At 39.5% G+C, this 288358-nt stretch overlaps 7 protein-coding genes, 1 long non-coding RNA gene, 2 other non-coding genes and 1 pseudogene across 12 annotated transcripts; 7 read left to right on the top strand and 4 right to left on the bottom strand.

Moving 5' to 3' along the window:
• The first annotated feature begins 26058 nt into the window (after positions 1-26058).
• Positions 26059-33224, top strand: LOC131976683 (uncharacterized). The gene is made up of 3 exons (XR_009394818.1): positions 26059-26189; positions 26291-26380; positions 32263-33224. It is a non-coding gene; the product is annotated as an uncharacterized LOC131976683 (long non-coding RNA).
• Positions 33225-49282: 16058 nt separating this feature from the next.
• Positions 49283-54149, bottom strand: tent5aa (terminal nucleotidyltransferase 5Aa). Its single transcript, XM_059340244.1, has 2 exons — positions 53085-54149; positions 49283-52630 (listed from the first exon to the last, which is right to left on the bottom strand). The coding sequence occupies exons 1-2, from the start codon at positions 53508-53510 to the stop codon at positions 51851-51853; spliced, it is 1206 nt and encodes a 401-aa protein (XP_059196227.1). The 5' UTR covers positions 53511-54149; the 3' UTR covers positions 49283-51850.
• Positions 54150-64869: 10720 nt separating this feature from the next.
• Positions 64870-91476, bottom strand: ibtk (inhibitor of Bruton agammaglobulinemia tyrosine kinase). The gene is made up of 29 exons (XM_059339475.1): positions 91327-91476; positions 89601-90531; positions 88889-88985; positions 88151-88275; positions 85521-85631; positions 84331-84501; positions 83988-84105; positions 82781-82961; positions 81920-82043; positions 80028-80205; positions 79684-79837; positions 78147-78531; positions 77792-78048; positions 77612-77698; positions 77408-77490; positions 76550-76587; positions 76356-76452; positions 76148-76249; positions 75601-75718; positions 75297-75357; positions 74530-74657; positions 73757-73869; positions 73475-73620; positions 73070-73188; positions 72731-72829; positions 72118-72273; positions 70514-70705; positions 66379-66511; positions 64870-66016 (listed from the first exon to the last, which is right to left on the bottom strand). The coding sequence occupies exons 2-29, from the start codon at positions 89922-89924 to the stop codon at positions 65891-65893; spliced, it is 4023 nt and encodes a 1340-aa protein (XP_059195458.1). The 5' UTR covers positions 89925-90531; positions 91327-91476; the 3' UTR covers positions 64870-65890.
• A 2627-nt stretch (positions 91477-94103) lies between these two features.
• Positions 94104-96382, top strand: tpbgb (trophoblast glycoprotein b). The gene has a single exon (XM_059339846.1). It carries the CDS (start codon positions 94552-94554, stop codon positions 95674-95676), a length of 1125 nt encoding a protein of 374 aa, XP_059195829.1. The 5' UTR covers positions 94104-94551; the 3' UTR covers positions 95677-96382.
• A 29735-nt stretch (positions 96383-126117) lies between these two features.
• On the bottom strand, positions 126118-154685 carry ube3d (ubiquitin protein ligase E3D). Its single transcript, XM_059339854.1, has 10 exons — positions 154393-154685; positions 151583-151794; positions 150966-151056; positions 148781-149003; positions 147523-147595; positions 147370-147448; positions 146669-146777; positions 143470-143636; positions 139647-139785; positions 126118-126819 (listed from the first exon to the last, which is right to left on the bottom strand). The coding sequence occupies exons 1-10, from the start codon at positions 154482-154484 to the stop codon at positions 126799-126801; spliced, it is 1206 nt and encodes a 401-aa protein (XP_059195837.1). The 5' UTR covers positions 154485-154685; the 3' UTR covers positions 126118-126798.
• Positions 154686-157465: 2780 nt separating this feature from the next.
• On the top strand, positions 157466-157656 carry LOC131977062 (U2 spliceosomal RNA). The gene has a single exon (XR_009394859.1). It is a non-coding gene; the product is annotated as a U2 spliceosomal RNA (small nuclear RNA).
• A 3106-nt stretch (positions 157657-160762) lies between these two features.
• Positions 160763-160953, top strand: LOC131977050 (U2 spliceosomal RNA). The gene has a single exon (XR_009394848.1). It is a non-coding gene; the product is annotated as a U2 spliceosomal RNA (small nuclear RNA).
• A 2401-nt stretch (positions 160954-163354) lies between these two features.
• Positions 163355-165345, top strand: LOC131976343 (tubulin alpha chain-like; annotated as a pseudogene).
• A 2398-nt stretch (positions 165346-167743) lies between these two features.
• Positions 167744-198500, top strand: dop1a (DOP1 leucine zipper like protein A). 3 transcript variants are annotated; one of them, XM_059339387.1, is made up of 38 exons: positions 167744-168093; positions 169964-170159; positions 170585-170766; positions 170875-171045; positions 172903-173092; positions 173723-173821; positions 174201-174300; positions 175894-175976; positions 176737-176851; positions 177023-177143; positions 177783-177902; positions 178123-178240; positions 179700-179729; positions 180780-181040; positions 183229-183745; positions 184131-184414; positions 184503-184655; positions 184766-184866; positions 184988-185244; positions 185377-187498; positions 188476-188587; positions 188806-188988; positions 189956-190081; positions 190169-190303; positions 190613-190668; positions 190830-190934; positions 191162-191228; positions 191486-191630; positions 192244-192323; positions 192962-193071; positions 193282-193431; positions 194201-194262; positions 194670-194822; positions 196142-196278; positions 196423-196478; positions 196580-196744; positions 197029-197158; positions 197913-198500. In XM_059339387.1, the coding sequence occupies exons 2-38, from the start codon at positions 170022-170024 to the stop codon at positions 198219-198221; spliced, it is 7443 nt and encodes a 2480-aa protein (XP_059195370.1). In that variant the 5' UTR covers positions 167744-168093; positions 169964-170021; the 3' UTR covers positions 198222-198500. The 3 variants fall into 3 exon arrangements, with proteins under 3 accessions (XP_059195370.1, XP_059195369.1, XP_059195371.1); XM_059339386.1 differs by having other exon boundaries at positions 175867-175976; XM_059339388.1 differs by lacking the exon at positions 179700-179729 and having other exon boundaries at positions 175867-175976.
• Positions 198501-200267: 1767 nt separating this feature from the next.
• On the top strand, positions 200268-261790 carry snap91a (synaptosome associated protein 91a). Its single transcript, XM_059338778.1, has 29 exons — positions 200268-200889; positions 228328-228470; positions 232342-232417; positions 234472-234574; positions 235398-235491; positions 235793-235904; positions 236545-236651; positions 236745-236786; positions 240671-240732; positions 241159-241167; positions 242765-242777; positions 243044-243207; positions 243320-243411; positions 244866-244880; positions 245143-245340; positions 247281-247358; positions 249049-249294; positions 250660-250743; positions 251037-251105; positions 251470-251586; positions 253361-253432; positions 254881-255111; positions 256887-257084; positions 257182-257200; positions 257638-257728; positions 257921-258001; positions 258174-258308; positions 258450-258538; positions 259592-261790. Exons 1-28 carry the CDS (start codon positions 200760-200762, stop codon positions 258528-258530), a joined length of 2862 nt encoding a protein of 953 aa, XP_059194761.1. The 5' UTR covers positions 200268-200759; the 3' UTR covers positions 258531-258538; positions 259592-261790.
• Positions 261791-262913: 1123 nt separating this feature from the next.
• On the bottom strand, positions 262914-270006 carry prss35 (serine protease 35). Its single transcript, XM_059338341.1, has 2 exons — positions 269782-270006; positions 262914-265471 (listed from the first exon to the last, which is right to left on the bottom strand). The coding sequence occupies exon 2, from the start codon at positions 265450-265452 to the stop codon at positions 264178-264180; it is 1275 nt and encodes a 424-aa protein (XP_059194324.1). The 5' UTR covers positions 265453-265471; positions 269782-270006; the 3' UTR covers positions 262914-264177.
• Positions 270007-288358: the final 18352 nt, after the last annotated feature.

The following is a 288358-nucleotide window of genomic DNA, read 5'->3' as shown; positions in this document are numbered from 1 at the left end:
TGATTCTGTGGCTGCTAGATGCTCCCGTATTGTTCCCCTGAACTATATTTTAAAAGTCAGGACGTTGCAGAAAAGGATGAGCAATGCAAATATGTTTAAACTTAGGTGTTATGTAATAGAATATGTATATGTATATATAATATTGGTCACTGTCACTTACCCCCACAGACTGCTGTGATGCAATTACCTATTTAGTTGATCAACTTTTTCCTCCCTAGATCCAGTTATTTTAAGCATGTTGTGTCAAAGAATCACTATAATTATCCAAACATACCACACAAAACAAAAGTGTGCCCTACAGCACACAGATGACAGCCCTTTTTTTATTAGTTTTAATTAAAATACGTATTCCACAATTGGAATTGCAGTAGGGGCGGCACCCCAGCACCACTAATGGACCGCACGCAACTTATATTTATCTCCTGAGTGCTTATTCGTGATGATAATGAATAGGATGTTGATTAGACTTGTGGCAGGATGTGTTTTGGTTGTGGAATGGATGTCTGTCTACTGTTTCATCTGTGCATTTATGCGTAAATAGGTTTTGGCCCGTTTTGTGTAATTTGAGTTGTGTGTTCATCTAGCATGTAGATGTAGCAGTGTGCAATGTTACTCAAAACTCATATAATAAAGGCTCATGACTGTTTCAATGCATCCAGACCCTTTCATACATACTTGTATGTTTATGAACAGGAATGAACTCCCAGGTGTGAATTTATGGTTAAAAGATAAGAATTGGCCAATAAATCTCTGCTATTCTAATCATATTATCAGTAATCTGAAGATTTAAAATCACTAGTCTGCTCTGGGGCATCAGTGTGTCCAATGTGCATGAAAATAAATGGCTTGATACAAACCCAAATCTAAGAGCCTATGGGCATGTTGTGATCATTCTCACATGACATGTTTGCACACAATCGGTTGCGGCCAGTGCCAAAGCCTCGCTTACAAAGCTGCGGTTGAAATGAAACATTGATGCTGTTTTCCATATCCTGATGCACAATGAAAGCCCAATCAAGAACACACCAGCAGAGCATAAAACCACACATTTCTTGAACCTCACAGCAATGTGGTAGAGATCTTACAAAAAGGAAACAACTATTAAGTTGCCCCCTCAGTTTGGCTTCAGATGAAGGAATATTTATGACGTCGGCGAGCAGAGAGCCATCAGAACGCTGCTGGTTCTAATGTAATGTGATGTTTTGTTGACAGGATGTTCAAACACAAGTCATCACTCCTTCAGAGAACATGTGGTGGGTCTTTAAGGAAATTTTAATTTAAACACTTCAAATTTGCATAGAAATTGTAAATGTCTCGAGTAATGCCTGTATTGTCTATACAATAGATGCATTTTTGCAAGCCTGACAGTTTCAGTGTCCCAATCTGCCCTGTTGAGCTGCAGGATCATCTCAGAGTCTGCACTCAGCTGACAGTTCATTACACATCACCTCAGGGCTCATGGACTGTTGCCCAAACTCACAGAGTAGCATTTGGGATTGAAATTGATTTGTTTGCCCATCCCAAAAGACAGCTCCACTGCAGGTGTGAGCTGAGTCTGACAATTTTCCTATGACATGCATAAAATAATAGCCCAAAGTGATATTTGGCATTATGTAATGGACAACAAAAACAGGAACAACAGCTGGATCTATCAAATAAATACTAATGATTAAACATACTACTAAAATGTTGAATAATTTATAAGACTGATTATTTAAAAAGGAAACTTTTTCTTTTTTATTTGGAGTGGTTTCAAACATGGTCCTTAATATTATGGAGACAACGTGTCTAAAGATATCCCTTTGGCTCTGTGAGACTGAAAGTTTGTCACTAGAAATCTGAATAATTCAGCACAGAGCAGACTTGTATTAACAGAGAGTGAAAAAAACCCACTGTAACACTGTACTCCACTGCAAGTTACAAGCTAACAAGCTAAGAAATAACATAAACAAGCAAAATATTGCTAACTTCACTTAGCATTCTCAAACGTCTGCTAGTCGCCAATTTTGGCGCAAAACATGTCCTCATGTGAGCCAAGAGACGTTTCCTCTTAGACCAGAACACTGCAGGTTTACAGACTGAGATCGAACCACAGAGTTCCTGTAGCCATCTCGCACTGCTCTTTCACAGGTCAACCTAGTACACGAGCAACAGTCGTGGGGGGTGGAGGTCAGATCCAGAGTTTCTCAGTGAGGGGGGAAGAGTAGATGTACTTCATTCCCCCTATATATATATATATATATATATATATATATATATATATATATATATATATATATATATATATATATATATATATATATATATATATATATATATATATGTAGGCGACATATTCCATATTCCAAGTATGTTATGTATTTGTCCGAATACAGCAGCATATTTTGTCAATGCCACTGATTTTTCATGTTTTTCTTCTTTTTTCAAATGGTCCCATCCCACTTTTTTTTTTCATATATCATGGAGTGGCAAAGAGAGAAAAGCCCATAGAGGTCAGTGGCAGCTGGAATACAGCAGAACATGTGTTCAAAATTTGCACCTAAATTTGCAACAGTTTCCATCAGGTCATCAATCATAATCCATGCACCCCGCTGATGAACCACTGCCTGCTCACTGTAGAGACACTTCCCAACACATGAAAACGTGCCAGCACACACAGACACTCACGCTCACAGATGTTTAGTCAAAAACTTCCCATTTTTGGCAGTCTGGTTTCCACTCTTCACACTGACCTGCCAGTCCTCGTCTCATAGGGAACCTCCTCTTAAGCTTTGACAGACTGTGTAATCATGTCAAAGATGCTTTCAGCCTGCTTCACAAGATGCCTCTAAAGCATTTACGCTTAGCAAAGGTGGGTATTAGTGTCCCACACCTTGCAACACTCACACACACACGCTCACACACTCGTATAAACTTAACAGTGAACCTCAGCCTCGAGCCAGCCCTGCTAAGCCCGCATCCTGTCATCCTCTCCCCACCGCAGGCAGGCTCAAACAGACTTGGAAACGTGCTGCCGATGTTCCATGGAGCATTCCCAAGACTCTTTATGGGAATGTTTGATGTGCGTGGTCCACAAGGAGCAATCTGTTAACCCCACACCTAAATACAGAGACCCGACTGTTTCTCTTAGACTAAAATGTTAGTTTATCAGCAAGCAAGTGTGTACATGAGTGTCTGTGAGTCAATAGGCACCTGCTCAACTGTGTGTACATTGTCAGAAGAATTTTCCATAAGTCCACATAAGGAGAATTACATATGGACTTAACATAAAATAAACATCCTGTAGACCTTGCCAGGGACGTTTCCATGCTGAGTTGATGTGAAACGCCAAGATGGACCTCATGGCTCAGGGCAAACCTCCCTCCTTTGTAAACTTGGTTCAGAGTCAAGCATTAAAGGACGCATACTATATTGGCTTAAGAGTGTTGTAGAAAATCTTTAAAGAAAAACAACTGACGACCAGGTCGATTCGAATAGCAGCCTTGTGCAGGATTTATTTAGCAAGTATCAAAAAACAGATTCAGATGCCAAAGGTGTCAGATGAATCTAAAAGTCAGAACAACACTGAGAGACAACACCCAGTTTCTCTCTTTTTACTTTTCAGGTTGGTGTGTCATTGTTTCTGTGTAACTAAGGTTCAACGTCCTGTAATTTCCTGTTATGAAAAACACTTGATATAAGAGTGATATAGAATGATATATATAGAATATATTTAAAGTTATGGCCTCATTTTGGCCATTAAGCTATATAAAGGTATCTGTCTAGCCACTACGGATTATCATGCTGGGGAAGTTGTACCCCAGACACTACTTCTGCAGCCGCCAGGGTAAGTAGGTCAACAAATATGGAGAAAATAGTTTGTTTTTTTAAATGAACATATAAGAAAAATGAAAATAACATTCAATTTAGAATGTAAAATGGTGATAGTAATGTTGACCAGCAAGCCCCCAGCTACAATAGGCTAAAAGTAAAGTAAATACAGTAACTCCTAGCAACCTGAGCCAGCAACACCTCAAACCACATGTTGCCAACTACAGGATTTTCTCGCTAGATTTGACAACTTTATGTTTCTTAAAGAGCCTAGTGACAAACCTAGAGACTTTTGGTAATCTCCAGGCTTTTAGAGTGAAGCCAATGCAGCAGTACCTTGCACCTGGTGGAGACTTCACTGGTTCCAGAGTCAATAGGAAAATTAACCTACTTCTAACTTGATTAATTACCTCAGTAAATATTCTAATAAAGATTTTATGGTCTCAGTTGCTGGTTTCAAGTCCTCTTCAAAACAACACGATGTTCATTAAAAACATTATGGTCCCATTAAGAGTAAAAGAGACAATAAAGAAGGTTATGCTTAAGGGACTTGACTAATGGTGAGCAGACTCGTATGCAGCTGCCGGTTCAGTTGATCAATAAGCAGCCAGATGAAAGCATGAGGCATAAATGTAGGTGAGAAACCATCACCTGCTGAAGTGTAACTAATGTTGATTGTTGGCAGTGCAGAATGAGACACACAGAAACCAATTTGCTGGTTTGTAGCCGTTTTAGTTGTTGGCAGAGGAACGGTACAGTATTATATACAGAGGAACAGTATTTTGACCTGTGTCACATAATATCATCTGGTTAGACACAGTATAAAAAGCACAGGCAGCATCAGCAGCAGGGAGCAGTTACAAAAAGCTGTACTAAAGTTGGACTGTTTCCAGCAGCCTTGAGTCTGTACGGGAAGTGAAAGAAACACTCACATCCCATAAGATCTGATTCTAATTTATTTAAAATTTTATTAGACCCATATATCAGTTTATTGGCATTCTTCAATTGTGAAACCTATTAAATTGTTATACAGGCAATGTGTGATTTTTTTGTTCGTGGTTCAGCCTCAATTTAACATGAATTCTCATGTAAATAAGTACATAAATCGGCTGAGAAGACCTGTCCCTCTCAAGCTACATAAATAAATTGAAAACATAAATAGTCAAAGATAGAGGAAATATATTCAAGACAACAGTCAGATATAAAGACTGTCAGGGCTTCACATCTGTGCAGATGTTTATTTTTTTAAAGAATCCTCACAGCCCACATGCTAGAAGTTCTTGTATTGCTAAATACTTTAATACTTAAAACAGCAAAATGGTTATATACATTAAAATGTGTATAGTTTACGATCGACTTATGATCTACTGCTGGACAAATAAAATGTTTTTTTTTCCTTTTCACCTAAAGATGAATGAATGAATGAATTTTAGGAATTTTTTATTTTAGGACAGACAGTACAGAGCCATTAGACATTTCAACATGGAACATGAGACATGCCAAGATGGTTGTACATAACAGGTTTAGCAGAATTGCTATATTTCACCCGGCTGTTCGTAGAGTACTTATATACACATGTATACACACAGCTGAATACATACATATATATATATATATATATATATATATAAAACCTAGTTAAAATATGTTAAAATACCTTGTTGAGAGTTGTACCGGCCTCATCAAGGTAAGTACGTTGGTGGCGTCAGTGCAACTGTGACCTTTCAACAAGTTATGTTGTCTCCACTATCCGTGGCTAGCGGGGGGTGCTCTGACGGATTCTAGTGTCGGCATAATTGGTTTCCTGTCAGAAGCTGTTTGATTGCATCCGAGAAGCTGGCAAGACTCATAGTTTTAACATACTGTGGCAGATTATTCCAGAGTTTTGGGCCTGCGAAAGAGAGCGAGTTCTGGCTGAAGGTGGTATTTTTGGCGGGTAAGGCGCAGTTTCCCTGAGTGCCGCTTCTTAGATTATTGCGGGTTTTGTTGAAGAATTTATCTAGTGGTCCAGGGGCTGCATTGTTTAAAATTTTGTAAATCAGGGTGAGGTTAGCTAGTTCAAATATGTTTTGGAAGGAGAGTAGATTGTGTTTTTCGAGTATCTTACAGTGGTGGTGCATAAGATTTTTTTTATCTAATATTTTCAGGGCTCTTTTGTGCAGGGATGTAATTTTGATAACCGCGTTGTTGGTCGCGAAGCCCCAGGTTGTGAGGCAGTATGAGATTCGGGAGATGATGAGTGCGCTGTAGAATGTTTTTGCGGCTTCTAGAGAGAGAGAGTCTCTTATCTGTTTAAACGTGTTTAGCGTTTGTTTTAATTTGTGTGAGAGGGTTTTGGCCTGTTTTTTCAAATTTTAAGTGATTGTCGATAATAAGGCCTAGGTACTTTGTTTCAGTAACATTTTGAATTGGCTCGTTATTTACTGTTAGGAAGAGATTTTGATTGTGTGGGAGTGCTCTGATTGAGAACAGAACAGCCATTGTTTTTTTCACGTTTAGAGCGAGATGGTTGGATTCAAGCCAGCCTGCGATTTTGCTCAGAGCGCTGTTAAGCGTTTTATTAATTTCGGCTACATTTTTGTCATGAGTAAGGAGGACCGTGTCATCTGCGTACATCTGCGTCATGAGGTTGGGGCAGATGCTCGGGAGATCATTAATATACATACTGAACAAAAGGGGGGCCAGAGTTGACCCCTGGGGCACTCCCATGAGGCAATTGACTTGATCAGACCGGTAATTGTTAATGCTCACACATTGGGTGCGATTTTTTAGATAAGAGGCAAGCCAGTCGCTCGTGTTGCTGGAGAGATTGAAGAATTTTAATTTTTCTATAAGTTTGTTGTGATTAACAGTATCGAATGCCTTTCTAAGGTCGAGGAAAACCGCTCCTACTTTGTCGCCATTATCTAGATGCATCTTAATGGATTCAACTAGGTGGCAGCAGGCTGTTTCTGTGGAATATTTAGGCCTAAACCCAAATTGTAGCGGGTGGAGAAGTTGTTTATTTTCCAGATAGTTGGTTATTTGTTTTGCTACAGTTTTTTCTATCACTTTGGAGAAGACTGGTAGAATACTGATTGGTCTATAGTTATTCACATCTTGTGGATTCCCAGCTTTGTGTATGGGGGTGACAATGCTTTTCTTTAATGAATCAGGAAAAGTGTTGTGTTCAATGGAGTTGTTGATGAGGGACGCTAGGGGGAGCACAAATGCAAGTTTGTTACGTTTGACGAGATCGGCGTCAATGCCGTAAATATCCTTTGCTTTCGAGTTTGAGAGGGAAGTGATATGATTCAGAACCTCCAACTGTGTAATATGTTTTAGAATGAAAGGTGGTGAGTGGAAACTGGGGGGTGGTATGGGGGCGTGTTTGTCAGACACAGGGCAAATATTTAGGAAGTGAGAGTTGAAGGAGTTTGCAATTGCGATGCTGTCGGTGACCAGGACGCCATCGTTGTTCAACTGTAAATTATTGTTGTTCTTAATCGGCTTTCCAGAGAGATTGTCGATCTGTTTCCAAAGTAGTTTACTATTACCTTTGGCTGTTTGGATGAGCGTCAGGAAATAGTTCGCTTTGGCAGATCTAAAAGCTGCGATTGTTTTATTTCTGAGTGATTTGAAAAGAAGGTGGTCAGTTTGCCTTTTAGTTTTAGTGTATTGTTTTAGGGCCAGGTCACGTTTTTTCATAATTTCCTTCAGATTATCATTGAACCAAGGTAGGTTTTTCCGCTTTTTGCAATTTTTCGAGAGTCTGGAATATTTTTTAATTTTTTCAGTTGTGTTTGCGATGATGGAGTCACAGAGAGCATTGCAGTTGATTTCAGTTACAACATTAGCCCAGGGAATTCCTTGAATATCTTTGTCAAGTTGGGAGATATTTCTTAGGGGTACGTATAAATTATTTTTGGATGTGGGAGCTTTGTTTTTGTTTTTTGAATTGTTAATTTTTCTGATTAAAAGGATCAGATTATGATCCGAAAGACCTGTCAGTAGATTGTAGGTCCTGGTAATTCTATCAGGCTTGTTTGTGAATATTAGGTCAATAGTAGAATTAGAGAATTTGGAAATTCTGGTGGGGGAGTTTATGAGTTGGGAGAGGCCTGATTTTGAGCAAGTTTGTTTTAATTTAGCTCTAGTAGTTTTGTTTTGGCAGTTGATATTGAAATCACCGAGTATAATTAGTTCTTTATCCCCCAGTGTTTTTATAATGTGGTTCACTTGAGTGAAATGATTATCATTCTCTTTGGGTGGTTTGTATATGACAACGATGTTTAAGGACATTTTGTTGGCAAAAATGATTTTTATCCCTAGGCATTCCATGTTGCCAATAGGAAGATCAAGTTCGTTACATTGGTACTTATCTTTAACATATAATGCAATACCACCGCCACGTTTGTCTGGGCGGTCTTTACAGTATAATTGGAAACCTGAGAAAGTGATTAGGTTGCTGTCAATTGTGGGGGACAACCATGTTTCAGTCAGGGCTAAAAAGTCGAGATTAGTATTAGTAAGCATGGCTTCTAGTTGTATTTTTTTGGGGATGAGGCTGCGGATGTTGAGATGTCCACCAATTAGACCTTTTTGTTTAAAATTATGATCCCATATGATTTTGGCGTGATGAACTGTTTGAAATAGTTTATGTTCTCTTTGTAGTTTAGTGGAGGTTGTGTTTTGGCTAAGATGGTGGGTCTTAGCCGTACATTTTACCTTTGAATTTAATTTAACATTGTCAGCGGTTGCTGAAAGCTGTGTTGGCTTTTCTCCAGCAGGTGGCAGCAGATGAGCGTTCTTGTCCTGTGACACGATGACTGACGTGGGAGGGGCGGTCAGGCATGACGAGTTGATGTTTGCATCTGGGGGTGTGTCCTTTACCTCCTTGGCTTGGGTCACATATCTCGCAATGTCATAGTTCTCGCGATGTTCGGTGCAGTTCACACGATGATTGACGGGCTGGGGAACTTGGCGTGGGTCACAGATCTCGCGATATTGGTCGGGTTGGGGGATGTTATTAGTTTTATTGATAGTATTATTAGCGGTTGGTAACGAAGACTTATTTAATAGTTGGATCGGCCTCACCAAGGTGCTCACGTTGGTGGCGTCGGTACAACATGGGCGCATATGGGTGATTCTGACAGGAATATGCATAGGTACAGCAGAGACTGATTCAGTAACAGCAGGACCCGCACTTTTGGGTAAAAAACTATGACAAGCAGAGCGAGGATGCTCAGCATGGTCTTGCTGTAGGGTATGTCAGTCGAGGCTAAAAGCAATAAAATGTATGAAATTTTGAATCAGGACTTCCGTACTGGTCCTGTTTAGATGCAGACCATCGTGTTTGAATAGGTTGTGTCTAGTCCAGAAAGAGTCAAAGTGGCTGATAAAAGTGAGACCACAGGCAGTAGAAAAGTTTTTCATCCAGTCATGTAGGCTGCACAGACGGCTGAAATGCTCAGAGCTCCTATTTGTGGTGACAGGTGTTGGGCCGGAAAGAACACACCTCCTTCCCAGGCTTTCCACAGTGGAAACCATGGCCTCAATGTTGAGGTGCAGCAGTGTGGATTGTCTGGCCATGACGTCATTTGTGCCCGAATGTACAATTACAGTGTGGACAGAGGGATGGATGTCAAGAAGTACTGGGATGAGTTCAATGAAGTCTGAGGTTTTTCCTTCTGATAGACAATGGGTAATGGCACCAGGGAGGGAAACAAACCGGATAATGGAGTCACCTACTAGAAGTATATCTGGGCGTTCAGTATCTGGGTTGCATTTGTAGATGGACAGCCTTGGGTTGAGGGAGACTGATGAACGGGGTGGGATTGGATGTAACGAGTTGTTGACATGAACAGGTGCCCGGGTGGGCGGGGTCAGGGGAGAAGAGTTTGTGAATGCAGCACCTGTTTGCTTCGAGGAAAGCGCTGGGGCAGTTACCGAGTGAGGCTGCTTCTTTTGGTGCTGGGGGGGAGACAGGCGAGGTCGCTTTTTAACTGGGGGGGTTTGAGAAGAAGACGAAGATGGAAGTGACAGTGATGCTGTGCTGTGAGTGTCGCTGATGGGAGAGGAGCTTTTTCGCACCCGGGCAGCGCTGCGAGCAGCAGGTGGAGAGACGAGGGGGAGGGACGCCAGGGGAGAGAAAAAGTTTGAGAGCGGAATGATATCATCGCTACCGATGTCAGGAGAGTCAAAGAGGGGAAGAGAGAGCTTTTTTGCTCCCCTGACAACCGAAGACCACGATGGAGCGGAGCACGGACCAGGGATGTTGGTAGTTGCGGCGGTAGGAAACGCAGCTGAGGGCTGCAGATTGACTTCTGGCTCCAGGCGGGCTAACCGGGAGCACAGCACTGACTGCCGCTGGAGGAGGCCGTCGATCATCTGCTCCAGGGATCGGAGTTCTGACTTGAGCTCCGCAATCTCCTTTGCCGGGGTCATCTGGTGAGCTGAGAGTTGATTGTGTGTGTCGCTTGTTGTTGTCGGTGAGGTGTCGGTCAGCGGGACGGAGCGGCAGTGGCGTCCAGGGCCGGAGCCGTCATGTTCTATTCTTCTCTCTCTCTCCTCTCCAGTTCAGCAGCTTTGTCCGTCAGGAGGGTACAGTTGGCACAGCCAGATGGAGAGGTTAGTGGAGGCATGGTTTATTGAAGAAGTAGCTGGGGAGCAGAGACAGAAAAAGAGGCCAGTACAGGGCTAGACGTACTTTGAGAATTCTGGGGTTTAGCGAGCAGCTGTAGGTGGTGGTAGCCGCTAGCAGGGTGCGTATTGACACTTACACGCAGGGGCTCCGACCCGGAGCCCACAGCGTTGTTCTGGTATAGCGGCAGTGACAGTGGTGATCCATACAATGAAAGTTAGTGGCAAAACTTACCGACACAGGTCCAACAAGTGGACCCGCTGCGGTGATTCAGCTTCAAGAATGTCTGTAGTAGCCAGGACAACCGGTATCCGTGTAGCACAAATGCTAAGATGCTAAATGAGTGCTAAAACACGCGGGTTTGTGCTAGCCTCGGTGGTCAAGTCGTATTTTTTCAAAATCCAGACGTCGGATGACTAAAACCTTAAGCCGTGTTAACCAAGTACAAGAAACAACACGATTCAAAAAAGTGTATCACATAAATCGGCCTAAAAATGAGGTAAAAATGTCAATTTCCCACAGAGCCGTATGTGTGGTGCCCTCCGACTGAAGGGACTGAATGATGTTTTTTGAGAAGATGGCTGAAAAGTAAGGTGTGGGACTACTCCAAAGATCATGTTGTAGTCAACAATGTAATACATAGCATGTGCAATGTATAATCATATTAAATAGGCTTTGAGAAACTTATTTGTTTAAAAACAGCCTTTTGAGTAAATTGTATTGTACATGAATATAAATTGGTGGTGTAATGTATATGCAAATTGGCACATGACAACCCTAACCCTAACCCAATGCATAAATAATTAAAATTGTTTATAAAGAGACTATACTCATTTTTGATAAGTAGCCAAACGTAGATCATAAGGCTAAGATAATTAGCAAAGAGATGATTTAGTTAAAATATTATAAACCTCCACTATTGTGGTCTTACTTTAAAAATCTGAAATGAACACGTCAGGCGGTGTTGATGAAGGATGTGAGGGTACATCAGACAATAAAATGTTGGGATTAACTGTCTTAAATTATGAGTTAATAACTTCAACCACAGCTTGAGTAGGGAAATTAACATGGTGGTTTTTATTTCCTCAGCCACATGGTATTGATAGAAAATGAGATGATAGTCAGCTGATCATATTTCATAAAACCTCTTAAGAGAAACATCTGACTCTGTTCTCTCCTCTTCTTGCATATGGGACACTGCATTGTGTTGTTTTGTTTTCTTTGGCAGGCTTGACAGTCAAAGCGGCTTTTCAGCAGCTGTCCTCACACCCATATGTGCCTTAATATTAATTTGTCTCGCAGGATTTGATTCCTTCCCGCACAGCCAGTACACAGCAGTGAGGCCAGTATTGTAAAAACCCCTCTCAAGGTTTTGCAGATACCTCATGACGTCCGCAGACCCTGTTGATCATCAGCAAATGGCCATGAGAGAACGACAGTCTGAACATTCCCTACCTGGGACAGTGTTACACGATGTGCAGAACATCCTGTCAGACAGAAAGCATTAGAGGTATTTGAAGGGATTGAGACTGGAAACCAGTATGACTCCCAGTGTTCCTGCTACGTTCCTGGATGCAGTTTTGCAAGACAGAGAGAAAGAAAAAAAACATCCATCTGTTACACCAGTTTCTGTTTTGCAGCTATAAAAGTCAAAGAAGGCTGCAAAATAATGCATGAACTATTGCCCCCCAAACACAAATATTAGAATATGAAAAAGCGTTGCCTAAGTGAAAATTATGTTCACATGGAAATTATTTGTAATAGCTAAGTCATTTAGCATGTGTCAGGGCACATAGTCCATGCATGAACTCACATCAGTGGAACCCAACAGATGCCATGATTAGTATGTAATTATTTTGTTTAGTACATGAGACATTCAAAGTCATGAGTCATCAGAAGCCAATGAGTTACATACAAGTTTTTATAGTCCTTGTCCTCAGCAGCACAGCGATCATGCCATATAGCCCGTCTCTTACACTTCATGACAAACATCTGGGAAGTGTTTCAGCAGCCTCAGCATCTTGTTTTGCTTTGGGATGCTGGAATGGTAGGGGAGCCGGGGTCTTGTTTATAACTGTTTTATTTGTTAAAGCTTATTGAAAGAAGTGTTTGTGTCTTTGTGGGTCTTATGCTGCCAGATTTCATCAATATTCTCAGTGAGGATATAAAAGTAACACCAATGAGCCATGGGGATCACAATCTCGCTCAACAAAGGCTTGCATTTCATAAGCATGGTGGATTGTGAAAGCAATAGATATACACTCTGATTAGAGAAGAGATGATGAGCATATCTGATACTTTAACAGACAAATCCTGACTACAATCTCTACAACATGATCATAAAGCCTGTGACTCACTGCCTCAATGTGTGCTGCATGTTCATCTGAGTTTTTAAATATAGAGCAGCGAGCAGGGGTGAATGAGTGGGCATGGATGCCACACAGATGAATTCTGGGATTAAATGGCCACAGCGCAGCCACTCATCTGGTTGCCATGTCTCTTGGAGAGCCAGTAAAGAAACAAGTTTGTCAGAAAGCACATTTGCTTTGAACTGTCTCTGCCAATTACTGCTCCGGACTTGGATTATGTTCATTGCCACTACAAATTCTATTTTTGCTTATTACCAATTTGCATTTTTTCCACACCATATCAGCCAAATGGTAAGACAAACAAACAACAGACTTCAGGAAGAAGAGGAATTCTTGCAGTATTGTAGAGAAATCTCTGAGTCATTGTGCTGCTCAGATCATTCACAAAACATGTGACAAAGACTGAAAATGATTTATATGCACAGCAAGCCTACAATCTTAAACCGTGTGTTAATTTACAGAGTAAATATCACTAAGTAGTTTTGCTCATCCCTGCAAAACATTTTCAAGTATATCGAAATATTGTTTAAATCAACTAGGCTGTTTGTTATTCGACCTGGTGAGCAGATGATGACGAGGGAAAGCCAGATGATAGGAAACAATTACAGCTTTCACTAGTGTTCATCATTACTGTAACTTTATAGAGTGTTTCCAGGCAGCTCCGGGGCTCTTTTCTTTAATAATAATTTTACTGGTGATTATGTGTTTATCCGTAATGAAAGAAATAATTTAGCATCAAAGGTTTCTGCACAATCTGAAATAGCTTCTGTGACTGTGAATCTGTGAATATAAAACTGTTAAATATAAAGAGTATGGGAGCATTAAATATGTGTATGGAGAAAATGCAGTGCACAGAATATTTTACAATTTTCTAATGATTCACAGTTGTGAATGAGCTGTTGTAAAGCGACTAACAAAACATGTCATCAAGGACTTATAAACGAAGTGAAATACACATTATTGTATCTCGTAAAGGGTTTGTTTGGAGTTTTATTTTAGTGGGGTTGTATGAGATACTAATCCAAAGTCAGTGTATTACCCACAGTAGATGATGGTCACCATGCCCTAGTTTGGAGAAGCAGGTACTTCTGACAGGGAAGAAAAAACATTTTAGCAACCACTTTACATTGCCGTCAGGCAGCCTTGTTTAAGTTTATGCAGGGGGTAACTGAAGCCAATCTATGCTCTTCTCAAAGTCACCAGACTCCATTGACAAAATAGTCATTTTAACTTGCAGAACTAAGAGATTCTGGTCTGCCTTTATCATTTTGTTTGTGTTATTGTGTGACTTTGCTGTTTTAAAGGATTAGTTCAGATTCACCGCAAGAACACTAATTAACAAAGCAGCAGTAGACCAGCAACTCCTGTGTTCTGCTAGGAAAAATGACAGTTTTTGTCAAAGCATTCTGGTGGCTTTGATGAGAGTCTAGAATGCTTCAGTTCCAACTGTTAACTTAAATAGGGCCGCCTGACAGCAAGGAAAAGCGGTGAAAATGTTCTAAATATATTGTACACGTAAACTGATGTAGATTCTTTAGGTGGCTAAAATACATTTTGCCGTAGCCCCCTTACTCAGCGGTAAGATACTTAGCTTAGCTTCCATGCTGTCTGCTTCTCCAAACTGGGGTTTTGCTGACTGCCATCTAGTGCAGATAATACACTGACTATGGATATGTAATAAATCTGAATTATTCCGTTGAGAACCAATGAATTTTGTAAGTACAGATAAGCATTTGTGCTTTTGCCAGTTTCATCGTGTCAACACAAAGCCATGCCGTGACCCAGATACTTTGCACATATTTGATATTATTCCCTGGGAGGGTGTGAAATTTGAAATGGTTTGCAGCCAGAAGTGTCCAGCCCAGCTGGGTCAGGTCACATAATAACTGTGGAGTAAATTCTGAATCTATCTACAAAAGCATGTAGCGTGTGTGTCTAGGGCATATCTCGCTGACCGACAGTCAGACTGACATAAGATTTCGTATGTGGCTTGCGCATGGCACCAAGGTGTGCATCCTCGTTTTTCAAAATATCATTATTTACGTAGGACATGTTGCAGCATTGCACTGTTTCTGATAGGACGCCTTTTAGGGGAGCTCCGCCCCATTGTGTGATAGGCCTACACCTGGTCAGTAACACAATTCACTCTGGATTTCCACGCCTTACTCATCTCATCTGTAAGTCTATTTATTTCATATCCACCTAATGGGGTTCCTTTATTTTCAACCTTAAATCTTTTTTTTCCCATTGTATCACCTTTACATAACACCAGGGACATGCATGAGGATTTAAATGGAAGCCATGAATGACCCTCTGGAACGTACTAAGCGTGCAGACAGTCAACTGAGATGTGTATTATGCTAAAAACACGGTTGAGAAGCTTCTATGGATGTTGTTATGTCTTTTTGTCACCATGAAACTGGGTCAGTCCATTGTAACTGCCATGAATCCTAGCTGACACAGCCCAAGCTCTCTACCATAAACATTTTAAAGCCACCTTTCAAGTCTACACGGGGCTTAGTGTTTCATACCTTGAAATTGAAATCCTCAGGATTTCAGTGCTGTTTGATTTGGTAACATCTGAGGTCACTGGTGGTAATGGCCAGTGGATTGTAATGATTCAGGTCCAAGGTGATGTGTTCACTGGTGTGTAAAAAAGGATGGGTTAAATGCAGAGGTTGGATTTCCCCATTGTGAGACTAATAAGGGAATCACAAATGTAGAATAGTAATTCATAGAATTCATCTAAAAGAATAGTATATACATAACCAAAAATACTGCTACAACTTACAAGACGAGAGTCACATGACCAATAAGGAAGATAAGCTGGCAATAAGCTAATCTGCTAGCATGTTTACAGCCAGCTGAGCACCACTGACTCTTATCTCAAAGTTATGTTGTAAGAGATACTAGCTGTAAGTTTGACAATTTTGTTTGATGTTTTTATAAAGAAAAATGTTTCAAGAATCTGTGGAAAATGAACACTCAGTCTAACTGAATGATAGTCTTCTAAAAATAACTGGGTGACAGACTCACACATTAAATAATTTGAAGAAATATTCTGTGATATGGCAGCAACTGATTTCAAAGCAAGCATCAGAATGAGGAAGAAAGGTTGATTTAAGTTACTTTGATTGTAGCATGGTCATTGGTGCCAAACAAGCATTATTTTTGCTGATCTACTGGGATTTTCACACACAACTATCCCTAGGGTTTACAGAGAATGGTCCAAAAAAGAGAAAATATCCAGTGAGCGGTTATTCTCTGGGCCAAAATGCCTCATTGATGCCAGAGGTAAGAGGAGAATGGGCAGACTGGTTTGAGCAACAGAAAAACAACTTTAAGTCAAATAACTACTTGTGACAACCAAGGTATGCTGAAGAGCATATAAGAGCACAAACAAGATGTGCTCCTGTCAGCTAAGAACAGGAAATTAAGGTTATAATAGAAGAATGGAAAAATGTTGCCCGGTCTGTTGAGTCTTGATTTCTGTTGTAACAATCAGATGGTAGGATCAGAATTTGGTAAACATCTTGCTTTGTGTCACAAGTAGTTTCTAGTGTTACAATGAGTTTATTGTACTGAAATGGCCTCCATAGTCACCAGATGTTGGTCCAATAACGCACCATTGGGATGTGGTGGAACAGGAGATGTGCATCATATGCAGCCGACAAATTAGCTGTGTGACGCTATTTTGTCAATATGGACTAAAGTCTAGCAAGTCTATTCTAGCAAGAGACAGTCCAACGTAATACTAGTAAGGTGTAATAAAGTTTAAAGTGAGTGCATATTGAATGGATCCTCCCCCTAAATTATTGTAGTGTTCCCCTAATATCATTCAATTCAGTAAGATCAAAGTCCATTTCCTATCACTGGAATCAGTTCCTTTTTCTGACTGGCTGCACTTTCACAGTAATGCATGGCTTTGAATTCTGGCCTGTTACTCTGCTTAATCTATGAAAGCTGATTTCTATAGCAACCTGCTCGCTCACGTCAACCATTGACAACAGACAGAACAATGCCATTCACCACATGTATAATGAAGGGGGATAATGTGTTTGTGTGGCATAAAGACACAGGGAGGGAGATAGCATTAGAGAGCATCTTTACAGTGTATGATGTACAAACACATATATGCCCATGGGATTACTATGTATGAGTGTGTGTGTGTGTGTGTGTGTGTGTGTGCGTGGGTGGGTGGGTGGGAGTGTGTGTGCGTGCGGCTGTGTTTCCAAGCAGCGGAGAAGCGAATCAGAGGCTGACGTCAAGTGGCTGACCTTGGTTCTGGATGTGTTTACTGCTGTGTAAAGTGTCTGTTCTGTCCGACAGTGATGCAGCCCATGAGTCTGGAAAACGCTGCTGCGTGTGTGCGAGGCCATGCTGACATGCCAAGCGAGTACAACACACACTGCCACCAGCCTTGTAAGGTGTTACAATGACGCCTAAATACGAGCCGACAGAAATAGAAACACACATAGAGACCTACACACAGACAACACACTTTCATATTTCACACTTTCAGCTGGAGTGCCAGACACACAGTCATAAACATCCAATTACCACCACGGCTTTGTTTATCTGCTGGAGAGAGAATTCTTCCTTCCCTGCTGAAACTCTCTGTTGTGTTGTGTTATTGATGACTCGCTGGGTGGTAGAGTAAGTCATTGGGGTTTTTTCTAATTTTATTTTGTTGATATTTCTTTATGCTCTTGTGTCATACTGTATATCTCCTGCTCTCCCATTGCAGTTTAGTTCCTTCTTTCCAGTGACACAACTGGAAAGATTGTCAACTTACTGAAGGTTACAGCTCTTTTTTGTTGATCTACAGGGGGTAAACAAAAGAACACAAACAAATTACAATATTACTGCAGCATACCAAGTCGCCGAGTTGATTAAACTTGTGATATTTACTTTTTAAACAGAGTATGTCATTTTTGCTGCTGGGTGTCTCTCAGTCAAAACCATGGTCAATACACAACAAAACACGGACTTTGCTGATGATGTGAAGTAGCGTAGTATCATGGGAGTTGTTACCTAATTCAGCTGACTCAGGTAGAAATACTGTTCATGAATGAGGTAATTGTTAAAATTTTATTATGTTATTTATTCAAATTTTTTTGGACATTTTTATTTACATTATGTCATTCCAGCCTAATGAAATAGATAAAAGTAACGTAAGCTAACAAGCTAACTTAACATTAGATGGGCAAAAATACTGTGGTATAATTTTGAGACAATGCATGATTTACAATTACTCTTTCATGTATTACCGGGTGTTTCATGTGTTCCCTGGAAGTTAGCACAGCTAGACGGGATATTGTGACATTGACCACTACTTTGAATAAAATTACAGATTTCTCTGGGTTTGGAACATTGTTGGATACATTGTTGGATAATGTAAGTTCACAATTCAACAAAACATAAAACATAGGTCTTGTTGTTTAAAATGTCTATAATGTGAAAATGTAGCATATAGTATCCATGAAAACGTTCAGAAATGCTAAATCAACTTGATTGTCACTTTTAATGGTGCAGGCAGCCCTGAGAGGTATTTCGTAGAGGATCCCCCTTTTTTTGTTCCGGTGAAAAGAATGCATTCCAAAAATGTGAGCTCTTGAGATTATTCAATGGGTAAAGGGCATCAAAGGTGAGACAATTTCTTTTACCAATAGAACATGGAGATGCATGGTTATCCCCAAATATTGGTGAGTGTTTGTTCGTTTTTCATGACTTAAGATTAATGCATCAGTACATGTGCATGGTCTCTTTATTCCTCTGTACTAAACATGACTTCTATAGTACACTGAATACTAACTGGCCATTCACTAATCCGTGCCCTCCTTGGTTACTGTTGCTACACTAGTTGCTGCACAGATTAAGGCAGACAGAAGCGGGCTGCTTATTTCTAGTCGAAACAGTCGATTTTGATGATGAAACTACAAGTGTTGGTGGATTTTATCAGCACAATCTAGTTGGCTCATTAAGCAAATTGTCTCATTTTGACAATTAAAATGTTAGTCTTTTTAGTACAGAATTATAGTTTTAAAAATCTATTCTTTCACTGAAAAATCAACATGAAAAGATTATCCAGGGAAACGTAAAAAAGGAATTGTATACTAAAAAGACTAAATTTTAAAATATGCCCACTTGATTTGTCTAACTAAAGCCTTCACAAAATTCCAACGTGACAAATACACAACCTCAAAATGCAAAGTACTTGCATGTGAATATTTGCATCAAAACTAATAATACTGTCAGCGATGCCAATTTACGCAGGAAAAGTTGAACTTCCAGGATCAACCAGAGCAGCACCTGGCAGTCTGCCTGAGGTAAATTGTTGAATTAGCCTAAGCTACCATAAGCTAATTTATTAAGTTTCCTTTTAGAGAAATGCTCTGAATGACTTTGTTGAACACTAATTACCAGCTGTGGCTCAATGGGTAGATTGGTCACCAATTGCTCGGAAGGTTGGTGGTTGGATGGCAGCCTACATGTCAAAGCAAGACACTGAACCCCAAATGGCTCCTGATGCTGTGTTTATTGGTGTGTGAATGAATTCCCAATGGTGGCAGGTGGCACTGTTTAGGGTAGCCTCTGCCACCAGTATGAATGTGTGTGTGAATAAGTGAATGAACGCAGTCTGTAGTGTAAAGCGCTTTAAGTGGTCGCAAATAGACTAGAAAATCACTATGTAAGTGCAGGTCCATTCATCATTTATTATATCTAGGACTTTTTTTGTGAAAAATGTAAAGGGCAGACAGAAGGAATGGATCTGATACTGTAAGTGCCGCCTTTGACAAGATTAAAAGGAGTAATAAAGTTTGTCAAAATGATTTGGATTACAGAGCCTCCAAGTTGTTGTTTTATAAATATGGGCACAGCTCATAACCACCAGCCAACATGTGTTTGCTTGATGCTGTTATTTGCGGTGCAAAAGGCTCAGAATGTCTGTCTGCCCAGAACAACTGTGAATTTGTTTCCTGTCACTTACAGTGAGCACATTTGGAAGGGATTTCTTACTGTCCAGTATGAACAGGAGGACTGGTTACAGCAAGCAAAATCTGTTCAATGTTCCAGTTGGTATCTGACTAAGACAGACTTGGAAAATCTGTGAATTTATCCTTATTATTAGGGTCACGGGACAATCGCACCGAGCACTGGCAGCAAATTCCACTCTACAGAAATAATTTATACGTAGAAACGTAGGAAAATTTGTCTTCTCACTCACAATCCTTTGGTAAAGCTGTCAGAGTTATAGTTTGGGCGTAGGATGTACAGATGTGCCACCAACACGCGCCAACAGCCTCATTGGCTCCCATATTAAAAACGCAGGAAGATTTCTGAAAAAGGGAGATGTAACAGTTTTTTTTAGATCGCTGTAACAAAGCTATTTTTTAATTTTTCTTTAAAAAAACAACATATGTAGACGTTCAGGACGAACTCAGGACGCTCAAAAGTGACATTGGCAGTTGATGGCAGTTAAATCTGTTGATTGCTCTGCTCTGATTGCCTTTGATCTTTGCTGTGATTACAGTTACAGATACACACACACGCGCGTGTAAGCGCGGACACTCCTATAGATACACATGCTTCAAACACACACACATGTGTAACTTTATGCAATTTTCGTTACACACACACACACACACACACACAAATGCGCGCGTAAACGTGCACACTCCTCCAGATACACATGTTTCTCACACACACACACATACACACACACACACACACACACACACACACACTTTGAGGTTAAAGGGCATAGGTTGCTGTATAAATAAATACTTGAAAAGTAATGCTTGTTGTAGGTGTGCTTCTTAGTATTATAACATTACTAGTATTAATTGTTTGAAATCTCTGAAGGATCTCATCATAGTGTACACACACCGGCAGTAGCCCCCGTGGCCCTTTCAGAATTTCCCCAGAGAATTATTGTCCTTAATATCCCTAATTTTGATTCACATTTTTACTTACTCTCTTACACACAGAAGTAGCCTTCAACACGGTTACTGTAGATTATCCACCACTTCTTCACAATCATGGAAATGCAAATGTGAATTACAGAGTGAGAAAGTTTCCCATACTGCTTACAGTTCCGAGAGACTCTGGAGTCTTTTAAAAGGAGGGTTGGGTTGGCTGTTGCACTTTCTGGTCATATGAAAGTGGTTTTACTGAATCCATAGAGAGCTGAAATTCTGGGGACACTGAACTCTCTTGCCTTCTAATTTTATACATGTTTCTGTCGGCATGCAGTGAATGCATCACTAGCGAAAGCTTTTCTATGTGAGAAACCTGCAAGGCGTGGGTCTTGGCTTTTTTCGTCTTACTACAGTCTTTTTATGGTTGTTTGTTCTGTTTGGGGAGTTTGGCTTTTTAACACTGAATGCCCTGAGTGTAAAATTTCACCTCTGCATGAGTATCTGAAACATGACAATGAAATCTTCTAATTCACAGTTAAGAAAATTCTGCGTAGTAACCAGTAACAAGTAAGGAAATTAATGGTTGTTTGAAAGATGGGAAATCCTCTGAACAACCAAATGCATTGTGTGATAATCAAAAAGAAAAAAAAACAATATTTCAGAACTGCCTGTTTGGTCATTTGAATGGCCTCCCCTTAAAAATGACCCCAAATGTTGATTGTGCAGCTGCGTAAAATGACCCATAAAGTAGACCAGTGTTCGAGACCCGTGAAACCAAAGGTCAACCTTGTTATTTGAAGATACTTAACTAATTTTGTGTGTAGCCCATGATCACATAAGTAACTATCTCGGTTCCGATAGTTATGTCAATTTATTTGACTTTTTTAACAAACTTTTGCTGCGCCTAACCATGTACTTTTCCCTATAACCTTAAGCAAGTAGTTTAGGTGCCTAAACCTAACCATACTGCAATGTTACCAACAGCAACCATTACATTTAGGAATGAGGACGTGTAAAACTCCTGCCAACCTCCTGGGGCGTTAGTTTTGCAAACAACTGGTCATATTTTAGGGTAGGAACAAACGACTGAACGGATGTATAACGCATGTGGTACAGACTTGTCTATCAGTCAGTGTTTGTGGCCACTGTTCAACATTCAATTAACTTAAAGAATTTAACCCCCACATTAAATAAATCTACAGTTTTTTTGGCAGCAGCTGAGAGATTTTTTGTGAGAAATATTTATACCATATTTATACTCTGACAATGAAAAACTTCCCTCACCCATCCCTCTATTTTACTTTACCTCTGTGAACCTTTCCCACAACTTTCTCAGTCTGTCCAGGGTAGTCATGTATTCCTGTGTTTACCATCCATCGTCCTTAAAGAACCAGGTTGTGTCTGCAGTCTCTCGGTTCACAGGCTCTCATGAGTCACACTCTCAGAGTGGATAAATTGTCACAAATCAGACGTAGGTTACTGCTAAACTTCACCAGTGAGTCATGAGTGATTCCGACTTCACGCTCCACACATTATCCAGACTAAACACACACGCAGACAGAGTTTGGAGAGCATGAGGAATCCTGGGAAACTCTCTCTTCCTGTTGACTGGCATTATGCCCAGAGGGGTTTCCATGTTTCTATGATGGCTGAGGAAGAACTGTGTAGCCCTATATGAGGACAGCATGGTCTACATCTAGACGGTTTTCTGGAATTTACAGTAACATCGCCTACACCCTCAATAAAGCATTAAACTTCCCATGCTAAGCGAAGGTTACATCTATTAACTTAATATCAAGCTAGAAAGAGAATATTGTATTTCTGGAAACATTGTTCCCGCAGGTGTCTTCCCACATTTTTACATAACATTTGAACAGTTCTTCCATTTCTGTGACAAGCTGAAGATGGACAGGATGTTGTTTTATGATGATTGTATTTACTTATGTGCAATACCAGACTTAAATACGTTTTTAAGCTTTACTAGATCTCATAAAAGCAGATTCAAAGGAGAACAAATAAGTAAATCAAATTTAGTGCATCAGTAAGCCTCACATTTCAGATTTCATGTTTGGAAAGCAGTCACTGGAACAGCTTTGTCATCTTTTCAGCTTCAGAAATTATTTATGCACTATTGGGCAATTGGTTTTAAAAAACAAGTTTTAACTCCCAGGTTTGTTGCTAAGGGTTTGACTATTTAGTCTAAACTTTGGCCTGGCTACAGCACTGAAGAGGAATATCTGTCTGTCAGTGGAGCAGTCAGCAGTCCTCAGCTGGACTCTCAATGGTGGGTCCTCAGAGTCCAGAGAGTCAGTCTGCTGATTCATTAATGGGTCCACACTTTAACTGTCACCTCATCACTCAGCTTCTGGGAAAGCATGGTGAGAAAAATAACATTTGCACTTGCTGCTAAGATTTTATTCTCCATCATGTCATGTATGTTTTGCTGCTGCTGACTACTGCAGCTGAAACACAGCAGCTCTGTTAGGCTGCACAGTTTAGCTTTGAGCTAAATGGTAATATGCATACAATGCTGTTAACATACTAGAGTTTAGCATGTATAATGCTTTCCATGTTCCTCATCTTAGTTTAAAACACACTGAATCTCAGCAACATCCTGTTTCAACTGTAATATTTATAGCATTTTTGGGACAGGTTACACGTGTAAAAGATGTGGTGAGGACCCACTTGCAGCAGACAAAACAGCAGGAGTAGTTCAAGACAATGAAGCAGGTGAGTAGAAAGGAGCTTGACATGGGATCCAGGAGCGAGCAGAACAAAGCACACAGGTGGACTTCCTCACAGGAGGTAAAACTCTTGGCAATGATTGAGGTCTTCCAGAGGGTGGGAGCTTTAGCTGTTCTGTATGATTCCCAGAAGATGGAGTGGAAAACTGGGGAGAGCTCCATGGCACAGAGCTTTAGCACCCTTGCTGGGATGCCACCCGGCCCCGGTGCCTTGCCAATCTTGCACCTGGCCAGCCGTTGCTGTACGTCCTCCTGAGTGAAGGGAGGGTGCTGGGGTTCTTCCAGGGGAAGCGCATTGAGTAGCACCTCACAGTTGGCGGTGTAATCCTGGGTGACAAACCGGTTGAAGAAACTGTTCAGGATGTTGGCAAAGTAATCTCAAAGACTTTAGGTATTCACCAGTCCACAGTTAGACAAATGGTTCACAAATGGAGATGATGTAGTGCTGTGGCTACTCTCCCTAGAAGTGGGTGCCCAGCCAAGTTCACTCCAAAGGCACAAGTGAGTCAGTGCGGTAAAAAAAGAACTCCAGAGTATCAAGTAAAGACTTGAAGGAGTCATCGGAACTGGTTAACATCTCTAGTCACCAGTCTACCACACACTTTGATTGAACAGACATGGCGTCCATAATAAGACACCACGGAGGAGGCCGCTGCTTTCCAAAGAAACATCACTGCATGCCTGAAGTTTGCCAAAGAGCACCTTGACACTCCACAACACTACTGGGAAAATGTTTTGTGGACTGATGAAACTATGGTGGAATTGTTCATGAAGAACACGCAGCAATAGGTATGGTGTAGAAAAGTGCCCTGCCTTTCTAATATGGGAACATCATCCCAACAGTGAAGTGTGATGGAGGGAGCACCATGACTTGGGGCTGTTTTGCTGCCTCAGGGCCTGGACCCAGGTGGCAATCTCCGTGTCTGAGCAGTGAGGCAAACCAGGAAGTGCATTAAGCTGCATTCTATCGAAAATTCCAGCAGGGGATGCTAAGTTTGGCTGCAAAAATATTCTGTCCATTAATTTCAGTACAAAATCAGAAAACTTCTCACTCGATTTATTACCTCAGAATTTTTTTTAGGACAAAATTATAGTCTCAATCACTAGTAAAAAATCTTCTTCAAGACAATTTGATGTTAATAGTTCAAATAATGGCCCCATTTAGAAGAAAATAGAAGATAAATAATCGTATGATTTTGGGCGTGGCTACCTCTGATTGACAGGTCACTAACGCCTGGATTCCACTGGATGCGTAACGGCTGCAGATCCGTCGTCGGAGCCGTTACGCACCCATTATAATCAATGTGTGAGATTCCACCGACTGCAGATCCGCTGCGTGATGAGTCCGACAACGCAGGGCCATCCGACAGCCCACGCAACACTTGCGCAGAGCTTCTATTTTTGTCGGACGACGGAGCACTACGCATAAATTCAGCACAGAGCAGATCGTTCGGGACAGGAAGTCTTGCACAGACACAAAATAAAACACCGGTATATTTTCAAAATAAAATACCTCGGGTTCGCTAACGAGGTCGGCCGGCTCGTTAACAAGCCGGCCGACCTCGTTAGCGCTCGTTAAGACGGAGTCGCTGGATTTGTCTCCAGTCATTAACGAGGAGATGTTGATTATCTTCCAATTATATCAATTGATTAGGCGTGAATTCGCGAGATCTCGTGCGTCCTCGGGACTCTGCTGTCCGCAACAGCTCCGACACAGACTGATCCGGTGGGTGTTGACGGACTGCGTAGATACGCAGCCGTTGCGGACAGACCCCTGTCGGAGTCGTTACGCATCCAGTGGAATCCAGGCGTAACAAGGCGATCAGGAGAGAAGCAGAGCAATGAGTATCCATGGCACTGTGTCAATAAAGTTATATATGACGTTATATAGATATAAAAAAGGACGTTTATTGGTTTGGTCCCATAACTTTGACCCTTTCACTGTATTTTCACTTAATGACAGTTTATTTGAACGATTTGTTCAGTAAAAATGTCTTTGCGTTTGGTTGGAATAACAGACACTCGTCTGTTAGTCGCTGTTCATGTTTCTTAGGTAAGTAACAGACATTTTGTTTTTGTTTTTTGCAGCTTAAACTAACATCCCAGTTAATGCTAACATGAATTCGCAGCGGCTTCGCTCAGTCATGTTGACGGTGTAGAGAAGCGTGTAGTCAGTGTCATCCAACAGTCCAAATATGGTCTGCTCCCCGTATCAGAAACAAGATGGCGATGCAAGATGGCGAAAAGTGTAACGATGAACTCGATGCCTCCAGCGGGCAGTCCACAAACCAATGGGGACGTCACGGTGACTACGTCCATTATTTATATACAGTCTATGGTAGGGAGGTCTTAATCCCCTAAAACAAACAAGCTACTTATATTATCTTCATCAACGCACATTCGGGATTGATTGTTGTTTATAGCAGTCGAGTGGTGTACATTTTTTTTTACAGTTTTTTAAATTTATTTTTAAATATGTGCTTTTATTTTGAAACGAGTAATCAGGAAGTAGCGCTGGTTAGTTCCGTAAGCTTCACACAGAGACTGAGGGCAACCTGTAGCGGTGATGTGACCTGCTAGTTTGTTTTTCTTTTTTATTACTCCATTCTTCGTGGTGTTTGCAGCAACTGTGTGAATGTGATATTATGAGAACTGTAAGTTGAAGAATCGTATTTTTGACCATGAAGATTGCCTCTGGTTGGTTGAGAAGCAGGCTAAAGTGGTCAGTATTATTTAGTGGTACTAGCAACAATGGTAAGCAAGGCTATTTCTGTAATGTTTACAATGACTAATGTTGTCTTTTATTTTGTTTACTTTATTTAGTTCTGCGGTGTTTATGTGGTGTTAATAAACATCAGTGAAAGGAACTGGAGTCTCGCATCCAATCAATGGGCGGCATAAGTGGTGTAGATGGTAAGTTACTGCTCCAACGGCCAAATATTCATAGATTCATAGTTTCGTATCATCCATGGCAAAGATTTTTGTCAAGACATTTCACACAAAACCAATCAATCTGGCACCAGATAAAAAGTCAGGTAATCACCAAATTCAGTAGTTTGACTGACCACAAATGTCTGCACAAAATAACATTGTAATCCATTTAATAGTTGTTGAGATATTTCAAAGTCAATGGTCAAAGTTGTGGACTGACTGGCTTGCGGGTGGGGTTGCTATGAATCTGAGCAGGCCATTTACAACTGGAACCACTGAATGACAGCAAGCCATTTATCATAATGTTTTAATTTTTTAACTTATTTCCACTGTTTTTTTCTTGTCTATGTAAAGAGTATCCATTGTAAATTTTAAAGTACCCCATTTACCCTACTGTTGATCTATAAAATTTCCTCCTGTATCCGAAATGTGTGTAGTGGGATTGCATTGTATTAGAACAGTTCAGGACAGCACCTATTACATTTTTCCTGGACAGCCATTTGCTCGTCCATTCCCACAGCTCTCCCATAGCAGGTCTGCTCTCACTCACTGTTGTGTGCCAGCTATTTGTCTAATAGCAAATAATTTCACTCCTTTTGAAAACCTTTGATACTGCTGTCTGTTTCTCCCCTTTGAAAGTATCAAGTACGTGTTTTTCATACGACTAACTCTGACCTTCTGCAGTTAAGGGGGCAGTATATTCCCTCAACAGACAAACACAAAGCACGTATCTTTATAATGACATGTTGATAGTGTAATAATAAACTGCAGTTTTTGTTTTTGGCAAACACTATGCTTTGTCTTGTTTTATTATGTGAGAAATAAAACAGTATCCCGCAATAGACTGGTATCCCACAATAAAAAAAAAGTAAATAATCATTTCAATCTGGATGGAATTTATTTTTGTGTGCAGGGCAAATTAACGGAGGGAACTTTTATATAACACCATGCGACAGTAAACGCAGTGACCTTTCATGACAACAATGCAAATGGCACTCAGGACAGGTGGCTAAGAAAGTACAAAGACATCAACTCAGCCTCAACTCAACTCGGGGGGGGGGGGGGGGGGAATGATAGTTTTGTGCAGACAAATGACCTCTGCATTATCAATCTGGCTGTTTTGTATGAATGATTGCATGAATTTGTTCTTTTTCTCTTTTGTTTGTTCTTTCTCACACAGTTTGGCCTTCCTACCTTGTCTATACATGCCTCATAGCTTACCTGTATATTTACTGTGATGGAAAAGAGTCTCATTCTCTCATTTTTTTCTTCCTGCTCTCCTGCTTTTAAAATGCAGACAGACAGCTGCACTTAAGCACCTCAGGGCTTTATCTCAAGTATGAGTATGGCCCTTTAACCTACTGAGTGCTCCCTTCCTTTTACAATTGACACCACAATCTTTATTTCTCTTTTATGGCAGCTACGGTCCATGGAGGAGCCTATTCCTTGACCTTGAGAACAGGTTTGAGTTACAGTGTCCCTGAGGGACATCCAATGGCTTCCTAAGTAGGTCCATGCAAGCTGCAACTGACTCATTCTAACTCAAACAAAACAAAGATTTATACAACCTCGATTACGAAGAAGCTGTGAAGCTATCTAAAACGTAGATAAAACAGTGCAGTCATTTGAAAAAATATTTTTTGTCATATATTCAATTGGAAACTGTACAAAAACAATATATTTAATGTCCAAACTGATATACTTTATTGTTTATTGTAAAATACACCAGTTCTGATCATTTGATTCCTGCAACACGTTCCAAAAAAGTTGGGAAATGAGCATGTTTACCAGTGTGTTTCATCACCTTTTCTTTCAACAATGGACACTAGTTATTGATGTTTTTAAAGCAAAATCATTCTTGGATTTCTGGCTTTTTGGACTAACTTTGCCCTTGTAATAATCTGGATGGCCTCTCTTTAGCCAGGTGAGCATATGCCCAGAGAAGTCGGCAGCATTTTCAACTGTTTTCCAAATTGTTCCGTAGTCCATGTAGTAATGTCCTTTATACAGTTATGTTGGTATTTAATGCAGTTCTGCCTGAGGGATTGAAGGTCACGGACATCCAATAATGGTTTTCAGTCTTTCCCCTTAAGTGCAGAGATTTCTCCGGATTCTCTGAATCTTTTTTTGATGATATGAATTGTAGATCGTGAAATTGAGAGACATCATTCTTATTGATTCGTTCTACACAGCGTACCAACTTTTTGGGAATCAGAGTTGTATTTTATTAGCAGGATGTAAGAAGTTTGTGTGTCTGAAGTGATATTTTAGATTGATGCTTTTGTGATTCACCAAAAGAAACTTTTCCCTCTGCGTTCCAGCTGAGCTAGTTGAACCCCTTTGGCCACAGTAACCTTCCTCATCCATCTTTCATTCTGGCAGCAGCCACTTGGAAATCTGTAATCTGTTTCTGCACCAGCAGTTCTCCCTTGTATTAGGGAGTAACTTCCATAAGTTAGCATTCCGTAAGCCTTCATGTTGCTGTGTCTTCTTGGTGTCCACAGGTCACTGGGTTCATGTGTGTAAATATTCTTCTTAACTCGCCAACTCTTTCATGTCAGGAAAGTGGGCCAAAGGTTAAGTGTGATTACACTATGGAAGAAATTAGATTATTCATTCCATAGCATCTGTTTAGTTTAACCAGAGCTACTGAAAGATGTCATGTTATTGCTTCAAAAAATTGAGGTTCACTGAAGGAGAATTGCATCATGTGTTTGGTATGGTTACCATCCCAATAGGAGCTGAAGGAACATATAAATAATATGATCTGAGGCAGAAGGTGTGAAAACTAGGAGTGCAGGTCCAGTACTGAAATGTGTGAGGGAGTTTTTCACTAAGCTGAAATGCTGCATGTAAAACTGTGCACATCTGAAACTCTTTTTTTTTATTTTAGTTTTTTACCTTTCTTTTTTATAGTAGAGAGATATTAAGAGTGAAAGGGAGAGACAAAGGGGAAGACATGCGGGAAATGGCTCTGAGCTGGAATCGAACCTGGGCCGCCCGCTCACAAGAACTGAGCCTCTCTGGTATGCGCTCTACCAGGTGTGCCATTGGAGACATCCTGCTTTTACTTCCTTTCTGTCACATTCCCATATTTTAATTTTGGACAGATGATATTACTCATCTTTTAAACGTATCCAGCAACTCTTTTCACCCATCATGACCTTTGTATAATACATGCAAGCTTTGTTTATCAGATCAATTGGTGGATATAGTAAGTGCAACCAACATACAGCCTTATGCCTGTCTGGATATTAAAAATGTGATGTGTCAAGATAGACATGAATCAACTTGAACAGGAGTGTAATGTATAGTATGAGTGTGTATGTGCATTCATTCATATGTAGACATGTGCACACCAGTGATAACAAACAGTATATGCACAGGCATGTATAGCTGCATGTGAGTGTGGGCATATGCTTTCATAGTGAATGACCATACTCCACTCCAAAGGGAAGCTATTTCAAAGGTTAAGAAATTATATATATATATAACATATCCATATATGTATGATGGACAGGTAAACATTTGCTTATTAAACCCAAATGTTGTTAGAAAATGTTATAGACTTTGGGAATTTGTCCTACCTGTAGTTACCACGTGGACCATCACATGATGCTCACTGGCCCACAAAGGATTTTCCTATACGAAAATATTTGAAACGGAGGGAAGCTAACAGAAAATCAGCAGACATGCATGCTTTCAACTGGCTTGGCTGGAGTAGGGCCATAGTTCTCCTTAAAGCAACATTTTGGTATTTTTTAAAATGTAAGCACCCCTACAGCTTCACTTCTACACTGCAGTTGTAAATATGAACAACTGTATATGTCCAGTTGTTATGATCACATTATGATTATGATCAACAACCATTTGTTAACCCTGCTGACACAGCCAAACATCAACCAACTGCAGCAACACAAGACATAGCAAGCCAAATAATTACTTACTCGTCCAACAGCAGGAAGACAGGTTGGCATCTCTCCTGCAGCCCTTTATTTAGCAGAACTCTCTGAAGTTCTCTCTGAAAGCCCTCTGTGATTGTCGTTTGTCGGTTACTCTGCCCTTTTTCTTCTTAGCTTTCTCTGCCAATGTTCTCTTCAGTGCCTTTGATTTCTGTAGAGGCTGCTGGACCCGGTTTGGTTGCCCGCTCGCCTGGCTACGATTCCCCAACAACAACCCCTGAGACTGATGAGTTAGAAAGGCCTCCCTACCAACAACCATGCAGCATGGATAGGCCAGAACATTTTCTTACTACAGACAGTAGCCTTAACAGACCAGAGCACAATGGACTCACAGACTAAATGGAGTCACTTCTCTGGGGGCTAGATGATGCAAGTTCAGAAAAATGTGGGTACAACAAAAAAATAATAATTGCAACAACTAATGACAAAGAGAGGTTTGGGAAAGTGGGAAGATTGAACGAAGGATTGAATTCTGTCTGCGTGAATTTGTAACACTTTAAGAACACAGAAGTAGTTGGCTCTCCCATGAAAACCCTACTCCCTACAGCTCTGAAGCACTCTGATCCCATTCTCCATTTGAAAGCTTCTGTTTTTGGTGCCAGGATTCATATTGCACAATCATACAGTCTGAAAGTACCTGATGGAAAACCAAGAAGCTGTCGTGATTGGCTGATTGTGAGCAATAATGTTCCTCGGTTTGGAAGTGTCCTGTTGCCGGGTTCTCGCTGTCAGATTTGTCTGGCCATTGGGGTGAACAATGTTAAAAACTCATAAACCAAGACTCTCCATTATATTAGGCAATCCCTATGTTTTTTGTTACGTCTCCATGGACCCATCTGCAAAGCTGCTGCCATGTTTAACAGAATTTAATCTGTGAGGCTGAAGTTTTGTGATTGGAGCCAGAGATTCTGTATTGGTTGGCTAATTGTAGGTGATGGTGTTTCCTGTTGTGGGAAGGGACGTGTTGGCTTGATCGCAGCACAGGGTCATTGTGGTCACGCTTAATAAGAAGCAGAATTAGATTCCTCACATGTGGGGAAACCAAGCACACAGAGGAGTCTTACAATATAGGGAGGAGGATAGAGGGAAGGATGAAATAAAACGGGTCACTACAAATACTGGCAAAAAAAGCGAGGCATTGATCCCTTTATTGTTTCAGCTGAGGAGTGTCTGCAGCCAGGTGGCCTTAGACAAAAGCTCTGTGGTGGGGCTAAGTGTCTACAATTATAGCACCACATCATAAAAGAGGTGAGAATTTGTATGCGTGGTTACACATGTCAGGAGAGATGAGTACAGTGTAGCATCCATCCTCTGTCACTTTTATGTGACTGTGGTTATTGCAGGTATTATCACTGCACTAAGAGGCAGTCAGTCGACGCCTGTTCTCAGTCCACAGTGGTTAAAGCAGAGGGACTAGTGTTTGTCCAGTGGCACCATTTCAAAAAACATATGAGGAGAGTCGGTGAACTTAAGACATGTTGCAAAGAATGAAGACAGTCAGTTCCAAGGAAAAGGTACAGCCTATTACCTCAAAAGGCCAAATATTGTCTTTTGTCCTGACTTTTTTGTTCAACTTTGGAAGAACACTCCCATGCTGTTAACATTGAAATCTTTTTCAACGTCCAACTTTTCTACTTGAATCAGTGGCCCTATAAACCAGCACATGCTCCACACACTGCAACCCTCTTCACAGGCTGAATTATGCCCTGGTTTGTGAGGCAGAAACTCTCAACACCACAATAAATCTGTACCCCAGAAAGTGATCAAATGCTTGTTTAGCTCTTGGCATGGCAACCACAACCGGACAAGATTTAGACACCGCTGGCTCTCTTTCTTTCTGTTCTTCTCTTTTCCTGTAATCACTTTCTCTCTCCCTCCCACTCCCCATGTTTTGCTTTCCAGATTTTTCTCTGGAGTTGTCAACATTTGAGCAGTCGAGGACCAGCACGGCTGGATCCCAGAACAACAGCAACAGTCACATGAGGGCCTCAGCGTGAACTGGACCGGCCCATGACCTGGAGTGGCACTGTAACTCAGATACAATGACCTCATGAAGCACAGGGGAGAAGGCCTGTTCTCAGGCAAAACAAACCATTTACAACACTAAGCAGAAACTGTTAAGAGTGTTTCATCAGTAAACTACTTTAAATGCATAAATAACTGGAGACACACTGGCTGATTGATGCTGAGACTTCATGTGTGATTTATTTTTTTTACAGTCAAATACCAGAGATCAAAAGAATAGTTTGACATTTAAGGAAAAATATTAATTTGAGTTATGTAATCTTCTGAAAGCATCATGTTCCCTCAAATATTTTTTTTCAAATTTGGAAAAGGCCCTTTGTTCCCTAAGCCCAATGTTACCAAATAGTTGGAAACAGCCCTATGCTCCCCCAAAGAAAATTCCAAATTTGGAAAAGAGCCTGTGTTCCCTCACTGTTTGAATATTTGTATATTGATAGAAAGATGGATTGACAGATGGATAGACAAATAGCTAGAGATTAATATGATATATATGATTGAATTCAAACTCCATTACCAAAAATGAATGTTAATTACAAAAAGTAAAACTGGTACAACAGGAACATTGAGAGACTCTATAGTTTCTGTTGTTCTTTAATTTCTTTCTATTGACTTACAGCCTAAAGCTATCCCATTTACAGTGCTACTGCATACTATTAATGGGGACCAATAAACCAAACCAGACAACATTTCCTCGATAATGCAGTGTCTGACTGCTCTCAAATCTGATTATATTTAACTATTGCAATCATTGTACTGCCTTGAGTCCAATGAGGTATCACCTAAGGGTGTGGGGGTGACCTCATGACTTCAACCATGACCCGTTAGTCCCTGTGAGAAGACTGGAGAGCAGAGGAAATTTAAGGTAACATTAGATTGAGGGAATATAGGACAGTGGGAGGCTAGTGTGAGTGAACCCTGAACTGAAGTAACATAAGGGTTAGAAAAGGGCTGAGCGAACAAAGAGTGAGGGTGCCTTGGGGTTGATGAGCATAGGGTGGTTCCCAAACTGGAGCCAGGATGAGGTTAAGTGAGGTTAGCATAGCTTCGCATAAGGCCTACAAACATAGTTAGCACAACTCAAAAATCCATCTACCAGCTGGCTTAACGGAACCTAAGTGAAACTGGAATTTCCAGATTTGTAATAAAGCATCTGAAATTCTGCGTGGTCAGCATACTCTTTCATACACTAAAAGTATAATTTACATTTAAAGAACAACAGGTTGCCCACAGTTCCTGGAAGTTCTCCCAGAACCAAGAATTAAAATGTTCCTACCCAGTGGTCATCTATTTCCACAACTCGTTCACGGCGTGGAAGCATCTGTCACTTGAGCTGAAGAATTGTTGCTCTGCAGGAGGGTTGTACTTACCTGTGCTGGCGCAGGTGTGTACAGTTTGGCAGGGATTCCGCTAGCACAAGTATGACGATGGAAAACCTGATAATTACTGTCATCTTGATCCCAGGTAAGTATAGTTGTGGCTCAGCGGTTCTAATTCTGAGTGTTGCTCCATCGCTGAAGCATAGAGGCTTGTCCAGGGAAACAGAAATGGCTTTCACTGTCAAGCTGCTGCGATACGGTGGTTTATAAGCCTTTAACTGGTGTAATTTTAGCTTTAATGAGCACTTGAGGAGAGAGGTATGTTGAAAATTGGTACTCTGTGCCAATAAAACATTAAAACGATGCTCCTGGCAGCCCTTATCTCTCAAAGTCTCCGTCACTGCTGCACTTGTAGGCTTTTAATGTGTAATTCCTTCACTGTGGTGGCTGCAAATACACGTGGTTATATTATGGGTGGCAGTACTTGCTGTCCCGTAACTAAACATTACACCCCCAACATATTTGTCGTTTAGCACCTGCAAGATATGATATTACTGAAAGACGATTTTATTCTGTCAGGAAAATGTGACAGACATGAAGACATAGTGGCTAACAAATGCTTAAAAAGGCAAATTACTGGCAAGTTTATAAATTTAAGGTTTGTAAAATTGGGTGTTGACAAGTTTGAGGGGAAGGTGCAGCAAGACCTAATGATGAAAAACTGTGGATAAATAATGTTTTTTTTTCGCCTGTATTGTATTGAAAGTAATTAATTTTATCTTGTTTTTTGCAATGTTAATGTCTATCTATTACACAAAGCACTGCTGAACTGACCGTTAGCTAAGCACTTCCACTTTGTCTTTAGTTGCTGCAGTTTTGTCAAGCTGTCTGAGCTAGCATGGAGCTCACAATGTCGCTAACTGCACTTCCTGAGGAAATATCATCTAATTTTTGGAAAAACAAAAAAGCGGTTTCAGACAGAAGAAGACAAAGGGGTCTAATATGCATTTGGAAAATATATCCAGGTTATAAAACTGACTCAGCAGCAAAAATAGGTTAAAAATATAAAGAGAGAAGCCACATACTTCAGATCACAGTGTATGCTTTACGAATACAGTGTTGCTCAAGGGAATCATTGATGATTTTCAGATGATGATGCTCACCCGCATCAGGGGAACAGGCGCCGTTCATCTGGTATAGTCTCTATACCCTAAGCATGTGCCTCAGTCACAACGTTTAACCACAACTAATCTGAAATGATTGCATGAGAGTCTATGGAGTAGAAAGCCAGAAAGTAGACCCTGGTCTGAGCTGGCTGATACTACACTACGACTGGCCAGTCTGTGTTTAAGGGGCGAGACTAAGGAAAGGGTCAATTGACAAATTAAACACTGTTAATTGATGACACAATCTTGCTTAGCCTTGGTTAACACAACAGCTGGATGACAATCTTGCATCTCCAAAATATGATCTCTTTAGCAGAGAGATGATCAGTTTTGGATGTTTTCTGTTTCTGTCAGGCTAAGAGGCCAGAGAATGTCCTCGTCCCACAGAGGATCATGTCATCCTTCAGCTGCAGCAAAACCATGAAAATTACCTAAGTTGGTTTTATGGGGTCTTACACTCAATCAGTGATAAGCATTATGTGTAATGGGGAGCAGTTTTCATCACGTCAACAGCGAAGCGAATGCAGTTATATTGTTGCACCATCTGGGGAAAATCACCCCAGGGCTCCCCTCTGATGACCTCTCCAGGCGGTCCGGTTAAACATCCTGTTACAAATGAAGGGCAGAGATGGTGTCCAAATCGAACTGCGACTATGTTACAGTCTACCCTCCAGAGAGGTTTTGGGTCATCCAGACAGGAAATGAAAAGGAAAATGGTTGTAAAACGGGTTCTGCTCATGACTCATCAAGAGACTAGGAACTCCGAGCGGAACAACCTGCAGCACGTCCCTCAGTTTGTTCCAACCAGAACTGTTTTGTAGTTTGTAGTGGTTTCCTTTAAATCAGTCACATGTTAAAAGACATATGAAATGTCAAAGATATGCTTCTAATAATGTTTAAATTGTAAGTTAAGTTTAATTATGTTTAAACACAGACTAATAGCATATGAATAAAATTAATTATAAAAGGTACATGTACAGGTTTTATGAGTTACGAGATTATTAAGGCTCACAGACGAGCCAAAATATGAAAGAAACAGTCACACGAACAGCTTCAAACACACACTTTTTAAGTTTGCTTCCATGCGGGCCATAATAAACTTCCTCTCTTTTTCTTTTTTACTTATATGAAAGGAGATTGTTCATGACATTTTCATAGGAGCATATGTCAGAGTTTTGCCTCTAAAGTCTGCCATGTTTATTACAGGCTTTTCCATTGGCTGACTTTAAGTTGTCATATTTTCAGAGGGTTTCTACACGTGGCCAACTTTGCATTGAAAGTGACATTTAGGACATCTAATTATGTCATTAATAAAGATAAAGTTTAAGTCATATTTCTATCAATTCTTGGCGATGCAAGCAGTAAGGAGTCAGTAAGTTTTTCCACCACGTGTTCAGACTGATATATCTATTAATGGATGGATTGCCATGGAGTTCTGTACAGACATGCATGTTCCCCAGAGGATCACTAATGACTTTGGTGATGCCCTGACTTTAATTTACTGCTACCACTTAATTTTTTATTGTAGCTACACCATATGCTCAAAATTTAAAATTTTCCAGTACTCTATGGCCAGATGACCTGCAAAACTGAAGACATTTCCATCAGCCTTAGCTGTGTGTTGTGTGAAGTTGTGATTAGCAGATGTTAGCATTCAACCTGCTAAACAAAGACAGTGAACATTGCAGCTTTTATATTGAATGTCCATGTGAGTCTGGCTCCAAAACCCTCATGTTAAAATTCCCAACTTTACAGCAGAAATAAACATGTTTAAAGCTTGGTACAAAAAAAACAGCTTTGGTCTCTGTAGCTAATTTCCCTGTTCATGACAACCAGGCAACCAGGCTTTATTCAGCCTGCCTCATCACACCCACAATCCACCTTTATGCCTATTTTTGAATTAGCCGGGAGTGAGGAGGAGTCAGTCACTGCCATGGCGATTGCCGAAGTCACTCATGAACGTCTCATCATCATCATGGAGGCTATGAACATATTTTAGGCAGTCTATTAGCTTACATGAGCATTCAGATATGTGGTTCTAACTAATTCGAATTCAATAGCCAACACCAACTTATTTGTGGATTGAAACTGCTGATAGCTAGTATTTTATATTCATGTTTACAAAATCTTTGATCTTGATCTGTGTCAGATCACTATTGAATCTATAGTTTAGATGCAATAACCAGTATTCCTCCACGAATTGATGTATTAACTTAAAAAATCAGGTGTTAATGAAGACATCCAAAAATCTGTAAAACCAAACCAAATCCACTGACACAAAATCGCATTAAAAACCAAATTCAATTATGAGTCCACTGGAGTTTAGTTTTATGTATTTTGGACATGAAACAGGTGGATACATACTAACTCGAAGAGACGTGTGTTGATTTCTGGACCAGTGATGCTCTCTTGGTGCTATTTGCTAGCATATGTGTCAGCACTGGGCTCATAGCCTTTTTTCTTTTTTTCAGGAAAACTTCCAGCTGGCCCTGTGTGTGGAATTACACCCCAGGATCCAAGCAGGGCCGGCTCACAGAAAAGAAAACAGCTGTCAGACAATGAATTACTGTTCTGTGACCAGACAAGTGCCTTTCCGAGGAGTGGATGAGGAAGCTGGGAGCGTGTCAAGAATCACACATACACACAGTCTCTCATGTGCATATATACATTGTATGCACACTAGCCCGTATCTAGGCACTCATGAGGTCACACACATAAAGAAGCAAGAACTAAAAAAAAACACTTATTTTTACCTCAACTGAACTTTCAATATCTTTATAATGCAATATATTGAGCCAACATAACATAAACCTGACAGAAAACCCCGCTGTATATAAACGTTCACATGTTCAGTGCTACAGTTAGATCCTGAGGGGAGAAGGAAAAAAATCTCAGACTTTCCAAAAATGTTGTTCTTTTTCTGGTGTGGGCTCTTAAAAGTCTATTGGGCTAACTTTGGCAGCAGTGTGGCTTTGCAATGCAAACAGCGCACATCCTCAGACTGACCCCTGTGAACTGAGCCGGCTGCCCCACACAGTAACCCCAGAGCCTGCGGATCTCAATGCTGCCTCAGTCTCACACATGCCTGTGAGGGACTGAGACTCAACAGTCTCACGCCACAGAGGAGGCTCTTAGAGGAGCTTGGTTGAAGGGCTCAATGTGTAATACATGTGAGTGTAATGGAGTTAAACAGATTGTCAGAATATGGGCATGCATTTAAGCCAGATCTGGCTATCGTGCTGTTTGAGGGTTGCATATTTACTGTAAAGCTACTCAGTACAATACTGGCTCTCCATTGGAATATTTCAGAATCTTTGCAATCCATTACAACTGCAATGCAAACATATTTATTGATATGTTCTGTGAGCAGAAGGGAGCCTCATGCAGCGGCTTTCTTTCTACTGTCTTATCCTAAACCTGTTTCATTAGACACATAGTGACCCAGTAAGCCATGACAGTGTGACAACAATCCCAGGACCCTGAAACGTAAGACGATAAATTTAATTTAACCCTAACTTTGACCATTTAAACCTGTACATTTTCTACTGTGGCATGTCAGAATACCCTCTGTCCAAATCTCATGTCTCTGTGATAATATGGAACTTTAATATAGCTGCAAACAAGATGTAGTGGAGTAATGGCATTCTCAGCAGAGAATTAATTCATACTAAGAAAACCACTTGTGGGTTAACCTGCGCATTACTACACAGTGCGTAGTCCGCCATGCCGGCTCTCCTCCCTCTGCAGATGGCTCAGAGGCGGAACAACTCTGTCCCCACAGTTTCTCTGTGTAACTTCTATATAAACAGCGAGGCGGCATAAAGGCGCACTATTCCCATCTTGAACAGGCTGTGTAAAAGCGGCTACAGTTAGCTCTGTTGTTTCAGTTTGATGGCTCAAAACCTGCGTGACATAACACTAGTGTATTAAATATCTATTATTTGCAACATATTATTTTGAATCAAGTTCCTTAACCACTATTTTGTTAATGCTTGGCGTCGTTGCTAACTAACCACATTGGCAGTAAGCTATAGCTAGAGAAGTGAGTGGACAGATAAACTGCTGTCAACTTAGTACACAAATTTACATTTCAGTTATGGTAAGGGTTAAACAAACAACACACACTGCATATACTGTGTGTGTTTTTTAAGTGGGTTTATACTATAAGCTAACAGAGCTAGGCTAGCTGTTTCCAATCTTTATGCTAAGCTAGACTAAACACATTGTGATTTCAGCCCTGTGGGCTACATAATGCACAGACATGAGAATGGTATTAATCTTCTTCTCTTGCTCTTGGAAAAGAAAATGACAAAGCCTATTTTCCAAAATTTGATGTCTGTCAGTAGCCTATGTGGGCCTTTAATAAACCAAAATTAGTAGAAGCCTCCTTATTTTATATTTTCCTCCTTGTATTTTATGTGCAAATAGTATGGTGTGATTTCAAGAAAAGGAAGGTTTTTTTTAAATAATTAACATGTTAAGTTTGCCTGTTGATAACACAATACCAAACACATGTATACATACACCTGCATTATGAGTAAAAGGTATGGAGCATATGTCTGTGCACACTCTGGCGCGCGCAGTTGTGATAATTGCATTTAACAGTAATAATAAAATATGCACTCAATCTCAGGCAACCTCATCTAGTTTCATAAAAGAGAAAATCAATCTCTCCTGCCAGGGGGTTCTGTACATTTCTCCTCGCTCGCAAGACTCTCCTCCTACAAATCAGATTTAATTGGAAAGTAATGAAATTTCTTTTTAAGGAAATGATACAAGTTTACGAGGATCATCTCGTTGGGGAGATATAGGATAGCCTTATCTCGGTTTGGTTTTAGGAGAAATGTCTAGTCCTTTTACAATGCCCTTGTATGAAATTACCTTGCTTTTATATCTGCTTTACCATCTGGGTCCTATTACCTCAGCAACTGATGAGGCAGCCTAAAATGGTTTAATTTGTTTCTGAGAGAAGAATATCATGGTTTAACCAGCAAATGTTATGTTTGTTATTTGGGGCCAGCTGAAACGCACTCCAAATATCTTGGATCCCATTCAGTTGTATTTTGCTCATGTTTTAGATGTAAGGCTATTTTAAGACATGTAGATGGTAATTATGAACCTCATAGGAATGTTGAAAAAACAGAATTTGAGTAAATAATCTTTTTTTTTTAACCTAAAATGTCCCCAACATGGTTTTCAAAGGAAAATATGGTATAGTGTATCAAGATCTGGGAATTTGCAGTTGAACATATGAGTTTTAGGGCTACTATTAGTGGTCTGAAGAATGCATATTCATATAAAGCAGTTGGTCTATTCAAAGCAATGGCTTGCGTCAGGGCCAAGGATGTCATCTGTTTCAGAGAAAAGACAGTTACAAAAGAAGGTCAAAGAGCCACAGCGACAAGCAGGATGATACATGACAGCCAGTCAGAAAGGCTTTTATATTGGCTTGATGTGAAGTGCCCACAGCAACCACAACAGTACAATGCCAATGAAATTGAATAAATAATAACTGAAGACATTAAATCTCTCATTTCTGCCAGCTTCTGTGGGACCATGACGACAATCTGAGGAGCCATTTCAGTTCAAACCAGAAGCTCTAAGTTCAACAATGTCAGTCCACTAGTGTGGTCCAGGTTGAAATATTTAGGCAGCTATTAGATGGATTGCTATGACATTTAGAGACATTCATGGTCCCCAGAGGTTGAAGCCTACTGACTCTCTAGCTCCACCATGAGGGTGATTTCATCAGAGCCATGATATTTGATTGGCTGCATCCAAATAAAGTGTCTTGCCATATAGACTAGTGGACGCCATCATGAAACCAATGTTCAATGGTGGACAGAAGCTACCAAAATTTAAAAAATAAATAAATGCCTCGATAAAAAAAATCTAAATGCCATTAAATGTAAGAAAAATAACATTTAAGTGTATCTCTGTGGTGTCATCAAACTGCCAAGACCAAGCTGACAGAGAGAGCTAGGCAAGGATACACAGCAGATGAGAAAATTTACTGGAGGGAAAAAAAGGAAAAATTTTTAATTGAATGGAAAAGGTAATGTTAATTGACGTTTCTTAAAAAAACAATTTTCATTCAATGGTAGCTTGGTCTGGTTAAATTGTGATCAATAGAGTCAGAAAATGACTGCAGTGGGAACAGTCTGCTGTCACACTGAGTCACTCATTAAGAATGCAGTATGCAGTAAATACTGATTGAGTTGTGATTTCAAACACAACCCTGTTGTGTTCGACACTCACAGCAAGTTGTCCGTGCACACTCTGGGGGATTTCAGGCTATTTTTAATGAATGTGTACCTACTCCATTTAAGCAGTTCCATGACGTCTGCAGGTCTTATTTCTGCAGACAAAGAAAATCGGCTCCCTGCCAGCTGCACATCTTCCGTTACCACAAATCACAATGCAGGATCCCTCCTTGTCACTTTTGTTTTAGCTAAGCACTGACTTAGTCTGAGACTGACATTAAAATGGCAATATGACAGGGACATCAGATATCTGAGAACGCTTCATGTTTTTACTGTAAAACTCAAAACTGATAACTGCACCACCCCCCTTCTCTCTGCCTCTAATTATCTTCCACACAAACATATCGGTCATGCACAGGTCCCGTCCATGTATCCCTCTATGTATTGTGCTGATGTGGGTGAAATGTTGTTTACTCTGGCTGTGTGACAGGGAGTAATTTTACACTCTTTTGTCAACAGTGGTTAACACAGACCACGCCACATGCAGGCATCATATGAGAGACCTGTGTAGTGGCAACGCCTGCTCTCAATAACACAACCACAACACAACCAACATGTGCTCTGCACATACACTAACACTCCACACCACTGCTACAATATAAAATATTACCAAAATCTTTTTTTTAAATGGAAAGTGACAAAAATGATTTAGTTTAAACAGTGGAAACAATGTCTCATATGACCACACATTTGTAAATAAAATGACATTTTCAGATGTCCACATGTTGAATTTATTTCCAGCAAAGTTAAACTGAAATGAATTTTTACACTATTGTAAGGATTGTTTATTTCGATTAAAGCTGGAGTGGGGGACTTTTATATATAAACTAACATCTGTTATATTAGCACTTACCTAACAAGTTCACACAATTGTGATTGAGCCAATCACCTCCAGGGAATGCTCTCTTTCTAAGTATACCTGAGTTGTGGTGTCTGTTGCCTGTGGCAACTTTACATCAACCAACCAGAGCTAAAGGGGGCAGGAAGAGGTGAGGGACCATGGTGCTGAAGCAGCACTATGGGGAAACCTATGGCAGAAAATTCTAACAAGCATCCCAGAAAAGATTCTGGAGTCGATGCTACAGACACTCGGCTTTCAGTGGAAGGATTAAAGAAAAAGAAAAAAAAAAGAGTGACTGATGGCGAAGACGAAAGTGTTTGTGTATCTACTCTCCCTGCCAAAGGGGGAATAGAAAAGGCTCAAACTAGATTCTCTACAGCTCTAAATCTAAAGGGATGGTACAGCAGCTGTCCACTGATCAGAGGGATGGTGCTTTGAGTCCTGGACCTGACACAAGTTGAAGTATCTTTGGGTAAAATACTAAGTATGTTTAAAATTCCTGATGAACTGGTAGCTTCAGTATGAGTGAATGGATCATTGACTTATCAACTGCCATTTTCTGCCTCTTCTGTGGAGAATACAGTTAAAGATATATATATATATATATATATATATATATATATATATACACACACACACATTTTGTATATAGAATGAACTCTATAGACTCAAAATAACTAATTTCTCAAATATTGTTCACAAATCTGTCTAAATCTGAGATAGTGAGCACTTCTCCTTTGCCAAGATAATCCATGTCACTTCACAGGTGTGGCATATGTGAACAATATTTTAGAGAAATGGTTACTTATAGTATATAGAAAAAGTTTTAGATCTTTGAGTTCAGCTCGTGAAAAATGGGAGCAAAAACAAAAGTGTTGGCTTTATATTTTTGTTCAGCGTGTGTATGTGTGTGTGTATATATATATACATATATATATATATATATATATATATATATACATACACATATATATGTATATATATGTTATATAATATATAACATTCCTAGTTAATCATAATTGATTTTTATTTTCAAGGCTTAATTATTGTTTTACACAGAGTAAAAAAACAACATTTCTGTTCCTTTTATTTCATATTGTCAGATCAATTAAAAATTTTGCTATATCAGAATGTTTTTAACTTAATGTAAATATGCTATATTTATGTACAGGATATTATCTTTATGTTGTAAATTATGTAAATTATAATCATTGTAATCTTCATGAGGCAGAACTTATCATAAAAAAACTTTTGACTCATTATTTTTTAATTTATTACTGCTGGTGTCATCTCCATGATAAAGTGTTTTAAACATCAGCCTCTTCTATTCCAAAATTATCCAAACTGTTTTATATATCTTTAGAGTTTCCAATAAATTCTCACAAACTTGGCTCCGAGATGTGTCTTTTATTTATCCAATTCAGAGAAGACAGAAGTTGTTGCAACTTAGAAACTCTGGTAAAAAACTGTTTCTATCGACGCCAATCTGACTGTAATCATCCAGTTGAATGATGTTCAAGTGCATGTAGGAAAATAATTTTCTCTATCTGATCCCCAGCTTCCCAGACCTGTGACATCAAATCTCATTTGCACACAAACAGGATTTTGTGAGAAAACAATTGCAGCCGAGGTATGAAGTATGGAAAATGTATTGCTTATCAAATGTGTAGAAGATTATTTTTAACACATGATTGTTGGGATGGCCTTGGGACTCTCTCTCTCCCTGTCTCTGTCTGTCTCTACCCCAGTTGCTGAGTGAGAGGACGCTCATCTGTCCTGCAGGTTCTGAGACTTATATAAGATAAACCTGCTAACCTCTATGACACTAATCTCTGAGAAGAGAGGATCGCCTTCCTTCCCTCCCTGCCCTCCCTCACCTTTTCTCTCTCTCTCCACACAAACACCTCTTTATGATCTGCTACTTTTTCTGTCAATACACACAATTGTTTTTTTGTTTTCCACCTTGTTGCTCCTCTCTAACTCCCACACCACCTGAAACCTGATCCAGGATCCATGAATCACTCAGTTCCATTCAGTCGTTTCAGCCTCCCTGTTGAGGCTGTCAGCTAAGGTGTACTTTTACAAGAGTCGATAAATCTTCAAACATCAGCAACAACAGGCATCAGCTCCCCATCGTTCCCACTGACACCTGCTGATGACCTCCATGTCTGTGTATCTCTTCCAGTGTCTGGTTTCTTTTGTGTTTCCCATAAGAAGTTGCTTTACTAAACTAGTGTTGCACACAGAGTCGTCTTGCATTACCATTTGTTTGACACACTTTTTGCAACAAAAACTTATCCAGCTTGGCTCATACTTGCTCCAAATCTGCTGGAAAACATTGTCATAAACCTGTCACAACAACAAATGTGAAATCTTATAGCAGAGCAAATGTCTGCAGATTCTGAATGTGCAATATTCTGAAGTACTTACAGAAGTGATTCAAAATTTTCTCCTGAACTGAAGTTGACTTTTTTATATTATAGCCTACTTATGACCTTGAGTAGTTTTTAAGGAATGAATATTACTACTGGTCCAAGAAGTTATACCGTATTATCAGTCATCTGAAAGCATGTTGATTGCAAAGTACAGCAGTCTATAAACATTGGAGACTAGACAACTGAGGAAGTATATGAACTTTCAGTCAACAGCAAAAGACTAATACAGTATGGCATGTGCACTTTATTTTTGATATTTTAAATGTTCTATTCAATACAACTATATATAGCCCTCTAAGAACTTTTTATTAAAAAGAAATGTTGAATTTCAAAACTTAACCTCCTTCTGATTACATTTAAAGTACATTTACTTATATATTTGAATTTGCTGAGCAGCTGTTGGCAGCATTTCCTTTCTTATTTTCTGTTAACAGACATTACTTTAACTTAAGCAGACCTTGTTATCTCAACGTATTATTTAAGGTTGGGGAAAAAAGAACAGGGTAACGCCTAAAATCACTACTTCCGTACCAAAGTACTGGATTCAGTTACATCGGGTAGTGGCCTGTCACTACCACAAGGCAGCCCCGCTCCAAATCATACCCTGCTTTATGGTCTATTTTACCCTAAATCGGAATATAATTTACAAAATGAACATTATGCTTTATTGACTTTTAGATTTTAACCAGTTATTGAGACTATGAACTCACTATAAGAATGTTTACTGAGGTAAATCAAGTGAGAAGTAGGGTCATTTGTGTATTCTTTCATACAAACAGACTTCTTTTTGCAACTAGAGGAGTCGCCCCCTGCTGGCAATTAGAAAGAATGCAGGTTTAATGGCACTTGGCATTGGCTTCAATTTTCAGGCTTGAAGGGTACCACTTGCTTCCGCCTTGGCTGCCATCATAATTACTACTACCACTAGAGCATGCTGCCTTAACATAGATAACATAGATATGGGTCTTAATAAGCTGCTGTCCAAACACATGTGTGGTCTTTTTTTGCAAGAAGAACAGTCTAAAAATGTTGGTTAGTGCAGCTTTACCTTGAGCACCAGCATTGATATAATTTAATGATTGGGATACTGAAACTTACTATGATAACCATACATATCCACTGAGTCTGGTATTGAGTACACACTCTCAATACAAAGCCAGTATTACTCAGACAGATATATCAGCCTAGCTCAGCCTGGTGTAACTGCTTACATAAGTGAGCTCAATGTTTGAGTCAGGTTGTTGTTTTGAGGCGTGGTGAGAGCAGAGGCCCAGACCCATTCTGGTTTTACCAAGAACAGTAGTGTGCTGTAGGTCCTGCAGTATATGACCTGTAACTGACTCTCATTCTGACTTTTTATCTCCCTCATGGCTGTTAAAATGCATGATGAATGTTTCCTTACTGTTTGTACAAACTCACCCCTCTGGAATTTGTTTACAAGCCTGGCTTGATGTTGGGGGGAGTTCTGCTCTCATGCTGTCTGCTCAGTGTTATCCTTCACTCCTTAAATTGTGAAAAAAATATAATGATGAAATGTTCTTATTACTGAGACATTGTTAATTGAAACAGTACGTTAGTTTGGATGCAGTCGCTGCTGCTCACCAGCGGACTGGACTCTGAACCACTCGGTTTGGTCAAGCCACCCTCCAAACAGTTCCCGCTTATTCCATAAAAACTTTCATCTGGAAAAAATTCTTCACAGCAATAGAGAGGGAAAAAAATAAGAGAAATCCCGAATGTTGCAGTGGAAAAGCCATTAGACAGCAGCTGAGCACTCAGACAAGCAGGAGGGACGAAGAACTGGAGGATGAATGACAAGTGTCTAAGCTTTTATTCAAAGGTAAACAGGTTATTATAAAGACATTCACAGGCACATACTGTGCGGATTCACTCTGTGGTCGGCTTTAGCTATCACCCTCTGCCAGCTGGCTACTGCAGGAGGAGTCTTTCACAACTTACTCTTTAAACTTTAAAATCAAAGCTCCCTTAAATTAGGAGGGCTATTTCGTTTGATGCTGCATCTCAAATTAAGGACCTGAGATTTAGGCCCTTTGGCGCCGTTGTTACATCAATCTGACTTCTTTACAGAAAACCACTAATGAGAAGGGTTCTTAAGGAGAGATTAAATAAAGTCATGCTTAAAATTAAGAATGAGACTAGAAGCTACACCAGGTATTAGACAGCAGGCAGGCTGCTGGTAAAGATGATGAATGGGATGTTTAAGCACATTTATTTTCAATAGTTTCAGGCCATGTATTGATGATACTAGCCTCTGTTTTTCATGCTCATTGTCACTGCTGTACAGCACAGTACAGTTCTAGAGTATTAAATCATGAATCTTTGTCCTAAATGGATTCTCAATTCTGGCATTTAAACCTGCCACTTGTTGGCAGTGTAACAAGCTGTGAACACAACATTGACACATTATTACCCTATAAAGTTAAAATAGGGAGCATTCTAGCAAATGGTTGTTTATTTGTCCACTGAGCGGACGCAGAAGAAGAAAAAGATGAATAAGATGAAGGTATACTGTATCAATCCTGCAAAAGGGAATTCCATTTTTTCAGATCATTGTTGTATATATTCACACAAACACACAGGCCCAATACACACATTCATAAACAGGACCTATACACATACATTATACATGGGGAGCAGGGGTGTCACAATTTTTAAATTAAAAACAAACAAAATGCTTTCAGTTTCAGTTATCGAAAATCTGTAAAATTTTCAATCTGAGCATGTAGGCTTGGTGTGTTTCATTCCAGGCAAATATTGCACTTATGTCACACGTGATAACATGTGGCCTATCCTTTTATAGAAGTATTGGAAAATGTGATTGACAGTTGTCAGGGCATACAAGTAATGATCTGTGGATATTTAGGAATTATGACATTATAGTATAACAATGGCATAGTCATCAGTGCTCAAAACAAAATGTTTAAATAGAAAATAAAAATCGTTAGTTGTAATTGAATCTTAGTCCACTAAGAGATGTCAGAGCCGGGAATGCCTCACAGAATGACACCCTGAGCAGTTGGGGGTTCACTTAGTAAATCACTGCTATCTGCAGGGATTTTAACCAGCATCCCTCAGATTCCCAAGCCAAATCCACACAAGCTACTCCCGCTTTAACTTCAGTACTCATTCTGATTTGTGTTCAATATTCCTTCCACTTTTAACTCTCGTTTAGTTTATCTACAATTTGGTTCTGAGAAGGGAGTGTACACTGGGTTTAGAGCTTTTTTACTGGCAACAGCTGTCTCCAACAACTGGAAACAAGTTAATGAGAGCTGTGAGACTGAACCAGAACAGCAAAGTTCCAAGTACTTAAAACCAAAACAATAAGCTGGAAGTAGCTTAAAACAGTCTGCACAGCTCAGGAGAACTGTAGAGTCAGGCAATAGTTCTTTGTTTGCTCATCGATTCGAGTGACACAATACATTACAGACAGCATTTTGATCTATTGTTAATATAAAATGGTTGATGATTGCAGCTTTAGAGCATAAATTTTGGCGTCAGATAGCTAAAATATATGAACTGTGACTGATGGAGAAGGGATGATGCCTGCTGATGCCTGGAAGCTATAGTGCAAAGACAAGACATATGTAAAATGTATATTTGCTACTACACAGATTAGACATGATGATAAATGGACTCTTCCAACACTGTGTAAAACATCAATTAATCATTATCATCATTAATCTATCTTTAAATGACAGAAATGGGTGCCTCACCCTGGTAGCCACTCAATGGTATGACATTCCTACAGCAGGGTGTTCAACACTGCGGCCATCATGTGAAGAATTTAAAGGATAGGCTCACTAATTTTTCAAGTCTGTCTTAAAAAATATGCAAATGTCCATATATACAATGGAAGTGTTTGTGGTCACTGAAATTGTTCATCCAGCCATTAAAACATCTCTTCCTTATGCAGTTCCACTACAAATGATGGGGGACAAAATCAACATTTCTTTCTCTGGAAAAAAAATGTTTACCATAGTTCAGCTTCAGCAGTCTGTGTTAGTCAAATCAAGTAGCTTCTTTATTTGCTATGTCCCATTGTTTTACACAAGGACATGCTAGTATTGCTTTACGGTATAGCATAGAAAAAAAAGCATAGAACATTAAACATGCTACTAAACTAACCAATTAAAGGGAAAAACAATTGTCTGAGCATATGTCTGTATGTGGATTTCAATCCAGCCTCAACCTGTCAATCATTCCATCAATGTCTCAGATTAATGAGGTGCTAATGCGCTTAAGTGAAAGCGATAATGTCCTTATCATGTCTGCTATATATAGCACTGTGACATACAGCCCATCTCTGACTCATTCTATGTTTTCCTCTCTATATCCCTCTGTATCTAGGACAGATTGTCATGTGACTGGTGTGACAGTCAGCTCTGCTGTTTTGTTTCAGCCTGATAACCATGAGACAGTTGGACTCTGGTCTCTGCAGGCCTTAGCGCTGATCGTCACTGCATTGCTGTCGGAGTATGGGGGGGCTGGGCTGTTAACAGAGAGAATTTGATGAGCGGGCAAAGATATTCATTCTACAAAAGCGTTGAAGTCTCTTTTTTGGGTGGATGCAAATCCCCTCACATTCAACAACAGCTCTTTCTGGCAGCAGCGGGCCAGTTCTGGACGGGTTTCTGTCTGGGCCTGTTGGGCCCGGCAGGCCATGGCAGGGATTTGCCTCTCTGAGTGAGCGGGCAGGGGAGCCACTGAAAGGCTAACGTCAGTGAAAAGAGACGCTCTCACTGGAACTGTGAAGTTTATTGACAAATGAGAATTGACTCATGTCTGAGTAATGCCAGACTGGTTTTTATCCCAACTTATTTTATATTCAAATAATAACAAGAAACATGACAAGTCTGGTTTTCAGATATTTTTATTGATGAAAACATCTTTAACCTTTTGACCCATTGGACACATAACATATTATAGCAAAAAAGCTATTGAGAACATATCCTTTGAAGCCCGATCACAGATTCAAAAGCACTGCAACACCTGCAGTGTCTGATACATTTATAAAAATAACAATCATAAAAAATATACATACAAGACAAGGATCTTTTTCTGTCTTTCTCAAATTGTGATTTGTAAAAGACTGCATGAACAGAAACAGATATTTGAGACAACGCATACAAGACAATGCAGTAAACCCACAATCTCTACCTGACAGGCACAATCACTAACTGACAGGAGCTAGCTAGCTAGTCAGCTGTTAGGACTTCACTGAGTATAAAATGACAATACATTGCCTGCACAATCGGAACAATATCATCGATGTGGACAGATGTGAGAAGATGAAAAAACTGAACAGCGAGTCAGAGGATGAGAAAGAAAGGATTTTTCAGCGAGAGAACTTCAACGCAGTGTTGAGTTAATGCTGGTCTTTTTCCTAACATACCTTTTATGCTTGTAATTACTTTTTCTTTCTTTCTATCTGCTGTCAAGAAAGGCTGCAGTTTAGTTTGCAAGGAGTAAGTGAGTTGGCAAAGCTGAAGCATGTAATCATGTATATACACAGTTCCTTAAAATGGTGTGGAATAAAGCATAAAAAAAACATTAATAACCATCATTAAAGCAACCTCACAAATGAAGCATAGGTTGCAACTTAAAAGTCTCCTGAAGCTGGTGTGAATGCATGCAGTTTTCTTCACAATCACATGATTAAAACAGATAGCAAATGCTGATTACAGAATGTTTTGGTTTCCCTGAAAAAAGGGAAGAGTTGCAGCACTGTCCATTAAGTTGTAGTCTGACCTTAACAGAGACAGTTTTTACAGTAAAGCATGGTAGCCCTAGAGAGATAAACCCCATCACCAGCTGCACCCATCTCTCCAGACCGACTCTCTCTCCCTCCTGCCTTTTTAACCACTACATCTTCCTTTCTTTCCCTTTTTTTCTCCCCCTACTGTCTGTTTTTCCCCGTCTTTTATATCAACACAGCACATTTCTTTCTACATCAACATATGGCTGCATTAAACCATAAGGGCTATCAGCAGGCCAACTAAATATTTTGGCACAACATTTTTCTGAACCGTGAACAGAGCGTCTGCAGAACCCAACCCCAGCTAAGTTCAAGCTCTTCAGCAGCAGCTGAGGAATTCCCTGCTAGGGTGCTACAGCAAATAGTGTCTCATCATCTGAGGTGTCTCTGCAAATATCTTTCTACTTGTAGGAGGAAGCATAGGGAACAGATACCAGCTCTCTGAATGCACTCTCTCTCCTCTCTCTCTCCTCTCTCTCTCTCTCTCTCTCTCTGTCTCTGTCTCTTATCTACTTCTTGCGTGTTTTTTTCTCAGATGAGAAAAAAGAGAAGCACCACTGTACAAAATATACAGGAAATTGTGGGTGGGTGAATGTTTGTTTTGTTTTTTGCTTATGATCTGAAAATGCTTGTCATCCTAATGAATATGCAGTACCTGCATTAACTGGGACATGCAGCACCGCAAGTTTGGCTTCTCAGTCAGAGAAGATTGAAATCTAGAATTTCCAAATACTCACATGAAAAATGTAGATCTTGCAACAATCTGTTAATTGCACATTTGACTGCTACTTTACTGCAAAATCCACACTAAAGCGTGGTGCCCTATTTTTTGTCCAAACATAAACAAACGCTGCATGATTTCACATATACATTCACAAGCCTCTGGGGTGCTATTGTCTTGTGTGCCTGACCATAAACAAAATCATATGGTCTGCTCATTATTTTATAGGCACTTAAAACACACATATGTTCACATATACAAATAGACATAGCTTCATATTTTGTTTATCCCTCACCCCACCCCCCACCCCCCCATCGAAATAGGGTTTGAATGTTAGAAACAATCAAAAAATTCTTTGGTCTGTAAACAACCATAATTATATCCAAATGCAAGGCAGAGATGCCAGTTTGTTATCCAAACTAGTTTAAGAGCATCTCACCTCAGTTATGCTGACATTAAACAGAGTTCAGGGTGCTCGTTTTGGAGCCCTGCACACACCACTGATTTCACCTTGAGTGTGTGAGTGTATGTGTGTGGAGTAGCTGTCAACTTGAGGGCACTGATGCAGCCGTTTGGTCTGCTGGCTAATCAGTTCTTGACAGATTCGATCAGTCTTTCACGATGACAGTTCTGCTGCTTGCATTCAAGACCGTCACACATTTGCTTTTATTTCCAAGCTACCCCAAATTAGTTCTTTTTCCAAACCTGGTAGGCCTGTGCAGGATCAGTTGACATTTCAAGAAATGTGAGATTATTCACATTGAAATACGTACTTGAAGTGAAAGCCAACTGTTCATACTAAACGTATGAACAAAAACACAAGCTTTGATGCAAAACATTAAAAAGAAGACTCCTTTTTCTGTCAGCTGTCAAACTCTGGGCAGGTTTGCTACTCACTCCTGTTTAAACAAATCTCTCCCCTCCACCTTTTCCTCGGGGCTGACTCAGTTACAGGGCAGCCAGGTGGAGTATGCAGGCTGCTGACAAGCAAACATCGGCTGAACCTGTGCTATGTAGTAGTTACTGAAGTTGCCATCTGCCACATAAGGAGCAGGTTGGTAGTAACATGTAACATTAGCCACGTTGGGGATGACATTCTGCTCAGCAAGAACGCGCACTGCCAGCATGGCTATGAGCCCGAGGGTCTGCCGCCTCTCATGTCCCATCAGGCACACCGTACTCTCGTTGACCACCCCGTGAAGGGTCATCAGGTAGTCATACTTGCGGTCCTCCAGGCCCACAAAGTGGTTTTGAAGATAGGACTCCAGCTTGCGCTGCTGCTCACCAATGTCAGGGAAGTCAATGAAGAAGCGTGAGCACATGTAGCGCTGCAGGGACTTCATCTCTGACTCAGAGGCAGCCCGGAAACCCCTCACCAGCAGGTGACAGTACTTCAGCAGGCCCCCGCCTCGGATCTCTTCAGGGTTCCGGGTGCATATGATCTTGTGACGTAGGTGGTCCAGAGCCTCGCTGAAGTCCCCGTACACACTCTCACCCATGATGGTGGGGTGGAAGGTCTCGGCCATTGGGTTCTCTGAGCACTCGTAGAACAGCAGCAGGGAGTCCAGTTTGATCTGAAAGGAGTCCACACTGAACTCAAACTGCCGCCGGAGAGAGTCAACAAACTTCAGCTCCACATTCTTGCCCCGGTTGTTGGAGAGGGAGATGAGACTCCAGCGGTCTGAGTCATTACACACCTTCACCATCTTCTGCACATAGGCTTCCTGTGTGAGCATGTGAAGGAGAGAGAAAAAACACAAATATTAAGTAGAGATCCACATAATATTGAGTCTATGTAATTCAGCAGTCATGTGCATGCACATTGAGGCCTAGTTTTGCAGTGTGCAAGAAGGTTTTATATTGCATAACCACTTATCAATATGTGTAACTAATAGCTGCATGTCTTTGTGTAATAAATATTGTGTTATTAATGCTATTAACCTCAATAATAAAGTCCATAGAATGTACTTGGATATGGGATCTAGGTGGCTGGGCTCATGATCCCTTCCAAATTGGTTTAAGTTAATCCTCTTAATTACAGAAAAACAGTTTTTTACTATCACTTAACTAATCTAATTTGCAACCTTAATCGGTCGTTAAGCCAAATTGGTACAAATACAATTAATTCATATCACATATCTAAAAGTAAACAGGAGAAAGTTTTCAAAGTGAATGTACCTTTAAAGTTAGCGGGCTGATTTTTTCTTTATTTACACAGTCGGGTAAAAAATCCAGGAGGCAGTCCAAAACTATGTCCTTCACAGTCTGGAAATCACTTTCTCCTTTCATATCTGCGCAAAATATGAGATCAAGGTCCTTATAGCCCAGTCCGCTGTCCCCGTGCAGAATGTGGCTGGCTGCAGAGCCATTTAACCGAACGTCCCGGACGTGGATCTGTTTCTCCTCCATCCGACTCCGCACCACTTTGACGATCTGCCGCGGCTGCATCTCCAGAGTGGGGAAGTTCCCCCGGCCGTGGATCGGGATGGTCTCCGTCAGGATGGCGTCCAGTCGCTGCACTTGCTCCCAGTTGAGGACGCTGACGTTGCTGCTTTCAGTGTCAGACATAGAGCTGGTAGTGGAGCTACTGTCGTCCTCTGACATAATGAAGGGTGGAAAGTCCTCAGCGATTTAAATAAAATAAAAATAAAATAAAATAGTTTTCTGAAAATGAAAAGAAATGAGTGATCGCGTCTTTACGCACACATTCTGTATAGTAAGTACGATGGTTGTAACTTCATCCGGATTCTTAGTATGTGGAGTCGTCCGAATTGACTGTAAACATAAAGAAATAGAATACAAATATTAAAGACCCTTGGGTGCGTTAAATAGCAGTGCGTTAGTTTGCGCAACAAGCCTATGGTTGGAAGTCCAGTGGCGCAGCTGGTGTTGTGTTGAGAAAGAAGTGCAGTCAGTCAAGAAGCGCGTAGAAAACGAAACTTTCTCTTCTCTTTCTCTGGTCTTTTAAAACATTTGCCCCGGTGCCACTGTCAATGCGTCCGAGCGCTGCGCATCACAGTCTTTGAAGGTCGCTGATGATCCAGGAGGGGGTTTGCTTTTCCGGCTGTGACTCCATCGCCCAAAGGCACGCCTATGATTTTATGAATTTGCATGAATAAGCTGCTCCTCAAGTCGCACTTTGGTACAATCCTCCCTCCGACGATCAGCCCCTCACAGGAATCTTGTGGATTTTTACGCACAGCTTCTACATATTTTTAATTTCTTCCTCTTGCTGCCAAGGAATAATTCCGTTTAATGCAGTCTGAATGTGCTCAGGAAATCCAGCTTTCTTTCCCCTAACTCTGTTTAGTTCAACATATTTTCCCCACTTGTGGAGAAGTTAACTGTTACCTGCCCACTTGACATGCTGCGTCCTTGTGCAACAGTCAGCCCTGTAGTCTGAAGATGTCAGCTGTACTTCACCCCGCCCCCCTCTGACGGTCTGCTGCTTACTGAAAACCCTGCTCAACATGATCACACTGGAAGACTCGACTTTATGAAGCAGCTCCCCAAGCGACTTTAATTATATTCTTTTAATGTTTTTTTTAATCTGTCCTTGAAGTGCTCATTTATTAAAATCCTATTACTCCATTCAATAATTTCTGCTCAAAATGGTAATTAATGCGCCTCAATTCATTCATAAATTACAATTTATTTAAAGTCAGGTTTCATCACCATTCTGTGACAAAATGTGACGTTTAAAAAGTAAAAGAAATACATTTAAAAGTGTTTTTTTGCAAGATTCGACTGGTGCTGATATGCTTAAACAGCTTACTTGGTGTTGTCATGTCGCCCTCTGTGGGCTGGTTTAGGTTTTGACATATATTATGCCTTAAAAAGGGACTATTTTCCTATTGAAGTGTCTGTCATGTGAAAGCAAAAGTGTACCAACTCAAATAGCCATCAAGAAAACAGGATTTTTCTGTTTAAAACAATCAGGAAATATTTTCTCCATAATCCCATAAGCCTGTTACCCCCAGACCTATAACACCTCCAGGTCAGGGTCTGCAGCCGCTCCCTGAGCTGGTTACTCTTGGCTTCTGTTGACGTGTATAGACAATCACTTATCCTCTGACCTTCTACACACATTTTAAGATATACCTGACCCTTATTTGGTTGATAAGTCTGTTAAGATTGTACTACTGTATAATTTCCATCATCATTCCTATTATATCTCTGATTTTCTGTATAGCTTCAGTTATTTAGAAATTAGTTCCAATTAATTTCCAAGAACCAGACAGTCAGTATTTCAAGCAGCATGTGTGAGGGGGGTCAGGGGTTAAGGGGTAATTGCCATGTAAGGGTGGGGCAGCTGTCACCGACGCTCCATTAGGCACTGTAGCATAAAGCCCTGCGTCACTACAGCCACCCAGATCTGTAAACCCTGATTATCCCATTTACTCCATTGCAGTGTCTTAACTCTCAAGGCCCACACAGGAGCTCTGCCTCTGCAGTGTCACTCATTCTGCAGGATTCAGCTCTTCATTATGTTAGCAGTCACAGTGCAGCTTTTACAGTGAATACAGCAAAAAAAAGAAAAATAAGATCCTAGATCAACACAATTATAAATTAAGGGTGATGAAAGTCCTTTTTAAAAATTATTTTGGATCTGAGGTTCTAGTTTTGAGTAATGGGCTTCCAATTTGTTTTTTAAGTATACTTTTTGTTTTGTTTTTATACTTTGCTTTGGCACGTGTCAGACAGGTTGATCGCAGGTCTCTGAAATGGATTCCAACATCTGGAAATGTACATGGAACTATTACTCAGTTACAATGGGCCGAGAGCAGCTTTTCGTCAATGTGTTTCCCAGGTGTGGAGACATGGTTGCTATGGATTGGACCGAGTCCCTCTGCAATGCACGATGCAAAGCTAAATCAAAGCCGCTGTCAGAGACTAACAGCAGGTATATGCATACAGTACAAAACAGAGCTGAGCTGATGAGTCGTTTTGTGTAAATACAAGCTGACACCTCATTACTCACTGTGAAATGGGTGATTCATTGGTTGGTGGTTATTGAAAGACATGAATGAGATTATGTTGTCAGAAAATTAAATCAAAGCAAGGATTCAAAAGCTCCACACCTTTCCCCCTGGTGATGTGGATGTCTTTCACTGTCATCTGAAGAGTGTGTATTCATTTAGTCACACAACCTACAGCAACTTAAAATATGAGGAAGAAGAAGAAGAAGAAAAAATCCTATAGGCCTCTTAAAGTAATTTTTTACAAGCACAGTGTTTGTCTCGGGGGTCTATTAACCTTTTTCTGGACAGTCCAGCCCAATAAAAAAAGAAAAATAGGAGAGTTTTGTTTTCCAGCGCCATATATCTGACCGCATGAGCTGAATTTATCTACCATGGAGTATAACATCCCTGCGGCCTTTGAGTTTTCCTTCAGGTCAGGACTGTCTGCTGGGAAGGACCATCAAAGCTTCTCTCATAGCTTTGATTATGTATCTCATGTCAACAGCACTGTGACACAATGGCTCCTTTCTCTCAAAACTACACTCACTTTAATGAGTTTTTAAGGGTTGAAGATCATTCTTATTTGCATATCTTTTGAAGGAATACAATTATTTTTCAAAGGCCCTGCTCCAAGTGTGTGTGTGTATATATATATATATATATATATATATATATATATATATACATATATATATATATATATATATATATATATATATATATATATATATATATATATATATATATATATATATATATATATATACAGTATATATATATATATATACACATATAAATCAGCACCACCTTTAGGTCTGTATCTCGTTCTAATGATACAACTGTGATAAAAATAGACTTTTGAAAATGGGGAATTTAATATGAAACAAAGCCATTAAGATAAGAATGATCAAATAACATTTGACAATTTAGTTTTAATAATTCATGAAATTCTATCACCTTTTTTTTACTTTGCCTATTTATATGATTATTTATGTTGTAATGTTGTAATGTATGATTTATTGGGAAAAAAAACCTTTGGGGCTCCATAATCCAGTTTTTTCTGAGAAGAATTAGTGAGAGGTCAAGTGCTGCTTTATCATTTTAGAGATAACACTGACTCCCTGCAACATTGCAACACATTTATCATTAAAATAATATAATTGACATAGGCTTAAAAACATATACTTTTAATTCAATAAAAAACAAACAAAGATGGTCCTGCTGGTAGAGCCCTAGTTCATATTTATCATCTTCTGTAATTGTTCTGCAATAAGTAAAGATGGTCCAAAAACATCACCACTGGTTCACTTTGATGTTCTTCCTATTTCCCAATAACGGCAATTTTTTTTATAAATTAATTGTGTGGAATTTTGTTTGTTTATGGTATCAGACAGAAGAGATGCTGATGTTCAGGTTCCTCAACTGTAATTATTGGAATTTCTGTCGCATTAGGAGCAATCCAGCAAAGCCCTGACCTTTTTCTACCAACCTCACATTCAGCAGAGGAGGAGAGAAAAGAGCTGCTTGTTATGTAGTGCTTATATAAGAAAACGGGCCAATAAGCAGTGATGAGTGATGAAAAAATGCATAAAGGTGAAAAAAAACTCTGTTGGCTCTGTTATGATGGCAGTTAAAGATTTAAATGTAGTCTCAACCAATAGACATTTCAATTTTAAACTGTCATCAGAAGGGGAAATCCTTTTTCGGCTGCTAGTGTGGCCGAGGAAAAGCAAAGACGATGGAATAACAGGGTATCAAATTCAATCTGAAGCACCTGACCTCAGAAACTATGCAGCGTGAGGATGGTCTCACATATGGGCGAGCAGTTTCTTAGCCAGTGCTGCTTGAGAAAACGTGAGTGATGACATAACTAGAAAACAAAGATTGCCATCCCCTCTTTGTCTCCTCACCCACCTTTCACAGAGATAACTGGATTTCCAGGAGGGTCACATTAGTTTGTCCCGGCTGTCGGAGAGATATTCCCACTGCTGACAGCAAAGTTAGTTTTGGTTGTGGATCAGAGACACCAGGACAGAAATGGGATTTCCAGTCTTTTTGAGTCAAAAATGCTTCTGACCCCCAGTGACAAAAAGCTGGAGAATCAATCCACCGTCAAAGAAAAGTGTGGGGTTATGCAGGGTCTGACGAGCAGCAGCAATCACTTCAGTACAGAGAATCCCTTTATTTCAGCTCTTTTTGATCCCAAAGGGCTGCCGTGTGCGGTGAGCTTGGTTTCAAATTATCCCTGCAGGTAAATGCTGAAGGTTACAGAGGGGGTCCTGTTTCACATGGAGATAGAGGCCCATCTCAGCGAATCTGCCTTATTATAGGTCTTTGAGATCTCACAGTCTGCAGGTCCAGGGACAGTGGAAGAGCTGATTGCTGCTGCAGAATCACTTGAGAGACTAATAGATGCTACAGACACGCTGTGATCTTGGTAGTGTATGTGCTGTCTCTGGCTAACTTGTTTCACTGGATTTACCATAATGGTATGACAGGCTCGCCCCCAACTGGATGTCCAAACCAGGCTGAAGGCATGCTGGAGAACATCCACATCAAACAGCCACACCTCTAACTCAAGAGTGGTTTTCTAATCTGTAACTGCACGCTTAATTGCACCCTGCGTCTTTCACGGGTGTGTCCATTTACAGTAACAACATGTCTGAGCAGTCATTCGAGACGGAGGGATAAAACAAGAGAGGAGAACAAACATATAGCACTTATCTTACATTTTGGGGAAATACACACTTCATGCTTTCTTGCAGAGTGAGAAGAGACAATTTTCACTATTCTTGTTGTATCCTAATGTAGTAAAAAGACACAAGAAACGGACTGGCTCGTTCCAAAGGTTAAGGACAAAACAAAATGTGTGTGTTATGGGGGTTTTGTACTGGTCTGTTTCTTGTCCAGGTGTAAGATCTTTGAGAAGTTTTGTCAGTGCTGCGAATTGCCAGCTGCAACAGAAAAACTTTTACATTTTATTTATTACAAATCAATGTATTTTTTTTAAACTGTAAAATTCCCTAGACATTTACTGTGTAACTTTATCAGAAATAACTTAAATTCATTAATATGATTCAGCATTTTGCTAAAAGTAAACCCATTAAAATAGCTAACAGTAGCTTACTACTACTAATTTCATTTACTTGTAATTTCATCACTCCTACGGAGATTCACAGTACAGTCATGGGTCTGGAGAACAACAAAACATGTGGTCTGGATCACATTACAGCTGAACATTTAAAATATGCCAGCCCTAGGATTGCTCCTCTTCTTTCAGTATGCCTTACTGTGTGTTTTTCCCACGGAATATTGCCTGCGTCCATGCTGTCTATCCTTTTAGTACCTGTTATTAAAGATAAAGCAGGAAAAATTAGCAGCAAGGATAACTATAGACCCATAGCACTGGCGAGTACGATGTCTAAGCTACTAGAGAGAATCCTCTTAAACAGACTGGAAACGTATATACAGTCTGCTGATAACCAGTTTGGCTTTAAGCAAAAGCATGGCACAGATATGTGTATATTTGCTTTAAAGGAAATGGTGTCAAGCTATAGAAGTAGAGGGTCCACTGTGTTTTTGTGTTTTATTGATGCCTCTAAAGCCTTCGACCGTATAAATCACTATAAATTATTTAATAAATTAAGCCAAAGGGGTGTGCCTAGGTACATTCTCAGGATTTTATTATTTTGGTACACTGAACAGACAATGAAGGTAAAGTGGGGAAACAGTATTTCTGCTAATTTTCACGCCAGTAATGGAGTGAAACAAGGTGGAATTTTATCCCCATTTTTATTTAATGTTTATATGGATGATCTGAGCAGACAATTGAACCAATGTAAGACTGGTTGTGTACTCGGTGACACTCTTGTCAATCACCTCATGTATGCAGATGACTTAGTCATCCTGTCTCCTTACAGTGCTGGCCTGCAAGAGCTATTAATGATTTGCTCCCAGTATGGTGTTGATTTTGATATTCAGTATAATGCCAAGAAGAGTGCCATCATGATTGTGCGTAGCAAGGATGACAGGAAGTCAGTTTTTCCGAAGTTTACACTGTGTGACAACACATTGAACGTGAGCAGTGAGATTAAATATCTTGGTCATGTTGTTACAGAGGATCTCACTGATGATCACGATATTTTTAGACAACGACGCAAGTTATATGCACAGACTAATACTTTGATTCGTAAATTCCATCACTGCTCTTACAAAGTCAAAGTTACACTGTTCAAAGCATTTTGCACACCCATGTATACTGCACATTTGTGGTGCAACTACAAGGTGAAGAGCATGCACAAACTGAAGGTGGCTTATAATGATGCTTTGCGATTACTGTTAAATAAGCCAAGATGGCACAGTGCAAGCCAGCTATTTGTTAGCCTGGGTGTGCCCACTTGTGAAGCACTTTTACGTAATCTGATGTATAAATTTATGAGTTGCTTTGTACTGTCCGAAAATAGTGTGATCGTTGCTCTTACTAATCCTCAGGTTAGCTCCACCCGGCTCTCCTCAGTACGGAGCCCCAGAGATGACATGGGAAAAAAAAAAAAATTAAATTGTGGCCACGAACTACTATTTCATTCCCACGAATTAGTATCTCGTGGCCACGAAATACTATTTCGTTCCCACAAATTAGTATTTCGTGGCCACGAGATACTAATTCGTGGGAACGAAATAAGTATTTCGTGGCCACAATTTAATTTTTTTTTTTTTTTTTTTTTCCCATGTCATCTCTGGGGCTCCGTAAAAACTCACTCTCTCCGGCATTATCTTGGCTAACGTCAGCCGGACCTTTAGCGTCCTAGCCGGAGGTCCGGCTGTCTCTCTCCTCTCGTCTCCTCACCTACCGGTGCAGGGAAATAGTCCATAATTAACTCTGTCCAGTTATCAACACATGTAGCACATCTGACTCTGATGAAATTGAAAACTTTTGCAATGATCTCCTCACATTAATCCATCTATTTAAGCCAGCGATCTTCACCACTATGTGAACCACGTCATCCAGCCTGTCTGTAAACAGCTGCACGTTATACTTATTTCGTTCCCACGAATTAGTATCTTGTGGCCACGAAATACTAATTCGTGGGAACGAAATAGTATTTCGTGGCCACGAGATACTAATTCGTGGGAACGAAATAGTATTTTGTGGCCACAATTTAATTATTATTATTATTTTTTTTTTTTTTTTTCCCATGTCATCTCTGGGGCTCCGTACCTCAGTATATTGGAGACACTGACGTAACAGTTTATTTTGGTCGGTCTGAAGATCATCTTTTTGTATTTTTTGGTTTCTGTCATATTTTTGTCTGCTGTGTTATGTATTTATTTGTATTGTTCCTGTTTTTAATATCTGTCTCCTATGGACCCTGAGTCTTGAATAAAAATTTGATTGATTGATTGATTGATTGATTGATTGATTGATTGATTGATTGATTGATTGATTGATTGATTGATTGATTACTGTTAGCCTTACAAAACAGAACAGAACTTGAAGAAAAAAAGAAAGACAGAGGAACAAGCAAAGCCATAATTGGACCACGGTTAGCTGTATGTTGCATGACTAACAATAATAAATGTTTCATCAACCCCAAACCACCATGTGTGCAAATGTATATTTGCATGAAATATCAGTTGAATCGGGGAGGGTTGTGTGTCTACGAAAGAGCAAAATTTTTCGAGAAAAAATGGAGATGAAAAAATACAGAGATTATGATTGTTCAAGCAACCTGAAACTTTGCAAAAGCAAGCTGGAAATAACTCTTATTCCAACACATTTACTGGTTTGGCACATGCTTTATGACAAAGCTTTGACAAAGTCACAAGACCACGCTGTTAGCCAGGAGACGCGTGGCTCTGAGGCTGTCAAACTGACAGCAAGAGGAAACCCAGAGGATGCCAGTTGAACAGCAGCCAAGACGGCCAGCACGGTCTGGTCACACTTTTAGAGTAAAACACTTCCTGAGGCCCTAATGATCTTTGGAAAGCTGCCAGCAGCATGACGGCTGTGGAGAGGACAAGTAATCCATGGCTAACTGGCTCCATGTCCACTAAATAGGATTGAAAGGACTAGTCGAACCTTTATCCCTCTCCGACTGAGCCACAGGTCAGCATTCAAGTCAAAGCAGAGTATGAATAACTCTTAAGTAACTCTAAAGGTATTATGGAAATTCTGGCCGTCCAGTTCCTAAATGACTTACTGTTCCTACCAACTGCCACTTCCATATATTAGATGTCATCTAAGAATAAGTACTAGTTTTAAAAATAATTAAAAAAAACCATTATTCTTATCATTAGTATTAGAAGTGGCTTTACTCTCCTATGTAGGTTTGATGCAGATGATAATGACTGATGACAAATAGATATTCTGGATGTTATTTTCTCCATGTGGTGTGTGGTTTATTTATACTTATAAAATACATAAATACTTTTATTTTTCACTTTTAGTACCCCTTTATCTGATTTGTTGATAACATAATTTCAATGCTATGGAGCCCAGTAGTTGTCATGTAGGAATCAGAAAGTATGTTGTGCACACATGAATTCAAGTGCGATGTTGCATTGCATGCATGAAATGTGTGAGAATAACATTTGTTTATCCTCTGTGACACCTCCAAGACTCCATATGTTCACCTCTGATACTATCACATACAGTATACTGTGCAGCTATATGATGTTTAAGCAGGTGTGATATCTATGAATTTTATTTTTATGGCTGGACCGTGCCATCAAATGGAAATATTATTTATTTATATATATTTTTTTTTTATTTGATGTTTTTTCCCACACAGAAATTCAGCCTGATAACTTATGTGGGTTAAAACACATGTTGGCTGCACAGCATGAGTTACTTTGAAATATGGATTTAAACACTTGGAAATGTGACCTCTCTAAGTCCCGTCTTATGGCCCCATATTAGAATAGTAGAAAATATTTTTTTGTAGGGTAAGCCAGTTTAGCGGCAGTTAATTTATGGCTATATTGAAGGAAACATTTTGTTTTGGTTTTTATATATCTAAACATGTTACTACTGTGCAATTTATACCTACCTGCTATGTAGGAGGGGGAAAAGTAAATAAAACTACAAATTAAAATTAGCGTATTTCAACATGTTAGTCCATAGTTGAGGAACATGATAAACCACAAAAATCTACGCAGAAAAAGCTAAAAATCTGAACTTAACAATTTGAATTGGAAAGGTGCATAAAAGCTTTTGGAGAACTACTTAAGGGTCATTTACAATCATTAGGCCCTAATAGATGACACTGACATTAATAAATGTGAGTTTTGACCTTGCTCATTTCGCTTTAAACGGGCACCATCCAGTCAGAGAAGGTTGGGAATGTAGGAGGTATTCCGTGGAGTGTCTTGAATGTAGATTTTTCTCCATAAACAAATTAATCTTGAAGTTATCCTCACCGTCTGGCTAACGGCTCTATGACTTTCCCATCTGCCTGACAGGAAGGCTCGATGGCTAGGGTCTGTCCTCCACCATCTCTCCACAGGAAGAGTGCACCTGCTCCAAATATGCTCTACTGCTCTATCACGCCCTTCTCTGCACAACTATGTGCTCTACAGCTGTGATTACTACCAGGGGTACTTGTACAGTACCCTAGGGGTAGCTCTACAGATCCTGGAGTGGGTGAACTGATATTAGAAAAACCAGGAATTACTTTTTTCTTTCCACATGCTAAGTCATTTAACAAGACGTGTCACAATGTGTCAACAGGATTTGTTGATTGGTGACTGTGGCAAGGAAAAAGAATAGAGAGGACATCAAAAATAGAGCTCCCTAATGGTTATAGGTTACACTCACAGAACTTGGTATTTCAGGTTCTGCCCTCCAATGGTTCGAGTCCTACCTAGAAGGGAGATCTTTAAAGTATCCTGGAAGGGAGAAGTGTTCCGTCCACTATGGTCTTCGAATGAAAGAAGTCTGGCTCCTCTGCCACGGAAGTCCTCTGCGTCTCAAACCAGACTCTTCTCCTCTGTAGTGCCCCGGTGGTGGAACGACCTTCCAAACTCCTTCCGATCTGCTGAGTCCTTATCAATCTTTAAGAAGAGACTGAAGTCCCAACTCTGTGATAACCATCCTTGCTTGTGTTGTATCGACTCTCATTTGTACGTCGCTTTGGATAAAACGGTCTGCTAAATGACATTGTAGAATTGTAGGTTATAGGTAATGGATAAACTGTTCAATGTAAGCTAAAAAATAATGCATCATATTTAATGGCTGAAACATCCAACTCAATTACGACTGAAAAACAGACCAAAGTGACCTCAACATTATAGCTCAGTTTTGTGACAAAAATATTGTAACAGTATCTAGTTTTGTATCATTGACAGTCATGTTCCATGTAAACATGGATATTTATGTAAACACCCAGAGGAGGCACATGCTGAAGTACATTATGGCAGCTGCTTATGCACCAGGGTCTAATTTTAAAACCTGTTATGTGGCACTCTACTGCAAAAACATTACATCTTTATTCAGAGCACAGACACTCAAGATGAGCAGTCCTTTTGAAAAATTCCACATTGGTTTCCAGGCTTGTGGCATCAGCCCGGCTCATTGTGAAGTGATGTAAAGCAGCAGACTTTTCCTCTAAGGCTTTGATTCATGTCATCTCTGCACCTGCTAATAGATCATAATGTGTAATTAATATTTCCCTCACAAGCGGTCTCTCCCTGACTTCCGATGTGATGCTCTACCTGTAATTACAGCCAATAAAATCCCTAAATCGCCACACTCGCTGTTCAGATCAGGGTCATCACAGTTAATCACAGGCTGAGACTTTATAATGGTCCTTTACTCATGCAGGGCAGCTAAAGTGTCATGAGACGGGCAGATTAAATCTTTATTAGATGCAGTGAGAGACACATTTTTCAGTAGAAGACCACGTTTCTGCTATATTAAAAGACAGGAAATAATTGAGAAAATGTAATCTCTCCTCTCATTGCGTCTACTGCAATCTAAACTGAAACTGAGACAGGAGACAGTATCATTGCACAGGTGAGATATTTTATTACATGCCATTTTCTCTTCACAGCCTTATGTTTTAAACACACAAAAGATGAGATTACATGGTCCAGATCTGAGGTACCTACCAAGCTTCTAGGAGAAACGCTAGAGAGTAAAACAGCTTAATAATAAAGAGAAAAATGGTATTTTAGCTGCTGTATCTGTATACATTGTTGATAAAGGCACACCACCTTCTCTAAACACACTAGTGATAACTTCAAAGGCTAGAAAGCCAGTTCCACACAATCACCATTCACTTTAACTGCATCAAAAAATATATTTTAAATACGAAAAAGATATTTCATATCTAAAATACACATACTTACTGAGTCCAGAAATATAACCATGTAAGCTGAAGCAATCATTCAAAACGATGCATCAAGAAGAGACAAGGACCATTAAATTAAACTAAACATACTGCCTTGGTAACCAGCTCACTTTACCTCTAAAGTACAAATGATGCTTTTTCAAAGCTGATAATTGGCACTCTTACCTTCTTAATCACATTTAGAACTTTCACTAATTAAAAAAGTATTTCAGGTGATGCAGTTTGGACCCATTTTGTGGCTTGAACATCTCAATTTCTTTACATTTCTTTGGCAACTTCATTTTTATTTGCGAGGATTCTGCATCATTGTTTTGCTAAGTGAAGACTCATTCCTACCAAAAGACAGGAAATAAACCCATGCATTAAATCCCAAGCCCAAAAGTTAGCTCCGGGACCACATTCAGTTATGAAAAACACTCAGTCTCTCTCACTCATACAAACAAAAATGTTGAGCAGCAAAAAGAAAACAAAAAAAACTTGAAGTAACACTGCTGAGACAAGCATAAATTTGCATGAAACCCACCACACCCCACACTGTGCTGGAGTCGGACATACAACTCAACACGGATTGATGGATTTGATGATGACTTCAGGGAAGCTGCCAACAATACGGAGTGACAACTACGTGGGATGTTCTCACTTTGATGTAATGTAGCGGCTGTACTGTTAAACATTAGTGTTTGTTCCAAGTTGGGACTGCCATGGGACCTCTGGAAGACCTCTCCACCACTATCAGCTCATCGGGGTTGTTACATGCATTATAATGGAACAGTAAGTCCTGGATCGCCCGCTCTTCAATCTACAAGGACAGAAGAAGACAAGAAAAGGGGATTTGGGGGATATTGTGGGCAACAAAACCGCACTTGATTTGAGAGTAAAAGAGAAAACGCTGACACTGACAGATCGATAATAAGAGTTTTCTACATAATTGCAACCAGAAAGCCATAGGGGAAAAAGTGTTTTGTGAAGGTGCCGACAGTAGCCTGGCCATAGATGGAGAACAAAAGCTAGAGTCACCTCGCTTCTAACCAACACTGTACACAATGTGGCGTTCATTAGATCCTAGATGCTATGGCCATACCACCCTTAAACACCACCACTCTTTTCCTCTTGGGTGATGTATGGGTGATTTCCAAAGCGCTAACACACAGAGAGTGTTACCTGGATGAGCGCCAGCGGCTTCTCCCGACTGCGAATCAGAGCAGCTTCCTGCTCTTTCTCCTCCTCCACGATGGAGGCAAAGGTCACCAGGGTGGGGAGGGGAGGGCTGCCCACTGCTCCGAGCACCCAGGGCCTGAGGGGAGAGACGGGTGACACAGAGACGGAGAGAAAACAAGAGAGGATGGGAATCAGTGCCTGTCGCTGTGATAGTGAAAGCAATCAAGAGTCTTAGTACAAAGACTAGGAGTGAGGAAAACTACTACTGACAGGCTCCTGTGTGCAACGGACACCTGTCCACCTGGCTTTCACACACCTCTTATATGACTGCATGCAAGACTGAAGTTAATACAACTGTATCATACAGTCGACTGTATCACTCAGTCGGGAATCACATTACTGAGACAGCTCTTAATCAAGTTTTAATTGATCTTTGCATAAGCACAGATGCAGGTAAGACTTTTATCCTTCTTGACCCCTGTGATGCATTTGATACAGCTCTGCAGACTCAAAAATAACAAAGCTGCTATAACCAAGCTATAAAAACAAAATGGCATATGATCAGCTTTATAGTTAATTTGTTAAAAATACTTTTGCAAACAGCCACCTATTTACAGAATCCAGCATTCATCTTGTGCCATGTTTTTTTTGTTTCTTTTTTTAAAAGCTGCCTGCTGTGAATGAACTGAGACCAGTGAGAGTGATCCAGAACCGTTTAAAATAGTTGAAACTGGAAATCAAAACAAAGACCTGAAAGATATAATAAAAGATTCATAGAGCTGAAGAGAACTGCAGAGTTAGATGATAATTCTCCGTGGATCATTCAGTCATTAGATCCATTGTTAATATAAAAATACAACCCCTACAAAATATTTTCTTTCTAAGCTGACATGGATGTCACAAGCATTCCATTATGGAAAGCTAATTAAGTCAATATTAACCAAATAAATGACTCAAGGTAGATAAATTAAAAAGTTCTTTTTTATTTAAGTTTTTATTTTTAAAACTATATGTTTTTCAAAGGATTATTTGTATTTATTTCAGATGAGTTTTGTATCAGTAGACTTTTATTTCATGAGTCCACATTTATTTATTTCAGGGGACTAAACAAACAATAATTAAACAATAAATTACTCAATAGAATTACCCTGAAATAAACAAATGTTGAATTATGAAATAAAAATCCCCTGAACAAATACACGTGGAGAAATGCAGTTATTAAATTAAAGTCCTCTAAAATAAATAAAAGTAGAAAAAAACTCCTATTAAATAAACCTGTATTTATTGATCTATACTGATTCATTTATATATTTACATTGCATTAATTTACATATGTATAGCCCAATTTATTTTTTTCAGGATCCATATTTATTAATATAGACTAAACGGCATTCCTTACAATACCAGTAAGAAAGGTTACTGTAAAATTCATATTATTTTGTGGACCTGCTTGTCTGATATGAAACAGCCAGACGTTTATTCAACTTATACATTTGTTTCCTTTAAGAGTCCAAATGTTTATACAGCACATTGAAGCTACCTTGTATTAAAAAAAAAACAATGATTGCAAAATAATTATTTCCTCTCTGAATATTTATATTCTTCAACTGAAAGTGCTAGACCCGTCTTGCTTTTAGCTATTCCCCAAGGATCCTGGACATCTATTGGACATGACATGTAAAATATGACTCTCTGCAGTCTGATTTGTGTGTGCCTAAAGTGATTTCTTATTTCAGAGCTGCTATGTGAGGGTTGGAGACACATTGCACTAATAGTTTGTTAAAAATGTGGCCATAACATTCCTAATCGCTCACTATGATGCATGTTAAAGCATTATGGAAAGTTTGTGTTTGTGTGTGTGCGCATGTTGATCTGCCAAGAGATGCCTCTGGAAATATTCATTGAAGGCATAAGGAGAGAAAAAAAAGAAAGTTTGACAAGATTATAAAGGTATGTCTATTAATTCTGACTGGGGATATGGAAAAAGTGACCCAGAAGGCAGACATGAGAATATACGAGGTTGCTGCTGCTTCCTCAGCCTTGATCTTGTCCGTCTCTCTCATCCAAATACCGAGAGGAACCTGAAACCTGCTCCCTGTTCTGTATGATCTGTTGTGACACTAGGTCTGCCCTTATCAACACTGATCAACATCACCGCCTTCACTAGAGCGACTCACACAGCTGTTTAATATCTCAAAGTCTGTTCTAAAGATTACCCACGCTGCAAAGATACAGCAAAGGAAGTGAAATATCAGATAAAAGAAATGCTCTTAAAAAAAGAAATGCTCTTAAAAAAGTTCACTTTTTAGACCTTAAATGACAAATTATGGCAATGGCCTCAAACTTCACACAGTTAAATTTATTTTCGTCTCTCTCTCACACAGGCCCGTATCTATCCAAAATAAATATAATAAAATAATCTGCCTTCATGGACAACTGTTTAAAATTAAACTAGAAATGCATATTTGTTTGTGTGTGCTGTGGGGGGATTTGTCCAGCTGTCGGGGGGATGTTGTAAAGGTCAGGGTGACTCAGTGTCTGCTGGCAGGTCAACGCAGCTGTACTGGGTCATTTAGAGCTGTTCACCTCACTCATACCAGAGTGGCACGCCTCTCTCAATCTATCTAACCAGAGGACATCCTGTCAGTCTGCTCTGAAATTCAACAAGTTGTCCGGTCAGACTGTATCCGTCAAAGTATTTTATCTTCTTTTGCGTTCTCTGGAGGATCAGTCTTAGATAAACATGTATCATTACTTCCCCTTTCATTTCTAAACCCTCTGAACCCTGTTTCACTTTTTGCTCTTTTTATATTTCACTCACAGTGGCCTTGTATTTCACTGCAAAATACAAGTCCTGCACCTCTATGGAATCAGCACAATTGGCCATTAGTGGGAAAAACTCAAAAATGTCTTTTGTGCAGTATTACAATTATAGTGGCATACATCGTAAAAGAGAAAATAATAAATGCTTGTTGTTTTTTTTAATTGGAATGAAATGGAATTTATTTTTGTACTATTCTTCATTTTTATAATTTTGTCAGCCTGCTGTTCTTTCTGATTTTCAGTGAATATTTGTCATGTGACAGTCAGCAGAATTTAACGTTTTTAACAGGATTCAGTTATTCCAAGTGGTTTATTATTGGCGTTTTAAATATGACATGTAGAACAACGTAATTTGGAAAGGAAATGTCACAATTTTAAGCTTCATTTTGGTTGCTTTTTCTAACGCAAACTTTCGTAACCTATGATCTGTTCAAGGAATGTGGAAAAGTTCAAATTTCAATGATACTGACCCCCTTTTTTTTTTTTTTTTTTTTTTTTTACAATTAATATATGTTTGACCCTCTGGGGTTCAGCGTGAAATCTAAGAAAGAGTGTGCATTTCTGTCAGATCTATTTAAAATCTCCAAGTGGTACTGTAAAATTAAAAAAAGTTCTTTTTGATCTGATGAAATGAGAAAAGATTAGGACAAATATAATTTAAGTTTTGTAATTATGCATATACAGTCATGGAAAAACTGATTAGACCAGCCTTGTTTTCTTCAGTTTCTTGTTCATTTTTAAAGCCTCGTACAACTAAAGGTACATTAGTTTGGACAAATATAATGATATCAACAAAAATAGCTCATAAGAGTTTCATTTAAGAGCAGATATCTAGACATTTTCCATGGTTTTCTTGATGATGATTTTGGTTATTATCAATAAAACCATGGACAATGTCTAGATATCAGCTCTTAAATTAAACTCTTGTGAGCCATCTATTTTTGTTGTTATTATATTTGTCCAAACAAATGTACATTATGTTGTACCTGGCATTAAAATTAACAAAAAATTGAAGAAAAGGTGGCCCAATATATTTTTCCATGACTGTACTAAGTAGTGTAATGAGGTTAGTTAGTATTGAAGTAGTAGGGAATGACTCTTAAATTAATGTCCTGGATCTTGTATATATTTTCAGTGTGTGTGTGGGCTGCTGATATAAAAACAACCCTCCAACATAATAGCAGATTTATGAAGACACCTCAACAGTGCCACCAAGTGGAAAACAGCAGGACAGAACAGAAGAAATCAGCCTTGTTGTGGCAGCGACCTTTCTCCTGTGTGTTTGTACTGGACTGTGTGTTGTGTAGGAGCTCACCCAGTGGGTCGCTCTGGCTCGCTGCTTTCGGCACATTTGAACGTGACCCTCCTGGTTGCAGTGACAGGAGACACCTGGGCACCTTGCACCCTCTGGGCTCCTGTTTGTCCCACTCTGATCAGGCGGCTCTCCTCCTCCTCCAGCAGCGCTCGAAATGAGCATGAGGAGGGTGGGGACTGGACTGCTGTTGCCCTGCAGATTGAAACACATAACAGGCAAAGAAAGAACATGAATGACATGTGAATTCAAGATAAAAGTAAAGAAAGGTTGCACCTTTGTTGCTGCTGTGTTGGTAATTTATTCAGTTTTCTTTTCCAATTTGTTAAGGGCTGTTGCCCTGGAAAGATATTCCTAAAAGAGACAGCTCAGCCTAAAATACATATTTTTCCTCTTACCTCTAGTGTTATTTATCCTCTAGATTGTTTTTGTGTGAGTTGCCGTATGTTGGAGATATCTGTAGTGGAGATGTTAACCTCCTCTCACATAATGGGACTTAAATGGCACTTGGCTTGTGTAGCTCAAAGGGAACTGCCCCTTTATATGAAAAATCTTCAAAAAGCGTTTTCACCTGGATACATTGTCCGGATCGCTCTTTTAAATCTGCTGTGTTAAGTAGGTGAGTGGGTAGGGAGGATTTACTGTCAACAGAAACCATTATTTTAAAGCCAGAATTATTTCATGCTTCCTGCAGAGAGGATGAAGTTTTATAATTCTCTAGAGTGGATGTGCAGATTTTTTTTGACTGCATTACAAAACTTAATAACAATTTGGTCCATGCAAAATGTTGGCACTGAAATAAACATTACATATGGACTGAGGAATCCTGGCAGAGATCTGATCACTCCTGGAGGATCTGTCGCAGATCAGATGACATTCTGATTGCAGTGTTTACATTCTAAAATGTGTTTGCCATTTGTGTGTGATGTCAAATAACTTCAAACTTCAAAATAAAACAAAAACCTCATGACATTTTTTGGCCCACTCTCTGTTCTCATTCGTCAGTATGTTCTCTCATGGTGATAACTTTCAGTTTTGTTTGGTGAAAATGTTAGCAAACATTTGCCTATTTACACATCTAGCTGATGCAGCTGAGGCAACATTATCATTCATTCTGAGTAATTTTTCCAGCCAACTGATAAACAGAAGCTCAATATTGACTCGACTTTTAGATCTGTTCTGATCTTCACCAACTCCTGAGGGAAATATCTGGCTCATTGGCTGCTAAATGCTAATCTACTGCATTCACCTGCAAAGTGCTACCTTTATTTGTTTGCCATGTGGTGCTAGGTAGGTATTGTACAGTGGGTTTAATAGAAAAAAGCATTAGAACGACATTGTAGGGTTTTGAATTTCCTATAAATAAGCTTCAAGTTGTGGACCTTAAATGGAAACAATTACCTGAAATACACTAAACCCCTCCATAGAGCTGAGGGGAACTGCAGATTGGTGATAACTCTCTTGTCAGTTTGTCATTCAAAGTGATTCAATCCACAATCACAGACATCTTATCAGTAGTTTATATAAAAATGCGGACTTTATCCAAGTTATTTCTTGACAGTTTTGAGTAGTGGACAGAAGTGGTCTTCATATTTGGACTCACTCACCAGGCCTTCCCACTGCTTTTGGACGGGGTGACTGTGGGGGTTGGTTTGGATGCAGTGGACTCCACACTGGCCTCCTTGTTAGCCATGGCCAACATCTTCCTCTGCTTTTGGGACAGTTTAGCAGGAACAGGGGAGTGCTTAATGCTGGTGTTGACACTGCAGACAGGAGGAAACATACGTACTGTTAGCTGGAGTGAATAACAGGAAAGAAATGATATTACTCGTGTGGAAGAACCAGTACAGTAGTTTTCTTTCAGACTGGGCAAAATGAAGCATCCAACCAATTTATCAGTTGACCTGGCTGGTTGTAATTGGAAACACATTTGTATCGGCGTATTTCCAATATGAAAAGTTTTTTTTACAGAACATGTACTGCAGAAAACAATCTTCGGGGAAATGTAAAAGTATTTTTTTTAACTTTTTTTAGCTATATTTTTAATTATAATTTATTCTGTCTTTTCTTCTTCACTCCAGATCACTTTATCAGCTGCGACATAGGCAATCAGTGATTGTCGCACTCTAAAATCAAGATCAGTATCTGATCGCGCCACCGTTAATTATATGCTTGTAAATAATGTCCTCTCTCAGAATAAATAATGCAGGTGTCTCGTACCTTCCAGGGCTTTTAGGAGTTGCTCCGAGGGTCTGCAGAGAGTTGGCCTCCATGTCCATGATGGTTCTCAGATCCAAGACTGGAGGTGGACGAGCAGGACTGCAGATTGTAATAACACAGTCACCTATACTCACAAAACATACTGCTCAAATTTCAATATTTATTTTTTTGACTAGGGATCAAAGCCTCCTCTTTTCTCCAAACCTCCTCCTCAGAATAAAGTGGGAGGATACAAGGTCTGCTGTTTAACTCAGGGTTCCTTGTATGAAATCTCAAACCTGCTAAAGAGGTAAGGTAAAAAAAGATGTTTTTTTAACCAGATCATGAAGTCTATCTTACCATGGAAGGACCTTGGGGATGGTTTGTGGGGCAGAGTTGGGGGGAGTTGGAAGGCAGTCCTTCAGGGAAGTTGGGGTGCTGGGTGGGGTCTTTAGCCTCTGACTGACAGCCCTCTCATCCTGCAGATGATAAATGACAATTTTATCTGCCATGTATTGAATTTAATCCAATAATTAATCAAGTAAAATATCAACAACTCAATATAATTTAGCCATATTAACTATCTAACATGATCATACAATAGAAATTGATAACTCAATCAAAAGTGTAAATATTAGATACGATGTGTAATATTTCTATCATACATCCACAAAAGGCAGTAAATCACAAATAGAGCAGTACTTAAAAAAAAAAGTAAAAACACAAAATGACTGCATGTGATTGTTGTGTTGGTGAGACATTAACCTCGGCTCTGTCATGGAAGACAGGTGACTGCATGTCTCGGGGACTGCCCACCCCCATGTAGCTGCCCTCTGAGTCGGATGTGAGCAGCTCCTGCAGGGACTCCGTTGAGTTAGCCCTGCCTGATTTCACCAGGCATGGGGAGACCACTGAAAGGAGAGAGAGCATGTGAGTGAGAAAAAGTAAATAATGCCTAATAACAATCTGATGCTTTTGAAATACATTTGAAATGACATGTGGTGGTAGTGGTAAGATGTTGCATGTACTGTTTGTGTTTAAGAATACCTGCAGCAGGCGGGCTTTGAATGATATCAGAGAGAGTGTAGCCTCCTGAGCTGTCAGAGCGTCGCCTTGGTTTCTTTTTAGCTTTCATTTTGGCCTTCTTCAACAGGATTTCTCTGGTGGGGAGGGTAATGTCGTTAAAATGATTTGCAGACATCTATTTGGGGCTCCACATTTAAGAACTTTAAAGGGGCTTGAAAGGACTTGCAGATAGCCTGGTTAACACATACTTTAGGTTATCAATAAAAAAAGTCACAAATAATTTTTTTACTGATCAGTACCCACATGAAGAGTACGGAATGCCATTGCAATGCAATGATTTAATGTACCTATGAAATAATAAATTAAAAAAATGGATATGAAATACATTCTGAAATAAATGAATAAATGGAGATACAGCTCAATACATATATTTACAACTCATCTAAATGAGTGTAAATATATGTATCATATATGAATCTTTTTTTTTAAAGAATTCCACAATCATTATTAAAAAAACTGACCAATGTCCATTTAAAAAAAAAAAAGAAACCGATTTATCTATTGAACCATATTGACTTGGTAATATATTTATATTTGAATTTATATTTATTTACCAGGAATAACTTCATAGGCATATTTATTTAGTTTATAGGCACATTATTAATGTATTTGATATTGACTTAAATGGCATTTAATAGAAGAGCGATGATGTTTTTACAGCAGACATGGAAATATTAAACTCTTCACAGCAACAACAGTTTATGTTGATAGGTTGAACATTTCAGTTTGTGTACCTGCAAGATTGATCCAGTTCTGCTTCTGGTTTTGGGCTAAATGCCGAGTCCAAATCCTCATCCTCATACACACTGAGGTCTGGGGCACCTGGATAGGGAGTGATAATTCTCTTCTGCATGGCCGGGATCTTAAATAAAAAGGCAAAAAAAACTGATCATCACAATTTGAGCCTGTATACATTAACATTAAAATGTAAGAACTAAGACTGCAATCAGTTCAATAAACTGGGCAAACAGCAAAAAGTTTAAATAATGAAATATGCTTTATTAATAGTTACTGTAACCCATCATAACACATTTGACTGTATTTCATAATACACAACATCTTGGATTAACACACAAAAAAATCCAAGTTTCAAAATTGTCTCTGACGGAATAGCACCTGTTTTGTGTTGCAGGGCCCCCTGATTTACAAATTAAGCACTGAAAGTAACACATGAAAGCTACCAAACTAAAAAAAAAACTAAAAAAAAGTATGTCTAAAATATGCTATTTTATTTTTAATGTGTTCTTTAATCCCCAGGTTGAGAACCACTAGTCTAGATAGCACTCTTACTCTGTAAATTTAACGACTGAGAGCAAAATCTGACAGTTGCTACTGTGTTGGATTAAGTTCTTTGTCTTCCAAGAAACTGTTTCAAGTTGTTGCATTAAATTGCAATTTTACTTTTAAAAGAATAACAAAGACAAGCAATAAGCAAAACTGGAGAAACGGAAAGGAGGATGCAGATTGGGATATATTGAGGGGTGGAGGGGAGGTGACTCACCATCCTCCTGTAGGCTGCAGAAAGCTCCACAAGCACTTCATCACTAAGAATATCCAGCGCTCTGAGGGCAACACAAAAAACACAGGGTCAGACAGAAAGACACACACATATACATGAGAAAAGATATTTTCAGCTCTCTGCTGCTGAGAAGTATTTGCACTGCTGGATATGTTATATCAGAACGGACCAATGTATGAAAACTTTTAAGGTGCTGTAAAACATAAAATAAAATGATGAAACCCCCTGAACCAATAAACAAAATATCTTTCCAAGTTAATTTTAGGTTATTTCTTGTGATTCTCACTTTGACTCGAGCAGGGCGGCCATATTGAGGACAATGAACTGGAGACAGGAGAGTTTAAGCTGCTCTGCGTTGTACATGGTGGCAAACTCCAGCAGCTCTGCAGAATTCTTCAGAGTCACTGAGAGAGAGAGCAGAACAAACCCCTTCATTCACCATTCACAATAAATCATCTCAAAGAAGCAGCTGTGTCTAATAAATGTTCCGTAACTTTAATTTGTATAATTTTACTGCTTTAACATCACATGCAAGTTGTGGTTTCAACGGTTAAAATGGAAAAGTCCAAAAAAAAGGTTAATTCTGAGCTGACTTCTTTAGTTATGAAGTTCTGCCTTCTTCATAAATAAATAGATTTAATAAGAGACATGATGTAAAACCCCATACTGCATGATCACAAAATTATTTTTAACAAGTTTTTTTGCAACATTAAAAACCCATCAAATTGCAATTTTCATGACATGAATGCAGCACTATTTCAAGATAAAAGGAAGCTGGAAAAAGCTGAGGGCAAAGTAAGTGACGCTGGCTAGAAAAGACAAACAAGGCCTACAGTTCTCTGTGATGACGACCTCGCATATCTCCTTCAGTCGTATGATGAGCAGCTGGTCGGCCACGACCAACACATTACAGACAAACTCCACATTCAAAGACTCTGTTGAGCATAGAAAGAGAACAATAAGTCCAATGACAAAGTGCAATTTTCCTGTTAATTGCACTTTAAATTTGAGCTGTCAGTCAACATGAGCTTGAGCAGCTACCTTTAATGGTGGGAGACTCATCAGTGTAAATATACTCGAGAATGGCCTGTAGAATCTCTGAGCTGGTAGGCATCTCCAGTGCAGTGCAGGATGTGGCCTGAGGGGGCACAAGACAACACAATATTAGTATGTGAATGGTTGTGCCCATGTGAAAATTTAGAGCAGTGAAATAATGATAAATGAATAAAACATACCTCAATCCAGGGGTTTCCAAGCATGCTATTGAAGTACTCTGCATCAAAGATGGACACAACAGTAAAACAATGTGTCTGAAACACTAAACCCATTATTAATATTTTCTATGTGCCTATACACGGTATCTGCAGGCTTATGCATTGTAGATGCCACATTCAGCATGTTGTTGTTATCCATAATAATGTTTGAACAAATGATTTCCATATGGGAAGAGAACCTTAAACTAAGACAAACTGTCAAACTGATCCATGAAAAGGCCATGTGGCTGCAGGTATTCTTTCCATCCGAGCATGAGCACATGCTGATACATGCCTCTGATACAATAAATCCAACAAGTAAGACAGTTCAGGTGACTGAATGAGTTGCGTCAGGTGTGCTCCTGCTTGGTGGGAAAAAAAAACCTGCAGGTACACAGGTTCAGTTGGACACCCCTGGACTAATCAATCTGTCTCAATCAGTCTAGGGGTATGAACGCATTTAGACAACAGTCAAAACACAATGCACAATTACATCTATAAAGATCAAACACTGTCCGAAAAAACATTGTCGATATTATAGGAACTACTTGAACCAGTTTTCAGCTCCGGTTGGTCGGTCACGACCCCACGCTGGGAATGTGCTTCTCACAAACCCAGCATGTGGTGCAACTTAATAATGTTGTAGCATAGACTGTGGTCTAAGAAGAGTCATGGTTTGGCATTGCTCAAATATTGATGTTTCCACTATTCGATTTATATTTGACTCCTGACATCGAGACCTACATCATGATGCAAAAAATAACAACTATGCTTTCTCTATCAGTATGAATGTATAAGAACATCTGTGTGTGCGGCTCCGTGTTGATGGGCTGGCCTTACCTAATCTTGCACAGAGGACACTTTTGTGACATGGAAACTCTTTCCCATCTTCAGATTTCAGCGTTACGTCACAAAGATAGGAGCTGTACAGACATAAAAAGACAGATATCAAAAAATCTACATTTTCATGTCTATCTCATTATTCTATCTCAGCTATAAGTACAACTGTTTTATAATACATGTAAGGTACACTCATATACGCACCATTTTTTCTGGTAGAATTTGGGTTTGTTGCCAGTTTTCTTGTTTATCACATTGATCTTTCCATTTTCATATTTGACTCCATCCAGTCTGTCAAGGCACAAATAAAAAGAAACGCATGATAACCAAGAAATTATCTCATCTGATTTTTCCTCAGGGTTTAGAGCACACTGGGTCTCTCACCGTGCAGACAGGCTTCCCAAGCCCAGCTTTTTTGCGACACTCTGTAAGGTTTTCACAGGGTTGGCCCCTCCCTCGTTGGCCCCAGCCTTGTCACCTTTGGCTCCTTTCCCCTTCTTGCCAGGCTTGGCGCACTTGCTCTTGGCCTTGTCACCATCTCCTTTGGTTACAGGTGGAAGGGAGCGGTACACCTCGAGGGCTGAACGACCTCTCAGGCCCAAGTCCTGCAGGCTGCTGATAAGCCTCTCCTGCTCTGAGTCCTGGCCATGTCAACACAGACAGTAGAACATGGTCTTCATGAAATAACAGCAGCTGAGTCAGAGGCTCAGTTTTCAATATATGTAGAAGTCTTCCATACCTGGTTTTGTCCTGTAGAGGCTCCTGAGACTCTCGGCCGGGCCCCATGCACCAGCAGCTCACAGGAGTCTGTGTAGATGAAGTGCAGGACGTACTCCAGCATATCCGATGGAATCTTCTCCAAAATGATTAAATCGCAGCCCACAGCATCTTCGCTCTTCCTAACTTCTCCATCAAGTTCCTCATCAACACCACAATGCTCAGACATGAATTGTTTCCGGAAGAACTCGGACCTCATGGACAGGATGTACTTGTGCGCAGGGAAGGTGCGATCACCGGCCTGAAGGGTCACATCGTGGATGCTGTCCATTTCGTCTGCCTCATCCAGAAGGCTCCGGAAGTGTTGGGAGAAGGAGGATGGAGATATGCTGGGAATCTCGTACAAACTGGATTAAAAACAAGGATGGACATCATTTCACAGTAACCAGGATCAAAAGGGACAATTTAGAACACACATACATCGAGAACACAAAAAGTGGTCAAAGAGTGGTCATACGTGTTTAAAAAAGCCTGCCTATTTAAATAAAAACAATTAGCAGAGATCTTTTCAATAACTAGATAACATAGTCTATGTTACAGAAAATGCATGAAAATCATCCTGCAAACAACTGTAAAATAAAAAAGGGGCAACAAGCTTCCATGCTGTAACACAGGCTCCAATAAAGCTTTGTATAATATCAGCAGGGAACAGATCTAAAAATAAAGACAATTACACCCAAACAGATAAGATTAATAGTCCACTATTTGCATAATGCCCAATTGGCTAAATGTGCCAACTTAACATTCAGTGGTAAGTCATTATTGAGTCCCTGGGGAGATAATGCTTTTAAAGTCAATCTTTTTATGCTTCCTATCCCCTGCTTAATGCCGATTATCCGTAAGATAGGAGTAAGTGGTCTATCTAATAGATATTCTTTGTAGTTTCTCTAAATGCTTTGCCGATTTGCGAATTAGCATTCTTCTTCTAACCTAATAACAAGCATGTTTCTAAGGCATTAGACCAAAAACTTGCATTATTTATCATAGCCAGAAAGTACAACCAGATTTTCATATTTCCGGCAGACCTTGATCAAATCATGTGTGATAAAAAACCATTTGCACTAATCAAAGCCTTAAAGTATTAAATTCTGAGTTACTCAATGCAACTGGGAATCCATGAATAGCTCTGCTGTTGGCATTTAGAAGATATGTTGCATATATAAAAAAAAAAAATTCCCACAAGGTTAAATAATCATAATAATAAATAATTATGATTTGTAATATTAAATAATATTTATAACACATTAAAGGGGGCTCTGAACTGCTTAGAGGGTTGACACCCTTTAAAAAGACAGGATGGTTTTTTTGAGTCGTCTGTCTCACATCTGTGTGACGGAACAGATATGCCTTGATTTTTATTACTGCAGCGGTCACTTTACTTATGTTATTGGTCCCAAAGTGTCTTTTTAGGCTTCAGGTCTACTTTCTACAGACCTACGTATGAACGTAATTACAATATTGACCAAAGCATTTTCTATGCTTCAAGAGGGATATCCTACCTTGTTTTGGGGTCAGACTGAAGCACTCCAAAATTTCGGCCTTTAGAGTCCATGGTGATGCTGACGGCTCTGTGGACATAAGGGAGCTTCTCCAGACGGATTCTCTCATACACTGTCCCAGCATCTGAATGGCCACAAACCTCCACACTGCCCTCTGAGATTACAAGAAGCATGTCAATTATATTTAAAATCAGTCGTAAAGGTAAATGTTCTAAATAGGCTATACAAATTAAAGGTTCAGTCAATACAAGGCCAATGTAACTATTTCAATCCTTTCAAACTTACAATCGCAAAACACTGGCTGAACTTTATGATTTAATATACCATGTTTCCAAGTTCCTCACCTTTCTTCTCCCCGTACTTTTTATATTCTCCAGCCCACGAGCCACTGAAGCCCTCCCCCTCCTGAGTCACAAACATCATGCCGTTCTTGCTGAGAGCTATGTCCGACATGAAAACCTGACGCCCATACGCCCACCGGCACTGTCTCACCGAGCTGCCAGAGGACCTCCAGCAAAACACCTGACAGAGGGAGGGAAATGGAGGAGGGAGAAAATTTAAGGAAAGTTACGCAGACAAGTCTTACTCATCATTTTCATCTATAGGACCTCATATAGGCTAACCTGCTTTGGGATTGTATAACTCTCTACAATGCACCATAGGTTAGATAACAATAGGAGAAGTAAAAATAACAATGTTAGCACAGGGTATATACAGAAATACTTAAGTTGAATTTAATACCTTTTAAATACCTTTTTAATACCTTCACAATATTTTTTAATACCAGCATTGATCTGCAACTGTAGCAGCAAACTTTTTAACTTCAGTGTTGGAGCTAACCAATTATAAAGCTGTAACTGATGACTGTAAAAAATGTTTTACTTCAAGTCAAATCAAGTACTTATATCACAGTTACATGATACTTTTTGCTTTTATTGCAGCACTGACCTATAAACAATTACTTGCTTTTTAACCTTAACCCAAGACAAAATGTTATTTCATTGGTATGTGTAGGCAGAGCACACAACACTTCTCCACCGTTACACTCTATCATTCTTTCTCAATGAAGGGGCACAAAATGACGAAGGTTTAAAAAAGTTAAAAACAGAAAGGTTTGATGACAGGACTTGTGTAAAAAGTAAAAAGTAAAGTGACGATTAGAGGAGTAAAAAATTCTATCACAATGTAAATAGGTAACCCCGAGTGCAGATAAGGATAATGAATAAAAAATAATGAATTTGCAACTTATTACATATGTAACCACAGAACCCAGTGTTTCCTCAAGGATTTTTTTTTTCAGCAGCGGGGGTTAAGGGTTTTTCGGCCCCTGACTGGTGTAAGCGTTTAAATATCAATCATCAATTTATAAAGGATATAAAAATGACAATTGGCTGCAAAAGAAGCTTTAGAGCCAGTGTTTCCGACCGGATTTTCAGAGACTATGATGGAGGTAGTATGGAGGTCCAGAGAAAATTTTTGCCCTAAAAGCCTAAATTTGGTGACCTCTCACACATTCTAACGCCACTATTCCATCTTAATCATTGTGTATTTAAATGAATTATTGTAAAGGATAACAAGGGTTCCTTTATGTTTTATTCAAGGCATCATATTTTAACAGTCCTCTTGTAAATTATGTGGTGGACTCATAACACATCCACAAGCTCTTATTTCAAAAGCGTGTTTGCCTTTATTTTGAAGGCCGGTCTAACATGTTCTAACTGTAACGCTTAGTAAATACAAGCACCAGGAAAATAAGTGGAGGCTAACTGGCCGCAGTGTGCTTTGTTCTCTTACAGTAATGTCAGCTAGCCGACAATCCCCTATTCTGAAGTAGCAGCGGGCATAATATGAGTATAGTGGAACCTCAGCTCGCATTGATGTTTGATGGCTTTGTCTGATGGCCTGTCCCAGAGTTTGCTGTCCGTGGCTCCCGTTGTGGTCTTTTAGACGGTGCTGCTGCTGGCACTTAGCAGCGGATGGTTCCAAAATGTCATACCTCGTCAGATTTCGTTTATTACTTTTTAATGACCTTATTTTTGGCTAATTTAATTTACTACCTCTTAATACCTTTTAAAACCCCGCAGCAACCCTGTTGCACCTTGAGAGGCGTGAGATTAACTTCAGTTTTATTGTTTCATAGTTGATTTAGGCCACATTTTTAGGAAATGCTTCACTCCACCATGTGCTTAAACATAGAGAAAATGTATCTCCTCTTATACTTTGTAAATGCACTTACCCTCCCAGCTTCATCTAAAGCCAAGATGGCCACCTTTTCCCCTCCTCCCTCGTTCAGGATCTGTGGAACCACACGGTGGTCCAGACTACCACCGCTGACCAGAACCTTCTTTATGTTCAGCTGCCTGAGAAGACCAATCAAAATAAATATTTAGAAAAAAAGAATACAAAGTGCAACACTTAAGTATAAGTGTAATTCACAGGCAGAGTATATGCCCACAGGAACCCGCAAAATTACAGTTGATGGTACGTTTTAGATAAAGTCCCAAAAAAAAGAAAAAAAAGACGATGTACACCATCACAAAAATGAATGAATAGTAGGCTGGGTTAGGCTCCATTTCTAACGGACATTCACAGCTACACTAAACTATGCAAATCAGAGAAAAAGATAACTGTTTCCAGTTTGGCAGGTGATTTTCTATCAGCTGTCATTCAAATTAGGCAGCGGGTGATGCAGGAAAGTGCCTCTGCTGACTGTATATATCAATCAAGTCTACGATCATGGAAGAATAGAAACATTTCAGTCTTTACAAAGAAGACTTTTGCCTGACAAATACCTGCAACCTGTGAATCAAAAGATGCAGTTTGTTAGTGAAGAATTACTACTGGACTTTCATAATAAATTTGCCCACTACTTGCAATTGGATGTTGGATACTGAAGAAAGCCTACTTATAATAAGTTAATTTATCTAATTACACTTATAAAACAATGCTATTGACAAATAAACTAAATTGAGGTCATGGTGATTTTGTATTCCGTAACAGAGGGAACAACTTTTTTACTAGTCTTTTAATACAATGTCACCTTCAATCAGTCTTTAAAGATAAGAATCTTCAGTTTAACAGTAACTGCCTCTTTTACCTTGAAGCCATTTTCTTGCACTGGTAATCAGCCAACAGGTAGACATCGCCCTTATCAGTCACTACCACTGTTGCTCCATCACTAGCTGCTGCCATAGCTATGGTGACATCTTTGTGGTGCAGGGCTGATACCTGCCGGGGGGCTGTCACACACTTCTCACCATTAGGATCCAGCAAGTAACCTGCACAACAACACACAGTAGAGTACAGAATAACTGACATTTGTCATTTCAAATTTAATTTTGGTGAAAGAAATTTTCAAAATGGGTCAAACTGTTATGTTGATATACTACAATATATTTAAGGGGAAAAAGAAGAAGAAATTGGCTGTAACTCAGAAACTACAACTCTGATTCCAAAAAAGTTGTGATGCTGTGTAAAAAAAACAGCAATACATCAAATCTAGAAATCTGTGTATATGTGCAGAAAAACAACAGTTAATATGTTTGAATATTTAATACATTGTATTTGTAAAAAAAAATTAATATAGGGGATTAGCAAAATATGCTATCTGTTTTATTTATGCTTTACAAAATGTCCCAAGAGTACAATCAAGTGTTTGATATCTATAAACTCAAAACAAATTCAAGATTAAAGAGGTGTGCACACATATGAAGAGTAAAAACATAATTACATAGCAAAAACACAAAAATAAAAAGGACATTGTGTTTTTCCTCATTTCTCAAAAATCCTGAGGATTGATAAATGTGTGATTTCTCATGTGATCTAAAAATTTCAATGCTGCTCTGTTAGATACCAAAATGTGTCAGTATTTCAAGATTTGCAAACAATTAGAACAGACATTGTGGCATTTTTCTTTAGTATACTAAATTTAGTCTTTAGCCACAAAGAGGTTATGGATTTGTACTTAAACGTGCAGTATAAGATACTGAAGGTAACAGTCTACTACCTTTCTCCAAAAAAAATACAAATTTAAAAAATCATATCAGAGCCTTTTGTGTCATCCACTTCTGACATGGAAAGTCCGACCTGCTCACCAAACCTCCTACAGAAGTAAATAAACATTGTATGCTTTACTCTGATACTGTTGTACTACAGGGTGTGGGTCTCGTTTTAATTTATCAATGTATCTGTACAATTTATCACAACTGTCACATTGTCACAAACAGTCACATTCAGTGTCTGAAAAGCAGTGCCATTTTCTCTAATAACACTGGGTTTGCTGACATTTCAACATTGATACTTACCCAGCTGGCCTCCATTGAGGCCCATTGTGTAGACAGCCTCCCTGGTCCACAGCACTGTGTGGAATCTTCCTGCTGCAACTCCAATCACTGTCCTGCCTTTTAGCGTCTTGGAGAACACCTTTAAACAGTACACAGCATAGTTTACAGAATTTAAGAGTTTCTGAAGATAATTATCAGTGTGCTGGTTGTATAAAATGGTAAATAAAGAAAACAACAAAACCACAAGCAAAGCACAAACAGAAAAGACTATTCACTAAAAATCATTTGGCACACAAACAATGCCGTTTACATGCACTGCAAATTGCCCTCTGACCCTTTCCATCACACCCCTGCTACCTCTTACCTGTTTAGGGACATAAGCGGAGGCAGGGGGAGGAGCCAGACCGAGCTGGTGGAAGCTGTTGAGGCCAAAGGTGTAAACATAGCCTTCTTCTGTCAGCACCACTGTGTGGTCCTTAGCTGCTGCCACCTGGGAGCAGTGATGGGACATCAGTCCCTCCACCATCCGAGGAACCTGTGAAGAAGTGAGGAGGGAAATATAATGAAAAAGATTAGAAAAAACAAACTTGGTGTACATAGACACACTCCAGAACAACAGTCCAAGCTCAATTATATTTGGTATCTATTTGGGTAAAAGGTATTATATAACATTGCCTTATTTAGAACTATTTGCCAGTCATTCTGTCTCTCAAATGGCACCGTCACAGCGGGAGTCCTGTTGTTTTCTGCTCTGTTAAATTCATTTGCTGAAAGAGCTAATGTAAAACGACAAGTCTGATGATAGTTTTTATTTTCTTATGTGAACAAATCCCATAAAAATGGCAAAACACAACAATGAATTGGTTCTGCATTCTTGTTTTATTTGTGTTATCTAAATCTTCTTCCTCTGTGCCACACAGCTAGAAACACATCAGCCACAGTGTCACACTGGGTGACATGTCCCTTCATTACCATCAACACAGGCACTGTAATTCATTTTTGTTTTTACACACTTTACAAATGATCAAACATGCATTGCAGAGAGACAGCAAGTGTCTGCTCCACCATAAATGATCCACACAAAATTTCTGTCAGCCAAGCCCCATGTGATGACTGAAAGATTTCTAGTGGAAATACTGGAAGACTTAAGGTTCCAAGACTGAACACTTGTTTTACTTTGACATTTTCATGCCAATCGAATTTTGTTTCCCTAAGAAAATAAACTCCCATCTCACTTTAATAGGTACATCTATATGATTATAATATAATCTAATGCAACCAAGTAAAACAGCTGCGCCACATACAACCTTTAGTTTTAATCCTTTCACTGTATTTTTATAGCACCTGCTTTATAATCAAACACATTGATATCTCACTATTTACAATATGGGATCTGTAAAGCACAAATTAAATATGTTCCTCTCATGAGATTTTATTTCTCATAGTTCACTGTACATTTTCATTTGAGGAAACATGGATGCATTTACTGAATTGTATATGTATACTAATGTATAGTACATCTTGTCACACCAAAATAATGCCAGATAGTCTCACCAGGTAAGTCTGTTCATCTCCATGTCCAAGTCGTCCTCCTTGCCCGTGTCCACAGGTGAAGACCTGGCCTTTCTGAGACAGGAACACAGAGTGGAACTTACACAGGACCACCTACAGGGACAAGAGGTAGATTGTTGTCATTATTGTGATTTTTCCGTTTCTTCTTAATAAATATTTTAAAATACTATGTATGTCTAATTCTGAGAAAAAACCTTATATGAAGTTTGTGCCGATTAAGGCTGTTGTCATTATAACTTTGACCTCATAGCAGATGCTGCGATGCATCTCTTTCCATGTCCCTCAGCCAAGCCCTCTTGTAGTGATAGTAAAACACTATACCAATAAAGGCTAGGGCACAAGTGGAAAAGCAAACATCATTACTAATACATTGCTACCCTCAAGCTTTCAATAGAGCGCAGGGATGTTTCCCAAAGTATCACATTGATGTGGACATTCACACACATGCATACACACCAGTGTAGTTCATTTAATTAAAAACATGTCATTGTGGAATTAATATTTAACCTCTGGCACCTGCTGGGTTGGGCCAGGAAGACAAAACCTATACGCAGTGCCACTGGGTCATTGTGTGGTCATGAAATCAGATCCATCCGTCCCCCACAAGGCTTTATGAAATTACTCTGCATGACAAAACCTGCATGTCAGAAAAAAAACTCTCAAACATGAGGCTTCTTCTGTAAACACCAATAATAAAAAGGGACACAAAGCTCAGATAATTTACTCAACAAATACACACACCTAATACAAAAAACAAGTCTTAAGAATGGATTACAATGACCACATAGCTAACACAGTCATTACTTAATCTACTAGAACTAGCATCTGGTGTGTACACACACCACTGGGGGTAGCTGCTCTGGTGCCAGTAGCTATATTAATCACACTAAGAGCAGGCACACAAATACATGAAATTGTAGCCAGGCTGGCACAGTGTGGCAGCATGATTTAACCATGCACAGACCAGCTCAACAAAGTCCCAAAAGTAGACTATACATGAGAAGACAAAGCTAATTAGTCCACACCTGACACACCAACTATGCCCTTTATTTGACTCAGTCAAACAACATTACTGAGAGTTTCTGTTTTGCCCTTATACTACTGATAATGTACCATGGCTGTATAACCACTTCATTTAAGTAAAAACCAGTATGTCTACATCTGTGGGATTGAGGAACCATAGGCCAGTATGAGCTACGCTTAGAGGAAAACACCTCTTTCTTTTTTTTTAACAAATGCTGATTTACCCTGAAGAGCAGGTTGCGTAGTTCAGGGCTCTGGGGAGGGAGTGTTTTTGCTGGTTTACCCAGGTGGTGTGCCTTATCTGGACTACCCATGTGCATTAGCCTATTTTCAGTGTCTGCACAGTTAGTGTCAATTTGGTCGGCTATTTCATATTTTGTCTTATTCCTGTGTCAAAGGTCCTTGTTATTAGTTTTAATAATATTTTCTCAACCTGTTTTTCTCAGCCAAGTTTTAGTTGACTTAAGGCCTTTACAAACTGGGGGAGTGACAAACAAATCGAAAAAACAAATTACTCGGCTTCAAACATTTTACATCAAACAACACTAGTCACACCTGCAGCAATGCAAATTTGCGACAGACACTTAATAATTAATAGTTTGTGCATTTAATAAAAAGGTGTGAATAGATTTGCACAGGCTGAGGAAAAGCTCCCAGGATCCTTTTACCCCTCTGGCAGTCTGGTAAGTTGTTGGGCTTTTATTGCGAAAGGTAAAGCAGAAGGACGGAATCTTGTTAAGGTAAAAGGAAAGTTTATCATAATGGTTTGGTTTAAAGTCCACCGATTTAGGTATTTTAGTCAAAGAAAACCAGTTATATTTTAGTGTAGTTTAAGTCAATGAAAACTGTTGACATGCATTTCATTCTAGTGTTGCCAAAACTTATATAGTTGTCTTATTCATTCATTCATTCAATATCCTTAAACACTCGGGTCACAGGGGTATGGAGCCTATCCCAGCTGACATTGGGCGAGAGGCGAGGTACAGGTCGCCAGACTATCACAGGGCTGACACATAGAGACAGACAGTCACGCTCTCATTCACACCTATGGGCAATTTAGAGTCACCAATTCAACCTAAGTGCATGTTTTTGGACTGTGGGAGTAAGCGGGAGTACCCAGAGAACCCACGATGACACGGGGTGCAGAAGAGCCGCAGGCTGGAGTCTAACCGGCGACCCTCTTGCTGTGAGGCAAGAGTGCTAACCAGTACACCACCGTACAGGATTTAATCTTATCTTTATCTGATAGTAGAATGATTAAGAATGCAGCTTTGCAGTGAATGTGGTCAAATGGTCTAATGTTAACTTTCAATTAAATGCGGAAGTAGGTAACTCCAAGGCCTCCCGATTGTGGATGCAGGATGCATAACAGCCACATTGCTGTCTCCTTATCATGGTCATGGAAAAATAGGTTGATATTAAGTACATTCAGTCATAGTTGTTGTTAACAAAATTAACACTAATTGAAGCATGAGGCCATTACTGGTGTGTGCAAGTGGGGTTTTCAGGGTAGGAAAGCCCTACGCTGTGGGAAAACATGTCCTTACTCCCTGCAGAGCTGGGACAACCTTGGTGTGTTATTAGCCTACCTGCTTGATGTAAACCCCCGTCCTGGCAAACACATCCACAAGCTCAGGGTGATGTCGGCTCTCCTGATTACCATGCCCTAAACTGAAATTAGTATTGTTTCCCCATGTGTATACTTCAGTTGGGTCTGTAATGAGGAAGAAAACATAATTACAAGCAGAGCCACAACATTGCATCCACCTGAATCTTGATTTAACCAGTGGTCTTCTCTGCTATTAAAAAGGCAAGGCAAATCAATTTTTGTTTATTAGTACCTTTCAAGAAGGCAATTTAAAGTACTTTACATAAGATTAAGGTATTAAGAAAACAAATGTATAAAAATACATTTAGATATGATTGAAAAGATTAAAATAATGAAGAAAAAAGAAGATAAAATAGAAACACAGCAGATGAACCAGAAGGCTGACCCATTTATCTATATAAAACCACAAATCTTAATGCCTCGAAAGACGTAGCACAGGAGAGTTAAATTTCATGCATTTACAGGTGTGAAAAAGCCTCATTAAACAGGATGAGTCACCATGATGAATGAGCCTGGTGACTCCTGTATCGAAACCAGACTCATTAATTTCACCTCCCATGTCATATAGACATACGACACCGTCAACATCTTTTTAGTGTCGTGTATGACGTCAATGTTATGTTATGTTACAACTGTTCTTTCTGCACCTTAGAAGTAGGTAAAGTTGTGGCAGATATCCCAACTCATCTTAAGCAGAGAAGTCGTCAGCTTTTCTTACCAGTGTTCTTGAACACAACATGTGCTGGTCGGTCCTTCATGGTGAGGTCTAGGACAGAGAGACCCTCTTTGTCGTGGGTGGAGAGAAGTCCTCCATGCTGAAACAATTTCAAGATACCAAAGTTAAGTCATATTCTTGAAAATAAACAAGTAAACATTTTAACTTTACCTTTACGGTACCACAGATTACTTTCTATTTTGTTGCATTATTTTACTAATTTGGTAAATGGGACAATTTGACCCCCTGAAACCCACAATTTACCAGCTGGTTTGAAAGCCAGTTAAAAGACAACTATTTATCATAGCCACAAATTATTAGAAAAAAACCCAGAATAATCTAATAGTGGCAAGACATGTGCACATTTGGAAACATTGTAAGTATATATTCAATTTTATTCAGATTTTTGTAAAATCAATTATCAAAGAAATTAAACTTGCATATGATTACATTTTATGATGTGTGGCACTATAACTGTGCTATACTGTACAAAAGACATATTTATGCTCCTCCTTCTTTTAGCCATGACTGTGCCGTTTCCACAGAGGTGCAGAAATGATATATTGTGATGAAAAACTAGGCCACAGTGAGAAAAATGTGACATGAGCATAACATACAAAATAGCCCTGAAACTGGTTGGGGATCAAGGACTTGAATGGGAAAACCATGAGCAACTCAAGAGCACCTGGTTTGGATGTCTGCGTTAAGTTCATACCTTGACCAGTGATAAGAGACAGTGGATATGTCCATAGAAAGCGCTGCGATGCAGAGCGGTCCAGCCGGACTCCTTATCCTTCAACATTAGGTCAGCACTCTTACTCTCCAGCAGCCACTGCAATACGGCCTTCTTTCCCAGTGACGAAGCCAGGTGCAGGGCTGTGCGGCCAAAGGCATCCCGCAAGGTGGCTGCATTGTGGCAGTGTGAGGTCAAGAACACCCGCAGCTGCCCCTCAGTGCCACCAGTTAGCGCCGCGACCACCTCGTCTGCATGCTGCTGTGAGCGGCATTTGGGGGTGCAGTCTGGCACTGCCAGACTCATCCTGACCTCCACCAAATCCTCACAGTGAACCCTCCTTCCTTTCGTATTACAAAGTCCCTCTGACAGCCAACCACCCGAAATTATAAAAAAAAGGCTCAAAAACAATGTAATGCGATGTAACAAGTCAAAAATACATAAGAAATAGTACACAAAAGTGTGTATTTTAACAGCTGCTCTCCAAGAAGAAAAAGGAAATAAAGAAAAAAATGTGTCAACAAAAGGTTGAGATGGTTTGGAGTGCTAGAATTGTGCTTGTGTTGTGATTCCACCGCACCCTAGCGACCCCAGAGCCTCTCTTTGACTTGTTTCAGTCCACCATTTCAACCAAGTATTGAACACAAACTAAGGTGCTTGCAGCAGACGATGTCATAAAGAATTTAATAAATACAAAATCGCTTGTGCATTTTATACAAAAAAATTTACATTTCAATGTTTGCAAAAATAGTTTTTCTTTGAAATATTGTTAATAATTTACAAAAGGCAAAAATTTCAACAACCCTCTGACCTTCTCGTCCAGCAGTCCAACCATCAAACTTGAGGGGAAAGGCCCCCTTTCCCCCCAAAATTCTCCCTTTCCTTTTCAAAACTCCATAATTGTAGAGTGAACCTGAAGAAGAAAATTTGAGAGTGGTCAGTGAAAACAATGGCCCGCATTCACACTTTGTGTACTTGCAAACTGCACAACATAAGTACAGCTTTGAGTGCTGGATGCAAAAGTGAGTTGAGATCCAAAACTGCAAGTGCAAAGGTCAAAGCAAATTTGCACTAATTTACACACTTAAGCACAGATCAGCTGAGTTGACAGGATTGGTAGACAGCTATTTGATAACACTGTGCAAATACGATTAAAGCATTTTTTTACTTTGCATGTTGTTTGCGTATGGGTAACGTTTTGTAAAGATAGTGAACCTGCATTTATAAGGGGGGTTCAAACAGCAGCATTATGTAACAGGCTAAGCTAGCCGAATACCATTAGCGTCTTAATTTCCCATGTTGGCTACACACCCATTCAACCCCCTTTTGGTTTCTTCGTAATAGAACTGAAGTTCTGAAGTCAATCTTAACTTATTTCCTAATAAGAATAACCCAAGTCGATTATATTTGTCAAATAGGTGACTAACTTGTTAGCAGCTTTGCAGAGGAACTAACAGCTAACAACTTCTCCCAAGTATTAGCTCATAGTGCCCAAGCTGGACAACATTACACGTCAAGCTACATCATAATTTGCTTTGAATTTTCAAATCCAACAACCCAACACCTTACGTGAGCAAAACAACTAACGCTAAAAAAATATCGGCATTTTTAATGATGTCAGCTAGCGCTAGCTTGACTGACACATCACCGAAAGCTAGCGTTAGCAAGCGGTTTTACTGAGGGAAATAAGCGTCCTATCATTTCTTACCTCCCGTTAGTTAAAAAAATAAGAGGACATGGAGAATGTTGCATCAACGACGTACATCCACTGTGTCATAACTAGTAATAACAGACGGTAGCGGTTTTTTCACTGGTGCAAATTTTGACAGGACTGGACGCTTGAAACCCTGCGGGTTAGGGAAAACCGTATGCCAATACAAAGACTTCTGATTGGCCACGGCGTGTACATCCTGATATTCTATTGGTCGGTTTTTTTGGGAGGGGGGGTCGGTGGGTTAGCGGTGCTCAGAGTGTGCTGCTGTTGCTGAATCTATGATGTCATAGACTTTTAAATAAAAGCGTTACATTATAAATATCGTCACACTGTAAAAAAATAATCGCCTCTGTCATTTTTTGTCAAAATTGTTTTATTTTTGCCTAAATCATCTCCGCGTGACGCCGGCCACCTATGGTAAAATCGCCTACATCCTCAGTTGATCAGATCATGTGATTTTACCCCTTTAACATCATCACTTCTTTGACAATTTGCCCTATTCATAGGCATCAGATAAGACCCCAGCAAAGAAGAGCTAGAGGGAGATTGTTCAGTTATCAATTTAGTTTATCAGTGTTTTATTGTTGACGCTATAATTGGTAACACTTTACTCTAAGGTGTCTACATAAGAGTGACATGGGATGTGTCATGAACATTAATGACACTTTGAAGTAACATTAATGCTCATGATACTTGTCATGTCATGTTTCTGACAGGCTTGTGTGACTCTTATGTAGACACCTTCAAAATAAAGTGTTACCATATCTTGCTTAAGTCACAAAGGCATGTTCAAAAAATTGCCTGAGTCATTTATTTCTCTTAAATTACATAATTCACACACACAGTGTTATTACTATGCCAATAGCCATCCTTTGTTACATCCTTTTTGAGTGAATGATCAATAAATGTCATATGTTACATACATACTTTTGGTGAAGTTTTTTGTGTTTCCTGCAAAACTTGAAAAATGAGTTAGGCGATTATTTTAACAGGGTGACGATATAATTAAAACATATTAGAGAACAACTTAACTTACAAGTTACAATTTTTACTTTATTTTTTTAAATCCCATACCGTTATCGATAAGAAGACAACACTTTAAGAAATGTACAATTAAGTTTCATAAATTTCAATAAAAGTTAAAATTCAAGTAAAAAAACAAAAACATTAAAATCTCATAAAAGTTGGCCTATATTCCCACTTCTAGTGCCACTAGAAGCAAGAGAAGTAGACAAAAAGATGTTTATCAGAATAATTTCTGCACAAGTATGACAAAATAATTAATAAAAATAAATTAGTTAAAGTTACATAATAAATTAGTCCTTTTAGCTGCCACACCTACAGTAGCGTAGGCATGAAAAGTGAAAGATCCACAAGAACATCACTTTTCATACACAACAGACAGACTTCCGATCGAGTATCACTTTCAGGCTTGATCCAGGTTTCATGGAATTACTCAGATGGTTGTCACATTGACCCTGGCTAAGAATAGGAAGGGGTCGAGGGAGGGTAAAGCTAGGGTTACACTGGGGCTTCCAAATATGATATATTGATGAGCATGCACTCCCTCGCCATTCATGCATGAACACATCCACAGTTTTTGTTTCTTCTCATCAGAATAATCCTGCACAATCCAGCAGGTAATTTTTCAAAAAGAGATGTTGATTAAAAGACCATGTAAAGTGATAAAGGAATTTAACCATTCCATTATTTTTTGTCCTTGACACTGTCAAATGTTATACTTCTTCATGATTATTTGGTTTAGGAAAATAATCTACAGCTGCCAAATATCAAGTTTTGCACAATGCATTGATCTATCAATGAATTTTGATAAAAAAAATACAAAATAAATGATCAAACAAAAATCTAAATAATCCAAATTACAGGTCACCTTTTATTTTTGTCTGTGTGGTTCTGTGTTATGTCAACATGCAATAAATCTTGACAATGATTTTTTCCCCCCTTTCTTCACTTAATATGGTATAGAGACCCATATGATCCTCAATGATCCTAGAATAGATTGTGACTTTTCTAAATGAAAAGTAGTAAATGTAACATTATTTTTGGATCAGATGTGCTCACTTAACCAATTTTTAATACAAATTCTCAATGCCTTTATGCATGTGTGCTTTTCATTGGGACTAGCTTATCAAATTGGCTTTGTTGGTTTTGTTGAAATGGATCAAATAAATAAATATAGATAAAATAAAAAAAAGATAAAATCGTATGATAAATAAAAGATAAAATCGTATGATAAAATAAATCAAACAGCTTTTCCCCTTTAGGAACAAAAATAAGGATAAGAAGTTCCTCTATGTGGGGTCATTTGCCTATCAAATAACATTTTGTTAAGATATTTTATTCCTAGAAATACCATTTGAAAAATCCTCACATTTGTCTAAATGTCTGATCTGAAGATATATATTTCACTACAGTGTATGGAGCCTCATCTGAGGGTGGCATAGTGAGGCTGTATTGTTCACTGGAGCTCCCTCGGGGACCCCAAACCACCAGGCTCCCTTTCTATAGCAGCAGTATTATGCTACAGGTCATTTTCAGAAGCTTCACAATGAAATGTTTCGTTGTGATGTTAAAATAAATACAACAATCTAGTGTTGCATAATCACGAGTGGAACATTTTCATCAAAATCTGAACGAAACTTGAGAGACTTCTGCTCACCCCCACTTTTGCTGGAAAATGGTATGTTCCCTTCTTCCAATGGTCTGCACTGTGCTGCTGTGTTTGGTCTTTCCCTCCAGACTCCCCTGCGTTGAGTAGGAGCAAGCTGGAAGAACGTATCCTGTGTTGTAGGTTAATGCATGGCCCCTCTGGGAGACAGGGAGCATTGTTTGTTTCGGAACCAACAGTAAGTTTGTTGTCTTTTTGACATTCAGTGACGGACTTGAGCGCTTTGTCGGGATCGAGAAATATCGAAAAAGCCTGAGATTTGTCAGATAATCGAGGAGGAAAACGTTGAAGTTTGCGAGTTCGTGCACATCACCTTTATCCTCATGGAGACGTAGACTGTCCTACACAAGGATGGTTTGGGGGTAGTTATATGGAGTCTGAGTTGGAACTGGGAGCAGTTTTCGCACGGATAAAGGCAGAAAAAAACAGTTGAAAAACTTTCGCTCGTTCAAGAACAAAGCGGTGAGCCGGTTGGATTGTTGTAAAGTAATCTTTACGCACGGTCTGCGCACACAGATTTGCAGTACAAGATGCGCCTGTTGAGCACGTCGTACGGATGTGACCGCGGAGAAATCCGACGGAGAAAACACATGATGCATTTTCTTTTCCTCCTCGGGGCCGTGCTGTCCTGCCACGGCTGCCCGGACAAATGCTTGTGCTTCTCTCAAACAGTGAAATGCCAAAACCAGGATTTGGAAGAGATTCCGCATTCTTTACCGGCCAACACCAAATTCCTGTTTGTCACAGGAAATAACATTTCCCGGATCAGTGTGGGCTCTTTCCCAACCCGCCTGGAACACTTAACAGATCTCTATCTCAGTGGGAACAAGTTGGAGTCTGTGGATGCAATGGTATTTGATAACTTGCCAAACCTTGTGCGGCTGGATCTGAGCAACAACAATATCCAGACTTTCAGTGAAAAAGCTTTGCCTGATGATAATAAAGTGCAGTTCTTGAACTTGAGTAGTTCTTTCCGTAATCATACCACCCTAGATCTAAGCTTTCTGCAAAGTGAAAACCTCGTCCTGCTGACAACCTTGGACCTATCCACCAATGACCTTGTGATTCTTCCAGACAACATATTCACCAGCCTCCCCAACCTGGTCAACCTCAGCCTGCAGAACAGCTCCATCATCTCCATTCCCAATGAGACGCTGAGGGTGCCACCGCTGCGTGACCTTGACCTGAGGGACAACGGCCTGACGGACCTTCCACCCACCACCCTGGCACAGTTCAGCCTCAAGCCCGCTCTCCAGATCCGGCTGGCGGGGAACCCTTGGCGCTGCAACTGCTTCATGGAGGACATGCTGCTGTGGGTGAAGAACTCCACTCAGGTCATTGATGTGCAGAACCTGACCTGTGCAGACCCCGAGGCCCTGAAGCGTGTGCCGCTCGTGCAGATAGAGCAGTCACAGCTGAAGTGCAAAGGGGATATGGAAGGTGTGCTGGAGACCTCTTATGTTTTCCTGGGGCTGGTTCTGGCCCTGATTGGCGTCATATTCCTGCTGGTGCTCTACCTGAACAGAAAAGGCATCAAGCGGTGGATGTACAACATCCGGGACGCTTGTAGGGACCACATGGAGGGGTACCATTACAGGTATGAGATAAACTCTGACCCACGTTTGGCCAACCTCAGCATCAATTCAGATGTGTGAACAAAGATGGGACACTGTCTGGGACCCCGCAGTGAGATATTAAATGACTTATACTGTTAAAATTTGCATGAAAGTCTTCCTCCCCTTCCCCTTTCTCCCCCCTTTATGCTATTCAGATTTGACATCTGTCATGGCCCCTTAATAACCCCACTCACGACCTCCATTGAACCACTGCTGCATGTCCAATACAAGTACCTGGCAGCTGTGTTGTCAACTGCGTATCTTCCGTGTAATAATGCATGGATGAATCATGAAAAGGTTTTGTTTTTTTGGAGAGTTGCAAAGAGTGATATGTTCTATTTTTACTTTTCCTAAAGGATAAACGTATGGAGTACATTTCACTTTTAAGTGAAAGAAAACAAAAGCACATACTGCTAGACATTGCATCCTTCTCATTATGCCTCTACTGCAGAGAAATGCTCTACTGCTTGTTTATGAGTTTGTTCTTTTTAATATGTGAATTTGTGATATATACGGTACGCCTTTTTTCAATGTTCATAGTGCACATTGCATAGTTTTTGGATTTAGTAGGTGGATGTAATTGCTTTTTTTTCTGTGAAGATATTTGGCTAAATAAAATGCCTCTGGATTGCTGGTATCTGTGTCGACTAAGGACCCTTAATCTTAAGGCTGAAGGGTGTGATCCAAAGGCTGTGACACAGGAGAGACACGCAGCTACCATAAACATATGACTAAAACTAAATCTTACTCCAGTTCCAATGTGTGAAACATAATTTTTATTGTAATTTCGCTGCTGCAGCAGTTTAAGGTTTTTTTTTCTTTAAAGGTATACTATACAGAATTTTTGCATTTTGCTGTGTTCAGGACGTCACTGGGCGTCACCCTTTGGGCACGTAGCTACAAAAATACTGGACACAGCACCAAAAAAACGCAACTATAATGAGGCGAAACACCCAGCAGACAAAGCTCGTTCCAAATCAGGAGTGAATCTTTGCTTTGCTTTCACTAGCCAAGTTTCCACCTAAAATGTAATGCAAATTTTAACCAAATGTAGACAGAAATTGGCAAAAGATAATGCAAATGAATGCTTATTTCCATCCATTGCTGTTATGCGAATAGGAGTTGGTTAATTGAGATAAGCAGTAGGTGGCACCAATTCTGCAGTCTGAAAACGTACCATTACAGTAGAAGAGGGTGCAACAAGATAACATGGTTAAAAGACCACCAGTCAACCCCCAACTGGTGAAAAACAATGTAGAAAACTGGTTGGAAATATGACTTTTGTTTGTTTCATCCCCTTGTACTGCTCTCATTCTGTCTATCAAACCACAAACGAGACAAGAGTTAGCCTACTAGCATGACCTGAACACTGACCCTTGGCCTCCATCTCTGTCACTAGAGACTTCCACCTGGATGTTAGCAGCCTAATAACCTTCAGTTAATGGTTAGCATCTCGAATTTTGTGAGCACAGACTCTAGCTAGCACTCTGTCTAAACAGAAATAAGTTGCTGATCTGGCAGGGTGTCAGGACAGTCTGAGATTATTGTTAGATCCCTGTTAGGTCTGTGCTAGCATCATTTGAGTCCGTGTCGTCCCCCGGTCTGTGAGGAAGAGGCCTACTGCAAATGCTTCAGCATTTATTTGCTAATTTTGTTGATTAACACTTTGTGCATTTTGCTTCAATGCTAATGAATTCAACGAATGAGTAAAAACTTTTGAAAATGCTCCAACAAAAGATGTTTGAAACACATCTATCATTCAGCTGGGGAGGAGGAGCCAAATTTGAATATCTTGTTACAAACGGTAAGAGAACAAGTGAGTTGCTGTAGCAGGAATTAAAGTCAAATTTTAAAAGTGAAATAGAGGACGAACTGTCTGGTTTTAAATGAGCTTCTATCTGTAGGTCTTTAGGTGATGAGACTATCAAACTTTTATCTCCCATCCAATTTGCCCCCTGCTGTGAATCTGATAAAGATCCTTTGCTCCTCAGCAAATTCCCCCAAAATATAATGTGTGTGAGCTGCAGCCAGTGGGCAGGTTTCACATCCATCTGCCCCGACCAGTATAGACTCTAACATATACTGAAATCATTCAGTTTACTCCAGGTTCAAAAATGTTTTTTAAAAAAATAGTATATGCTGTTTCTTGGCACATGCAAATGAAGGCAAACTGAACCCGAGATTCTCATGGGACACACAGAGGTATTATGGAAATGAGCTCAAGCGGCTTTTCATGTAACCCTGTTTTAGAGGAACTCGCATCCTGGGAAAAACTGTTTTTCCATTAGCGTTTTTACCCAACTGTCAATTGCTATTTTTCATACCGTCCAGTATTGTATGGATGAATAATTAATGTGGTATTTCTTTGAAGGGTATACCATGCATGTTGCTGTCTAGCAGTCTAAATTAATGAAAATGTTTGTTGTGTCTGCACACAGGAATGACCTTCCTTGGCCCTTTGAAGAGCACCTGGATAGATAATGATTTCCCTATCCCACATCTCTCGCTCTTCTGCACACAAACACACAACATCTATAACAACTGGCCTTACATTGCCTGCAGCTACGTGTCATTGTTTGTGGGATAACAGCATGGCTCATGCACAGATTTCCCTCAGTTTGTTTTCGAGCAACAATACCACATATCTGCGTTCGAGTATGAAAAACATTTTTGTCATCAGCAGCTGCAGTGATTGTGATTGTCTCTGGATGTGTCTGCTCGTTTGACATGAGTAAGACTCGCGCTGTGTAACATGTCTGTCTTGTCTGATGCTCTGGCTGGTGTTAATGCTCTATATGTCTCCTGACAAACACTGCAGCCGCTCAGCTGTCTCTGTGGACTGAGGATGTGTAGTCACACCTTCAGCTTCACACTTCCTGCCTGGAAATCTCTTTGGGAGACTTTGTTCAAAAACAGCATTGCTAGTCCTCTGAGATGAGATGGGGTGTATAGTTGTCTGTAATATGCTGCTAAGTTTTTTTTCATAGGATTGTTCATATTGTTGTATTGAAGGTGTTTTTCTCAGACTTCGGGTGATCACACCTTCATTGCTGTCTCTCTCACGTCCTTTTTGTAGGTTGATTTCAGCCGGTTAAACGATCCAGACCCCAAAGGCTTGTTAGTTACAAGCCCTTGTTTCCTCACTACGGATTTGTAATTGTTGCAGGTTCATTTTGGAAATGGATGGTCTCACTTCACACTCACACACGTAATTCCCCAAAGTGAGGCTTCCTTACCTCTTTGTCCCAGGAGGGACGTACAGGTGCAGGCTGCTTACAACCTAATGTTTCCACAGAGACTGTCAGTGAGTAGTCCCCCTCACACTCTCCTGCAGATTCATATTAACGAGTGATTTTGCTCAGCCACGCCTCGAGCAACGCTTGGCGGAGCAGGTGTAATTACAGAGAGAGAAAAAAAGGCAAGCAAGCGAGAGAGTGAATGGTTGAAGGGAAAGAATGAAACGGATGAGTGTTGAGAGTGCTCTCCGATCTTTAAGCACGATGACACCTTCCCTGGCTCACTCAGTGGCCCCTTTGTGCTTGTTAACACTAGTCTCCAAACAGCTTCGACGTCTAAATAGCCGGTCATTGACTTATGGTGTCGACTGAGATTCAGAGAGGCAACGGCGTGTCTCGGGCAGCTCCCTGGACTCTCTCAGCTGTCTGTCTGGGCAGGAGCAGGACTGCTGCTGTTTGTTCTTGTCACTAAACAGAGGCTTTGTCACAGACACTGCAGTCAACCATGTTTTGTCTCCTTGACGTTGTTTTTTATGTGACCTACAGAGGCCAGACTGGCATATGATAACGGGCAGAAATATTGTTTTTGTGCCACAGCTACAGAATTACTATTTGTACTATCTAAATCAACCTGTTTTACTTTGAGTTCTTGAAGACAACTTTGTTTTTCTCGTGGGGCTGAACAATTAGGAACAATAGCTAATTGTGAATATTTTGACCGATAATGCAATTGCAGTATGATTCATTTTAGTGGAGGGAATAGTTATTTTTGTGTCATTATTCTCATTTTCAGTGAACATTTTAATGTAATATGTTCATAGTGTTACATTTTTTTCTCTAAGGATCTGTACAAAACAAAGGGGTTTCTTAAATCTGTAGAATCCAATTTTTAAGATTTTAGTAAACATGCATGAATTTAATAAATGTAAGTGCTGAGCGTACAACTGAAACAATGAGCTGGATTATAATGTTATTTTTTCAACTTTGGGATATTTTATATATTTTTTGGGGGATTCTTCATTTACCATGGAGGCATGCAAGAAAAACAGTTTTCTTCAAGAACTTCACTTTGCAGGTGAAGTATTCCTTTAATACTATACTGATGGTCAGTTGGAGGCTCTAATGATTAAATATGTATGAATGAAATTTTATGAATTTTACTCTGGGTTTTATAGGATATGTTCAGAGTTTTCATTTCTGTTTTACACAGTACTCACTTGTCCCTATTTACATTGATTGGCTGTCAAGTGAGCCCTTCTTGGTGTGACTCCAAAGTAAAAGATGGAGGAACAAATTAGACAGAGCAGGTGTACAAAATGTTGTCTTTATTATCCCTCTTCTTAAGCCCAGCAAGAAAAGACTGTACATGGAGATGCTAAAAGGGATTTTGTGACAAAACTCCCTGTAACTTCAGAAAATCCCTGCTTGACTTTGGTGACTCATATTTCTGTTCCTCATTTTTCGCTCCAGCCAAATACAAATCACAGTCCATCTTGCAGAGCAAGGCTGCAGCCAATTATGCTACAATCTTTCATGTAATCTGTGGCTTTAACTGTACAAGATAGACTTTTGTTCCCTGACTTTCCCTTAAGGCGGCAGTGGCTCCTTCCAAACAATAGGTGTAACACCCTGGGGAGAAGAGCTGTCCTCAGGATGAACTCAAGGAACAAAAGTCTCATCTATTGCTGCAATGCCTTGACCCAAAAGCTTTGTGGAGGATATGAAAAGATGAGTACAGTTTCAGTACCTGAAAAAATCCCAAAATTACATAAATGATTGCTCTATTTAACATTGTTGTTTTAAACATGCAGTGGATGTCGTGAAATGGAACTACTTGGTTAGGTTTAGCAGAAGATCATGGTTTTAGTTCAGATGACTGATGTAAAGTTGTGTGATGCAGCTACAAAGGTGACACAATTTCTGGCGTGACTATGCACAAAATGTTTTTACGTAATTCTTAACTTTTAGAATTGTTGAGATTGGGTTTCACACAGGACATGAACAGCGGTCTCATGGGTCAAAATCCTGTGTTTGTTTGATCCATTAATGCACCCTCACTTCCTCCCTGAATGGACTTTGTTGCTCTTCATACTATGTCACATCACTTCCTGCTTAGCTCCTGTCATAATAGAGAGCAAACAAGCAGACTTCCAACCTTGGAGTGACACCTCCATAGGGTCTATTGAGAATTTGCCTAGTGGATTTTTGCATTGGATTTAAGCACATTGCAGAAAATAAGGTCTCTAAGCAAACACGTTTCTGATGCTTTACACGTTCTGTTCAGCAGGATAATCTTCATTAACGAACACCACTTTTGTGATGTTTGAAGCGTTAATACAGCCAACCAAACAAGTTATGCTTAAGACGCTGCCCGACAAGCTAACCAGCAGTTTGGACAAGCTAGTGAATCCGTAGCCTAATACATTATTATGTTTATTAACTTAATTTACAATCTACAAGACTTTGCAAGAGCACTGAAAAACACGACTAGAGGCTGTGAGGCAGACGAGAGAGAGAGAGTTATCGTCCGTGACCGGCGTGATGATTTTTAATGTCCCGACAACCACTGTAGTCTCATTTAGCCATTTGTTAGCAAACGCCTTTTTAAGGACAAGTAAAAAGTCAAAATTCACAAATGAGGAATTTACTAACGTGTTTTCTGTCGTACAACAAAACGCAAACATGTCTACAACCATAGACCTTAATTCAGGCATTTTACCAAAAACCTATTCAAAATCCTCACTGAGTTTGAAACCCCATGACGCTAAAATGCTAGCTTAAAGAACTTTTTCCTGTGGCGCCCTAATGCTGTGTTCTCTAGAGGACACCACCTTGCAACAAAATAGTATATAGTACATGTCGTAATAAGCTGCTTGTACAACTACAAATGACCTAGACAGCATTTTTTGGGGGTGAGGGTGGATGCAAACGCACATTTAACTTTGTACAAAAAGAAAAAAATAACGATGAAACCAAGAAGTTATGCCCCTGCTTTGGAGCCGTGCTTCAAAAATGATCACTTAACAGCAGCTACAAGCAGGAGAACTAATGCAGCAAATAGTTCTTTCAACATTGATATTGGCAAATTGAAAACGTCTAAATCTACCTGTTAACAGACAGACGTAACCCCTCCAAACAAGACAGTAAGTTTGAAACTTTTTCAAAAGAAGTTCATCAAATTTAGAGTACTGAATAAACGCCCACCTGCAGTTGAAAAATATACTGGCCAAAACTTGATTATCAGTTGAACCCACTACCACTACCCCCATAATAGTGCACAGACTCTTCTCTGTTCACAACCATGTTTATTGAGCCACATTTAATATGCCAGTGCACTTTCCTAGTGTTGAGAGACAGACTGGCAGGTTATCAGATTGCCAGAGTGCTGTAATTACATTCACCGCACCGCACTGGTCTGCTGCTCCACAAACACCTGGCAAGTTGCCCCAGCCACTGACCTTTCACTTAGAAAAAAAATCAAGCTATGTAAATGGCAGTCATATGGGGCACGCTCTGTAGACTGAAATTATGATAAAGATTTTTTATTAAAAGCAACGGAAAATCCCTCAATCTCTTCTAATATGATGAACAGAGCCTGTAGTGCTTGTGCTTGCTGCACGCTGGGCATCGAGGGCCTGGACTACTTGTCATCTACCCCCTCAACCGCCACCGCTGCAGCCTCCCTCCACATGAGATGCCTCTGCTTCTCTAATGTGGATTTATGATGCTGTACATGAGCGTGTTGTGGAAGCCTGCCTCCTGTTGAGCCATGTTGGACTTAATGAACATGCGGCCTGCTAAACGAAGACGGATCTGAGCTGACAGCTCTGCGGCCTCTCAGAGCGAGCTTGGCCGTGCAGCATCTGCCACATGTGCTTGAGGTACAGATGCAGGGAAAGGAGAAATGAGGAGACGAATCCAGCATCATGGATCTAGGATATCGGCTGGCTTATGCTTGCTGAACTTGTACAGACAGAACTCAACATGGTACATGTAAAATGTCAAAATACACACAGAGAATGACCTTTATGTGTAGAATTGGACTGAGGGCCAGGTAAGGTTACTAGTTTGTTTTTACAGAGTAACTGCATGATAGTTGAGGATGTAAAATGTTAATAATATGCTGACCTTTCCTGGGTGACCTTTACTCTTGGAAGACTTCAGAGAATAGATTTAATCATTTCAAACGTCGTAATTTTCTATTTTTTTTGTTTTGCAAGATCTGCACAAGATTTCCCATTAATGCAGAATATATGTCCTGTTGATCAGCATATCTTAATAATTACAGACACCAAAATCTTGCTGTGTTACTGGTTGATCATGTGCTCTGTGTTGTGAGTAAGCAACAAGTATACATATAAGTAGTTATATAAGTACAAGGAAAAATATATATCACGCAAATCATTACAACCATGTACTTTTCAAAAGTAACGACTTAGTATGACAAAATCATGAGAAACTTCTTCAAAAGAGTGACAGTGACTGAGTACCTCAAAAATAATTTTGGGTTATTATCTCAATATAATGAGTAAACATCTCAAAATATCGACTTAATTATTTTTGAAATAATGCGTTAGTATCTCAAATTATTTAGACTTTCTCAAAAAATAATAATACACAAATAATGAGGAACACTACCAATATCAACGTCTTGAAATAATGAGTTGGGTATATTGAAACACCATCCCAGAGTACCACTTAACTCATTATTTTTGAGAGAATTATCACAAAATAATGATAAAAACCTTGAAATATTAACCTACTTATCTCGAAATAATGATAAACTTCTTTTCACAAACTTAGTTCAGTTATTTTATTCTTACTATGTTACTTGTCATTATTTTTTGCTATGATCATTCAATTATAAGTCACAATTTAGAGATAGTAATTCATTCAAACATATTTTTGGATGCTAATTAGATATAAATATGTAATTATTTTGAGTTTCTCATTATTTTTTGAGATACCAAGCTATTTTCTGAATCTAAGTCCTTTGTTTTAGAAACTAAGTTGTTATATGAAAGGTTCCCATTATAATGACTTACAGTATCTTGTTTTTTTCATCACATTGGCCAAAAAGGGCTGACGTGCACAGTTAATGATATTTAATTTTTCTGTTTTATGAATGAGAGATCAGACTGTATGATAAATCTCCGACAACCTTTAATGTATTAGAAGTCAGTCTTCAGTCAGCCTGGTAAAATATGGAAGTTTGAGCACTGCAGCTATGAATCTATTAGTCACACACGGCTGATTTTTGTGTTTATTCCTCAGCACTCAATAGCATCGCTGATCAATGGGCTGGTCTTAAAGAAAGCTGGTGTTTTCCTTCAGTACATTTTCTGTAAACTCAAACTTGAAACCCAGCCTGCTTTGTGTAATGTCTGTAACCCAGCAGCCTTTCCATTGCATTTAAAACCAGTGGAGACTGATTAATGTGTGGACATGTACGTCTGATACCGGGCTCAACATACAAGTACTCTCTTGTGTTTGCCCTTTAACAGAAAGTGATAAGTGGTTTTATACTCGTGTTTCATAAATGAGCTGATATCCTGACATATGTGGTGAGAAGATTTCTGGCCTTTTGCTTTTACAGCCAATCAACTTTGGTTACAAGTAGCATCGCCCCAAACCGGTCTGAAAATGCTCCCATCTTTGTCTTTGGCCTCAGTTCTTTTTATCAAAATATTCAGCTGCAATAAAAGATCAGAGGACTCTCAGGACGAGGGTATGGTGTTTATCATCTTTTTTTAGACTGATGCCTAACGAGGAGCGTTAATGATCAAACTTTCTTGGTCGCCATCATTTTACCAGTTAATGACAATAGCACGCTGTTTGTGTAGAAGATAAAAGAAACTGGATTTAAATGACTAGATTGACTGCTACTATCTCTGGAAACCTGATCTGGATCAGATAAAACTTTCAACCCTGAGCTCATGGAAACATGTTACACTACTGCTCAGTTACACTATCTTTGTGTTTATATTGGATCATGATCCAATCCAAACAGCCCTGAGTGAGCAGGTCACATACTGGCCATTTTGGTTCTATTCTGTCTGAACACAGATAACTTACCTTTAATCACTTTATACTCAACATGTGAAGCCAGGATGCCTACAGCCCTTCAGTCAGCTGCATACACGCTATCCTAGCAAGTAATGGGTGTATTATATAATATCATAGTTATATAAAGGAATGTAAACTTATGCATGAGTCTCTTTTTGTATGTTTGATATAGTGTATTTACAAATGTAATTAAATGTCCTGGCAGCTATTTTTTTCCTCTAATGTCTTAAAACTGAGTAATGTAAAACAGTTCATTTCATGTTCATGACTTCATGCCTGAAGTGAAAAAATGTCACCAGTGTGAAAAATAAAATAGATTTGGCATTGGATTTTCTGGTTTTGATTTTTTAAGGGATTGCAATTTCATATATTTTATGTAAATAAGAAATGTATGAAGAACAAGGTTATGCCGACAAAAAATCTCGATAAATTAGAACATCATAGAAAAGTTTATTTATGTCCGTAATTCAATTCAAAAAGTTAAAATAACACATTATATAGATCCATTACACACAGAATGGAACATTTCATGTCTTAATTTATTACATTTATAATAATTATGGCTTACATTTAATGAAGACCTTAAATTCAGTGTCTCAAAAAATGTGAATATTACAAAAGACCAATTTTAAAAAAGTATGTTTAATATGGAAATGTTGGCCACTGAAAAGTATGTCCATCTATATATACTCAATTCTTGGTTGGTGCTATTTGACTTGAACTACTGGAAATGGACTTTTCCATGATATTCTAATGTATTGTGATGCACCTGTACTTTGTCAAGTAAGTTAAAATCAAGGTTTTCGCCCTATTGCTTACATTAAACACACACAGGTCAAAAATACCCAAACATTAACTAGTTTGCACAAATTCTGAGAGCGCACACAATAATTTGAATCCAAGGAGAAGAGTTCAAGTGAGAGCCAAGAAAATGTGTGTAACCATCAAGTTTTGAGCTCAAGGAGAGAAAACCTGAGTGTGAGCAGTGATATTTTGCATGCAAGAGGTTTGAGAGTGAACAGTAAAACAATCTGAACGCAAAATCAAGTAATCCAAAAATCCTGCTAGTAAATAATCTCCATAATGAACGCAGGAGCTATATGTGTTGGAGTTTTGTCAGGTCAAAATGTGGGTAACTGTAATAAGTGATGTAGCTGACACAACAACCCAAGTTAAGTAGTTTGATTTCAGAGTCTCTGGCTCCATTCCTCGGACATAATGTCGAAAACTAAATACCTGAAATAAATTAGGAATAGCTACTCAGCCATAAGGCTTATAAGCATATATCTGTCCTTCTTTTAAGTATATTTATTGAAATTTAGCTAATAATAATAAATAAAATAGATAAATATATAAAGAAAACTTAACTTAAAAAGAAGCTCTCTCTCTCTCTATATATATATATATATATATATATATATATATACACACACACACACACACAATCAACCAGCTCATAAGTATTAAATTTGGTCATCATCCCATTCACTACTTATTTAACCCTTGGTACTCTGTAGTACAAGTAATCGATTACCTTAAAGTGCAGTGGTATCATCTGTCCTCGCCTGCTCACAGACACTTGCCCTGTTCATAACATTTAAAAAGGGAGTCCACCTCTCATAAAACTCCTCAACCTTCCCTCTAATTATGTAAGTCATTTTTCTAACGCCAGATTGCAAGACATTTCCTTAATCCATTGACTACAATTAGGTCTCTCAATATCTTTCCACTTTAAAGCAATACCCAGTTTGGCCTGTAACAGACAGAACTTAATTAGTTTGTATTTCCTTACATTTACTGAGAAATCTTCAGAGTAAATGTGTAATAAACAAAATTTTGCTTCAGTGGGAACAACGCTGCCTATCCTTTTAGAAATCAGTTCAAGAATTTCTTTCCATGTCATCTGTAGTTTTTTCATATACCCACATACAATGCAAGAGGGTGCCAAGCTCCTCATTATATTTAACACAAACATCAGGAACACAGGGATTGAAATTGTGCAGTTTAATGCGTTTGATGTAAGTTCTGAACAGCTATCTGGCCATGTTTAATAGGTAAGAATCTAAGACATACTGTATGGATCCATTCTAAGTAAATCTATTTCTGTTTATTACTATACTAAGCCAAGCGAATGTACTCATCTTTTCATCTAGCTGTCAGCATAAAAAAGTTTTTCAAGCAATTCCTTTTCATGTTGGTGTTTAGGCTACTCTCTTCATCATGGACACACTCCAACCTAAACACCAAATTCTTTGCTTTCTAAGAAGAGGCATCCACCAAAAGTCAGTGTGTGTTCAAATATATCATGACAGATTGTTGCAATCTGGTAAAGCTAAAGCAGTTCTGATATAATCTTAGATGTAGTATTGTACCTCAGAAGGAGAAATTAACCGATTTAGAGAGGAGAGTAACTGTAGGAAGATACAGCAACCTGAGGTCTGTATGAAAAAATCATCATTGTATGCTTTATGTGCACTTTTTGTTTTGAGGTGTGAGGTGTAAAGAATAATTAAAGACTTTTCTGTAACCCAGCATTGTTTACATATCCACTACTATCACATATCATGAGTTAAAGAATAAAAAAATTGCGTTTGCATGGTGTGTGCATTTTCTCAAAGTTCTTCAGAGGACGTGATCAATAACTAATCAACCAGAGTGTCAAACAAAGTTTCAAAGCAAAAATTAAAAAGTTTCCCAAAAGATACACAGCAGTGTGAGGGATTTGCTGAGGGAAGCACGTTAACAATCATGATGATGTATTTAGTGCAGCCTGGTAGACTGTGCTCAGTGCTTGTTTTGTGAGGCCATACGGTCAGCGGGGAACTACATTAAACGCTTGGTAATATGATGTAGATCAGCGGAGGGTGTCACAGTGAGTAATGACCTCAGCAGCACAGCGGCAAGGCACCGGGAGCAGAGACAGCCAGGAGGAGCTCCATCACGCCATCCTGCAGTGCTTTACAAGGTCATGTGTTGCAAAACTCTTATTTAAAAGCATTTTGTTTTTTCCCCCTCCAAATTAGAATGCTCAGCAGGCCTTGAAGAAGTGGTGTAACATGGTCCACACAGAATATGAATGCTGTGTTCCTGCCATTAATCTGTTGGTACAAGAGGTGTTAAAGTGGACACTGGTTCAACTCCTCTGGCTACAGCACTTACAGAAGAGGTAGGAATTTGTTATGTTGCCTAAAATGGTCTGATTTTTTTTCACAGCTCTTTACACAAGGCAGCCAGATTGGAAAACTTGCACCTCTCTGCACTTTTACATTTATTTTTGATCAAGAAAAACAATGTCTTCTTCATTTACATGATATTTATTCTGGATTATTCCATCCAAAGAAAGAAAAGGAACACTTTAACACAAAATGACCCCACATTGTCACAGGGCCCCAACTGACAACATGTAGTATGTATGCATGCATCATAATCAGTAAATAATACAGTTAAATAGGAGTTGAATAGGAAGAGTTATGCTTTTCCTTTGCTCCAGTCAGCTATACAAGCGCATAGCTTTATTTTCTCTTACCTCTGTAATTGATCAACAAATTAAAACTTTAAATGATAAATTAAATTAGAATTTAATTTAAGTTCAATTAAACTTAATTGATGTAACTATTTTACCTGCTCATTTTATTTCCCAACTCGCAATTTTAATCAATTCTTTAAACATGGCAATTATTTATCTATTTCTTTTTTCCCTAGAAGCATTTCTCCACCACATTTCCAATTTTCTTGATGTCCATACTGTGTACCGTGTGCTGATCATCAGAGACTGTCCTCCACAAAACAACTCCATGGGTATTTTGTACAGTAACTTATTAAACCCCATATTTAATTTGTAGTTAGCAGCGCCCGCTAGTGACCATAGGAATTATGAAGAGTTCCAAGGAGCAAGTGAATATAAATGTGAAGGGGGATGCGAGCATCCAGAGTATAAAACAAATGATAAGGTCCACTAGGATAAGGACTTTCACCCAGAAGACTGGTGTTCATATTCCATGTGAAAAATCTTACTAGTGATCTCCTGTCACCAGTAAGAGCGCTCATTTTAGAAACACTCTTTTAGGGTCGTATTTGAGGATAGGAACAAACAACCTATGTGATCATATGGTTTGTAGGACTTGTTGCATCATTTTTATCTCGCAAACTGCTGAAGTACAAAACAATTTGACACTAGCTAGCTAGAGCATTTTAGCTAGCTAGAGCATTTTAGCTAGCGTTTTAGCTAGCAAGCTAACAATAAGAGCCACAATTTAGCCAGCAAATACAACTTGATTAGAACTTTGAGAACTTGAGAAAGAAAACATTAGGTCTGTATCACATGAATCTACAAAACCACTGTAAGACTTTCCATTGTGGTCTTTCAGAAAGATGAGAGATTTGCACTCCATGACAGAGATTAGGTCACTTATTTTTATGTTGATTTTCATTCGCCACCATTTGCCCACTACTATAAGTCAAGTTGACTTTAAACCATGGCGCTTGACTGAAAGATTGTTTGAAGTGGCAACCAGTCGTTGCCCTGGACATGCTTTGACACCACTCTCTCATTATCATATATAAAAAGAAACTCAATAAACTGAGAAATGAGGTGAAGAAAATGGGAAATGTTCCCTGATGATTAAGACCACCAAGACCATCCTATATAAGAAAACCACAAATTTGAAAAGGAAATTAGCTATATTAGTGGTGAAGAAATGAAGTAAGATTAAGACTGGATGTCAAAGAAAAGGTATATGCATCCTTATATTTATTTATTTTTATTTAAGATTATTATTTATTGATGTTTGCAGTTATACTTAAATTTTTTGATAACCTTTTCCAACATTTGTCACTTTCAGGGCTCTATACCTTGTCAGCTCTCCATATTTGTGTGTATAACATCCAAGTCCTCAAACAGAGCCTTCTCTTCTGGGAGCTCCAGTGAATGTGAAAATACTTACATTCACATATCTCCTGTTACAATCTCGGCCCCCAGTTGTCAAGTACGTCGTTCCGCCCCTTTGCGCTCCATCTTGTCATTTTCTATTCTCCGTATGAAATGAGACGAGTCTCCATGCCAGCAAAGCAGTCTGGCAGCAGCTCTGGAGAATAATGAAATGGGCTTCAGATACAGTACAGGCTCAGACAGCCTCCCGACAGATGAAATGCAATATTCTTAAAGTGCTGTGTAACATGAGCTTCATATGTAGCTATCAGATAGTACTTGACGATACCTCTATTACCGTCCACAAGCCAACGCTTTGGGCAATTAGGATCTCTCTGGTTACCCCTCTGTACATGAGCCAATCCGAGATGAGAAGGATAAAAACTCAATTAGCTTTTGTACAGAGCTGCCCACTCTACATACCGGCTCACATATTCCATATTTTCTTTTGTAAGATGAAACACCTGGTTAAGACCTGTCTTTCATTGTCACTTTCTGGCATTTTGACTTAAAAATCCACCTTCTCCTGATATAACCAAATTCTTGCGATTCACTGGAGTATGCAAAAAGTGCAGCTCAGGGGGATTAATCTATCACGCTCTTCTGCAAATCCCTTAAACAATGTGGGGATAAACATAAGCAGAAACTTGATCTGACAACTGGCCCTGTGGTTTAAGGGCTAGCCAAAATGTCAGAAGTTCTCAATTCAGCAACCACAAAGGTGAGACAAAATGTGATATTTCTCCTGACACTTTGTCCCTCCCTTTATCTTTTTTAGTGTCTTCTTTCTTAGTTCAGAGACACCGTTTGTCAAAGATTCATTTATTTCAAATGAATCCTATGAAATAATGTCTTGGGGGCTTTTTTACTCCACAAATGTCTCTTTGATTTGATGGAGAATATGTAGATTAAAGAAATGAGGTGAGCTCTGCGGTAATGTTCATTTCCCTTCAACACATCCTCATACCTAAATGACAGAATAGATCATTTGCCGGTGACTCCCATAACGATGACCCTTCTATTTAAAGTTGTGAAATTCTCACACGGTCGTAGTTTTAAACACATGAGCATTCTTTTTAACCTTATGAAACGGTTGAAGTTTCATAAGGTTCAGACAAGTGGTTCACGTTATTGAACAGAACTACTTGTTCAGATTTAGAAAAAGATCTTGGTTTTGGTTAAAATAAGTACATGACATACAACTCTAATTTCATACAGGTTGTGAACACTGAAAAACATAATAAAAACAGAATGCAATGATTTGCAAATCCCTTGAGATTACTGAGATATTCAATTGAATATAGTACAAAGACAATATTTCTAAAACGCAAAGACAGCACCCCAACTTTTTTGGACTGTGTGCTGTAGATACGTCTCCTGGGTCAAGTCCTGTGTTTATTTTGACCCATCCATCCTCATTGTGCAAACTTTGTTGCTCTTTATATACGGTATCTATCATCCGACTTCGTCTGCTTTGCCCCCATCATAATTACTACGGCAGCAAGTTCACCGATTAAAAGCGTAAATATGAGTTGTAAAATCTGCATGCATGGACAACGATACAGCTAAATGGGCTGTATCGTTGTCTGTGCATGCAGATTGAGGTAAGGAAGGCGTGTCTACTTAATTCCACCCAGATCTCTTTCAGTTTTCAACTATGCTGTCACCGATTCACCGAAAGAGCTCATGGTTGTCTCAAACCTATTTTGGTTTTGGTCTTTCTATTTGCATGCAATGAAGCTATAGTAACAGCACACTGGGTTACTAATGTGGGGTTAGCGCCAGTACTTTTTTCAATCTTGTCTTCCCATCATCACATTGTATTTTCCATTGTCACATAATTATGGGGGCAACATGGTGGTGTAGTGATTAGCGCTCTTGCCTCACGGCAAGAGGGTTGCCGGTTTCACAAGAGTTTGCATGTTCTCCCTGTGTCAGTGTGGGTTCTCTCTGGGTGCTCCAGCTTCCTCCCACAGTCCAAAAACATGCAGTTTAGGTTTAATTGGTGACTCTAGATTGCCCGTAGGTGTGAATGAGAGTGTGACTGATGGTCTGTCTCTATGTGTCTGCCCTGTGATAGTCTAGACCTGTACAGGGTGTACCCGATCATTCGCCAAATGTCAGCCGGGATGAACTCCAGCCCCCCGCAACCCAAGTTCAGATAAGCAGTTAAATCAAATCAATTTTATTTTCATGCAGTTAAGGATAATGAATGTATGAATGCAGTTAAGGATAATGGATGTATGAATGAACATTATTATGGAAATTAAGTCTGTTAGAGATCATGATGTATTCAGATATCTGCCTTCTTTGTATGTATGTTTTATCTAAGTACAATTTAAATGTCTTGATCACCGATCTATCTCTGTTGTACTTGAGTTTTGAATCCAGGATTCACTTAATTGTGATGCTTCTTTGTGATCTTCCCTTATGGTGTTGTTAGTTTATAATCTGACTTCAGATCATAACAAAACATTTCTTTATGTCTCAATTTAACATCTTATGGTTAAAAAAAATAAGTCTACATCAAACATTGACGCCTTCATAGATAACTCGACTGAATGTATGATGTGTGTTATTTATATTATGTGCATGCAAATAATATAAACTTTGCAAACATTGGTTGTTTTGAAATGTGCTTTGTAAATAAACTTTTTGAAAATCAAGAACTGCAGATTGCAATCTAATTTACCTTCAAGGACATCAGGTAAACGGCAACTTTAATTAGGGAAGGAGAGACTTTAAAGGCATCTGTGTGTGTGTGTGTGTGTGTGTGTGAGGGTGTACAAAGTCAAGAAGACAGCTGCTGTGGAAAAATGAAACGCTTCCTCCTCGTTGTGCCCATTAACGGAGTTTTCAAACATCCTCCGCTCATCAGCACTGATCCTGAACAAGGCTGGCAGGGTTGCAGGCAGGCCAAGGCCACAGGCAATAATACTGTGGTACACTGATGTTACAAAGAGGAGTGTAAAATGTTAATGACAACAGATCGGCTGTGCATGCACACACGCTGTAATCACATCATCGTCCCTACTGGCCAGTTAGTCACCCTCTCTAAGTAGGAGCTGCATTCTCACCACAAGCGTTGATGAGGTGTACATACTGAGCCCCATAAGCACCACAACGTCGGGACACACAATACCGTGTGTGTGACATAAGCCTAAGTCTTTATGGCCTGCTGCTCTCTTCAGCAGCAACTCTGTACTGATGGAGCTGTTGAAGTGATAAAGGAGCGATTGGTTAACAAGAAGAGACGAAGGAAGATCAGAAGGAAAAAGGCTGCTGTAATAACATCCTCTGCTTGAGACGCTGACAGCCCTGAGAGGCATCATTTAGTGGTATGAAAACAACACAGAGCTGTACAGCTCAAAGACAAAAGCTGCACATTATACTTGATATCAGCTTGCTCTTTTAAACTCCAAAACAGCTGATTGCATGTTGAAGAAACAAATCATATAATGTACTTCTGATCACTAAAAAGCTATTTTGAAATGTGCACAGATCACTTAAAAAGAGCCAGTTTCTGAGCAGCAGTTCAGTTTAAAATGTTCTGATAAAGAAGCACAACAAAAGCCAGCTAACTGACTCAGTAATCTAAAACTAAAAGGGCACTCAGAAAGTGCAGACCTCCGCCAATGCCAAATGCCCTATCTTACAGTGTTAATGAAAGAGAAAAATAATTTGTGTATCCGCCCTTTGACTTGGATCTGCTCCAAAATGTAATGGGTTCTTCATGGCCCATGACACACCCTCCAACAAGTTTAATGTAAACAGTGACAGTAGTTTTTCTGTAATCCTGCTGACAAATGAACCAACAAAACATAACCTTGGCAGAGGTAATTAGCTATCATTAGCCAATGTAAAGTAATGGAAATAACAGACCAATTAAAGCAGTGGCAGCAAAGCCCCTGAATGTATTGAATAGAATAGGATTTTGTTGTTTATAAATTAAACTTTTCAAGGTGCAGACGGATGGAGGAGGGGGTTCGGTTTGGTGACCTCAGAATTGCATTCCTGCTCTTTGCAGATGATGTGGTTCTTTTAGCTTCATCGGGACGGGACCTTCAGCATGCATTGGGCGGTTTGCAGTCAAGTGTGAAGTGATTGCAATAAGGGCACCTCCAAGTCTGAGGTCATGTTCTCTATTGAAAAACGGTGAACTGCCCCCTCTGGGTTGGGAAAGAGATACTGCTCCAAGCGAAATGAGTTCAAGCAAGTTCAAGTATCTCAGGGTTTTGTTCATAAGTGAGGGTAGAACTGAGTCTGAGGTGGTGCAGCAAGGAGCAAGAAGAAGTAGCTGAGCTGGAAGGCACAGCTTTCAATTTACTCGTCCATCCATGTTTCAACCCTCACCTATGGTCATGTGCTTTGGATAGTGACAAAAAGAATGAAATACAAGCAGCTGAATGAAGTTTCTCTGTAGGGGGGCTGGACTCAGCCATAGAGATAAGGTGAGGAGCTCAGACATCTGGAGGGATCTCGGAGTAGAGCCGCCTCTCCTTTGCGTCGAAAGGAGCCAGTTGAGGTGGTTCAGGCATCTGCTTAGGATGCCTCCTGGGCGTCTCTTGTTAGAGGTGTTCTAGGCACGTCCAACCAATAAGAGGCCCTTGAAAAAACCCAGAATACTGTATTTATCAAGTATGATGAAGCAATAGATCTATATTATTTTATGTTTAAATTATGATCACCATTATTAATCTGCATAAAGTGGAGTGTATGTTCTTTTCACAGTAATATATATGTGAAGTTCAGTCAGTTCAGTCCCTAGAATGGGTCAAACTCCCAAAACATTATATATATTTCTCTGTTTCTGCTGATACCAAGGAAAGGCAATATTCCCACATTAGTGGTAGCAAGTAGAAATAAGTTGGACGAGTCATGGGCAGATTATGAGGCAATGGACACCTGGGCACAAGCATGTAAAAGTCCCCAGGACCTCTCCTACAAAGGGGAGTTCATATTTGTTTAGTTTATTTGTTGAGGCTATTTGTGGTCATTTTGTGTTTTTTTCTGTCCTCCAGTAGTTTTTTTTTGTGTGTCGTTGTTTAGCATCTCTTTGTGGTTGTTTTGGTCCTTTTCATGGTCATTGTGATTCTCTTTGTGGTCTCTTTTTGTCTCTTTGCAGCTGTTTTGCATTGCTTTGTAGTCTTTTTATTTTTTGTTTGTGATCATTTTGAGTCTCTTCCTGGTTGGTGTGTGTGATGTCCCTTTAAGTGACACTTTGGGCCCTGGGGTCTGCACCTAGGCCCATTCAGTAACCCATCCGTGCTACTAGTGAATAGGGACATTTCATCAGCACCATAACAACCCTGATGACATCATTTTGTTAATATAGCCACAGAGGACATTATACAACTTTCTAAATTGTACTTTCCATAACTAGTAAATTGAGTGGCCCTTAAAGGCTGAGCAATGATTTGGTGTTAGATATGAAAAATAATACGTATTTTAAATGAATCCTAATAATCAAAGGGAAATAAAACCTTAACTTCACTTTTTCCATCTAAAATGTTGGCCTATATTTCTACTTTACATAAGTCTTTGTGGGTGTGGAAACACATTTCTCTCAATTTGTGATAATGGTACTTTTTGTCAGTGTGTTAAAATGATCATTTTACATGTGCAGAAGCCACAGTATGGAACTGTGGAACTGACAGTTAAAACTAGTGTATGGTAATTACAAAGACATCACTGGTAAAACGTCCCCGGCAGCTCCTGCAGATAATAACATGCACTGCAATTAAAGCATAGGAGAAAAAACTGCCTGTCTCTCCCTCCCTCTTTCCTATGCAAAAATTACATTAATGCTTCATATTGTGATCATGATTCATTCTCCACATACAGTACAGAACAGTACAGCACATGTAGCTTTCAGCAAATTGAAGTGAATCATTTCTTAACTTTGTTACAAGCTGAAGCTATAAAATTTGACACAATGCTTTGCCAGATCCGCAGCCGGTGGCTTCGTAAGGACTGACTCTGTCAAAGATGATAGGCAATGGAGACAAACCAAACCAGTCCAACATTTAAATTTTAACACCTGAATATCACAGCTTTGTTTTCTCGATTTTTGGTAAAATAACACAGAAATAATGCATAGCCATGCCCTGTGCACAAAATGTTGGATTTTTGAAGGAGGTGAAACAAGAATTGTCTTCTTTGATGGCTGAAAATGTCGGTATTCAACCATTAATAAACACTTTCCCTGAATGGTCTTTAGCTGTTTTAGTAGTTTTTTCTTTCAGAATGCTCCTGAAAATCCAGAACAGATACAATGGGTAATAAGGAAAGAAAAAAATATATAGTAATTTTCTCTCTGAGCTGGAGGAAGACACTGTAGCAGAAAAGGAAAGGGGCACTTTGACAAGAAAGTAGATGAGATGATACTCTCAACTTGTCAAAACGTCCTCCCCTCCACCTGTCGCCTCTGTGGGAGAGCGAGTGGCTTTGTTCTGTCTCAGCGACAAACCCTCCACTGAATAAAGGCTTCTGTCTAACAGAACGAGCTGCCTGGGAGACCTGCGTGTGGAGGGAACTATAATTTAGGAGCAGCTCCAGGAAATGGGACTCTCGCACCTCAAAACATTAATGCCTCAGAGACTGACAATGTGCACAGTCCTGGAACCATTCAGAAAACTGGACTCAGTTTCATCACGATGAATCCCATCTAAAGATAGATTCATGGAAATATATTGGAACAGACAAAAGGCCTCTCTTTGGCAAGAGGCAATGGGTAACACACAAACTGGCACGCATGCACAAAGAAACCGTGGAAACCGCTCCTGGTTGGCCAGTGGGAATATGTCTCTGCCTATTATTCGCTTTAGTTCCAGGTTTCCACTTTTCTTGGGTATATCATGAGAAGGATGTGTTGCTGTAGGGTTCTAGGGGTCAGGTCGCCTACACAAATAGAGGCCGCTTTATCTCGGGGCTACAATCAACTGAAACTCCAGGAGAAATAGAGGGGGAGGACAAGAGAGAAATTTTGTGCCCTCGCTTTTCTCTCCCCGGCTACAGGTTTTTTTTGTGATCTAGAAAGACTGAAAAAATGGTCTAATGCTCTAATGTTATCCACTGTTTTTTGTTTTTTTTACATTTGGGGGAAACAATGGCCATGTTTTGTCACAGCAGGAGTGTGTCTATGTTCCCTCTGATTAATAATAAAATAAAGAATTACACCTGTCTTCACAGATGAAAAGAAAAAAGTATTTATTATTGTCCACTCCTCCTTTCCAAAATGGCTGCTGTTCAAGGAAGTTTGATACCTGGACACCGTGGAGGAAAGATTTGCAGGAGATGCAGGAAAATTTAATAGAAATGAGAACATAGGATCATAGGATGACCCCGTCTAGCTAGCAGTTAGCAGCGTGGCTCTATTGATGGTAGTGTTGGTCTGTTGATCCAGACTGAAATACCTCAGAAACTATAGAATGGATTTTGTAAATAGACTACATTCATGTCCTCCCTCAGGATGAATTTAAATAAATATGGTGTTTCTGAGGAGATTTATTTTAGTTTATAACCAAATACCTGCTAATTAATGACATTCTAATGACATTCCCATCAACCTCAGCTGTACGTTGTGTTAAACATAAATTAGCTAACGTAAGCATGCTAACATATAAACCTATATAAATGTTAGCTTTGTTATTGTGAACCCCTAAGCATGTTGATGTTAGCATTTAGCTAAAAGCTATAGAACATAGAATAAGAAAAGAACAGACATTGAACTGTTGGCTACAGTTATTTGGATGGTACATAAATGGAAATTGTTAGTTGCTATAGTGACAACACATGTCAGTGGGCCTGTAAAGTGTTGGCTGCTCAGTTAGTCTATTGTTGCCCGAGCTGATGTATGCAATCCTTCTAAAAGTCTCCTACCAGGAGAGGGCATGAGATAGTGGGACAGTTAGACCCAGTGGTGCCACTGGCCACCAGCCCAGCTGTTAGCAGTAGCATGAAAGCATGGTGGCATTAGCAAACTAACTAGCAGATAATTGTCTAGTTAGCTAGTTGCCTTGCTTGTTCTACCCGCTTCAACGGTTACTGAAAATATGCTAAACAAACTTGTCTTTTTCCTGGCTATAGCAATGTGCTTTCCTACACTGTGGCGAAAGTGTATGGAAGGAATAGGCTGTTTTAATTTTACTCACCTCAGTGAATCTATAACAAGTCAGTTTAAAAGTAATAGGCAAAAATATATTGAAGTATGTCACCAGGCAATGGTATATATAAAAATGGCCACAACTGTGACCATCCTGCTTTGTTGCTTTTAATGGGAATGTCCGCGCCACTCTTATTCTATTTCTATGCTTAAAGCACTGCTGGGTTTAAGTAATGCAGCACAGAGGAGCTACGATGGATGCTGCTATCTTACTGTGTGCTCAGATGGAACACAGGGCATATTTTGATGCCACAATTGCACAAGGAGACAATGGAAAGAGTAAGTGCAAATTTGCTCTGGGCAAGGCCCAACATTGTAGCGTGAATTAGGGGAAGAAGACACTGTGTGAGTGTAAAATATTCCAACAAGAGATGTACAGAGGAGGTGTAAAATTACAGAAAAAGCACAAGTTTCTGGCGAGGTCTGAGGTCAGTCGGCTAACACACAGTTGATGTTTCATTGTTCAACTTTTAACTAATGTCATGCAGACCACACTTCAGTTTATGTCTGAAAATAACTTTAGTCTTGATGTGATCTGGACATCAAACACTACCCCTATCAGGTTATTGTAGTTGTTGTAATTCTGGAAAACCTGTCCGGAGATTTCTGACAATTTATCTTTTTCAAGATCTACAAAACCTCTGCTGCTGCAATGAAAGTACACAGCTTATCTTTCGCCTGATCTTACAATAAAAAAAAGATCAATCCCTGTTTATACACTTTGCTCTTCATTCAAAGGTCCAAAACAGCTATAGCTACACCACAGCTGCAGTGGATACACCCATGAGGCATGCAGAGGAGACATGAATCTGTGTAGATTGGATCATTTGTCTTAGCCGTGAGTGCTGACAGATTGCTCTGTCGTTAACATCCCCCTCTTGGTCTCTTCCTGTTCCCAATTCTATCCATCCCTCATTTAGATTCTTCCTGATGGAGCAGCAGTACAGTAGTCCATATAGCTGTCATCTCATTCATGGGGCACAGCTAAATGATCTAATGAGATTTACATTTTTGAAGTCTTTAATCCATGTGGTCCATTGCATTATCTCAAAAGTCACTGGCTACCTCTTAAAAAGTCATTGTTTTTTGTCATCTTTGGGTTGTTTTTTTTTAATTCAATGCCCAGCTATCTGTAGAAAGCATTTGAATCAAGGTTTTATAAAAATGCAAGCCCACACACTATGCATCTTCCCCTGAATTAGCAGCTACAGGAAACTTAACTGCTTATTTTTCCATAATACATGCCGAACATAACCGCTGATAAGCATTTTGCCCCCGACAGTGATGCAAAAGCTCCTCTGTCTCCAGACTCAGAAGCAGCAGCCGATTCATCTTCCCTCGGGCTGGAGGAGATATCAAGCTACAGCAGCGGCAGAAACAGTATTCTAACACCCCACTTCCAACAGGGCTTCCATCTCCTCTGTCAGCTGTCAGCTCAAAATGTCTCCTGCCTGTCAGACCAGAACTTTTAACTCAGTCCGTGTCTGTCTGCCCAATCAACGCCACACTTTCTTTCCAAAGTTAGGATGAGCTTTGCATCATGTTTGCAAATCAAAAGCTGATGTGTATTCTGCAACCTAAACAACAGAAATACTGCTGATGCATATGACATGTTTCATTCCCACATACTGTATTCTCACATTGGACCAGCCGCTCATGACAGTAAGCAGTTTTCTGTCTGTCATTGCGCTGTCACAAGCATATAAGTTCTGAAAGTGCTTTCTGGATGTCTGTTGTTTTTTTTATTTCATGCTCGCTGAGGCAGCTGTGTCACTCTTCCCTGGGAGCAGGTTGACTCTGTGGCCTGTGCCTGCATGAAGGCCTGGCATGGGTTTGCTCCAAGGTTGCCACTGAGGCTTGTTGAGACCAATGGATAAACTAATGAGCCCCTAAAGGCCCCACTGATATGCCCAATGGCTTGCTAGAACCAAGATGGGGGAGTTGCAGAAGGAGCGAAAAGCTGAGATATGGGTGTAGGAGGTGGGGTGGTTGTTAAAGTTATGGGGTAATTGGGGGAAGCTTGAGGGGACAGCATGACTTTGAAATTAGGATAACAGTGAAACAAGACTAAGAATCTACAGCCTAATAGTGGCTTTCAGAGGCTGTACTTACTTGGGCACAGCAGTGTTTTGAGCTAAATGCTAACATCAGCATGCTAACATTCTCACAATGAGAATGCTAACATTATGAGGAGGATTATTCAGGAAAATCAGCTAAATCATTTGGATATATCATTTGGGAATCATGAAAGTCTTTTTGTGCCAATCAATCTAGTTGATGTTGAGTTATTCCACAGATTATTTAAAAGTTGAACCTGCTTGTGGCGCTAGATCAAATGGAAAGGAATCACCAAAGTCATCAGTATTTAAAACAAATGGGGGTAGCAAGGAAACAAATTATAAAGAAGGAAAAGTTGCACAGGGAGGAACGACAGTGATGGAGGATGAGTTTAAACAATGCTATCTGAAGTAAAATAACTTCCGGGCGTCAATTTTTTTCGTCACCAATGTAACTACTTCACTTCAGTAGTTACGTCAACTATGTTACTATCTCACATGGATTTATTCTATGTTTTTAACTACCTTTGATAATGCCTAACCATGTAATTTATTATTTTACTGATATTTTTCACAAATATCAGTACAAAATTTCATGGAAATCCATCCAATACCTTACCAATTTCTGGCAACAATTGTTTTTACATCACTTTTTACAGTGGAAAGTTAAACATGGGCTTTCATTGTGAAACCCAATTAAACCCTTTATTGGAGTTATTTGGGTTCTCATGCGCAAAACCATTTAATTAAAGGGGTACAGTAAATAGAGAAATTGGATCATCCAGGCAGCAGGCTAAGGTCATAGTGCATAAAATCTGTGTAAACCTATGAAAACTATGGATATAACAAAGTAGACTTCAATATTATGTTTTTGTCTTTACTTTTCACCTTCATAGTGACTCAGAAAGAAAAGAAAAGAGCAAAGATTCTGTGATCTCTCTTTTGCAGAACGACTCCAAGATTCTAAGGATAGATGACCCATTAGGATTGGGTGACTAAAACAGGAACTCAATCTAATGCCTCATTTCCTCTCAGAGATGAAACAAGCTTCATGGCTTGACCTCTCCCAAAAGGATCTCTTTCTTTCTACAGTGGCCACGTTGTAATCTCACACATCGTTGTCTCGCTTAATCCGAAAATAATATCAAACACATTAGCAAAGGCAAAGACCTGGAAAATCCAATTTGAAATTCATACTGTGGTGCTCAAAGACTTGATCACTCCATATGTGTGATGTCACATGTGGTTTTAATGGACATTTATCTCCAATGGGAGAGAAGTCATAGGAAGGGGAGGAAGCGAGGAGTTCTGGGTGAAGAGTCAAAGTACTTGAGGATAGAAAGGTTGTTCGTCTGATTTTACAGCTGCCTTGCGAAGTAAAGACCATAACATCTATTTCCTGTCAGGTGAAAACCTAAACTTTTTAAGGAATTAAATATATTTTTACTTCATAGCTGCACTTGTTTTATCTCTACATTGTTAGGGTTGATTATTTTGTGGCAGATTGAAATATCTCAACAACTATTGAATGGATGCCATGGACTTTTCTTTTAGCACTACCAACAGGTTGACATGTTTGTTTTTTGGTAAAATCTCTCAACTACTGGATGGAATTCAGTGCAGATGTTCTTTGTACGCAAATGGGAGGTGCATAGAGGGGCCAGTTAAGGTTTTTTTATGCATTTGATCAGAATGTCTCCTGGGCGACTCCCATTAGAGGTATTCTGGGCACATTCCAACCAGTAAGAGGCCTCGAGGTAAACCCAGGACACGCTGGAGAGATTATAAATCTCATCTGGCTTTGGAATGCCTCGGGTTACCCAGAAGAAGCTGGAAAACATTGCTGGGTAAAGCGACATCTGAAATACCCTGCATAGATTGTCGACGCAGTGGCTTGGCCCCGATAAAGCGTCTGAACTTATACGAGGTCAAAAAAATTTGTTTGTCCAGTTCTTTGGTTTATGACCAAATATGTGCTTAACAAATGGCATTCCTATCACCCTGGCAGTGTCTAAAAGGTAACACTAGATTTGCTAAAGCTTTGCAAGACTTTGAATTGTTAAGGTTTGGTTGTTGCTGCCTGAGTGCAAGATAGTTTTTGCTTTGGTTTTTCGCAAATCAAAGGATGACCTTGGTCAACTTGGTAAACATTACTGCTACCATCATATCATCATTTTAGCATTGTCACTCTGAGCATAGTTACCATGCTTGACAGTTAAGCTCAGAGGACCACTGTGCCTAAGTACAGCTTCACAGAGGAATTAGCATGACTATAGTGTCTTTGAAATGTTTTCATAAGATCCTGCCATGGGATTTTATTTAATCAAAAAATCCATGACCAACTAATGTTCATTTGTATGTGGATTATATATGGATCATTATGTTGGCAACTATGCACATCAGTAAGATCAGGGTTAAAAGTTTACTCATGATGACACAGAATAATGCAATGAACAAGCCAATGGCATTCAAATTAGCAGCAGTTGGATACCCTTTCACTTTTTCCCGTCTGTCTACTGTCTACATGTAAAAGAAGAGCATGCAAAAAAAATGTCCTCCAACCATGAACAAGTAATTACCAAGGCTGAATATGGAGTAGACCTTTGTTCAAACTGATATTTTTCATGAGATAACCGTCGGAAAGGGCTAATGAGCTGCACAGTGTCAACAGAAGGCAGTGTACTGGCCAAAAAAACTTTTAATTTGACACTTCCATTGTCCATCAAGGGTAGAAAGACAAAGAGTGTCTGCAACTCCTCAAGGCTCCTGGGTGACTGCGTCTGTCGGTGTGTTCAAAACAGCCGCAGCAGCAGCCAGCAATGTGGAATAGCTCCTTCTGCTCAGCGGGCTTGAAACAAATGGGTTATTTAGAGCCTACTTCATTTGCACTTGTGGAGAAAGGGCAGAAAGGAAATGAGAACCCCTTGACGGTTCAGTGTTGGATGTATTTAATTAGCCAATTCACTCTCTGCTTTGCCGCCTCAGTGGGCACAATACTTCTTTGTATTTTTAAAAGTAATTGTCACTTGCCGCATCAGCATTCAGCAGATCCAGGCATGCAGTCAGGAGGAGAAAAAATAGTCCCCCCGTCTCTACTAAAAGCTTGTAAAAATAGACATGCAGGCACATATTATGCTGCATTGCTGGTCAGAGATAACCTATGGAGACCGGATGCTGTGTTCAAAAGCCATGAAGTAGAGGTGTGGGCATCAAAAGCTCCTGCAGACATCAGTACCGGATCATTTTGATTGACTCAACTGAATGAGCTCTGGAGGCAGTTTTGTTGGTTGGTTCACACAGTCAAATTGGTTTTATGTTGATTTAAAGAAAAAGCCAAAGATTAAAAATGACCCGCTGATCATCCACACGTGACCTACAGCCAATGCGAGCAGCTCTGAGGCTGGACAATACAATGAAGCTTTAAACTTAATGCTAATGTCAGCACGCTAATGACGGCACTGCCAACGTGCTAGTGTGCTGATGTTTAACAGATATTATCTGTCATATTGACCATCTTTATTTTGCAAGTCAGTATGCAGTGGCGGCATGTAACTAAGTACAGTACATTTACTCAAGAACCGTACTTAAGTACATTTTTTTTGGTACTTTTGACTTCTGCTCCACAAAAACTCAATGGTTAATATTATACTTTTAAGCTGCCCCACTACACTTTTTTATACAACAAAGAAATGATATATCCTTATGGATGAGATTTTATTGATCCCTTGGAAATTCACAAGCTACACAGCAAAGCTGCAAATATTGTTTTTAATATAATTTTGATCTATTGAGAACACAAGTTTTGTTATTTCAAGATAATACGATTATTAACTTGTAATCATGAGAAAACAAAAGGAAATTTCTATTAATTATTTATAATGTTTGGGTCAAATCAATGATGTAGCATTTAACTAGCCCAAATTGAAATAAAAGTGATGGACTTGGTGAAGTGAGCTGAATGATAGATACACATACATAATGTTACAGTCCTTATGCTTTGTTGGGATTTCTTAAGTTATATAAGTATCTGTCTTTTTTTCATTTGTTCAGTTACATGCTTTTGTTTTGTAGTGGTTGCATTCTTTTTGTTTCCCTTTTTATTTAGTGATGTTCCTCATGCTCGGTTTTTCCTCCTCCAAGATGGTCTGCCCCACCATAATGGGTTCCACCTGTGTCTAATCACCTACCTCCTTGTGCATTTGGTCTCTGCCTTTCTTGGTGTTTGTTGCCAGTTTGTCCCTCGTCTCCCCAGTGTGCACCATCCCAGCCTCGTTTTACTTGTGGTTCTGCTTTCTTAGTGTTAAATGCTCCATGTGTTTTGGATTATTTGGTTTCCTTCCTGTCTTACCTCCTGTCTTCATTTTGGACATTTTGGAATTCTTGGGTTCAAACCAGTTTTTCTGGACTACACATGACAAATAAGGTGTTAACAAGGGTTTATAAAAAAAATATACAAAAAAATACAATTAAGTCAATTTTATTCACAAGAAGTATGTAACATGTTAGCCGTGTCTGTAATTTATAATAAAATAAATCCACAAAATGATGTTGCTCATATCTTTATTCATTGATTTTATTTTTTAGGGGTTGCTGGAAAAAAAAAAAAAAAAAAACCTGACAATGAATAATATATTTGAATTGAAGATATCTCTGACAACTTACAGACACTAAATCAAGCTGTTTTACTTTATATATTATTTAGAGATATTCCAGAGTAATCGTCCCATATTTCTACCTTGTTAACACCTTATTTTGAAAACCAGACATAGTCACATATATCCTCCTGCTAACCTCCCCAAGGTTGTCACTGTCAACCTTTGAGGACTAAGACTGTGGTGGAAATTTAGTGGCGATCCATGAAATAGTTATGGAGCCATTTCACTGACAACAATGTCAACGTCATGGTGGTACTCTAGGAAAGTCAGGGGATCAGCAAAGTCAATAGGTTTAATCTTCTTGGAACCATGACTGTCTGTATAAACCACAGTAAATCCAATAGCTGTTGAGATATTTCAGTCTGCACCAAAGTGTCAGATGGAGATTGCCATCCCTAGATTCTCACTGCTATTGTGGAAAAAGTACTCTGACCTACTGTAAGAGCTACTTGACCAGCCCATAACACGACGAATGATAAAAGGTGAAGAGTGTTTAACCATACATTTTCGCAATGATTCTCACTACCACGCATGTTACATAAATACCATCAATCATTGGAACACACAAATAAACCCACAACTAGACAAAAATCACCTAGCTCCACAAGCTGTAATTACACTCCAGTGGAGGATGGACTGCTGTACCCTTGGGCTGAAGTGCCTCTATAATAAGCTTTCATCAAGAGCCAACTCAAGAACAATGTCCCACATATCAACCAGCAGTGCTCTCCAGCAGATAGAAAAGAGAAAGGAAGAGATTATTTCCAAAATACAACAGTTTAATCTGTTTTTGTTGAGAATGGTAAGAAAAATACAAAATAAAGCTTAGGAATATACAAAAATTCAATGTACACAGAGACTTTTCAACCACTATGATACAAGTTATAACCAACTTCATTTAGATCTAACTATCTATTCTATTATAAAGTATTTTGACAATGTCGTGATTCTCTTGCAGTTTTGCATTGACGGGATATGCTTTAACATTTACAAGCATGGTAAAAACCTGTTTCAACATGAATGTGAGTCAGGAGCAACCACAGAAACCACAACTCGACTTGACTAAACAAGTTGTTCCAGGTTTACTGCCTTTCCTTCTGCAGTAATATCAAGTCTGATACTGTATGGACAGTTGTGCAGGATGTCACGTTAAAGGGGACCGATTATGCTCTTCCTTATTTCATGTCAGAACGTTACAAAGTCAGAGATTCATATTCGGCCATATATATATAACACGGCTGAAGTTTCAAATAATGCGGTAAACATATGTTAAAGTCCCTGTGAGCAAACACTCTGCTTCCAACAGTTTTTTATTACACTCTAGTTCTTGCCGGATTTCTACATATGGACATCTGCTCCAGGCACATTGCATATGTAGCTACATGCTAACGTTAGGTAAACCCACAATCTTGGTTGCCAATGTTGTAAATTTCTTCCCAATTTCAGACCACATTCCTGCTGGGATGTTTGATTGTGTAGTTTTTAGATATAAGCTGTTGTTGATTTTTCACGGCAAGAAAAAAGAGTGCCATTACAGTCATTCCACTGCTACATGTAGCGACATGCTAACATTAGGGAAACTTGTAATCTTGGTGTTACTTATTTCTTGCTGGAGCATGTTTGATTGTGTAGTTTTTGGTTTAGAAGCTTTCTTCTGTAATTTTTTATAATGAAAAGTACTAAAAAAGTATAGTCATTTCTCCAGCCCCTTTGGCTGCAATGACAGTAGAACAGAGACAATGACAGCGAAGTTGCCGAAACACAAACCAATCAGAGCATACAGGGCATTTTCATGAGGGGGGCTGAAAGAGACAGGAGCTAAAATAGAGTCTGAATAGAGGTGCAGCATGAGAAAATATCTGAATATTAAGGCATGTACACATGTTATAGAAACCCAGAAGAATGATCCTGAAAATGAGCATAATACGTCCCCTTTAACATACACAAACATACAGTATATGTTGATGAAGTTCCTCTCTCAGCTGTCCCAGGGCATCTCAAATTCTCCAAGTTGTGACGACTGAAGTCTTGAACTCCTGGCATTGGACCTGTGACCTCACAATCTCAGGTAGGCTACCTAAGAATAACAGGCAAAAGTTTAGGAAAGGTTAAAATATATTTGGACACTTTGAAACATGAGAATGAAATAAAAATAGATTTAACTTTTTTTTTTAGGAAACTAAACTTTTTGTACTTTGCAATGAGGCTTTTTGTTCCCCAAAGGACAGACGTACCAGATCTCTACGGTCTACTGATCGGCACAGAAACACATTATCTGCAATTACTGTCTTCAAACAACAAAAACACCACAGGTGGTAGAGATTTAATCAACTTCAAATACACACATGCAGATAAACAAAGCACAGAAAACAAATCAGCTCTGCCCTGCCCTCCCTCCCTCCCTCCCTCTCTCTCCTTCCATCTGCTATTCCTGGGTGTTTGCCTGCTGCAGACAATGGTTGCGCTCCACTGAGGGCTCTATATTGGGATGATGGATGAGGGCATTTGCCTCACTCAAGGCCTTGTCTTCTCCATCCCTATGCCAATGTCTGCTCACCACTCAAGCGCATCAATGGTAATTCATACAAATGATAACAAACGGCAACTAGCGGTGAACTCTGAGTCCCAGAACAAGAAAACAAATTGTGATAAGGAAGCAGAGCAATGGGAGTCTAGATGGAGGAGAGAGGCTTGCTTGTGATTGGAGGGCTTCTCCATTGAAACTGGGGAAAAAAAGCTAAGGAGAGGAGGTATTGTGCTTATCTTGATGAGTTGCCGTTGAGAAAGGCACAAACCCCACAACTCCTCCTGTGGAGCTGTACAGTGGCTAACACGAGGGGTATGGCTGCACTAGGCAGCCCCAAAGTGTGGATGTATAAAATTTGAGTGGATACATGGTGGAAAACCATGGAGCCAAGACAGTGACTGTCAATTCTGGCATCATAAATAAAAAAAAATTGGCATTGAAAACAAGACTAAAACTAAAAAGCAAACACGGGCATTGATACACATGCATTGGAGAAAGTTGTATTGGCACTGAAAAAGGTTCCACTGAAAAACAAAATACGGGCATGAAACATTTATTTAATTCTGTTTTTTGTGGTGATGGGGGTTTAAAGGTGAGTGACTTCCATATAATCTGTAATACTGTTATACTTTGACAAGTTCACCTGGAACTTCCAAACGGCAAGTCTGTTTTTTCACATAGACCCAGGCTGAGTGAAAGTTAACTTTTAACTGACGTTATGCTGATTTGGCAGAGGTCTGCTGGAACGAGGGCTAATGTTAGCTAATACATGCAGCTACAAAATGTTTGGCTGTATGTGAAAAAATAAAAGCAGAGAGAGAGACTTAAGCCTCTTTCACACATAGTTCCTGTTAAATTACTGGGATACCCTTACAGACACCCCAAGTCATTTTCACTATTCACACACATGCACTACATTCAGGAACATTTCCATTTTCAAGTTTCTAAAAATATAAATGTTCTATAAATGCAATTGCAAAGGAGTGAAAAAACAAGCAGATGGTCGCCACAGAGTGAAACAGAAAAATTTCAGCACCCATGTCCATCAATTCAGCTTCAGCCCGGTCCTCTCCATGTCTGACGTGAGACTACAAAGGAATATGATGATGACATGAGGGAATATGTAGATGAAAACCAGATTACATTGCATTTTTTAGGAAGTTTATTCAAATGTAGCCATATTTATGGTTGTAAACAAGAGACCTCCTTGAGAATGGCTATATCAGTTTTCCCTTGCCAAATGAAGTCTAACTTTGGAGCGTTTCTTTGCCCCTTTCTAAAGAGATATAATAACACGGTACCAACAGATTCTGTAGGTCGTCTCATTTTCTTTTGCTATCAGTGTCTTTACTGTAGCACTAAAACTACAGGCATTGGATCTTTACAGGGTTGAAAAAGTGCTTCTACCATGACACTGTACCTACAGTATGTCTACAACATGAAATGTAAAGTTCAAGATGCATACCAGCTGGTTGAGAGCCTGACTGACAAGACAAATCACAAGCAAAGAAGACACTACATTTAACTTTTTAGGAATCAGCTGTTTACATTATGAGAAGCCACACGAAAAGGTTCTTAGGTAGTTTGCATTTATTAGAGTTAAAATGACATGAAGGTCTTTAAACTGGTAGCGATGCTGACAGCAGGTGTTCCTAGAACACTTGATGATAATATGCTTAAGGGTGTTACACTTCTTTGATCTCATTGAAATTCATTTGAGCTTCAGCAAAGCCTTGAGAGTAAAACATCGAACTACAGAAAGAGATAACCTTTGTATTTATGCTCTATTATTATATACAACACATTTTTGAGTTGAAGAGGGGACTTTACAGAATAGAGGTTATTGTCTGGGTATTAAAAGGTTCTGAGACAATGACAAAAGAGGAGACAAGAGGAAGTATTTGGAGAAAACACATACTCTTTGATGCTCTGTGCCAGGGACTGTTATCATAACACTTAAAACTTGGCACGCAGCGCGGAGAATGTTTCTTCACACATGAACAGACAGACAGAAAGAGGTGTGGAATAGCAGAACGTGACGAAAGAAACAAGTTGCTGCTGCAACACAGAGTACTACACTCAAGGGAAAGTCTGTTAGAGTGCAGTTAAAGCCGATAACAGAGTTAGACAAAGATATTCTTGGAAAAATGGGCAAATCCACTGACCCATATAATAATGCATTTCTATAATCATACCTGGCTGCGTCTTTCCCCCACCCTCAGGACATGATCCTCATTTTAACAAAAGAACCACAACAATTGCTTCTGAATTGATGACACGCGGACTGATTACTGCCTTTTGAGAATTCAACACTTTCTGTTACTGCTACAAATTACCTCAAGCACACAGTAAATTCAGCTGTCATCAACTTATTATTAGCCTGAATAATGTTTCATACTTGCTGAGTGCACACATGAATAATGAGGAGCATTCTCTTAGCTGCCATTTAAATACATTCTAGTGTTAGAAGAGAGTGGAGTTATGGATAAAAAGGCAATTAATTGTAGCAATATGCCCCAACATTGTTTCTTGCCCACCAAGGCCAGACGGACTGAATGCAATCCTGAGCTTAGCTAACTTTAAAAAATAGCAATTATGATTTTTTAAACATATACACTCACAGGACACTTTATTAAGTACACCTGTTCAACTGCTAGTTAATGCAAATATCTACTCAGTCATTCACATGGCAGTAACTCAATGCATTTAGGCATGTAGACATGGTGAAGACGAGCTGCTGAAGTTCAAAGCGAGCATCAGAATGAGGAAGAAAAGGGATTTAAGTGACTTTGAATGTGGCATGGTTGTTGGTGCCAGACGGGCTGGTCTGAGAATTTCACAATCTGCTGATCTACTGGGATTTTTAAACACAACCATCTCTAGGGTTTACAGAGAATGGTCCGAACAAGAGAATATATCCAGTGAGCGGCAGTTCTCTGGGTCAAAATGCCTCGTTTATGCCAGAGGTCAGAGGAGACTTGTTAGAAACAAGGTAAGACTGAAGACTCTCAGAACGCACAACACATCGACCTCGAAGCAGATGGGCAGCAGAAGACCACACACTTTATGAGGTACATCTTGCTAGCTAATAAAGTGGCCGGTGAGTGTATATTCACATATTTGTTTTCTTCGGTGGAAAAAAATTAAAATTGACAATTGGTGTTATAATGATCTTTTGTAACTTTTTTGTCACACTAACAAGTAAGCTACCAGCTCCAGGAGGCTAAGTGCACAGTACACACCTCCCCCTAATCTGAGTAGGGGTGTCATGATTCTCCCAATCCTCAATTTAGTTAGACTTTGACTGATCAAAAGGTCACAATTCAAATCACTTTCTATCTAAACATTTTATTTTTTAGCACTGATGGCTATTGGACTGAGACTAAGATTATCGAGTTTTGATTTGTATAGGTCAAATTAATTGGTTTTGAGCCCTGACAACTGTCAGTTGCATTTTCAAAATCTGCTTTAACAAGAGAGGCTACATGGTATCAAGTGTGATAACTAACCAAACTTAACTGAAATGGACCACACTATACAGTAATATAACTCACTTGTTCAACTTATATTAAGGCATAATGTTATATATAATTAAGTGTGTGGCCACTTTAACTGACAGGCAGCTGCCAGCACAGGTGACACACATTTTTTGGCCCTTATTTGGATTAGCTGAGTTAGGGGGAGGCAGGAGTTGGCCTTAGCCATGGGAGCCACCCACTTTGAGCTTAATTTGGGCTGTTTGGAAACCTTTGATGATGTCATGGAGACTACATTGATATTCTTAACACGATGCTGCTGCCTTAAGACTGCTGTCCGACTTGCACATTCCATATGCACATCATTTGGGTAACACTACAGTTGCTAACCTAGGATTGGACATTGTTTTAGGGAGGGTCTTAGCGAAGAGTTAATACAATTGTATGACAAAACCATTGCATTGATATCCACTTTTCATAGTGTTATTTAAGACCTACTTTAAAAGCAATTTAATGAATATGATGGGTGGTGTTGATGAAGGGTTACTTGAGCTCATCACATAGGGATGGAAACCACCGCTTTGGACATTAATACACATCTTGCTCAGATGTCTCAGCAATGTTAGGCTCAGGGGATTCCCATTCACAATCAATACTGTGTACTGTGATTCAACAAACTGCATCAGTTTCATCACATTAGAGGTAAACTACAGTGACTTGCCATCAAAACCTTTTTTTTCAAATTAAAGATCTACCGGTATATCAGCCTCATTCTTATCGTTAATTTGAGATATCCTAATGTAAACACTGACGAAGAACAGCGTCACAGACTCCCTGCTCTGTTGATTAATTTCCCTTCTGATCCATTGGTCCACGGGCAATGAATCGAGACGTGTGCGTCTCAGGGAAAGTAATTTATTTCGACAAAGTGCAGCCCGCTCCTGGTGGGAAGCCGTGTGGACCGCAGAAAGACTGAGGCGATGTATGATCGATACATCTCCTCAGTTCTTCATCGTAAAACGTCGGAGCAGTTTTGGGATCAGTTTCTTTCTAACCTACATGCGGTCTCTGTGGGGGTGAGGAGGAGATTAATGAGGTGGGGGAGAGGAGGGAGGTGTTGTCTGTTCCCGGGCTAAAAAGTGACACTCAGATGCTTGAGCCACTTTACACCCCATTACACTGGCAGGCCTGGGGATGGAGGGCGGGGAACACAGCAGCCCAGACAACAGTAGACATTCCACATGCGGAATAATAACAGGCTGGGTTATGGTGCAGGCTTTGATCTGCTCACAGAGCTGAAATTATCCAAAAAAACATACATACACACACCCAGTTCAAAACAGCTACCTGGCAACATTGGGTTTGTGCTGTTATAAATAGGTTGGGCTCATGACATCATAGCTGAAATAACATTGGTGTTATTCATAAAATATAATGCCTGCTTTCCATTTGGGTGAGCCAGTTCTAGTCCTGGTTCAATCTATCTTCACAGCGTATTATGACTTGTCATAGTATGAAAAGCACAGGTGTTAAAAAATAACTCACAATGGCTCTGTTCTATTCAGTTGACACTGACTATTCAGTGACAGTGAGCCAAGCATGCACAAAACCAGGAGCCTGAAACCAAAGCAGCTAAATGGAATTCAGCCATCACTTATCCATATACACCTGGGCTTTTCCTGCTATGACGAGTCAAAATGTCTGCAGTGAATTGTGTATCGGTGTATTAATCCACGTTTCGATAGGTCATATAGTTTTTTATCAATCCCTGTTCAATGACCATGATAATTTTTGGAGAAATTCTGAGATTATAATGGGTGTGTATTGCACGGAATGTTCGTGTCAGAGTGTGTGATGTCATCGCTCAGAGCTATACGGTGGTGTAGTGGTTAGCGCTCTCGCCTCACAGCAAGAGGGTCGCCGGTTCGCCTCCCGCCTGCGGCTCTTCTGTGTGGAGTTTGCATGTTCTCCCCGTGTCAGCGTGGGTTCTCACCGGGTTCTCCGGCTTCCTCCCACAGTCCAAAAACATGCACTTAGGTTTAATTGGTGACTCTAAATTGCCCGTAGGTGTGACTGAGAGTGTGATTGTCTGTCTCTATGTGTTAGCCCTGCGATAGTCTGGCGACCTGTCCAGGGTGTACCCTGCCTCTCGCCCAATGACAGCTGGGATCGGCTCCAGCCCCCCGCGACCCGATTGCGGATAATCGGTTAATGGTAATGGTATGGTATGGCTCCAGGCCGCAAATTCCACTCTACAGAAATAATTTTTACATAGAAACGTAGGAAAATTTGTCTTCTCACTCACAATCCTCTGGTAAAGCTGTCAGAGTTATAGTTTGGGCGTAAGACGCAGAGATGATCCACCAACACGCACCAACAGCTTCATTGGCTCCCATATTAAAAACGCAGGAAGATTTCTGAGCTGTCTGAGATTTAACAGTTTTTTTTAGATCGCTCTAACAAAGCTATTTTTTAATTTTTCTTCACAAAAAACATATGTAGACGTTCAGGAAGAACTCAGGACGCTCAAAGTGAAGTCGGATCAATGATAGGTACCGGTATTATGGTTTTGCCAAAAATGCTTTCTGTTCGAGGCCAGAAATTCCAGTCCAACTCTGGACCTCTGTCCACCGGCTGCTGTCACAGGTGTCAGTTATTTCTGTTGATTGCCTTTGATCTGATTGCCTTTGATCTTTGATGTGATTATACACACACACACACACACACACACACACACACACACACACACACACACACACACACACACACACACACACACACACACACACACACACACACACACACACACACACACACACACACACACACACACACACACACACACACACACACACACACACACACACACACACACACACACACACACACACACACACACACACACATTTTGAGGTTAAAGGGCATAGTTTGAAATCTCTGAAGAGTCTCATCATAGTGTACACACACTGGCAGTAGCCCCCGTGGCCCTTTCAAAATTTCCCCAGAGGAAATTTTCTAGTTATCATTTGTCATTGCATTTTTAGATTTAGTTAGTAACAGTGAGTCAAAGTTTGACTATAACTTTGGACACAATTTTATAACAAAATTGACTCAACACAGCCAGGGCCACATTTTTACTTTTCCCTGACCTTAGAACTGTGTACAGATTAGGCTACAAAGATTGGTGTTACCAATGGTGGAAAAATCATGTAATATAATTTATGTAATGGTGGAAAAAAGGACTGAGACAGATAGAGACTTATATTAATTTGTACAGACTTAAAATAACTTATATTTAAAAGTAAATCATTCGTACTTAATGTCCTGTTGATGTGTCCTTTTTATACATCTCTTTCTACCTGGGACTATTGGGAAAGTAACCCATGCACAGGGTAAGCTATTGAGAACATATTAACTGTATTGTACAACCCCTGGTGAACTATCCCTTCACTTCCCCTGTGCATGTGTGTTTTACCAGAAAACTACATAAATATAAAGGACGTAAAAATAAGGTGGAAAATCAAGTTTATCGCACTTTCTTATCAATAAATAACCTTTACATGCCACTCTGTAATGGTGCACAATGAATAGTTTTACCATACTTATCTAATAAATAAAGTAGCTTACTAAGTGTATTTTTAATACATTTCCTCATGACTATATTAGGGTTGGCTAATATTGAAATTCCCCTAGTAGCGTTCAAAAAGCAGCTTAAGAGAGAGAAGTAGATAGATATAAGGGATTTACAACAGTCGACACAGTAGTTTTCAATATAATAGCAGTCCAATGTGACTAACCAGATTAATCCCGGTTTTTAGTATATTTTTTATTGCTACATGGCAAACAAGGTACCAGTAGGTGCAGTAGATTCTCAGAAAGCCAACAAGACCCAGCATTTGTGATATGCACGCTCTGGATTAATATGGTTTGTCACATTGGACTGGTATTATATTGAACACTACAGTATGTTGGTGCTTTGCAGGTATTACATGTAATTGTCCAGCTGAAAAAATGATCTATATTCCAAATGTTGAGAGATCTGCCAAATATATAACACAATCCATAAAATGTATAATGTGTTGCAATGTTCGTTGTTGTTTGTAAAGATACAGCATTCAAAGTCAGAAAGAGAGAGAGTGTTAAGCAAGAACCAAACAGTGAATCAGAAGAAGAAAAATTTTTCTGATTGTTTCACAGCGATGAATATGAGCTTCATCCTGTCGCTGCATGTGATGTGTGTCAGAGTTTCAGTCAGACACACCAACACAGCTGCTGCATGGAGCAGAGGAAACGCTGAAGCACATAAAAACAGACAGCAACCTGTCTGTCATCAAATACCACAGCGTTTATCATACCTACGCCCTTGTGCAGGGCATGCAGCCCTGTCCCCAGGTCGTCATATATCACTGCTTCATCTCTCAAAGTCGCAGGCTCTTATATGGGATTTAAAACATGTCCTGTAGTTGTTCTGTGTCTGAAATTCTGAAAAAAACGTCCTGGCCATAAAAAAGTCCAGTAAACCCCTGTCCCAACATCACATGTTAATTTTATGTATATGTATTTATATTATATTATATATTTTTCGCTATGCATAATGAAACAATGACACAACACGCGAGAACCATTATCATTGCCAACCAATATCGTGTTAAACGATAATCTCCTCCTGTGGCCCAAGCATAGTCCATGCCACTGTATAAGTAGGCCTGTATAAGTTTGTTGTGCTTATTGTTACTAAATAAGTGTATTGTATTATATATAGTGTAAAGGGTTAGATTTCACTTTATTACAGGCTATTGAGATGATCATCAAGATATGGTAACAAAAACAGTCATTTGTTTAAGTAAGCTACACAACTTCCACCAATAAACCAATACAACCAAGATAAACAATACAACCTTAATTTATCAATATAATACAACTTATAGTTGTTAATGAAATGCTACATTACGCAGAAAATTACTTCTATTAATCTTATCAGTTTGCTAACATTAGCTAGCTATACTAAAGAAATTATAACGAATACTAACGTTATGGAAAAAACTGGGGGGAAAACGCAAAAATCTTATATTATCTACCATTAACACTATTTTGCTAATGACATTAAGATAGCTGCCCAACATTAGCTAACATTAGCTAACTTTGCTAATTAGTTAACAAAGGTTAGAACAAGTTATTTTCTGATTAATGTCATATCAACTAACTTTCTAAGTTACAGTGAGATTGAAATTGTACACAATTTCAGACATACACTTCCTTCTCCAAAGAAGTTGGGTCCAAGCCTGGAGCTCTGCAGCTAGATCTATCTCCACAGGAATACAGTTGTTATTAAAGTTATTAATTACATTTGTGCTTGTACAGGTATGACTCATCAGAATATCTGCTATAAAAAAATCTAATAGTGCACAGAGTTTAGTGATGTCACATAGCTCTCAGCATGGCTCCACTTCAGCCTGAGCAGAGGTCTAATTAGCCAGAATAAGTGAAAGCACCTGAGAGTGTTGGGTCTTTAATATCCCTCCATTCCCAGAACCCTTCATTTTCTCTTCCATCTAAGTGATTTAGAATTGATTGGTAAAATGTGTTAAATCCTGTTGTGTGGAATGACCTCCTCTGTGCGAAATGGACTTCATTGTAAGGATGTGTCTAAGGATATGGTTGCAAGTTGGTGGATAGAATGTTTTCATAGCCATAAAAAACATCAACCAAAAGCAAGGGCACAATATATCGTTTCCTTTAAAGCAGCATTATGCATTATTGTATATATAAGACTTTGAGATCTGAGCTAGCTACTTCTTATAGCTAGCTGGTGCTGTAAATCGTTACCCACACTGGGGAGATTGTAGATGCGCACAAGTGTTGTGATTGTGTTGTAGTGTGAGAACAGGTTCAGGGCAGGGGGTGGAAATGAAATAGGTGTAATTTAAAGCCATTAAAAGTCAGTGTATGATCAAAAAATATTTTTTTTACAGTTAAAATGAGGTGGGAGTGACTACGCCTTTAAAAATGGTAAATGGAGTGCACTTATATCACGCTTTTATCCAAAGCGATTTACACTTTACACTACGCTCATTCACCCATTCACACACACATTCATACTGGTGGCCGAGGCTACCAGGGCACACTGGTGCCACCTGCCACCATTGGGAATTCATTCACACACCGATGAACGTAGCATCGGGAGCTATTTGGGGTTCAGTATCTTGCTCAAGGATACTTCGACATGTAGGCTGCCATGGTCAGGGATCGTACCATCGACCTTCTGATCAGTAGACGACCACTCTGCCAATCCGCAGCCAACAGTTGGAAAATCTTAGCTCACAACCTCCATTATGTCTTTTCCAGTTTTTTCTTCATCTCATCATCTCTAGCAGATGCAACTCTTCAGATCATCATAACCTTCCAGACTGCCAACCCACTGCAGGCAGTATTCTCAAACAGTGTTTTAAACAGGAACTCTCAGACGCTCTGACCATCTCCGGTAACTCTAGATGGCCCTATGATCACATTACCTTCCTGTGCTCTGCCGCCTATAGCACAGGCTTCTACTATCAGGAACTGTTCATGTGCATCAATTTATCACACTCTTTTTACTGCTGTAGCCGCTTCCAGCACCAGACAGATACTATGTCCTATGTCTGGGTCGCTCTATATGGAGCCTTCTCCATTTCAGCAGAGCCTAATTGCCCGCAACAACAATACTGTTTATCATTGAAGAAGAAGAAGAAGAAGAAGAAGAAGAAGACCAACAACAACAACAACAACAACAAGCAGAAGAAGAAGCAGAAGCAGAAGAAGAAAAGAAAGAGTAAATGCTCTCAATTGTCATTACTTTGTCTACCTCAAGGCTTGTGGTGAGAGAGCAGGCAAGGCACAATACTTTGATGACAAATAGGGAAGCCAAATATATATCAGTAACCTGGTGTTACAGTGTGTTCACACCAAACGCAAGGTGATTTTTTTGCACAGTGTGATGACATACACGTCAATGCAAAGACACGAGTAGTTGGGGGTTGTGCTGGGTGTTGTGAATGACAGGTATCCTGCATTCTCACTTTTCATATGAAGTTTACAATAAGGGTGGCAGATGTTTTTGCAGAAATGTGCAGTATTTAAAAAAAAAAAAAAGGTTTTCAATTTCAGACAGGTAGACAAAAAGAAGCGTCTTGCTAGTTCTTGCCAGCTGACTACCGTTGTTTTGCCACCTGAGATAGCAACTGTTGGTATATTAGCTGTAGCTAGCTAGCTAAGCGAATGTTAGATTCATTTGTTGGGTGAAAACGCCTGGCGCAGCTGATTTTTTTACTTTTCCGGTCATACTTTCTTTTAAACGAGAACCCTGTTAAATGGGTCCTAAATACAGTCATGGAAAAAATGATTGGACCATCCTTGTTTTCTTCAATTTCTTGTTATTTATAATGCCTGGTATAACTAAAGGTATATATGTTTGGACAAATATAATGATAACAACAAAAATAGCTCATAAGAGTTTAATTTAAAAGCTGATATCTAGCCATTTCCCATGGTTTTCTTGATAATAACCAAAATTATTTTCAAGAAAACCATGACGTCAACCTCAATAGGTGATTATCCAAGTAGAAGACATAGAAATAAAGGAGGACTATTACTCATAAAGTGCAGAACCAGTTATTCTGTAAAGTTCTATAAAGTCTAAATTCTAGTGTGCTTAGGAAAAATGTACTTTATGTAGTGAAGTTGTCCATCAAAATTAAGACCACATTTTCTTTAATGTTGTTGGTCCCTCTTGCCCACAGGATGATGGAAACTTTTTCTTAGTTTTAAATGGGAAAACTTCACACAAGAAATATAGTTTGCAAAGTCCTTTTTCATTTCTTCTTCAATACATTACTTCAGTTTAGATTAAGAAAGACTTAGAGCCTTCAAGTGAACACCCCCTGCCTAGGCTTACAACAAAAGAGACTTCACAAGATGTACAACAGCAGACGTCCTTCTCAGTGAATATTATTTCAGCTCTCGTCTGTTTCAGCAGATGGAAAACTTGTATAAGTGGTGGGAGTCCTAAACTTTCTGAGCAGGAAGTGGAGGATAATGGTGCTAATTACCCCTGTAACTATGTTTAAAACGGCTAGGAGAATAGAGATGTCAGCAAAGTTAACAACTCCTATTTTCCAGTCAAAGGGTTTCCTCAGCAACTCCAGCTAAATTTACACATTTTGTACAATTACAGGTGCACAGAAGCTGGAATAAGGCTGACAAAAGTAAAGCCTTGCATTTGACCCACATAATCCCTAAAGCGAAGCTGTTAACTGAAAGCTCTGAATCATGAAATTAATTAAGGCGGGATAAAAACACAAGTCAAGCACTACTGAATAATGGATAAATAAGGTGCTGTAAGTAAGAAGTAAGTGAAATAAGTGATCGCTGTCAGCTAAAAAGAGGCGCTACTGCTTTTACAAAATATGAAGATAAATTATAAAACTTACAGCATGTCTATGCTTATATTACACAGTATGAGAGCATTTTATACAGTCAAAAAAACATGTGGCTGTGCCAAGGATAGACATGCCTGAGTCACAGGGTTGGGGGATATGGAATTCTCCAACTGATGATCGTGCTTTAAGAAAAATGTATGAAATAATCGTCCAAAAGACAAAAACGCAAGACAGAGTCAATGGAAAAAGCCCTGAATCAGAGGAATAAAATGATATATTTTTGATTGTTTCACAGCCATTGCATTTGAATGCACAAATAAAAACACCCACACTTTGCATTGCAGGATTTTGTTTGAATACAAGCTTCATCCTGTGTTGGACACATGTGGAGCATCGTTGTGGCCAATCAATATGGTGTTGAATGATAATCTGTCATATTGCCCAAGCCCATTGCTTTTTACACATAAATACATAGTAATTGTCTCACCTCATAGGACCTCATGCGACGCATAGAGACAGGAAGTGTAGAGTTGCTGTCATCCATCACTTGCTGCAGCTCCTCGCACACACTCAATGGCAGCACCACAGGATGTCCTATGGCATTGGCCTCCCAACTAGTTAAAATGCTGAAAACACACAGAGAAAAGAGTAGGAATGATTTACAGTGACTGCCACACCATTTTACAACCAAGATGCCTAAAATAGAAAAAAAGCTAAATCCCATGTTGAAGCATTCACTCTAACACTTAATTTAAATAGTTTTTCTGTAAACTGGGCTAGATAACTAGGGATACATAAAAGTGTATTGATGGCGAGTGTGTGTGAGCCATCGCTATACATCTCTGTGTGTGAAGAAACGAAGAGGGGACTGAAAGGAGAAGAGGAAGAGTGATTGAGAGAAGAAAGATTTATGCTCTGTCAGTGTGTGGTGCTGATCCAGTTTGTTTGGGTGACATTAAGCCATCTGTGCAGTTCCTGAGAGGGAAAAGTCTTCTTAAAGTTTTAGCGGTTCAACTACTGCTATAGCGAAGTTTACATGCATGGGGAATTAGCTTTTAGCCACTAGTGTCTAGTGTCTTAATCAGGCTAAGCTGTTTAACAAGCAAATCTAATGAATTTCTGCTTTTTGCATACAGAACCAAACCATCATAATTCTATGTGTGTGGAACTTTAGTTAATATTATCTACAGTAAGGTTTGATTACCCAAAAATCAGAATTCATTCTGCGGAAAAGGTGTCGCCATACAATTTCCGTTAGGCTTAATTTCTATTTCCATGAGACCTCATTCACATTGTACTGGACTGTGATGGTGCCTGCGACTTTCACTCAACTCATAATCAAGTCACTGCCATTAGTGACAAGCGTAATCCACTTAGGCATTGGCTCACTGATTCTCCAGCCAATTATTGGCAGTTTTAACAACACATACTGCAACCTCTAGCTGCAGTCGACTGTAACCGACTGTATCCTGAATAAGAGGGCCATCATCCAGGGAATTCAGCTCTCCAGGCATAACATTTAATTTAAAAATGTCAGAGATGAGTGATGAAGGATGAATGGTAAATTACGTAGGAGGAAATGGGAGTGTGGGTAACACCAGCATTTAGCTTTGCAGGACTTCAGAGAAATGTTAAAAATAAGTGAAATTAAAAAGAAAAAAATCAGTTGCTCAATTGTGAAGCACCTTAAAGATGAGACTTAAAATAATGAATAGAAGTAGATCAATACATTGGATCAGGCAGATAAATGGGCGGATAAAAGTGTACTGCAGATATATTGATCAGTGTTTATGTCACCTGATGAATGAGAAGAAACTGCAGTACAGAAATATTGAAGGAAAATTACTTAGGGATAGGGTTGGGCAATACTGGAAAAAAATCAAATCAATATTTTTTACCAAAGCCTCTGTATGTTTGACAAATGAAAAGACATTTGATAAATAATCATCATCATCAATGTGGATATAATGAAAAGTAAAAGAACAGGTAAAACAGTCTGGTTAGGTCAGAAAATTACATCACTTTACTGAAATAGAGCCTTTAAAACCAGAAAAAAAGACCACACATTACGATATCTAAATTTGAAGATAATATCCAGTCTCATATGATATATCAATATAATATCTACATATATAGACATATAAATATATATATACATACATATATACATTTAGATTGCACATCTCTCTGTGATAAACGATCCTATTTGTTTCTTGATACACAGGTTATGATATGATTCAAAAACGATATACTTTTATTACAAACTGATTCGATTCGACTAGATACAGTGTAAGAACGATACGATTTTATTTGATTATACGGTTAATATTTGTTGTAGATATTTTATAGTGTGCCACTCACAAGTTTTATTTTATTTATGTTCTGATTTGCCATGGAGTTAAAAATCTGTTTTATTGTGGGTCTGAACTAGCCTGGGTATACCCAGACTGCCTTGCGCGCTCGATTTCATTTCGAACTGCGAAAGGGTCTGTATATATATATATATATATACACATATATATATATATATATACACACACATACATATATATACACACATACATATACACACATACATATACATACATATATATATACACATATATTCTTGAAAAATGAAAAATTCTGACAATCTTTGTCAAAAAATGTTTATATATGTAATTTATTCATGTAAAAATATGAATATGGCTGATTCACTGTTAAACTTTTACATTACTCAAATAGCAATTGCATTTTGCTTTAAAAAGTCGGGCTGCAACAATAAACAGCTCTAAAGTCTGAAATGTAGTCGAAGTGGAAGAAGAGATGTTTTTATTTTATTTCTGGCAGAAGTAAATGGCTAGTTCGGGTTTTTGAAGTGGGGTCGTTTGAGGCACTCACCTACAGTAGATTGCAGTGGCACGCCCACAGTTTGGAGAAGCAGGCCGGAGTACAGCACGAAAGCTAAGCAATGTACTGCTGTGGACATGACAGCAGCAAAATGTATTTTAGCCACCCATAAAAAGGCCCACCTAGGAAAATCAATATAAGTTTAAGTGTATGCTGAATTTAGAATGTATTTATTGCTTTACCTTGCCTTCAGACAGCCCTTTCTAACTGGAAGCAACCAGACTCCATTGAGAAAAAGGTAATTTTACCAAACGGAACAAAGAGTTGCTGGTCTAACGCTGCCTGTATCATTTAGATTGTTTGTGTTATTGTGTGACTTTGGTGTACCAGCACTGACCCATTAAAACACCAAACTGACACAATAACATAATATGAAATACATTTAGATGCTGTCCTCATCCACAGCAGTACATCGCTTTGCTTCCGTGCCAATGCTCCTTCCTGCTTCCTCAAAGTGGCGTGCCGACTGCCATCTACTGTAGATAATATACTAGCTATGCAGAAGTACCTCATACAACCCTTACAAGAATCCCAACTATCCTTTTAGAATGACCTCTGCACTATGTAAGTGAAGAGCATAAATTAAGAGGTGTTAATTCCTATTCTGACTTGAGAAAAAAACAACAGTTCTCCAGTCGAAAGTTCCTGTCACAGCTTGTTTTACCAGGATGATGTCTCTCTTGGTACCCAGTATGCATCTCTGGTGAAACAGTTTCCCACGCATCGCTCAGCTCATACAGTTCATCGTGTCATTTAAATGCACTCTTACTGCTTTCTCTGTGAGGACAAATCTTTCTCCTTTCATGCAAGTTTTACCACTAATTACCCTTCCTCTGTCAGTCAGCCAGTGGGCTTGTCAAAATGGTAGAAACAACAAAACTTCTCTGTTCTGCCTTCACTCTGCACGGCTGCAGGGTAAAGGAGGAGGAGGCGGAGGGATAAAATGCTGAGTGCTGATTCAGTTGAAAATAATGAGGGTGGAAGGCTCTTCCAGTGGGGTGCTGCTGTACTGAACATGGAGAACCACATGCAGCACATCCACCTACACCTCTCTAATGCATCACAGCAAGACACACAGAGCCTCGCTCCAGTCAAAACAACATCCCCTGTATGTGCAACAAACATGAGCGTGGCTTATGCAACTGACAACACAGAGACGATAAACACCTTTGATGGCAATCTCATTCGGAAAATAACAGACAATTATGCCTGAGCAAGGACCCTTAGCGTAAAATGTTCTAAGACCGAAAATCTGTTCACCAACAAAGTACTCTTTCATCCCTCTCAGTGAGCCGGGACAGGTGGTGATTGAGAGGCTGCGTTGGAAAGATGAAAGGATAAGATTAAGAAGAGGAAAACAAAGATTGAATGGGGGAGCAGAGGGTTGGAGGGTGGAGGATGCGGTAAGAGTCCTCGCTTACTCTCGCTGCTGCATGCTTGTGTCAGAGCAGGCAGTGTAGAGGAGTTTCAGGGCTCTGGCAGCTCTGGGTGATGGCCTGTGAAGAGCGGGGGAGCTGATAGACCTCTCACCTCCGACACACATCTCTGGGACTGATGCTGTGATGGAGTCACTGTTCAGTAGCCAGACCTGCAGGAGGAGCAGACAGGTCACTAACACTTGAGAAAGACAGATTGTCATATGACTGACGGAATTACACTCCACCACATGACCCTTTGCATCCAGTTATGCACAGCACTTCAGAGTGTCTTATAATAAACAATGGTCTTACATTATGATAGGATAGATGGTCAGACCACAGACTGTAAAAAAGAAGGGGATGTCTTTCCATGTCTGAAAAGTGAAGCCAATTGGGAAGTGTCTTAAACCTGTGTTCTTTCTACTAGCCAACAGGAAGCTACTCTCCTGATTGTAAAAAGAAGTCAGATTGTATTGAAGTCTATGAGAAAATTACCCTAATTCTCCCTTAACGTATTACCCCTGCACCCATTTGCCTAATGAGTTTATGGTCTTACTCGCTACTTTCAAGTCTTTTTCAATACAGGGTGATGTTCATTTTGTAAATTATGGACCCATTTAGAGTAAAACTGATTTTAAAAAGTAGCATTTGCTTTAGGGCGTGGCAACTTTGTGATAGACAAGTCACTTCCAACAGGATACAAGCTTTACAACGCATATCCATTGTGTACACTTAGCTTTGAGATTGTTTTTTGGTTGTTTTCCATCCTTTCGTCTGAACTTTTACCCATTCACCATGTGTTTTCATTTCATTAAAGTTTATTGTAACATTTTGGCCTAAAAATGTCTTGTTCAGTGTTTGGCTGTAGTAAAAACACTCAAAGCATCACATTGATAAGTGACTAGTATAACAGTTAAAAAGAATTGCGGATGTTCCTTGCTAAGCAAACTAGCTAGCTCGCATTAGCTGTTAACTTAGCGATTGCTGTGCTAACGATAGTGGGCACGCACAGTCAGTGTCCATGAGTTCTCAGTCAGATCCACCTCTCACTCCTCCACAGTTCAACCCTCGTCCATATATATCGTCACTTCTGGCCCAGTCCTGACAATTGTGCTACTATAATGCATATAGTTTGCGTCTGGCAGCACTGGTGTGATAGCCAATTAGCACATATTATTGTGGCTTGGATCTCATAATGGGTCAGGTGGGTGCATATTAAAAAACTCTGCCCAACACATCATTAATGGGGTGGTAAAGTGGCCTGTATATATATATATACACGGTTGCCCATAATGCTGGAATAACTTTGTTTTCAGACACAATCCTCTGTTAATTTGGTTTCATCCATATGTTTGGAAGAGATTGTTTAATAACATTTTGAGAAGATATACACTGTCAGGAATAAATCACATTGTCACAATAATTTCCTGGAAAGAGGTACAAAATATTTTATTTCAACTTTATGTGCAACCATGTACTCGTTCTTGCATAACCCACAATATATTCATTGTAATAACAATGCTTTAGGCTCTTTTCTCTAATTTGCCACCTTAATCAAATATGCAAGCACAGTTTGTGGCAAGTGTTAAAGGTGTTAACAATTTATTACTTCTCTACGTATTGCCGTTAATAACGTCAAAAGACAAAAAAAAATGAGTAAGGAAGAAAATAATTGTTTGTTTTTACAATTATTACTATGAATTTTCTTCTTATGCAGCAATGAGAAAACAAGGCTGTCAACAAAACAAAGGTTGAACAGTGTGTGATGCACAGTGGACTTTTCCATTTTATATTCTTTAAAGAATTCACAAAGTCAATTTCACACAAGATGAATTATATTATTATTGCTATGCTATTTAGTGAGGATTTCTAATGTCCTACAGTTTGAAGACAAGGACACAATTTGTGGAATACTTGGGACATTTTCTGGTATGCAAATGGTGATATGCATATGAGCAAACAAGTATTACCTGCCAGCTTCTGTTCAAGGGGATATATCCTGAAAAACTCACTTTTTTCAGTGATTGTACACATACATTTGGGTATCTAGTGTGTGCCAACTCTGTGGAACAAGACAACCCAGTCAGTTTTGTGTTAGCTTCGTAGATCAGAATATATGAGGTTTAACTAGCAATTTAGATCTGGCTCCCCTTCTTATGTCACATACAGGCTCCTTAGAATATAACGCCACCCATCTGAGTACCTCTCCCCCAAGGCTTGAGCACATAGGAGACATGGCTTTCTGACAACGCTTTCTGCCAGAAAGCTTTAGAAGTAAGTTGTAGTAGAAGTAGTAGTAGAGTATAAAGAGCATCAAAGTACACGGAAGAAGGAGGTTATGAGTGCTTCAAACACAGGATTTTCACCAAGGAGAGTGACTCTGTTGAGTTCTCATAGCTTTTTTTCTGGCAGAAACCTCTCAAGGCATAACTTTTCCAATGTTGACTAATCAGAGCAGGGCTTAAAGAGAAAGGTGCTGAAAGGAAATATCTCAGACAGAGGGTGAATACTTCAGACAGAAAAATAAAATGTTTTTGAACATTAAAATATTCAAGTATAAGTATTAAGTATCAACCTTAAAAAAGGGGCGTAATATGTCCCCTTTCAAACAAAATCAATACTTTACAATGAAAGCACTGCTCGGCTCTGATGGCTGATCGGACAAGTGCTCTTTAATAGGGCAGGTAAAAGTACAAAAAAACAGATCAATGCATATCGGCTCTTCTTCTCTGTCTGAGAATCACAATCAGTCTAAATTATATACCAGCTGTGGGTGGCATTCTACCCAACACAGAAGGTTAAGTACATAACCCATAGAGGGTGCTCAAAGAATAGCATGGGCCTCATACAGGCATACATGAAGATGTGGCAGAATATAAAGCAAGACTTTTTGGATTCTGTTTTTACAAAATAAAATCAATATTAGAATATAAAGGCTAGACCACACACACTTTAGAACACTGCACTAAATTACGTGCAGTGGTGTGTCACTTTTGTTCTAGGAAGAGCCACTTGTAAAAACCCACTTGTTGCTGATTTCAAAGAAGCTAGAAGTCTGGCAGTCTGGCAAGTAACAGTCAATCAGTTTTTCATATCGCTCGGAGAACCTCTCATATCACCCTTTCCCATTTATTAAATTATTGAGTAGTCTAATTTTACTCAAATTGAATGTGCTTCTCTGATTGTGCCAGCTTGTTCTTACCAATAAGAACGCTTTCCCATCAGGAGTCTGGACAGAGAAGTGGTAAGTGCTCATCGAGGTGGAGAGCCTCAACAGCTTGGCTGCTACAGTCTTCTCCAGAAAGAGTAATCTGTCCAAAAGAGACAATGTTCATTCATTTACATATTGAGTCTTTAGTCTTTTCTGGCCAAATTGCATGCTGTTTTTCTCACTCATGAAACGCCACAAAGATAAAATTATGGAAAAATACGTTACAGTTTATGGTCATGTGTATGCCCAGTACTGATTTGAAAAGTGGCAGTGTACGTCTAATACTTCAGCCAACCATTTAGTTAATGGAGAGTAGCTTGAAAAGGCAAAATTATTTGATTTAATGCTTGTGCATAATCTCAATATAACTAATATCAAAAATATTCAAACTTGCACTATAAAAATGTTTAAATCAGAATTTTATCATAATTGTTTTTAAAAGGCCTGAACACTGTGCTAATATGTGCCATTATTCAAAGAAGTTTTAGCAAAATCCTAGTCAGATATTGGGTGTGACCATGCCTTATAGTCCATGTGCGGATAGTATTGGTAGGGACAAAAACATACAACAGTCCCAATGATTAACCTTCATTTTCTCTCCTATATCTCCTCCATAAAACAGCCTCTCTGTATCCTTTTCCATTTGAAATAATGTGCTTTTCAACACTAGACTTTGATAAAAAAAAACGTGCCTGTTAAGTGCAGCTTCTGGCTTTCTGTCTCCCACAGCGGGCTCCACTACCACCTGTGTGATGTACAGTTTCAGGCTCTCTGTAACAAACAATAGAGAAAGGGTCATAAAAACATTTAAAAATGACGATTATATTCTATAGAGTGATTTATACCTGGTGCAACAGCCTCTCCCAGCACTGATGAACAGCTCTTGCAGGAGATGAGTGCCAGCCGGCGGCAGGGTTTCTGTACGTAACACAGGTTAAAAAAGTCATTTGGGAGTCATTTGCCACATTTTACATCTGTTCACCAACAAAAACACCTATCTTTAACTTGGCTGTTTTAGAATCAATAGCCACTATAACCAGGCTTGATGCAGTAGATGAGGAGAGAGAGGTATTCTGCATGCAGATTGTCATTTATTCTACGGCTCGTTTTATCTGTCTCTCTTCTATTTCACTTTCAGTCATGCAAAGAGCGCCACTCGTGCAGAGAATGACTAATAAAAGAGCACAGAGATCAATTCTCGTCTGTAGAGGGCTTGAGTTTGACTTCACTGATGCAGAAGTCTGAGGAGTGTGTGCATGAGGCTGAATATACTGTATAATATAAATATATCAAAAAACAAACAAACCTGGTATCGACCATTTAGTGCTTTCCCAAATTTCTCGCTCACTGCAGCTAAAGAGGATGTTTTATATTAACAGGATTTTTATAATCTGTTTGTCAACAATAGTAATCATTCCATCATCTGGATTTATTTGTCAAAAACCAACACCTTTCAAAAATCCTTGGTTTTCCAGAAATTCTCTAAACTTTGAAATGCTGTGTCAACCCTCTGAATCCCAAAAACCTGTCGGCAGATTAAAAAGCATGTTTTTAAAAAAAAAAATGTAATCCAGAAACGTATACCGTTTATCATAGACAAAAACTGGCATTATCGTCAGACTTTCAACTTTCTGACATTTTTTTTAACTGATCATCTTTGACAAACGTTTCCATCAGAAAAGGTAACAGAATAGAAGCTTAAAATTGTGGCATTTCCTCAATTGCATTTACCAGATCCTCTAAAAACACTAAGATAAGCACTCCTCAGTGCTACTCAGAAGCCATCAATGCTTCCACTGAGACAAAAAGTCATGTGGTCATGTGACAAATATTTAGTAAAAACTAGACAGAACTGAAAGATGTTTACACAGTACAGAAAGGAAAAAAGACATGAGCAGTTTGAAGAAGAGGTTGTAAAACTGTAAATTGTTCAATATATATAGCATGTGGAGCCCCACTTTTTTCCTCCAAAAAACAAAGCTACAGTGAGTAAAATGAGACAGGAGCAGAAATCACCCTGAAACTGCTTGAGGCTCAGAGGCTCTGTCTTCCTTCTGAGAATAAAGGAGCAAAGTGGTTTGCTTTCCTCTGCACTTTGCTCACCTTTGAATCCTGACTGTCCTCTGAGCCAACAGGGCTAACTTCTTGAGTGAGAGTTTGTTCACAGCTGCCATCTCTGGCTAGGAGGAGGAAGGTGTCGCCCAGTAAACAATCCTCTGCTCGGGGCAGCAGCTTCTTGTTAGCAAACGGATCCGGGTGGCAACACCAGTCATCCACAATGGCGTTCCAGTTGCCATTAGGGAGAGGAAGAACTCGCTTAAACGTTCTGAAGAAGAAGGAAAACCAAGAGAAAAAGCAATTAAAGGTTTTCTTTCTATCATCATCCAGTGATATTTGGAAATCACATCAATTGATTCTTGCAGCAGTGAGAGCTGTGATCTCTCAATAACCACAGAGTTCCCTTATGGCAAGGAGTGATCTGAATACAAAGGAGGAACATACAGTGCTGGCAGGGAATGTTTTGTTAGGAAAGCAGGCAAAATATCGACAATATCTAATAATAGGAATATATTTTTGTGATAAATCTCCTAATAATATATTTAAAGCAGTATAAGTTTATTTTTTTGGCCACTTGGGGGCAGTGGAACAAGCTGTAAACACAATATTGGCATATTATCACCTTGTAAAGTTGTCAGGCATAACATACTAGCAAACACTTAAACTTTTCACAGATCCAGAAATCATCAAGCAACATGAGTATGAGTCATGTTTCTGGTCACCTCATAAACACACGCCGCTACACGAGTGTTCCAAGTAATCTTCAGATTGACAAATCAATTGGTTCAAGAGTAGGTATTATTGTAGTTGACCAAGACAACCTTCTCCTCCTAGCCAGTACAATCACTTAACAAGACAATTGACTTTTAGGAATTACAAACACACTGTCAAAGTTCTAAAGATGAAAACACAGAGACACCATGGAAGCAACTTGTCAATCACAAGATAGCCATGCCCTAAAGCATGTCCTGCTTCTTCATCTATTTCACTCTAAATAAAACCATAATTTACTAAATGAACACCATGCTGTTTTAAAGAACACTTCAAACTAACAAGTGAGACCATAAGCTCATTAGGAAAATGTTTACTGAGGGAATAAGTCAAGTAAAAAGTAAGTTAATTCCTCTTTGACTTCTATACAACCAGAGCTCTTTTGCAACCAGTGGAGTCGCCCCCTGCTGGGGTGAAAGAAATAATGCAGGTTTAAAGCACTTCCGCACTGGCTTCACGTTTCAGGCCTGGAGGTTGCTGCTTGGTCACTAACTTTGCTCGGTGTTGCTATTTGGTGCTGAGCAGGTGGTGTACAGAGGGGTTATTAGAGTATTTTAACTGAAAGCAGCAGCTTCGTGCAGCTGAAACAAGAGAGCAATGAGAATGAATAAAAAATGTACATTTAGTAATACCAAAACACTGAACTGCATACATTTAAAAAGCTCAGCAGTACAGCGGGGAACTGCAGAGCAATAATTTTCTCTGCAGTCATCATTGCTAGTGACCCCTTTCACACTACATGTAGTCATTTGACCCATTGTTCATTTTTTTTAAATAGTAGCAGAGCTTTAATACAACACTCATTGTATCGATTCAAGTCAAGCAATTGCACTGCACTGTTTTAGGCTATGGAAAGAAAACTTTCAGAAGGAACTACGAAAAGGCTGCAGTCAATGGCAGCATTAATACTGCTGATCAGCCATATAAAGGAACATATTGCTACAAAACATAATGAGGCATAATGTTGTTGAAATATAAGTTTTCCCCTGCTCCAAGCACTTCTGATGATTGTATTTTTCCCTGCCCTTGTTGAAGACAAAAAAAACTTTTTAGCAACTTTTATTGGGTGATTGCTGAGAAACATTGCCAGAGGCCATGGGTCTCTGTAATGCAGCTATTGCAATTTTCAGCATGTCAGACTGCTGACCAAAGAAAGCAACAAGCTCAGAGATATAAGAACAATACCACTGTCCAACTAAACCACCTCAAGGTAAGAAATACAATTGTTTTTTAATGGGCAGCGCAGACCTGTACGTCACACTGACACTATAACTCTAAAGCTGTCAGGATGACGACTGTGGACTCCGCTCCAGCACCATCCATCAATTTCCCCTTCCCAGACTATCACTTCAACCACTGGGTCACACCATCAATAAACACCTGCTCCTCCTCCAGCGGAGGAGGGTGTGAATAAAAACCCATTTCCACTGACGCTCGTCCTCGTCCGTCTGGTCCTCACCTGTCCTCGAGCAGCCTGGTCATGCAGCCCTGGCAGTAGAAGCAATAAGTCTCTTTCGCCCGGAGTGTCTCCATCACGCTGTCAGAAGCTTCTGCGGAGGGCCAAAGGCAAACAAATAAATGAGCAAGATTTGGTGAAAGGGTGTTAACCTTGTTCTACAGAGCACAAAATCAATAAAATACTGGGTAGGGAAGGTGGCTTGGATAAGAAGCGGGCAATCAATCTGATTTTGATTGGATTTGTCAATGACTGTCCTGAGCTATAACTTCCTCTTGCGCCGGGAGTGACATTAAATGTGACAAAAGATGGAGTTTGTGGATATTATGCAATGACTCTGCGGTACACTTTTGATGTTATGAGATCAAACCAGAACTTAAAGGGAGTATTCTCATGATGGAGGATCAGTTGCCAGTGGGCCATTAGGGATCCTTGGAGAAAAATTTACACCTTCACTGTCTCAGATGACCAAGTGACTCAATCCAATTAATTTAGAATAGACAGAAAGCTCTAAATAGCTATCTAAAGACTTTGTTATCATCTTGGCACAGAGGACGCCAGCAAAGCAGAGGGAGGCTGCACGTGTTTGGATGCGTTTCCATAGTTTTCCTGGACATTACCTTCATCTGTGCTTCGTGTGACACTAATGCGCAGTCTGAAATGCAGCTCCTCTCCACAGGACTCTCCCGCAGGTGTCGGAACGCAGGATTCCTGCTCGAAGGCGACTCCTGCAGGCAAAGTCAGGCTCAGTTCGCCTGTAGGAGTCCGGATGTGGAGAGAAGAATCTCCACCTGTCACGGACACATCTGCAGGACTTTTGGCCACAGCCTTCCTAGAGAGCAGATGTGAGCAGATGATTTACTCACTCTGGTATAAAAAGAATATACAAGAAATAAAAATAGAAGATCTACACTTATTCGCTTCCTTTCTTTAGATAAGACAATCAATACCTCTTATGTCTGTATGGTAAATGTAACACTAGAGCCAGGAGACCATTAGGTTAGCTTAGCTTAACTGAAAGACAAACAGGGGGAAATACCTCCCCAGGCACCTGTAGTCTTGTTGTAATCATGGACTCCAGAGACTGAGCCACACCTCCACTGTAAGTCCCACACACAAACCTGTGTAGCCTTGCCTCAGTTTGGATTTTGTACTGCTTAAACAAACAAGATAAAATGTGTTAATCAGCAACCTTTAGTGCTGCTTGTAGGCTGCTTCGGTTATCTTTGAACTAGGGCGGCAACTAACCATTAATTAATTATTTTCTTAATAAATTGACTGGTTTATAAAATGTCAGAAAATCACTGTCAGTCACTTCAAAACCCGGAGACATTCAATTTAATATGCTATAAAATGAAAGAAAGGCAGAAAATCTCCAAATTTGAGAGGCTAAAAACAGCATTTCTACTTCTGCCATTTTTACACAAAAAAATGACTTTAACAATTAATCAATTATCAAAATAGTTGCCGATTATTTTTCTGTCGATCTACCAACCAATTAATCGATAAGTCCTTTCAGCTCTACTACTAAGAGCCAGGCAAGCTGTTTCCAGTAGTTATGTAAAGCTAAGTTAAAACATGTAATGGGAACAATATCAATCTTCTTATCCATCTCTCTAGTGTTACTGTTAGAGTATTACAACTTCTCAACTGATGAGACTGGATCATTTCATCGTCCCTGTTCTTGATACTTAATGCATTAGAAGTGAACAAGCCAATATCCTGAAAACTTGGCAGCATCAAATCATACACATATGGACGATTTGTAATTAGTCTATGTCTCAATAAAGTGATTAATGAGTAGGCCTAAAGAGTTTAACACAGACTGCATATAAATATGATAATATATCATTATACATGTACATACAGTCTATGGTGCTGAACAAAGTCTCTTGTTTTCTGCAATAACTGTTCCAAAGTTCTCTGCAGGACTGGGCCTACTAAATTAATGACTTCTTATGACTATAAATACCACTACCATCATTAATATCCCCTCTACCTCCTACTGGGTGCAGCTGTCTCACCTAAAGAAAGTATTGAATAATGGCCTGTGAAGACCCCTAGCTGAGGGAAAAACTGTTTTAACTAATAACAAACTGGATGTTTATAGGGCTGCACTTCTAAAATAAATCTCTCTTTTTGTGAAAAATGTTTAACTTGAGCTCTTCATTTAACTTTCAACCCTATGTTATTATATAAAATGCAGTTATATATATATATATATATATATATATATATATATATATATATATATATATATATATATATATATATATGAAGACGATTTCTCCCATTGTGCAGTCATATATAGTCACCTCTCCACTGTCAGTGCTGAGCTTTTAGAGAGGGGAGAGGACCAGGGCTGATTTTACTGCCTGCCATATCTCATTAACACCATCTAGTGATGTTGTCGGTGTAATACATCCACTTTCAGCAAGCAGAAGTGCCAATTATTAAAGATCCTTTATGAAGACAAATAACTCCGGCTCTAATCTCTGCCGCTATATATTATAAATGTAAAGTTAATCTCCAATCCCCAATTTGCCCTGGAGGGCTTCACTGTCTGTAAAAACATAAACAGAAAATATGAATTACGAGTACAAACTTATTAGAAAGCATTCAAATCATCTATGGAAGTAAAAGTACCATCAGCCCCACTTTAATCCACTATAAAAAATACGTAATTACAAGTAAAAGTCCTGCATTCAAAGTTTTACTTTAGTTCAGGTATCAGCAACATATATCAAAAGTACTTATGTAGAAATGTCGCTGCCAGAGTAATTTTATTACATTATAGGGTCATAATTATGTAGTAGCACTTTAATGTTGGAAATGAAAATTTTATAAATTAATATTACTGTTTAATCTATTATAATGCATCACATGTTTAAACTGACCTAAAGTTTTGTAATTTTGAAATTACTAGTAATTATAGCTGCCAAATACATATTTTCAAGTAAAAAGTAAAACATTTCCCTTTGACATGCAGGTGAAGAAATATAAAGTACCATCAGTGGAATTACTCAAGTACACATACCTCAAAATTATACATAGGTACACAATACATTGAGGTACTTTCCGCCATTGATAATACTCCACAGGAATCACAGCAAACCTCTATGCATATGATACCTGTGGGGTGTTTTTTAAATTTTCATTAATTTGCTATTTTTCTACATTATGCATCATACAACAAGCAGAAACCGAAGTCAAGCCCAGTTTGTATTTCTCGTGTGAGGCTTAATATTTGCTAACTTACTTCTCTAGACGCTGCAGAGAAAGTGCAGCATCACTTCACATGTACTGAGCTAGCGTTAAGTTAGCTAATGCTCTTAGCTAGCCAAGCTTGCATTGTGAGTTTGCCCACAACTGTAATTATGTTACCGTCTTCTAGCTGTTTAGCTCGGTAGCTTTCTGTCAAAATAATTACCCGACAATAAGCAGTCCACTCTGAAGCCTTTTCCTCAGCTCCAAGAAGACTCCGACCCCATGTGTTTCGGCTGGCATCTCCAACTCTGTCATCCAGGCAGCGCAATATTCAGGAATAATAAAACAGAAATCATACACTGATCAAAACTCAGTGCGGCCGGGCAACTCTGGATAGCAGCAAATCATCCCAAGTAAGACAGAGACAACTGATCATCTGTGTGATTGAGCTAGAATCCAGAGGTTTCTGTGGTAGTTGTCTGCAGGTGCTGCAGCAGCGTGACGATGACTTCTTCGTCTTCGCTCTTTCTGGCGGACTAACCAATGTTAAAGGTGCATACCGCCACCCTCTGTCTGTACCGGAGTGTGTAACGTCATGACTTAATAAGATAACTAAATAAGACATACACTTTATTGTCCTTGGAAGGAAATTTGTCTTGGACTCCAATGCTGTCATATAATGCTGCTTTACAGTGATAATAGTACAGGTACAGACAAGTATACATATAGGCACACACAGGCCACATATAACATATACACAGTATACAAGAAACAGTGCAATGCACTCATACATACACACACACACACCTGCCCAGACTCTCCCTCGCCCACTGTATTATACCATGGGTCATGATCAATAGTACAGTTGTACAGTTTGTTTGGTCCTGGGGGCATTTAGGATCTTAATTTAGGTGGGCACAAATGAATTCCTAAAACAGTTCAGACTGCAAGTGCGGACTCTGAAGCGTCTACCTGATGGTAGACTGACTTTGGTCATCTTGGATTTAAGTTCAGTTGTGCTGTATAATGAGTCATGAGCTGTAGTAAGATCATGACTGTGTTTGATCAAAGCAATGAAACTTTTTGATATGGACAGAACTATACATCTGCTTTTTGTGTTCTGTCTTTTTATTATTCAGTACTGTACCTCTAAACTGTGTAGTACTCTATGTATGTTTGTATGCTCACTAAATAAATAAGCGTAAGTCATGTTTTCATGCATTGTATGATAAACCATCTTAATGTTTACTAATGTATGTGTTTTGGTGTTGTCCACGTCGTTGTCAAATTAGATTTTCATCTAATTTGTTTAATACATATTTGACTAAAAAGAATGCTTTGTACTTTATCTGAGATCAAGTTTTAAGTTCAGGATATCACTTAAATCACTAATTGAATTATATATATATATATCAAAAAAAGACGTGGGCAGGAGCTAATTGAATAAGATCATAATATAATAATATATAACGTCTGTATATTTACTTCTGTTTTCATTCATATGAAGGTATAATGCATGCACTGCCAACACTGACCATTTTGTTAATTCGTCGTGTGTTATTATTAAAACAATAAATAAAATATTGTGGGGCAAAAAAGGCTCTTTGTCTTTTTTCTCCAGCCTTGTGTCCTTCTTCTTCTGTAGTGGATTGTATAAATATATTAACTCAAATACTATTACAAATTTGAGGTATTTTATTTTATGACACTTTATACCTCCATTATATTGCATTTCAAAGTGAGATATTGTACTTTATTACTCTACAGATTGAGAATTATCACCCAAAATGTATGATCCTCTCATAAAATGTGATACTTTTGTAGATTCGACACAATAAGCAAACTCTCAACCAGCTACAACAATTTCTGCCTAATTCAATCTGAGCAGAGCTTTGATCTGGTTTCAGGAGACAAGAAGAACTGCAGATTTTGCTGCGGTGAGGAGGAGCTCAAGGACGCTGCACCCAGAAAACAAGATGACTTTCATGTGGGAAATTTTTATGATTGGTCAACATTAGTTAGCAGGGCAGTGGAGGAGCAAACTGACTGGGCAGAAAGACATACAGTGTGAACACTTTCAGGGAATGTCAACATTTCACATGGGAGGCTTTGACACATTTATAGGTGGGAGGGAGAGAGCAGTTAGTCAGGGTTTGATGCAGATAGTAGAGCCATATTATTTTGTTATATACTGAAGGAGATGGAGGACATGAAGTTGCAGTGGGCCATTTTTTCTCTGTTATTTATTTTTAGAGGATATTTGGTGCCTGTTGTGGTAGGGTTTTAGGAGGATAACAAGGAGGTAATAAACAGGCACGTGTAAAGCATTGCCAGTGGGGGGCTGGGCCATTTACTGACTACTGACTTTAACGTTAAATGTATTCAGATGTTGAAGGAACATTTAAACCACAAACTAAGGGGCTAACGGGCTCTCAACCCTTGGCCTGTAGTGCCTGTGGGTGGTAGAAGGCTTGTTTTGTCCAACCAACAGTCCAAACATTGTGATTATTAGGAAAAATATATAGGGGCTATCAAAAGTATTCAAATAATTCAGGAAAAGCAGAAATTCTTAACATTTGAGAAGCTGGAACCCTGACATGTAGGCTATAGTTGTCAATTAAAGATTAATTAAGATGGCTATTATGAAGTTGCAACTGATGTTTCTTTTTTAATTAAACATAACATATAAAACATAAACTTTTTTGTTTGCACCACTGATATTTCCTTCCGGTTCTCAGCTTTGTTTTCTTTCTATGTGGCTTCTCCGGTAAATTCTGCCTAGTTGGTTTTCATCTCCCTCTGCAAGACTGAAGGCTGTGAAGTGTGCAGTTAACTCTCCTCTCCACCAGAGACTCCTGAAGGAGCTCTGCTTGTTATTGTGGTGGGTTATTTTTCTCAACCTCTCATCTTCGTTTTGACATCATAAAGTTTAATTGGCAGAATCCAAACGCAATTCTATAAATGTACGACATACGATGCGTGATATACGATATATTCTAACGTGTATGTAAAAGGAAATTCGAATTATTGGTTGATTTCACGTCTCTACTTCCTATTGGACTAAAGCGTACCACGTGTCCAGGAAGACTCATGAAGGCGCATTTAAGACACAGAATAAAACGTTATATTATATTATAGTAATAATAAAATCACACGAGATCACAAGTGGCACATTAACTAAAACTTACACTGTTCCTCTTCTAATGATGAACTCAAAAGTTGTAGTTTATTTCTCGAACCGTAAGTGAGAGTGACGGTGCGGAGAATGCCTCCCTCCCCTCTGACATTTTTGCAGTATCGCTTCTCGGCCTTTTGGCTAAGATCAAGTGTAGTATCTGTTCTTATCAGTTTAATATCTGATACGTCCCCTACCCGGGGACCATATATTAAATTGATTTTTGGAACAGGGAGATGGAATAGGGGCTTGCTCCGTCCACTCCACGCATCGACCTGGTATTGCAGTACTTCCAGGAACGGTGCACCCCCTTTCACTGTGAAAATAACCTATATGTAGAGTTATTATACAAGTTAGAAATTAAATAGCGAAAAGTGATGCGCTGATTTCGGAGATTTAACTGTTACTTAAGTCTCTACAGTCATGGATGTGAGATTAAAGGCTCCAAAGTGTTGACATTGTACGTTCACGTGACAGGTAAATAAACTGGGGAGTTACATGCAGTCTAGCAAGGAGATTGAAAACCGAGCTGCGTTCACTGCCCTTTCCACATGTGACAAATAACAATTGATTGGATAAATTTTTTGTTAGGCTTCATTACTATCAACGTGAAATCCTGACTGCACCGCTTTCTCAACATTTGCTGTATATTAAAACTACATTTTATTTATTTATTTTTTCTTTCTCTAGCTCTACATATAGAACATAAATAATACATTCAGTCCTTTCCAGCTGATGCTGAGACGGAGCGACCTAACGTGAACTAAACTGTGACTATCAGGCTAACATTACACAGATTGACTAGCCAATGTCGCTAATAGTTATCTAAGACACAGAGGTGATTATCAACATGATGGAAAACACTCTGTTTAAATGCAATGGTGAGTACTTTTAACAATATGTACACAGCGAAATGTGAAAAGTGGATGAACTAACTTTAGGTGGAAGTAGAACACTGTTCAACTAAAAATTATAAAATATAAAAAGTTAACAAAATCCTAAGTACAACATTAATTGAAATTCTTATTTAGATTTTTTTTTATATTAAAGAATAAATCAAATTCCCAAAGTATGCATCAAATATTTATGAAATAATATAACATTTTTGTGAAATTCTTATTAAATCATCAAAAAATAAGTACATTCCTGAAGTACACAAAATAGGCAAAGTTATAATTAAATTAGCGAAATCTTTAATAATAAAAAAGCAAAATCCTTTATAATAAAAGTATACAAAATCCTTAAGTACAATATTAAAAGCAAAACACACCAGACATGAAATAAAAAGGTGTCATCAAACAAACAGTAAACAGTAACACAACAACAGCTGCAAATTTCAATTTTTAGAAAAGGCTCTTCATCTTCCCCTCCAGCCTTGTTTCCCTCTCCTTCTTATATAGTGGACTGTATATATTTACTTAAATATTATTATAAATTTGAGGTATTTTTCCTTTGTACTTTTATTTTATGACTCTTTATTTCTCCATTATATTGCATTGTGAATTGAGATATAGTACTTTATTACTCTCATAACTAACTTTCATTATTTATAATCTGATGTATTTTTATATTCTACAAGAGGCATTTCTGCATAATAAGGACTTACTTGTAGTGCAGTATTTTTATACTTAAACATTATTGACAGCTATCTGCTTATATGATAAAAGATGAATATATTGACTATGAATCAATACAGTGAAACAATATACATTAAGTTTTTTTGATATTTATTTTTCATCCACATAAAGCAAAAAGAAACCTAAATTACATTTTGGAGCTGCAGGTAAGTGCTAACTGGGGCAGAGGCCGCTGTGGCAAGAAGGGGAGGGGAAGTGTTTTGTTAATGTTGTGAATCATTTTTGTTTTGTTCCTAACTAATTCAAAACCAAAGCAGATTTTTTTTCCAGCTTTTGCTTGTGTTTTTAGGATCTGGGGGACACTACAGGCAGAGTACTGAGGAACAAGAAGAGCAAGAAAAATGCAGGCTTTCACAGCAGAGGAGACAAACTTCCCAACAGACATGAGCAGACCAGAAAGGCTGCAGCTTCTGTGGTTGCAGAGGCAAAACATGAGTTGTTGGAGGAGTTACAAGAAGTCATAATAACACGTCAGATAACTGAGGAGATAACTGAGGAGTAAGTCCACCCAGATGTCAGTAGAAGAGGATAACTTCTGACCTTGACTGTGGGTATGATCAAGCAAATATAATGTCCAAGGGATCCACTGATGGGCCAAAATTATCAGGTGCAGTGGAGACAGGACTATTTGTTAGAACTGTTGCTTCTGTGGTTGCAGGAGCCAAACCTGGGTTTTGGGACAATAACGGTAAAGCTACAAACAGGATCAAGTGTCACCAGTGAGAGGTTCTGTCTTTTCCAGGCTGATCTTAGCAGAGGAGAAGAACTATTTATGTTTGTTTTCTTCCTGTGTAAAATACTGAGAAATTAAAAAAAATCACATTTACCCAGAGGATAACCTGACACTGACAATGTTTACTTTATCCAACCAACGATTCAAACTTCAAATAATTAAAGACAGGTGAGAGACATGTTTATTGAAAACACAAGTGGCACACACCTGTGTGGGCAGATTATTGGCATGCAAGGCTTTTAACTGATGTTTAATTCTGTAAATGTAAAATCTGAATTATGTGACATGTTTTATATATATATATATATCATATAAAAATATTATTAAAAAAACCCTAACCATTATTCTATCTTGACGAACTACAACATCACAATGCTGCTAATACTTATATGCAAAGTAATTTCAGTAGTAAGTAATGCCAGTAGTTTAGATTAAATTTCTTGGTTTTGCACCACTGATATTTCCTGCCTTCCTCAGCTCTGTGCTCTGTGTCTTTCGGGGTGGGGGTGAGAGTGCTTTGCTGGGTTCTCAACCCCCTCCGTCTCTCCCTGCAAGACCGTGAAGTGTGCAGTTAGCTCTCCTCTCCAGTAGAGGCTGCTGGAAGAGCTGGTTGTTTAGGGGCCTTTTGAAGCGTAAAACATTTTTCGTAACCTCGCACCTTCGTTTCACACCATTTGTTTATTTGTCTATTTAAATATTTAAAAGGATCCCCATTAGCTGACACAAAGACGACAGCTACGATATATTCTAACGTGTATTTAAAATGAAATTCGACTTATTGGTTGATTTCACGTCTCTACTTCCTATTGGACTAAAGCGTACCACGTGTCCAGGAAGACTCATGAAGGCGCATTTAAGACACAGAACAAAATGTTATATTATACTATAGTAATAATAAAATCACACGAGATCACAAGTGGCACATTAACTAAAACTTACACTGTTCCTCTTTTATATGATGAACCCAAAAGTTGTAGTTTATTTCTCGAACCGTAAGTGAGAGTGACGGTGCGGAGAATGCCTCCCTCCCCTCTGACATTTTTGCAGTATCGCTTCTCGGCCTTTTGGCTAAGATCAAGTGTAGTATCTGTTCTTATCAGTTTAATATCTGATACGTCCCCTACCCGGGGACCATATATTAAATTGATTTTTGGAACAGGGAGATGGAATAGGGGCTTGCTCCGTCCACTCCACGCATCGACCTGGTATTGCAGTACTTCCAGGAACGGTGCACCCCCTATCACTGTGAAAATTAATTATGTGGTCCCACCAAGAAGACTAGTACTTACTCAGCGAAAAGTGACACGCTAACCGTCATTGATTTTACTGTCACTCCAGTCTCTATAGTCATGGAAGTGAGTAAAAGTACATTTATACTTCTACTCCACTACATTTTGAGGCAAATATTGTATTTTTTACTCCTCTACATTTAGCTGACAGCTTTAATTACTTTTCAGGTCAAGATTTGAAGTGACAAACATGATACATTTAAAATTATTACCCATTTTTATAAATTAAACCACTTAAAAGTTTATTAGGTAGTTAAAATGAGCAGAGTGGAGTCATTTCACAGTGTGGTATTAGTACTTTTACTGAAGTAAAGGATCTGAATACTTCTTCCACCACTGTTCTTTTTACTTCTTTACTTTTTTCTTTATAATTTTTATTTAAAAATTTTAAATTTTATTTAATTTAATTTTTTTATTTTTTATTTATTTATAAATAACCGCTGCGCAATGTGGTTATGGATATGAGCTTTGGCTAAAAATAATGCGCAATACTCTGAATACTTCTTCCACCACTGTCCTTTTTACTTCTTTACTTTTTTATTTTTTATTTATTTTATGTTATTTTTTTTATTGATTTATTTTTTCGTTATTTTTTTTTATTTTTTATTTACATTTTTTTAATTCTTTTTAATTTTTAATTTTATTATTTTTCCGTTGCGCTTCTGCGCATGCGCGGCCTTGTTGCGCTACTGCGCATGTGCGGCCCCGTTGCGCTACTGCGCATGTGCGGCCCTGTTGCTCTACTGCGCATGTGCGGCCTTGTTGCGCTACTGCGCATGTGCGGCTCTGTTGCTCTACTGCGCATGTGCGGCCCTGTTGTGCTACTGCGTATGTGCGGCTCTGTTGCTCTACTGCGCATGCGCAGAATATCCGCACATGCGCAGTAGCGCAACAGAGCCGCACATGCGCAGTAGCGCAACAAAGCCGCACATGCGCAGTAGCGCAACAGAACCGCGCATGCGCAGAAACACAACGGGGCCGCGCATGCGCATTGCGCAGAAAATAAATAAAATAAATAAAACAAAAAATATATATAAAATAAAAAAATAAAAAAATAAAAAATAAAAGAATAAAAAAATTAAAGATTTAAATAATTTAAAAAAATTAAAATTTTAATTTAAAAATTAAAAAAAAAATGTAAAGAAGTAAAAAGGACAGTGGTGGAAGAAGTATTCAGATTCTTTACTTCAGTAAAAGTACTAATACCACACTGTGAAATGACTCCACTCTGCTTATTTTAACTTAACTTTAACTTTTAAGTGGTTTAATTTATAAAAATGGGTAATCATTTTAAATGTATCATGTTTTTCATTTTAAATCTTGACCTGAAAAGTAATTAAAGCTGTCAGCTAAATGTAGAGGACTAAAAAGTACAATATTTGCCTCAAAATGTAGTGGAGTAGAAGTATAAATTTACATAAAATGTACATAAAAGTACCTCAAAATTGTACTTTAAGTCCAGTACTTGAGTATATGTACATAGTTACTTTCCACCATTGCTACCTGCCTCTTCTAACTTATACATATCAGTTAAGAGTCCTCCTTCAGACACTGTATGAGGATTAAAGGGATAGTTTGTGCATTATTATACCAAACTTGTTGTTTTGTTGTTATTTAATAACTTGAGTATTCTTTGGGTTATCAAAATTCTTTTAATAACTTTTTGTCATGAGGTACATAAAGGTTTTGTGTAGCGGATGATCCGGGTATTTCAGCCAATTACCAATACCGATATTTTTTCCTCGCACAATTAATACCCACAATCAGGGCAAATTTGGCCAATTTACCAATTGACATAGTAAGTAAACATAACCTGTGTTCACTGGGAACACATGAAAAGTGCAACTGTACAACAATTGAATAAAACTACATGTACCTTACAGACTGCTGCTTAAATTCAAATTTAATTTAAAACAGGAGCCCAATATGTGACGACTCTATCTGCACTGTGCAAACAAAATCACAAAAAGTACAAAAAATGTAAGCAGCTTCAGTCCCTAATCAGAACATAAAGGGTGGCTGTGGCTCAGTTGGTAGAGCGTTCGTCCAGTAATCGGAAGGTTGGTGGCTCCAACCACAGAACCAGCTCTTGAATGAAACCTTAGCTATTTTCTTACTATATGAACACATATAAATCTACAAATCCCAAGAGAAAACCAAACCCTGGGGCAGTCTAAGAATTACTCTCACAATTTGGTTACTTCCATAGACATAAAAACTCACCAAAACTTTCTTTTTCTTTTTTAGTATTTATGTGTTCACAGAGTCCCTTCTCCCTGTAATTTAAACCAGTTTTAACTTATTGGCTGTTGTCGATTTGTGTTGATAATCTGAATCATCTGAGTAGAATGAACATGCTATATGTTTGACTGCCTTTTCCCCCTCTCCAGCATGAGTGTATTTCAGTGCACGTGGGTCAGGCTGGTGTCCAGATTGGAAATGCCTCCTGGGAGCTTTACTGCCTGGAACATGGGATCCAGCCTGATGGACAGATGTACGAAAATATTCCCAGTGAAACAAACACTGGGGATGAGGGTCCTTCAACACCTTCTTCAGTGTGACTGCAGCTGGAAAGCATGTCCCCTATTTCCTCAGATGAAGTGCGAACCGGAACCTACCGGCAGCTGTTCCACCCTGAGCAGCTGATCACTGGCAAGGAGGATGCTTCTAACAATTACGCCCGTAGAAACTACACCATTGGCAAAGAGATAATTGATCTGGTGCGGGACAGGATCTGCAAAAATGGTGAGTCGCTTCACAGCAGTAGGGGTACTTAAATAATGAAGCCAGTAGCCCGTGATTAATTATTATTTATAATGACTGATGTATCAGGAAAGTGCAAACAGTGCAGTGCATGCAGTGTTATCAACTCAGACTTATATTATGCAGTTTACCTTTGTGACACCAGAGGGCACTAAATATTTTTTCAACTCAAAAGTAAGTTCATTTTATAATGATATCCTAGCCATGCAGATATTTTGCTTTTCATTTTTCCAGGTTTTAGACCTGTCTTTGCAATTTCTGCCATTAACACAAGGTTATAGACAAATTATTAGCAGGAAGTTTAATCTCACCGAACAAGAAAGGAAATCTTTATTTTGTAGTTTGACTAGCTCGTAGATTTAACAGATTGTTTTTTTTTCATAAAGGTGCCAGCAACAGCTTTCATATGAAACATGTAACATGGGCCCTGAGTTAACAATAACACTATAAGTCATTGATACATTTAAGCTTAATGTCAAATATAGGTTCAGTTGTGGCATTGACGCTATCTTCTGTTTACTGTACAGCGCCAGGTCCGTGTGAAGAGGGCTTTGTTTTAGTTTTTTTATGTGAAGAACTATGAAGTAATTTAATATTACTGTTTTATACTAATAATAAATTAATTGGTCTCAAGTAATTCTCATAATCTAAACTATGTTACTGCATTCTGTCCCCAGGCGGACCAGTGCGCTGGTCTTCAGGGATTCCTGGTTTTCCACAGCTTCGGCGGTGGCACCGGCTCTGGTTTCACCTCCCTGCTGATGGAGCGCCTGTCTGCCGATTATGGCAAGAAGTCCAAGCTGGAGTTTGCCATCTACCCAGCTCCCCAGGTGTCCTCAGCTGTGGTGGAGCCGTACAACGCCATCCTGACCACCCACACCACCCTGGAGCACTCTGACTGTGTCTTCATGGTGGATAACGAGGCCATTGACGATATCTGCCGCAAGAACCTGGATATTGAGCGTCCAACCTACACCAACCTGAACAGGCATGAGTCAGATCGTGTCCTCCATCACTGCCTCCCTCCGTTTTGATGGTGCCCTTAATGTTGATCTGACAGAGTTCCAGACCAACTTGGTGCCATATCCATGTATCCACTTCCCTCTGGCCACCTATGCCCCTGTCGTCTCTGCTGAGAAGGCTTACCATGAGCAGTTAACAGTGTCAGAAATCACTAACGCCATCCAATCAGATGGTGAAATGTGACCCTCGCCATGGCAAATACATTAAGACCAAGAGCACCATCCAGTTTGTGGACTGGTGCCCCACTGGTTTTAAGGTGGGCATCAACTACCAGCCTCTCACTGTAGTTCCTGGGGGAGACCTGGCCAAGGTCCAGAGGGCCGTGTGCATGCTGAGCAACACCACTGCCATAGCAGAGGCCTGGGCTCGGCTTGACCACAAGTTTGAGCTGATGTACCCGAAGCGTGCTTTTGTTCACTGGTATGTGGGCGAGGGTATGGAGGGGGGAGAGTTCTCTGAGGCCAGAGAGGACATAGCAGCTTTGGAGAAAGATTATGAGGAGGTTGGGGCTGAATCTGTTGAGGGTGAGGGTGAAGAAGAGGGTGAGGAGTATTAGAAAGAACATGAGGCCACTAGTTTAACAGATAATTTCATTGTGGTTTTAAATATGTTGGTTCCCAGTGTTTGTGCTGTAAATTGCCAGTTTGGCAATGTTCCGAAAAAAAATCCTGAAATGTCTGTTTGTGCTGAAGTTCCTGTGAGAGCGAGGGCCAAAAAAAAAGTTTTAAATAAAATTCCTGTGGCATATGAAGCTGTGCATCTGTTTGTTTAATCTTTATTACTTTGTTCTTTTTGGTGATGAATGAAAATCAGTAGTTGTTTAATTAGTCTTTCAAAATCTTGAAATTCTGAATCCAGCTGTAGACATGACTTTAAAAGACACCTGTATATCTGAGTGAACACAGCATGCAGCACATGCATGTTTTGCAGAATGTCTACAGTACAGTCCTTTTAAAATAAGAGTTATATTTTTGTAGTTTAATAACTAGTCACATTATTTTCATTTAGACATACCTCAGATTCACATTGATTTTTGCCTTTAGCATCTTTTAATTTTTACGGAAAACTGGAAAATATGTTAGTCATGCCATGGTGCACAATCCCATAACTACTATACCACTTTAATCAAATAAGTACATTTTTTATACTCCACTACGTGGGAAAGGGCCTTTCTGCCTGCCTGCCCTATTCCAATGATTTTTGTACTGAAACATCAGTTTTGTTATGTTAAAAACACAACTTCTGAAAATGTAAGTTTGGATTTTCCTAAAACAGTCAGTTTGGGTTTTGATAAAGTTGTTGTGGCATAACGTTGGGTGCGTTCTTTATAAAACCTGATTTTGTCTTTTAGTGACAAACGAAAATCCAGTCTATTTTATAGAAATTTGAGGAAAAACCTGCACAACGAATGCCATGTATTGCATCAAGTTTTGCAGAGTATATAAACCTTTTTTTCATTTTTTTTTAATGGTGAAGCTCAGGGCGTCAGTCTGAATGTTTGAAGTTTATCTTTTTCTGTAATAACATGATCATCAGAATGTCTGCATTAATTCAGGATTCACAGAGGAGCTACTTTAACTGAGCTATGACTATGGAGAAATTTGGAAGTATTACAAACAAAGGGGCTTTCAGTTTCATGTCAAGTTCCCCCATCACTGCTGAAACATTGTATATGCAACCTTGCCAAGCAACCACTTAACTAACAAATAGATGCAGTAAGGCAAAAAGCACAGGAAAACAAAATCCCCTACTGAGTAGAATAAGTCAAATCAATTTCAACAGAAGTTCAAAGAATACACTTTTTTTGTTGCTTTTGAATCAGATGAGCTCAAATAAAGCTATGTAGTGTCAAATCCATTTAATAACTCACTATATTAATAATCAGTGTATTTACATTAATACTTCACTATATTATTAATCAGTATCACGTTGACTTGCATGAAATACTGTATAATTCCTTTAAAACATAACGTTATCACATTATGTTTTATGCTTCTTTTCATTTTCATTTAATATAATTTCTTTTTGAAGTGGGCAAAAGCTAAATATATTTGGATGTGTCCTTCATAAACAGACAGAACTAAATTTTGTTCATGAGAATAATGTTTATATGTGCCACATCAGTTTTTAGTGTAACAGTAAGTGAATACGATCGTTTTTTCGGGTAGTTGAGTCAAATGACTCTCCCAACACCCCCGTTATGTGATGGCGCACAGAGCCTGAAGAGGAAAGCCTGGGTTCAATAAGAAAGTTAATAACCACCTTTGTGATACCACTTATCCGTGACTGCGGTTGTTAGGCTTAGTGAAGCGAGACAACGGGAAGATATCCTGGGTATGTTGAACTTGTTTCGTAGTGCAGGGCTCTGGTCCTTAGATGTGATGACCTGCCAGCTTCAGGTCTGTACAGTTACGAGAGCAGTGTGAGACTCCAGGAAGCACCCAGACATTAAAAAAATAAAAGGAGTCAAGCTAAATTATGTTTTTGGTTTCAGCCTTTGCACACTTGACCTTCATAATCACATGCTTCTACTGTGGAGTCTACGTTTCGATGATAAACATCATTTATTCAGAGTTTTGAGGCTCGTGGTTGGCTGGTGTTGGGCCAGTCCCAGGCCTAATCATTTCTTGTTCAGACTCAGGAGTAACTGAAACATAATTAGGACTAGTATGTCTCTTGAGTAATGTTGTCAGAGTACTGGTAACATAATAATCTAATAATGTAATATTATGATACAAAACAAACTTAAATTATACTTTAATAATGGGGCGCTTATTTCTCAAATCAGTTACATTTTTCAAAATAAGACACATTCATCTTTTATTTTGTAGAAGAGGCGCATGATTTCCGAGATTCGTGTGTGTGAGTGTGTGTGACTTGACACCGCTTAGAGGCGGAAGACGTCCATGCGGAAGACCGGAGCGATTGGACGCTGTGGTTGGACGTGCAGCTAGTCTGCAGTGCAGTCTGGGAGCTGTCAATCGTTTCGCTTTGTATCTTTGGCACTGGAAGCTACTGATGCGCTCGTCACTGTTTATTTACACCCTGCGGGACAATACCAAGAGGAATATGAATATGTAGAATATAAAAACACATTGTCTGCCTCCGAAGCTTTCTTGTCCAGGGACCTGACTTGTCTGATCGGTTGACATCAGAGCCGGGCCCTGCATCATCTCTGTCATTTAAACAACCTGCTACTAGCCTTAGCTAGCCTGCTAGTTATATTATTGACGTTGTCAGCCGTTTTTACTCAGCGAACCGGGCACATGATTGAATGACAGTGGCTGGCCTGTATCCTATAACGGTAAGCTTTTATAATAGCTCCATTTTTTAACGCCATAAAGTGTCATGTACGTTAGCTGAAATCACCTCACCTAGCTAGTTACAGGGGAGCTGTTAGCTGTAGCGTTACAGTTACAGTTTTCCACTGTAACGCACACATTATAATGGCAGTAATGTGTTTATTAAGGTTTTGGAAATGTCCCTGAGCCAAATGTGCATTTCTATAAATTGTGGTGATATGTATTTTCCTCTACTTACGTTAACATAATACCGTCACCCTGTTAAAATAATCGCCTAACTCATTTTTCAGGAAACACAAAAAAACTTCACCAAAAGTGTAACATATGCCATTTATTGATAATTTCAAGCAAAAAGGATGGCTATTGACATAGTAATAACACTGTGTGTAAATGATGTAACTTCAGAGAAATAAATGACATAGGCAATTTTTTGAACATGTCTTTGTGACTTAGATGTGACAAAGATGTAATGAAATATGGTACTTTATTTTGAAGGTGTCTACATTAGAGTCACACAAGCCTGTCAGAAACATGACATGACAAGTATTATGAGCATTAATGTTACTTCAAAGTGTCATTATTGTTCATGACACATCCCATGCCATGTTTATGACACGCTGATGTCACTCTTATGTAGACACCTTCAAAATAAAGTGTTGCCATATCTTGCTTAAGTCACAAAGGCATGGTCAAAAAGATTGCCTAAGTCACATTTTATTTTGACTTAGGCATAATAAATCCGCTTAAGTCACACACTTGACATAGGCCATTATCTTAAAGGGGTAAAATCACATGATCTGATCAACTGAGGATGTAGGTGATTTTACCATAGCTGGCCGGCGTCTTGAGGAGAAGATTTAGGCAAAAAAATTTTTTGGACAAAAAATGACTGAGGCGATTATTTTAACAGTGTGACGATATGTAACCGTTAGTTTGGAGATCAGGTGTGCGTACCTGTTCTACCGTTACTACAGTATGTTATTGTTGTATTGTAGCTGCTACCCTCTTAACTTAAACGTTACATTGTCCTGAATTATTAACTACAGAACTTCCTCAGTCACTAAGTTGAATAAGTAGCATTATACAGGCTACTTCACCTAAACATTTTAATAAACATACCAGACTCCATTTACTTCTATTTCTATCTGCAGCAGATACTTTTATAGGCAGACATTTTGACATGTCACAGCAGGGAAAGCCCAGGTGTGATTAATTAGTAATAAGCTAGCTGCAGTGTGCCTGATGGCTTACTGACATGGCTACCTGGGATACTCGAATTGGTACAGAGGCATCAGTGATGTTATTAGTTCCACCTTTACTGCCATGACGAGTCAAAATGCCTAACATGAAATTTCACTTGTCTTTAATTAATCTGTTTAAGCCCCTCTTAATTTGATGCTGATACATTTTAAACTCCATATAAAAGAGAACTAAATGTAGCTTGTCTGACAGTATGTACGTTGTTTAGCATGGACTAGCAAGGGCCTGTTTCATGGTCAGGCCGTTAGGAGTGCCTTGTCATGTGAAATACTAGTCACACTTGTCCCACTCCTGTTTATCAGCTGCAGAAATATGTTGCCTGGAGCTCCACTTCTTTTAAAATAAATGTGTTCCTAAAAGATGGCATTCCAGGCAGCAGATGCATTGTGTTGTAGTTGACGACTCCTCTGATTCATAACATCATAACATTTAAAACAAAGATTGTAATGGCTGTTCAGACTTTGCTTCCCCAGCTTCAACATGCAATACTGTATATTGGACCATGTGCTGATAAGCTCTGCCTTTCTTTCTTCATCGTCAAGCATGTAACTTATAATCACAGTGGGTTTTTAAACTTCTTGTTCTCCTGTTCTATTTTGTTTTCCATTGCAGGTGTGATGTACATATGTGTGCCTGGTGTTTTACATTAGTGTAATAACCACCCAGGAGAATGAATGCAGAGGAAGTGGAGCTGCTCAGTGACTCCAAGTACAGGAACTATGTGGCAGCAGTGGACAAAGCCCTCAAGAACTTTGAGTACTCCAGTGAGTGGGCAGACCTCATCTCTGCACTGGGCAAACTCAACAAGGTAATGACCTCAGTCAGGCCTCTGATCGACACACTGCACCAGATTACAACTTGTACAGAAGACAAAAACATATACACACACACAATAGACAAATATGAATGTGTATACAGACTGAGACATACAACTAAATCCTCTGCCATTTGTTTCAATATGATAAATCAGTGTAGTGGGTGAGCCTCACTTTGGGACTTTGCTGGTATTCAGCTGTGAAATTTGACATAACATTTTCATTGCTTCATATACCAAAAGGGTTATATAACACATACAAAACAAGCATTTTATGTTAGTAAGCCACCATATCATAACAAGATACATAAAATAATCTGACACAGAATGTGCTGTTATGTGAATAGAACACTATGCACTCTGCTCATGCACTGTTGTCTGCATGCTTCATATCCATCATGTTTTACATCCTGTTTCAGGTTTTGCAGAACAATGCAAAATACCAAGTGGTTCCTAAGAAGCTGACAATAGGCAAACGGCTGGCCCAATGCCTCCACCCTGCCCTACCCAGTGGGGTCCATCGCAAGGCCTTGGAGACTTACGAGATCATTTTCAAGATCATTGGACCCAAGAGGCTGGCCAAAGACCTCTTTCTTTACAGGTGATACTGTAATAACACTCACACTGGCAAATAAAGCTAACTGGACGTGAAGTTTCACTTTTCATGAAGTTATTGGATCTTGACTCATGTGTCTTTCCATCCCTACAGCTCTGGGCTCTTCCCTTTACTCTCCAATGCTGCTATGTCTGTGAAGCCTGTGCTGCTGGGGCTCTATGAGACCTACTATTTGCCCCTGGGAAAGACTCTGAAACCAGGCCTGCAAGGACTACTGACTGGGGTACTGCCTGGTCTGGAGGAGGGCTCTGAGTATTATGACAGGTGAGTAGAGCAGGAATGGAAAGAAAAACACTTTTAATGTGGACACATGGGCATTGGAGCAGGCCATTAGGAGAAAGCATTTTATAGCATAATGTGGAAGGGAATTGATTTCAGGTTGTATGAATGATAAATGAGAAATATGAGTCATTGCAAGAATAATGTTTCAAACTCAAGACACAGCCCAAGGCTTCTCTCTTCGACAAAACTAGTTAAAAACATGTTTTTGTTTGAGATCAGGAATTGCCTGCAGATATTTGTCTACTGTGTTTACATTAACAACCCCGATTCCAAAACAGTTGTGACACTGTTTAAAATGTAAATAAAACAGGGTGCGACCATTTGCTAATAATTTTTTATATATATTCAATTGAAAACTATACGAAGACAAAACATTTATGTTTCAAACTGCTACACTTGATTGTGTATTGTAAATGTACAGTCATTCTGAGATTGATGCCTGCAACACAGTTGGGACAGGAGCGTGTTTACCACTGTGTTACATTAGCTTCAACAGCACTCAGTAAGCGTTGAGGAACCGAGGACACTAATTGTTGAAGCTTTGAAAACACATTCTTGTTTGATATATGACTTCAGGTGCTTTCATGCCCAATCAACCCACGTGTTACCAGTTAACCTGCTTACCTGTGGAATATTCTAAACAGTTTTTTCAGTGTCAACATTAACCATATTTTTTTCTATTGGCATCAAACGTATAAATATATTATATTTTTGGAACTGGGGTTGTACTACCTCAAGGAATTTTCATATTTACAGTATTTTTTCATATCTGAGGCCTTTCTCTTTGTCATATTGGTTAAATCATTTAATCACATCTACTCACATATGCCTTCATATAGTTGTGAATTATATTGCAGAGCCCTAGAGGGCGCTGCAGTCACTTAAACCACAAGGACATAATTAGTCTGATGGAGAATTGCAGCATAGAGTTTTTCATGATGGACATTTTAAAAAGCACAGGTGTGGCTGATGAAATTAACAATGGCCCCACTAGATTCAGGTGTGTCAGTAAGCAGTATTAGTGTTACAAGTAACACCTATGCTTTTCCCAGTATGTCATTAAAATGTCAGCTGTTAAAAAGGCCTGTTGGGTCAGTGAGTTTACTGTGATATTGTTGTTTGTTTAAATGTACACTATATATGTTATTGTTTTCATAGTTACAGATCAGATATGCAGCATTTCACATTCTTCCTTCCTTTATTTTGCATTTGTTGCAGAGGTTAATGTGAGATTGCATTGCTTTACTACATCCTGTTGTTGTTTCCTGTTATTGCTTCAATAATTCAGTTCCACAGAGGGTATTTGAAGTTATTATGTCATAAAGCTGCACCACTAACCCTAACCCTGTTAAAAAAACAAACAAAAAAACATCTTATCAGCCGGAATCACAATTATGTCTCTTGTCTGTTCTGAGATTTTACACATTGTCTTTATTTTCCCCAAATAATTGTAGTATTATGTATAGGAACTCTCAGGACACCCTACTCAGTTAGTGGAAATGGCAAATTAAAGCTTCATGTTCATCCAAATGGCTTCATAAACAACAGTGAGTGCTCTGTTCAGAGAATGCTCATCAGCACTGAATGATGTATCTCTCTCTGTCTCTGTTCATTTTGATATCTTTTGTTTACTTACGTTAGTGTGCAGTTATATAGACAAGTGATCAATAAAACTTGTGCTACTAATGCAACTCAGAAACACACATTATATCTCTCTGCCAACAATGTGTGAGGCAGAGTGTTGCTGCTTTAAACAAGTATTGTCCCTACTTTAGCAGGAGGTCAGTACCGGTGTGTACATAATAAGCATGATCACTGAGTCCTCTGTGTTTTTCATAGAACCAACACCCTGTTGGAGAAGGTGGCTGCAGCAGTAGAGCAGTCGGCATTCTACAGTGCCTTGTGGGGCAGCATCCTGACCAGCCCTGCCGTGCGTCTCCCTGGGGTGTCCTTTGTTCTGCTGCACCTCAATCGCAAACTCTCCATGGAGGACCAGCTATATGTCATGGGCAGTGACATCGAGCTCATGGTACATGACATTACATCACCATACAAACATCCCTTCTGATTAGAATTGCATGCCACAAAGCTATAAAAAAAAAATTGCATATCTGATAGTTGCAGTTTAGTCAAGATGATATTTCAGTGAGTTGATTGTTTAGCATCAGTTCAACCTAACAATCAGGTTTTTATCATATTTAAGTGTCCAAATGCACAATTTGGAATAGATATTAAAAAAGAGAGATGTGTACACAGGGTGTACCAGAGAGAGGTGCTGGTAGCTGCAAAATTAACAGCAATAGTCAGATAAAATTAAAGGGTCAGTTTAGATATTTTTGAAGTGGGGTTGTATGAGGTATGCTATATTTAGTATATATTTTTTAACTGCTTTCATTGGTCAAACTGGGGGCATGTTGACTGCCTTCTACTGTAGGTAATACACTGGACAAGTACTTAATTTAACCCCCGACAAATCTTTGCTGTAGTGTCCACATAGATACCACATCAAACAATACTAGTCGGTTATTACCAGGATAAAAACACCAGATCAAATGGCATGTGTTAACCCATCCAGATTAATTGCCATTGCAGGTTTAAATGAAATCGTTGTGCTGGTTCAAATGAGTAAACAGTGATATGTTGTATAATTTATCACCAGGTGGAGGCGGTTAGTACCTCAGTCCAGGACTCAAGCGTGTTAGTGCAGAGGAGCACCCTGGACCTGATCCTCTTCTGCTTCCCCTTCCATATGAGCCAGGTGAGGAAAGCTGTGTGACTGAGGTCTGGCTTGAACTACAGATCCATGTGTCAGCATCAGACTGGCTTATATTGATTTATCTAGCTATCTGTATATATCAGCTAGTATTGGTCTTGTTATGTCATTTGTGTGTCTTGTTCTTTGTTGATCTGCATGTGTGTGATAATGATGAGGTGTGATCAGACAGTGAGGCACAGTGATGACTCATGCTGGCTTCTTGTTAAGTCCTTCACCTCAAAACATTTCTGGACCTGTCAGGGCCAGGACACAGCTCTTATTTGACATCTGCAGTGTTTGTGTGTTTGTTTGTTTGTATATGTGTGAAAGGGAGAGAGAGAGAAACGGTTACAAATGTTCTGGTCTATTCTGTTGTGTTCAGGCGACCCGCCCGGACATGATCCGGATCCTGTCAGCAGCTTTGCATGTGGTTTTGAGAAGAGACATGTCCCTCAACCGCAGACTGTACGCCTGGCTGCTGGGTGCGAAATACACACACAGACACAGCACTGACATTCACATGTACCAGTCTTCACACTCCTCATTTAATTTTGGGAATATTGTAGAATTTGGAGAGATACTTTATAAAATGAGGGATTTTAATTTGTGTAATGTATCCGTATCTTGTATCTGTTGTTGTCATTGCCTTACTTTATTTTCTCTTGTTTGCTACACACTGCGGATGAACATGCTGGTAAGTGTGTGCACGACTATAGATGGACACTCAGGGGGAAATTCATAAAAGGATTGCGCAGCTTTTGTGGCGGCTAAACATAAAGGCAAAGAAGGCAAAAACAAACCATGTGTTTTTCAAATCACCTGCAAACAGTGAATTGCACCCTTAACTGCGCTGCCAAGCAAGTTGCGTCTCGTTGCTCCAGTTCTATTTGCATGTATTTAAATGAGGTAATACACAAAGATTTGGTGCAAAATCTGTCCCTTTCTATGCCTCATTGCAAAAAGTCCAATTGGCAAACACCAGTGCTAATAGCCACAAGCAGTTAGAGGGAAATTATTACCATCTTCAGATAGCTGGTGGTAAATGAAGCGCTAATAAACAAATAGATTTCTGGCTCAGTCTGACTCTCGTGATATACACAGCTGATGTCCTCAGATACACTCACTGTGTGAAAGTGGGCTCTGAGTGTGTGTTTATCTTTTGGATGTGTAGAAGAGCATAGAACATTAATTAATATTAGATTCTGACCAAAAGGCTGGTTTGACTGTGGAGATTAAAAATAATTGTATCTTGTGCGTAAATACGCACTGCATCTGTCTTGTCTCTGAAGACACACTCATCTTTGCAGTTTAATGAGCTGAGATAGATCTATTTAAAAAACAGTAAATAAGTTTAAAAATGAGGCAAATTGCGCTCAGCTTGAAAACTTTATGGGTGTGTTCGCACTGTGATATAATTAGCGTAATATCACTTGTGAATCAGACCTTATGACAGGGCAAGTGATGCGCAATTCATGGGACTATTAGTGGCCTCAATCCATTCTTTGTGAATTTGCCGCTGAATGTTTCAAGCTTACAATCCTCTCCGATGCAATTTAGGATTAGGATGTGTCGGATTTCTAAACCACCAGAAATGACAAGGAATAAATAAAAGTGGATTAGAGGTTAGGATCTTATGTTAGGGTATACAGTATAATGTGATTTAAATTCTAGTTGGGCCAGTCAGAGGGTTTTCTTCCCTAATGAATGGGATATATTATCAGCCAGCTCCAGTTATTTGGCGGGAATTACAGATATTGAAGACTGGCAGGTTCCATTCTGAATTTGGCTAGGCTTCTATAGTGTGAAGCAGTCCAAGTTGTACTTTAATATACCATGGCTGAAATCTGAGTGATGTTGGCAACAGCCATTATGGCTTTAGAAAGAAGAAGTAAAGGATTAACAGAAACGTACATATAGTTTATATCAATAAAAAATAAATTCCATTTTCCCCACTCTGGATTAGTGCTTTGCTTCTCGCCTTGTGCTTGAATATAGATGTACATCATGAGTGTTTATGCCATTTTAACTCTACCTCTTTGTTCTTCAAGGTTTTGACAACAACGGGGTAAAAATAGGCCCCCGCAGCACTCGGCAGAGCAACCCAGAGGAGCACGCCAGCCACTACTTCAACACCTTCTCTAAAGACATGCTAGTTCAGGTGAGCTTTCAAGCACATTGCAACATGGTCCCCAAATAAAAGTGGTTTCATATGTGTAAAATTAGCTTCCAAAAATCCACAAATCAGATGTCTCCTGAGATGTGTGTATATATATGTGGGGTAGGGAAGAGTGTGTGTTGGTTGGGGTTCATCTTTAATTTGGCAGATCTAGGCCTCTTTGTCTGCCACACAATTTATCTAGTCCTTTTAATCCTTCTCCTCCCACACTTCCCACATCCTCTCTGGGGTTTGCGTAAATGTCCTGCTCTCATCTGCTATTCCCAGTATTCTGTCCTTTGAAGACAGTTCCCAGTTCTCCTGAAGACTATTTCACACACACACACGTATACACACTTTTGTAATCTGTCCCGTGATGCTCAAAACAGCCTTTGCATGTGATGAGCTGTGGTACTCCAGGGGTTGGAACAGTATGACCAGGAGAGGAAGTTTTTTTGTTTTATTTTGTGTTTGCTCCTCTGCCATCTGCTCTGAGATAGCAGAGCTCCCTCCATTGGGAGAAGGTTGGTACTACAGAGACCGTCTGTTCCCGGCTTCAGAACATTATGTGACAGACGAAGCGTGAAACACACACAAAAAAAGCAAAATATGAAAAGGGGATTCAAAGCAATTTTGAACTTGGTTCTGCAAGAAAAAAAAAGAAAATCGAATGAATGTGCCCTCTGCTGTGTCAAAATATTTTCTGACGTTTTACTTTTAAAGAGGTGTGTGTCTCAGTGTATGTGTGTTTGTGTGTTTTCAGGCAATGGTGGGGATCTTGCAGGGCAAAGCCCGAGGTGGGGAAGAGGAGACCATCCTTATGCACGACCTCAAGCCATTTCGCATCCTCATCAGCCTGCTGGACAAACCCGAGCTTGGTAACCAGTCTCTGAATATGTAGACACTGTAGCTTGTGTGGTAAATGTATGAATACGTACACAGCATCATATTGGTTAATAAGTAATTTTGCATGTCAACAGAAGCAGCCAGTCACAGTCCAAATGTAATATATCCACTGTATATCATCTCTCGTTTCTGTATTCGTCCAGGTCCAGCGATCCTAGAGGATGTTCTGATCGAGGTGTTTCGGACTCTACACACACAGTGCCGAACAGAGCTGGATCTCCAAAACCAGAGTCCATTCAGTAAAGACCACACACACCTCAGCAGGTCAGTCCTATGATACTGTATATAAATATAAAACTTAAAGAACCTCATGATGAGGTTTGGTTGTTGAATCATCATAGAAAAACAAAGGTAGACTTAAACCCCTTGGAAATGTTTAAAGCAAATAACTTCTAATAACTGAATTATTATACAATATTAGGGTTGACTTTGAATAGTTGAATATTCAATGATTTGTTCTCAGGGACCTTACTTGAATCTAACTCACAGTTTAAATTTATTCACAGTATTGTGTGAGTAGCGGAAAATGTGGTTATGAACCAACAGATCCTTCAATTTAACCTGTATATGGTTGCTGAATAACTGATTGAACTCTGATTGAGTCAGAAACTATATTTATTAATTAGAACACCCACAAGAACATAGCAAGCACTAGTAGGGAGCTTTTTTTAAAATGTAAGAATAATTGCTGTTAAATATCAGCAGAAATGGTGGCACTTTCCCTCTGTCCCTCCTTATTTTTTATTTCATGTTCAAGTATTGTAAATGTGCCTTGCAAATTGTACAACATTTAATATTTTACATGATAAATAACTTAAATCACTTCAATTACTTTAAGTAATTACTTTTAATTACTTAATTACTTTAATCAATGTTATGATGCTAATTTACCTTCCTGTTTAGTAAACTACGAGAGAACAAGAAGACGGCAGAACTGATTAAAACAGCCAATCTCCTGTTCAACTCGTTTGAGCCGTACTACATGTGGGACTACATCGCTCGTTGGTTTGAGGAGTGCTGCAGGTTTGTATGTTAAAATGAATGTGTGCATAAAAGTCAGGACTTTCTTAGGCGCACCTAGCTGTAATCAGAAAATCTGCAACCTAAGGTCTGAATACCAGAGGAGGAACTCTGGTGGATTAATTAACTAAAGATGCTGTCATGATATCAAGCAAAGTATCTAAAGTAAACTGTTAACCTTCATACCTCACTCAAAATAACTGAAAGTACGTCTCTGTTGCAGGAGAACAGTAAACAGCAGCACACGTGCACCACGGCATGCTGGGAGCTTAGATCCTCCAGAGCTGTCACTGGTGGAGTTCTGTCAGCTGGTAGATTTCCTGCTGGATATTGTTTCCTTGGTGAGACTCTTTCATTCCTTTTTTATGTCTTTCTCTTTCGATCTTTCTCTGTTTCTTTGTTCGTTTTTTCTTTCTTTCTTACTTTTTCTGCCTTTGTCTTTTTCCTTCTATATGTCTATCAGCCATTTTCTCTTTCTTCAACTTTGTGTCTCTGCTTTTACTCCACTTTGACTTTCTTCTACTATTCAATAGAGGTGGGGGAAAAAATTGATACAGCATAGTATCATGATATTTTGCGTGGCAATATTATATCTATTCATGGCCGCCAAATAAAGATATTTAGCGTAATGATGGCCCGCCATTTTCGCTGCTCCAGAGGCCGCAGTGGGCTCACTTTTAGGAATATTCTGGACATACTGATATCATATGAAGCGAGAAGATCTAAGGAATCTGTAGGCATCGTACATTAGGATATCGTGTCAGGAAGTTGTCAAAATGACGCTGCAAAGTCAGGCTATTTTTTTTTTTGTTTGTTTTATGGTGATTTTCAAAGCAGTCATGTGACCTCTTTAGTATCTTCTTTATATACATGGCTGTCTCCCAGTTAAGAACTGAAAATTTTCTGTTGACAAAACAATTTGATTGAATTTAAATTTGTGGACACAAAATACAGTTAAACAGTTAAATCGCAATATATTGAATCGTAATACTCACCATATCGCAAAATGCTTAAAATCCCAATAATACCAAATCGTAACTCAAGTATCGGGATAAAATCTTATCGTTGTGACTCTGGTGATTCCCACCTGTACTATTCAACTTTTATAACCATTCTTTCTCATTCCACACTTTCATGCTATTGCTGCTTTGTTTTCGTCATTATTCCATGTTTCTCCCTATCCTTCTATGTTGTCATTGCAGTTCCTTTATATATTTTTCTATTTCTCAGAATGTTCCTCTTTTTTCCTCTTTTTGTATCTTTTCGCCACAGTCTCTCTCTTCTCTCCTGTACAGACTCATGTCTCCTGCCCTTGCTTGGGCTTTCCATCTCATTCTCTGTTTCACAAATCTCCTTTTGAAATCCAGTCCTGGGATGTTACAGCCACCATTAGGGTGTTTGTTTGCACCTCCCCTCTCTTCTGTGTCTTTGTATGTATCTGTGTAATCTTTACACAGGTTAAAAACACCTGTGTTCAGTTTCCCTGCCAAAATATGGTTTGCATCCTCATAAAAATATGCTTGTCTATACAGTATTTCCAATCTGAATAGTTTGGAAATCCCTCACTCTTTTATTACCCTTTTAAATGCTTGTGTGTGTGTGTGTGTGTGTGTGTGTGTGTGTGTGTGTGTGTGTGTGTGCGTGTGTGTGTGAGAGAAAGAGAAACGTGTGTTCTGTGTGTGTGTGAGCGAGAAAGGGAAAGTGTATGGTGTATGTGTGTGTTTCTGCAAACCAAGTGTTGTGTGGCCTGTGCTCTGCTTGCTCTTGTCTGTTCAAACTATCTGCTCTTTCTCCTTGAAGCCTACTAGAAGCATGAGGGTAATCTGCCAGGTAAAGTACTGCTCTTTCCTGCTTTTTCACCTCACCCTGCTTCACTGAGGCTACGATAACATTTCTGCAACGTCCTGCCAACATCCCTCAGGCCATCTTTGTTCCTGCCCTGCTTTGAGTGATCATTTCAGAATGACTGACTGACGGTCATATGTTAATGCTAAAAATGATCCAGAGGAAGAAGTGGGATTCTAACAGTCATTACATGTGGTGAAAACTTACCCTGGCTGTTTGGTGTGGATCTTGTGAAAATGACATCTCTGCCCAGTGTGTATGTGCTTTCTGTTAAGCTTGCATGCCGTTATAGGCTATTGCACTGCTCACATATTTGTAAGAAATATGACTCTTGTAATTTACTCATTTTATGATTTTTTTGTTCTATTTTGCTTTTATTTTTCTTTCATAAAAATGTGTTTTGCTTGTGGAGTCAAAATTCAAAACAAAAACCAAAAACAAAGTGATTATAAGATCATTACAATCACGACACAACACTTAGGTGAAAAGAAGGTCCAATATATTGATTTTTTTCCCCCAAGGAAAAACAAGATAAAATGTCTTTATTTTGCTGAAATTAAATAGGAAACAGTCAGCATACCAAAACAAGTTTTTCAGTTTGAACACAGTATATATTGTCTATGTAAAGTTTTCACTTGTATATATGCCACAAAATTAGTAAATTACATTCTGTTTTGTTTTTTTACATTTTAGAAAACATCCCAACTTTTTTGGAATTGGGCTTGTTATTTATAAGCAGTAGTTTTACATCCAAACTGTATTCGGCTATTTAGGTAAAGATTTTTTAGACTGAATAATATTTTTCCCTGATAATTCAGTTTCTTTAGATTTTACTATCACCATGTCACTTGTGTAATATTCATACACTGGCTGAATGTTGGATGTGTTTTAGTAACATTTAAACAAACATACTGTATTAAATCAATCATTTTAACGACAATAAAATGCAGACTTTAGACTTTAACTTACATTACATCAGGTTCACCTTCACCTCAAGACAAGTCACTTCACTTCTGTTTTTTTCAACTTTTCCAGGAGACCTACATAGAGATCCAGACAGAGCATCTTCCTCAGCTGCTGCTGCGCATGGTGGCGGCGCTCACCTGTCACCTTCAGGCCCTGGGCCTCGGGGAGCTCACCCACTGCCTTCGTCTGTGCTCCAAGATCCTCAGCAAAGTGCAGCCGCCGCTGGTGTCCCCTCTGGCCCTGCCATCGGGCCCCCAGGCTCAGGGCCGCTCCAACGTCACAGGCAATCGCTCAGCAAAGGATAGGAGCAGAGACAAGGAGGATAAGCGGGTGAGGAAAACTGTTAAAAAAAGTTTTATAAAAATCAAAGGGTAACGCTCCACTCTATCAGAAATAATATAATTTGGGAAGTTTGAAATATCACATTATCCTGCCACATTAATCATGATAACATCAGAGGATCTGCTCGCTTTAGTGGTCAATTAGAATTTAACATTTTTCACAAGCACCAAAGATAAAGTGATGCCACTGCTATGCCAATCTCTGACTTTGAAAAACACTGCCAGCTGATAATTCTGTTCTGCCTCTGATCCTTTAAAATTCTTTTGATAAAAGGCAAAGGCCCTGTTGCTGCCTGCAGTCAGAGCAAATCCCAGTCAGACCCACTTAAACCACTTTTCTCTACAAGTTACTGCCCAAAAACCCATCAGTTCAGGCTCTGATGGTGTGCCCTGGTCCCTGAACAGGGCCCCATCCGGCTCTGGTTGGCTCCTGCCATCCTCCTGCCCTGTGCTGCAGTTGGCTGGGTGGTCCCACGACTGGCCCTGCCATCCCACTCTCCCTCGGCACAAGGCATTTGAAAACTTGTTCAGAATAAATGCTTCGTGTGACTACCCTGTTCCTCCTGGTCCCTGCCCAGCAACCTGGCTGTTTAAGTGTTTGAGAGTTAAGTGAGGCATGATTTAAAGTTCACTCAATCATTCCCATGTCCAAAAATGGATAGGGGCTAAACACATTCAGGTAGGCCCATGAGGGGCAGAAGGGAGGACAAGTAGAAAGACACAAGATGGTTTACCAACAGCTGAGCCCGGCTCGCTGTTTCTCTCTGAGGAAGAAGAAGAGTAGACTAGCCTGCGATGCCTCCTGGGTGAGACATATCCATCCAAGTGGAAAACATACCACATACATCCACTAAATACATTAACATCCCCACCCCCCACCCTGAGGGACATATTGAAAATGTGCTGTCTATCGTGCCATCTGAGTCCAGGATCCAGAATGTGCATGCTGCCTAAATTAAAATGCATCCCAGAAAGCCCTAAGGCTCCTAAAGGCCGACTGTTACAAACAATTGTAAGAACTTAAATCTCTGTCTGTCTGAAGCAGGATGCCAGCCTGGTGCACAGCTCAGTCTACACGTCAGGTCCCTCAGGTCAAACCCAACAGCTGTGTATAAAGCCTCACTGTCTAATGATTAGTGTACAGAACACAGACGTGAATGTGTCTGTTTAGAATATCTCCTCTATTAATTTCCATTGATTACTCATTTTGACTGAATTTACAGGGATCAAGCTCAAGGATCAAGCTTTCTATCATGGTATCTGTAATAATTGAGATTAAATTCTAGATAGGATTTCTCTTTTGAACAGAAACAAATACCTGACAAATACGGTACATCATCACGTTGTAAATGAATATATGAAAATATGGATGCAAAAATCCTGTAATTAAATAAATAAATCCAGTCCTGCAACACTGCCTGCAATAGCTTTGAATGGTCAGAGATATAAAGGGATAGATTTGTCAGTACAAACCTACAAATCATGGCACAATCCTTGTCGCTAGATGTCACATACTGATCTGATCATTACTGCATCAGAAAACATTAATGAATTACATATAGTTGTTGTGTAGTAAAAGTCCCTCTGTTAAGGTATTAAATACGTTTTCTGTGAAAACACACACACACACACACACAAATAGAAGAAATTACGCTAGAATATAATGTGTATTTATTGAGCTTAAAAGAATTCCTAGGCAGGGTATACAAAGAATGACATCTTCAAGGCATGTATTCAGCTCGTGACATTTCTAGCATACTGCTGCCGACTTGTAATCTAATAGTTTCCGTTCAGTAAAGGACATTTTATTTGATTAAAACAAAAAAGAATACCTTTTTGAAGACAAATGAAAACCTATTGCTGCCTCATATTATTTTAACTTCTCACTTTTTTGGCTGCAGTAAAGGGTTCTGCTTAGAGAGGCTTGTTTTCAGTGTACATTATGACCGGGGAGTTTTTAAACGTCAGATTCCAACAGATTTTCCCGGTAAAAAACAACAAACATGAATTATCAGATAACTGAAAACCTGATGGTCAAAATATCTCTGTGGGAATAAACAAATCTGTATTTGGAATTATAGCTTGCTACTGTATTTAATGCTATTTAATATAATCTTTGTTTCAGTCACTCTTCACTGAACTTCCTTCATCACTTATCATTCTCTGTCTGCCTGCAGGTGTTGTCAGAGGTTCCTGGCAATGGGGAGGTGTTTGAGGATGGGGAAAACCCTCCCAGCAGTCGTTCCTCTGAAAGTGGCTTCACAGACTTTGTCCAGTACCAGGGCGATGGCCCAGAGGAGACCGAGCGAAGCTCCCATACTCATCCGGCTCTCAAAACAGGCCGTCGCTCCTCTGGCCCATCTCAGAACAAGCCCCTGGACAAACCAGTCATGCAGTGCTGCCTGGAGCACTTCCAGCAGTTTCTCTCCAGACTCATCACCTTGTATATTACCCCTGGGCAGATGGACAAAGCCGAAGCTGAAAGAGGCGAGGTTATGCAGTCAGGGTTGCTGGTTCCACAGGGCTCCCAGCCCAGTAATCATATGGAGTCATGCTTCGGATCGGGGTTGGCCCAGAGAGAGTGTGTTGCTGCCTTCACTGCTGCCTGCCAGCTCTTCCTAGAATGCTCCAGTTTTCCTGTCTATATTGCAGAGGGCAACCTCAAGTCCTCACCGGCACAAGAAGAGCAGTTTGGTAAGTGCCAGAACACTCGAAAATGTGATTGAAAATTAGGGAAGCCTTTAAACTATCCAAAATATTGTTAAGTTTTAATTGGAAAGAGCATCAAACAAAAACAAACAAACCAGCAAGTACAAGATGAAGTCAGGTTCAGCTGCAAGGCACAGAAAAGATTAGCTGTAATAATTCCTTTTTTTGGAATATCTATCCTCTGGTTTAATATATATGCTCTGGATCTATACATAGTTTTTTTAATGTATTTCAACAGTAGAAATGAAAGCCATGATTCATGGGAACACAATGCTAGGAAGAGTAATCTATAGCTGTTCAAAAGCTTCTAATTATTATTATTATTTATTAAAATGATAACATTTGAACACTTTCTTATCCTTCAACACAGACAGTGAGCAGGTCCGTCTACCAGCGTGGCTGCAGACCCTCATGGATGCCTGCTGCTTGGCTAGTGACTTCAGCCTGCAGGGCGTGGCCATCTCCCTGCTCATGGATCTCGTGGGACTCACCCAGTCAGTTGCCATGGTGACCGCAGAGAGCGTGGCATCTGCTAGCAGTTCCGAGTCCAGCCAGCCCATGAGCCCCAGCCAGGGCCGAGTAGCTGTCGTCATCAGACCACCACTCACTCAGGGAATCCTAAAGTACATCGCTGACAAGACAAACTTCTTCAAGGTAGAGTTCTCTTTTTTAGGTTTCACTGGAACAGTTGATGGGCTCAGTTCTTTTTGATGACCTTGACCCTGTTTAATCTTTTTCCTAGAGTGTGGCTCTGATTCTATGGGACCAGTTGAGTGAAGGAACACCTCAGCACCATCAACGCAGCGTAGAGCTCTTTTACCAGCTCCACAACCTGGTGCCTTCTTCCAGCATCTGTGAGGATGTCATCAGCCAGCAACTCATGCACAGAGACAAGGTTAGTACAGTAGACACTTCTTCACACACACATAAAATAACTGCACACACTCCATCACTCTGCAGGCACACAATCTGTCCATGAAATGCTAAAGGACCTTTTGCTTTCAGAGAATTCAGCTGGAGGCTCACGTGAAGTTCTCTGTGCTGTGGCATTTGACACGAGATTTGAACATCACCAAATCCTCTCCTTTTAATCGCACATTTGACAGGTATGTTGGCCACATAGAAATTATGCTTTATATATTTTAAGGATTTTCTTAATATTCTTTTATGAATGCAGTTGTATTTTCAGCGCCCTTCCTGTGATTTCCTTTTCACTTTGTCCTTCAGATCTCTTTTCATCATGCTCGACAGTCTGAGTTATTGGGATCCGTGTACTAGCGCTGTTGGTCGGGCTTGGCTGAATCAGGTCCTTCAGAGACATGACATTGCTCGGGTTTTAGAGCCTCTCCTCCTCCTTCTGCTTCACCCCAAGACTCACCGAGTGTCCATTCAGAGGGTACAGGCCCAGCGACACTGGGCCCAGGTCTTCCCTGAGCCGCCTGAACAGGAGTCCATTTACAACAGGGACTGTGGGTTCTCAGACAGTAAGCAATACTGTTAGACTTACTGGCAGTTACTGCATCACTTTGTATCCAATTTGTTTCCACATTGACGTTTGTGACAGAAATGTCTTAAAGCATTTTAAGCATTTTCTTTTGTCCTCTTTCTTCCATTAGACTTCAATCAGATCCAAGGGGACAGGGTGGCACAAGAGGAGCTCCGAGGTCTGGTGATGGGTGACATGGAGCCATTCTGTCTGACTGTCAACCCTTTGAGTGACAGCCTGTCCTTACTGAGCCTGAGCAGTGAGAATTTGCATCTAGCTGGTGAATACCAGCCTGCTGACCAACAGGGGGAGCTTCAGAGCTCTGAGTCCAGTGGTTCTCATTCATCTACAGTGGAAAATGGCAGCTTTGAGGAACCAGAGAATGTCAGCAGCACAATCAATGGTTCAGACCAACAGCCAGACGACTTGTCTGAGGACTCGATAGAGGAAGCTGTGTCCTCTGTAATAAAAGAGCTGATAGACAGGGTTTTAAGTTTAGTAGATGAGGGATCTCTTGAAGTCTCATCTCAACCTGAAAACTGGCCGCAGACAGACACAGACAGCACTTCCTCAGATACTTCCACTGGCCTCCGTATTGACTCTGGCCCTCCTCCAGGCTCCAACCACCAGACTCTGCCCGAGATGCTGGCTGGAGGCACGCTGGAGTTCCTCTCGGTTACACGGGCTGATTTATCTGCAGAGGAGGATCACAGAGAGGGCATCACCCGTCACAGTTCATCGCCTTCCATTGTCACGTTGCCAGATAGCTCTGACCCCGCCACCCCGGATCACAACCTTCGGGTGGACGACCCTCAGGCCCGTAAACGTAGCCATAGCAGCACCCAGCTCAGCCTTAAAGGGAAGATCATGGAGAGGCTGGCAGACAAATCTCCAGGAGCCAAACCCAAGATCAAGAAGTCCAAGAGGAAAGAGGAGGAGAGGCAGAGAAAGATCGCAAACCAAGCTGAAAAATTACGGCCACCCAGTATTTTCTTCGGGGACAGCCTGGATCTGGAGAACTGGTACAGCTGTGGGGAAGGTGAGGTGTCAGAGATCGAGAGTGACACTGGTTCACCCAGCGGGGGCTCTACTGGGACTGTTGGAGGGGTCAGTGTCACAGGACGCAGGTCATCCTCTGCCCCACCTCGTTTTAACATCCATCCTCTCTACCAGCATGTCCTGCTCTACCTCCAGCTGTACGACTCCTCCCGGGCCCTCCACGCCCTGTCAGCCATCGCAGCCATGCTAAGAGCCGCTCCCTCAGGGTTTGTAAGTGCCATCTCCACCACCAGCATCAACAACACTTACACTCCACAGCTCTCCTTACTCCAAAACCTTCTAGCCCGCCACAGGGTCTCCGTCATGGGTAAAGACTTCTACTGCCCTATTCCCCAGGACTCCCACTCCCACTCTTTCCGCAGCGCCATGTACCTGGAGATCATCATATCACTCTGTCTCTACTTCCTAAGAAGTTATTACTCTGCCCACCTGGCTGCAGGCTCTCAGGACTTGGCAGGGAACCGGGCCATGCAGCTGACCAGTGTGGAGGTCCTAACTCTCCTTTTCAGCGAGCTAGCCAAAGCCACCGGTAGCTCGGCTAAGGGCTTCGCTTGTTTCATTAGCGATGTCCTCTCTAAGTGCAAAGTTCAGAAAGTGGTTCTTCACTGCCTGCTCTCCTCCATATTCAGCGCACAGAAGTGGCACGAGCAGCGGGTGGCAGGGGTGAATGTGGCCACAGTGGAGGAAGGCCTGTCAGAGGACAGTGTTATCAATCTGTCAGAGGACCAGATAGACAGCTGCAGCGCTGTCCAGTCTCAGCTGCTCAGACTTCTGCAGAGTCTCGTTGTACTTGAGCATAGAGTGCTGGTGCCAGCCGATGAAGGGGGAGAAGGAGGACCTGTTGGAGGAGGGGCAGGAGGTGGAGGAACGGGAGGTGGCTCCGGGGCCGGGTTTGAGATCCTGGGTGGGGAAGTGGAGCATGTCAACCCTCAGCAGCCAATGACATCACTGCAGTACCTTCATGGACAGCCTATCACAGCGCAGGGTATGTTCCTGTGTGCAGTGATCAGAGCGCTGCATCAGCATCATGCGTGTAAGATGCATCCCCAGTGGATAGGACTCATCACAGCCACCCTGCCGTACATGGGGAGGGTGCTGAGGAGGGTGGTGGCCTCAGTCACTCTGCAGCTTTGCAGGAACCTGGACAATCTTCTGCAGCAGTACCGCTACGAGACTGGAATAACTGAAAACAGGTATATATCATACAGGGATGCACAATATTGATGTTTTTATGGACGAAATGACCAATAATTACCTGCTTCTCAAGGCCAATGCCATTAAGAGGTTAAAAAAGACAAAGATGGATGCCTTAACGTTAACGCCTTAACCTGTAGCATGACCTAACCACATCTCACTGACATCACTGTTGTTAAAACAACAAAAACTGTTCTGACTCGTCACATGTTCATTTTCTACAACCCTGATTCCAAAACAGTTTAGACATTGTCTTGAACATAAATAAAACAGAATGCTATATATAACCAATCCTGTGTAACATGAAAACAGTTTAATATTTATATATTGTAATCATACCCTCCAAATTCTGATTTTGATGCATTCTGGTTTTGTTTTTGTTTTACCTGGCATCCCAACATTTTTGGAATTGTTACTGTATTAAAGCTACTTGTAAAACGTCATGAACGTTATTCAGTCAAAAACATTATTCAGTCAAGAACAAACTTTAAAAGACTCAAAACTTAAAACTTTTCCTTCCTCTTCGAATCATCTTAAAAACTTGTACTGCAAGTTGCAATTATGTTGTCTTCCTCTGAACCTGTGAAAACATCCACACCAGCAGCAATGAAAAGCAATTTGACTTAGTTTTATTGGCTGATATTTTATCAGCTATAATTTAATCATCAGAATAATACATATTAATATAAATGTCCCATTATCGTCCGATAATGTATGGGCCCCAAATATATATGTCGTGTATCCCTAATATCCTATATCATCATCATAGTGCTGCCCATATAATTGAATAAAATAGCTTAGAAAGGGTTTGGTCACCAGATGGCACTCTAGACCATAAGATGCAATAGCTCTCTGATCCATCCTCTGTTTCTGATGCACCAATTAAGATGAAGATGTCTGAAACTCAGATTTTTTTAAAATAGAAATACTTTGATTTAAAAATATGCATTGATTAAACTTCGTATTCTCCCTCTAGACCCCAATGGATGGCTCTCTGCATCCCTCCTGACCTCATTCTGACCGTGCTGGAGGGGGTGACAGCCATCATCCATTACTGCCTGCTGGATCCCACTTCCCAGTACCACCAGGTGAGGGCGCCAAGCACCATTGTGTTGTTGCAAGTTGTGCTGTCACTTCTCAATGAATGAATACAACATCGAAGGCCTGTGCATATAAATCAATTCTGAAATCATGCCTCCTTTTCTTTTTATACATTCATCAGTATGATCTATATGAAGACATGCTTGATATTTTCTATTTGTATCTATGTACTGACTACCTTGTTTCCTATCATCCTGCCTCTCAGTTACAAGTGAGTGTTGACCAGAAGCACCTGGCTGAGGCTCGTTCAGGAATCCTCTCCATCCTCCACACCATCATGTCTTCTGTCACCCTGCTATGGAGCGTCCTCCACCAGGCTGACAACTCCGACAGGCCAGCTGCTGCCTCCGCTGCCTCCACGTCCAACATCAACCTGGGCTCTACTAAGGTACACCAGGCAACATGTACTATACTCAAAAGTTTTTCAATCAAAAACACAGCAATACAAGTCTTCCCCAGTCTTACAAGGTGATAACTAATCTTCACCATGTCATAATTGAATGCACGTCTTAACTGCAGAATAAAGGCAAAGTCTGACACTTCAAAGAGATGAAATGGCAGATATGGTGAATGCAATATCGCACTAATATATTTCATTATTTAACTTTCAACCAAGTAGAATAAGTGCAAAGATAGCTTGCATATTTTTTCAGATAACCTGAAATGTCTCCTGCAGCACTCAACAGAGATCAGATATAAAACAGGAAACATATCTCTGGAACTAAAGTGATAATCGGTTCCAGAGATATGATTTTGCCTGGCCTAAAGTGTTCTACAAAGCAAGTATTAATATTCCTTATGTGATACTTGGACAACTGGTCTCAACAGTCAGAAAATAATCTCATTACTGGTACTGAAGGAGTTTTTTTTCCCCAGCAATCACAGCTCTGTATTTTTCTGCAAGTAGTTATTAGCCTTCTCCGGATAATATTGTTTTTTCCGGAGGTGGGTTGGTAATTTAATTTTCACAGAGTTAATGCAGTGATTTCTATCCAGTATAGAATGTAATTTGTGACCATTACAGGGCCTGTGTCCCTGTATGAGGAATAATAAAAGGCCTGAAAACTTTCTTACTTAAACATTTCACATTGGGCAGGGTACAGCAGCTTTAGGGCAGATAATGTTGTTTGACAGTTTATGTTGTGTCAGTTACAGTATAAATGAAGCATGCGACAAACATTATCTGAAAGTACAATGTTTATGTTTGTGTGTGCATGGTTTATTTCTTGTGTTCAGTTGTGTTTTTCCTCATATAATATACAGCAAGATACACTGGAAAATACTCACAGAACTTAGTAGTAACAGTATGGATTGTACTTGAAATTGAAATTGAAATGCTTATGTCTGTTCTACAGAACCTCCGGCAACAAATCCTGGAGTTGCTGGGTCCAATCTCCATGAACCACGGTGCTCACTTCATGGCAGCAATTGCTTATGTTTGGAATGAGAGGAAACAGATCAAGACTCCAGTCAGAAATAAGGTGAATGTTCTAGAAAAAAGTGTATGAAAAAAGCATGCCTACCCTTCAGGCTGCTTTAAATTATTATATTTATACCATGTCTTTCAGGTGATTCCTGTAGCCAGTGAGGAGCAGCTGCTGCTGGTTGAGCTGGTTCGTTCAGTGAGCGCCATGCGCACTGAGACGGTCATGCAGACGGTCAAAGAGGTCCTGAAGCAGCCGCCTGCCATTGCAAAGGACAAGGTTGGTGTTGAAGTCTTTTGTTGTTAAAGTCTATGTGCTTAAATGGTTTCATCCCTGTCTTCTAAGCTGCTAGACAGTGCTAAGCTGTTAGAGTTTCTGTGTATAATAACATCACAAATTTAACTGTTCTGACAACAATCATTTTAATGAAATTAGATGTCATTGAAAAATATGTTAAGTTCTGTCATGCTTTTGTACAATAAATCAATCTGATTTATTTTTGCGTGCAATCTTTACACTACACTTTTAGTTTCACTTGGTCCATGGTCATTCTTTATATGAATATTATTTCCTCACCATTTCCCACAGAAGCACCTCTCTTTGGAGGTCTGCATGCTGCAGTTCTTCTATGCCTACGTCCAGAGGTGAGTCCACTGCTTTCCAACAGCAGTGTATATATTCACTATATATCCATTTCTATTTGATCTACAGGTTGCCATTATTGCCATTACTTTTGGTAAATCCACCATTTGTGCTCTAATACCTTTTTACTTTGCATTCATAATTTGCCCTGTTTGTGTCCCAGGATCCCTGTGTCCAGTTTAGTTGATAGTTGGCCATCTCTGCTGGCACTGCTGAAGGACTCAGTACCGTTAGGACTGCCTGCCCCTGGGCAGTTTCTTATACTGGGGTTAGTCTCTTTTCCTTCTCTTCTTTTGTTGTGGTACAGTTGTCTTTATTTCCTCACACCGTCTGAGAATTACTTGTTCACTTATGTATTAGTATCGTGGATGTTGGTGTGGTGCTCACAGCTACATGGTCACATTGTGGATCAGAATTAATGTGTCTGTGGAGACTAAACCCTCCACATTATATTCTTTAACTTATTTAACATTGCGGTCCCTTTGCTCTCCCTAGAGTTCTGAATGAGTTCATTTTGAAGAATCCCAATCTGGAGAGCAAGAAGGACCAACGGGAGCTGCAGGTAATTACTGTAGCCATCTTGACTACTATTCAACTCCATTATGTTTTATAATTAGATTATATTTCTTCCCTGAATACAAAAAATACCACAGCTATTGTTTATTTATTTATATATTTATAAAGCTATTTTTTGTACAATATCTTAATGACAAGTTTGACCTTCATTCCATACTGTGTGGAAAAGAGAGTGAACCACAGTAAAAAATAAAAAATAAATCTGATTTAACACAATTAACTGAATATAACCTGTGTATTTAGGATGTGACCCATAAGGTGGTGGAGGCCATCGGGACAATTGCAGGCTCCTCTCTGGAGCAAACCACGTGGCTGAGGAGAAACCTGGAGGTTAAAGCCTCTCCTCAGATAGTTGTGGATGGAACCAACCTGGAAGCAGATGTAGAAGGTGTGAAGCTGCTTATAACTACTAACTGGACTGGAGAAAGTGCTAAAGAACACTGTGTCTTTATCATTGTCTATGGCTTTATAATCTTTAATATCGACACTACGTGAAATGTGAGAAAAATATATTTTAATATGACAAATAACTATCTGCAGAAATACATTTTGCTATCTGATTCCATAAGGAAGCTTCAAACAACAGGTTGAGATTGTTTCATTGTTGAGTGAGGCTCCTGACATATGATTAGTCAACTCAAGACTTAATCTTGTTTAAGTAGTTGTTAGTTTAGGTAGGTAGCTTGAATCTTGTCCTTCTTGTATGTGTCCAGGACAATATTTATTTGGCACGGGGATTTCTGTGTTTATACCAGAGATGTATTTTAGTGTCAGGGATTAATGTAATCCAGCTAAATCAAGTGCAAAAAAAATAATCTGGATGAGACGCGTTGAAGCTACGGGTGAGGGGTCAAAATGGAGCACTTAGCAGCTTCTGTTTGCATGGGTTACAAAAAACATGTAAAATGTATGTTTTGCAGATAGTCTGCATGCCTCAGCATGGCAGTATTAATATTTCCGCTAGTAGCTGCAGCTAATTGTTTGGTATGTGTGTTTTGTAGATTTAATGCTCACAGTGATGGAGGCCTCCAGCTTCACTCCATCAGTGTACAGCGTTCACGCCCTTACACTGTTGGCCGAGGTAAAACACTCATGTCTCTGTGATTCAACAAAACCTTTCCTGCACAACGGTTGTTACTGAAGCCATCAGTCAGTGGCGCTGCCAGTTCTTTCAATTGTTCATCTTGGTTATGCCTCAAGCTGCTCTCACTCACATTTACCAGCAGTGTTTGGGGCTGTTGCTCTCAGGCACAGACCCTACAGTACACTAACACACTCCAGCTGAGCTCCTTAGAGCTGATATACGACAGCATCCCCACCTCCGCTTCAGTGTTTATTAGTGGACCAATGAATCAATCTGCTGGACTTGGTGTGGTGCTGTGAATGAGCTGAGCTGGACAATTGAAATCACTGGCCTACTTCTTCCATCGTGTGGAGCTTATTATGTAGATTCTGCCTGTGCTTCACTGCTTGTAGATTAATGGGTTTGTTAAAAGCAATATATCAACTTAATGCAAAAGTGCATTTTGTCCTACTGTTGGTTGGTGCAATAATATACTGCATACCAGTATATGTAATTTTGCAGTCAAGGAAACAAAGTAGCTCAGTGTTTAGAGATGAATGCCTATTTTCAAGTTTTAGTTTGGAAACATAGTGGTGCTAAGCAAACTGAAAGCAGATGTAAAACTGACATGAGGGAATGCTGAATGTGTTTCTCAGGTGCTGGCTCATCTGTTGGACATGGTGTTCTACAGTGATGAGAAAGAGCGGGTGATCCCACTGCTGGTTAATATCATGCACTATGTAGTGCCCTACCTCCGCAACCACAGGTGGGGATCATTTTCTTACTTTGTTGTCACTGAGATTTCCTCTAAATGTCCGTCAAAAAGTTTAGAAGTTAACATCTTAAGTCATATATTAACCAGGCAACGGATTTAACCTAAAAAATGTGCACAATAAAGCTTTTTACATTATAAAATAGGTTGCTAAATAAAGCCAATTTTGTATGAATGCGTATGATTTCCTGTTTCTCTGGGCAGTGCTCACAACGCCCCCAGCTACCGGGCCTGCATCCAACTGCTGAGCAGCCTCAGTGGGTACCAGTACACCCGGCGTGCCTGGAAGAAGGAGGCCTTCGACCTTTTCATGGACCACACCTTCTTCCAGATGGACTCCTCCTGCGTCAGCCAGTAAGTAGAAGAGGAAACATGACAGTGTTGGGGCGACCACTTTTACAGCTGCTCTTAAAATGAGAAAGAAAAAACAATACATCAACTCAAGATGTACAAGATTCCTTACACCCACACTAATTTCAAAATTGGAAGTAGAAATATCATCTGAAAAGTTAGTGATTTTACCTGCGATAGGTCATCTGGTTGTAACTCCAGTGATGCTGGGTAAATGCATAGCTACATAGTTCCTTTAGTTGCATCTTGTGCCATATTTTCACAGCTTGAAAAATGTTATGTCCATTAGATTTATTCAGTTTTAGTATCAATAGTGTTTTGTAAATAAGAAAGTCCAATATTTACCTTTATTTATCAACTAAATTTCCCTCAGGTGACTATTGGTTTGATGTCATATCACCATTGATTTGGTACATAAAAATACATTTTCACCTAAAAATACAACCGCAAAGTTGGTCAGATGTTGACTGCTTTGTTCAAAATGTGTATGTGAATATGGGAACCAGAATGGCTACGGTTTCCTGTAAGTTTTAAGTGACACGCAGTATACATGTACAGTATCTTAGTAAAAGACATTCTATGTCTTGTTGGAAAGGTAAAAATAAGAACGCAGGAACACCAAAGATGCATTTTAAAGTGTACATACATTTCAACTATTCTATCAACATACCTTTGGAATGGTTTACATTGATGTAGGGGAGTTGTTTTTTATTAATTTGTCTCCGTGTTTCTGTTAGATTAGTCTAACATCATCTTTTTACTAATTTTTCAGCTGGAGAGCCATCATTGACCACTTGATGACTCATGACAAGACCACATTCCGAGACCTCATGAGTAAGCTTCATGATCTTTTTAGTAGAGTTTAATTTATAAATAAGTGTAGATATTACCACTGGGTATGGCTACACACCATTTAGCAGATCATCTTTCTTACATTTGGAGAGCACTGAGGGTTTTGCCCTTTTGATGTTGCATTTCAGGCAGAATTAAACCAGCATCCTGTGTCCAATCCTTATTAACTTTATAGCTCATTCAGCTACAACAATATGCTTATGTACATAGTTAAACAAGGCCAGTGATTTTTATTCATATAGCCCAACATTACAAATCCCAAAATTGCCTCATGGGCTTTACAGGCTGTACAGCATATGAGACTCACTATCGTATAGTCAAGTTAAAGCCTATTAAAAGGTTAAAGACTCACAGATAGATTAATAAAGACTGTGTGTGTTTCCCTTTAGCTCGGGTGGCTGTAGCCCAGAGCAGCTCTCTGAGTCTGTTCACCAACAGAGATGCTGAGCTGGAGCAGAGAGCCATGCTGCTCAAACGCCTGGCTTTCACCATCTACAGCAGCGAAGTGGACCAGTACCAGAAATACCTGCCAGACATACAAGGTAAACAATACACACATACAGTACAGGCCAAAAGTTTGGACACACACCTTCTCATTCAATGCGTTTTCTTTATTTTCATGACTATTCATCAAAACTATGAATGAACACATATGGAATTATGTACTTAACAAAAAAGTGTGAAATAACTGAAAACATGTCTTGTATTTTAGATTCCTCAAAGTAACCACCCTTTGCTTACTAGAATATAAGACATGTTTTCGGTTATTTCACACTTTTTTGTTAAGTACATAATTCCACATGTGTTCATTAATAGTTTTGATGAATCTACAATGTAAATAGTCATGAAAATTAAGGAAGCGCATTGAATGAGAAGGTGTGTCCAAACTTTTGGCCTGTACTGTATACTGTGCATATACTAGTCTGTGTACAGATACTTTATGCAGCAGTGGGTAACTATCCCACTTTGAGATGTTTAGTTCAGTTTATTAAATGTATTTATATCAGGCAGCATGAACAAAAAGTCTTAATCTCAAGAGGAAAGATGCTTTGTTCCAGATTTAGCTACTCTCTTGTTCTCATCTTTAGTCCCTGGGCAGGTTTAAATTTTCCACAGTAAACAGCATTAAAATCTGGAAGGGTAGTTTGAATTTTTTTGAAGTGGAGTTGTATGAGGCACTTATCCATAGTGTACCTAAAGTAGCCTAACAATGTACTGTTGTGTAAGGGGAGGCAGCAGCAAAACACATTTTAAGCAAAAAACATGTTTTCCTCTTAACTGATGTCAGTTTAAATGTATGCTATATTTAGAATATTTTCACTGCTTTAACTTGCCGTTTGACAGCCCTGAAGCTATTATCTATGCTCTCTTCAAAGCAACCAGACTCCATCGACAAACACGTTAATTTTACCTTGCTGCACACTTTAGTCAGTTAGGTTGTAAGTGTTATTGTGTGACTTTGGTGAATCCAAATTAACCCTTTAAAACACATTTGTCAATGGAGCCTAGTGGCTTTGAAGAGAGTATAGACAACAGCTTCACTTCCCCCGAGTAAGGTGTGCTTTCTAATGACAAGGTAAAGGACTGAAAGTATTCTAAATATAACTTACATTTAAACGAATGGGTTTTTTTTTGCCAGGTCTATTTTAAGATTGCTAAAATATGTTTCACTGCTTTTTGCTTCCGTGTCGGTATATCTGCCTGCTGCAAACTCTGCTGTAGAGAATATGAATATAATAGATAAGTACCTCATACAACCCAGCTTAAAAAATCCTAACCATCCTTTTACTTAACCGTGTTAAAATGTTAAGTATATTTCAACCTGGCATATTTCCCATTTAACATATTTCCATCTGCTCAGAGCGTCTGGTGGAGAGCCTGCGTCTGCCTCAGGTGCCCATCCTCCATGCTCAGGTGTTCCTGTTCTTCAGAGTGCTGCTGCTGCGCATGTCACCTCAACACCTCACCTCTCTGTGGCCCACCATGATCACTGAACTGGTGAGAACTGCAACATCCCTGGTTGCAGTCTTTCTCTTCCACTCACCTTCTGAATCTTAATGTATTCCTTTCTTTCAGTTCTCTACACATATTGACCTACTTGCACGAAACACTCACACACATTCCACCTCTGTTTCCCTGCAGGTTCAGGTGTTTCTTCTGATGGAGCAGGAGCTAACGGCCGATGAAGACATATCAAGGTACATTGATAATACAACCTTGATTGTAGCAGAAAATTTACATTCTACACAAATTAAATTTGCATCCCCTTGATGATTTATCCTCTCCTGCCCATGTCTAGAACATCAGGGCCGTCCGTGGCTGGGTTGGAAACCACGTACTCTGGTGGAAACGGCTTCTCCACTTCCTACAACAGCCAACGCTGGCTCAACCTCTACCTGTCTGCCTGCAAGCTCCTGGACCTGGCTTTGGCCCTGCCTCCTGAGAGCCTGCCTCAGTTCCAGATGTCAGTACAGACAAGAGGGGGGCATTAATGAGTTTTGTTATTGGGTTGAGTTAGGGAAGCAGTTACAGAGATAATTAGACAAAAGTTTGTGTGTGGAATGGAGGAATACAGCAGGGATCATGTGCAAAGATAACAAACAAAATAACTGCCAAATCTCAGTATGTGGATAGCATATGATTGTACAATGGAATAATACATTCAGATATCACTCCTTTTAAAGCTCTGGTGACTTGTTAAATAGATGAAAAATGTGGTATTTCCTAACCGGTCCTGCCTCATTACAGGTACCGCTGGGCTTTCATCCCAGAGGCTTCAGATGATTCAGGGTTGGAAGTGAGACGTCAGGGGACTCACCAGAGAGAGTTTAAACCCTACGTGGTCCGACTGGCCAAGCTACTGAGGAAACGAGCCAAGGTATATCACCCTCCCTCTGTCTACACAAGGTTATTAAATGATGGAGATAAATGACTGCCACTTACAAAGAATATGTGCAGAGGCACGCTTATTAAAAGGAAGATGTAGCTCATTTCATTCATGTATTGCATGTCCCCCCACCTGCATGATGGCATATGTATAGAGTCATGGGAAAAAAATATTAGACCCTTGTTTTCTTCAATTTCTTGTTCATTTTAATGCCTGGTACAACTAAAGGTACATTTGTTTGGACAAATATAATGATAACAACAAAAATAGTTCATAAGAGTTTATTTTAAGAGCTGATATCTAGACATTTTTCATGGTTTTCTTGATAATAACCAAAATCATTATCAAGAAAACCATGTAAGATGGATAGATATTGGCTCTTATGAGCTATTTTTGTTGTTATCATTATATTTGTCCAAACAAATGTACCTTTCGTTGTACCTGGCATGAAAATGAACAAAAACTTGAAGAAAACAAGGGTGGTCTAATATTTTTTTCGATGACTGTAGATTACAAAGAAATTATTATTTTGTGATATAAAGTTACTATTTCAGCATTTCTATTGTTTTGAAATAATATATTGTTATTTTGGGATAGTAAGTAATTGATTTGACAATTATTTTCTATTTTTCTAATTATGATTTCTTACAGGATCTTTTGTTTTCATCGTATTAGCAGAACTGGGCTTCCATACACATGTATGTTTCTACTCGACTAACATGTCCTTCACTTCCCCCTCCCATAGAAAAACCCAGAGGAGGACTGCTCTACCAGAACTCTGTCCTGGGAGCCAGGTCACCTGATGCTGACCCTCTATGTGATCCGCAGCATGGAGCAGCTGCTACCTTTCTTCAACCTGCTCAGCCAGGTGTTCAGCAGCAAGGCCAGCAGCCGCACAGGTCCCGCCTTCACCCACAACCCCGCAGACGCCTCCTTCCCCAGCAGCAAGGAGGGCCACAAACTAGAGAGCCAGAAAGTGTTCTGGAGTCGAGCTCGACAGAACATCGAGGAGATGGTGGAAAAAGACTTTCTCGAGGGTTTAATCAAGACGTGAGAACACAGCGAGGGGAGGGAGAGGGACTAACACACAACTGATCAACACTAGTGAAAACCTCAACTTGTACATTAAAACAAGGGAATACAAATGGGGTAAATAGTTTGTACATTTTTTGTATTTATAATGATTATTTTACTTTTCAAAGGCTATTGTATTTAATTTTAATTATTTGTATATATGGAGCAGCTTTGATGACTGACTTTTAACATTTCATGTGAAGATGCTGTGCCATTCCATATCGATGTGACTTAATAAAGATTTCTAATGGGAGGGTAACGTGCTCTGTCACTGTCGTCATGACATTTAAAATGTATTTACACTTTCCCTGCACAATATAACCTCTAATTATGTGTTCCAAATTGTGCCAAGAAGTGAGGCAAAATCGCATTTCAGTCTGATTATCAGTCTCTCCTCAACTGGGACCTCATGAGGATTCATACTGGTGGAACTTCCATTGTGTATGTATAATGTATATGTATGTAGAACTTTTTGCAGATGGTGGTATGAAGACATTCCTCAGTGGTAGTGGTGGTAAGTTATAAGTACATTTACTGATTCACTTAGCTATTCATCTACTGTAAGTACAGTTTTAAACCGCTTGTTTACTCAAGTATATCCATTTCACAAAAAAGATTCTACTGTTTACTCAGTTTACAGCTTGGTGTTACAAAGTTCAGTATTTTTCAGATCAAAGTTTTACATGAAAAGAATGCGCTCTTAAGATAAAACTGGATTGTTAGGGATTAAACCAGTGGTTACCAAACAGTTTGCCCTTCCCAAGTCTGTTAATCATCTCGCAACCCCTCAGATTGATTCTGGGATACTTTGAGCTGCTCTGACATTGGGTTGGACCCACTGGACCAAACCAAACAATCTTTATGTAAAATACATTAACTTGTTGAATAAGGTCTCAAAAATAAAAAGACTCTAAAATATAAAAAACAACCCAAGGCAACCTAAAGGGTGTATACAAAATGAAAGAGCCTTTATTTTACAAAGTGAAATGTGTTTACAGTCTTGGATTGTTTAAGGGGGCTTTATCTTTCATAAACGTAAAATTTATTGTAGGATTGTTGCATTACACTGAAATAGTTTCAGCTAAGTGCATCTGAAAAACTAATATATATAAATGTTTCTTATTCTACATTTGATACTAAGGTACACATTGGTGATAATACTTTTATACTTTTGCTTAAGTAACAATTTTATATACATTTATATATAAATATATATATATATATATATATATATAAGTTATAATTTTAAGTATAATTGGTGAAGTCACATGAGTATTTCTATTTTCTAGAAATAGTACTTGTTACTCAGATTCACTTGTGCAGATTCAGATTAATAATACAAACCATCGATTGAATTATGATGTATTATGGATAAAGATAAAAACTTTATTGATCCCTTGGGGAAATTCACAAGCTAGCCCCACCTTTAACAGCTTCTGAGTACTTCTTCCACATCTGGTATTTTTATGATGTGAGTACTTCCACTACTGTCAAAGCAGTAAGTAACAGACTACTCCAAAGGAGACCACATCAGCACCATGGACAGAGGCAGACTGGCTGCAGTTTCAGTGTTAACTGGGGCAGCACGCTTCATATGACCTTCATAGTGTGGAGGCAGCATGGCAGGAATCAAGCTTGGCTGTAGAGTATTTTCATTAACCCTTTATGTCCTCATCCATCCACAACCTCCATCTATCGTCTCCTCCCCACTCTCGCGATAAAAGAGGCAGCAGCAGGGTTGGTAATACTGCGTCACCTGACTCATAGGAGGAGGCGGGGCGGGGTGAGACATCTAAATAAATTAATAATAAAATAAACAAGAGGATGTAAATCCACCAGGAGAACCGCCATCCAACGACCCGGGTAGAAGCCGGTGGGCCGCTGCAGAGAGGAAGCACCCAGCACGGGAGGAGGACAAACCGCTGCACTGGGGGGTGGGGGATGATGATGCCTTCCAGGATCTGATGTTCCCCTGCACACCCTGCTGATACACAAGGACTGTCGGACTGGTGGTGGAGAGGATTATCCAGGAGGCTGGAGGAAGGAAGACAGGGAGGGGGGGGAGGCAGCGACACGCATCATCCGGAGAGGAGCGTTTTGTCAGGGAGGCTGGCCGACAAATAGCACGGAACAGTAAGAAACTGATCGAAAATTCAAGGAAAACACTCAATTAGAAGCCGGAGTAGGACTTTGCAGTTGGATATTTTCGCACAATTAGCCTATAGACTCTATTTTTTGAAGGATATTGGTCCAGGGAAGAAAGTCAGTTCATGATTGTTCCAGAAGCGCATGCAGATCCAACACAACTGATTGGGAATCAGCCAATTCCTGTTTTGTTATGCAACTCAAATTAATTTTATAGAAAGTGCCCTGGTATTTGTTTTCTAGTGCTCTTTCTGTGGTGCTTTCGGGGGCAGCTGGGATTACTGAGGCCGGTCGTTCATTTCGGTGTGTGTGTGTGGGGGGGTAGGACCATAGTGGACGCGTGATAGTCGAGGTTGGACTCCACGGAGAGAAGATGTCGGGTCAGACGCTGACGGACCGCATCGCCGCGGCGCAGTACACCCTGACGGGATCCGAGGTCTGCCGAGCTGTGTGTAAATCCACCACACATGAACAGACAGCTCCAAAGAAAAAGCACCTGGAATGTAAGTTATCTATCTATCTATCTATCTATCTATCTATCTATCTATCTATCTATCTATCTATCTATGTGTCCTTTCGACTCTCCATCCATTCTCCTCATGTACAACTAGGCCACACACTAAAGCCATGATGGTTGCCTCCCCCCATCAGTTCCTACAGTGTGTGTTAATGTGCTTGGCAGGGGTTCATCCGCCACAGTATGTGCTCACATGTACATGCATACAGTACACACACACTAACACACAATGCTTGAGGCATATTTTACACTGTAATTGAACAAACCAAACCCATTACCTAATCACAGCAGGGCTTATTCCCTCATTGTGAGAACCAGGAGGAAACCACAAAACCTTAGACCAGTCACTTCAGCCCTACTGATTGGTGACAGTCTCCCCCATGTTGCTCCAATGCTGATAAATGCATAATTGAAAAGAAGCACTGTTATTACTGAACACACCGGCCTTTGATTGGGCTCATGTACCTTATGATGCTGCAAAAAGGTGTGTGGCACTGCAGCATATCATCACTGACTTTTTTTTTTTGTTGCAATTTGCTGATTTATCTGCATATTGTTTCAGGAGGGTAAGGGTAGAGGGAGAGTCAGTTCAACTTCAGAAGTTGGAAAGAAATCGGGTGAAAGCCTATAAAGCTTTAAAAAATGACTTAAAGGTACAAAATGCAACTTTATCTCATTAAAATGTCTAAAAACGACAAGACCTATGTGATATATTTTGTTTATTTGTAACCCATAGAAATATAATGACAGAAATATCTGTAATTTTAATCAAGGTAATGGTCTGTTAACGTGCATTGAGTTGCCTATCAATGGCGTTATATCCGGTTTGCACATGTGCCAGGGTTGGGGTTGTCCAAAGGAAACTGCCAAAAATGAACTTTTAATTCAGTGTAAAGCCACATTTTTACGATAAACTTTTTAGATCTTGGTTGTTTTACCTAAATGTTTAACTTAAACTCAGGAGGATCTCAGTCACTGGATCAGAAAAACAAACTGAGCAAACGTAAGATGCAGCTTGTGCAGAAACACTGACTTTTGACGTGACACTGCTTTATTCAGTGTTATTACCAGTTTCAGTCAGCGGATCTGTTTGTTTTGGAAAGGAGGAGATCTCTGCAGATTATTTTGCTCCTGGTAAAAAAAACTTTGTGAAGGCTGACGGACTCCTAAACCAACTGAAACTCATTTGAATGCCATCTTTTCTTATTTTTTAGAATGAGAGGCCTCTAGCGGCAGAAAATTACAATTTCTGATATCTGTATATGAGTGCAGAAGCTGTGGGCAGCGGGATAAGATTTAGATATTAGAAACATTCTTGTTTCTGTTTGTACTCCAAGTAGTATTCGGTTGCATGCAGGTAAACCGTCGATGTAAACAGCAAAAGAGGCAGAACGCAGTGACTGAAATACAATCTCTGAACCCATTGGCTATCATCTGATGACAAAATTTGCTTTGTATTAGCCATAATAAAATTGTCTGGATTATATTCCTAGAACCAATCCAGTTGTAGATGTTGTCTTTTAACTCCAACTCCATTCTTGTATCTCAAGTTGCTAATCAGACAGTAACCAAGCTAATAAGTAGCCCCCAACCGTAAAAGAACGCCATTAGCATAGTTTAAGCTAGCAGCATTTAGCCTTTCTTGGGGGTCTGATTGATGAAGACAACCGGTGTGATATTGTGGATAACATAAATATACATCATAAACTGTGAGAAACAATGGATGGATTTGGATGATTACTCTCTACTAGTACAAAAGAGTAGTGGTGAAGGGCCAAAAATAATTGGCGGTGGTGGTGGAGACCTAGTTACACAGTGTACACATACTGAGTTTGGAGGCTGTCCCAGTCAGATAATAACTATATTTTACCTACACTGTTACACCACGTGGTAAGAGCCATCCTGCTGTAATATCGTCATCATTTCTTCACTATAAAATCTGAAGAAGTGACATCAAGTTAAAGTTGGCAAACTCAAACCTAGTGGGAGAAATCAATCTGCCTGTCTTTTCGTGCCCAGACTTAAAATATAAAAGTGAATAATGAACCGCGTTAAATCAGAACAACAAAGTGGAAAGCTCGCCCACTTGCCAGAGTTTGTGTCAGCACTTTGTTGTGATGAGTGTAGAGGAAGCACTGTTATCCACATTTTGGTTTCTTAGTCACAAACAAACAAACAAAGAAGTCTTTCACACGTTGTGTTGCACTTTGTACTAAAAGTGAGAATATATAACTTTCAACTTCCTCTTTTAAGTGGAATGTTGAATTCATGGGCAAAAAGACACACTCTTGCTTATTTTCTGACTTTCAGAGGTTTTGCTTCTACCAGTGGATCATGGTGGCTAATGCTAATGAAAGTCACATTCATATTCTGAATGACGATTTTCAATTATTAGCCATAATGCCTCAACCATACAAGGCAGACTTATCATGAGCTATGATGTTGTGAAAAGATGGTATACAGTGAGTGCTCATTGAATGTTTAACTGAATGCATCATTTCGCAACTAATGGATGTGAACATGAGTGTTTTGCTACAGTTAACAACACTCCTGCAGTAATTGATAGTACCCAGCACTGCATGACATTGTTGGTGCCATTGGAATCAGTTTGGCAAAGGACTGGAACTTTAAAAAAGTACTTGGCATGTGATGGATTGGAAAACATCTTTTCCATGGAGAAAAGTTATTGTTTCAATGAAGAAATACTCTCCCGTTCTGAGATAATTGATGCTATTGCAGCAGCTAGGCTAAAACTTCAGGAGCTGCCATTGTTGTTTTGAACGAGCCGCCTCCTTTCCATGTCGTCACACGCAGCTAAATCACGCCTGTAGCTGCCAGTGGGTCCTCACAGGATGCTGATTGGCTATATTACTTGAAGTCCAACTGATTTTTTGGTGATACGTTACCCCACGATTCTTCAAATAACAGTACCACTTATGCTGTAAATTGGAAGACCTTAGAATCTTTTGGTCACATTTAAGTGTTAACGCTTAAACAAACAGGAGCTCAGTTTAGTTAAACCAAAAAAATGCACATCTTCGTCCAGTTTAAGCAGAGTAGAGGTTTGTTAGTAGAGGGCTTTCTGAAAATTGTGAAAGGTAAATTAACATAACATTGGAGGAACTGCCTCAGGGATATCGTCTGACATTAGACTCAATTTTGTCCACAGCTGACATTTACCCAATGAGCTGCTCCAGGCAACTGAAGTCCAGTTCATGTTTCTTTGAACAGAAATATTCACAGACACAGTCAATGAAACTTGTTGCTGTAGAACACAGTCAGGGTCCTCCACACTATCATCACCAAAACTCCCTTATGCCACTATTAATTGCATTATTCATCAAAGCCGCCATGCAAACCATAAATGTCTGAAATGTCTTTTGTTATACAGTGTTCATGTTGATAAAACTGCCTTACAGGTCATTTAATGTAATCTAACCAATCCTCTGACATAATCAGTCATATTCATAATTAGCCTTTTATTCCACTTCAAAGATTTTCCCATCATGCTAATGTAGTCTGCCACAAATATGGGAACATTTCTGCTGTTTGAACATAATATGTCAACCACACAGTTACATATTTATACTGTGTATGGCTCCTGGACATTTTGACTCTGATTAAAGTCATTGACATATTCTAATTATATTAAGATGTTGGAAAGATATAATTAATTGCCCTCTTACTGATTCAATTCTTGTTGTATTCTATATTTTCTGTCTGTAAGCTGATCCTTACATTCGGGCTGAAATGTGACAGTAATAGATCGATTAAGATGGCTGGAAGATATCTCTTATCATGCTTTTTTTGCCACTCTCCAAGTGAGCTGCACCACTGGTTAAGACGTCCATTAAATAATGTAGTTGGTCCATCTGTTCAGTGTTATCGAAGCACTATCACATATATGGCACTTTACTATAACATTTCCGAACACCATAACAATTACAGGATTAATTTGTTCTATTATTTTTTATTTTCTCTAAACCCAGGCAGGTTTCCAGATATGTGTCCATGGTCTAAAAATGTTCTCTTATGGGTTGTTCCACTGACAGCAAAATGAGTATTGGTCTGTTGGCCAGCTGATCAAGTGACACCCAGAGAGCAACAGGGCAGTAAGCTCCTCATACTGTGACCCCGAAGCCCCAGACAGAGAGAAAAACCAAGGAAATTGGAAATCAGAGAACTTTAAGACTCATTTAGCTCCTCCAGCTTCCAAAAGACATCATAATTGTGTATTTTAGAAGAGTCTGTGGAGGTATAAATGGACATGAGGTTTGTGTGGCGAATGTCTCAAGGCTCTTTTGCAGTTCTGCACACAGCTCAGTTTGTTTCATTCCATAACACTGTAAAATGTGCAGCTGTGACCAAATGCTTTGTCTTCAGACAACAAACTGCTGATTCTATGGACAAATACAGGCAGACAGAAAGAAGTAATTCCAGCGAAAGCAAAATAGAAAGCATGTGTCTCTGGAACACACATTTGCCATTTATTTTAAGAGTCTGACAGATGACTGCGATACAGATCGGAAGTCCTCGAACTCTTAAAAGATTAGAGCTCCGGCAGCAGCACAGATTGCCCAACACCCCACATGGCCTCAGCGTGTCTTACAGAAGGCTGTCACTGGCTGCCTGCGTGCGGCTGTGTGTTCCTGTGTGCACGCGTGAGTCTCATGTATGCCACATGCCGTTGGCATCATCCCAGAAAAAGAAGGACTTGACTGCGGATGCAATTGAGTGTCTTTTTTTGGATGGGAGCAGGGTGATACAGCGGAGGAGGTGCAGCTGTGAGTCAGCTGCCTGAATGGGCTGAAGTTTTAAAGGCATTAGGATAATTACTGTGAACAAAGAAGACCGTTGCTAAGTACATTGGCAGTTTTTGTCAGTGACACAAAATCTTGAAGCTTAGCATGTGTAGTATCAGCAGTACCCTCTGCTGTGGAGCAGCGTTTTCACATGGATACTCCTTCTGCTTGTATTAAACATACAAGTATGCTGACGACATTTTAGACAGTGCTTATCAACAGTTGATTTTAGTAAAGTGACACAATTTTATTTGGAAACATAAGGTTCTCTCCTTTTTCTATTTTAAGAGTTAGCCTTTGTATTGCTCTGCAGTAGCATGACCATCTGGTACAATGGCAGACACAGTTGTGAGCCCGGGGTTCAGGACGGAGTGAGTAACACAAACCATGCAGGCACTAAATCATATGATTTAGAGATGTGTGGGATGAGTCAGTGCCGTTAGAACTATTATAAATTATACATGATAAAGTGATTACTGAACAAGCTGGTAAAGATAACAATATACACTGACTGGCCACTTTATTAGGTGAAGTGTGAACCTAATAAAGTGGCCCATCTGCTGCAAGGTTGGACGTGTGTTCAGAGTTGGTCTTCTGCATACCTTGGTTCTAACTAGTGGTTATTTGAGTTACTGTTTCCTTTCTATCATCTCAAACCAGTCTGGCCATTCTCCCCTCACTGGATATTTTCTCTTTTTCGGACCATTCTCTGTAAACCCTAGAGATGGTTATGAGTGAAAATCCCAGTAGATCAGCAATTTGTGAAATACTCAGAACAGCCTGTCTGGCACCAACAACCATGCCACATTCAAAGTCACTTAAAACCTTTCTTCCTCATTCTGATGCTCACTTTGAGCTTCAGCAGCTCGTCTTTACCATGTCTACATGCCTAAATGCTGATGAGTTGCTGCCATGTGATTGGCTGATTAGATAGCAGTTGAACAGGTGTACATAATAAAATGGCCAGTGAATGTAATTTTCTTGTGATAGATAGTAGGGCTGCTTGATTATGCCAGAAATCCCTATCACAATTTTGAGATCACCATTATTTAAGTTTCAATATAATTCACCTGAAAAACAAAAAACGTTATGTAAAAAAGTGTGCATGCACAACCTACTGAAAGCTACTGAACATGTATATTTAATATCTAAAATGATATAAACAAATTCAGATAAAACTCGATCGAATATGTTGTAGTGCGCTGCCATAACCTACTGAATACTTCTAAAAATGTATTCAAGATATATATAAAAATAAATTAGACCACAATAAATTACTGACAACTCTAAGAAAACTTTATTTAACATATTCCACTCAATGAAGTAGAGCAAAAGCACACCACTGTAAAGGAAAGACTGGTTGGCTGGATTTATAACACAGGAGCATCATTAGTTATCCTGTTTTTAAAATAATTGGGAGCCAAAATTGTACCTCACAATAAAATCTGATTAATTCTGCAGTCCTAGCAGAGAGTGGGATGCTACACCGTGGCCCCATATTTTAAACTAGCCTACTTAACCAATTTACTCACCACACACTCCATACTGGGGATACTGCAGTGGTTCAGTCTGTTTGGATTGATGGGATGAGGTGGATTACACAACATCTGGCAAATGCATCAATTAAGTGTTCGATTAGAGGTCTGGTGCACACTTTGTCCACTTCATCCTGCTACTGCACGACGTCCTGCTTGATTTCTAACCTCAAACAGTAGCTGTTAAATGATTACTTCGGTCAAAGGGTTCATTTTGTTCTTACTTCTACAATGAGGCAACTGAAGCACTCAGAAATAGGGCCTTAAAATAAATACTTGAAGGCAGCATTTTTCTGGTGTGGTCAGGATAACGACCGAGCTGCTTCTCAGTGTGAATCCGAAGGCCCAGAGCATGGATCAGAGGACATGCAGGGTATCTGCAGCCCAGAGGGACACAGCTAGAGAACTAGTGTAACAGGGTCTGAATGTCTGCCAAATGAAGATGGCTCTGTTTCCAAAGACAGGCCCGCCACTTCTCCTGCTCCTAATAGCCTCCATCTATATCTACTGCTACTCATGTTGCCCTAACCTCTTAATCCTCAAGCTGTTAGGAGAGTTAGGACAGCTTTATATCCTAAAGGTTATGTTTTCAATAATGTATGCCATTGTTTTTCCCATCTCACTGTCTAGTTTTCTCTCTCATCTGTACATCATAATGACCTTGTTTCTGATTAGGCTTCATGGCTGACATTCTGTCTGTGTTTGCTGAAATATAATTATCACCAGCTCTCCTGCCGCTCTAAATCTAGTCTCTCATTAACAGGTTTTTTAACACGGAGATGCGATTATACTCTGCTCAGAGCTAATGCAGGATACCTAACCTGCTGTGTGTGTGTGTGTGTGTGTGTGTGTGTGTGTGTGTGTGTATGGCGATGGGGGAGGAGGCAGGAGGGGGAGCGATGAGAAACATAAACAGCGTGCTGAGTCCCCTTTGGCTGCTAAGGTGCTGTTACCACAACATGAGTCACTGTCAATGTGTTACCAAGTTTGAGAGGCAGACTGTCTCCTTGAAATGGTTGGAGGGGGTATGTGAAGTCTCATGTGTGTTAACAGCATTAAGTGTTTAATTCATTTCCTACAAGTCTATCTGATATTTTTATTGTCTAACATACTGGTATACCCTACACCTGCACAGTTTGTACTTAAAGTACATTGAAATTAGTAGAGCAAGATGTGCTTGGCAGTTATCTAGTTTTCTGTAGTGTTTAAAGGAATAGTTTGACATTTTGGGTTAAGATTAGTATTAACAAGGGATCTCAAATTATTAGGCTACCAGTAGTGGTGAAAAAGTAGTCAGATCCATTACTTCAGTAAAAGTACTCATACCACACTGCAGAATTACTCCAATATAAATTAAGTATCAGCATAAAATTTTTGCCAACTTTAGGTATCGTTATGCAGAATGCCTCTAAAGTGACATGAAGCTCACATAGTACTTAACATGTTATATCTCATTTGTTTAATCTCATTGTAATAATATATTGTAATAATTTTCTCATCTAACTCTCTGTAAGAAATAATAGCATAGCAGAAGTAGGAAAGAAAGTGGAAAAGGCAAAAACCAAAACAGAACAAATAACAAAAATGGCCGAACTTGAAGTAGAGTGAGACCTCTCATCACAGTTCTCCCCTCTCCTTCACTGCTGAAAATGTTTGTTCCCACGGTTTGCAAAATTACTGCGGGTTCACAAATTTGTAACTTTACAGCTACACAGTTATAAAATATGTTTCAGAAAACATTTTAAGCAAAAAAAATAGGCAATGCAGTAACAGAATGTCATCATTTGATGTCATTTTTGGGGTATTCAAACACCTGTTATAGCAGTGTAGAAAGGTTAAGCTTCTTAGCATCTCATTTGTCATTAATGTTTTTGCTTCAGGTATCAAGCAGCCAGATGTGTAAAAAAGGATTTCATGTTTCCTGGCAACAGTATCTGCAGCCAATACATCTGTGGGCTGTCAGTCTGGAAAATCTGTGGCAGAAAAGCAGGATTTCGACAGCCTGTCTTCACTCCTCACATGAACAAAATATTGTTAAGTTAAAATACAATTTTCACATTTCCTTCCATGCCTCGTGCCGGTAAAACTGACACAATCTAACATTTTTTGAAGCACCTCCACTTGCTGACGCTGTCAGTGTGGATTTATCTACTGAAACTGCTGCTAGTTATTTTTTCATGCTGCTTCACAGTTTGAATCCTGTATGCTGGACTAGTTTCCAGTGTTTAAAAAGGAGGCAGTGGGACACCTTCAACATCTGTATGACGCCTGACATTTTGACTCTGGTTTATAGACGACACAGATCAGTAAATTATGCCTCAACTGGCTAAAGCAGTGATGACCAACTGGTGGCCTGTGGGCTGGGCTCGAAGCTTTGTTGGGCCGTATGTGGCCCGATAATAGCCTGATAAATTCTGAGAATCTGAGGAGGAAAAAATATGTTCTGGTACAGGCAAAAAAAATAGCATGGATTTTGTAAGACAGTGAATACATCAAACAATGATAGGCTAACTGGGCATAAGTTCAGACTATTTTTTCTTTATTTGTAAGTCCAGCACCCACAGTGTCTGCTTAGAAAAAGTCTGGACCTTGGACCAATGTAGTTGATGACCCCTGGGCTAAGGTAAAGATCCTGTAGATTGACTTTGAGCATATTAAAACCATCTTGTCTTGGGTCAACATCACTTTTCAACAGTTTTCTGGTCATCATAAGAGCTGATATCTAGCCATTTTCCATGGTTTCCTTGATAATGATTTTGGTTATTATCAAGAAAACCATGGAAAATGGCCAGATATCAGCTCTTAAATTAAACCCTCGTGAGCTATTTTTGTTGTTATCATTATATTTGTCCAAAAAATGTACCTTTAGTTGTACCAGGCATTAAAATGAACAATAAACTGAAGAAAATGGGTGGTCTCATCATTTTTTTCATGACTGTAGTTACAAAAAACAAAATCTTCCCTGTTTGAGCATTGGATATTGTCCTTGTACTTTATTCAATTGAATGTAGATGCCAAAAGATTTACAAATAATTGCATTCAGTTTTTATCACATTTTTCACAGCGTATCAGCGGAATCAGGGTTGTAACACAGTTTCAGCATGAATCAGTAAGAAGGCTGCCTACACGTATGAGAGGAGAAACAGCCTTTCTGTTCCTTCAGTTGGTCCTCGTGTTTCCCTTTTTCTACATTGCCCACTCTCGTCTTTTCACCGCCACTCCCGCTCTGTTTCTCTTTCTGCCTTATCGCTTTATAATGATTCCATGCAGCATTGCCTAATGGGGAGTTGCAGTGACCAGAGGAAAGGAGGTTGGTGAGAGGGCTCGGCAAGTACCGCAGTGCTGCTCTCACAGCGGGTATCTGTGAAAGCCCCAGAATGCCTCTCTAATGTCAAGCACTGTGTGGGAGGTGGAATGTCCTCCCAACAGTGTGTGTCCAGATTAATGAGCTGGAACCAGGATCCCCCATCCAGTTGATATCAGACCATTATCTACTCTGAATCTGAGCAGCCAATTCAAATGGATTTGCTTCTCCTTACTTAATACCTCCCACCTCTTGCCATGCCTCTCAGTCCTTCTTCTGATGTTCTATGGAGGTCGCAATGCCCTTGAGCCTGCTATCTGAGGGTGTAAAACATTAACGTAACAGTTACAGTTGTATCTGTGGGGATTTAATGCACTTAAATGGGCTGAATGTACACGCTTAGGCTGCTGTGCCCAGAATATATTGTAGGTAAACAGTCCTTTGTCCTGGCACGAAGGTAAACAGCAGAGAAGTCTTTCCAGCAGCTCAAACATTAAAGGGCCATGTCTACACCCAGGCTGCATATCAATAATGCAGGAAGGCTCGAGTTTCCTGCTGTTTTATTACTCTGTCTGAATGCTGAGTACTGCCTCTGGTCCCGACTTTGCAATAAAATGTGTCACAAAAAAGTGTCCCCCCACTGACTGAATCACCAGATACACGGAGCCCTGTGGGGACATTTAGATTGTCTCACAAAGTTTGGGATAGTTTTGAAAGTCATGGACAGCCTCTCTGAGAAGGACTAATCATCCACTTAGACACCTGAAGTAACACAGTAAGATTAATCTGTTTTTTTAATGATTCTGTTTGTGGACTTTTATTTTACTTGTTTCAAGTTCCATTGGATCCAATCTTTGTCCAAACAAATCTTTGTCCGTCATTTAAAAGGCAGAGTACCTGTTGAGTTTAGAAATTGAACATTGGCTGTAACGCCTGACCCCCCTCTGTTACTGTCAAGTAACACTCTCCCACAACACGTAAGCTGTTCTCAGTGAAAACAGTGTCCGATTTTCCACTCACCACAGTGAAAACAGAATTGTTGAAAGTCAAGTCTTTATTCCAGAGAGGGACAAAGGCAGGCTTCTCATTTCTAGCCAGCAGTTCCAGTAGTTGAGTTCTGTTGCCTTAAAAGGAAACTTTTGCTGGCAGATTTTGACAGATGTTGCTAGCTAGGTAGTCTGTGGCTGACATTTTAAATGTTTCCTGCTAATTTTAACATGGTAATCTTGTGAGAGGTCTCTTAAATATGCACTTGATGTCTACATACATACAAGACTTTGTATTATACAGATCAGAGAATACCCACCCACTTTCCCCCCTGAAAAAAATGGTGTCAATTTTGTGACATCAAACTGTCTTCCCAAATAGATGGAAAAAAGCTAAGATGAGGCTTCATGTTTGTATTTTCAGACTGTATGTTTTTACCCTTAGCCTTACAAGACGACAGGATTTAGGAAGAGGACTAATCAATGTGTTTGACAACCCTATCTTTGGTGTAAACTTCCCCTTATTAAATAAAGACATAGAATAAAGGACAAACTCTGTTACTATGGCTTACTCATTGTGGAAATACTACACAGTGAGTATTAATCATAAACATGAGTTTCTTAATTCAACCTCTTAACAAACTAAATCAGTTAGTTAATGATGTGCCATTGGCTTTGGAAGTAATGCCTGGTTACTACTGTAGGTTGGTAGCTACTTAGTTGGGCATGCTAATGCTTTCAAATAAGGTTGGAGAAGTTTACTAAGTGTTAAATAATTCCTTACACTTCTGCGCTTAAACTTTTCCAACACACCATCCTCCAGTATCTTTATATACAGAGTATTTGTCTCATTACATATTTGCCTTCGTGCTAAGCTGTCTATGTGCGGCTCTATGTGTGCTACTCATTCCTCCCAATGCGAAAGCGTTAGTCATAAACAATTGTTGCAGACCTCCAGATGTTGACCTGCAGCACAGTGAAGAGCTTTTTTGACTTGACTAGATTATTTGATTACTCACTCATGCAAACACCAGACACCCCTGGGACTATCTCTGCGTCTGTGCACCTGACTCTACAGCTATAATAATGTATTTTGGATTTATTTTGATAACCTTTTCAGTAGATTCAGTAGTTTATTCCAACATTACCATCAGATTCTACACAGTGACAGCTTAGTTTAGATGTTTGAGTCAGAGTGGATCAGATTTCTGTTGGACAGAGCCCAAATCAGGTGTCAGAATTATTTAAAGTTACAGCTTTAATTGAATTGGTGGAAATGAAGAGTTGGAAAAATACATCAGCACATATACAAATGCATAGCATTGCAGTTTTGAAAAATTTTAAGATTTTGCATGTGTGTTTGTGCAGGCTTGCCTGTGTGATTAGAGTTCTGTGGTGCATGCATGCTTGGCAGTTAGCCTTCAGTTGTACTCAAGCACACATTTACTGATATGTTAGTCTAGCAAAATGAAAAGAAGAAATATCTTTATGACATCATCAAAGTCTGTCCTTTTGTTATTTGTTTTTCATTAGTGGCAGAAATTACATACTTTACATTTAAATGTTATGAAATCTGTCATTTTCACAATCACAGTGGACACAACACACTTACCACATCTTATCCAAGCTGAATGAATGTGGGATTTTCTACCCATGACATGCGTCATAGCAAACAGACCACAACTCCACCAATAGCAGAGTGAAATGTCACAGAAAGCCAAAGCGTCAATAAGAAGACAGTGCAGCTATCTGTATCTACCAGAAGTAGCAGCAGTATTGTGTGGCATGCCAGCTTTTTCCTCAGATGTCACTTCCAGCCTCCACAGTGTCTGGATCCCAATGCTTTCCTCTTTGTTTGGCTGCCACACCACGTTGGTGCTATGCTACGCTGGGACAGAGTGCATTCTGGGTATTTTTTTTCCTTCCCCCTGTATGTTGCTTGGGGGTGAGAGGAGCTATAAATAAACACTGTGCTTTCATGGTCTGTTCATGTGTAGCTCAACAAGGCATCACTCATGCTGCGTGGCTTGCATTGCGCTCTGCATAAATAAAGAGCTGACTGAATACACCAATCCTTATGTGCACTCCCTATTTAACAATCAATATGGATTATGACAATAGGTTAAAATAGAAAAGAAAATGGCATAAATGCTCATCATTGCAGGCATGTGAAGGATATGACTGTATGAATTTAGTGCTGAATTCAGTGTTGTATCTGTCAGCTATGACTCACATACGTCTGGCTTTGGCTGAATGACCCCTGTCAGTGTGCGACTGTGGGAGTTTGAACCTGTAAATTTGGTTTTAAAGTATTTGTACTGCATCCTTGATGCCACTGCGAATATGAAAGCCTGTTGCCTAGGTAACCACCTTGGCATGTCCCTTGGTACATTTGTAAAAATCCAGCTTTGAAAAAATGGCGAAAAAGGAGGACATTGCATGGCTGTCGTGCAGCGTTTGTGTTTAGGTTTGACCTGCGGTGCATGCAGTGTACATTCAGTTGTACTCGCACACACACACACACACACACACACACACACACACACACACACACACACACACACAAACAGTAGTTTTGATATCACTTACAGTTATTGATTTGTTAAACGGTGCCATTTGAAATCAGAGTCCTGTCAGTTGTGTGTTGGGTGTTGCAGATTCTGCAGGGCATCCTCATGTGGTATTCAGTGACAGTTATCTGACACTGTGTAGGTCAATAAAGCACATGAGTCCAAAGTGTGAGAGTAGATCTTAATCAATACGAGCCCACTGGCCTAGGTCACCTGCTAAAGGGGGACTTTTACCAGACAAGCCTGGCATTATTCAACCTGTTTTTTTTATCGTTAAATGATCCACAAAACATGATCACAACCAAAAATGTATTAGTCAGTCAATAATTTCTATTTCCCTGTCTGTGGCACTCAGCCAAAAGCTTATTGGTTCGATACTGTCCTCCCCTTAAATACACCCCCAAAGGTTGTTTCTACAAGCAGCTTGATATGACCCATATTTACGTTTGAGATTGTCCTCCCCCAAAATACGACCCCATGTGTCGTTAATAGGGGTGTGATGATACTCTCAGCTCATGAGACGAGACAAGACGAGACACTATATTGGGTTCACGAGAACGAGACGAGACGAGATTTTAAGAAAACTACAATGACAGAATATATGACTGGACCCAACAGACTTTTATTTAACCGAGTTGCATATGCATTTTGAAATGATTTATTATAACTCTTTACATGCATGATGCAAGCATGAGCTTTTAATAAACTTCTTTTTCCACAAATTTAAACTAAAACTAAAATTTATAAAACTTAAAATAACATAAATAAAAAATAAAAAACCCCAGAGGGATAAAGCAGACTCCGGTGGTGACTTATGGTTTTCGATCGTAGCGTAATCGCTTAGCAACAGTTTCGACCGTGATCCGTGATCACATACACGACGGATTACACACGGGAGACTCAACTGTGGCCGCCGTCGCTAACTGCACAACATCAGCAGCTGATCAAAACAAAGCAGCATGGCTAATTATCATAAACATAGCGATCTTGAATTAACTGGCATTGCTAACTGTGCACAGAGTGTCCGGTGCTTGTTGTAAACAAACAGAGATCGCTAAGTGAACACCTCCTGCAGCAGCAGCGCATACACACTGTACTGCTACAGAGCTAACTGTTAGCCTATTAGCAGGACTGTGCCACTTCGATTCGTTCTTACTCTTCTTAATGAGCCGCCGGCCCCTGCGACGTCATTCTCTCTGTTTGCTGCTTCCCCTCCTTTTCTTCTTTTTATTTTACTGCCCCCACAGGTCACAAATAGAAGTTTGGATAACTCACAAATCTCACGAGACTGATTTTTAGCGCAACAAGAAATATCGTCAAGTTTAATCTCGTGAGATCTCGTCATACACCTAGTCGTTAATACAACACCTTATTACGACCCATGTTTACATTTGGAGTTAGTCGCGTCCTCTAGCAGCCGTATTAATTATGAATGATGCTGAGGCGGAGTATAAAGCACATAAGGTGCAGCTAGAGTGAGCAGGAGAGCATGTGGATGGATCAAACAAGGAGAATGGGGTTTATATCCCATGTGAAAATGAAAGTAAACAATGCTATTCAAAATACCAGCATGTAAATTAAGTTAAAACGTGATGCTTGTAACTATCACTTCCAGCATTTATTTTACACTTTAAACTTAAAAGTCTTATGTAAAGCCTAACCAGGCCTTTACCTTAGAGAAGTAGTTTTGTAACCTAAATGCAATGAAATTTCAAACTTTTCATAATGGCATCATTACCTTCTGATATAATGACGCGTCAACCTCCTGCAACCGGTAGAAGTGCTATTTTCGTAAATGCTGCTGTGGGTCATATTTGAGGGTAGGAACAAACGACACGTGGTGGTGTGGTTTGGAGGACAAGTTGATTGGTTCCTACTGATGATACCTTTGAAAACAGGCCACAATGAGATAGTTTCATGTTTAAAAGAGCCTAAATATTTTCTCAAAACAGCACTGTAGTTTAAGAAAATGTCAAATCAAATCAAATCAAAAAATGTGAATAGTGCATAGGTTGTGATCTTTAATCAGCTGGTGCAGAAACTAGCCAGTGGGGATGCTGCATGTGGGATCATCTTAAAATAAACTGCAATTACCATGTTCATGCAGAAACAAATTAGCCATGTGCAATAGGCAGTATAGTGGAAAAAGTATTTACCTAAGTAAAAGTAGCAATACCACACTATGAGAATACTCCACTACGAGTGATAGTCCTGCATTCGAAACCTTAAATTAATAGCCTTAATAAAAGTATAAAGGTATTATTAGCAAGATGTAGTTAAAGTATGAAAAGTTAAAGTATTTACAGTGCAGCAAAGTACTTTTTATTTTTATGTACTGTTATCTCGTGATAATGACTTATTATTTCGTTATCTCAAAATAACTCAAGATCTTTTCTCTGATAATGAATTAAATGAACTTTGGTTTTCAGGTCTTAATTAGGCTGTTTTGAGGAAAGTGTCTGACCCACGATACAAAAGGAAGCAAAATGGCAGCCAATATTGAGCAAAATGCAGCAAAAACAATATGTTTTACCTTATTAGTTAACTACAAATGTCTGTAAAACATTCATAATGCATAGGTGCCGACTTGGGTTAAACAGTGTAGATATAAGGTCTGATGGAATATATCATATTATGAAGAGACTCATGTCCTCATGGCTACGTAATATTCACATGACCATGATCATGGTGTCTGCAGGCAGCTTAAACCTACCTAATGTGTAAATGTATGTGCACGTAAAATGCATGCAGCGCTGGGAACTGGCTGTCAGCGGCTCACTTCACTACATGCAGTGTGGTGAAGTTTATTTGCACTTATAGGCTACATTGTAACGTTAGTTGTCAAGTCAGATGTCTGTGTGTGTCTGTCTGCGTTTGACTGCAAGACTGTCAACATGTTTTTGATTTGTGACAGGAGCTGATGCTGACTGTGTGGACAAAATAAGCATAGTGTGCGTGTTCATGCCACACAGACACACACCGCGAACGTGACAGCTAACGTTATAGCCTATGAAATATATAGTTAGGTTGTAGGTGGATGCTTGGTGGACAGAGTTATTGCAAAGGGACTGTTCCTGACACTGGGTATTAACTAAACACTGTCGTTGTCCGCGCATAATTGCGCGTGGAGCTGTGAGCAGCTCACTTAACTCCCCGCTTTATTCGCTTGTCATAATATTTGTGGAGTTAAGGTTTAATTGCACATATAGGCTATAACGTTAGCTGTCACGTTGACTTGACCGCGGCGTGTGTGTCTCTAGGCCTGTCACAATATTTATAATACTAACTTATCAAGCTCTGGAAATATTATCAAGGTCATGTCTATATATTTGGTATTTGTACCTGTTGTGTTTACATGTAGGTTTGTTAACATAAGAATGTCGCTCACATGATGCCCTAAAAACAGCCGGGTTTTCCCAACATGAGCGCAACACCTAAAGACAGTGCCTATGCAGAATTAGCACCAAAAAAAAAACTAGGCTGGGAGACTATTTTCACAGACTTTTTTTTATTTCTTGTCGTGCTGCTTCTTGTCTGCTCTCTGTGGTGGAGGTTTGCTGTGGGCAGGGCTCAGGCAGCTCCTCCATGCATACACAAGTTATTTGCAATTGTTACAGTGGCAATATATTGTCCAACATAATGCAGTTATCTTAAGAGGCCTACGCATCACTAAAAAGTCAATTTTTCACTTTCCAGTTCATCCAGTACATAAAGAAGCACTACATCCTTTAGTTTATCACAAACATTCAAAACCAACACATCTTTAAACACATGGTTTTCATTGGACAGAAAAAGGATGAAAAATTGTAATCTGGAAAGTAACTAAAGCTGTCAATTCAATGTAGTGCAGTAAATAGTACAATATTTATCTCTGAGATGTAGAGAACTAGAAGTATACCGTAGTATAAACTAAAAGTATTTGAGTGAGGCACAAGTACCTCAAATCTGTGCTAAAGTACAATACTTGAGTAAATGTACTTAGTGACAGCATTAGTGTTGCTTATTATGTGTTTTTAGTCCTGCTAGCATCATTACCTACAGAACTTCTTAGTATAAAAAGTAACAGTATAGATACCACTGTGATCACAAAGATGGCTTGTGTTACACCCATAAAAACAACAAGCAATGGATGAATCCGTCTCACTAAGAAGTTCTGTCAGTGTAGCTGCAGTCTGATCTGATCATGCTGTACCTCTCCATGAGACCTGATCGAAAAGCGATTAAAAATACATAGAAGTGCTCCATTGAGTGACATATACCTTAATTTAAATACACATAAACACTGAAATGTATCCCTTGCAACCCAGCAATAAGAAAAGCTTATGAACAAGGAACCATATCTCTGAGCATGCTCAGTGACATCTGCCGACACAGAACTGCTCTCCAGAGATCGATATTGCAGAAGCAGCCCCACTGGCCATGATTATTGTTATGAATGAATATGTCACTTGAATGGAATTCTTTTATGTGTTTTTATTAGGTTTTACACAACAGTAGTGATCTGTTGTGGAAGAATAAACCATAATAAGCTGTGGCTACACAGGAAATGTTTCAAGGATTAATTCATCGCTGCTTGTTTTTGAAACAATGATTCTCCCCAATGTCAGTTTGTAGCATGGTACAATTTCTGTTTGTGAAAATTACACCGGACATGTCATGCATATCAGATGAGGCTGCATTCTGTGTGCATTTTGCTCATGTTAAACAGAACGATGACTCATATGTGGTTGCATTCTGCAGCACCGAGCGTGTGTCGATTTGTGTAGATGGGTGCTACATGTTTGCATGCATGCCTGTTTATGAGCCCCTTTTCAGACAGGTGTGTTTTCTCTTGTCTCATTTTACAACCACACACACTGTCGAGGATGTGAACATGTCAGAACTATGGTTACCCTCTGTTTGCTCGCTACACTGCACAATGACGGCTCAGGTGCTGTGCTTGTAAAATAGAGCAAGGAAGGATGTGTGTGTGTGTGTGTGTGTGTGTGTGTGTGTGTGTGTGTGTGTGTGTGTGTGTGTGTGTGTGTGTGTGTAGGTTTGCTAGACTGTCAATACAAAAATTTAGCCTACCCATTATAACACAATATGCATCCCCTTAGCCAAAGGTTAGCCTGTGTGTGTGTGTGAGTGTGTGCATGTGTGCTACTACAAGCAATTATAGGTGACTACATTTTATTTGTAATGCACTTTTAGAGAAAATACCAAAGTGCTACAGAGTCGAGAGAATGCATAAAATAAAACAATTGTTATTATTCTTATTGTTAATATTATTACAGGCAGTAATGTAGACTGGGGTCTGCACTAGGGCTAGTCCTGTCGTTCTAAGCATAGATGTGACTGCTGCTGTGATCACCAGTTGATGGCTAGCTGTTCTTACAGCTTGAAAGAGTCACTATGAATTATTCTCTGGTTTAATACCATCACCTCTCCATGGCAGCTCTCACTGATTCTACATTCCCATGAGGCATTTATCATAGTTAGGTGTCATGTGGCTCTCTCTGCACTTGCCCAGAAGCTCTGTCTGGACTCTTTTAGACATTGGAGTTCTGATCGCTCTGATCTCAGGATTAATTTAAGTCTAGTTTCACGTTGTGTTAACATTGAAGACTCCATAGCATTTTTATTGCCTAGTAGGCTCCAGAAAAAAACACTAAAATGGGGGGAATCATCACCCAATTTAAGGAGAGCAGCTTGATGGTAACTGATTACTGGGCACATGCACTCAAAAGTAGGGAGCAGATTTTAGCAGTATATAGCAGGAATTACATTTATTATATTATTTATTGTAGTGATGACAATGTTCAGGTTTGTGGACGAATAACAAAACCCGCAATGCCCTAAAATTTCAATCAATCAGAGATTACTCACTCAGCAGAGCACACAGAGAGCAACAGCCCAGCAGAGTCACAGGCGTATGTGGCCTGCTAGCTCCACAGCTAAGCTAAATTGGTGTTTTGATGCAGCCTTGCTGATATCACCATTACTTAGTTATTTGTGCGGTGGTTTCCGTTGTCTCATGTTGCCCATCTTGTTGGGTGTTGGCAAGAAAGACGCTTTACAGTAGGTCTATGCAGGGCCGCCCGTAGCCTAGCATGGATCCTAGCTTAAATGCATTGTATTTAACCTCTGTGAGTTCATCACTACCAGCAAATCCTTTCACGTTACACATAGTCATTTGATCACTTGAGTCAATATAAAAAGACTTGATTGTTGCAGTTAGCAAAATCTGGATAACATGGAGGCTTGAGAATTGTCTCACCTCACTCGTTCCAACATCGTTCAAAATGAGGGGCTGTGTTTTTTCTTTTCTTGGGAACATTTTTGAATATCAAGATCAGTTTACTATTCCCAGAGAGTAATACTGTGAAAACATTCAAAGTGTGAGCTTGGAGACTATAAACAGAAAGCCTGTGTTACAAACCAGGTGCACTGAAAGATATTAGGGAAGATGTATGTTTTTAGTACAGCTTTATGAAAATTCAGTACTAAATCACTGGTCTACTCTTTTATGATTGTCTTCAAAATGTGTTCTCACTCTTTGAAAATGTTTGAAATGTTTGTTTGAAATTATCACAGGGTTTTCCCTACTATTAAAAGGTCTAGGTGCAGAACCCAAGCCATTGTGCACACCACCTAATCCAAATTAATGTAATATCAGTCTGTTGAATGCATCAAAACTAACTAAGTGACTTTTCTCAGATGTGATGGTTCTCTCAGTGGACTTCTTCCAGTTTTGTCTTTCAGATTTTTGGGTGTTGTTTGCTTATCACCTAGTATCCATTAGCTTCTTCCAGCTTCTTTCCTTATACAAGGGAACTTTTGATGACGAACAGCTGTTAAAAAGAGTGATAGCCTACATGTATAGTTAAAAGTCCAAGTAATGTTATATATTTTATATCAGCACTCATGGAATTCTAATAACTTGGTTAGAACATTTTATTGTGTAAAAATGTCTATTGCATGTATTTTTCTCGCATTTATGCAGTATATATGATATGTATTGTGATATAAAATACCCCATATCGAGAAAGAAGATTTTGGTCAGCCCTGTGTATTAGTCTGACATAACATGCATGCATTTATGATTGAATTGGCTGCATGTTGCAGGATATGGAATATGGATCTAACCATGCAGGTAATTGTTAGTCAGCGTGACTGTGTATGCAAGCGCTTGAAAAGGACCACATATCTCTCTTTCTTAATCACACTCACACAAATGAATAATTGAGAAGAAGGTGGGGGGAGATGGTGAGTCAGGAGTTCCTGCTGAATTGTTGTTCAGCATCTCACTCAGAATGGAGACTCTCCTCTCTGCCTGCTTCTCTGTCTCTCATTAGTATTCTGTTCTTCTGCATGTTTGAATAATTCCAAAGACTTTATCCAGCAAATTTTCACATAAACTAATGTCAGTTCACTGGTAGAAACGTTAGTGATACACTGAATAGTGGGTCCATGAAAGGTTTTATCACTATGGTTCGTATTACACTATATGCAATGTGTATTGTGATTATGGCCTGACAGACGAAGAAAAGATATCTTAGCATGTAACCAATGTTTGATTGACGAGCACAGTGCAAAGGCAACTAATATAAAATAAATATATTTCAGCTGTAGACCCTTGTACATTTATTTTCTTATTATACTCTCATTATGAAATGATTTAAGGCAGCTATTCCTGTAGATCTTAAATAGTAAAGGCTGTGCAGTTTGTCTCACAATCTGGCAAAAGCATTGACCCTCACTGTGGGAAATACAGAGAGAGACAGGCAGAGAGGGAGACAGACTGACAGACTGAGATAGAGACAGAGAGACAGACACGGAGAGATGAAAAAACGTCGGATGATGCAGGCCGCTGACTCATCATCCCTGTAGGGATTATCTCTCTCACTTTGTATGTGTGCATGTATATGTAAGTGTGTGTGTATCTGCTGCCTTACTACTGAAAAGGACATGCACGTCAGTCATGACTGCATGATGAAAGCATGATGGAGGAAGCAAAATCGCTAGCAGACTTGTAGCATGACTGACAAAGCAAAGTGACCTTGAATGAATTTTTGCATGATTATTCATACAGTTCTTTTCCTTCTACATCTACTGTGGGCTATTGGACATGATTTATTCATGGGAATAGAAATATGCGATATAAACCAGAAATCACTCGTTTTGTCAAAAAAATGCCTTGGAATTCTCCTTTGAATGTCAATGCAAAGCAGAGAGACACGGGCAAGTTTAAGGTTGTTGTTTTTCAATATTGAATACCAGTGTGGAATGAGAATCGCTGGTCAGTATTTGATATCCCCACACTAAAGAGAGTCCCCTTTCATGTCACGGATGCTCACTGAATCCTAAGGTTGATCTGAATGTAAAGTAATTCAGTCTCAGTAGATTGTTTTGGGCACATACAAATGAGAAAAATCTAATCAGTGCTACAGATGATAATGATTGGAATGCAAACTCAAGAACATAAACAAAAGTAGAAGGGCACTCAGAGAGCACAGACCTCCGGCAAGGCCATGCCCTGTCTTGCAATGTTACCCAAAGTGAAAAATAATTTGTGCATCCGCTTGTGATTGGGATCTACTTCAAATTTTAATGAGTTCCTCCTTGGTCCTTGCAAAGACCCTTCCACCAAATGTAATGTTTTTTTCTTAATCTTGCAGATAAACAAACAAACAAACAAACAGACAAACAAACCAAGCTGAAACAACCTTGGTGGAGGTAATCATCATTTTGATCACTTTAAGGCAACTAAATTACCACTGCAAAAACTTCTACAATGGTGGATCACATAAGCTTTTATGCCAATTAGTCAACTAGATTTCAGTAAATGCAAATTGTTGCTTACTGTTGGTAAATACAACATTGAAACCTGGCCCTTCCTCACCGGAAAATGAAAGTAAAAGCTAACTCCAGTTTCATTGTCTTTTTGGGAAGCGTTTTGTTTGTTGTATTTTTGTAGCTTTGTTCCCAAAGGGTGGCGCCCAGAAACATTCAGAACACAGCAAAATGAAAACCAAAGAGAAAATTCAAGGAGATAGCAGACAGATAACTCCACACTAGTGGGTCATAAGTGATGATTGAGAGGGATTATTTTGTCTATACAAAACTACAAAACTATATATTTGTTTCTACAAGTCCTGCATAGTATACCTTTAAGTCATATCCCTAACAGTCAGTACCATATATTTGTCATTGTAAGTGTTTTTTGGGCTATTTTGCTTTGAATACTCAAGTCAACGTTGCAGCCTGGTTTGCTATTGTGATCAAGAGGCTTCAGATTCTGAATGATAAAGACATTTAAATGATGGAGGACGAAAGGACAAAGCGAAAAAACTAAAAAAAAAGAAGAAAAAAAGAATATAGGCTACTGAACATTTGTTAATGGTTTTTCACATTTAAACCACACTTTCACACCATCAGAATTATGACATTGACATATGAAAGTTTCAGATTTGATGTGTGGTTTATTTGAACAAATTATAACCTGTTTGAAAACTTCTCATATTTTCTGATTTCCCTACCCATTTGTTTCTACTAAAGATAATCAATCTAACAGAAAATTATGTATTTCTTGGGAACTATATTCAGCTGTGAAGTAATACATATCTGGTGCTCCAGTAAGCATTTGCAGCACCAGGGTATTTTATGTGAGGATCTAAGTCTTTGCTTGTTTACTCCAGGAAGTCACAGAAATAGTCCAGACACAATACAGACTTGTGTAACAGTGCAAATTGTGTTTTTTTTCACATAATCACACTAAGATTTGACATGCCAATTACAGAGCTTTATCATGTTTTATATTATTTCATAATCCGATGTATCAATACTGAAAAAAGAAAGAAAAAAAGAAAATATTTTATGAGAGTTGTTAGAAACATTACATTTGTTCCATGTCTTATTTTAGTTCTCAAATTCCCCACTCCGCATTACTCCATATGAGCCTAATCAGTGACAGATGTGTGTTAAGTGTAAGTTGTGCTGCCTTTAGTCTATATTAAGCTGGGGAGGAAATTCAATAGACACACACCTCTCAGTCTGCTGGCAGTAAAAGTGCAGGATGGATCTGACACTATTAATGAATCTCAGAACTCAATAGAAGTTACTGTGCTGCTCGGCTGAATCAAGGCTTTCAAAGTGACGCCGGTCATATTTTCTGTCCCTCTCTGTCTATCACTCTGCACACACACCTACTGATCCCAATCCCAATGCTGTCTCTGAAGATATGGCCTGAGGTTTGCCATGGATGACAGCTCACACATCTGGGAGTTTTACTGTTATCTAACGATGCTGATAAACATAAGGAAGGAAACACAACTACATATTGGTCTTTTTTATTATGTATTAGCAAGGTTTTCTTAGCTTTTGGTAGATTGTCCTCTTGTTCAACTTACCAGTTAAATGGCTATGTCTGTATGAGTATATGTTTCACTGACTGTGTTGTATAGAGTGATTGTTCTGTTCCATGCTAACACCTTAGCATCAACAATGTAGTGGTAGTTAGCTAGCATTATTCCTGTTTAAATGTGGTTTTAGTAGTGGGAATTAGCTATTTTAATGATATAGAGACAGAGCACCACATGTCATACCCTGAAAATCACACCAACCAGGGGGAAAGCATATTATATAATTATTTTAGAACTCTATGGTCAGAAAGTCTACCAGAAAGGACAAGTTGGCTGTTAGCAAGCTATTATGCACATTCACATATACTACAAGACAAGTTACATAGTGTTAAATGTTTAAACTTAACTTACAGAAATGTAGTAAGCCTAAACTTTGGATATATGATGAAGTGACAAAATGCAACACATTATGTAAGTTAGCGTTAAATATACTGAGTTGCACAGTTTTTCCCATTGTAACTGCTGATGTCTCAAGTCTGTATAGTCCTGTATCCACTTTTGTCCTCTTAAAAGTTAAGGTTTAGGTGTTTTTTGCAAACAGATGGAACTGACGAGGAGGCTCCTCCCTCCTTCTTTGTTCTCCAAGGTAAAATCACTCTTATCTGTGAATGGAGTCTGGGGGTTTGGAAGGGAGCGACACAACAGCTCCAATTTCCATCAGAAAAGGGTTGTTTGACGATGATACCCACTTGATATTGATAGCAATATGTATGTTATTTTGGTGTCTGACGATTCCTGAGGGAAACATTTGGCTCTAGCTGCTAAATTCTCCTTGCGTTCACAAGCTAGTTGGTAACAATCCCCGCCTGTTGTTTGGTGGGTTAATCTGAGTTTTTTTCACTGCAAACACCTGCTTGTTCTTGTTGGACATGACGCTGATGAAAGCAGTGAACCGAATCAGTAAAGTTGGTCGGTCGTTAAACCAAAACAATGAGCTAACAGATGCTTAAATGCTTCATAGAGCTGAGGGAAACTGCAGAGTGAAAGTTCTCTGTAGGGTCGCGTTACATCACACATGGTAAAAAGTTAATTAGTGCAGCTTCAACTAAAATGCTGTGACTTAAAAAGCTCATACTGTAGTGCAGCCACTGACAATTCTCATAGTCCATTTTCCTCATAAAGTGAATAACACAGCATAGCAGAGTGCTTAAGTAACTTTTGGGAGATTATTAAACTATATAGTTATATTGTAATGATACATTATTATATTGATGAGACATTAGCCATTTCTTTCTGCGACTTTATTCCGTATGTGAGTAAAAAACTACTGTTAGAGAGCCAACTACAGGTGTGCTGTTTCCTGCAGCTTACTGTGATAAGTAGCCGGCAGACCGTCTTCACCGCTAAAAACAACATGCCCCCTTCACTGAACTTCTGGTAAGCACTGGATCTCAGTGCTTACTAACCTCATCTAAACTGCACTACTGAGTCTAATTTAACAGGGGACTTTAGCAGCGTGGATTGTTTTATAAGCATATCACCTTATTTTCCCAAGGAAGGATGATCATTTTTCATCCATCATTATGGAGTCAATAATCTACAGATTTTTCTGTATTACATAAGGTCTTATCTCTGAACCACTATATCAACCAATATGCCAGTCTGTCACAACCCCAGTGTGTCCCTTTAGTACTATCTGTCTGATTCTGATCCGTAGGGCTTAAAGTCTCATTCATGTTGCAGTTCCTTTTTCCCCTTTGTTTCCTTTCTATCTCTTGTAGGGGTATCTGGTTACAGATACAAATTGCCTCCAGCAGGGGGGACCCTGGATGTAATGGGTGTCTGCTTATTTAGATCAATTTTGCTATCAGAAATTGACTAAATTAATATTCATACTTTAAATAAATTGAATTACTGTCGGGGCACCACCTCTTTACTGAAGATAGCAAATCATAGTAAATCAGTCTCATAAAATGAACAAATTATCAATTTGGAACATTGATTATTTATTATGAATATAATTATAATCAAATTACCTTACTAATATTTAGTAACGGTTGAAGGAATTTTGGAGTTCTTTTCATAGCAGAGGTTAGCAAATCACTCATTCATGTGCAACATTAAAAGGAGAAGCGTATTAATCCAAAAAGATATTTATTCTAAAACAAAGCAAAGCAAACAAAACACACAATAACTAAACTAAAAGACTATTTACAGTGGAAATGTGGGTGAAAGATTATGTGTAACAAAATGGCCGACCAAGGGCGGTCATTTAAGTCAATCAAAATGGCCGAAGCCCTTTTGTTCTTGGAGAACAATAGAGCATGCGGCCTTGAAAGTCTATGTGTTGTAGGAAGCCAAATTAAAGTATGTTTCATGTGGATTAGTGTGTGAGCAAATCAAGTGAGTTATAGTTCATTTACATGTACAACTTAAAGTCTGTAGACCAAGATTAATCATATAACTTCAAATGATCTGGCTACACAAAATATCACAACAAACACACTTAACAAACACACAACAGATCAACACTATTGATTAAAGTTTACCAAACTTGTTCTTGCTTGTACTAAATGCCCAGAGTACTGTACCACAGAGTCCAGAGTTGAAAGGGGGAAGCAGAAATCCTTTTGAAGAAGAATCAGGTCCTGGTTGGGTTTTGGTGTGCTCAGAGTCATTCGCTGTTGTTGGCTCCAAAAGCTTGGTGAAGGTCTCTGAGATTATATCCAGTATATATAACAGGCAGGAAACTGAGAGTGTGGTGGTAGGCCCAGAGCTTGGTTTGGGGCCTTACAGGCCTTCCCTTAGAGCTGGAGAGAGAGGGAAATTGTCTGATCTGCCTCCCGGAAGGGCAGACCAGGACAGCAGCCGTGCTGTCCCTCTGAGGGAGTTGAGAAGAAGAGCATGAAGGGATGGCTGCAGGAGACTTTTGTGTCTCTACCTGGGAGTCGTACTTCCTGGAAGAACCAGCCAATGAGGTGTCTTTAGGTATATGCAGATGGCTGTGGCCATGGTCATGGTTGGGGTCGTTTGTCCTTTTTTGGGGTGAACAAAGAAAGGCACCCATCTTGAAGCATGGAATCAAGAAATTGCTGCCACAATTCTCAATGCATTCAGTACATAAATCCAAATGAAATTTGTGGGATACCTGTGACCCCTACACTCTCTGCTGTGGAAGATTCCACTCCCCTTCTGCCCATGGTAGTATTATTGAAAGAAAGATAGAAATGCAGAAAGGAACAAAGCAGCAATCAGTGTGACTCACACCAGGCAATGGTGACATAATGTGAAGCACTTATCTAAACACAATTCATTAAGATGGAGAATGGCAGCCTCCCCAGGCTGTTCTATTGGGGAAAAAATAGCTCCTCATGCTTACAGTAAGTCTACTACTTACTAAGAAGACATCTGATGTCAAAATAAGAGGAATTAACACAGTTAGACATTTCGCATTGCCAAATAAAAGTATATTCAAAGCTGATAATGGGGCTTGTTGTAAGATAAAGTTCGATGTAACAATATATTTGAATAAGATTAAACACCTTCCTACTACATTTAAAAGCTTAAAAAGTTGTTACTTAACACTAAACTCACGTGGAAATATGTCATTCAAAAAATGTTTTGCTTAATTTAAGGAAACGCTGCTCCGGGAAATCATATGGTGCATTAAAGTACAAATTAGGATTCAAGAGATTGCTGTGAAATGCAGCAAAGCCCAGTCCCAGTACCACCACATTAAGTCTAGCACACTCCTGTTTGTCATTTCCCACCCATCTGTTATCATTTCTTGTATAGAATCCTTTCAGGACACACTGTACCTGTGCTGTCCCCTGATAATATCCACCATCTGACCCCCTGTTCATCCTCCTCTCATTGCTCCTCAGACTTGATCCAGGCCACCCAGGAGACCAATGTGAACGTCCCCCAGATGGCTGACACACTGATGGAGAGGGCCGGCAACGCCAGCTGGGTGGTGGTTTTCAAAGCCCTGATCACCACACACCACCTCATGGTGCATGGCAACGAGGTGAGGTTCTAACATACTGTTTACAGACCCAATAAACAAATGAATGGATGAAATGCATTACGGGGAATTGAGTAAGTATCTTGACTTGAGAAAGGGACTTTATCCCAGCTGCTCCACTGTAATGTGGTTTACCAGAAGTAGACTAGAAGGCTGGTTGTACTGTGAAGCTGCCAGATGTAATGTAGGACAGTGAAGGGTGTTGCTGCTCAGTTGACTTTTTTTCACATAATTACCTGCTCAAAAATACACCATAGCAGAAGAACAGATTGCTTTTCATGCATGTAAGTGCAAGCTGTAGTCCAAAACTCTATTTATTCAGCCATGTTAGGAGTGTAACAATGTGGAAATACAGTCATGGAGAAAAATATTAGACTATCTAGCCATGGTTTTCTTGATAATAACCAAAATCATTATCAAGATAAAACCATGGAAAATGGCTAGATATCAACTTTTAAATTAAACTCTTAAAAGCTTTTTTTTTTGTTATCATTATATTTGTCCAAACAAATGTACCTATAGTTGTACCAGGCATTAAAATGAACAAGAAATAGAAGAAAACGAGGGTGGTCTAATCATTTTTTCCATGACTGTATATCAACATTCTAGTATCACAGTAAAACTGTGCAACAGTTGATACAATGTAAGTATTTCTGCCAACCCATTGATTCATATTCTGACATATTCAAACGTTGTTCAAACCCACAGAATAATATTATAGTTGAGGGGGAGTTCCCAACGTTTCAAAACGCACAGAATGTGTCAGGCTGAATTTTGGGTTAATCTAGATAAAATTATCTATTAAAGGGTTTCAATAGTAGGTCAATATTTTTATATGAGAGTCAAAGCTCAGCACTCATGTTATGTGTATAGCAAATGTACATGTGGCCATCTGTACACCCAAGGCTGGGTCAGGTGCATTGCATCTTGTAGCTTATTGTTTTGGTTTTATGGACCACAGCTTTACTGTATTGGTTCATTCTCAGCATTCGGATCAGTGATTGATGACTAAAAGTCAAAAGAGTAAAAGCTACCTGCCTAGCACCAAACAGAAGACAACGGTTAGCAACTGAGCATTTAGCATCTACAAAGTGAATGAATATTGGACATACATTTACCAGGTGGACAGAAGAACAAATGAAGGAATGCTAATTTATACCATGTCAGCTGGATGTGTTAATGGGCAGCCTTATGATAGCACATAATAAGAATATTGTATACGGTCCATGTGTCAGTGCTGTGTTAACAGCTTGTCACACTGTTCTCAAGTGGCCAAATATCAATTAATGCAGATTTAAAGCTGCAAGTACTTAAAAAAGGAAATTAACATTTGTTTTATATGCATCTGGCATTCCTTCATCCCAATGTTTTATCTGCCCAAACCCTTCCCATTTTTACTTTTGCGTCATAGTTGTAGGTTTTGGTCTCAACAGCAGTCATGGAAACAGCAAAGGGACTGGCCCTCTGCGTCCTGGTCCTGACCCCCTGACCCCCTGACCCGATTTATGACCTGACAGCTAAAGAGAAGAGAAAGCTCTGAATGGACAACAAGGGATAACTCAGATAGATAAACAGATGCTGTTTCATAGCCCATCAAAAAAGCCAAGCTGCCACTGAATTGCAGATGACACAAGAGACAGAGAAAGATATGGTGTTACAGCAATGCCAGAGAAAGAAAGATATATTCTAATGCACTAAATACCAGAGAGGAAGAGAGATAATGTCATTGATGGAGACTGAGAAGACAAAGAGATGTACTGTAAGAGCAAGCCATCTGCTCATTTAGTCATTTATTTACCTTTCATACCTTCTTTTCCCTGTTTAAAATCATGGAGTGGGGGGTTGCTTTCCCAGCTTGCACTGGATGAAAAGCAGAATAGATTTAGTGATATGAAGATAACAGAATAGATTTAGTGACATGAAGATAACAGAATTAACCTTTCTCGTCGATATAACAGGTAGTCAGGGGAAAGGCTAAATTGTGGTGCAATGGGCCACAATGCAATACTGTGGTCTTTCCCACACACACATGGACACACATTTCACAAATAAGCTTAGTTTGTGTGTGAGTAATGTGATGAAGTTATCAGTTATCTGTGTGATATGGCCACAAAAGCTCAAAGGGACATTGTCATAAATGTGTGTATGAACCTTGCAGCTCTAACTAACAAGACAATATATGCATACTGTCTCCAGAGACCTGTTTGCTTGTAGCCAGGGCTTTGCTGTTATAGTGTCCCTGATGATAATAGAGTGGGTACTGACTGAAGAGAGAGAAAGGAAGTGAGAAGAAGGCGGGAGGAGGGGAGCTAATGTGTAGCTCGCAATTTCTCCTGGGAGGATTTTTCTTAACCTTCCCTCATGTTAGTATACTCTGTTTTGAATAAATGCAACCACTGAATAAGCATCAACAGTGTGTGTGTGTGTGTGTGTGTGTGTGTGTGTGTGTGTGTGTGTGTGTGTGTGTGTGTGTGTGTGTTTTATGCCCACGTGTGTCACTGTCGTCACTGTAGTAATCTTGTTCTTGCAGTGCTGTAGAAAGAGCCTGTTTGTCTTTATTATGCTTTATTCCCTGGTCTCCTCTATGCGTCTCATTTATATTCACGCCCTCCCACTCACAAAGGCTTCAGCATTGCTCCTTTAATGCTGTGTTTCTCTCTAATCACGAAAGAAAGACGCTGGTATAGCATCACGCCTCTTATATTAATTTCACTTTCAGCCACAGGCAGTTTCACAGGTTTGTGATGAGCGAGTGCTGAAAGGACTCAACAGCCCCTTTGAGATAGCTGTGAACATCAAACAAACCTTTCTTTCTTATATTAAAGATGGAGCCATCTGTTTGAAAATGACCATGAAAATATAACAAGCTGGGATAGAATTTGTTCATTCACAATTGTGAGGAGATTTTACGGTTATTTCTCAATTAATTTATGATGTATTATGTAATATTATATAATGTGTCACATATTTAAATCAAATATCATAATACTTCATAATTGCTGCTCACTCGCTGTTATTTTTGTGGCAAGCTTATATCTTTAATGCAACATAAACATAAACATACCTATAATGTGCTATAGTGTTAGGATTGACCTAACCCTGTACTCTCTTTATAAATATATGTTTATAAATAATAACCAAAATCATTAACAAGAAAACCATGAAAAATGGCTAGATATTAGCTCTTCAATTAAACTCTTATGAGCTATTTTTGTTGTTATCATTATATTTGTCCAAACAAATGTACCGTTAGTTATACCAAGCATTAAAATGAATAAGAAATGAAAGAAAACAAGGGTGGTCTAATTAATTTTAACTAACTAACTTTCTAACTAATTTTCTCCATGACTGTATTACATCTGTGGGAATTATAAAACAGGGCGATTCTTGCAAATACAGTGTCTGTAAGAGACCAGCAGTTATAAAGTATTTTAATACTTGATCTTATAAGTCATCGAAATGCTTTATAATGAGTTACAGATATTGTTATAAATCATTATGAATATTTGTGAGCGTGTAACTATTATTATAGAGTGCTATAATCAGATTCTAATGCATGTTAAGTATAGTTATAATGCATTATAGACATGGGTGTCACAGAAAGCGACATCTTTGATATTTGTTGAATTTAGTTGTTTTTTTTATTCATGTAAGTTAATGCACAGTGTGTTTCACAGTGTTTTAGTGAGGCACCATAATGTCTTTTAAATACATTACTAGAATAGAATACTAGAATAATCTGTTACTGGAGTTTTCATGAGGAATGCTAATTAAGCTTTCTTTCTTTTTTGCCTCAGCCAACATGAGAGACGTTTCACCAATTGCTATTATTGCCTCGCAGAGAACTAAACATCATGTGTGTCCTCTCCTGCAGAGATTCCTGCAGTTCCTGGCATCTAGAAACACCTTGTTCAACCTCAGCAACTTCCTGGACAAAACTGGCTCCCACGGTGGGTGCATGTTTTTTTACTTTCTATCTTTTTCTTTCCTGATTCATCCATTTGTTCTGACCTTTCTGTTACCAATTTATCAAACTCTTTATTTTTATGTTCCACCGTCCCTCAAACTTACATTTAAGACATTTACTACATTTTTAAGCACCGACAGTGGAACGACAGTATAAGCTTCATTGTCACAACCAACCTAATCATTCTTCTAACCTTCTCTCAGTTCCAGCTTTCCTAATCCCTTGTTCCCCCCAATTAAACCCATCTCCATGGTGATAAACACTGGGTGCACAGTCTGTTGTCATGGACAATTTGCCTTCTTGGGTAACTGGAGTATCTGCAGTGTTTAGATAGCCAAATTGTACATTTTTAAGACAGTTTAAATACTATATAATAAGGGGCCGTTTTCATAAAGCTTCCCAGTACAAAGAGTTGCTCCTAGTGGCGAAGTGGTCTGAGAAATATTCTAAATGAAAATGAGTCTCAAAACCCCCCTACAGATTAGATTGTGTAAAAATAATGCTTGTGGTCAATCCCATTAGAGATGCGCTCACATCTCCCTCCCAACACAATTATGCCTTAATGCCAAAAATGAAAGTGAACTATAGTAAGATATTATTATATTATTACATATTTAGCAACTGTAAAATTGCTGCAGTGCAGCAGTGATGACTTTGGCCTGTCACAACCATAAACACAAACAAACAATTGTAGCCCTTTCACAGTTTCACATTGTCATCATGTCATTTTACACTGGATGTCCACACCTTAAATACAATAGAAAATATTACACACAGACGTCCATTACATGAATTGTCATTCATAATTACATCATGTCTTAATAAAGAATGAATCCTATGATTAGGTCTAAATTTCACTGTTCACTTTATGCTCTCCCTAACAGACTAAAGACTAATACAAATGTTCTCACTCATACATCTTTCATCTATCGTCATCCAGTCACACCCTTTAAAAGAATGAGTCAAATCACACCTCCTCACTAAGGTCAAAGTTTCTGTCCCGTCCTTCCTCAGTGTTGCTCTGAGATCCCAATTTAAATCTTAAGAAAGAAATGGCTAGAAATATTAGGCTTGGTTAGGAGCTCTCTGAGCTCTCTGAGATAATTATTATCAAGAATGTTTGTGAATACAGCACCAGGATAACATTTACCACACACAAGTCAAGTGACTTTTTGGGAAATAAAACATTTGCTTTCTTGCCAAGAGTTGGATGAGATGATAGCACTTAGTTCAACCACAGCTAAAGCATTAGATGTATTTGCCTTTCAATAAAGCCTTGCTAGCTGTTTCCCTAGGTCAAAATCATTAAACTCTTCTTTTAATCCCTATGGAGTTTTGGGCTATTTTGTCTTTTTTCAATAGTTTTCATTCTGCCACTGCCACCATAAAATGTTTACCATGCTATGTTGATAACATTCCTTTCAGCACAACCTCTTATATATGACTCGATAATTTTTTTTTCTCACTTTTTTCATGTACTGGATTTACATATTTAACCCAAAACAAAAAAAAAATTGCTCAAATGCTCAAATTATGTTTGTTTTTTTTACTTTCGTAATAAAATCATTCGCAATGCAGAATTTTAAATGTTTAATGCAAATGTGAACACAGGTTGAAAATATAACATATATGAGGTAAAATGAGGATAACATAAAGTTTTATATTTTTATACTAAATCTATTTTAGCTTATCTCCGGTTTTACTAAACAACAATTGGCAATAGTATCAAGCCAGTAGTTTAGAGGAAATCTGACCACTTTGTTTTCATGTTGTGACGTCATGAAGAAGTCATGTGACTTGATCCCGTTGGTTTGATCAGCATCTCCAGAAGGTTCAAGACTGAGAATATTCCACTTATTGTATATTTCCATTTGTCACAGATGTAAAGTGCAAAGACTCTTTACAATTGCATTTCAGACATTTTGAAACTTTGTTATACGTGTCCTGACATTGTTTTTTGGGGGAATTACTGATACCCTGCACTGAGTTGACACTGGAGTCAGTGCATGTGTTAATGTATGAGTGTGTGTCCCTCAGGCTATGACATGTCCACGTTCATCAGACGCTACAGCCGCTATCTTAATGAGAAGGCCTTCGCCTACAGACAGATGGCTTTTGACTTTGTCCGAGTCAAGAAAGGGTAACGTTTCTCATTTCTCACATCACCGCCTTGCATGACTATTTCAGTTTTATTATTCCCTGATATTTTAGTGCTACCCAGGACTTGAAAATGCTCCATTTTTACTTGGATTCCTCATCTATCAGAATAACACAAATCCCACTGTGCGTGGGATGGACTCCTGCCCAGTGTCGGGCCAAGTGCATGGCTTTACTGCATGTAGCCCATTGAGGGCAGAGATGAATACAGAGTGGGTTATTACTCATGCTAACAGGGTGGACAGCTCTGTTTAGCTGGCAGACACAAGGTCCCTCTGGCTACAGAGCTGGCACTGAAAAGTAAAAATGCAGACTATAGAATACAGATCAGACACACTGGTTGCTATACAGTCATGGAGAAAAATATTAGACCATTGTTTTTTCAATTTCTTGTTCATTTTAATACCTGGTACAACTAAACGTACTTTTCTTTGGACAAATAGAATGATAACAACAAAAATACCTCATAAGAGTGTAATTTAAGAGTTGATAATTTTCCATGGTTTTCTTGATAATGATTTTGGTTATTATCAAGAAAACCATGGAAAATGGCCAGATATCAGCTCCTAAATTAAACTTATGAGCTATTTTGCTGTTATCATTATATTTGTCCAAACAAATGTACCTTTAGTTGTACCAGGCATTAAAATGAACAAGAAATTGAAGAAAACAAGGGTGGTCTAATATTTTTTTCCATGACTGTATGTTTGGCAGGCACAGACAGGTATTCTGTGTATGTGGATCTGAATCTTTCTGTCTGAGAGCTGCTGCTTAATTCTCACATCTTCTTTTTCTCTCTGTCTCAGAGCTGAGGGAGTGATGAGGACCATGACAGTAGAGAAGCTGTTGAAAGGAATGCCCACCCTGCAGAGCCAGATCGACGCACTGCTGGATTTTGAAGTGAGTGACACACACTAATAGGGAACAAAGTCACTTTACAAGGTTACTGAATTTGCTGAGGGATAAACACAGTTGCCAATTGGGTTTGAGCTTTAGCAGCATCTGTGAAAACATGTCAGTTAGCCCTTTCACATGGAGGGCCATTGTCAGAGGGTTGAATTTAATCCTATCTTCTGTAACTGAAACAATACAGCTGTATCAGTGGTGATTTTATTCTTTGTTTAATATATATGTTTCTAAATGCTATTGGTGTTCCATTCTCTTAACCGCATTGTTTCACTCTGTTTTTATCTGTCTCCAGGTGCATGCACCGGAACTGAACCATGCAGTGATAAATGCCTGCTTTCTCCTGCTCTTTAAAGATCTGATCAAGTTATATGCCTGCTACAATGACGGCATCATTAACCTGCTAGGTAAAGAACCACTGCTTCCACTTTATCACTGGATTAATCAAATAATCAATGAACAGACGTTAAATCCCCTTAAAGGAAAAGGTTATTACATCCTTCTTTTTCAATTAAATTAAATTATTTAAAAAAAAAAACATCAATTCTTTACAACTTCCCTACCCTGTCTGTATCAGTCAGCTCCAGGTCATTTATTCCCACAGTTTCCACACACAAAAGAAACAGGTCACAAATACATAGATCTATTTTTAAAGAAGGCTTTATTTTCTAAAACAGCTGAGCACTGCACTTTTTAGGCAACGTTAGTCAAACAGGAGTAAATTATGCATTTGTTGGGGACTATTTTTAGCCGCAGTTCTCTAGTGAGTATTTACAGCAGCAGAACATTGTTTGTGGGATTTACTCAAGATAAATTACAGTGCCTAGGTTTGTGGTAAGGATGAAACATGTCACCCAGTGCAATGGTTTGGCTCACTTGTTTGTTTTTAATAGTGTTACAACAAGAGTGGAGCTCTATGGCACATAGGAGTAAGATATATCATGTGTGAGTTTGTTGACATAAAGAAAAAATACTTTATGAATGTCACCAGATGTGTTTAAACTTGATAGGGATAAAGATTTACAATTCACGATTTTTGTCCCCCAGAAAAATTTTTCCAGATGAAGAGAAGCCAGTGTAAAGACGGGCTGGAGATCTACAAAAGATTCCTAACACGAATGACTCGGGTTTCAGAATTCTTCAAAATTGCTGAGGTAGGCTGCAGAGCTCATTGTATCACTGAACAACAGCTTAATCTTTAACATTTTGTAACTGTTTCATTGAAATGTCAATGTCTTCTTTTACAGACAGTGGGAATAGACAAAAATGACATACCTGAACTCACTCAGGTAAGACTGACTAAGGCTTTTTGATTTATTTTCAATGATTTGTTATTTCTGGATCTTTTCAGTTTTTTAGGCTAAATACTAACAGAGCATGTCAGTATTGTGTTTTTTCTAACTGTACTGCATGTCGTGTGAATGTCTAATGCCACTAACTGTTTTATCTCCTGCTGCGTTCACCGTTATTGCTCCTCTTTAAATGATAATAAGACTTTAACAGACAGCTTTGCTATGTTGCAAAAAGGAGGCACATCCCACTGTGCCCCATGTGCACTTCCTTCTCCATACAACTGTGGTTGTTTGGTGATTGACGGCCCCTGTGCCCTCCTTCTCTTTTCACTTCCAGAGATGCAGATTGATCATTCAGGCTGAGAGTGTGAGTAGTGAGCACAGAGCTAGCTTTGTGGAGCAAACAGCTTAGGGAACATTTGAACTCTCTTTGAGTGCACTGTATTGAAGCACACTGCACAGCGAGTGCACACCCAGCAGACAGACATCAGGCGCTCTGATGAAGTGGGATGATGTGACTGGAAGAGCCGATTGGATAAGCTGTGATATGCTGAGCAATGCTGCTGACCGGGCGGCTGTTTCATGCTGCTGAAACTCTGAGCTAAACATAGTTTTAGTTCAACGAGTGTATAAAGGCACAGCAGATTGTTATCCTCAAATTGCGCTTCAGAGTTTCCATAAGTTCACCACTTTAGTGGTTATCGTAAAAAATATTTTTGCCTTTTTGAATTCTGAATTTCACTGAAAAATCACTGTAAATGATTCCCAGGATGTGAAACCTGATTTCCTGTTGATGTCCTGAATGAGTCCCAGGTGTGTTCTTGTGGAAACTCTGAAGCTGAGGTTATAATTTCAGACATGGCAGTATGGATGACTTGCATGAAATGCATGCTGTAATGCTGTATGATGAATCTCAGGTCAATAGGTCACAGTTAATCACCTGCAACTGTGTGTTTTCAGTTCATGAAAGATAATTGTAACATTTCAGTTGTCTAAAAATTCTTGTTCAGCCTTGAAAGAGTCAAAGGAGTCATTTCTGCTGCTTGCTAACAAAGCTAAATAGCTAACGCTAACAGAGATGATGATGTGGCTACACATAGGTTAGCAAGCTAATACCTAGCAATAGCATATTTACTGTACATGTTTGAGTGGTATTAATCTTATTACCTTATTCGGAACAAAAAAAGTCAATTAAGTACAATCTTGCATGAGTAAAAGTAGTCTGATGTACTGTCTGTGCCTAATCATTTTGTAATGTCTGCCTCTTTAGCATTATACATTTCAGTTCAAATACTTATGAGGTCTGTTTTGATGACATTTAACTTTTTCTCCCAGTCCTGCAGTGTTTTCTGACACTGTTAATTCGCAAATGTTGCAGTTGAAATTGCGTTAAAAAAACATGTGAATGCAGTTGACATGCTAATTGGATTTTAATATGAAGCTGAGCTCTGTTTGTGGTGTTTAAGTATAACAGCAATGTGAAAAACTGTTAAATTGATTAAAACATCGCTGTGTTAGCCTGATAAATACTAGAATAGGTCAGTGAACCTATTTAAATAAGGCCACCATTCATCTCAGCAGATATGCACGAGTGTTTCAAGAAATACTCCATAAATTAGCAGGATAACGTCATTAATCTTAAGAGCCCAACCTACATATCTTCAAGGCCAGTCTTTAAAAATGAGAACTGCATGGGTGATAAAGTTCGATTAATGTGTCCAGGAGAGCAAACTATATTAATCTCCCAGATCCCTCAAACTATAGTGGATTAATCTCAGTCTCTGCCACCAATTTCTACTCTTATCCGTTGCAGGAGGAATTACATCACCACAAACAAGACAGAATAATATGACCATCTGACTGACTTTTTACAAGTGTTGTTATGTCATCACTCATGTACACTTGCGTGCTATCTTGTTAGTGCAGTGAGTTGATGTAGGAAACACAAATGAAGGCAGAGTCCGTCATATCAGATCATATTCCAGAAGGCCTGTCGCTGTCACATCCACAAGGAGATGGTTCAGCAACTTTTATGTCGAGAACTTCACCTGTATGTGTCTCAGAGTACCACTAATAGAGCTGTCAATATTGGTCCTTTGTGTGCAGAACAGCCTTCATTGTTCTTAGTGGTGAGGACAGACGCTCCAAAGTGTCTGGATGATAAATGGAATCTCCATTCCTCTCAGTGCCAAGACAAAAAAACAAAAAGATCATCTTCTCTCCCTTGTTGGTCCCTCAAAGATTTAGGGATAACAGACCAGACAGCTTCCAGGAAATGGAGCAGGAAAATTTAGCAAAGTGATTTAGTGACCTATTTTACTGGCTGAATTAGCTTTGACCTCTCTTAATAAGCCTACCGGATATTATGCTATCCTTTTTCCTGCATGTCAGGAGGTGATAATGTCCCATTTAGTCTTGATGAGCATGCAGCTTTGCATCATGGTCGCTTGAAAATACTTCTCTTTATTAGCATTGAGAATAATCTTTTTCCTGTTTTCTTTTCTGTTGCCATTTATTTGTTGTTGTTTTTTTGCATCCTATTTTATCCCTCACTTGAATTTTTGAAAGTCAATGCTACAGATGCATTTGGTTGGTATTAAAATAATACTGAAACGCAGAAACCCTGGCATGAATTTGTGATGGTTTACTTGTGTTGATATTCATCACAGAAGCATTTAATAATTTGCAAAGACAAAATGCGTAATGAAGTGACGCAATACAGCTCAAGAAGATATATGCACTCAGGCCTGTCACATTTTGCTAAAAGAGATATTGCACCAGAAATGAATGTGAAAAAAACTATATTATGTCTTTCTGAGACCATTTAATGCCACTGATTTTATGATAATGATAATGACACACGAGAAATAAACTTTGAATTGAATTCTGTGTGTGTGTGTGCGTGCGTGCGTGCGTGCGTGCGTGCGTGCGTGCGTGCGTGCGTGCGTGTGGTAGAGGAGCTGCCTGAGCCCCACCCAGAAACTCCGACACAGAAAGCAGATGAGAGGACAGAACCTGCACAAACAGAAATTAGAGCAGAGTCAATATTGTAATTATTGTGACAGGCCTACATGCACAAGTTCACGGTTTGCAAGTTTGCAATAATGTGAAAGTAGAGAAATGGCAGGATTTTAATTTTTTTTTTTAATTGAAAGCCCAAATACAACTGGCATTTTGGAAAGTGTGCCAATAGTCAGTGCTGTCAAGTCAATGTAAATTTGATGATTCTGAATAACTGTCTATCTCAGGAGAGAAGTTCTTTCAACTGGATCCAAAAATTAACTGATCAGATTTTGATGGTCAAATGTCAACACATTTTTGGCCATAACTCAAGGTTCCATATGTTAATATGACAAAATTTCTCACAAATGGCTAATATGATACAATGATGACATTTTATATCCAAAAGATCAAAGGGCAACTTCATTGTGACATCATAATGTACTGTAAAAACATATTTCACATTTGGTTGCATACTGCAGTAATGACACTAATCTTGGGTGCACCTTGAAACTGTGGTGATTATATTTATCTTCTGTGCTGCCGGTTGTGTGAAGGATCCATGTTTTAGAATTTGTAGCTTCTCTGCGGCAACATCCATATTTAGCATTGTCAACTGTCATGGCTACATATAAGTCTGGACAGACATGGGTATATATTGCACTGTGGTTAATACATACATCCTTTAAAAAATCTATTCTTGACTACTATAATAGATAGAAATAACCCAGTTCTTCAGTGTTTCTATTTGACTGTGTGGCCCACTGTGTTCTGAGGAGTATGAAGAGTATTGTCAGCCCTCTCTGACCTCTCTGACCACTTTTATGTGTTGGCATCAGCCTGAGTCCCTGTTGTATAATCATCTCTTTATTATTCTACAGGCCCCAGAAAGTCTTCTGGAGTCCCTGGAGACCCACCTTAACACACTGGAGGGGAAGAAGCCGTAAGTAGTTCAATATATCTGCGAGCTGTTTCCTTTTTAATCGTTTACCAGCAGTAACACAAAGCTGAAGCTTCAATAATCCTGTAATTACACAGTTCAATGCTTTTTGCCATGCTTAAAGCCATGGCTGTGGTAATTTGGGCTCAGGATAGTTTGGCAGTCCAGCATGCACCTGGATTTGTGTGATGCTATTACAGTGATTTAAATCTCTCTGTGCAGCCCGGTGGATCACATACTGTAATGTATCACACTTGTAGAGAAGAGTATGTGAAATAGTTAAGGGGTATTGGATCTTCAGAATCAATCAAATTCATTAATTCCTGTCAGTGGACTTTGTCAAAGACTTGTAAACCTGCTTGAAGAGTTGCTTGAGTATTACTTCTTACTTCTCTAACATGTAATTTCCTCTGTCTTTACTCAACTCAGAGAGGATAAGTAAGTATTTTCTATCAATGACAAAAGAACTTAAAGGACCGTGTGAAGGATTTTGGGGGATGGAAATGGAATATGATTAAATCAATCAAAATTACTTTATTTATCCCCGAGTAGAAATTCAGTTAGTCTGGTAGAATCTCTGGAAGAATGAGAAAGCCTGATGGCTGTAGGAGCGAAGGATCTTTTGTATGATATTAATATATATGTTTTCATTAGTGTATAATTACCTAATTCCATTACCTTGGAATGAGCCCCTCATATACATTGGGCGTGGGTCCTCTTCAGCAGCCCAAAATGAATAGGGGTCACAATTTCCCAAAATGGATGAAATGTAATATTTAATTTTCAGCTATGCCATTGTACCATACTATCGACTCTTGAATCGTATATTTCAACAGATTATTGGTTTTATGCCCTAACCACTGTCATTCTAATTTTCAAATACTTCTTTAAAAAATCTTCACGGTAGCCAATGTGATGTAACCATCTTTTTAAAAAAATGTATAACACTAAGTTTAAATAGTTTATTTATAATGTAATAACAATGACCAATTTAACCAAACTGTTAATCATCATTAAGAGAAGCCGCTAGGTGGTAGAAGATTACTTTTATAACAACAGCATGAGTTTTTCAGAGTTTACAAGGTGCACCCGAATGCACCATGAAGTCCATTGTTGTTCACGTAAATCACAAGGTCTTTGGCACATGTATGAGGATGAAGCACAAGGATTTTTTTTGCTCTATTGTTGTTTTTACAACATCCCCGACTTTGGCAATGGCAATTTATGATTTAGAATCTAAATTTCGAAACCCTTTAGAATGAAAAACAACAACACTAATTAGGACCTTTTGTGCTTATACTTTGAAGCGCAGTCCACCATGGGTTCTCCTAAACACTTGGAAAAGGTGGGGTGAGCCCAGGGGTATTAATTTGGTTGCAATATGTAACCTCACCACTAGATACAACTAAATTCTACACACTGGTCCTTTACATTTTCTTTTACCATCATATGCATTGATGAATATGCATATGCATAGACTTTTTTTTGGGTAAGGTTATCATTTTCAATCATTCTATAGAAATGAACTCAGAAACATCTGAGTGAGCAGCTGACATTTGTATCGTTGTGTATGATGCCATTGTGTTCAAGAAAACACAGTCTTTATTTAACATTTTGTTCACGTTTGTGACTTAATATCATTTGCATCATTGCTGTCATTGGCATACAGTACAATGACAAGCCTTGTCTGTTGACTGGTGTCTTTACTAACATATATCATCCTGACCCTGACTTCGACAAAGCTTGAGGTGCATGCCATTCAGAAATATTCATCTATTACTTTTTGTCTGTAATGTTGAAAAGCAAAGCTTTGTTGAAGAGGATCAGGGACCAAGGTGCTATTACTGAGCCGTGCAGCATGAGTCTATTAATTGCAGATGTGTACTAAATGGAATTGCTTTCAAATGCTGCCTGCCTGAAAACACCAAAGTGATACTTAAGCTGTCACTTTGCTTCCAATATCGGGAACAACCGTTATGTTTCAGCATGTACATCATTAAACTCTTAAACTCATGTGCTATTGTTGTTTTTTCAGGTCGCCCACTAAGGTAAGCGATGTTTCATGATCGTCATAATGTAGTGGTACAAATGTTATTATTGTCAAAGTCAAAGCAAAGTTATTCAGGCCTTCACAGAGCAGCCTATGAAGTAAAAACTCCAAATGCTGAATTTGACTTTTAACTTCACCCATAACAGTTTTCACACAGACAGGTAGTGATTCATTGTGAATTCATGTGTTAAAAAGCTGTTGAATCACATCAGCTTACATAACCATGTTGAGCACCATGTTAACGTGGGTCTTTCTCTGCAGCAGGATGCTACAGCCAACAACAGCTCACCGGCTCCTGCTGCTCCACCGCCGAGGCACACGCATGCGGCTGCTGCTGGCGGACCCCCTGCTCGCCCCGGGCCACCTGCCAAACCTCCTCCGCCTTCTATCACCCCGACTGCACCAGCCCCTACCACCACTACCAGCAAGTAAGAGTCACTCAACAAAATGACAAAGTGTTTGAACTGGCTGCATCAATATTACATAAGAAATGGATTGCTCCTCTCAACACGCCCTCTCTCTTTCTTTATTTGTGTTCAGTGCTCTTGATGATGGGTTCTTGTTGGATCTGGACCCCATGTCCTCATCAGCAAAGGGTGCTACAGCGCTTTCCTCCACAACTGGATGGGGAGGTGAGAACTTGCTCTGTCAGTAATGAGTCCTAACAAGTGGCTAAATGAGACTACAGAAGTTGTCTGTGACATATGCAATTAGCTTTTAGCTTTTATTAACTTTTAAGAGAACCAGGGCAATGCTGACCTACAAAAACTTGTCATTACAACAGCACTCTGTAACTTACTGTTTGCAATCCCTGCCCCCCTTTGTTACTGTTTATAATGGTAACAGTGGTATCATTTTTTCCTTGATATTCTTTGTGATTTTTGTAACGTAATGGGTCATTGATTTCAATCAGAGGCAGACAAAAACAGGCTTTCATTGATTTTGCCTTGGAAATTACAGCTTATTCTTGTAGATTTTATTAGCTTTGTAAGTTGGTTGAAAACACTGTCTTGGTTGTATTTTCAAACAGTGTGTTTTCACTTTTAACATTACAAGAGAAAATACTTTTAGCATCCAGGGTCAGCTTCCATACGGTGAGGAAATATTGTTACTGTACAGTGGATGTTGATAGTTGTGAACACTGATTATTTTGTGTACCAGAATCTGCCACCCTACGTAATAATGTTTTCCAATAAATATATGTTGCCTGGCTTCAAATGTACACATAGTATTTGGTTATTACTTTGTTTATTAAGCTAGTTAGCCTGGCAGGCTAACAATAGCAGCTTATAAGAGCTAATAAACATGCAGTTAAGCATTTGTTTTTATGACAAAAGTGGATACTGATTGGCATAAACTTACAAAACTTTTACAAAAAAACCCATCAGTAAATGACTGAGTATATTTAATAGACTTAAATGATCTGAAATGCAACTGGACCATGATGATGTTTTGAATGTTTCAACCCATTAACTACAAACTTTTTTACTTTATATTAGAACCATTTCCCGCACATACAGTAGGCCTGAGCTTAGTTCTCTGCAGAGTGATTTTGATATCACAATAAAATTAATGGAAAACCCACTGCTGCTAAGAAGAGGCAGTTAGATGGAGATCAATTTAAAAATATATGGTTTGCTTTAGAAAGTGGTTGGCAGTAATATTAGGTGTATACAACTTTTAGTAAATGAACTGGGAAAAAAACTAACTGTGGTCTTTTCAAATGACTCTGTATAATAGATTAAAGTAGTGGTACCATTGCTGATGCTTTTTATTGGACAGTGTGGTATGAATTACAGAGCATTTCCATTATAAAGCTGCTGTTGCTCTTTGGCATGCCCTCTGTTTATCCCCACATCTCCACTAATATCCTGAGGATGGCCACAGTCCAACTATACTCTAAATTACATTAAGGAGCTTTTAGCTCTATTGGGCTTTACCATCGCTCAATGTCTGCTTTTTTCATGGCTTATTCTCTTTAATGTTGGCAGCTTGCAAATTAAAGATTTCTGAATTTCATCAGATCATCTCCATACTTAAAATTCATTAATTCTTTTTCACCTGTGTCTCTCTGTCTGTTGTGCAGATCTCTTGGCTGAGGGTGAGTACTCTGTTGACAGCACTTTGCCACTTAGTGAGCGAAATAAAGACACTTGATTTTTTACCACATAGCTTTCTAGCTGAAGTTCTCAATGTCTTTGAGTCAAGCTATTCTCACCTGTAGCACCTGCTAAGCCTGTCTTTTTTTTCAAATTTCCAGTCTCTTTGACACTGCTGTCTTCCTCCCATCTTTTTCTCCTGTTTCTCTCTTCTGGGGGTTTTGACTGGGTCGTGTGTTTGGATTACGGGGTTTATCCACATAGCAGCTCCGGCTGCCACTGATGAAGCCTCTGAAGCTCTCCTAGGGGAGGGAGAGTCTTCTACCCCTGCTGCTGCTGATGTAGCGGCTGCTGTTCCTGCAGCTCCTGCCCCCAAAGCCACTGCCGCTGCAGCTGCACCAGCGCCCGCCTCGCTGCCAGTTTCTGCTCCCGCTTCAGCCCCAGACATGGACCTTTTCGGAGGTCAGTCTGATCCAAGGATAGAATGTAGACCAGAGTACACAGCATGGCAGCCTACCTGCTGGTCTACAACAAGCCCCTTCATCATTTTGTAAAATTACTGAAACTGGTATACAGGGGATTGAGATTAGTGTAGCACTCCCTAAACTTTGCATTGCAACTGGGGATGCACCAATCCAAATGCTAAAGTCTTGATATTGGTACCAATACTTTGGGTATCGGCCAAATGACAATGTTAACTATGTCAAAATTTATTCAGATACATTTTCTGAACTGTTATTTATTATTGATATAATAAAAATAAATGAGTAGATTGGCCCCACTGCCACCAATACCTGATCCAGTCATTTGAGTTTAAATCATCATAATATCTAATCCGGTATTGGCGAATCCACAATTGCAACCACAAATATATTGCTAAATCACAGAACTACAAAAAGTTTACAGGCTTTTATCCAGTCAGATTACATGTTTATGTGATGTATGCATCCTGCCAGAAACCACTAAAATATATAAATGTATTATTGTGAAAATATCAGTAAGCAGATGGCACCATAGCCCCAGTTTGTGCCTCTCATGTTTTACCTTTACATTTGAATCACAGAGCATAAACATTCGATTTTCAAAAGAAAATTACAATCTTTGAAACACTCATTTAACAAAACATACGGCTGTTTGATGGTGCTTTTGTGTTTTTTTCAGTGCTGTGGTGACACCCAGAAATGACCTAAACACAGCAAAATTAAAATCCTGCAAATCCTGCTTATTACACCTTTAAACACTATTCCTACCATCTGGATGAATTTTGTTTGAGCTATGATCCTTTATTCTGTCTGGAACTCTAAAATATTGGAAAGAAACATCAATATATGTCAAAAGTTGTATGCCTTTTTTCTTGGGCAGTGAAATATTTTTTTCCATCTAGAGTCACTAGAAAGTCTTCTAGAAATATCAGAACAGTGGTATGTATAATTAAATGACCTTCCCATATTTTTTAAAGATTGCTGGGTATATATTTTTCATAAAATCAGATGATTAGTACTGTGGTTCAAATGTAATGGTTCCTCACTGTTTTCTAATGTTTTTACATCCTGCTTTGTTAAAACCATGTACACTAACATGCTAACAGAACGTCAGGATTTCACATGCACCAAGCACAGAACAATCCGTTGATCATTTGTGGCACATCCCAAAAATATGAGCCGGTATGGTGGATTAATTTATTTTCTCTGGGTTATTCAAGGCTGCACAGTTGCAACAAAACACTAACGATTTTTGACATTAATGTATTTTAAACATTCACTGGAGTGTTTTGACATAATCGTGTGCACCTCAATAAGCCCGCTGCAATGTAATTAATCTGCTATTATGACTCGTATTTAGGGGACTTGTTGCTTTTCGCTTTTTGTTTTTGTTTACCACCCTTAATGGTTTTCCCTCTAATGGCTCGTTAACAATTCCATAAATATGTCAAGATGATGAGTAGCTGGATTTTCTGTAATTATGTTTTGGCTTTATAATATTAACACCAACCCTAACATTCCACAAGCATTTAGTATCCCCTGAAAAAAGCCTCCTGAGTTTCTTTGTCAAAGAGAGACTTCTCCTTGTCCACCCCTGAACTTGACATTTTCCCCCTTGTCACAGAGTTCAAGTCACTTGTGACAACTTGCCTCATTTCACAAGCCTGCACAGCTGGTGCACTCACTGAATGCAGCATTATGCAGCCCTTCGAAATTCATTGTATGACTGATACTATCAGATCATTCACTGCAGTAACCGGGCTGCATATTTCTTGTATTCTCTGCTTTTTTCCTGATGCTGACCTCTCATTTTTGTTTCCTGTCCATTCCATCTGTTTACTCATCTTCTGTTCTTAACATCCATGTGTCTGTTGGGTGTTATGTTTTGCGTTCCGGCTGTTTTCGTCTGCAATACCCTAGATGCGTTTGCACCTTCTCCAGGAGACGGTCCTGCTGCCGTGGCCGCGGGCCCTGCTGCTGATGCATTTGGTGGATCTGGTGGGTGACAAAACAGCTTTTTCTGCAAGTGTGCGTGTATGGGTGTGTGTAAATGTGAAAGCTGTTGCTTTTATTATATCAAAGCTGCTTCTGCTTCCATAGGAGACAGTAGAACAAACATGTGCCCTCAGGGCCTACTGTCTCACCCCAAATCCTGCTCTAATGCCCCAGTCATGAACCCTCTCCTCCCTCATCTTGACTACTCTTCTCCTACTAATATTCACCCAGTGAATACTGCAGTAAAAAGCACAGTACAGATGTTCACTATACTGTAGTCTAAGTATGAATATCCTTTGTTTTGGTACCCTAAGCATGATACAACCTGATGATAATGATGATGATTAAAGGAATCATTGTCAAGCTTATTCCCCCCCTTTTTTTAAAACTCTATTTAGTCTCTCTCTTTAGCCTTGTGCAGCAGGACAATGACTGAAGCATTAAATAAATAAAATGGACTACTTAATGGTACATCTAGTTTTTGCATGGCACACTAAACACATGTGTTAAACATCTTTTGCCATTAACTTTGTTCTGCGCCAGGTTTTGAAAACTTTCCCTTTGAGTCAACTTATCTTTAAGTGACGAGAACATATGTAGGCTCTTAAATTATCCATGTGTCCCTTACATCTGTAGTGTTTTATGCTCATGCTATCTCTAGCAAACACATTTGTTTAGACATCCGTGGTTTCTAAAGGATGAATCCAACTGATTTGTTGAGTCCCTGACCTTTGATATAGTGCTGCCATTAAGTTAAAATATGAATTTGACAAATACCAGCCTTCCTGCAGAATTGATGAGATCCTGTCAGCCTTAGCTGTACTTTGGATTTCAGGATAATTAGCCAAAGTTAATAATAATAATAAATCTGATTCATATAGTGCTTTTAAAGGTACTTAAAGTCACTTAAGATTGTGTACATCAGCATGTTAGTATAGTAATTGCAATCATATAAAGAGCAAACGAAATTATGTACTTTTGTTAGCCAACCCGAAAGTAGCATCCCCATGGGGTCTATTGAGAATTCACCTATGGGATTTTTGTATTGGATTTTGGATCATTGCAGAAAATAAGCTCTGTGGCAAACACACGTTTCTGATGCATGTAGACATTCTGTTCAACAGGATAATCTTCACAAATGAACACCACTTTGATTATGTTTTAAGCATGACTTCAACGTCACTACCGTTATGCTTCCGACAGTCTCCTACAAGATAACCAGTGGTTTTGTCAAACTAGCAAATTTGTTGCCTGATAAATTGTTTATTAACCTAATCTGAAAAACACGACTAGAGGCTGTGAGGGGCTTGGAGGTTCCCACTGTACCAGGGACACATGGATCATTTCGGTATTTTCATTAATTAAAACCAAGTGGCCAAGAGCCAGTCAAAAGTTACTCTACACTACAAGCTGTCGTCAGTTATTAGTTTCTGAAGAATTGGTCCCCACTGTCTGTTGCAGCCTGCAGATGCAGTTCTGAAGTTATTGAGTGACCGTGTGCTTGGTTTACTTTCTTTGTATCTAACCCTGATTTGGAGCTTCAGAGGCATCTTGCCTCGCAAATATGCTTTTTACGGTGTTTGTTGCTTTAACAAGCCCTCAATCCCCCCCTTCCCTTCTTCTCTAATCATAACCCCCCCCCCCCCCCCCTCCCTTACCCCTCATCACCACCCCCCTGCTGCTCTTCCTGAAGACCCCTTCGCTACGACGGAGGGTAGTGGGGACATTGCTCCAGAGCTGGACCTGTTCGCTATGAGGCCCTCCGACACGGGGGCCACCGCTGTCACCCCTCCCACCTCTAGTGAGGCACCGACCATCGTCGCCCCCATCGCTGCCCCCGCTGCCCCCATCCCTTCCACCACCACCACTACCACCACAACCACCACCGACACCACCACCACAGAGTCTGCAGCCGCTCCGACTCTAGATATCTTTGGTGGTAAAGTCCTCTCGCTCTCATTATGCCTCATTGCCCTGCATTATGACATTAATGATGATGATGATGATATAGGTTGTGATGATGATGACTGTGTTGCTCTTGCTAGTGATGATGACAGTAGTGGCAATGATATTAACCAGCCCAGTCCCACATTTCAGATTTGTTTTTCAATTCTCCATGATGGCTTTCCTTTAGATACAGATCATTAATCAAGCATCTTGACCTCCTCTGTAAAATTTAATTATTTAAAAAAAATCCATGACAAATCCATTAATTATTAATTATTATTGAAAATATCAGTGTTAATTTGATCTCAAGGGGGAAAAAAAAGATAAAAGACATTTGGCCATTTTTGTAAACAGAGGTTGGCTCAACTTGTTTTGATTATTAACATAATACTAACAGACTGTCAAACTTAGAGGGAAGATAATTATTTTCTTCTCCTGCTTGTGACCAATGTTTTATACTGACAGCTGAGAATGCTTTATTATAGCTTATGCACTTTAGTTAAAAGGGAATATTGCTTAATGTCAAAATTTTTGTTTGCTATGGGTTTCCTTCAAACGCTCCAGTTTTTTCCCACAATCCAGACGACACGCAGGTTAGGTGAAATAGTCACTGCAAATTGTCCACTTAGAGCTACCCAGTGTGAGCTGGGACGGGATCCAGCCCCCCATGACCTTGAACAGAGTAAGGACCTGATCAGACAGCGCATGTTTTAGCAGAATGGGGCAACTTTTTAAAATTGAGAGTGAAGCTTTTTGCTTGCTGACTACCTGCCTCATCTATTTTATTCTTTACTGTTGTCTAATCGATAAAATGAGATCATCTGACTTTCCAGTTAGCACAATCATCATCAAAGTCTTTTTAAAGCTTTGGTTTTTGACCAAATTTCCCCTCAGTACTTTAAGCGCTAATTATCAAATGTTAGCATTCTAATAGGCTAAGCCAATGAAATTAACCTGGTAAAATAGCCTGCTAAACATCAGCATTTTAGCTACATCACTCTGAGCATGTTAGCATGCTAACATGAACATTAAGCTCGGAACAATGCTCTGCCTAATTACAGCCTTGATGGAGCCTCTAGCATGGTTGTATAGCCTTGTTAGCTAAATATGTAAGAATTCTCTCTCAAAATTTACTAATGCAAAACTTAATGCTGACATTTGACAATATACCCTTTTAACGTTTGCACTGTTTTATTTTGCATTGCACTGAACAAATACACAGCATTTTACCCGTTAAATAACCAAAATATCTGCTGCTCTCTCTAATTTCCCTCATCTCTCTCTTCTTAACTCATCATTCTGTATGCACTGGACTTGAAATCTGAATGTACATATGATTGTGTGTCCTTGTTCTTAGATATGTTTGATTCTATGCCTGAGCAAAGCCCTACCACAGAATCCAAAGCTGCTACCACTCCTAGCGTAGACCTTTTTGGTGCAGGTACAGGAGTTGATATCCATTTCTCTGTGTGTGGAACCTCTTCATCTCTTCTGGTTTCCATACATCCACTCCTCTGTCAACTGTTCTTTTTCCCCCCACACGTCTTGGTTTGTCCCCCATAGTGGTATGAGAACTGTGCATGTTATCCACTCGTCAAGTCTTGGATTGTCCTTGTGGCTGCTTTCTATCTACGCTGTCTTTCTACTTGCCACGCTAATACTTTTCTTTGCCTCCGGACCTCTATGGTTTTCTTCTTTCTCGTATTCTGCCTCTCGCTTGCGCTGGTAAATTAGACCTTCCTGCTGTTTCACGCGGGCCCTCACCTTTGCCCGAGCCTGCTCCGGCTGGAGACATCGTGACCGGTGAGTTAAGCTGCTTTAACTTTACTGCATCACTGTTTTCCCTTCCTTTTTTCATGAAGAGTGCATCCAGCCTCAACTTCTCATGAGGTTTTTCACATGGTGCTGGTATTTGCATGCACATGCACATGCCCACCAGTTCTGTAGCTCCAAATGGTGCACGCTTCAAGGATGTGGATACACAGTTGAGATGCAGGAATGTCTGCTTCTTCTCTGCATTTCTGCTGCCCTCTTAGAACAGGCGTATTAGTGCATGAGCAAAGCATTCTCACCTTAGAAATAAAGCTGTCACTGACAAATGTAGTGACATGTATGTATGTATTTAGATTGAGAGTAATTTTAAGTCTCCGCCCATTTCTCGCTTCAGACTCATTTTCAGCTCCTGCTCCTGTTGATGCTCCTGACGATGCTCCCGAAGCAGATTCCAGCCCAGAGGCCTCCTCTCCACCAAAAGCAGAACCAGCAGCTGTCATTGACCTGCTGGGTAATGTACCTCAGAACACACATACACATCTCTTTACCACATGTGCTGCATGTAAAGTGTTGACTTATTGGTTCATTTTATAATTGTACTTTTCTCTTCTGGGTATTTTACCATCCTCAGTTGTTACAGTAAGTTCTTCAGTGACTGTTTGTGCCAGTGAGGCTGATAGTGTCTAGATGTGGTGCAAAACTAATTTAATCTGTTTCTTGATTAGACTGCAGACAGATCATATGTATAGATCAGATAGTAGCCTGCAGTACCTGCCAGTTACATTCCACAAATAATTATTAGACTGTGTGTGTCTCTGTCTGGGTAATTTTCAGATTGACAGGTGTTTTACATGGAGTTGATCTAAGTAAGGCTATGTCCATCTGTCAATCCACCATTTTGGTCCAGACCGAAATATCTCAACATCTGCTGTAAGGATTTGCACAAGATTTTGTACAGACATTATTTATTTCCAGGGGATGATGCCTTAAATCCATCATGTGGTTGGCATCTTTGTTTTTTGGAGAAATAGCATGATATGTCACAATGAATAATAATAATAATAATAAAACAATAATAACAATAATAATAATATGTGACGCGCTCCATCAAAATGAGCCGGAAGACGCAGCCATTTTGTCATTTGGAGTCTAGTCTTAATAAATGTGTTTTAATCCCTGTGAAACATGGCAGAATCTGTATCATTTTCTTTAAAGCCCTTTTTCTCAAAACTTACGTTTGATAACAGTCGAACTTTGGATGAGCATATCTCATGGAATATTTGGCGTAGAAACATAACGTTGGTATTGACATGAAACTAAGAGTCTCCTCTTTACACACACATCAAAATCTCAAAATGTGTTTCGGGGTCAATGTGACTCATTTTGATGGAGCAGGTCACATATAATAAGCACCCTCAGAAGCTCTACTCCTCCTGGCTATGGGGAGAGTCTCCTCAGCACCAGCTGTGCCTTATGTGCACGAGTCATCAATCAACAGCGGTTAGTAAAAACTTTCCTCAGTCCTCACGATGACTTTTTTTGCATCGCATTGCATCACACATTGCAGTCGATGCAATGATTCCTAATCAGTCTTTATTTACTTTTTGGAGGGTGACTGGTACAGAATGTGGGGTTCATGAGAAAATGTATGATTTGTCCAACATTTTGGTTTATGACCAAATATTTGCTCAACTAGCCTCAGCTGGACTTTTTGCCTTTTGTTAATTAGTAAATGTTAGCATGTAAGCACACTAAAACAAAGACGGTGAACATGGTAAATATTTTACCTGCTAAACCATGCTAGCATTGTCATTGTCAGTTTGCAAGCTCATGCTAACATTTAGCTTTTAAAGCACTGCTGTGCCAGTACAGCCTCACTGAGCTACTAGCGTGGCAGTAAAATGTAATTTTTTGCTTCTGTGTATCACTCCTGAACATTTTGAACCACAGCCAACTTCACGTAAAATAAAGCATGATGTAGACAAGAAATGTCTTAATGTCTAAAGTTATTAAAGCCTACTATGTAATGGAAATAGAAGCGATCCAACAATATGACTTCAATATGACAGAACAGGTTTCATCATGACGGAAATCTTTCTCTATCCAGGCAACCCCCATGTTTTCTTTATTTCATCTGACGTTTTGTCCACTTTTACTTTTTACTTCAGTTATAGTTTTGTCTTGTCTCCTACCCCCCCATTGTGTCCCAGTGTGTGGTCCAGGGCTGACCTCTCACCCCTTTCTGCCCTCCATGCTGCGTTGTGGATAACTTGCTGGGCCTGCAGACTCCTTCAGCAGTTCTGTGGAGGAGCCGCAGATCTCTGCTCCTGGAGGGCCTGGAGACGACCTGCTGGGAGGTGAGTCCCCTCGCTCTGACTATCACTTTTTGGGTTACATTGAAGTCTATTGGTGGAAATTATGAGTGAATTAGAAAGGCTGAACGGATCAGCAAATTTTGATAATGTGTCCACAGTCTTACAAAAACTTTTTCTGCTGGCAAACGGCTGATGGAAATGTTTTATGCTGATTAAGAAATTATACAGGAAGTAATGATGGAGATGCATTTGTCAGATTAATAATGACTCAGACTTGGCAGGACTGGTTTAATTTTATTACACAGCAGTTCCAAAATGGACTTGGACTCATTTGGAAATGTCTGTAAAATGTCTGTTCCCCTTGGCCATAAAGTGATATCATAGCCAATCGGCCCATCTCATTTCTATCTCCTTGGTACAGCCAATAGTTCATGAATATGAGCATCACAAAGTGTCTTCGCCCTTATATTTTGTCTTTTTTTTAGTACGTTAAAAATTACAACATTTCATTCAACACACAAAATGTGCGTTCAGACAAGCATCTTACATGTTTGTATTTGTGAATATATTTACACTATGAAAAAATTATATATAGGACCTCATGTTTACCTACCCTGTTAGCCATGATGAGTCATAATTACCGTAAACACATCAGTAACACATCATATTGAGTCACAAGATTAATACGAGATTTAATGAAATGGTTGGTGTAGTAAGAAAGACAAATAAACAAAGTTCTGCCACAGAAAGTTCCATTCTTTTTTTTTCATTGCTTTCTTTGTGAAATATTGGATAATTTGACCTCTTTTAGCTTGATACTTGTATTTAAATTAAATCAACTGAGAAATTTGGAGGGGAAATCATGCTTATGCTGGAATGGATAATAAATCAAAGACATCTGAAACCTCACAAAGAGCCCCAGTTATTACTATTGCTTTTGTTTGAGGTCAAAAGTATAGTAGTATCCACTGTATAGTCGAATAAAATAGAAATACTCAGTTCAAGTACATCAATATTTGATTTGAATTACAGTAAAGTGTTTGAGTAAATGTACTTAGTTACTATTCCTAACTGGGATGCATTGTGTTTATATTCTAATATTTTTCTCATTTATTATATGTCACAGTTGTCTTGGTTTGTTTCATTATTTTGTGTCTCTGCTGTTGAGCATGCTATTAAACATTTGGCATATCATGCTGTTTTTATACTTTTCTTGTCTAGATATATGTTGCTGTGTCCTGCTCAGATAATGGAATACATAGTTTTTTTAAATAGGATCTAGTGTTGTAAATTGTTGTAATTTGCTGCTGCACTGATCAACTTTGCCCACAGGAATAACCAAAATTGAATTTATCTTTCAAGATGTCTTGTCTGCCATCTGTTGTGTCCGTAATCATATTTAATGCGTGTTCCTCATGGAATTGGGGTGAGTCAGAAAACAGTACAACATATGATATCACAAATTAGGTCTTGTCTGTTGTCCTCCTCAGGCCTGATGTCCCCCACCCTGGCTCCCACTGCTGCCCCAGCTTTAGCCCCAGCCTTGGCTCCAGCTCCAGCCTTGGCTCCGGTGCAAAACGACCTCCTCGAGTCAGGCTTTGATGCTCTGGGCTGCCTCAGCACTCCAACACCACCTGTACCTGCTGTAGTACCAATAATACCAGCAGTACAAGAACCTGCAACCACCACACCGGCACCCTCTGGTGGATTTGATGCTTCAAGTAAGTGAATAACCATCATCCTTTCATTTTAGTAACCTGCCTTACTGTCATGCTGAAATATAAGAACATTTTAAGGAGTATTTTGTTCATCTGCTTGATGCACATTAATCTGCTCTGGTTCATTATATCTGAGCTACCTTAACCATGACCAACTAGGTCATTTATTCCTGCTGAGAGCTTGACTACTGCATGAATGACACACTGATGTGCTGCTGTCACTTCCTCACGTACAACAGTTGTTTCTGGTAACTGCTTAACTCCTCAGCACTGCTGCGTCTCTCGCAATGATTTTCTTTATTTTTTCTCAATCTCTTCTCTTCTACTTGTACAAATGCTGTGCATTCTCCACCTCCTCCCCACCCGAATTCCTCTCTGCAATCTTTCTTTTTCCCTTTCCCTTTCCCTTTCTCTGTCTTCTTACTTTCTTTCTTTCTTTCTTTCTTTCTTTCTTTCTTTCTTTCTTTCTTTCTGCTACACGCTTTTTGTCTTCTGCTTCATTTTATTTCCCTCTTCACCCCTATCCACACACCTTCCACTCTGCTGGCTCATTGCTTGCTTCTTCTAATCTGTACTTGGTGAGTTCCACCCGGCAGTGCATTGCAGCATGTGGAGTTTGGACAAGTCTCCCCTTCTGCGTCTTTGCATGTTGCAGTATGACCCCTGATTGTCTCCTGCATGAGACAAGACGTACTGTATTGTTATTTATTTTTCCCTTGGTCTTTTAGAGCAATGGCTCTATGGTAACCACATGCCATCAAGGCCTGAGTCTGTAGTTGCTAGAGTCTGCAGGTTTTATGTATTTTTTTTATTTGTGGCCCAGTAAACAGCATTAGATTGTCAACTTGGATAAATTGCAGCTAAAAGTAATGAATAAATAATTAAAACGATTAGCCATATGTAATAGATAGATGGTTAAAAATGTGAGCTAAAAGTAATGGATAAATTGTTGAAATACTTAGCCAGTTGTACAGATGTTTAAATCAGTTAGGTAGTAAATGGTAGTAAATTATTAAAATAGGTTTCTCAAGAAAATGTAGAAATGGTTAAATAAGTAGTTGAAATAGTCAGCAAATTTTATTAATGGTTAAAATTGTTAGCTAAAAGCTAGTAAACAGTTGACATAGATAGCCCAAAGGATATATGGATAAAATGGGTAAATGGTTGATAGTCCAGCTTCTGACAGTCGCTGTATTATTGGTATAAATACAAATTGATTTATACTAATTGACCTAAACACTGACAGCTAAAATCAATTCAAATGAACACAGGCTATTTGGAACATGTCAGGTGGTATTGAAGAAGGGTTACTTAGTTCATTTGACAGAGGTGTGTCAGTTGAGGCTGGGGGCCACTGTCTTGAATACATCCTTAACCAGCTTTCAACAACACAATGCTTCTCTAGTGGCTAGTTTGTTGGAATAAAAACCTGTAAACTCTTTGGTCTTGATGACACCTGGTTCAAAACCAGTGCTGCATTAAACAATCAGCCACTGTTTAAGTTCCTGAGATGTGACTATGTAAACTGACTGAGCAATCAGCCAAGTGAGTGCTATAATTATATCATTTTGAATGCTCAAATATATTTACAGTACAGTCCTATAGTGTGCATGCGATGCACAGATGACTTCTGATGCTGTCACAGCTGGATTGTCCCGTTACAGTACTGCCTGGTCTCACATCTGCCCTCTGCTTGTGTTAAAGATAGATTAGGGATTTGCAGGTTTGTAATCTGTGTTGTCTCTCTGATGTCCCGCCATTCCTACCCTCTCCCCAAGTGTTCGATGGATTAGGCGACTTGCTGATGCCCGCCATAACGCCCCAGAGCACTGGGGGCAGCACTGCTGGAAGCACAGCAGGAAGCATGGGAACTCCTGTCGCAACGGGAGGCATTGTGGCCGCTCCTCCTGCCACCCCACCTCCTACCAAAACTGTCGGAGGAGACCTGGACTCATCACTGGCCAACCTGATTGGAGGTAGACTCCAGCTTTTTTTGAGCTCAATCATGTCTGCTTGTTACTATAAAAAATCAAATAAAAATTTAACTCATTTTTGTTTCTTTTCTCTGTTAAGATCTTGGAGTAAAGAAAAAGTAAGTGTGTTTAAAGATGATACTTCTATAAGTGCATGACACTTGTGTAGGATTAAAGATGTATGCATAGTTCTTCAAAGTCTTTCAATTATTTAATCATATGATATGAAGGTCTAGGTTTAAACATCATGCTTTAAACTTAATGTACATCTAACTCAAACATGTTTTTAGTGAACTTTTAGGATTTGATTTTGTTCATCCTAGGATAAGAACATAACATAAATACTCTGTGATGGATGTAACAGCAGTAGTATGGTTTCATTAGGATTCCTTGGGAGCAAAGTTGAAGCCTTATTTTGGAAAACGTCAATAAAAGGGAATTTTAATTAAATTTGAGTGTAGTAAAGCTCTGAAGTAATCCACTCCAAACATGAGCAGTATAATGTGACAAATAGCACAGTAGAGCCTGAGGTGTTCCTGTGTTTTATCTACTTTAGGGACCCACAGAGTGAGAAGAAACTGACAGGAGGCGCCAACTGGATGCCACATGTAGCTCCCACAAGCTGGGCTACACCAGGAGCCCCCATGGTAAGAGCAGCATGGACACTGTAATCCCACCATGTGATCACATTTCATCTAAAAGACAATTTTGCTGCAAAGAAAAAATCTTTACTATTGCAACCATTTGAATTTGAGATTTCCCACAAGCTGTGGTTTCGAGGCAGATATTTAAATACATGCAGGTTTTACTGATGTACTCTCTTCTTTGGTCCTTTCTAGGCTGGTGCCACACCTGGAGCCCCTGGGGCACCAGTAGCAGCCATGGTGCCACCAATGAGCGCACAGCCTGGCTTTGGCATGGTGAGCTTTATTTAATGTGAAGAACGTTCTCTTAATTGTATCTTCGAAGCTTCATCAGCTGAGTAAACCTTTGCGCGGTTCACAAATATGTACAAAACTAATCATTGTGAAGGCAGATGATGACTAATCTGCGTAGCCTGTGTTAGCTAATGTCTTATTCTTGTTTTGCCAGCCCCCTGCAGGAGGGCCTGGAGCTCCAATGATGCAGCCCATGATGGGGCAGCCTATGATGGGACAGCCCATGATGAGACCTCCCTTCACTGGGGTGGCTGGAGCTGCACCCGGAGCCGCTGCACCCGGAGCACCGGTAACAAAACATACATAGTAAACCCACTGAACAATAAGGTCATTTGTCTCCACATATAGAAACCAGTTATCCTTTTATACATCAAAAATAAGATTCATGTTTTCTTTAAAAGATACAGCACTTGCTTTCCAATTTTTCCAGCTTCCTCCAGGACCTGCAAGCCAGAGCCCCAAGAAACCTAAGGATCCTTTGGCAGATCTCGACCTCAAAGACTTCTTATAATGCCCCAGGTGGGAGCTTAGCCTTTTACGTGCAGAATAATGTGTTATTTTTGCCTATTCCAAGATGGTGTGTTTAAATATTTCTGCATACCGGGGTCCCCAAACAGTCTTAGAATTGTATAAATTGGGTATGACTGGAAAGCTGAGACGTAGATTCAGTGAGCCTCATTTTGTATTCATGTGTGATGATGTTAGTCCTCATAGTAGCAGTTTATTAGAATAATCACAGCCTCATGAAACTTTACAACCACAAATGTGAAACCTAGAGCATTCAGAGGATGTATGGCTTTCCTGAGTTTATTGACATTAAACGGTTTCTGAGCAAACAGAAGTACTTGACATCCAGTAACAGAAAATGCAATTCTTGCAGAAATCTCATTTGCTATCAAAGTTCTGGATACCAAATAAATCATGGAACGTTGCAAACTCTCCACTTGCCCACATCTTCCAGCTAAAGTTAGGGTTAATATTTCTTACCATTAAAATTGAAAGGGGACACTCGATGACACATAGAGTGAGAAGAAACTAGCTGCTATGTGGGAGTTTAATTATGATAGATTTGGTGGACAGAAGGTTCAAACGGCGTTATCGCTAGAATGTTTTAATTACAGAGACAGACTTGTTTCCATATCCTAAGGATTTGATTGCAGGGACGACAAATTATTTCAACATAGAATAAAAAAAATATTAGTATTTCTAAATTTAATAATGCCTCTGTGAAGGAAATGGGAGTGTTTTTTTGTTGGTTAGCTGGCTCATCCCTGTAGCTCCATTATGTCTACTCTGTTGCCAGGTACAGCACCTGCACATGAAGTAGGCTCCATGTTTCCAAGTTATTTCCTGCTTTCATCAGCAGTTGGGAAATGTATACCACCTGTGCTCTAAAATACCAATAAATAGTGAAAGTACGAATAAATGCCCTTTTATGATAAAATCTTGGTTGGTTCAGCTGTTCCAACTGCCTTCTTTCAAAAATTAAATTATTCTTTCAGCTTTGCATTATTTAAATTGACAACCACATGACTCTTATGTAGGAATGTTTTTTTATTTCCTGTTTTCCAGCCGCTTTCTTCTCTGGACCAGGGCCCTCTCACCTTTTACCTGATGTCTGTCAACATCTCAGGATGTTCAGCTACTCAACCTTATAAGAGCCTCTTATCTCCACCCTCCCATCAACACCCCACCCCTCTCCTGTGTGATGTCGTAGCACAAACTGTGAAAGTGAACCATAGCGGATTATATATATATATATGAGAAAAAAACAAACAAGCGTGTGCTTATGTAGATGTACTAATCTTTTGTCTAAACAAAATCACTCAAAACCCTTACAAAAAAAGTCCACAAAAGTATGTGAAAGAAAGTGAAGGCGTATGTGTTTAGATTTCTCTTTGTGTTGAGTTGAATGATGGATGTGCTTTGGTGTCCTAAGCCCCGACCACCACCCCATATTTGTCCCGCCTCCTTATAAAGGGGGAGGAGCTCTTCTTTGTCCCACTCTGATTGGATGAGAGTGGTAAACGAAGCCCCGGTAGATTTTTGAAGAAACATGTTGTGTGTTGTTTACAGAAAGGTCCTCGCTGATGTACATAGATTTCTCTGGCGAGGATTACGTCTCTATTCTGTATGTCTGTTGAAGAGAAATATAAATGTGAATCTGACATGAAATTGTAAGAAGTCGTGTGAGTATCCTTCTATTTCCCGTCATCTTTTGAAAGTATTTGGAAACAAATATGAATACCGCTATATGATTAATATACTGTATATTAAGAAATAACTTCCATGGGCTTCTGAATCCTACCAGACCAGCAAGTGATACTTTTTGTTGTTTGTTTGGTTTTTTACTTGTGGCTTATTTTTCTATGTTTCTTTATTTGTCTTTTTGTCCAATGTTCTTTATATGTTCTGTTTCTGTTAGAATAATCCTCCAGACCGGTGTCGATATTTGCTGGCATTGCAATTAAAGAACATATCTTACAACAGAGAAAATGCTTTAGTTATTCGTCAGAGGTAAACTCATTATAACTGCAGTTTTGACACTACCCATGTGTATATGTCCGTTGCCTGTTCTTTCACTATTACAATGACCAGGTCAGTATGATTATTTTTGTATTTCGAGTGTAAGATATTCCATTGCCATACCGAACTTGATGCTCAGACAGATCAAATACATACAATAGCAGCAAACCAGTATTTTGATCCAGCAGGAAGGACTTAACTGGCTTTGCTCACTTTGCACAAGTCAGGAACATATTAAAGGTACCCTGTCAAGTTCTATTTACTCTAATATCCCTTTTCCTCCATCATTGAATGGGTTCAGTTACGGTTTTGACCAAAAATAAATTGGAACTGGACCCCAAATGTTGGTTCAAGAGGGCAAAGCGTATTCTACAGGTTGGAAAGAGAAGATGCATATATGAGTCTCTGACATCTTTTATCACTAATAGTTGGTCCAGATGTGTAGGGAAATAGGTGTCTCACTAAATAATGTTTAGGTGTATGCTTGCTGCCTGCCTTTTGAACAAATCAAATCCACATTGTTTACAAATAAAACGGGCCTGATCATCAAAAGCGTTGTTTCATTGCCCTTCTAGTGGTCAAAAACTTCACAGGGTACCTTTAAGTTCCGTGTGACTTACCTGTCTGTTGAAACCAGTGCTTTTGGACAAAGTGGTGAAAGTGACAGTGTGTATGCCTGCACTGCTGCTTCAAAAATATAATTACAGCAGATTAATAATGGAGAGAAAAAAAACAACAAATAATCACATTTGATTGCTGTTTGAATATAACTTTTGTTCAAGTTGTTCATATGATCATTGCTGACCTTTGACCCATTGTCAGTTAAACAGTACATATTGTTAGTGGTCACATGAGAGCGATGTGGACAGTATGAAAATCCACATGGTGCCACTGTCCATCTTGCCATGATCTTGTATCCAAAAAAGCATCTGTTACAATGGAATTAATATGTTGGTATGCATTTGGACAGCCGTGTAACTCCAGAGGCCCCAGTCCTGTGCTATAACCAAGACTAATGTAAAGCTTACTTTGTGTGTTGTCTTTTCGGTGGACTAAAGAAGCAACTGGGTGTGAGAATCTGACATGATTCAGATAAGTCAAATGGAAGATTATTAACATTTTTTCATGACTGACTTATAAAGTTGTATTTTTGTTTAGTTGTAAATTTATTTTATTTACAATGGCCCACCCCAGTGCATGTAAGCCCTTTGAGGTGCAATAAATTAAATGACGGATTGAACTACCGATGAAGGATTTTTTTTCTTCTATATCATGAAGATTGGAGAAATGTCAGTTTGAAGGAATTATTTCAAGAATGTACATCCCACCACATCATCAGTAGAGCTGGGTAACGTTTAAAAAAAAAAAGACAATGTCTGTACCAATATTTGTACCCTTAAAGTACAATAAGTCAATACCAAGCATGTGAAATGCCACCACCATTCCTCCCCATCCAAATTTTACACCATTTGCACATTACACATTGAACTAATAATGCCATGAAATACATTATGCTTGACTTTGTCACACCACAGACTATATGGGTTGAAGCTTCTGAACTACTGGGTCACATTACATAGAGGAATGCATGCGACTGCAAAATTATTATATATATATACACCTAGGATCTAGAAAACAAATGACCAAGGACATGTTACCAACTTGGTATAGTGGGCAAGTGGGCCAGCCCCATGGCCTCAGGGGCCCCAATAGCCTCAGGTGCATGGTTTGGTTTTTGGCCACTTCATTATTGGCAAGTTTGTTAGTGAATTTACACCACCAAAGTACAATACTGACTAATCAGGTTTGAATACTCCCTTATTTGGCCACGTAGGGGCAATGCAACAAACTGTATGCACCATTTACATATTATTCACTTAAAATGTTGAAATGCAGTTAATAGTTAATATTAAATGCTCCACTATGTCCAGCAGCTGCCTGCTAACTTAGTCTGCAATTTGATGCTTGGGTGGTAGCATACAGTGGGTTTATCAGAGCTTTTGCACTGAAAACAGAGTCAAATGATAACTTTCTGTGGGTTCATCAAATATCACATTAAAATATTGATTAGTGCAGCTTCAATGAGAGTATTGAGGCACCAGGGTACATAAATGATGCACAGCCGGCTGCTTGGTGCCGTCAAAAGGGGCTCAGCAGCAGACTTTAGCAACTAGGTCCCCTAGCAAAATTATCTGTCCATGCTGTTCAGTGGTTTGACTTATGGTGATGCATTAGTTGTTACTGACTTAGCGTGTTTTCATACTATTTAATGAAATGTCACACTATCTGTTACTGATAGTGTACCGTGATATAATAGTAAATATAATTTTATGTAATCAGGATCATCATAAACACGCACACACACAAGTAGTAATCTTGGTTTAATGGTTGGTAGTCTTCAATCGTCATCATTAATTTTCAGGTATTTGGTATTCAAAAGGATACTCGTATGAATTTTTGGAACACAAAGAACATAAAAAAGTAAAAAAAATCACATCCCAGATTTAAATTTGTCATTGTATAACAATATTGCCTTTGTGATGTTAACCCTTTGAATTAGAGAAATCTCAACAGCTCAAGTAAATCATTAAATGGTTCAGTCCCAACTTAACACAACTCAAATACGTAGCCTCACATAAAATACATAGTTACAGTACTAGGCTATCAAAATATATTCTGAGAAGTCTCCCCTCCCCCCTCCAAAAAGTTTACAATTCCATAAATTAGCACCACGTTTTCTGGATAAGCACCGATAGAATTATGTGCACAACAATGAAACCATATTTCACTGCGTTGCAAGAACAGAGAAAATATGGTGTGACTCACAAATCAGGAAAAAATTCTACACAGGATCCATAAGGACCCTTTCTCTATTTAGACAGAAAGACAGGTAGTTGTAAAAACAAACAAACACAAAGTTCTAGATATACACAATGCAAAACACCAGCTTGTTCAATTAAAAATGTTTATAAAAACAATTATCTCTATATAGTTCATTTGTAAAACAAAAGTTACATTATTTCTTCTGGGTCTTTTGTCAATGCACATGCTCTTCTTTACAGTAGTGGAGAACACTTGGTATTGCAAGTGTCTCCATACAAAGCCTGGTTGGAATATGAGACGAATGTATGAGGGGCTTCATTCACAAACATTTGCATATACACTCTTTCCAACATTGTATCCAAAATGGTCAAATCTTTAAAAAATAGAAAGCAAAACTGCAGATCTGAATGATCTGTAAATACATACAATACATATTTTTTCTCAGTTGTTTTTTTTTAGCAAATAAATTAGAAAAGCTGAAGAGCCACAGTTCTCTAGATGTGCTGACGAAATCATGTAGTTGTCAACAGTGAGTCTGTATGGCTGTGTGTGTGTGTGTGCGTGTGTGTGTGTGTGTGTGTGTGTGTGTGTGTCTGTGTGTGTGTGTGTGTGTGTGTGTGTGTGTGTGTGTGTGTGTGTGTAGATCAGTGTAGCAGGAGTCACTGGGAGGCAGGAAGAGGAGAGGCAGCCATCAGGCCCCTGGTTGGTGATGAGAGGTTGGGGTGAGAGAAGGCAGGGTGTTCCTTATATGGAGGCGGATCTGAGGAATGGAAGAGTGGTGGCGGTTTAGGGTAGGGTCCTGTGTTTTCTTAGGCTACCTGGCACTCACTCGAGTCCCCGTGGACCCAGTAGCAGATCTGGGCATATTTGAGAGGTGTTATCCTCACCGCCACGTTGTAATCCTGCTGCATCCCATTGCCGTTTACATCCACCCACTGGTGACCAGAGAAAACCCCGATGATCTTCCTCTTCCACCTCTTCTTGCCAGGCTCTTTGAGGCGAATGTAGATCCCAGAGCCACTGGAGCCGGGTTTGGCGTCGCAGTATTGGTACAACAAATCATTGGATTCCTCCGACACGGCGCAGAACCGGTACACCAGGTTGCCAGGGCGATCATCATCAAAGCCAGAGAAGTGGATCCTCCCAGCAGGAAGCTTCTTGACAGAGGGGATAACACCCAGATCCATGTGCTTGACTTTTGGGGCTTTCTTCAGCTCCAAAACAGCATAATCATAATCCGCAGCCAGTCCATCAGACACACCTTTGAACCAACCCTTAGGCACCTGGGTCTTCTTGACCCCGGTCCACCTAAACGAAGGTTTCCCAGATTCCGCACTTCGTCGACTCCGGCTCTTTCTACCTTTCCCTTTTCCTTTACGCTCCCCTTTCCCACCATTCTCTTCTTGTTCTTGCACTTCCTCTCTATCTTTTTCTCCCTTTCTCCTTTTACCCTTTCCTCGCCCTCCTCTCCCTTTGCCTCCTTTCCCTCGCCTGGACTTCTCCTTCAGAATACCAACACGCAGCTTCTGCACCCCATCTAGATAATCCTTCCCATCGTGGATGCAGTGGGCAGCGGTCAGCACGTGTTTAGGTGACACGAGAACTCCAGAGCACCCTGTTGAGATCTTCACGGAGGTAACGAAGGGGTATTTGGTGGAGAACTGCTTATCAGAGATGGTGAAGCGGGTATCTGTGCCGTACACTTCTCGCTTGTGGCGAGAGCTTGATGAGGTGTTTCCGGTCCAGGCAGTCACCTCATTGAGGCCCTGCACAGAAACTGAGGTATACGTGCGTGTACCATTCTCATAAACCGTCTCGTAGGACAGGAACTGCTCCAGGTCGTCCAGAGAGGTGGCGGGGAGGCGTCGCTGACACTCAATCCCACAGGTTCCACTCAGCTCCGGCTGTGGCTGGGCTGAAAAGTTTGGGCTGCTGAGAGGTACAGTGCGTCTTTTCCTTACCAGAGGTACCTTCCACTGTGGCCAGGTGTACTCGTCATTGATTGCATTCTCCTCAGCAGCTACAGCCGCCACCACAGCCAGCACCGTCACCGGGAGCAGCACACACAGGGGTATGGGGCCCATTGTTAAGTTGGGCCTGGCTCTGAAATATAAAGAGTAGAGAAGAAGACTTAGGGACACTTGGCAAAACAGGTAGAAAGATGCAAAGATTCATAGTTATTGAATATGTAACTTATTCACTCTCTATAGCTCTGGGAATGTTGGTTGGTCAGCCAGTCCACCAGTTGGTCAAGAATTAATTATCTCAACAGCTGTTTTTTGACATGAAATTATGTACATTTATGTTCCCCAAAGGAGGAATCCTTCGAACTTTGGTGATCCAATGACTTTTCCATTTGCCCCTACAGTAGATGAGCCTTACATTTTATTTTGAGTGTTGTTTTGAGGACAACTATTGGATGGATTGCCATAACATTTACAGATATTCATGGTGCCCAGAGAATGAATGACTCAAAGGTTCTGACTCGAAATGCCAAAATAAACATCACTTTTGGCTGAGATAGTCTTCATATAACTCTCACTAAAGTTTGATGGGCATTCTGACATTCAGGAACAGCTTTACACAACTTTGACCCCTGATGTGCAAATGTAGAGGTTGCTCGATTTTAATGACAACTGCTAGTGTTGCTAGCCTTAAGCTAAGTACAGCTATTAGTGCTCCCACTGGCTAACTAATTGCTGTTCTGCACTGCTCCTGAGCATTGTGTGGTCACTGGTTTGAAGGATGGGTTAAATGCAGAAAAAATACCCTGCTTGCTGTTTCGGTGTGTGTGTGCAAAAACAAATCTTAATCTTAATATAGGCAATTGGTAAACTCCCCCCCTAAAATCGGTAACAATATCTGCCTCAAAAAGTCCATATTGGTCAGTCCCTAATATTCAATTTCAAATGTCATGTACAGTTCCTTTTTAGTAATCTATAGCTTTAGTCTAGTGCATCCAGCAGGGCAATGTTTAAACTTATCCAGTGAAATATCTATATATTTTACAACCCAGATTCTAAAGAAGTTGGGACGTTGTCCGAAACGTAAATAAACAGAATGCTATAATTTGATAATATATACTTAATTGAAAACTGTACCAAGCAGTATATTTTATGTTCACAGTGTCCCAACTTTTTGGAAATCATGATTATATATGGATTGGCACTACATTTGGTACAGACATTCATAAACCCTAGTAATCCATTTGGTGGGTTTATGAGCCCATGAACTCATCAGATGAACCCTAGAAACTTTGGTGATCTTCTAACATGTCCTCAAACACCACCATGTGGTTGAAATTTGTAATTTTTCAAAAACTGCTGGATGGACTGCCATGAACTCGCACACTTTTGTACACATTGGTACACACATTTGTGCACTCTTTAGGTTTAATTATAATCTTTATTTATTTCCTGGAGTGCCATCACTAGACAGCCTTATTTAGTTAAGCAGTCAGATCACCATTTCAACTAATCAGCATGTGATTGCCCCACCTTTCATGCCTTAAAGGAGACATATTATGTTCACTTTCAGGTTCAAACTTGTGTTGGAGAATACTAGAAAGTGAATGTTGACACGCTTTGATGTAAAAAAAAATAAAAATAAAAAAAACAACAACAACAACATTACTTTTCTCATACTGTCTGTTTGAATATATCTATACTGACCCTCTGTCTGAGACCTGTCTTTTAAGCTCCACACCTGAAAAAGCCCAGTCTGCTCTGATTGGATTGCAAGAAAAATATGGTACCCCTTTGCAAAGGTAATTCTTAAACCTTGAAGCGTATATTCTAATGACCCTGCATATGACACAGGAGCGGGGTCAAATCTGAATAGCTTGTTAAATCCCATGTTTTCTGAAAAAGTGTGTTTTCCATAATATATCCCCTTTAATGTTATGATACTGTTAATGCATACTGCAGCATGTTGCTTTTTAAAAACATTTTCATCTGTTCAGTAAAAAAACAAAAACTACCGATCTGCAACGGTTTTCACATCATGATTGCAAAATCACAACTGATTTGGTTTTTGACACTTATTATTCTGTTATACTTGGGTTCTTGAAGTAGCTTTACAGAAATCAAACAACCAGCAAAATCAGAATTCCCTGAATTGAGAAAGTATTGCATCCAATGATAAGACATTCAGGTCTAGAAAGTATAAACACAGATCCATGTAAGGCCACAAGGAGGCAGTGTAGCCCAGAATTTACGAGACTACAGCTGCATAGCAATGTATGGCAGCACAAAACAATCAAATACATTTTAAAGAGCATTCCTCAAAATGCTCAACTTTGCAGAAAAAAAATGGTTACATTATGCATTTAAAGAAATATCACTCTGTATAAAATATATAACATATTTTCTCTCAAGTCGATACATTAGCTGTGTGGTTGAGAAGAGATTTATGTCCTCTGAGTCGTGCTGGAGGCTGCGGGCAGCGTCAAGGGGAGGATGAACCCTGATCCTTTGAATGGGCTGAGACAGTGGCTTGGAGGTTTGCCACAATGGTTAACCTTCTCCTCCAGTAATGACCATATCTGGTTTCCTTAGCTCCACTCCACTCCGTGTCATGCATAGAAACGACATCAAACACAGAGTCTACGTGGGCTTTAAACAGCCTGCTGCTTCAAGCTTCTATTGTACGCATGTGACATTGCCAATAATCCCGATAACCCTATAAAGAAAACTAGAATTTGGACACATTTTTATACATTCAGCAGACCATCACTTAACTACAGAGTAGGAGAGCTTCATTTCATCAGCATGGCTGTGGTGATGAAGTCACGCAGGCCTTTCCAAACACACAGGGAGAGAAAATCATTTGGATGCCGTTCTTTGGGGAGTGCAAATCCAACAAGTTAATTTCAAACAGAAGTCCAGAGTGAAACCCAACAGTGATTGCATTCATTCTGGTGGCTTGAGGGGGTTAAATGGTGTGTGACGGACAGGCTGGAGGACAAGCCTTTGGGGGGACAGTCGACATTGGCCAGGGGGTACACAGACACACATTCCCTTTCAATTAGGTGTTAGTGCAGAGTGACAATGAGACTGTGTCTGGTTTGGCAGAGCATCCAAAAGGGAGACTGTACAGCATCACCTATAGAGCATATCAATGCATCATCATCCACTGCATCCACTTTTTGAGTTGAAACTCCCCACAATTTAATTCCAGCTTTGTTTGCCAGTAAGTGCATTTACATCCAACTGAGTCCAACTGCGAAGGAGACTATCTGGCTTAAGTTTACCACAATGTCCAATAAAACATACCCAGTTGCCAACATCTAACCAGCCCCCAAACAGATGGTAATAAAATACAAGCCCACAAGTGCTGTAAAACAGTCTCAATAAATGAGAATACAAAAATGACCCTTAGTTTCTGTTCAACTTCACACTCCCATTCGCCAGACCCAGACATAACACAAATCTAGAAGAAAGCCTGCAATTATTCGACATGGAGTGGAAACTGATATGCTGCCATGATGACTCTTGGTCACAGAAAGCGTTCATTTCAACAATTTTCCACTGCAGTCAGCTGAACAAGAAGCGGTGCCCTCTCCATCCCTCAGTTGAGGGAGTCACAGGAGCAGCCAGAAACACCCAGGAGACACAGTGACCAAAGGATGGCGCTATGGCGCAAGTGTCCATCTCCAACTTAGTCAGCATGGCTCATCAGCTATTGTCTAGTTCAATACCAGGTTTCATAAAAAGATTCATTCATTCAATTACATTTTTTTTTTTCCAATGACTACATCTGAGGTAGACTTTCCAGTAAGCAAACAAGTAAGACAGACGCTGTCAGTGCTTTATAATGAGAACATGCGCCTAAATTGTTTATTTGTAGCTATACAATTCAAAATGTCGAAGTAAGTCTAAGACGAGATTTTCCTCTTTCAAAAAAACAACAACAAATTATTAAAAACTATTAGCATTGTAATGCAAATACATTCCTTAATAAATTCGATATTCAATTAGCCTAAATGTGGAAAAAAAAGCAAGTCCACATCTGTACAGAAATGAGGCAATGCCTCTATTCATCCTAAAGAAGGCCTTACTTGTGCAAACTCTCTATAAAAACATTTCTGATGTGCTGTTTGATCAATTATAATGATTATAGCCAAAATTTCTCAAATCATAGATGTAAATAGCTTCAGGATATTGCACACCACTTAGTCTCAGAAATCGGATCAAAATGTAAAAAGTGCATCCACAAAGAAAAAACAATAACAACCCAAAGTGAAAGAAATCGATCAAAAATGCAAAAAAAAAAAAAAAAAAGAAAAAGAAGAAAAAAAACTATTAAATACAAGCAAATGCAAAAAAATTAATAAAAATTAAAAATAAACTTTCCTCCCCCAGGGTAGCATCAAGAGACCGTAATAATTGTTCAAAACGTCAAAGGCTTCCTACCTGCTTGCATCCGATTGATGGATATGCCAAATCCGCAGCGTATTGTTTGTTTTCCCTAGAAATATACAAATATGATCCCACTAGAAAACAAAGTGCATCCCAGACGTCCTGGTATCAGCGGGGCTACGGCTCCCTTCTCCTCATTGCTTCTTCTTCTGAGAGAAAGTCGCAGCCGAGACGCTGCGCTCAGGCTGCACTTGATGCTGAGGAGGGAGGGAGAGAGGGAGAGAGGGAAGGAGGGGGGAGGAAAAAATCTGAAAAGGACTTTTTTTCACTTGTGACAAAAGCTGTTCACATTTTGGGTGGGACCAGACCAAGCGATCTAAAGGCTGAGCTGGGTGAAGTCAGTGGTCTATTCAGCAGCAGCCCAGTAGGGAGGAGGTGTGCTGGTGTTCAGCAGGCTGCAGGCTGCAGAAGAGAAGCCGCCTCAGTCAATGGGACTGTCAGCGGGCTGTGAAGGAATTAGTTCTACTGTTCTCTACAATAGATATCTAGGTGTTTCCATTCTGAGCCATGCCAACCTCACCATCTGAACCACTTTTATTCTAGCTGTACCTAATACACTCTTATTCAGTCTTTACACCTGACATAAATGTGATGATTTAAACTTTTTTTGTTGTTGCTAAAAACACCACGGGGGGGTGGAGCCCTAAACCATGGGGCCAGGACCCCTTTCATGTGTCAAGATCAATCTGATCCTGTAAATGTGGGCCATGACACAATGATAGAAAAGAAGAAAACGTCTTTGAGGCATCTAACAAGTATTGAGATTAAACAATCTGAGAAGTTTTTACGGAAAGCGATGGAAAATTTGCATCTTATCCTATTGGCTACATAAAAGTACTGATACCACACTGTAATACCCTGTTACATGGAAAAGTCAGTTCAAAATCACTGAACCTGAACCAGAAATATGGTCTGGTTTTATTCCACACATGTATCTTCTTTGTCAAATCCTGGCGCCCACATTACCCACAATACAACTTGACATTCAACATTTTGGCCAGCGACTCTAGTGGTTATGGCTAGAATGCAAGATAAGCAAGGTTTTAATGTTACAGCTGGTCGAGGTAGAGCCAATGCAGGCTACTTTATACACTGTTGGAAACTTTAATCTATTACAATTCATCAAGTAATCCTAGTTGTATTTGTATGCACAACATTAATCAGCAAAATAACATTTAACTGTAGATGTCTGAATATGCAATGGAGTAAAGAGTGAAATATTTCCCTCTGAAATGCAGTAGAAGTATAAAAAAACAGCAGCAAATTTGAAATAGTAGATTTGTTTTTAAAACTTGTTTCTTCGTATGTAACCTGTGATACAGAATCTTGCAGACACTGCCTCGTTTTGTTGGGGTAATGGAGAAAACTGGGGAACCACTGATTAACTCACTACTGACCATAGACTGTATAAATAAGCTACTGACATGTATGCATGACAGAATTAAATCTGACACCTTTTATGTTTTATTCTGTCCAGTTTTACAGGGATTGAAGTCATTCATTGTCCTGCTTGACGGCACTTTAGCACATTTTGGATTTTTGCATGCTCTGAATGTTCACTGACAACCCCAGCCCTCTGTGTCTCTGAACACTTGGCCGCTTGCCTTCTCCGAGAATCATTTTTCTGTTTAGTCTTTGCATTATGCAAGGTCAGGGGAAGAAACTGGGACCGACAGAGGAGGAATGCCATCATGACTATTTGAAGTCTCAATGAGCCAAGTAAAGGCACGGAAAATATGTGTGTAATGAAGGAGAGAAATAGAGGGAGAGAGAGAGGGGGGAGGGAGTGTGATGATACACATCTGGCTCAAGAGGGAATGAGGAGTACAGGATGTCATTAGGATTTGAAACTGATCTTTGCATAATGATTTCTGTCAGTCACTGTGTTACAGCAGGCTTCACACCCGCTCTACTGATTTCAACAAACTGCTTAAAAAATACACCTGCTCCTGTGTGTGTGTGTGTGTGTGTGTGTGTGTGTGTGTGAGAGAGAGAGAGAGAGAGAGAGAGAGAGAGAGAGAGAGAGAGAGAGAGACAGAGACAGAGAGAGAGAGAGAGAGAGAGAGAAGACTTGGGTGGCCTGCACACCTGACCATCATGTTAAGGATCATGATGGATGCTCCTCCATGTGGGTGGTGATCACATTGTGTACACTGCACATACAACTAAGCTAAATGTTTTCTGTAAGGGTTAGATAGAATAAGAGGTACATTTCTCTCCCCCTGCTCCATCGGGTGTGGTCCTGATTCCAGGATGTTAATGAAACATACGTACATTTTAGGAGATTGACCCTTTGGTCAATGAAAACACGCTGCAGGGACTGTAAACACACAGGGGTCCTCCCAGTGCACTTGAGACTTTTGCATAGTCATACTCATGCTCAGCATATTAAGTTCTACAGAAGGCCACACAGACTGTGGAAAAACATTGTGCATGTGACATCACCCATGCAGCTCTCTGAAGGGACTTTTTGAAGATTAAGTTGGGTTCACCACCCACCACCATCTTTGTCAAATTACTCAAGCCACAATATCTAAATTATTTAGGCAACGAGGCGGGAGGAGCAGAGGTGGGATGAACACATTGCAACCACTGTATGATAGATATGATAGGCTGAAACCATTTAAAGTTGACAAAACAAGCCCCTCTGAGACCCTGAGAGAAAGAAGAAGAGCTGTTAAACATCAAAGAGTCAGAGAGCAGCCATTAGAGGAACTGCAGCTTCAGACAACTTACCCTCTGAAACCCAATTGATTTTGACAGAACTTTTGCTCACAAGAAAACAAACGCTTTCCATTCCATTAATCTTCAATGTTGTGTTAACTCACTACACATATCTAACTTTCAGTACAGCCAAGAACCTGCTAATTTTATGGTTATGCTGTAAGGATAAATTGACCGCCACCCAGTGGTCCTCAACAAAGTTAATAAAAAGAGAGAGTAGTTTTCTGTTCTACAGTTTTACAAGGTCGCTCATAAAGTTGGAATTAAATATATTTTTTTTTACTTTTCCATGAAATGATTGTGACAATGTGATTTATTCTTGACAGATAAAGTGTATATATTCTCAAAACTTTATCAATTAATCTCTTCCAAACATATCACAATGAAAATAAACCACAATTGGCTGGAGGATTGTGTCTGAAAACAAAATAATTCCAACTTTATGTGCTACTGTGTGTATTACATATAAGTCTTAATCAAGACTATAGTTTTATCCACAACAATGTAAAAAACTACTGCAATTATATTGAAGCTCGCCACAATTTATAATGGACTTTTTGACGGCAGCTGTAAGGGAAATCAGACCATTGCCATACGCTCAAAATACAGCTGATTTCGATCTTCTTCTTTTTTGCATTTTCATGCTTTATTTGATATAGTGACAGAGAGAATTGAAGGGGGAGTCAGAAAGAGAGGAAGATAGGCAGCAAGTGAGCCTCAGGCCAGTTTTGAACCCTTTTGGTCCCTTGCGACAAGGACTCAGCCTTAGAGGTATGTGCTCTAACAGTGATTCACCAGGACGCCTGACTGATCAACATTTCTGACCTGACACAAACCCAACTAATTTTCCCAAAGCCAGAATTGTTTAACCAAATAATTAGGTGCTATGTTCGCTCTCATACTGCACGTGAAACGACAACCCATCTGGCAGAAATTCGGCCTGATTCTGAAAATGAATTGTGATGACCAATGTGTGTTAAAATCATTTGGGTGCGTTCCCAGTGGCACACCTGGTAGATCGTGTACCATAGAGGCACTGTCCTCATAAGCAGGCGGCCCGGGTTCGAATCAGACTCGGAGCCTTTTCCCTCTGTCTCCCCCTTCACTCTGTCAATAAAGCCCAAAAATAGCCCAAAAAATATCTTTAAAAAATAATTTGTATAGTGTCTGCCTGTCTTTGTGCTTAACCGTAATAGTCGGCCATGATGGTAGACTCTTCATCACCATCTAACAATGAGAACCAGCTAACTGGTCAGAAAATTAAATGGTTGCCCTCCTGAAATATTTTGTAAAAACATTCTGGTTAGACCAGCTGCTGTTTATCAAGTAGCTGATTTTTTTTTCTTCTTCTCAATATAAAGGGAGGCACAGGGACAGGTGCAAATGATCCACTGTGATTGTGTTGACTGAGCTGACTAATGAGCAGTGTTGTATTATTGTTGTGTCCTTGGCCACTCGCTCCTCTCAGAAGCCACTCAACATCCTGGCACCATAACAAACTGTGACCACTGTTATCACAACCCTCACAGATGCAGACAGAGAAACACAGTAAATGCTCCTGTTTTCAGTTAAGTTCAAGGTCAAAGGTCACCAAAGTGGAGTGAAACAAGAGAGAGAGAGAGAGAGAGAGAGAGAGAGAGAGAGAGAGTGAGTGAGAGATGCCTATGCTCTCAGCCCTGTGGCTTCCAAATAGAAAAGCAGTGAGTGATATTTCTGGTCGGGGTCGGGGCTGTGCGCTGTGGATAGAGGGGCTTTTGTGCAGGTCGTCACACCCTCACGGGAAGTGCTCCCTTTGCGCTCTGCTGTGGCAGATGGATGCTTATTGGTGGGAGCTAGGTTTCAGGAATTTCATTAGTTGTGTTTGGTGCAGTGGATGAGACCTTACCCACCTTCAAAGCAGTAAACCAGCAAAATGTGTGCGGTTCTTATAGGAGTACGAGTTTTGGGTTTACTTTCATCTTTGAGCAGTCAACTCACAGCATCTTTAAGTCCAACTGGTGACGTCTTGTTTTGGATTTATTCAAAATCAGTATTTTTAAGAAACAGTGAGCCTCCTGATTCATGTTACAACAAATTTAAGACAAAACAAAGCTTTTTTTCCTATTTAAACTCTACCTTATGGGACCTCATTGCCCTTTTTGCTGTATGTAGCCGTCTTCATTAAAGGATGCCTACTCCTCTGCACAGACCACACTAATAAACCAACCCAGAGGACTGCAGTGACCCACAGTTCACTTCCACAGGCTTTATTTTGACAACTGAATGGTCTTTTAGCTCTGCTCCACACCAAACAGACCCCCATTGATATGATAGGACTCTTTACCCCACTACCTCTCTCTCACACATACACAAACATTAATGGAGTATATATAGTAAATATATCTATATATATAAACAGTAATGGGACATTTAGTTAAATGCCTAGCTTAGATCCACATACAGTTTATAGCCTTTTTTGATCGTAAATATTTGGGTAAATGGTTCACATGCAAGCTTTCAGAGACAAGACTGTATGTGATGAAAGGCTGACTGAAGTCACTCGTGCTCTTCGTGCAAATTTAGGCAACCACAGTCCTGCTGTAAAGAAGGACTTGTGAAGGCAGGTCATGGCACTGCCATCAGTACTTTCAAAACACATTTCCTTTCAGGAAAATTGTGTTTCTGCACAAACAATTAACATTATATTGGATAAGAAGAGAGTCAACGCCTCAAGTGAAGAAGTCTAAGTGCCTTGGGGCCTTAACAGGCAGATTAGTGCAGCATCAGCAGTAATGTTGATGTTGTACCGGACTGTCATGGTGCAGATGGAGCATGGCCTCACAGTGAAGGTCTACCTGTTGATCTACATTTCCAACCCTGACCATTAAGCTTTAGATATTGTGCTGAAAAGTTTCAAAAAATAGTTTCCTTTGCAGTGAGGCTCACTCTGAGAGGTAATCCAGGCATCCGGTAAGAACTGGTTCAACCTGTTTTCATTCCAATTCCGGCGCCATAATGGACAGTCCTCTATAGCATATATATATATATATATATATATATATATATATATGCATAAGTTTAATGGTTCGGTCTCATAACTTTGATCCTTTCACTGTATTTTCACTTAATGACAGTTTATTTGAACGTTTTCTTCAGTAAAAATGTCTTGTTCAGCATTTGGTTGGACTAACAGACACTCCAAGGAGTCACTGTTCATTTTTCTGAGGTAAGTAACCTCAGTCGGGCGTAGGTGTAGAGAGGAGTGTAGTCAGTGTCGTCAGATCCCTCTCGCTCCTCCACAGTCCAAATATGGTCTGCTCCCTGTATCAGAAACAAGATGGTGACACAAGATGGTGACAAGTATAACGCTGAACACGATGCTTCCAACGGGCAGTCCACAAACCAGTCGGTGACGTCACGGTGACTACGTCCATTATTTATATACAGTCTATGGGATGGATGGATGGATGGATGGATGGTTCAAAGATCTGAAGAGCCGTGTCCGTGTCCCAAGTGAAACACAAGGTCAGTGTTTTTCGTTTGAGCTAACCTGTAAATACGTAGATATGTTAGATTCTACATCATGTCCTACCCTGTTCCTTTTTCTTACCTTAAAGAAGTAAATAATGGTCCCATTTAGAAGAAAATAGATTATAAATTAGGGTATGATTTAGGGAGTGATTGACTGGTTTTATTGGTTGCTAACACTGCAAGTGCAATGTCCTCAGTTCTCAGGCACATCTACCCCTTGCTCCTCTCCAGTCCAAATATGGTCTTTTCCAGTTTCAAAAAAGATGGCGACAGACATAAAGCAAGATGGTGACAGCCGTAACACCGAACTCAATGCTTCAAATGGGGAGTCCACAAACCAACCACAGTGGTTGCAAGTGAGAACTCATTGTACTGTACTGGTCGCAATCCAGACTTGTATAAGCAACAGAAAATGAATGGATGGATGATGGGTCTTTGAAGTTAACTCTGATCCCCCAAAACGACCCAAACACAACACTCCTTTTATTTTATGCTAAAATAATTTAGCTAATTGTCAAGAAAGCAAATACTCTTAGCTACATAAAGCAAGGTATTCAGCAACTTTAAATGTTGGACCTGATGATGGCAATAGATTAAAAAAAGTCACCAAAGTTCCCAAAGAACATGAATGTCAACACTAAATGTTACGGTTATCCAGGCAACAGTTGTTTCACAACAAAAAACAAATGTCAACCTGCTGGTGGTGCTAGACAAAAAGTCATGGCTTACTAAAGTCACTGACATATATCCTCTGGAGACCATGGATACATGTATCAAATTTTGTGTCAATCTATCCAGTAGTTTATGAAGTATTTAGGTCTGAACTAAAGTGGTGGACCAAACAGCTGACAAACAGACCAATGGCCTGGAGCCACAACTCCAGCAGAGCTACAAATTACTATGTCTAAACTGTAATTGTCAAAGCTGAAAATCAAACTTCCAGCAACAACCAACCAACAGCACTAAGCTGTATAGCTTTGCATTAAATGTCATAGAAATCTTATAGGAGATTCTTGATATTTTCTGCTTTCAGTGGCATGAAAATAAACCTCCATGCAGAACTTTGATATGCAGATTAGCACACTAGACTGAGCCTGCCCTTTACAACAGATCAGCTCTTATCCCTTTATCATCATCTATGACTCTCTCTCTGTGTGGCCCAATGTTTACATAGACTGGCCATAATCCTTTCCTACAATAAAAATCATAAAAATATAATTCCACATCGCACGGTCGCATGCACCTGAGACATCCACCATATATGTTGTTAATCCCCTCTCAGCTGAACAAAAAAGAAAACCTTCAGGTAAGAAACACAGCCTGTTGCTTTTTGCCTGATGCTTTTTACATGGCTGGGGTTGGTATTTGGACACTTGAGGTTTTCAGCCATGATTGATGAGCTTGTAATCTGTGCTCCAGTACAGTAATGGTTAGTTCAGAGGCCCAAAAGTGTATGAAGAAAATGACATTTAGGAGTTGAGCCACCTAAAAATAGGAGGCTCCCTTGTGCTCTTTCACTGACCTTTTGTCACATACAGAGATGTTATGCTGCTGTACAGTGCATGGCAGTGTTTTAGCATCACGGCTCTACAAGTACTGAAACAGAGACTCGTGCTCTTAGCAGCTTTGAATTCATTTCTAGTTAGAGAACAGATAGAAACATCTTCTCTCCTCTGCTCATTCGTCCTACCAGTGTCAAAACATTTAGCACAGCTGAGAAATGTGGGCTTGAAAAGAGGAAGCAAAACAAACATCACAAAGCCTATCTCTTATCATGATAATAATGTGTACACACCAGGCGGGGCTTTAAACAAAGGTTTGCACAAGATGTTGGCTGACATGAAATCAGTTCCTCCACTTTGCAATAACTTGAACACCAAACATATATTTTGCAGATTATACAGTAGATGCACCATCAGGCTCATTTGGCAACACAGAGGAAATTGGGACCAACAGTTCAGGCTTGTTTTTTAGCTGAGGGTAACAGATCTGCAGTGTGTCCACACTCAGATGAAACTGTTTAGACACGCTGAGACAAACAAGGTGAAATGTGACATTTATCCTGACAGAGCTCTTGTTTATAGTGAGGATTTGGACAGAGGAGGTGTTTTCATTTCACAATTTGCTGCCAGGACTTGAGACATGTGAGAGAAGGGAGGATACAGGGAGAAAAGGTATTTGTTGAGCTCAGATGTTGCAAATTTTAGTCACAAAAACTAGCAAAGACAAATCAAAGACAAATCATTGCACACATTCAAGTGCAAATACAGTATTTGCTGTTGTGGACAGATGTGATAAATTCACTATTCAACATAACTTTGGGGCATTTCAGATGGACAAAGAAGGTAAGGGAACACACAAGCACAAACATATATATGCAAACAAATGCTCACAAGTTTAAAATGATTTCATACAATAAGAATGGAGTGAGGAAAATAGAAAAGCCTCTGTGTGTTTGCGTGTTGAAAGACTGAGACTCACATATTCCGCAGGGTCAAAAAGGTTACATAAACACACTGTGTGACTAGGTTAACACACTAATCTCTGTCCTCTTTCCAGGAGAAGAAAGGGGGTTTTGTTGAAGTGCAATGATGACGCCTCTTTGGCTCATTCTGCCAAATGCCATTTAGTAGTTTGCCTGGAGAAGCTCCACTGTGTCTCTGGCTGAATCTTCACTCTTTGGTGTTCAATGTCTTGTTCAGTTGTGTTCGGCTGTGCAGCTTTTTTTTCTTTTTCTTTTTTTTTAAATTATGCAGCCATACTGAGTTCAGTGGCACACCTTCTTTTGTGGGTACAGTCATTGTATTAAAAATAAAAGACACACCCACTAGTTAATGCAGGCAAGTAGAAACACACACAAAACCAGACTGTGCCAGAGTCTTTTTGCTCAAAACTATTGTGGAAAAGTTACTTAAAGTTCAGATGAAATGCGAATTTTCCTCACATTTGTGTAAGTAAATCTGAACTACTGCCTATTGTGCACATTGTTCTTTTTTGAAAAGAAGATACAGTACGACTTTTAAGTATACAGCATCTAATCTTCAAGTCCGGGTGAGCAATGACCATTGTAGTGTCATTTGAGAGGTGTTGGCAGGCGATGAGCTGTCAATATCTGTGGAGCTCTGCTAACTGCAGCACGTAGCCTAATAGCCCTGTATGGCCTACTGATATTCATACAGGACACTTATTTTGTACTGTCAGCCACTGCTGGACTCAGAGAGAGGGCAGAGAGGGAAAACAACCCCCCTTGGTGCCCTCGTGTTAGGAAGAAATGCAGTGAAAGTGCACTAATGGGTGCCTTAAAACAGAGAAAACGTGTTAAAGTGACCTCTAGGGTGCCCTTCCAGTGGAGAAAAATAGATGCAGTGCCCTATAGGCTGCACGGTGTGTTAAAAAATTGAGAATTTTTCTTTTTTACCCCTGCCCTTCAGAGAGCCTGAGTCCGTCACTGCTCTCAGCGATTTAAAGGGATAGTTCGGATTTTTGAAGTGGGGTTGTAGGAAGTACATACCAACAGTCTGTGCATTCCCAGTTTTGGGAACCAGACGCATGCTCCAGATAGGAAACAATTGTATGTATTGCAGACCGGGACAGACACAAAACATATTTAAACCATTATGTGTATGCTATATTTAGAACATGTCCACAGATTTTTGTTTCCATCCACAGCCGTTACATTTGACACTACTTTTTCTCAACTGTAGAAGTCAACCGCATTCTTGCCATTCTGACCAAAACAGCTGATCTGTGGCAGTGTGTGAAGCATGTAATTGTGTGTATGTGCAGGAACAACTGGACTGCATAGGCATATAGCTTCTTGACCTCACCTGTCACTTCTGTCTCTGTAATCTGAATTACTGTATGTAAGTTTACTTCAAAACAAAAGTTTTATATGAAAAAATATAACTTTTTACTTGCGTGTCATTGCCAAATTCAAAAACACCCTGGTCTGTCTCGTATATTGACTGTAATTGTAATCACTCTATCTTTAAAAACAGCTTCTAATATGTTGCACTGTGGGATGTTTTCAACTACAAGATACTGTGGAAGACTTTTCTCTAGTTTTTCATTTTGTTGAAAAAAAAAAACAGGTTACAAAAACTGAACAACTACAGTAACTTGAAGCAACCAGTTAGCATTAAAACAACAACAACAACAACAACAACAACAACAACCTGTGAATACCATCACTGGACTTGACACATTCATATCGCCTGTTAACACAGCGGCCCAGCAGTACCTTCCTCAGGATATGTTAAGGGCTTCCTTGACTCAACCTGGCCTATAATGATCAAGCTCCCTCTCACAGTACACTCATGTCAACCCAGCTTTCTCTAATAATGCAAGACAGAAAGACAGAAAAGCTGAAGCTTAAAGCTCTCTCTTTTTCCACCTCCCCAAATATCCGTGGGCTCAAACAGTGGGTCATTATGAAGACTGATCAGTGAAAGGGCCCATTGATTTGGGGGTCTGGGGGAAGGTCATGTATGGAGTCGTAGGAGAGAGAGAGAGAGACAGAGAGAGAGAGAGAGAGAGAGAGAGAGAGAGAGAGAGAGAGAGAGAGAGAGAGAGAGAGCAAAGGAGCGAGGGCAGTCATGTATGTATGTATGGCAGCAGACTTGAAAGTGCAGCGTCCCTCAGGAACATCCACCCATTTCCTCCGCCGGTACTGAAGGTGCTCAGCAGGCCCGACGCCTCTCAGCTCTTCTGTGTGTGTTCTGTTCAGGGTCCAAACAACAACAGTTATGGCTTCATAAAAGCACCTAAACGGAGGAAATGTGGTTGAGATTTTCCTATTTTCCTCTGCCAGTGATCAAACTTGAATCAATGTGCTGCCAACTCTTCAATGTGGAATGGTTTTTGAAAACCTTTAGGGAATTGTGGAATGGTTTACTATGGGAAAGCTTGTTCTGTAAGTCTGTGAAACCACTGCGGAAACACAACAGAGTTTATTGGTCCAAGGTAGTGATGATTAGAGAGGCTGAAAGGTCAGGATGCCCTGGAGGCTAAAGCAGGTGTGCATGCGTTCGTACACGTGGTTTAGTGTTTCCTTACACTTTGACCTTCATGACTTTTCACCTACTGGCTCTATTCCTTAGCCTGGAAACCAAACTAACGTGAAGCTCATTTGTATTTGCTCTGGCAGATGAGTCTGGTCACTTTCCCATTCAGAATGATTTCCAGTCGGCCTGGCTGTGACAGGGCCAATCATCGGGATGATAGGATGACTAATGTCCAGCACAAGTCACGAAACTCAGATCTAACTGTCAAATTAGGCAGCACTGAGAGTTCAGAAAAGTTGGAGAGCTGAGATGATGTAGGAGGGGATGATCGTAGTACTAGATGAAAGGATGAGGGTCGATGGGAGACAAGAAGATGACGCGAAGGGATGTGGGGAATCATTGGGTTTGTGGACTGATGGATGTTAGAGAGTGAAGAGGATTCGGTGTCAGCTGAAGGCGGGAAGACAGAAGGGAACCAGGGAAGTTGAGAATCTGAGTGGGGATGCCGTCCCTTTGTGCACTGATTCAGATTGTATTAGTTCCAGTAATAAAAACAGAAAGAGAGAGGATAAAGCAAAAACAAAAAGGTCAGAGGGGAAGGCCTTTGCCTTCAGGTGTGCTTAAGTAGCCTACTTGTGTGGAAGTGGCATGTTTTTCATATGAAAAAAGTTGACAAAGACGAAAACGAAGGACATTTTCACTTTAATTTTAGGTAGTTTTAGTAAGTTTTGTTACCACACAATACAGTTTCAGTTATTTATTGTTTCTTTAAAAACTCTAGTTTTGTTTTGTTTTTCTTCAGTTAACAAAAACGTTTTTTAAATTCTAATTTTCAATATTTCGTTAGTTTTCGTTAACTACAACCTTGGTTGGGGGTCCCATTTTGTTGGTCTGATTAGTTGTGTTCATTGTTAAGTGTCTTTAGAGGCATTTTGGTCTGCGTCCCCTTATAATGCCCATGAAAACATATGAACTGAGAGGTTCCAGACTAATACGCGTTTGTGGATTACTTAGGTGATCGTATCCCTAAATTAAAAATCCACAGTTATCAAAATCTGATAATATCTTTCAACAGCTTGAGCTTTTGAAGTTGTAGAAGTGTAGAAAATAAATGAGCCGACAACAATCTTACCGAAGTTGTTTGTTAACAATGTTAAAGTTCTAAATCAATTTCTTAAATTGTTTTTGTTTTCTGTCTATCTTCCACTGATCAAGACCTGCCGACTAACCATATATCCAAACCCCATATTGCTCATCCAAACCCCATATTGCTCAAATACGCATGCCCTCTCTTGCCTATAGTTTATACAGATGCCAATGCAATCAGAAGCTATGGTTTCCTCTCTCCATAGAGTCTGGCTGTAATTACATTTAACGACTACGTTTGTGAATCCTTTACCATCAGCTACAGTGCAGGAAGTATGGCCAGGTGTTGCTGTCAGTCTGCAGCAGAATAAATGGAGGTAAGAGAGAAAACCATGTGTTTGTGGGTGATTTGATTCTCAGTAATTGTATTTGTCTTTGTCTGCAGCCTCCTCCTCTTCCTGACCAGAAAAGCCCCGCAGGGATAAACAAGAGTCAAAACACAGACAAGGGGGGGAAAAAAGGACGGCTGCATATGATACAGACTGCATGAATCAAGATTATGCATCAAGGCGGTTCCTTTGCGATGTGTGTGTGTGTGTGTGTGTGTGTGTGTGTGTGTGTGTGTGTGAGAGAGAGAGAGTCAGGACCTTGTTATTAAATGCAATAACAAGAGATTACGTCTATAAAACATCTGGTTCAACGGGGTTATGAAAAGTTGATTAGCAAAGGTGATGAAGTGAAATCAAAGGCAGGCTTCATGTCTGCAACCTCACTAGTTAGAACATTTATTTCATAATCACCAATCATTCATGGTTCGCCTGGAGGGCCTTTTATTTCATGTCATTACATCAGCAGTATTAACTAGATTTTATGCTCTCTTTCATTATCTGCAGTGTCTAGATTGCTTGAGGACAGCTCGACATTGATCCTTGTCACTCTCTCAGACCATGGCCTTGACTGTCTGACTTTCACCTACTGAATAAGTAAGATTCAAAAGTATACTCAAATTAAAGTTCAAATGAATTAGTATCAAAATGTACTTCAAGTGGCAAAAGTAAAAATACTCATTTTGCAGAATTGTCCATTTCAGAATAATGTATTTAATATTATTGAAGTTTAAATAGATGGGTATGACTTTAATGTTGCAGCTGGTAAAGGTGATTGCAGTATAAACTGATTTTTTTTTAAATTGACTGACTTTTATGACTACCCAGCTGGTGATAAAAGTTAAGTTAGAGTAATGTTTGGATTAAATATATTTTGTATGACTCTGCAGAGTAAACCAAAAATAAATTTAGTATCGTAAAAAGTTCAAGTACATTTGTCTCTGAATTGTGGTACAATAGAATTAAAAAGAAAAGTAAAAGTACCTCAACATTTAAGAAAAAAAAGTACAGTACTTAAATGCACTTCTTCAACCACTAAAACCTTTTATTGCTACTCAATGTGCAAATTAAGCCGTATCACTGCTAAACAGATGTAGGATTAGTTGTATCTATAATATTTTTTAGCCATGGATGATAATGTCTGGGTTTGGCCCGTCCTCAACTATCTTCCTTTGACCAAATATTTGCAAGACATTTCCATTTGTGTACTTTGTGTTTAGTTGCAGCCCAGGTTGCAAATACGGACAGAAATCTTAACAGGCTGCTTAGATTTCTTTGCTGAGGGGAACAATAAAGTAAAGTATATGGGTTGAACCGATCATACAGTGGCTTGTGCTGGCACATCTCCTGGGGGGATTTTTCTTCTGATTTGCTGTAGTGTTGTATATGGCAAAATGGGACCTTTACCTGGTTCATGAAAGCCTTTAATATCCACTTGGTTTTCTAACACCTGTTGTATGGTAGACCGGTGGTGGACGCAGGAAGTTAGGCTGTGAGATTCCTAACACCAGTGGCAGCACTTGATCATGATCAGAAGAAGATGTGGGCACAAACAGTAATAGCTAATGTGTATTAACAGATTTTTAATAACATTTTGTGAATGAAACACAAGTTTTATTGACACATGATCTGTGGGCAGTGTAGTGTTTTTTGCTGTTGGATAATAAAATATTTTTTAAAATCTGAATATTCTCTTTCAGTCTGTAGAACACACTGGTACAATCATCAGGTGGACGACTTCCTATAAAACATCCAGCTGCTGCAGTGCTGTGATCACCTTCAGTGGGTGGGCTGATGAGGCTTCCCAAGCTCTCCCTGCATTCCTCATGCCCTCCCACTGCCAACTGGCATCCCGCCTGAACCCTGAAAAAATAACTTCCTGCTCCTGATAGAGAAACAGATGGCAGATGTTTGTCATCCAGATTAGTCATTCAAACACAGAATGGAAGCCTGATAAACAAGGTGATCAGGAGGGGTTCAGTCTAGTCTACTAAATAAAGAAATGCCTTGGCTGAAGACATTGATCAGTATCAATGTGGACATCCATAATGGAGCAGCTACTAGTCTTTTAACATTCTGCTCAATTGTCCTGCCACTGATGTTTGTATGTTAGTATGTTAAGAATTACATTTGAAAGATCCGTTTTAGGTTGTGAGATTTCTCCATCAAAAATATAACAAGGTTATTTTTTGTTCCCCAAAAGCTCAGGTTTAGAGTGACATGTACATGCACAATATTTTCAGCTTTTCCCCCTCATTCGTAAAGAAAGGACACAATTCCTACTGAGTTTCCTAAAATTAATATTTGTCTAATCTTCCAGTTATCATAATGTAACATGATGTTCATCACACCAAAATATGGACAACTGAAGCGGCTGCTATTTCCCTTCTTTGTGTCAATATAGGATTTTTTTTTTTTTTAATTCTCGCCGTGTCTCTTGCGAACACAGCCTTCCCGTTTTATTCCTTCAACTACCTTCTTGAAAATGTCGGCACTTCAAATTTGTGCTTAACCTTCTTGATGCTCGAGTCTTTCATGATGTAGGTGTAATTCTCCTTCTGACCAGAAATATGAGCTTTTCTTTTGGACATGCATCTGTACACCCAAACTTGAAAACTATTGGCTCATTGGTTTGTCAGCAACAGCCATAGCAATGCACAGAGATTACCATTAAGAGTCAAGAGGCAGTGTTTTACTGCAGTAAAAATCCCAATTGACATTGTGTTGTATACATGTCCAAAGAATGCTCCTAAACCATAATATTGGCATATCTCATGAAGCTTAACTAGGTATATAAAAACAGAATTTGATGTCTATGACAGAATATTGTCATCTTATATGAGTGAAATTGTACAGGTAAGTGATATACTCTACCACCAGAAATCATACTCAATATTTCTTGCATTACTTTTGTTTCTATCTGTGCTTATTTCTCTGTGCTGCTCCTACTGGTTTCTAAGTGAGTGGGGTGACATTAGAAAAAGGTTGCCTCATACGTCTGTACAGAATTTTGCAACATTTTAATCAAATTATTTTGGTGGGTTGTTTGCTTATGGTTGTGCTCCCATATCAATCCAGCCAGACCCACACAGCCCTGATGCAGCACATGAGCTCAGTTTTAGAGTTCCCAGAGCTCAGTCAGGTCTGTGTATTTGGCAGCAGCAGCAGCAGTCTGATGTTGACTCTGAGCCTTAAGGACAAAGTAGCCTGTCACTGGGTCTGTTGCCAGAGAGAGCCAACACAAACCCAATGTGACCCCATGTGAACTTCAGCAGCCTGTTAATCCTCTCATGGTGTTTCTTACTCTACAGACAGGTGCCCAGATGTACTGGAGATAATATCATATTATCAGAGCAGATGAAATTACTTTTTTGATAATTAAAAATATTTGCAGAAACTCCAGGGCCTCAATACACTGTAATTGATATTCCATTCACCAGCCACTGTATTAAGTACACCTGTTCAACTGCTAGTTAATGCAAATATCTAGTCAGCCAATCACATGGCAGCAACTCAATGCATTTAGGCATGTAGACATGGTGAAGACGACCTGCTGAAGTTCAAAGTGAGCATCAGAATGGGGAAGAAAGGTGATTTAAGTGACTTTGAATGTGGCATGGTTGTTGGTGCCAGGCAGGCTGCTCTGAATATTTCACCAACTGCTGATCTAGTGGGATTTTCACCACAACCATCTCGAGGGTTTACATAGAATGGTCTGAAAAAGAGAAAATATCCAGTGAGCCAAAACGCCTTGTTGATGCCAGAGGTCAGAAGAGAATGGCCAGACTGGTTGGAGATGATAGAAAGGCAACAGTCACTCAAATAACCACTAGTTACAACCAAGGTCTGCAGAAGAACATCTCATACTTGTCGAACTTTGAAGCAGATAGGCTATAGCAGCAGAAGATCACAACACCACTTTATTAGGTACGACTTGCTAGATAATAAAGAGGCCGGTGAGTGTATGTTCTACAGTGCATGAATAAGTATATTGGAGGGGAGACAAGATAAGATATCAATCTCTCCTTTAATAATAGTGTGACTGGACACAATTGACACAGAGCCACAGTGTGAGCACGATTTATGGGAGGGCGTGATTTCAGCAAGTTCTGACATCACTTCACAGTGTTTGAAAGTGGGCTGACTTTTTGGAGTATTGATGAAGGTGAAAGACAACAAGCTTATTTAATCCACATGCAATTTCTGAGAACCTTGAAAGTCTTATACTATAACACAGAGTGAGGACCCGGGTGGATTTCTTTGCTTTCACTGCCCTTCATACTCCTGAGGCCCTTATCATTTCCATTCTGCAGACAGATGATTTTATCAGTCCGACCATCTTTACACACTTGGCACGAGCCTAACCTCGACATACAATCAGTATTCACATGTGTTCACTTAGGGTTCAAACTCCCTTTATCTCACTGACACATACTGAAACTGAACCCTTTAAAAATTGAAGCCAATACACCCCTGTAGATGCCTGTGATTCTGCAGGGACAATAATTTAAAAATCAGCTGGTTTCCAGGCTTCCAGTCATGAATTTAGAGCAGTCACCTCATCAACATGTGGTTTATAGAGTGGGGGGGTTGAATAACCTTTCTCCCACTCCAGGAATGCCAGGGTATTACTGACTGTCTCTGACTCTCTGCCGCTTGTTGATGTTGCATAACTCTCGTCCTGAAACAGTGTGAAGGCTGACGGTTGACCTTGGCTTCAAATATCCTTGCTCCTGTCACAGCCCTCAGACACACCATGTTGTAAGATGATCTTAGTTACGCGTTTGTAACAAATGTCATGACTCATCAAAAACTTGGTGAGAACTGGGGGAAAATCTAAATCATACATGGTACAATATGAGGACTGTTTATTTTAGACCTCACAAATGTAACTGTTTTATTATAAGTACTACTGCTATGGCTATAACTCCTGTTAATTCTAGCTAAAAGTTGTTTTTGACGTTATAAACTCTTCATTGAGAAAAAAAGGCAAAGTGAGTGACCTAAAGTGAACTCAAATATCTTGTTTGTAAAGATAGAGATGTATAACTTTTTTGTTTTGTTTTTAACAATTAAAGGATTAATTTTAAGGGAGGCGAGTGGTCTTAATGGGTTTCATTTATTGGATTTCAAAAAGATGTACTGGATATTTTCACATGAATAACTTTCTAGCTATTGGATACACCAAAGTGAAAAAAATAAAAATAAAAACAAGACCTTCATACCTACAGTTAGTTGTGGAATAAGTACATTTACTCAAGTACTGTACTTAAGTATAATGTTAAGGTAGTTGTACATTTTTCCTCACTTCCTTACTTTTAAAAAATATATTATTTTATATAATTTTATACTTCTACTCATCAATGTTTAGAGACAAATATTATATTTGTTACTCCACTACATGTAGCTGCCAGCTTAAGTTACTTTTCAGATCAAGATTTAACATGAAACACACAATACATTTAAAGTGATTAGACATTTTACAATTAAACCTCATAACAGTATATGAAGTAGTTAAAATGAGCCCTACATTGAAAGAAATGCTGCTTATGCATCATCAATAATAATAATAATAATAATAATAATTATTATTATTATATATATATATATATATATATATATATATATATATATATATATATATATATATATCGAATACAAAAACAATCTAAGTACTTTTACTTTTGATGATTTAAGTACATTTTGATGCTGACACTTTTGTACTTTTTTTTGAGTAAACTTTGAATACAGGACTTTTACTTGTAATTTCACAGTGTGTTCATAATACTTTAAGTGGAGTAAGGGACCTGAATACTTTTCTCACAGCTGCCTACAGTAAACTACAGTACAGCTGCCATGCAT

This window comes from Centropristis striata, chromosome 8 (assembly GCF_030273125.1).
Source record: "Centropristis striata isolate RG_2023a ecotype Rhode Island chromosome 8, C.striata_1.0, whole genome shotgun sequence".
In the NCBI taxonomy this organism is placed as follows: Eukaryota; Metazoa; Chordata; class Actinopteri; order Perciformes; family Serranidae; genus Centropristis; species Centropristis striata.
The sequence above is the reverse complement of the archived record's forward strand: the minus strand, read 5'-3'. Positions and strand labels throughout refer to the sequence as shown.

Bases quoted from the DNA above. Each gene is read 5' to 3' on its own strand.
- ube3d (XM_059339854.1), bottom strand. From the start codon at position 154,484: ATGACAGAGTTGGAGATGCCAGCCGAAACACATGGGGTCGGAGTCTTC. The intron at 151,057-151,582 runs GTAATGTCCAGG...GGCCCTCCGCAG, and splicing joins CACACGAAGCACAGATGAAG to AAGCTTCTGACAGCGTGATG. The intron at 139,786-143,469 runs GTAAGCGAGGAC...GTGTGTTTTCAG, and splicing joins ACAAGCATGCAGCAGCGAGA to CATTTTAACTAGTTGGGAGG.
- tpbgb (XM_059339846.1), top strand. From the start codon at position 94,552: ATGCGCCTGTTGAGCACGTCGTACGGATGTGACCGCGGAGAAATCCGA.
- tent5aa (XM_059340244.1), bottom strand. From the start codon at position 53,510: ATGTCAGAGGACGACAGTAGCTCCACTACCAGCTCTATGTCTGACACT. The intron at 52,631-53,084 runs GTACATTCACTT...ATGCTCACACAG, and splicing joins TCAGCCCGCTAACTTTAAAG to GAAGCCTATGTGCAGAAGAT.
- snap91a (XM_059338778.1), top strand. From the start codon at position 200,760: ATGTCGGGTCAGACGCTGACGGACCGCATCGCCGCGGCGCAGTACACC. The intron at 200,890-228,327 runs GTAAGTTATCTA...ATTGCTCCTCAG, and splicing joins AAAGAAAAAGCACCTGGAAT to ACTTGATCCAGGCCACCCAG. The intron at 235,492-235,792 runs GTGAGTGACACA...ATCTGTCTCCAG, and splicing joins ACGCACTGCTGGATTTTGAA to GTGCATGCACCGGAACTGAA.
- ibtk (XM_059339475.1), bottom strand. From the start codon at position 89,924: ATGAGTCTGGCAGTGCCAGACTGCACCCCCAAATGCCGCTCACAGCAG. The intron at 84,502-85,520 runs GTGAGACTATCT...ACTTCTTCACAG, and splicing joins GAGATGAACAGACTTACCTG to GTTCCTCGGATGGTGGAGGG. The intron at 75,719-76,147 runs GTAGGCCTTGTT...TCTCTCTCTCAG, and splicing joins GGTCGTCATCACAGAGAACT to TGACTCTGAAGAATTCTGCA.
- dop1a (XM_059339386.1), top strand. From the start codon at position 170,022: ATGAATGCAGAGGAAGTGGAGCTGCTCAGTGACTCCAAGTACAGGAAC. The intron at 173,822-174,200 runs GTGAGGAAAGCT...TGTTGTGTTCAG, and splicing joins TCCCCTTCCATATGAGCCAG to GCGACCCGCCCGGACATGAT. The intron at 188,989-189,955 runs GTACACCAGGCA...TCTGTTCTACAG, and splicing joins TCAACCTGGGCTCTACTAAG to AACCTCCGGCAACAAATCCT.
- prss35 (XM_059338341.1), bottom strand. From the start codon at position 265,452: ATGGGCCCCATACCCCTGTGTGTGCTGCTCCCGGTGACGGTGCTGGCT.